This window comes from Callorhinus ursinus, unplaced genomic scaffold, assembly GCF_003265705.2.
Source record: "Callorhinus ursinus isolate GAN/ISIS: 27379988/994484 unplaced genomic scaffold, GSC_fseal_2.0 scaffold6, whole genome shotgun sequence".
In the NCBI taxonomy this organism is placed as follows: domain Eukaryota; kingdom Metazoa; phylum Chordata; class Mammalia; order Carnivora; family Otariidae; genus Callorhinus; species Callorhinus ursinus.
This window is the reverse complement of record NW_027397068.1, coordinates 50,343,976-50,632,333: the sequence shown is the minus strand read 5'-3', so window position 1 is coordinate 50,632,333 and position 288,358 is coordinate 50,343,976. Positions and strand designations below refer to the sequence as shown.

Genomic DNA, 288,358 nt, shown 5'->3' with positions numbered 1-288,358 from the left:
GTCTTTTTGCATTCTGTCAGATGGGAAGACTTTGACGTTTTGATCATTGTGAAGATGTATTGGTAATACTTCTAACATGCTTAGAAAATGGAAATATTTAAGTGACTTGCTAAATCAGAATCCTTAACTGAATGAATCTTTGACCAGCTTCACAAATAAGGTCAGTTTTGTCTGGTGTTGAAAACTTTTTAAAACCATTTCTTTCATAATTTCAATGCATTTTATCTTTTCCCCCCACTTTTCTGTAACTACTTAATTTAGTATTTGTAAATGATCCCTTCCCTTAAAACATGCAATCTCTACCTGCCCTTACTTTTCATAACAAAATCCATTTGTGCAGAGTGATGAACTCTAAGGTTTAATTAGAGGAAAGTAATTTAACTTATCTGAGTCTCACTTGCCCCATCTGTAAAATGGCGAAAGTTCTTTTCACCTCTAAGAATGTATGATTTCTGCAAAATGATCTGCTCTCTTGGTGCGATGTGTAATTAATGCACACACCCACCACTCTCCTACAGTATAGGACCCGATGGATTCTCATCGCAACTCTTTTTTTTTTTTTAAAGATTTTATTTATTTATTCATGAGAGACAGAGAGAGAGAGAAGCAGAGGGAGAAGCAGGCTCCCAAGGAGCAGGGAGCCTGATGCAGGACTCGATCCCAGAACCCTGGGATCATGACCTGAGCTGAAGGCAGACGCTTAACCATCTGAGCCACCCAGGCGCCCTCTCATCGCAACTCTTTCAAAAGGTTCTTAACAAGGTTCTCCACTGCCCGTCTCTCCTCACTCCAAAACCTCCTACATATGGCTGAGCTGCAGACAAACATTTTATATGCAAGGAACTTGTTTGCTCACTGAATTGATTACAAACCCGCAGGCTAGTGCCCAAGGTCTTCAGCAACAGAACCCCAGTCGGACCTTTCCTACCTTCCCATCTTCTTCTTCCCTGAATGTTCTCTGCAATTATTTATTTGTTCATCCAAATGTACTTACTGAGGACTAGCTATTGAACACTATGCTATGTGCTAGAAGTAATGATGAGCCAAAACAGAGAAGTTCCAGGCAAGGCTCTACTTACGTGAAGACCCAGCTGGGAAGAAGTGGGGAGTTTATGAGACATAGCGTATAGACCGTGGGGCTGGAGCAGAGACCTGAATGTAGGGGATAACTTTGGAGAGTAAAGTGGAAAAAAAAAAAGCAGTAGCACCAAAAAACAAACAAACAAACAAACAAAAACCCTCAATAGGATCTCACGGACTTCCTTAAAGAGTTGTGTCCTTTTCAAATGCCATCTTTTCCACCAAAAATTTCCTTCTCTCTCTAAACCAAATAAAGCTTGTAGTACAGTCATTTCTGCCTTTATCCCTTCCAAATACTAGACCTATAGAGTCTGCCATCGTAGCCACCAGCTACGACATGTGGCAATTGAGCACCTCAAATGTGACTATTCTCAATTGAAATGTGCTGTAAGTGTAAAGTACATATCAGACTTTAAAGAGTTAGTACAAAAAGAAAAAAAAGTATGATATACCTCACTGATAATTGTATATTGATTTCATTTTGAAACAATAGTATTTTGGATATATTGGGTTAAATAAATTATATTTCTAAGCAATTCCATCTTTTTTTTACTTGATTTTATGAGGTCAGTGGAGCATTTTAAAATTACATATGTGGCTTACATTTTATTTCTATTGAACAACACTCTTTTAAACTCTACACTTCCTTAGTATAGTGAATGTTCATTCAATTATACATCTGTTTATCCCCCTAAGGAGCACACTCGTTTGTCCATAGTGGAGACTCAATTTAAATTCTTTGCCATTCTCTAAAGGGTTTTTTAAAAAGTGGTTCGCAATTTTAGTACACTACCTACTTTCCATCTGAATTGTATAGGCAAAACTCCACGGTGAAAATAATGGGTGGGGGAGGGGGGCATGTTTTCCCCTGGACCCTAAGAAGGTTAACGTACTGGACATGTGCTGTGACCATGGCAAGCACAGTGGGCTATGACTACTGACTCAGAAGGCTTCTCTATTTCCAAAACAAGAACTTTTATTGCAGTGTATGGAAGGAGCATTAGGACAGAGGGTCCTTGTGGTTTCTCACTGTATCTGTGGAAAAAATCTGAGGTTAAGGTTTAAATTAAACTGACATTATAAAGAGCCTTTGGAGTTAGTATGTGTGTTTTAACATCTGTTGTTGTAACTAAACTGACATTGATTATTCTGAATGATGGTTTATGAGTGATGGAATAAAATGTAGTTTCCTGCTTATGAACACTTTCTGGTGTTAACTTGGTCTTCCTTAATGATGAGGCAGAGACCAAGGAAAATTATTGAAAGTATAGAAAACATAATACAGAGAAAAAAATTGTTAGGACACCAAGTAACTCTGGTATGAGAAAAGATATTTAGGACTTCCCAACACCACATCTGTAATTTTATGGATTATTTTGTTTTGCCTGCCTTCTGGTTTAGAGCAATTCTTCTTATGGGTCAGAGAGGCCCCCCAAGGTAACCCTGCATGCACATTCACCTTTCTGTTAAGGGGCCTTTGAGGATGAGGAAACGTAATTCTTCATCATAAAATGGTTGGAAACACCTCTTTGCCAATTAGAAAAACTGATTTCATGGAAATTATGTTTTACACCTGGAAAAAATGTTTAGTTTTAGACTTCTTTTCTGCAGGCTTATTTTCTGTCCCTCTGCCATAGGAGCCTGTGGCTTCAACCAAACTCATCTCCACCTTGTCCCTTGAAATGCCTGCTGCGCATCCATGTTCATCTCAGCCTTCACCCTCTGCTGCCCAAAGATTCTCTGTGAATGTCTTACAATGAAGCTCCCCTCGAAAGGTTGTCAGATTGCTAATGAAGATTAAGTATGGAGAGAATTCTCATACTAGCCCCTCTGATAGGGCCACAAGAACCTGTAGCAAGCTGCCTCTACACCAGGTGCCTAGTTTTAGTTCAATGGATTGTGGCCAATATGACAGTCACTTTATTGCTGTTTTTCCTCAGAAGGAGTAGGAATATACCTACTCCTCTCTAATATACCAGGTATTGTACTTGTTTATATGAATGTTGTTTCTCTTTATTCCTAAGCTCAAAAAACTTTTGTTAGAAATAACTTATTTAATTGCATCAAGTGCAGTTACAGATGCTAGGATAAAATTGTGTTTGTATATTTGTTGTTGAGGTCCAGCACATTCTGTGGAGAGGCAGTAGGAGGTAGTAGATAGAATTCTAAAAGGAGCAGACCTGGATTCCGCATCTTACTTGCTGGGTGACTTTAGGCAAGGCAAGCAACTTTTTTGAGCCTCAGTATTTTTCATCTATAAGATGGTAATGATGTTGACCTTGTGAAGTATTATGTGTAAGGGGCGATAATTGCACAGTGCCTAGGACACAATAGGCCTTCGATAACAGAAAGCTTCTTCTAGGGTATTGGGACATGTTGTTGGAATCAGTGGAAGAAATTTGACTTTATTTTTACTGATAAGAGTCCTTATTTTATTGAGTGCTCATTTGTGAAACATTTGTGAATCTAGAATAGGGGGGAATCATGAAACTCAGATTTTGTAACCTTGGAAATTACATCATTCATAAATTATCACATTTTACATAGTCGTTTATAACACGTGGCACCAAAAATCCAATGAAAGCAAAACAAAACAACCAAGTGCCAATCGTTTGCATTTTAGTGTATTTGATAGCCAATATGATGGTCTTGTGACCCATCAGTGTAGTCTTTAATAATAATGTACATTTGTATATAGTGTTTTCACAAACATTGTCTTTATTAATCCTCACAATAACTTTTCTGTCCTGGAGGTAGGCATCTGATAGTGGGGATGATGATGATGACTGGGGAAAAGACCATAGTAATATCAGCCGGTGGAGGAGAGCTTGCACATAGAAGAAAGCACAAGACATCTTGGTTCTAATTCTCAATCTGGATGAAAGGAGGGAAGTAAGAAACGATGATGAATTAGGTGCGTGCTAATTGTCACACATTTTATTTGGTCCTTGCACTAGCTCAGTCAATAGGAGGATATTCCCATTTGGTAAAGGAGGATGTTGAGGCTCAGGGAGTTAGTAACATGACTAAGGTCACAAGGAGTATTCCAGCCAGAATCCAAATCCCAGCCTGCCAAATGCCAACCCTCATTTCACTATGACCAGGGTACACCTGTTTTAACTTGGGCAAGCTGTTTAACTTAATCAGTGTTCATTTTCCCCAGCTGTCAGAAGGGTCTAAGTGATCCCTTGAGCCGTGTTAACCTCTGACCTTCTAGTCTGGGTCGGATGTTGTCTCTTGCCGGCCAGTGCTCAGCCTGTGTGATCTGAAGACACTCCAAGAAACCTCTTGTCTTGCTTCACCTTCCAGACCATTTTATCTATTAGAGTCAATCCTGGATCCGGTAAAGTCAGTGGCATCCTCATTGTAGGAACATTACTGGCGAAACGGGCAGTCTGCTTTGGAAGGCGAATGCTTTAGCAGCTCCTTTCTCTCAGCCGATCCAAATCCACTGCTTCTGATATTTGCTTCCCAGCAAATTTTGTCTCTCTACCACTTTTAAAAATTATGGGCCTTTAGTAAAGTTAATTGTCTCGCATTTCAGTTGTACATTTGGTTTGGGCCCCCACAAGCCCCTAACAAATAATAGCCTTCAAAAATATTCAAACGTACAAAGGAATGGGTTTGGATTGATAGCATAGCACAATGTCCCCGATGAACCCTAAGCTGGAACTCTCCATCCATCTCTACAGCTGGAGGAGGAGTGCCCAGTAAGTGTCTCTTTACACTAAGTGAAATGCCTATGTGCTTTTGGGTTTGGGTTGAAGGAAGAAGAAGGCACGATAAAAGGACAGAGAGTGGATGGGTGCGGGGGCACAGGCCCTCAAGAATGCAGAGGGTGAAGTTTGGAGAGATTGCATAACATTTGTCTTCCTGCCTACATCAAGGGATGGATTTGCACAGTGGTGGAGAAGGGGATGTCGGACAAGACGCTGAAGGGCAGTATTCTCCAGTGGCTTTGAAACTCAGCATGAATCACGCCGCTTGCGCCGCCAATGATGGCTGAATGGGACAGAGACCTGGGCAGAGGGATGTTTTCTACCCCCCCAACCATCCGCCTCCTTCATCGCTCCCCCTGCCAGCATTGACAGGTGGTAGCTAATGCATCACGAGGATGCCAGGCACCAGCAAAGGTGGCTATGCAGAGCCAGGAAAATACAAGCAGGCGGGAGGCCCAGATGAGGCTAAAGACCACGTACACACAACTGGATCTATTTCTAGGGATACTCTGAGGGGAGACTACGACTGAGATGTCATTTGGCTGCTACCTTTAACCTCTATTGCACCAAAAGGCTCCTTGAGGGCTGGTGCACATTCAGATGAGCAAATCAGATTAGTAAATAGCCACTTTAGAAAATGCTAACAACCTGGCCATGTGGGAAAGACATAAAATGTGTTTTCATTGTGAGGATATCAGGGCGTCAAAAACCCCTCCTTGACTTGAAGAGGGGAAGGACACTGAGGGGGAAAAGCAAGAGCCATGCAAGTCCTGGAGCAGTGGTTCTCCAAGTGGGGTCCGTGGAATGGCAACATCAGCTTCGCCTTGGTACTTGATAGAAAGGCAAATCCTGGTCCTCATCCTAGAACTACTGAATCAGAAACTCGGGAGATGGGGTCCAGAAATCTATGTTTTAACAAGCCCTCCATGTGATTCTGATGCACGCTTAAATTTGAGAACCACTGCCTAGTGGAAGGCCCCCTATGAGGTGGGAGGGAGCTCTGGCAATGGTTTTGACCCTAGAACAGGGGCAAAAGAGCCCCTCTGGGCCCCATTTATGTAATGCTTCTACCATTGGCCTTCTGCCCTTGCTGGAAGAAAAGTTTATGGAGCCCAGTCCCATACCCACCAGAGTACTCCCCTCCTGGAGATCCCATCCCCTTTAGAACATGCTCCTTGCTCCCACGTGAGGTTTCCCGTACACATGGCCCCGAGCCCTCTTCCAGTGATGGCCCTCCCAGGGGTGTTGGCAGGGCATGGTTCAGGTAGAAGCTTGAGCTCCAGGTGGTGGGGTGGAGTCTGATGGCTTGGCTGGGGCCTCGGGCAACCCTAGGTGCTATCACAGATCTCTACCCCTGTGTCCACGACAAATCACCTACTCACAGTTTTATCTAAGGGCAACCTAAGTGACCCCAGTTCCAATGACTGATCTGTGAAAAGAAACAAGACCATCGCCGCTATTTTTTTTTCCCCTCAGAAATCTTCTAATCGTTGAGACAAAATCAAGAAATTCTGTGAAAATTGTCTTTGGTGTACTTTTGAAAGAACAGTTAATATGTTTCTGCTTGCCTATTTATATTCTGTAACCTAAATTGATCATTTAATCACCATTCTGAGATAGGCCTTTTTTTACCAGGCTATTATAGGTAGCATTTTGAAATAAGTTCTGAAAACCTAGGTTAACTAGAAAATTAATCTCAATTGAACTTGAATTTTAGACTAACTTTAAATTCCAAATGAATTAACTTTTCTTCTAATCAATAACTAAAAATATATTTTTTTAACCACATACCAGCTTTGGAAATTCTTAAATATGTTTGTTAAAAATTTCTCCATTTTCAGGAAGATGAGAAAGAGCAAATAATTAAGGGCACCATGGAGATTTTAGGACCTGGAAAAATCTATTCCACTAAGACTCATTAGTTCTCTTCAGATTGATATGAAATAATACCTTTCCCTTTTTAGAAATACATTTTAAAACGTTTCAAAGTCTACATCCTACTGAATTAATGTAATTGTATATAATTTAATGAAATAAAAAAAGCAGAAACAAGATTATGTTAACTGGTAGCAGAACACATACAATATCCTTCAAGATAACTAGACATAGGGACTTAAAGCAGGCATAATTTCCATCTAAGAACTAATGACTAGAGTTAAAACGTACCTTGTTTTAAATGAGGAAATCCATTATATTCATCTCAAGTTGCAAGGGATGATTATTATATTGTTATTATATTTTATATTGGTCCCATATTTCAGCTAAAGTTGCTGAAGAGTAGAAAAAATCATTCTAGCAAGCAATCCCATGAAGTGTATACTGGGAAAGGTAAAACTCAAGGGAGAAGCCCTCCATAAGCATGTGAGTGCATGATAGCATCCAGAGTTGGTGCGTACACTTAAAGTATCTATTTCAACGGCTGATTTTTAAGTCACCTCCTAGCTTTGAAGTTATTTCCATAAGATTCACTCAGTAGCTTTGAGAGATGGAGACGGTAGCGTTAGGCATCACAACATGATAACGCCATTTGTGCATTTCAAAGTTTGCCTTTTTAAGAACTCAGTTCTTGAGTCTATGCCTATATAGCATAGAGTTTATTTTGCTGGCTAAAAGCATACAAAAAATTGGGAAATTGGACAATGCTAAAGTAATTTGACTGAGAGACAATGCCTAGCTTGGTAAGAAAACCACTGGCTCAAAGTTTATAAACTCGCTAGCTAGCCTTCTCCAAATCTTGATCTGGTTGGATGACTTCAAAAAAGCATCAGCTTTATCTTCTACAAAATGAGAACCATGCGTGCGGCTTCACTCAGTGAATGAATATGCATCTGGGGGCTTCCGGCTTAGTTACAATGATCCACAAAGTGGAAATATTGTTTATATGAGCCACAGTGAAGTTCTGGGAAGAACAGTTATAAGAGCAAATAACATTTTAAAGAGCTATAAAAGAGCTATAAGGAAGGGACTCATTTAATGCCTAATACTAAAAAACGCATTATTTTGGCACTTCATTTTAGGGAATGAAAGATTGGTCAGATTTTCTCTTTGCTGTGCCTGCTGAAGGGAAGCTGCCTTCTTTAAAAGAAGGCCCCATTGAACTTTTGCATACAGGCCCAAATGTGCCCTGCTGTCTCCTTCATCCCTTCCTTCATCTTTCACATGATGGCTATTCAAATACTGGAAAACTGTTGTCATGGCCTTTCTGAGTTTTCATTTCCATCTTTCTTATTTGATCTCTACATCAGTCAAGGTTCTCCAGAGAAACAGAACCAGTAAGAGACATATATAAAGAGAGTTATTTCAATGCTTTGGCTCATGTGACTGTGGGAATGGCAAGTCCAAAATGTATAGGGCAGCCCAAGAGGCTGATATGGCAATCTCGGGGCAGAATTTCTTCTTTCTTCCTTTTTTTCTTTTTTTTTTTAAGATTTTATTTATTTATTTGAGAGAGAGAATGAGAGAGAGTACATGAGAGGGGGGAAGGTCAGAGGGAGAAGCAGACTCCCTGCTCAGCAGGGAGCCCGATGCGGGACTCGATCCTGGGACTCCAGGATCATGACCTGAGCCGAAGGCAGTCGCTTAACCAACTGAGCCACCCAGGCGCCCCGAATTTCTTCTTTCTAGAGGAAACCTCAGTTTTGTTCTTAAAGCCTTTCACCTGATTGGGTGAGGTCAATCCAGAATGTCAAACATAAGCTCTTCCAGTTGAAGTCAACCGATTGTAGATCTTGATCACAGCTATGAAATTCCTTCACAGCAACACATAGACCAGTGTTTAATTTAATAATCAGGTAAAATAGTGTAACCAAATTGATACCTAGAACTGACAATCATAATTTCTTTCCCTGTTCTATCTGCTTTTATTTGGGTGTTCCCTAGTTTGTCAATACCCCTGTTAAAATCAAAAGAACAAGTCTAGAACTAGTACTCCAGGTTTGATTTAACAAGACAAAAGACAGTGTATTACCTCTCTTGTTCTGGCCTCAAAGTTTCTAATGATAGAGCTTCATTTAAGTAGTCCAGAAAAAAAAACCAAATTAGACCATTCCTATAAGGCTTACAGTAAACTAAAATCCCTGGGGTTTTTCCTACTTGAACTGCTTACAAGCTAGTGTCTCTTATTCCACAATTAGGAGGAAAATAATTAGTGAGTTGACCTGTCGTAGCTCAAGTGTAAAAAAGCTCAAGTACATAGTTAAACTTTATTAGCATGTGTACAAGTTATATGTGGGATTATAGTATGTCAGAACTGAAAAAGATCCTAAAGATCTTGACTTCCCTCTGCCTATACTTGCCAAGTGCCTACAACTTTCTCTGAAGTAACCCTAGTGACTAAAAACTTCTTGTCTCTTCTGATAGCCAATTTCATTTTTTGGAAAGGAAACTGAATAATTACAAAATAATTACCCTTATAACAGGCATTCCTCATTTTATTATGCTCTGTTGTGTTGCACTTCTCAGGTACCTCATTTTTTACAAATTGAAGTGGGGTGGCAGCTCTTTGTTGAGCAAGTCTTTCAGCACCATTTTTCCAGTAGCATTTACTCATTTTGTGTCTCTGTGTCCCATTTTGTTAATTCTCACAACACTTCAAACTTCTTCATTATCATTATACTTATTATGGTGATCTCAGTGATTACAACTGACTGAAAGCTCAGATAATGGTTAGCATGTTTTAGCAATAAAGTATCCTTTTAAAAAGGTATACATTTTTTAGACATAATGCTGCTTTACACTTGGGCTATAGTGTAGGGTAAACATAACTTTTATATGCATTAGTCAACCAAAAAAATTCATTTGATTCACTTTATTGCAACATGTCCTTTATTGCCATGGTGTAGAGCTGAACCCACAAAATCTCTGAGGTGTACCTGTACAGGTATATTCATTTTACATACTTAGAACTCACATGCCTTCCTGTTACTACCAGCAACTCATCTTCCAATCCTCACCACTTGTTCGATAGGTAGGATCATTACCTCTCAATGGATGAGAAAATACTCAGAGATTTAGTTGCCCAAAGTCACTCATCTAATAAGTGGTAGAAACAACACTTGAAATCACATCTTCTAACAGTACTACGATACTGAGATAAACACTAAAGTGGACAAAAGCTAAAACTATGAATAAGTAGGTAGATGAAAACACTGGATCAGGGCCTAAAAAATGTGGTATGATCTAGATTCGAGGAAACTGGAACAGAAAATGGAGCTGTGAAATCTCCAAAGATTGGCTCTGCTAGTTCATTCGGACCCCACAGAGTGACAGGTGCACACTTAGCTACTAATACAACAAATTCTTTGCTGACTTGATCCATGCAAGACATTGCTTGGGGTGATAAGTGACACAAAGATGCCCAAAGTGAAATCTTTATCTATAAAGCATTTACAGTCTAGTAAGGGGCACAATTTAAGAAGCTGAATCACCACTGTAAGACATCTCTCCATTTCTTTACCCATCTATTCATTCAACAAATACTTAGGAATTTCTATGGGCCCTCAAGACAGTCATGAATAAGATACAGGTAATGAAATGGTAATAGGAACTATACTTTATAGGATAGAGACATCTTTCTACAGGGAAAGGCCACTTGGAAGATTGAAATTGGAAGAAACTTTTCACCCAAAACAGGAATGTGATGAAAAGTCAAGTTGAGGGTTCCCGGTGAAATGGTCCAAGAATTCCTACCCCCAAACATTCTCATGCTGGCCTTTGTGTGTTTTCAGGGGAAAGTGACTAAGCAGGCAACAGCTATAAGGAGACCAGTGATTTTTCAAGAAGGGTGACAAGTGAGAATACTAAAGCCTGATATAATCAGAGAGGCAAAATTCATACCAATGGATGGAAAGGCAAGAAGCACCTGGAGATGAAATTATAAGTGAATCATTGGCCACCGCCCAAGTCAAATAAATGTCAAAAGCAAGTAAGTGCAATGGAAAGCGTTGGACAAAGGACATGTTAGGAATTTTACTGCAGCCCTTGAGGTCTCATACCCTCCCTGAGAAAAAGGAATAGCAGCAGTGGTGGCAAAGGAATTAGTTTTACGACTGAACCCCAAAGGGAATTCTCAGGGTATAGATGAAGACTTCCTATTTCATGTATGCGTTGTGAGTTATTTTCTCCTAATCCTTCTAGCGTGACATTATGGCAAAAAAAAAAAAAAAAAAAAAAATTCTTCTGTATTTCCCATGACCCCAGGAGGGGAATATACCTCATGGTAATTATCCATGAAAATAAATACTGGCCAGAGTCACTAAAGAGTGCATGAATCATGGTGCTATATAAACATGATAGATTCACATGAGAAGTTGGAAGTTGAATGAGGGTTCAAGGAGCAAGATACTTCATGGAGTTATAATGAGCATTTGTGAAGACATTTTTAGAGCCAAGATTTCAAATTTGGGTAAGATTTGGCCTCAAAACTGAGATGAACAAAGGAATAAAATGCATCTCTCTTGACAAGAACACGTGAAGCTCAAAAGACAGAAGACATAGGATTTGTTAGGAAAAAAAACAAATAATCTGTTTTGGCTGGCATCTGTCACAAAGGTAGGTGAGTTGTGGGGAATAGGAATATAAATTGTGCTAGGGCCAGAGCATGTGGAGTGTCCAGGGGAAATGCTACACAAAGGGGCTTGGCCCATATTCAGTAGACAATTGAAGCGAGCCATTGAGGGTACTAAGCAAGGAAGTAACATAATCAAAACCTGGTTTGGGGAAAATGGATGGAGCAGCAAAGTATAGGGTGGATTGGAAAGGGACAAAAGAAAGAAAGGAAATGAGTAGGCTTTGTACGAGTGTTTAATGACCACTTGGACTGGGACTCTTGGGCTCCAAAAAATGTTCCCTTATGGGGTGAGAAAATGTACTGGTGAGCCAGTTGTCTGTTGACCAGTTCTTCTTTTAATCAACAGCATCTCCTTAATATTTGGTTCACTAGAGAGAGACAGACCTGGAGTTCAAATCCCTCATTGTCATTAATACTCTGTTTTTGTTTTGTTTTAGTGGATTTATCAGCCAAAGTACCCACTAACACCCCTTCAAGAAATTTTATTCCATGTTTTTGGAAAATTCTTCCCTATTTTTTGATTAGTTCAGATTTGTTTCCCTTATACTCAGAACATTTACCCTGTTTTTGTTGTTGTTGTTGTTGTTGTTTAATGAAATGTAGCTGCTTCTTTTATTTCACCCTGGACATGGACAAATGATTTTTTTTATATGCACTGGAACTTGATAGAGTGCTTGGGGACAGCTGGATTGCGGAAAGAAATGAAATCTTGGTCATCATCAATTTAAGATGTAAATGGAGACCACAGGATCCAAAACTGTAAGAACAGTTTGAGTTCAAGCAATTTGACAGTTTTTATAGCCATGTGCAATCTATCTCACAGTCTACTCTGCCATTTCCACAAAAAGCAGCCCCAATACCATCTCCTCTTTTCCCAAACCAGGGCTGACATTCAGTTGGAATGCACAGTAAGCCATACTGATTTTGAAATATTAAAATGTTTCTTTTCTTCTTTTTTTAAGATTTTATTTATTTATCAGAGAGAGAGAGAGACAGAGGCAGGCAGAGGGAGAAGCTTGCTCAGCAAGGGTCCCCGATGTGGGACTCGATCCCAGGACCCTGGGATCATGACCTGAGCAGAAGGCAGATGCTTAACCGACTGAGCTACCCAGGCATCCCGAAATATTGAAATGTTTCTATAAGGGTTCATAAATAGTCACTGTCCAGTGCCCTCTGGGTGTCCCCTCCCTCCAACCAACCCAGCTCTTCCCTCCGGGTCCAGGACTCTTCAAGCACTCCCCACAATCCAGCCAGCAAAGAGGTGAAACTTGGGACAGTAGGGGCCCTACGGGAGCTGCCTGGGTCCTACAACCAGCATCTGCCCCGGCTATTCAGCTTGTGAAGTATTTTGAACTATTATATCTACCTAAAAGCAACTCTCTCTTTCTGTGTAATTTCATTCCTTGTGTCTAACTCCACTGTGGCCTGCATTAAAAAATGTACACTTGCTGGTATATGGGTGTGATGTGTCTCCACCTGTCACCAGGTAGACTATCATCTCAGGCTGTTCTCTCCATCTGACAAGAGATGTGCTGCTGGTACTTCCTCAGGTAGCATCCCTAGAGCTTACAATCCAAAAGGAAAGAGAAACCTCTACCTCCTAGCTTCAGTATGAAAAAAATTATTGTGGAGGAGGATTCTGATTGGCTCTGTTTGGGTCACATGCCAACCCTTGGACCAATCACCATGGCCAGGGCCATGGGATTTTATCACTGACTGCCTGAATCACAAATCTGTCCTGTTCAGACATCCATAAACTGTCCTTGGCAGTTCCCCCAAATCATAATCTTTGAAATGATTAGTTCCCAAATAAAGTAGGGGTGGAGAGATAGTATATAACCTCAACACCTGACTTGCTTGAGTGTTGGTCTTATAGTAAAAGACTGGCACAGCACGATGATCGGAAGTTTCTATCAACCATGTAAATGTTGTTTATGAACATGTAAAATGCCATATATGAAGCCCTCCCTACAAAGCTGAGGGTTTTCTCTTTCCTTTTGGGGTTTAATGAGGACCATAGTAATGCAATGCATTAAGTGCATATTTCTGGATTATACATTACATTTCCTTTTTTTCCCCCAAGATTTTATTTATTTGAGAGAGAGAGAGAGCACAAGCAGGGGGAGCAGCAGAGGGAGAGGGAGAAGCAGGCTCTCCACCCAGCAGGGATCCCAGTGTGAGGCTCAATCCCAGGACCCTGGGATCATGACCTGAGCCAAAGGCAGCCTACTGAGCCATTCACGCATCCCTCCATTTTTTTTTTTTTCTTTAACAAGGCAGCTCATGCTGCTCAGTATTGATATCCCTCAACAGATGACACCATTTCAAGAGAGGGTGGGATCACTGGGGACAATGTTGCTGGGATTTTTCTTTGATTCTGACCCTTTAGCTCTATCATTAGTCTTATTATTACTATTATTATTTACATGCCACAAAAATGCATCTGTCTTGAAAAATATCTTTTTTTTCCTTCTCCACTTACACGGACTCATATTCACAATGATTTTCCTCTCTCTCAGTTGTCCTGAGGTCACAGTAAGTTTCCGAGTTTTATCAATTTCCATAGGATCGTCAAACATCTGCAATTCATTTTCCACTTTTTCAGAACCTCACACAATTTTCGGACATAGTAGGTCCTTAGTAAATATCCATTTATTAGCTGGCTCTCTTCATGTTTTCAGAGAACAATGGAATCTTACCATTTTCTTTATAAAACATGAAGTGAGAAAAAAATAGAATACTAAAATAGAAACCATTACCAAGACAGCATAAGCATCATTTAGAGGAAAATTGTTTTTGCATAAAAAAGAAACTGAGTGTGCCCTGAGCTTCTCTTATAAGGGGACTCAACAAAGGAACAGAAAGAGCAGGGAGTAATAATGAGTCCTCATTTTGGATGTTGTGAACCATCTCTCTTCTCATTTAGCACTTCAAATTTAATTAAGTAATACACACAGTTCAAATAATGAGGCTTGGTTCAGTCTTTATTATTGCAATTTAAATGGATTTTCTAGCAACTGCCCTTAAGACTGTAAGGTTATTTTAAAAACCTTATGGGTTTTTTTTCAGTTTCTCTAATGGAGGGAATACAAAGTTACAGTAGAAAGTGATTGGAATGCCAAGGAGGAAGAAAATGTCGTGGGTAAAGCAATGTGACTTGATCATTTGTTCATTCAACAAACCTGCTGAGTGCTGCACACCATAGCATCAGGGGCTCCGTATCACGTTAGCGGAACTCCAGTGAGTAAATAGCCTTGAACCTGTGACGTGGTTAGAAAGGACTGCAAACTTTCCTGCTCCCAGCCTGCATTTTACAGCTGAAGGCAGTGAAGTTCAGTGGTTTGGTAACTTCCTCAAGGTAGTCACAAAGCAAGAACTAGAATCCAATTCTCTTAATCTAATTTATTTTTCATTCCTATAGAAAATCATTTTTATATCTTAAATGTATTTCTGTTTGGTAAATTCTGGGGAAATCCAAATCACTTGTAAACTGACTTCTCAACCTCAGAATAACATGAAAACAATATTATTCTTGCTGTTTAATAACCTTTCATGTGCCACACCTGACCCTACACTTAACCATAAAAATATGTTAAATTCATAATATACCCAGAGTATGAAGGAGTCTAAGAGCTGTATGAAATAATAAACCTCTAGATTAGATTGAGGGGGATGGAGTAGGGCGAATGGAAGAAAGGAAAGAGATGGTCTTTGAAGGACAACACCGTAGAGCTCCAACAGGGATGTAGAATGGTGCTTCCACTCTGTATTATATGTGGGGATAACCCCCTCCCAGTGCCCCCTCCTGGGTCTGCCCAGTGACCTCCTATTCATCCCACCCGAACCCAGCCCTCTGAGCCCTGACTCTTTTCATGCTCCGTTCAGCCTTCCCTGGCCCTTATCCAGGTCACCCAGAGCTTAAAAATAAAATTTAAAAATTTTAACTGCCTTTTATAAGCCCCTGTTCTTTCTATCCCACACCCATCCCCATCACAGTTTTATCTTGCTTGTTCCAATGATGAACTCACACTAGCTTTAACACTGTTTTACAACTGTTGATTCCCTGGTGGATTCTTATTTTTTATTTCCTGTGCCTTGAATAGTACCTGGCTTTAAACCAATCAACGGATATTTCTTCATCACTTACTATATGCTGGGAGCTGGGCTAAACTCTGGGGATATAATAGTGAGCCTCTTTCCATGGGAGCTTCAACTCAGAGTGAAGACAGATAGGAAGTGCAGAGGGGATAGTCTAGGAAGAGGGAACACACAAAATAAACTTTGTGAATGTTCTACTAATGAATATAGGAGAGAAAATAATGTGTTGGTCATTGTGAAACACACATTCTAGTAGGGGAAAAAGATAAGCAAAGCAAAGTAAAAGTGTGTGTCTTCTCATGTAAACAAATAAATACCAAAATGGATCAAGAAGCAGTGAGAAGTCAGACAATGGGAGAGTGTCCCAAGTATGTGACTCTTAGCAGGACTACCCAGATGGAGAAGGTGAGTCAGAGGAAAGAATCTGTACACAATCAGACTTAGGAGAGCAGTCTTAAAGACAACCACAAATCAAACAATATGGCGGAAGGTCTGGATGCACGGAGGACACAATGGGAGATAATTCAGACCCTAGGGGACTTGGTATCCAAGGCCAAGGAATGTAGATTTTACCATTTAGATGTTCTTCCATTTGTGTGGCACTTATTAGTGGGTCATGAAATCAACTCAGTGGGTTGTAATCAATATTTTGAAGGACTAGACTAGAAGAGAAAATGTGAGTGCATTCCCTGCAAAAAGGGTAAATTTGGGGGTGGTACCAGTTGTCTCAGTTGCATATATCACTATATTTATTATAAATGTATATGAGTACCGAGATTTCTTATGGTACATCAGTCTTGACCAAACAGGTTTGAAAGTCACTGCTGCTGGTGATGGGGAATCACTGAACAATTTAAAGCAGAGACGAGATCAACTTTTGCCTTTAGAAAGATGCTGTGGTTCCAGTAAGAACAGATTTAAGGGGCAAGGCCATTTAGGAGATGGCTTTCGGAATCCAGAAAAAGGGTATAGACTTGAGAACTAATGATAGATAAATCTGATGATTCATCTCTCCTCTTCATTTGCACTGCTACTATTCTGGCTTGGCCTTCATCATTTCTTTTATAACCAACTCCTGACTCATCTAGTTACTTGTGTTCTTGACCATCTTATATCCATCCCTCACACTGAATTGAAGACACATCTGACAATCCCACTCTCCTGCTTACAACACTTATTGCTCCATGCCTCAATCTTTCTGACCAGCTTCAGTTCCTGCCTCTCCTCTTTGGGCTCATTTTCTACACATCCCATGCAGATCCTTGCCTCTATATTTTGGCTTCTGTCATCTTCTCTGCTGGAAATAGCTTTTCCATTTTAATTCACCTGGCTTCCTTGAACTCAACCTTCAAGACTCAGTTTAACCTTACTTCCTCCAGACAGCTTTCCTTGATTTCTCTCAACTGGGCCAAATACCCGCCCCCCCCCATCTTTTTCTCACGTGGCATTTTGTATAAAGCTCTCTCATTACATGGAGCATATAGCAAATATTAACCAAATATTCACCCAGTGCCAGGGACTGGGCTTACTTGTATCATTTCATCTCATCTTCACAAAACCCTGATGAGGTAGGTAGTATTGCCCTGGGAAGGTGCAGCAATAGTTGTGGTGTTTTCAGCCAACCAGTGTTGTTCTAAAGCTCATGCTTTCAACTGTTTGCTACATTATGCACTTACTACATTATGATAAACCACAGGCTCTTGGGTAAGTCTCTGAAATGCCGGCACCCTCGCTCAAAGATCATGCAAGCAACTGCATTTCTTTCTGTCCCCACCACCCAGCAGAATACCCAGCAGATAGCTGAGCTGGTGTTGAAACCTTTAAATGCTGCACGGTAGGCAAGCCAGAGAGGTCCTGAAAAGTGTCCGTTGGATCTGGCAATGAGGTTTATTGGCGTCTTGTTGAAAACTTGTTTCAGTGGGATGAGTCTCTTTGTCATGTTCTTCACTTTAGTCCCTGCAAATATTAGGTGGTCCATAAATATTGTTTACAGAATACGTTGCAATGGGCTGAGGACTAATGTGAGGTGGCTTTCTTCACAAAGTGTGGCTAAGAAGGAAAGGAGTTCAGGTGGTGGTTGGTGAGAGAGTTTCTGGAAGAAGGAAGTCTGTTGGTAAAAGGGGGGGTGTTCTCTGTTTAGTTTGCTAGCTTTTTTAGAGATGTTGTAAGAACGTGTTGAATGTGCTAAGAGACAGTGGCCAAGGGAGGGAGAGGTAAAAAAAATATTAGAAAAGGGGATTTCTTGGAGGAACCAGGAGGGCAAGTTTCCAGAGCTCTGGTGAATGAGCTGTGGACAGACAGCTGGTTCTTCCCCAGGGGTCAGCCTAGCATCACCGCATTCCAAGCCACAATTTTCATTTGCAAGGGAAACAACACATACCGTCCCTTAGGTTTATTACCTGAAGTAACTTTTTCCTGCTTCTTCTTTTTTCTTCTTCTTCTTCCTTCTCTTTTAATATTCTAAATCCAGAGAAGACCAATTCAAATCAAAAGGTTCAGCCCCGTATCTTAAGATCTTAAGGACTGAGAAAAAAATGTTACTTCTATTTCAAAAGGAAGCTTTCTGTCACTGAATTCCTGAGTTTTTCTATTTAAAATTTGATGGGGTAGGGTCTGGTGAGTGCCTCAGTGGGGAGGAAGAGGAAGGGGATTTTATATCTGTGGAGCTGGAAGTATAGGGCAAGGGCCTTGTTTTGGTGTTGAATTCCCCGAGAACTTGCTGGGGTGGGAGGGGGGCCGGCTGGCAGCTGTATGAGGAGAGGGAGCCCTGGGTGCTGCCCACTTGAGCAGCGTCATGGAGAAGGATGGAGCTCTGTGTGGCCTCTCTTGCCTTCCTCTTCTCCCAGTCCCCCTGGCCACCCTCCCCCAGACTCGGCCTGGGGGAACACCAGGTTAGACACTGAGGGTCTGGAACAGGATGTAAGTAGTGTTGGTCAATGCTGAGAGGACAGGACTGGGAAATCCCAAGGGCAAATGGCGCAGGAGAATGGGGAATTCCAAGAGCCACTCGGTCTTCTCAGGGTGCCTGGCCTGCGGACGTACTGCTGTGTGAGGGAAACAGTTACACAGAGCCTATTTATCACCTTGATGGAGGATGGTAGCAAAGCACGTTAAGAACTATAAATGAATATGGTTGTCAAAAATAATCAAGCAATTCCTATTTTTATTGCCTACTATTTGTAAGACCATATGCCAGCCTCTGGAGAATTAAAAAAAGCCTAAGAAGCTGTTCTCACCCTTATGGTCCAGTTGGAAAGATGACATGAGCATAATAAACAACCAGTGAGCATAAAAGTTCCAAGGTTTGGGGCGCCTGGGTGGCTCACTCGGTTAAGCGTCTACCTTCTGCTCAGGTCATGGTCATGATCCTGGGGTCCTGGGATCGAGCCCCGCATCAGGCTCCCTGCTCAGCAGGGAGTCTGCTTCTCCCTCTCCCTCTGCCCCCCCATTCTCTCTCCCTCTCTCTCCCCTGTTCTCTCTCTCTCTCAAATAAAATCTTTAAAAAAAAGTTCTAAGGTTTCATGTAAGGAAATAATAAACACTACTGGTATTCAAAGGAAAGAAAACTGTGATGACCCATATAGCTAGCCTATATATATATATATATATAGTGGTCATAGTTTATATATATATAAATGGTATGACCACTATATATATATATAAAGATTTTATTTATTTATTTATTTGACAGAGAGAGACACAGCGAGAGAAGGAACACAGCAGGAGGAGCGGGAGAGGGAGAAGCAGGCTTCCCGCCGAGCAGAGAGCCCGATGCGGGGCTCGATCCCAGGATCCTGGGATCATGACCTGAGCCAAAGGCAGACACTTAACAACTGAGCCACCCAGGCGCCCTCACTGTTATATTTTAAGAGCCAAGCTGTGAAGCCCCCTCAGGCAACAATGTAAGAGGGATTTGCTTCCAGGAGTCTTCTCCTGACTTACATTAATGTCATAACCAGCCCACTGGCAGTCACCTTCTGGAAAAGAAGGAGGTGTGGAGGTCCCTTTTTATAACCAATTGAATTATCCAAATAATTCCCAATAGAAAACTCGATTGATTGTATCCAAATTGAAAGTAATTGTGGCATCACAGAAACAAAGTCAGTTTTCTCTAATAAAAACACACGCCCCCCCCCCGGAAATTGCAGAGTTGTGTCCAATGTCAAGGTCACTTGGATTTTAAGGAAAGCACAGCTCTTCACGCCCAGAAAACAAAAGGAATGATGAGACAAGCATCATTGTGAGTTCACAAAGAAGTACTTGAACATCCTATAGGTTTTCTGCATCGGTTGATATCATAATCAGCTAAACCATTTTAAATTAAGAGTAATATCTGTTTACTATTACATAATAGGAAAAAAACCACAAATGGAAAATCCCTAGAAGCTGGCTAATACCCTCTTTAATCACATCTGGCAATTTTCTAGTCTGAGGGATTATTGCTTTGGGATACCTTTTTTTTTTTTCCTTCAAGTAAAGAAATTAATAAAACCAGGGCAGACTGGATTTAACAAAGAAATTGGATTAAGATCTTATGTAAACCCTGTTCAGTAAGAGTAGCTGTACGGTTAAATGGCAGGGCCTTACTCTTTCACCCCGATGTCTCGAGAGATAATTGCTTTGGAAAAAAAGTCTGAGGCAGTTGAGGGAATTCTGGCTTTGTTCAGGGTAAGGAGGACGTCCCACCCTGGCCTATGTCTGTTGACAAGGCTCTCCCCCAACGGTTGCTGCGTAGCTCGGGATAAAACTGGGGCCCAGGTGGCGGAGGAGCCCGGGCTGCGCCTCACATCCGGGCATTCACTTGTCTCACACACGCAGCTGCCGCTGCCTTCCCAGAGCCATTGTGACCGGTCTCTGAGGAGCTCCCAGAGCCACTCACGGGCAGCTACTTCCCCCGGCAGAGCCTGAGGGGACACAATAGGCCAGTTGGAGCGCCAACCCCCTGAGGGGCAGAGGCAGTGGGGCTCCCCTCAGCGATTTTGGAGGGCACCTTGCCTGACGCCCAGGCCTGAGGGAGAGCGCCTCATGATCACTCACCACCCAGCCACTCTCTGGAGATCGAGTAAACATCCTAAGCCGGGTCCTGAATCGGGCCTGTAAAAACAACTTGGGAGGCTTCAAAGCCAACAAAATGCTTAAAGGAGTAGCGGGGAGGGGACATGGTGAAGTCAGAATAAGGACCCAGCCACAGGAGATAAAGCATTTCAAGAGCTATAGCAGGTCGTGAATGACAGCAACAGTCCCACAAAACGGATCACTGTACCTGTTTTCGTATCACCTTTCTCCCTGGTGCTTCTGGAAAAATGGAATATTTCTAAATTTCCCTCGCCACATTCTCTGGAGAGACAGAGAGAGAATATCACGTTCCCGTGTCCCTAAGACTCAGAATGGGTTAATTTCTTGAAGGTTATTGGGAACCCTGGGGCTTTCTAAGGAAATAGCACCCCTACCCAAACCTTGCCCTCCTGGAATGTGTTAAGGCACAAAACACATACCTGCTCTTAGAAGACTTGAGTAAATCACAGGTTTCAGTAAGTTTAAGTGAAATATAATAGATTCTAATAATCAAAGCCCCTTACCTTACAGAAATATGAGCTTAACCCCTCCTAGCTCCAGGCAAGTCATTGGGTCTTTTGCCCCAGAAGACTTCAGGGGAAGATGGTTGTTTGTTTCCAGTCTCCAATTCATGTTTGCAGCTTGAATCTTTCCTCTGAAATTCAGACCTGATGGTCCAGGTGCCTATTTGATAGCTCACTTTGATGTCTTAAAGCTTTAGCACCTCGGAAGTTTTTACTGTAAAGCTGCCTGCCTTCTCGGGGAGGCCTTCCTTTCTCATAAAATTAGAGTAGAGCCCTCCCATCTCCAGTGATCCTGATCAATCCTCTCTGCTACTTTTACCACCTTACATATTATAATTCACTTATTCATTTTATTAAATAAATAATTTATGCCCTTAATAAATAAATTTATTCCCTTAGCCATAACTCAAACTCCATAAGGGAAGGTGTCAGGAATGGCTAGGTTATGCCTGACATACAGTTGGTCATCAATAATGAACGATGAATGAGGGGCACCTGGTAACTCAGCATCCAACTCATGGTTTCAGCTCAGGTCATGATCTCAGGGTCGTGAGATTGAGCCCCGGGTCAGGCTCTGTGCTGAGCACAGAGTCTACTGGAAATGCTCTCTCTCCCTCTCCCTCTGCCCCTCCCCTGCTGGTGTGGGCTCTCTCTCTTTCTCTCTCTTTAAATAAATGAAATATTTAAAAGAAAAAAAAAAAGAATGATGAATGAATGAAAGTTAAAATGTTGAGAGCATTAGATTTTTTTTAAAAGATTTTATTTATTCATTTGAGAGAGAGAGAATGAGAGATAGCACGAGAGGGAAGAGGGTCAGGGGGAGAAGCAGACTCCCCACTGAGCAGGGAGCCCGATGCGGGACTCAATCCTGGGACTCCAGGATCATGACCTGAGCCGAAGGCAGTCGCTTAACCAACTGAGCCACCCAGGCACCCTAGATTGTTTTTTGAAGACGTTAGAAGATGGGGCTTCTGAGTGGCTCAGTCGGTTAAGCATCTGTCTTTGGCTTGGGCCATGATCTCAGGGTCCTGGGATCAAGTCTCACATCGGGCTCCCTGTCAGCAGGGAGCCTGTTTCTCCCTCTGCCCCTCCCCCTGCTCCTTCTCTCTCTCTCTCTCTCTCTCTCTCTCTCTCTCTCCCTCTCTCTCTCACTCTTTCTCAAATAAATAAATAAAGTCTTAAAAAAAGAGAATAAAAAGTTAGAAGAGATCAAATCATTTTATTTGTACTTCATGGAATTCTAGTTCATACTTATTTCTACCTGGTAGAATAACTTCAGGGGGTGGTGCCTGGGTGACTCAGTTGGTTGAGCATCCAACTCTTGATTTCAGCTTGGGTCCCGGTCTCTCGGTTGTGGGATGGAGTCCAGCATTGGGCATGGTGTTCAGCACAGGAGTCTGCTTGAGATTCTCTCCCTCTGCCTCTGCCCCTTCCCCCGCTCGTGCACTCTCTCGCACTCTCTCTCTCTCTCCCTCAAAATAAATGAATAAAATCTTAAAAAAAAAAAAAAGGAATAACTTCAGGGGTCAAGTGGTGACCCTTAAAGGTGTGAGGTCTATTTTTCTAGGGTTTTGTTTGACAGCCTTGTTTATTTGTTTGCTTGGGGTGGTTTTCTTTGTTTTGTTTTTAAATTTAATTGCACTCCCAGTTTGCCATAGTTCCTACCACTCCCTATGTTCATACACTGTTCCTAGGGTTTTACACATTTCCTGTTCCTGACAGCCTCTGAAGATATTGAGTTTGACAGCTTCTACCCTTGTAGAAATTGGTTCAATGAATTGCTTAAACCATTAGGTATAGTTTTAACCACATGATAATTTAGTGTGTCTTTGGGCAAATTACTAATATCTTTGGGGCTCTTCCAACTCTGAAATTCTATAAAGACATCTATTGGTTATTTGACACCATATGCTCAAGGTCATCTGAACTCTTTTGGGTAATTCTTAGCTGGGCATTAAATGAAATGACAGTTCTCTATGTGATTCTTAGTCCCAGTGATTTCTAATACACAACAGATCACTTAAGTTTATAGATCAATGTATACTTTGAATTGAGATATAATGTCTCTAAATTCTTGTCCTTTGGTAAAACCAGTTTGTTTTTTCTATAACGTAATGAAAACTTAGATTCGGTCACATGGACATTCTTCCATTATAAATTGAATAATTGTAAGACAGTATTGCATAAGATTTACTCTAAATAACGTGGTCCATAAATTTAAGATTTACATTTCAATATACCAAGATTCTTAATCAGTCAGGCCATATAAATTCATTTGAAGATAAATCTTTTTAAAATTCTATTCATAGAAACCCCAAAGTTAAATCTACTTGGCAAAAAAGACCTTGAAAGTAAGCCAGAATAAAAGATTGAATTTAAAATACAAGGTTGGCAACTAATCAAGAATGGTCACCAGACTTCAAGCTCAAAACCTTCTGAATAAGAGTAATAAAAAACATTTTCCATCTCTAATGAAATTTAGTACTTTTTAGATTGATCAAAAACACATTTAGTCTTGGGGCGCCTGGGTGGCTCAGTCGTTGGGCATCTGCCTTCGGCTCGGGTCATGATCCCAGGGTCCTGGGATCGAGCCCCACGTCGGGCTCCCTGCTCCATGGGAAGCCTGCTTCTCCCTCTCCCACTCCCCCTGCTTGTGTTCCCTCTCTCCCCGTGTCTCTCTCTGTCAAATAAATAAATAAATAAATAAATAAATCTTAAAAAGACAAAACAAAACACATTTATTCTTAACATCAGGAAAAGAGATTCTACTGTAGTCTCAAACTTTTAGAGTTTCATTTAGACTTTCATTAATGAATCAAATAAACACTTTGAATATACCTACTATGTTAATGGTACCCTGGAGTGCAAGAAATACTGAAGGATACCTCCCAAATATTAACATTTGGATGGTAAACTCAAAAAGGTATTTTAAGTGGCTACTGAAAAGAGTACATATAAATAAAGCAATTAAAAGACACATATGTAACCAAAGAAAGAAATATGATGATTTTAACTGTTTGAGATTCTTATAAACTTTAAAAGAAATTATTCTTGGGGTGCCTGGGTGGCTCAGTCATTAAGCATCTGCCTTTGGCTCAGGTCATAATCCCAGGGTCCTGGGATGGATGCATCGGGCTCCCTGCTCGGCGGCGAGCCTGCTTCTCCCTCTTCCACTCCCCCTGCCTGTGTTCCTGCTCTCACTATCTCTCTCTCTCTCTGTCAAATAAATAAATAAAACCTTAAAAAAAAAGAAATTATTCTTTGAAAAATTACACTGTAAAAAGAAGGAAAACTAAAACACCCATAATCAATGAACATAACAATGAATATAACAGTTTTTATTTTGCCTGTTACTTTCTTGCTTTGTCTGTAGGTAGTACATATATTTTTACATTTGTAATTATAGTGATTGAACAATTCTGTATTTGGCTTTTTTTTGATATAATTATGTTCTAAGCATTTTCCATATTGCCAGAGTCTTCATATTTATTATTAGTGATAGCATAATAGTCCATCAAATTGCTCAAGTCTTCCTTTGCTATTGTAATTTTAGTTTCTTCTCCGTCTATCCTTAAAATATTTAATTGTAACATTACTAACTATAATTCAGTACTGTCATTTTATTTCTTTGTTCTTTTGGTATATGCTGATTTCACTAATTGGGTTAAATCCTCAGCAGTTTCAAAGATCATGGAAGACACATATTAAATCAAGATTCATTTCAAGCATTCAGTGACCACAAGTCTTACAGTGCTGTGATACTTGTTAAAATTCCATTCTCATAAAGGAATAGATTCTGGATTCAAGGTGACTTTGCTCAATACCAGCACTGTGTCTTGGGAAAATTTGCTTCAGCTCTCTGTGCCTTTGTTTTCCCATCTGTAAAACGGGATTAGTAATACTAAAATTGTTCTGAGGATTAAACAAGACAATGGATGTCAAACATTTACAACAATGCTTTTTATATTTAAAATGCTATAGAAATAATATCCCTTTTCATGTTAGAAAAGCTTTATATATTCTCTGTGTCTTACAGGAATTCTACATGTAAACAAAACAAGTGGTGAGTTTTCAGATTTTAAAAACAACTGTGAGATAATTTCTTAACCAGAAGCAACTTCTTTTATAATCACGTTTTTGCAATAGTGAAATATATGTCAGTTCATTTCGCAGCAATTGGGTCCCAAGCTAGCAATCGTAGGTTAGTGTTTCCTCCAGTAAGAATAACTAGCAATTCGTCAAAGACATTTGTGAATCATTCTGTCAGCATAATCGTAATAGTAAGAGTAAAAGTAAAATAGTCACCATCTACTGAACACTATGTGCCAGGCAAAACAATTGGGCATTTAAAAACATTGTGAAATCTTCATGACAACCTGGGAGGAAATATTATTATCCCAATCATCCCCAGACAGGGAGACAGACTGGGCGAGATGAAATGACCAGCCAAAACCCACACATGCCTAAAAAGCGATTGGTCCTAATTGACCCATTCGGATTGTATTAAGACTTGAAAGATGGAGAAGTAATGAGACTGAGTTCTCCCTTTAGGAGTATCCATCCACCAAGTCGCCCCCTGGAGTCCCATTAAACATCACAGGAGGTAAAATGCATTTTCTTCTTTTGCATGTTGTAGGTACGAAGATGGATCAAGAGCCCAATGGTCAGTGTGGACAAGCATCAGAGTCCCAGCCTGAAGTACACAGGCCCCTCGGTCATGCACATCCCTCCAGGGGAGCCAGATTTTGAGTCTTCCTTGTGTCCAACGTGCCTGGGAGACCATGCTTTCCAAAGAGGTGTTCTCCCTCAGGAGAAAGAGTCATGTTCATGGGAAACTCAATCCGGGTGTGAAGTAAGTTCATTTTCCTCTGGATCCATTACCCTGAAAGGATTCTAGGCCTTTGCTTTTCTTGTATTCATATCACAGTATGCCAAAAAAACAAAAACAAAAACCAAACATATTTAATACACATGTATAAAGCTTCTGAGGAAGATACAGAATGTGTATCTTCCTAGCCCACTGTAATAAATTGGGGGGGGGTGGGGGGAAGGGGAGAGGGAGAACCTCAAGCAGGCTCCATGCGAGGCTCGATCCCACAACCTTGAGATCATGACCTGAGCTGAAATCAAGAGTCAGATGCTCAACTGACTGAGCCACCCAGCCATCCAGTACTAATTTTTCTTAATATCCTTATTAGAAAAATTTTAGCTTCACAGCAAACTTGAATGGAAGGTATAGAGATTTCCCATGTACTCCCTGCCCCCACACAAATATAGCCTCCTCCACTCTCAACACTCCTCACCAGAGTAGTATATCTGTGCCAATTGAAGGACCTGTGTTGACACGTCATCACCCAAAGACCATAGTTTGTATTAGGGTTTGCTGTTGGCGTTAAGTTTGGACAAATTTATAATGATATGTATCCATTATTAGAGTATCATATAGAATAGTTTCACTGCCCTAAAAATCCTCTGTACTCTTCCTGTTCGTCCCTCCCCTCTCCCATACCCTGGCAACCATTGATCTTTTCACTCTTCAGAGTATTGCCTCCTCCAGAGTTGGAATATAGTTGGAATCATACAGTATGCTACACTGACTTTAATGCTGTTCCAGGACTGATACAACCATATTTTGGTCAACTAGAAATCCTTCATAAGTTGTTTGATCACACAGAGATCAATTCTTACATAATGCAAAAAATATATCGTAACCGTCATCGATGGGTTTGTAGCCTTCACTGAAGTATTTATCTCAATCTGATTTGACCCACAAGAGAGTACTATATCAACCCATATTTCACTATTTTTCCCATATGTAGTACTCATATTTTTTCCTGTATACTCAGATTTTTCACTAAGACTTAATTTATCCTACTCCACCAAGAGTTTTGTTTTTTGTTTTTCAATTTTGTTAATCCAAGGAAGCCAGATAACTGCCTTATCTTGCAGGTTCTAAGATTTCAAAAATTTAAAATTGTATTTTTCACTTATAACTCAGTTAGGCTTATATTTATTTTGACTTTTTAAACCCTTAGATTAAATGCTCATGTTATTTTTATTATCATCTTATTAACATAAAACCACAAATTAGGAAGACCGTACATGTTATTACAAAGTACAATTAATTGCAAATCATCTACCAATACATTATTTTAGAACAGTGCATTATAAGATGATAAATGTTAATAACTCCTTCCTGCTTTTTGTTTTTCCTGAAGGAAATGTTTTCCAGAGATAAAGGAATCATTTTAGCTGCTAAAAATGCTTGACTCTTGAGTTCAACTCTAGGATATGCAATGTCTCAGTATCTGTTTCCTGCCTACTTTCTAAGGTTACTGGAAAGATCAAATGAGATAACACATATAAACTATTTCATAATCTAGAAAGTGTGCAAATAGAAATCATTATTACTTATGCTTGCTAATTTACATAGTAGCTAAGCCTATGAATCTGTAACACTAAATTAGACTTCCATGACTTAGGTTAGCACTTTGCTGATCTATGAACATTTGCCATGGCGCATTTGTTGTTTAGCTAGACACTGGCTCAACTCCAGGTTGACCATAGAAGGCAATAAATAGATTCTAAATGCAAGGATTGGCAAACTTTTTGTGCAAAGGGCCAGAGAGTAAATGTCTTAGGCTTTGCAGGCCATTCAGTCGCTGTCATTTCTGTTCCGCTCTGCCCTGTAGGGAAAGCAGCCATAGATAATATACAAATGAATGGGCCCAACTGTGTTCAAATAAAAGTTTTTATTTACAAAAACATGTGGCTGGTCCACCGGCCTTAGTTTGCAGACTTTTAGAGTCGAAAAGAATTTGCCAACTCCTTAGAGTCTAAAGAACTATTCATAACTTAGAGGTAGAAAGAGAGCTCTAGAAATCCTACACAGAGCACAAAGGCCTAGTACTAAATGTTTACTTGAGGGCCTGGTATATGGCCCATTTGTTAGGAGCTAGGGATAGATTAATGAATAAATGGAATTCCATATAAGAGGAAACAATAAACAAAGAGCTGGAAGGAATTTAAGGCAACACTGTGATTCATCCTTTTACTTTATCTGGAATAATAGGTGAATCATTCTCCAATTTACAATGGATAAACTGGCTCTGACTTTGCTGAGTTTTTTTTCTTAAGGTCACCACAAATCAAGAAGACACTTGATATGTTAACAATTTAACAATGAACTTACATTTTGGGTTCCTATTGGGATTAAACCATGAGATAGTTCCTCGAGAAGGCACCTCTGCCCTTTCAGGAAGTGGCCTTGTACGATAAGATGGAGAGGCTGTTAAATACACAGGCCTAATAGCAAAGACTCTTAATTTTTTCCTCTGACAACTCCTGATGTGGATAATTTTAAGCAAGTCATTAATTCATCCTTCCCCTTCAGTGTTCCCTCCTATGAAAATTGAGATTATTCACGCTCGCCATCTGGTCTATCCTGGGTTTTTTTTAGTAATTTGAGGATGAGATGGGATTTTTTAAATATTTTGTAAGTGTAAACTTATGTGTAAATAGTGTGCTGGAGTCAACAACTCACATTCTGATGCCAACTCTGCCACAGTCAATATACAAACTCAAACAAGTCACAAAACCTCTCAAACATATGATGAGCCTAACCCAATTAACTCTAAAGCCCTTTTTAGTCTGAAATCCTACAGTTGGAATTTGATGATCTATAAATGAAAACAAACTCTGTACCTGGCATGAAAAGATAAAACATAGAAAATGAGGTAAGAATGTTTTAAACAAAATAAGAGAGCAAATCAAATGCTAGCCCTTTAAGAATATGGGGGAGGGGGGTGGGTTCTGACTTCAAAAATGGTACATTCTAGGGGTGCCTGGGTGGCTCAGTTGGTTAAGTGTCCGACTTTTGATTTTAGCTCAGGTCATGATCTCAGGGTTACGGGATCGAGCCTCACGTGGGGCTCCACACTGAGCGTGGAACCTACTTAGGATCCTCTCTCTCTCTGTGCCCCTCCCCCGACTCGTGCATGCACTCTCTCTCTCTCTCTCAAAAAATAATAATAATTCAAAAAATAGTACATTCTAAATGCTACTTTTAATGTCCAAAACTTGGTAAGAGTTATACTGCAGTTAGTTTGTGCCAGGCTTTGCCAATAGTCCATTTAGTGGCCTTTAAACATGTTTCTCCCATGGAAGAAATTAGGATATATGTATGACCAATAAATCACCCAGAAGAATAGCAATATTGTGATGTTACTAGTAGTGCTGTCTAAAATGGACTGTTTACACATTAAACAGACCTTTATGGAAATGGGATGGTAAGATGATAACATTGAGCTCTGTAAGCTATTACTGAGTAATACATGCTAGTGGAACTCAAGTTGTAGCATTTCAGCCTGAAATCAACTTTTGGGCCATGAAGAAATGGAAACCAAAGTAGCTTTTCAATGGGTGCATGCTGACTAAACATATTCACAGACTTTGTTCTGTACCATCTCTCTCACAACACCTTCAGTATCCAGATCAACTAAGCTGGAAGGAAAGGAAAGGATGTTTTAAGAATAGGAATAGGAAAGGAAATTTAGAATAAAGGAAAGCATAGGACTGTTTAAGAAGGCAGCCTAAGCATAAAATGTCCTCTCTCCTTCCTGCCTTAAATGACAGGAAAACACACACACATACGCACACATTTTAATTTATAATAGTGCTAGAAAACAAGGCATGCCATTGTATAAACAAGAGACAATTAAGAATCTTTGAAAAACAGAAGGCAGGTAGGATTATGAAGTCCATGAAGAAACCACAGTCCAAGAGGGTCACATCAAAGAACCACTCCAACAGATGGGAACACTGCAAGCCTACATATTCGGAAAGGACTCAGTAAGTTGGAAAATAAAGATGTTCTGGGCAAGGTCTAATAAAAGGAATGTACTTTTAGCAATATAAATTTCAGACAAAATACAATCTAAGACAAAAAAAATTCAAAAAAACAAAGAGGAATATTTCACATTGATGAAAGATATCTGCCAAGAAGATAAAACATTCACAAACCTGGGGCACCTAAGTTGCGCAGTTAGTTAAATGTCTGACTGTTGATTTCGGCTCAGGTCATGATCTCAGGGTCATGATCTCAGGCTTGTGAGATTAAGCCCCACATCAGGCTCTGTTCTTAATGGGGAGGGGAGTCTGCTTGAGATTCTCTTTCTGCCTCTGCCCTCCCTCCCACATATATGCTCTCTCTCTCTCTCTCTCAAATAATAAATAAATAAATCTTAAAAAAAAAATTCACGAATCTTTTTTGTACTTAACTATACAACATGGAGGTCTTTAAAACAACCACTAATAGAAATACAAAGAAAAATTAGTTGATTTGTGTCATAGAGGGAAATTTTTATCATACTTCTAGAGTCTTTCGAGAAGACTAAAAATATGTAAGAGTAGAGGATTTTAATAAAGCAATTAACCAAATATGATTTATGTGGAAATTTGTATCTAATAAACAAAGAAAACACATTATTTTAAGCATACATGGAACAATTGCATAAACTGACCAAGAATTAGATCATGAAGCATATCTCATCAAATTCCAAAAAGCAGAAATCACACAGGCCACACGAGCTGATTATAATTTGGTAAAATTAGAAACTAACAACAACATGAGAGCCAACTGCCATCCCTGGCCAATCCTTTCACCTAGAATCCATGAACACCCTACTATTAACTCTGGGTTTACCTAGAAAATGAAAAAAGGAAATTAAAATCGTTTAAGCGCTTATTCCACCACCAAGAAAATGCAAAATGAAACAATGAGATTGTATTTGCTTTTAATCCATCAGATTGTCAAAGGGTTGAAAAGATGGATAATGTCATAGTGGTAAAAATATGGGCCAAAATGCTGCTGGTAGAAGTTTTTTGGCAATGTTCCTCTATTAAAAATTTTAAGATCTCATACCTTTTAGTTTAGCGAATCTATGTGTCCACATCTACACTCAATACATCCTCGCTTATGTAATACTGGGGATGGGTACAATGATAACCATTGCGATGTTGGAGATGGTAAAAAAAAAGGGGGGGTGGGGGAACATCTGCAGGTAACAAAACTGTAAACTCAGAGGGAATTGTTGATTATGGCATCTCCATACTGCAGAACAGTAAGCAGCAGTGAAAAATGATGTCCATATGTACTGATATATCCCAACTTATATTAGGTTAGGAAAGCAATTTGAAGGTGAATATATATATATATATATATATAGCATTATCATTGTCACATTTCTTTTAAACATCATATTTTTCTCTCAATGGGTTTGTATGTGTGTATCTATGGATGTTTGTGTGCACACATTTGTACGTCTGTGTGTAAAAATGCAAGTAAAAAGACCTGGAAGTATGTTCATCAAACTGAACTGGTGATTACCCCTTCCAGGGATTAGAATCGAGAAGTAATGAGGTGGTCAAGAAGGACTTCAGCTTTGTCTCTACTGGTTGAGTTTTTCAAGACCATCATAATACATTACCTGTGGGTTTGGGGAAAATGCCATGCCCATCAGGAGACTCACTTGTAGAAAGTAAATAGTTACAACTCAGTCCTATTGGTTGAAAGTCAGGCACCACCACAAAGATGGTTTCCAACTGTAAGACCATTCCATCTGGAAATGGACAATGCATGATCTTTATGCTTCCACAGCACCTTGCTTATACTTCTGTTTGTCAGTTATGCTGCCCTGCCCTGTGTGATGTCTTTATGTGTGTCCATTTATTCTCTACGCTCCCTGCAGTCATCAGATCTAACGCTTGTTCATTTTCCTGTCTCCTTCAGACCTTGTGTATGTGCTATAAGGTTGATGTGTTCTTTTTTTCTCTTTGCCTTTATTAGTTGAAATTGAAATTTTGTTCATGAAAGTGTTTTGAACATGAAAAGGAGAGATTAAGGCTGAAAAGTCTGCAGCCCATGCTGGCTGGAAATCATGTGCATTCCAGAGGCACTGCATGGCCAGGGCTCACGACTGATTCTCATTAAGCTTGCCTTCTCATATGGGATCTATTTGGCAGAGTGAGGATTTCCTCAGACTCCTCTGTCTTCCAACTGAAGGAAGCTTGAAAGGTGCTTAGTCAGCGACCAATAGCTGAAGCCAGGGCACCATGCACTGTTTTTAAGGCCCTAGTGAAGTCAATCCTCCGGAAGGAGCCATCCAAGTTAATAACTTGGAGAAGTTATTAACACGTTACTACAGACGCAAGAATTAACATTGGGTCTTTGCCATGATGAAATGTAAGGTCACTTCCTCTTCTTCCTCCTCAGCGACTCACCAGAGACAATAATAGAAGGCACTTCTAATTAAGCAGACTTTATACGGTTCTGGGAGGGAGTCGGCCCCAAGAGGCTTGTTCAGTGTTTGAGACACCTTACCTCCATCTGTTAGGCTACCACAGCCCAAGAAGGTGCACCGTTACCATTTTATTTCCTCTCAAAATTTTTGAGCTGTTTCTTTGAAGCCCAGGAAGCTCAGTACCAAGTGATCACTGAGCAATTGTTTCCACGCTGACTTTCTTTCATATCGCCTTGAGTTTTTCTGATCCTTCTTAAGAGGAGGCTATAAAAAATATACTTAAATCATCCAGATGGCTTTATAGATTTCTGGCTTCTTTCAATTTACATAGTAAAAAAAAAATTTTTTTTTTATGAAGGCTTATAGGGAATAAAATAATAGTGCTTCTATTGCCCTCTTCCCCCAATTTTCTGCTCTTGGCATGACATATTATGGTCTCTGAAGGATGTATGGTGATTTCTAGGCTTATCGCTCATAATGGTCCTTGTTCTGCACCAAATTTTATTCCATGTAATCCTTGAGAAAGCACTCATCACATAAAACAAAAGATGAGACTGCTAAGGTGGTGGGGGGACAAGAAAAAGCCCCTCTTTTTATTGCTCTGTATATGTAGAATATAGTGGAGTAGATGACATTCTATCCAGAAATCCTGAGCTCTACATCCAGCTCTACCTCTGGCAGGTCACAGGACCGTAGGCATGTTTGCATGTTACTTGATCATCTGAGGCTCTCCTGCAAGCCCTGAAGAAGAAAACAGTGCTGCCCACCTCACAGGACCGATGAGAGGACGGGGAGTAAATGAGCTGTTAAGAAAAACAAAAACAAAACCATAGGCAGGAACATGTGGGTGGCTAGACATTTAAGCGCTGGACTCTTGGCTTCGGCTCAGGTTGAAACTCAGGGCCCAGAGATCGAGCCCCGTGTGGGGCTCTGCTTTCAGCAGGAAGTTGGCTTGAGATTCTCTCTCCTTCTCCCTCTGCCCCTCCTGCTTGTGCAGTCTCCCCACCCCCCTCAAAATAGACAAATCTTTAGGGAAAAAAAACATAAGCAGCATTTGAAATATTATTAGTTGGCAAACACATCTAAGTGTAATAAAAGCTGAAAAGACTTTAAAACAAGTAAATCAGTCTTAAGCAAAACATTCATCACATTTTCAAGCTTTCCTCATTAAAATAATAATAATAATAAAATACTACCTGGAAAATAATATGTCTTAGGAAACATTAAAAATGACTCAGTAAGTTGCCCTCTTAAGATAGTGAAAATTCCTATAATTACTATTATCATTATATATCTGAAATTATTATTCTAATACTGAGGCAGAATTAGAAGATAGCTCCCCCCCCCCAAAAAAAACCTTCGAATTCTTTTCACCAGAAAGGCGACATTTTAAAAATTGTTTATTTCAGGCAGGGGTATATAAAATAGAGGAAACTCTATTGGTTTCTCTTTGAAGTTTTCAATATTTTTTCCTTTTGTTCTACAGTAATTTGAAATGTCCTAAGTGACTTCTAATTTAAGCAGTTCTCTTTGGCCAAGAGCCAAAGGAAAGATTGCCTTGTCATCCAAAGCTTCTGCTAAGAGCTATTGGCTGGCCGAAATATCCATTTTTAGGTTTTATGTCTTTTAATATCAGTCTACCTCTTTTCTAACTTTTCCCCATGATTTTCAAAATTCAGGTAAGAATTATTATAGCAGCATTATTGAGATGTTAAAAATAATTCCATTTTCTTTGTATACCAGCTCTGTTTTGGTTCGTGTTCTCCCTCAGTTCCCTCCCCCCCACTCCCCGCCTACTTATCTTGTACCTGGTTGTTGTCACAGTGAATATGTGATAGTGAAGCTGCCATTTTCTCACTTAGCATTCATTGGAAATATGTATATGTTGTCACATAAGTTTAATAACTATCATTATGGTTAACATCACTTCAAATTTATATCATTCTATGTAACCACATACCTCCTGTTAGTACTTTCATGTTATTAATTGTTTTCTCTTTTTGATAAGGCTGCAAGTGATTTTTTTCCCCCTCAATTTGGATAATCTTGGGATAAATCGAACTTTGGTATAAATCCCCAGTAATAGAGTTTGAAAATAATTATGGTGCCTGTCAAAATACTTCTGAGACCAATTTAGAAAGAGCTGAGTCAATCCAGGATTATATGAACAAATCTACTCACTCCACTAGCATACCTTCCCTTGAAGGTAGTGGCATGTTTTAATTTCTGTTACTTTAGTTAAATGATACTTCAGTGATGGGATATGCATTTCTTTGATTGCCAAAAAAATTAAGGAATTTTTCCATTTTAAAATTTATGACTTGTAATTCATCATGGGAATGATTTCATTCTATCCTTGCCTCTTTCTCTGTTGCAATTTTGTGTTCATTTTCATCGAGTTAAATGAATTCTTTCTATGTAGATTCAAATTCTCTTTTAATCCTATCTGTGGCAGACTTTTTTCTCCCAGTCTGAGTCTTGATTATTACATTCTCAAAAAATGAACCAGGTCTGCTTTTTGGACCATGAGAGGAAATGTCTATGTTCGCTTCAAGCTAAAATAGGCACACCCTCTTCCTTCAGAAAAGGTACTGAGCAGGGCCTTGTTGCCAGCAAAAGGATTGCATGTGAAAGAATGCCAGGTCCGAGGTGAGTATGGCTTTCTGCCTGTGCCATGTGTACATTTCATATCTGGCCAGACAGCTCGATAACCAGGAAGCAGGCTCCTCCTCGTCCAAGTATACTTCTGTGTTTTCAGTCCATGTTTCCAGGGTTCTTAGAGCCAGGAGGCCACCTCCATCCAATTCAGTGCTGCCTTTCTCTCCCAGAGACAAGAACCAGAGCTCTGGAGGAGAATTCTGCCAGGATCCAGGGCATAGGTGGAGGCAATGCGGACTCCATGTCTCTCATGGTCCCCTCTAGGCACCAACCGAAGTACTGTTTATCCACAACTTGGCACACGCTTCTGCTGTGTTTAAAGACATGATTCAAGGCATCAAAGTTAAATTTTAGAGGTGAACCTTTGGGGTAAAATCAGTTTATGCCTGCACTCGTAGCTCACTTCATTTTATGACCCATGCTCTCCTAGGAGTTACATCCTACCAGTACGCTTCCTTCCCAGGTGATAAGTCTGGAAAGGGATAAGGGAATCCATCCAGGCTATTTAGGACATAAAATATTCCAGGAAAGTTCCTCCCTGCCTTCTCCTGGAAATCTCTAGCCAGTGCTTACTTACACTTACTCTTGGGTTGGAGCATATTTTATTGGCTCTTGTTGTATGTAACCAAATCTTTCCTTCTTCTAATTAAACTTACTCCTTTCAGTATAGTCCTCCCCAGAAACCTAAGGTATTTTCCACTAAAATAATATCCCTTCTTAGTAGTTTTGAGACTTTGAAAATTTTAAAAGGAGACTTTTTATAAACTACTAAAAGTCTACAAGCAAGAGCAAAATTTAAGGAAGTAAAGCAAAGTTTAACAGTATGCCATTTGATTTTTTGCCATTATTTCTTTTTTTCTCAAGGTTTATGCTATATTTTCCCTGGATTACTTATTGAAATGATAGAATTTAATCTATTAAGTAGCATCCCTGTAGTGTAAACTACTCCATAAAGAACAAATTAAACAAGAAATGAACAATTTGGGGAAAAGATTTAATGATAATGTCTTAAAACAGTGTCACAATTCTAAAAATTACCTTTGGGAACCTGAAAATATGCTTCTTACAAACCTTTTAAAGAAAAAGGAAGTAAAAGTGATTAGTATCACCTTGATACTTCCTATTCATATAAAGTAAATTGCTCCTCGTTCATTCTGCTTACAGAGAACCTCAGACGGATACTTAAATGTGCCAAAACATGCATTGGCCCATGGTATTCAGGATGAATAAATCATTTTATTTTCACTTGTCACTAATGTTAGAGCCCCTTGTCTTTGTGAGCTAGTAAGTGAATCAATCTATTTCTAGGCAAGGCTCTAGCAAAGATCAATTTGGGTGACATCATCTCTTGAGAGAATCATCACAACCAGCCAAGTACACCAATATTATGTAAGTGACTCAGCTCTATTCCATAAGAAGATTAAACTTTTCTTATCGACCCTGAATAGTAGACATTGGCATAAGAACCTATTAAAACTCCCTTTGAAGTCAAGCCAAACTCCACAGCTCACTATCTATAATTTTAGTTTACTTTTCCAGTGTCCATCAGCCTTGATAACTGTATATACATAATTCTATTCTGAAATCACTCTTCTCTCTTACTCTGGTAGGTGTTTTTCCTTTGACTTGATTATAAAATAACCATTTCAAGAGATTCACCTAGATTTCTATTTGAGGGAAAATGCAAGAATTCAACAGCTCTGGGTGGGTTAGATATGTAGCAGACAGGTGGCTCCCTAGTTAAGTAATAGGGAGCGGGGGTTATAAGTCTTTATAGATTAGAAAATGCTAAATGCATTACCTTAGTGGTATCAAAAAAAGAAAAGAAATTAATGACCCTTAGAGTTCTCTTTTTGGCTTTAGAATTGTATGTATCAGCTACACTGAGTTATTTTTAAAGCATTCAATCTGATACCAGCATGAAGGCAGACCTTTCAGGTAGTAACCACCTATGCAAAATGGTGACAGGGACACGAGAATGCCAAACCCCTCCCAGCCCATGACGGAGACTTGGCTTGTTCTCTTAACTAGTGTTTGTTGAGAGATTCTATTATAGGCCAGACAGTTAAAGTATCCCATGCAGTGATTCCAGGAGAGGGAGGAAATATTGACAAGTAGCCAGGCAGTCATAATCACATAATCACATAATCAGTCACAATCATATGGTATGGATACATACCATAGGGGAAGGTATGGACTGCACATAAGAGGATCCCATAGCTAACTACCATAGCTAAGCCTTCCCAGTGGAAGAGTAATTTCAACTAAGAGGTGAAGGATGAGTGAATTAGTGGGGTAGGAAAGAATGGGGATAAGAAGCCCAGGCAGATGAGACAAATAACCAAACATCTGGAGGACTGAAGTAACGTAGTAAAACTAAAGCAAGGAAAATAAAGCCGAACTGGAAAACAAGAATCCAGGTCGTTAAAGCTTTTCACAAGGTATTTAAAATAACTTATATACTATCCTCAGGGAAACAAAGGTCCACTTAAATGTTTCAATCACAACAGTGTTATCATTAGGCATAAAGAATGAATAGGAGAGAGTCAGATTCCAGAAATTCTTCCTTTAGAGATTTATGGCCTAGGATTAAGGTTTATGGCTCTGACCCTGTTAAGGACAAATGGGCTTGAGATTTAATACAATAAGCTTGGTTATTGTTTTGTAAAGAGAAACAAGGATTTCAGATTGGGGAAAGGGTGATACTAACCAAAAAGCTCTCGTTACTGAAATGGGGGGGGAATGCTTTAAAAAGAGGGTCAGAACCCATGAACAAACTTTGTTGTTTGCTACATTTGTCATTATTTAGTGACTAAAGAGAAAAGGTAAAATTAGGATGCAGAATTGAAAAGCTTCAAAGAGGATGGCAGTTGAGGGGAGAGGGGGGAATACAATGAGAGAGGAAACATTTTGGGTGTGATACCAAGGATCACAGGCTATATACTCCATTTGGTGTTTGACTTGAGAAATCCCACAGCCTCTTGGAGAGACAGAGCCTATGGAGATCAGAGTCAGGGAGTTCTGTCTGGTAGGATTGCTTGTCCATGAATAAGCAAAAAGCTGTAAATGGTGGAAGAGAACAGGTGTCCCTAAGGTGTGTCTGCTTAGGTGTCACCAGTCTTTGTATGGGGAGATGATATTATTGACCTTGTATCAATGTTGAGTGTGGTCTGAGCTACATTTCCTAGCATTAAAGACTAGATTTGTACTGATTGGTTTATATTCTCTCACCTAATTTCACCATAGACTAATAGAACAAATTTTTAATAGACTTGGAGGGTTAGTTTAACTGACCTCCCCTGGGCTTGAACAAGAGGCCTTGGCCTTTAGCACAATGCTCTCATCGACTATACTAATCAGACCTATGGCTTTGGATAGAAGCAAGGGAAAAAAAAATAACAGAATTTGAAGAAATGCTTTTTTGAGTGATTTCTAGCCCCTGAAGAATGCAGAAGTTCCAATTTTCTTCATAATTGAAATCCTAACAGCTGTAAGAACTCGACTGTTTATCAAAGATGAAAGCAGAAGTCATAAGACTTTATTTCATGGATTAAGTCTAAAAGCTATATGTGCTTTCATGAAGGCTCATAATGGATTAGTAATGGTTATTATGGATGATAATGTTTATTTAGACAAGTTAGAAATACCAAGTTCAAAAGATGTTTAAAGCAAAAATGGCATAGACCATTTCAGAAATGCACAGACCAAAATTATCTATAATTTCAGTGAATGGCATAAATTGTATGACATACAGTTGGCTATGGCTTTCATTTTCATGGTAAGGACAGCTTGTAAATCAATGACATGACTCATGGGTCTCAGGCATAGTGCATCTGTCTAGCACCTGCTTTTCCAATCCGTCAAGTTACATTTCATATCCAAACACAAATAACCATATTATTAACCTCAATCATCAAAATTAATCTTTCAGTATGGAAAGGATGTGCATGTTTAAGCTAATAGGGTTCACTTCCTCCTTGTGGTATATCCCATGCTCTTAATTCATAAAAACAGTGCTATTTCTCTTTGTTGAACATCCCAGAGGTCAATGCTATTTTAGGTTCTGTGTTTGTGGCTTTGTGTGGGCCATATATAGGTAAATTTTATAGAAGGCCACAGCAGGTGTGACTTAGAACTGAGGCCATGTGACAAGCAGCAACATGCTGCCTAACCTCACTTTGGGGAAATCCAAGCTCCGAAGCAGCCACACAGGATGTTTCATCAACAGAGGGATTTTCCCCTCCGCTCTGGGACACATTGCTTCCTTCCTCTTCCTTAACTCGGCAGTACAAAAATCTCAAAGCAGCTAACAATTTGCCCTGTCATGGGGGACCACATTGGAGGATGGGGTGGGTAGGGATAGAGAATGGGGAGTAGTTCAAGTTCTGGGGTTTGAAAGGGACCATAAGAACAAACCTGAAACACACTGGTCAGCCTGTTATGTCTCTGGGCTTGCTACTTGATACTACCCAACACTAAAAAAGAAAAAGATCACTGGCCTACATATGCATCAAGCATCATTTTGGAGTTAGATTTCGGTTGAAAGCCCAGCTCTAACACCATCTGTGTCTTAGAGTGTCCCTGTCTATAAATTGATAATAATACAAACTAAACAGGGTTTCTGTGAGGTTTCAGTGAGAGAATGTATGGACATTTACTTTCTCTCTGCTTCCATTGTCCCCCAAACTCTATCTTAGTTTCCCAAACCTAAGAAGAATCAAACAGGCTCGTACAGTGAAATTCTATGATTCCGATCACAGGTAATGTGCCAATCTACTACTTCTCTTCACTTTATAATTTGTATCTATTGGATACTAGCCTTATTAATCATAAGTTTATGTCCTATGCCTTTTTGTTAAGCAAAAAAAAAAAAAAAACAATTAAAAGAGAAAGTAGAGATCACAAAGCAAGTGCATGACTGAACTTGTGTCAGTATGACTTCTAAAGAACAAGTGAGCTTTTTATTAGTCAAGATATTAGGTCTTAATTCCAGTCTCAGGTGTTATGTCTGCTTTCTAAATCTCTTGAACTAAACTAGTAAGAAAACTGGAAGAAAGATCTTCAAGTGTGCCCTCTCTCTAGGGCAAAATCTTTAGGTTTCCCACCTGCAATTCTGAAGGTTGTATCTCCCCTAAAGACCTATTATTGACAGAACCACACAGATTATTTGCCCAGTCCACACTGTGACCTGGAAGGTTCTCACGGAAAAACAATTCCATTGGCATTTTATCCCGTGGAACTGCCGCAACCCCACACCCCCCACCCCGGAAGGGCAGATTCTCTGTAGAATCTCAGAAGGCGTCTCAAGCAGGTGTGTCCTTATCTTTAATTGTAGGAGATAATTGCTGCCTGGAAGACAAAACTATTATGGCCTAAAACATAAATAAAACCACAGGTCCTAGAGTTTTGTATCGTTGTTTAGAATTTTCTCAAATTTGATTTTATTATTTTAAACCTTATCCTCATCAAGACAATTATTTTCACCTATAAAGATAAAAATGGAATCAAGTATGAAAAACATAAATAAAAATTATCTATACATTGATGAGTAACATCTTGAGCTTTCTGAGAATATGCCAGGCAGTACAATTCCTTTGTGCCGTGTTAGTGAATAATATAGATAAAAAAAACACTAGTGATTGAGTTTCTTCAAGGACTGTACTTTAAAACTGTAAATTACCATACAAATAACAAGGATGTAAATTGGTATGTAATGAATTGCCCCAGTTATACTTTTATAATTTACTTTTAATACGCCTCCATTCAAGCAATTTAGAAGTAAAACTTAATCATTAGTGTCTTAAAGATGGCATAGATTCTTGAGTATTCTCAGATTAATTCATTAGAATCGATTCTGTGTTTCTGACATCAGAAGGCAGAAGCTAAATAGGGAAATGTATTGATGACAATGCTTTTAAGTATTTTTTATTTGGAAGGCATGAGAATCTTTTTGAGGTTTTTCCTCACTAATTGAAATATCTGTTCAGACTGCCACTGTATAATCCAGGCTACTGTTTTGAACATACAAAAAAGTCTAAAGGTTTGAAGGGTAGTAAAGTGACATTAGATATATTTCACATGGTCAAAACAGTCCCACCACTGGCCCAGATCACCTATTTCCCCTCACTCTCACGCCTTACTGCAAAATCTCATTTCAACATCAACTGTCCATCCTGTTGGCCACCACGTTCCTCGAACGGTACTCCTGCTCAAACTCTGGGAGTCCTGAGTACGAGCACTGGGCAACCACTGCAACTCACTCAGGCCCTTCTCTGGTTTATCCTTTTTCTCACCCAGCATCACCACGGGCCCCCTGGCTTCCCCATTCTACAGCATCCTCTGGGACTGCTGTCAGTAAACTCCACTGAATCAAAAACCTCCCCCTGGCCCCTCCTCTTGTTCTGTGAGATCGGGATATGTGCCACATATTAAATAGTGTTTGTGGGCCAAGTGTGTTTTGAAAAAGCCAGGTGAGGGGCGCCTGGGTGGCTCAGTCGTTAAGCGTCTGCCTTTGGCTCAGGTCATGATCCCAGGGTCCTGGGATCGAGCCCTGCATCGGGCTCCCTGCTCCGCAGGAAGCCTGCTTCTCCCTCTCCCACTCTCCCTGCTTGTGTTCCCTCTCTCGCTGTGTTTCTCTCTGTCAAATAAATAAAATCTTAAAAAAAAAAAAAAATGAAAAAGCCAGGTGACATGTCTTAGAGACTTCATTTGGGCCATGTGCTCTGAATCCCGAGGAGGGATGAGCCTGAGCTTCCCCACATACATTGGACCCAAAACCTTTCTTAAAGAAACATCTTCAGGAAAATGCTGCCTTAGCTGAAATTCGGTTTTGCACTGAAGGTGACCCATCTCTGCCACCCTCAAGCATAAATGGCTTCTCCTCCAGCTCCCTCTATCTGGAGGCCAAGGGCTTGGTGAGCACTCTCTAGCTTAGCCTTCAAGAACTTCACCAGCTCTACTGAGCCATGCCCTTGATGGCCATCATCTACTAACCTCCAAGACTCTTCTTCCTCTCCTTTAATAACTTTGGTGCCTGATGTAACAATTTTCCTCTTAATCTTTCACGAACAGTCATTCTGGGCAAACCCAATATTCACACTCACAAGTCAGCTAAGAGTACCAACAACAATGACACTGATGACCACTAATGTGTCATTCTTGAATATCTACTATGAGCTAAGTATCTTAATGCTTGGCATGCCATTATCTCATTTAATCTCTCCAAGCATCTCCTCCCCGGCTGATGCTGCCATGCCCTACTCCTTCATCATGCCCTTCCACGCATTGCCTTGCACGGCTGCTCCTGGTCATGCAGACATCATCATTCTCTGCTGAAGCTACCCGTCTGCCGGACATTCCTACAGTGTGCTTACAGCAGGGTGGACCCCACTACCGGCCATAGTTTCTACGTAGCTTAGAGCAAGGGTGACACCAGCTGAATTTGCTGTCAGGTTCATAAAACACATTTATAACCATTTGAGAGGTCATCTTTGGCTGCAGCCTTCTTCCCAACGATCCGAGGCCATCGAGCAACATGTTTTCTCTCCTAGAGGCAACTTCCAATGTTTGCTGTCATTTCTTGCTCTTCAGTAGTCCTTTCTCTGTGTGCCTGGCATATATTCTGTAAAATCATAAGCTGATGAGATGTTAAGATCAGAAGGGGCCATAAGATTCATACATCCCAACCCCCACCCCCCCATCATACTGATAAAGAACTGAGGCCTGGAGAAGCCTGTAAACTGACATTATCCTCAGAAATTGCCGAAAGATTAGATAAAGATAACAGAATTTGCTTATTCCTTTTCAAAAAGGGATTTATTTTTGTTGAATATATCCTTGATGACTTCTTATCTACCAGGTTGTCATGGTTTTAGATCCAAGTCTGTTAGTAAACACACTGTGCACATATATTTCTCTTGATCACTCACTAATTGAGAAGCCGATGTGCTGTCAGAGGGAAATAGGGCCGACTGCTTTCCATAGCAGCACAATGAGGTTCTTTCCGTTGGGTGGGACATTTGGTTCAGATTTCCTTTGCACCAGATGGTTGCCCCCCAAAAGCCCCAAAGCTCCTGGGATCATTAGGATTCCAGATGTGTTTGCTACTGTTGATCTGGGGTGATGTGACCGCACTCTCCTCCTGCCAAGTATGTATTCAGCTGTTAGACTGAACTCAGAAATGTTTGTTGGCATGCTTCTAATATATTTGATAGTTTTCATTTTTAATTTTGATCCTCCAAATAGGCATTATCCAGGAAAGATATTTAGGGTATAGAGATACAGTAGTCAAAAACCTCGCCGTATGAAGAGTGTATTCTAGGACCATATTGGTGAACATCTGAGACCATCTAATTCCAGGCCGCAGAGTTCCAAGGCGTCTCCTTTCTTAATGCATTGAACTTGTTCTGAATCCAATTATACTCTTTACATTTCGCAAAATAACTCATTTCGTGTATTCGACAGTAGAATGTACTTTGATATCGGGGGAGAAAAGTGTTTTTACTTTAATGTACTCCAGATTGGAGACCCTTATTAAGGCTGGTCTGCCTTATTTCCCAGCTGTGCTAATTAAAAGCACTAATTATTGCCATGTCAGTATCTCAGGATCATCTTCTGATGCATGGAAGTTTGAGGGAATTAAAAAAAAAATGACTGATTTGGGGAATCATGTGAGAAAATATTCTTTAAATTTTTTTTTAAAGTTTTTATGTCAATTTATTTGATTTTGGTTCCTACTTCTTTAGTCTCAGATCTGTTCTGGATTTCTGCCATGTGGAAAATAGTTGCCAGAATCCCCTTCCTTTATATAGCAGTTAGTGTAATTAATGCTGAAAGGGGACTTACCTCACTCCTGATGTTAATAGGCTTCTCAAAAGCAGTTTTCATATCTAATACTTGTAACTTGTGAAGGAATTAATAAACCATATTCCCAGGATCCTCCCTGCCATCTAAAGTCAGGGATTCTCTAAGACCTTATGGTCACTTTCCTAATTCATAAATCAACCCATTTCTTGCTCTCATGAGAAATAATCCAGGTGTGCTTGGGCAGGAAGTAAGCTATTTACTTTTCTAGGCAGAGGGTAGGAGAATGGAAGAAAGATTATCTTTCCAGCTGGAAGGCAATCCTTTCCCAGAGGTACAGATAATCTCTTTGAAGAGTTTCTAGACTCCAGAACAATTAAACTCTAAAAAAAGAATTATTAGGTCATGTAAATTGAAGGAAATGTCATACTGGGAAATAAGATTTCTATTCACAATTTTACTGGTGCAAAATTTTGTGTTATGTGCATTATTTACAGTATATTTTTCTCTGTGGCAGGTTTATTGTGATTTAGATCCTCTGGGACTGCAAACACGTAACTTATTTACTCCCTTCAGTGTACCTTTGCTTGAGAGAAGAGATTATTTGGTGGCAAGCTGTTTCAGTGGAGTCAGACTATGTAATAGGACAGAAAAAAACAAAAAGCTAGGAGAAAACAAAACAGAGAATCTCCTTCCTAAACAAAATATAGATAAATGAAATTGAGTTTATTTTATTAAAATAAGACCAGTGAAAATGTTGGTGGGCTGTGTAAGGAAACTGAAAATAGCCACAGGGCCTTCTACCTTCAGAGTTAACAGCCTTCTGATTTTTGAGAAGGGAAGCATTGTAACCTAGCAGGTAGTAAACCATTCCAATCTGCAACTAATGTAATCATCTCAAAAACCTTGAACATTCAATGCTTAGCCCAAGTCTATTTCAAATATTTGAGTTGCTGGCAAACTACCCCAAAATAGTCATCTCTTAACGATTTTTTTAAAATCACTTCTCTTAGGCTATGGATGAAAACCAACAAACTCTGGGGATGAAATATAGAAGCAATTATAGGAAGAGAAAGTACCTAATAGTATGCAAAATGTGTGAGAACTGAGTCATATGTAAAATTTTTTAACTTCTTTACTCTTAAATTCTGGTTCCTGGAATCCCTTCTTCGTAACTGACTCACAGTCTATTTTGAACAAACCTGGCAGTACTACACCCCTTTCACAATAGATTAAAATTCATACCAAAAAGTCAGAGAATGATGGGATGATCAGGTAATACCGACTGAGGAGCCTCCCTCCCATGCAACCCTGTGCGAAACACTAAGCACATGGCTCTCAGGTTGAGGCTGACCTAAACTCTCCATGTTTTGTAGTTATGTTTCCTAATGTTGTGTTTGGAAAAATGAACTTATTAGAAATACCTAGAACATAGTTCAGGAGAGATGCTTGATCTTGTTCTTTATTTAAAATATCTATTTTTTTCCACTTCTAAGACTTCTCTAGATTTTTTATTTTTTTAAGATTTTATTTATTTATTTGACAGAGAGAGTGAGAGAGCACAAGCAGGGGGAATGGCAGGCAGAGGGAGAGGAAGAAGCAGGGTCCCTGCTGAGCAAAGAGCAGGATGCAGGGCTCTATCCCAGGACCCTGGGATCATGACTCGAGCCGAAGGCAGACGCTTAACTGACTAAGCCACCCAGGCGCCCCTTCTCTAGATTTTTTATAACGAATTTTATCATTTTTAAGTAATTCCTTTATTGTCTTTTTTCTAAAAAGAGTCTGGAACTATATTTTCAGCTTGATTTTAGTTGCTTCTCCTCCTTTTGTTTACAATGTCCAGCTCATTTTGTTTCAGAGTTTATATTCACTTCTTAACTTTAAGAAGATTCTTGCCAGGCACCTGAATCATGGGCCTAGAAGGGACACGAGTATATCCTTTACCTTTAGGCAGAACCACCCAAAGAAGATGCTATCCAAAGATTATTTCTTATAGCTCTAGAGAAAATTGCACAATGTCCACCTGCATGTCATTTTGACATTTAAATTCTTCTGATCTGTCTAACCAAAGCCTTCACACTTCAAATCCAGCCTGTTTGCCTTGTTTTGTACTCAATGCAGATAACTGACCATTTCCTTATAAAAAGCTATTACCCTCAAAGAATATATTCAATTGCCATCTGGTTTTTCTTCCAGAAAATGAGTAACAGTCCCATTTACCTCTCTTCATTGGTCTTATTTTCCACCACTTGAATCATTTTGCCATCTTTGTGTTTGTTTTCTAAATAATGTCCAAGTTCTTCAGTCTTTGAACATGGACTCCCAGAGTTCAGAACAATACTAAGTCGGGATTATCTGACAGTTCCTTCGCATCATTCTCTCATTCTATGTGTATTTATTTTTATATTGCTTTTTAAGTATCTTCTTATTAAAAACATATTTTTGGTCCAGATTTAGATGTGTTTTTAATGCAGCTGATTTAGTAGACATTTTGTAGAGGAGACATTGTACTAAGTCTATATGAAGTAGACATTTTAATGCAATACTGATACATAAGTAAGATTTCTCTAAGAAACATTTATAGAAATTATAACCATAGCTAAAAAAAAGTTTTATTGTATTTCTATTTAATTTTTTTCTAATATTTTTCCTCTACTTAATCTTGGATGAATTTTCCAATTCTATGTTTTTCCAGCAAGTTTCTAGCCAAAAAAAAAAAAAAAGAGTAAGAGAGAGAATCAGAAATTAGCTGCATAATACCAGTACAATAACTATGCCAATTTAGTTTGGCACAGTGTGATTATGAACATATTTAGAGCCTTTAGAAATATTTTGGGCTATTTCTGCATGAATTATATTTGAATCTCAGGTCTATTGTTTTCCTTTTTTTGGCGGGGGGAGCAGCCTGAAAATGATTAAAATATATGCAAGTAGGCAATTTGTAGTTCATTAATTTGATTAATACCTCTGAAGGTTTAGGCATCCTGAAATGGTAACCTTGTCTGGCATATTCAGTATTGGTCTTTGGGAAGTTTAACAAGGTACTGCCCTGGCATGTGTATTTTCATTTACCCTGGGAGAGAACCAGGTCCATGGAGAAACCAGACAATGGACGTAATGATTGAGGCCCATAGGACTTAAAGAAAATCTTCATGGGGGAGCTTTGACACTCCCTGTTCCCTGTTTCCCAATGACACAAAATGAACCTGTCATGGATTAATATTAGAGAGTATTATCTCTGCACAGGTCCAGAGAAACTCAAGAACACTAAATTAGAATTGAGGACTAGAGGGGGGTACACATGCATTCAAGATCATCAATAATTCTATGCTGAAAGGCGCATGAGACTATAGCTTCAAAATGCATATATATATATATATATATATATATATACACACACATACACGCATACCTATATATATATATATATATATATATGTATATGTATGTATTTTTATAGTAACGCTTTACATCCGGTCTTTTTCCAATCATCAGAACATTCATCCTTCCATTTCCTAGATATGGACAAAACTCTTCTGTTTGCATTAATATAGGTAGATAGATTTATAGATATTGATGTTAGATAATTTTTACATTATGAAGATAATATAAAAATATTAAAATTTTAGGAAATGGGAAACAAAAGGAAAGCATCCATAATCCCACTACAGTAAAATAATAAGAATTGCTTCATGTATTGACCTGTCTGACCTTCTGTACACATTTGAAATACAATTTTATATTATGATTTCTTTTATTTAACATAACAATGGGTAACATTTCTCCATACCACGGAAAATACTTAAAAGGCACCATGTGCACGGTGGCTATGCTGTTCTTTACTTGATCATTTTCTCATTAAACATTAGGTTGCTTCCAGTGTGTTGTAATTATGAATAATGTTAAGAGGGCTTTGTGCACACAAATTTATGAATTATTTATTAGGATAAATGATCTAAAATGAAATAAATAAAAGTATTGAGCATCTTAAAGCTGTTAAAATATAAGAGCTTTCAGAAAACATTTAAAAATTAAAATACAAGGAGCAGTCTTTGAGAATACTAATTTTACAAAACCCTTGCCTGCCAGCACTGAATATTGTCATTTAAAAAATTAGTTCTGTTTATTATTATATCATTTTCTCTTAAAACAAAAATATTCTAATCAAACACCATTATTGATAATCCTATCCCTTTACATGAGGAAAAGAGAAATACGTATCATTTAAAATATATTGGTAAGGCATTTTCCTCTTAGGTTTTCAGTGAGCAGCTTGGATTACTTAAGAAGTGTGGTGATAAACCAGTACGCTGTTTTTTTGTTTTGTTTTGTTTTAATTTTATTTTATTATGTTATGTTAGTCACCATACAATACATCAGTAGTTTTTGACTTAGTGATCCACGATTCATTGTTTTCGTATAACACCCAGTGCTCCATGCGGTACGTGCCCTCCTTAATACCCATCACCAGGCTGTGCTGTTTTAAGTTATAACCCACCTCAGTAACCTTTGAGGCAGATTTTCCATAGCATCAAGGGCTAAAGTCTAACTGATTTGGAGGAGAGTTATATAAACTGTTGTGTTCTGAGCCATCACCCTCCAGCCTTACTCGGCATCTGTACTGCAAGGTCAAGTCCTGTTAATTATCACATCAAACTCTTAAGGCCTTCTGCACATAGACTGTTTAGAGTTTTAACTGGGGAACAAGGTGTTGGTAAAAGAAGTGTTGAGTTCAGGAAAGAAATTACAAAGATTCTAAGCAAGCTTTTTCCTTTTCTTTTTGACTTCCCCATTCCTGGCCTTGAGGCCTCATCCCTGCTATTTGCCACAAAGTCCAGAGATGTATGTAGGACCATGCACTTACAGTCACACACACACACACACACACACACACACACACACACACACACAAAGAAGAAATTGTTGCAGATATATATTTTGGTATGTATGCATGGGAGTTTCCTGGAAGAACTCACAAGAAACTGTTGGTGGTGGTTCCTGGAGACTGTTGATGATGGTTGTGGAACTAGGGACAGATTTTCTTTCTTCCCCTCAAAAATCAATTTAGTTAAAAAAACAATTACGCCCATGCATGTTCTGAAAAGATATTCTTCTGTTTTCTTTAAGAAACGAAGCATATGTGACCAATATAAATGGAACTGGCACTTTTGTATGGCTATAGAGTAAATAGTAACAGGATGGAGTGACTTTAGCAGATGTGTAAGTAATGGACTGCTCAGATTCATTTTCCTTTATGCACTTGGGTGCTTCACGCTTACTCTCATTAGGTTAAAATACTCCATGAAAAACAGAAGGCAGGTTTAGGGACCAAGTGGAGGCACTAACAAGCATAGCATACATGAGACGAAGCCTTGCCGTCAATCTCTCCCCATCCCCACGTCCCCGGCCGGTCTCTCTCTTCCGCAGCGCCAGTGATTTGTGAATCAGCCACAGCAGGTACAAGACCTGAATTTCCATTCTCTTGACAAATATCATTTGGAACCCCCATGGGGGACCTTAGGATACGCTAAAATAAGGTGACACAAGCAATGACCTGTATGTGTTTACTTTAAGACATACTTCAGGTTTGGAGCAGAACTGAATAGTAAGATGTCTACATGTAAATGTAAAACCACGGTTGATCACCCATTCTTTTAATAAGTATCTATTGTCACTTGGCTACGTAACTACTACTATGGCTGGACTAGTATGCTAACATGCCAAGGCACTGAAATTTGGTGAATAAGTCAGGACATAGTCCCTTTTGCTCCAGAGCTTACAGTCTAGGAATATCTAAATTATAAATAATGAGCAACAAAAAGGCTTTGTTTTTCCAGGAAGTATGTGTTTTTGTACTTTTCTGCTCCCTCCCCTTTTTAAAATTTCTATTTCCTTGAAATGGAGATGTTTCCCCCAATTAATTTTTAATCATTGCTTTGTGAAAAAGTATCATCTTATAATCTTTATTTTCCCACAACAAATACTTAAAAACAGCAATATATTTTACACCATCTGGGAAGAAAGTGAACAGTGATGGTATCAAGAATGAATTCCATTATTTTTTTCAAACAGGCTAATAAGGCAGAAATAAGCCCTCAAATTAAGAGGATTAATCTCAAATAAAATTTTCAAGTAAGATTTTATTAATAACTCATGTATAGTATTTACAACCTAAGTCACTTGACTTTAAGTATGTATATATTTGGAGGCATTCTGGTTTAGTGATGAAAAGCCTGGGCTTGCTAGCTGCATTTTCCTTTTACAAGTTACCTTATTTTGGCATCTGTAAAATGGGCATAATGATAATAATACCTTTCTCATAGGGATGTTGTGAGTACAAAGTGAGTTAGCTAATGTGAAGCACTAGAACAGTATGCTTTTCCCTCTTGGCTTGAGGTGTAGTCTTTTGCCCTAGAAGGTTGCATTTGTGTTTCACCCTCTGAAGTTTTCCAGCACGTGTTTTTCTGGCCTGGCCCAGGGATGGGTCCCTTGCAGCAGTTGTAGCCATCTTTGTAGCTCCCAGACAGGTTTGAAGAGACATGTGCTCCAGGGCCAGGGACTGGGAATGAGGGAGCAGGTGGGGGGGTTAACTCTTGAAGACTGCCACTGAGCTGGGGAGAGGTTGGGGTGAGGGAAAGTAAATGCAAAGCTTTCCTACCATTTTTAGGCTGCCCACCCCCCTTTTTTAATTCAACCTTCATTTGGTCACTATAAACCTTTGTTTTCCGGAGTTTCAACAAATTTGGTTCTGACAGTTCCTGCTTGCTTTTTGATGTTTCTGCCCAAGGACAGGCGCTTGGAGGTGCCTACTCTGCCATTTTCTGCTGTCACCTCCTTGGATAAGACTTCAAAGGTTGACTTGTCCATACTTCCCCTCCTCCCAAGAAGGGACAGCAAGAGTGCCCAGAGGTTGTTCAGAGGGTTCACTGAGTAATGAGATAATAAATATGCTGGCCCATTGTAAACACTCCATAAAAATATGATTAGTAATTATTTGCTGAAATATAGTGTGACTTTAAATTCTAGGTCTAGGGAAAACTTCAGTAGCGCATTGCAGTGACATTTGGTTCCTTGTTTAGGACAGCTAAAAGTAGCATCATTCAAGTCCTCAGTAACAGTCCTATATGCCTTTAAAGATCTGGAATGTCTGTTTGATCCTTGACCAAGCTCTGGATCCACAATTAGGCTTCATGAATATTTTATGCTCCCTATACGGAATGATAAAATACAAACTCAAGCCACTTAAGGATTGTCTAGAGCCCACTGAAAAATAAGTAGGAAAAAATACAGAGACAGAAAGAAAAGATACAAGTAAGCTGCATATGGAAAATACATGCCAGGGGGAGACAGCTAATGCAGGATCTTCTTGGAACACTCACAGGCTCACGTTATTATTCTGCTTACTTCCCAGAAGTTACTTCCCTCAAGTGTTCTGGCTGGGATCAGAACCTACACCTCTTAAAGCTGAAATTCAGTACTTAGTAAAACTATCCACTGCTCCACATGTTATATAGATGTTTTTCATTCCCTGGACATTTTCCCACTTATTTCTTCATGGGCCTAATGACTTACCCACTGAATACCAAAGACATGTTGGATAAAGAATCATTGTCAAGATGTATGATTAACTTGGCTAAATGCTAACACAGTTTCGCAATGAAAACCTTCCACCTTTGCCATTCAAAACTTTGTAAAAGATGTATTCATGGTGTTTTTGCTTATGCAAAAAATACATTTCATAATTGTCAGGTATTGTTTTTAACATGTGTTTCATATCAGATACAAGAAAGGTCAAATGAGATCTTAAAAAAAAATGTTGGCTGGATCTGCTCTAAGTGAGTCTTCCAGCACATCTGGGAACCTCTGTAAAAAATTAACTCAACATTCTGGACTCTTGGGATGGCCAGATTATTAACTGGTTTTGCAGAAGCACTCTGTGAAAGCCAAAGCATTTAAGAAATATTTTTAGACCTATAGACCATTAAATACTGCATAGTTAGCCCACTGTATGAGAAAAACAGCAGGTAGTTAGATGGAGGTGTCTAGTTCCATTCACAGAGGGGAAAAGAAACCATGCATTTGTTGGCAATTGCATTTGACAATTTAGACTCTAGCTAACGTGTTATTGGAAGATTGAATATCAGACTTTTTTATTAAAAGAAAATTAAACATTAAGAATTATAACAAAGAGCAAATTATAATCACATTGGCCTTGAATCTGACATAGCTCCTGTATAGGAAAACAGTAGGAACATTTTTTCCTAGGACCTCCAGATCCAGATTTCTATTTCTTCCCCCTCTTGTCAAATACCTTTCTGGAGGTAAGGTAAGCTCAAAGAGAAAAATACTAGGGAATATTGTCATTTGCACTGAAAGATACTCAAAACATTTCTCTTTTCCCCATAATGCCTAGGAGTAGGTGTTTGTTCATCATTTAACTTAGGCCTGGAAGTAATCCCTTATGTTACCCTTGTATGGTACAATGACCCTGAAATCGCCATACTTAGTTTCTTCCCTGTATCCAGTGGATAAATACCACTTAGTCCATGTGACTTCATTTTGGCAGAAGTTGGTTTAAGCATGACAGAGATTCCTGAGAAGTTTAAAACTATGCTGGTACTCCAGTCTCCTCTCCCCTCACATAGGGTCCTGGCACTGGTTTTTTTTTTTTTTTTTTTTTTTTTAAGTTTCTCATTGCAATGTGTAGCCTTGATTGAGAACCACTGGAAAGCAATGCGTCTTAAGGAGGGGAAAGAAAAATCTAGTTGTGGACTAGACACGGACTAGTCATGGACAAATCCAAATGATGTACTGAATTGAGCCTGAACCTATACACAGTTTTGAAAATGATTCTTCCCAGCCATCTACGGTGTTAGAGTCATAGATAATAGTCTGAGAGAGGAATAGAGCCAATCATTAATAACTTTTTCCAGTGAATGTATTTGGTAGCACAGTATAGCCTAAGCAGTTTTCTACATCTTTATGCAAAGAAAAAGAAATCGTTTGAATGGAATGTCAGGAGCTAAATAGCAGGCCAGATCCCAGTCTTACCGTGATGCAGGCCTGCAGTCTCTTCCACTGCTATGTATTTCTGGAAGCATCAACTACTGAGTTAACCCCACTCTCGATCACTCCAGGACTCCAACACCAGAAATTCAGCAGGGTTAAAACCCTAGAAGAAATGAAGACATGTGTTAAACCATCACATTTTGGCATAATGATTATCTCCTTTAATTTCTAATAGCTTAAATTGAGGGGGGCTTACAGACTTCATTTTTAATTGTTTAGAGATTAATAATTCAATCATTTAGCACATGTTTACTGAATGCCTACTGTGTGCAAGCAACCCTCTGGAAGCATGAAATTTGTAAGAGACCATAAAAAATGAATGAGACAATTATATATTAAGTGTCATGGGGAAATAAAAAGCAGAAAGAGAAAGACATTTCCATTTTAAGCAGGGTGTCAGGAAGGGCTTGGCAAAGCCTGGAGGATGACATTGGAGCAAATACCTGGAGGAGGTGAGAATTATGCTGATATCTGAGCAAAGAAAGTTCTAGTCTGAGTGCTCAGCAAGCACAGTGCCTGGAAAGAAATCTTTTTTAGCTGGTACTATTCAGTATATAGATAATTCAATTAACAGAGCAAACTTTTTCCATCAAAAGATTCTGTCTCTTCTTTTTTTTTTTTTAAAGATTTTATTTATTTATTCATGAGAGAGAGAGAGAGAGAGAGGCAGAGGGAGAAGCAGCCTCCCAAGGAGCAGGGAGCTCGATGCGGGACTCGATCCCAGGACCCTGGGATCATGACCTGAGCCGAAGGCAGACGCTTAACCATCTGAGCCACCCAGGCGCCCAAGATTCTGTCTCTTCTAGCCTCTAATTTGTCATGATTCTATTAACATGTTTGATTGTGTGACCATGGCTAATAACTCAAATCAATTATTGAGCCCTACAGGGAGCTAAGCCTAGGCCTAATCCTAAGCCTAACTTTAACTTTGCCAATTTTTCCAGTAAGGAGACTAAGGCTAACAGAGATTATGTAACCTTCCTAGGGTCACTCCCAGAGCCAAGTCTGGGGCTGCCATATTTTATTACAGGTCTATCTGACTCCAAAGCCCATGCTCTAAACAGCCATATCTAATTATTTCTACCAACTTTGATCTAAACTAAATGCAAGGAAGCTTCCCTTAACCACAGTGGAGGTATTACAAACAACATGAATAACTTCTGGCTATCTGTGTGACCTTCTGTAAGTCACTTTACCCCTTTCAGAATTTGTTTTCCCTTCCATTAAATAAGGAGGCTAAGCTAAGTCATGTGTTAAATCCATTCTACCCACAAAATACTATTACTCTGTGATATATTAACTAACGCTGGCCCGTGTACCATCTTTTGAATCCTACCAAACCAATGATGTAGTCAGCGAACATGCAATGATTGCCTTTTCTGAGCCAGGCACAAGCTACAAATACCATGCCCCCAAATAATTTCTATTTAAGAATTTAATTACATGCTTTGGTACAGATTATATAAAGGTTTGACCTGGGGGCACCTGGGTGGCTCAGTTGGTTAAGCGACTGCCTTCGGCTCAGGTCATGATCCTAGAGTCCCGGGATCAAGTCCCACATCGGGCTCCCTGCTCACCAGGGAGTCTGCTTCTCCCTCTGACCCTCATGATCTCTCTATCTCATTCTCTCTCTCAAATAAATAAATAAAATCTTTATAAATAAATAAATAAATAAATAAATAAATAAATAAATAAATAAAGGTTTGACCTGGATTCCAGTCAAACCAACTCTGTGTGTCTTCTTTGTTTCGTGTTTTAACTTACAAATGAAGATGTGTGATTGTTGGTTCTGATGCTATTACTGAAAAATAGCTCAGGTGGGCTCCCTTAAAGCTTCTAAAATGACCACACAGTGGGGTGCATGGGTGGCTCAGTCAGTTAAGTATCTGGCTCTTGATTTTAGCTCAGGTCATGATCTCAGGATCAAGGGATTGAGCCTGGCATGGGGCTCTACACTCAGTGGGGAGTCTGCTTGAGATTCTTTCTCTCCCTCTCCCTCTGCACCTCCCCACTGCTCTCTCAATAATAAATAAATAAATCTTTAAAAAATAAAAAATAAAATGACCACATATAGCCTGACTCCCTACTCATGTCATCCTATTTATTGCCTCCAGAGTGCTCACCTCAACTGCCAGCATTAGAAAAGAAGTTCCATGAGGGCAGGGACACATCCATCTGGTTCCCGACTATTCCGCTCAGCATTAACCCTGCCATTCAATATGTTTCCCACAAATATTTATTCGATGAAATGTATAATTGAATTAATTTCAAAATTGAAGAGAAATCTAAGTTTTAAGGAACCAACATCAGTTCTCAACAGACATCTTGAAATGTCAAGACTTGGACTCTATCCCTTGATCAGTCACTCACTTAAGCTACATTACCCACTAGTCCTCAATATCCTCCATCTATGAAGCAAGGAGGAAGGTGACGTAAGATCCCTTGCAGCTCCCCAAACCTCTGATCCTTTCAATTCTACTAACATCTGATTTAATAGAGGTTTAACCTGGACATCTTGATTTTATGTAGACCAGAGGTTGAAACTGAAATGCTTGCTGGGCTGGCTGGAAACATAAATAAGCAAAATGGGCTGGATGGTAAATTGTCTTAAGCAATTCACAGTCACAAAGGCCAAATCAAAAAATATAAAAAACCAACAAGAATGCAAGTGAAATAAAGCCTCCAAAAGAAGAACATTTGTCAACTTGCTTGGAATCACAATTTCTTCAGGGGCCAAGAATAGTCCCTATGCTCCATGTCATATGGATGTAATTAATGTTAAGCAACTGAACGATGATAAATCATCAGTTCACCCAGAACTGTAAGACTTGGGATCTCTGTTGAGATTCTTTGACGAATCTCTTGACAAGACTCCTGCTGTCCTTATGTACACTGTGAGGTTACTGATACCAGATACACAGACTGTGGGATGTTTGTGGTATTGAAACAGTGTGGATGGATTCTCATCCTGCCGTGAGCAATGTGGAGGATTAGCCCAGAGGTAGAGGCTTGAGAACCGCACCCCCCCCGCCCCGGTCCCCGCCGCCACAACTGTGCAAGCGTCACCACTAAGCACCCAAAGATGATATGGTCTGGGTCTGGTCTGGGTCAGAGATGAAGCAAGTGCTGCCAGAAGGACTGTAGTTACAGCACATTAACCAGAGCCTACGTGTGCTCCACGAGCTCACCATGTTAGCTGAGGCACAGCGTAGAGTGGTTTCTTTAGCTGCCGAGGACTGTAGACAGTCATGACCACAGTTGACCATCCTTCCTGGTCCCCAAGTTCCAAAGTTCCAAAGAAATATGTTGGACTCCTCCATCTTCCCTTATTTTCGGTCATCCCTCAAATCTTACAAAATCATTACAGCTGCCCTTCACAGCCATCCCACCCTTTCCATTTTCACAGTGCCCTTGCTCGTCGTGCTCTCGTCAGTGTTTCTGCGACAAGGCAGCAGCCTCCTAATCTCCTCGGCTTTCGTCCTTTGTGACTGCCAAGGCTCTTGAATTCCCTCAGAGTGAAGGATTCATTGACATTCAAAGCCTTTCACCATCTGGCTTCTACCTAGTTTCCAGTCATTTCTCCCATGAGCCTTCTATTCCCATGAGATTGTTCCACCAAGAGTTGCCTAACCATATGCCTTATTAAGCGTTGTTCCCACACCTTTGTTTGTATTTGCCCCTCCCACCCTGGATGCTTTTCTACTGCCTATGCACCATTCCAAATGTTGCCAGTATTTTCCAAAACTGCTCAAGTCCTCCCTCTTCTTTAAAGCCTTGCTCGACACCTTTGCCCACACTATTGCTTCCTTTTTTAAAACATGGACAAAATTTAATAGCTATACAACATTCCTCATCTTGGATTTAGAGGTACTTGATATGAGGTTCCATAGACATCTTTGTGGATGTCTATGTCTTACTCCCAAAATCAGAAAGTAGGGTCCTAGTGATCAATGCATTTCCATTGTACCCTTATAACAACCAGGATAGCCCCTTGGCCTTAAACAAAAGCTTAATAAATACTTGTTGGATATAATGAAGTCATTCAAGAGAAAAAAAATCAAGGAAGACTTTTCTTCCCCTGGATGCGCAGAACTGAATTTAAGCTTAATATTTGCAGGATGGCTTTACATCCTGTGATTGCATCTAGAGGACGTTTTCTAAAGCTTCACTAAAGCAGTTTAAGAAGCAAAATCTTATTTCCCTAGATATAAAGTGTTCTTGCTTACTTTTGAACATCATGTAACCTGAGATGGGAGAGAATCAACTTCCCTGGTTAAGAAGAAACAAGCATGTTGAGAGTTCCTACTGTATTTTAGGGAGAACTAATGACTTTAGCAGTAAAGTATACTGCGTACTTTAGTAGCATACTGCTAAAATCATAAAAAGTCATACACAAATTATAAATAAGTCAAAAACAAATCAGGGACAAATTCATATGTTCTGATTTATTTTTCCTATATCATCACCACGGGTGATTTTTAAATTATTTATATATGCATGTATATTTATTTATTGTGGATCAATGTTCCTTAAATCAGGATAAGATGGAATGAGGAAAGGGGACCAGAGCTGTTTCCTTCTGGCGATCCTACAAATATTACAACTTGTCATTAACTGAAGGCATTTTATAGAATTAAGATCTGGCTCATTTCTCATGTCAGTGGAATCTCTAATGATTTATTCACAGGTTCATTTCCCAGAGCTTGTCCAAAATTTCTGAACATCTGACATCTCCCTAGATGAGTTATTCTGATGCACCCTACCTTCTAATATTAAACTACTTCTATCCTTGTTTCAAATGCCCTTATCTTTCTAATGTTCTAATGTTATAGTAACTTATGTAAGTACTTCTAGATCTCAGCACTCTAGGGAATAAGCATTCAGCAATGACCTTCTGGAAGTAATCCTTTCCTTCACCTTCACACTCTAAAACTTTCCATTCTATTAGGGAAGGAGATTTTCCCGCCTTTCCCTCCAGGGACATATTAGAAATAAGTTGCAAGATAGTACCACTTCTATTAGAAAAATATTTTTTTAAGATAACCTCCCCCAAAAGCCTGTAAGGATTTAAGTAAGTGAGACTAAGTTCCATTGACTTTGTTGAACTCACAACTTTAGAGGATCTCTTCCTAATCATCAGTTCCAAATTGCTCTGTATGCAAAACAGTGCAAGGGCTCATTCTGTTTTTCAGAATGTTTATGCTGTCATTAATTAAATAAATAAACTTTAACAGCCTTCATTAAACTTTAATAAATCTAATTACAGTTGAAATTGTTGGTTGTGCTAATGGCATGTGGTTATGGAAAAAAAAGTCATTAGTTAAAAACATTCTAAAGAAATTATAGATGAAGTGTCATGATGTCTGGTATTTGCTTCACAATATTCCAGCCTAATAAAGAGGGGAATAGATGAACTAAGGCTGGTAAAATGGTAAAGTGTTGAAGACTGTTAAAAGCTGGATAATGGGTACATAAATGGTTATCATACTGTTTACTTTTGTGTGTGCTTGAAATTTTTATCTCAGTAAAGAGACTTAAAACCAGGAAGAGGCCTGCTAACCTGGAAATGAAAGGCTCAGATGAGACAGAATAGCTACTCTCCAATATTTGAGGAATTATTTCTCAAGGAGAGCAGCTCTGTGCAACTCAAGAGTGAACTAGAACCGGTGAGCAAAGTTTCAAGGATCCAGATTTCAATTCAACTTGTAAAGAACTTTTAACAATTGGAGCAGTATTTTCATGGAATATGTTATTCCTTTGAAGGAATTTACACTGAGGCCACTTAGTGAAGTCTGAGGGATTTTTGCATTGCTGGCTCAAAATGTCATCCAGGGAATGGTGCGGGTCCACACATTCTTTTTTTTTTTTCCCTTGAGGTTTATATTTTCATGATTTTCTTTTACCACAATTTAACTTTTGAAATCATGTTTCCTATCAATTAAAAACACATTACACTACCAGAAAATTGCATTAATAAAATGTAGATGACTTCCATTTTTATTTACCAAATTGTTTATGTGCCTATCTGATATATTCACAGATGGAGGAGGGTGACCAATCCCCAGATTTTTTTGTGTGTGGTAAGAACAATTACCATGAAATCCTCCCTATTAATAGATCTTTTCAGTGTACATTACAGTAATATTAACTTTAGGCCCAACATTGTTCAGCAGATCTCTAGAAATTAATCATCTTGTGTAACTGAAACTTTATACCCACTTCCTCAACTTCCTACTTCCCTAACCCCTGGCAATCACCATTCTACTCTCTGATTTTGCACGTTTGACTACTTTAGATTCCTCTCAGAAGTAGTATCATGCAGTATTTGTCCCTCTATGTTTGGCTTATTTCCCTTAGCATAGGTTTATCCACGTTGTTGCTGATGGTGGGATTTCCTTCTTTTTTTAAGGCAGAATAATATTTCACTGTATGTGTATACCACATTTTCTTGATCCATTCATCTGTCTAGAGACATGTAGGTTATTTCTCTCTCCCGGCTGCTGAGACTAATGTTGCAATGAACATAAGGGTGCAAATAACTCTCCAAGATCCTGATTTCTACACGTTCTTTGGTAGTAGCTCACAACAAGAGAAGGAGCTTGTGCTGGATTGCAAACTGATGCACTGCTTCTTTCATCAGTAAAGGCCTGCTATGGAGAGAAAAGGCCAGCAGAACTAAACAAAGTATTAAGTGACATTCTTGACTATTTTGACTGTTGCTGCAATGGAAGGAATTTATCCATTAAATAGTCATAGGGACTTTTCACAGTAATCAAATTATAGATACAAAATATCTATAAATGGAATGTCCTTATTAACCGTAAGATTTATATTTCCCCAATTGAAACATATTGGAAAGCCACACATCACATTAGTATAAAGTTGCACCCAAAAAAAGGATCATTCCTGTTCCCTGGAAATTATTGTGAAGCATCTATTATTTGGATGTGCACTAGGCAGAGATGTTAGTTAGGCTGAATGCATAATATATATATATATTGCATATGTGTATGTGCTGCTATTTTAAAAATATAGATTCTGTTATGATTATAAAATAACTCATTTTACTTGTTTCAAGTTTTTGTTCAAGTTCTCTTTAGTTAACATACAGTGTGGTATTAGTTTCAGAAGAATTTATTTTAAAGTGCCACTGAATTAAAAAGAGCTCTCCCTTATGTATTTTCCCAAGCATATATACTAAAGGTACCATCTCTATTACAAAGTCCAAAACACGTTTCATGTGATAAGGGTCCTTACCTTAATATATTGCTAATCCTACAAGGCTTCTGCGTACAGCTGTCTAGGTTGCACACTGCAAAAATCATGGGAGAAGGGAGCTAGTGGAAGCTGAGTTCCGGCCCCCATGTGCTTATCTAGCCAGGAGCCCTGGAGGTGAAACTGCGTCAGGTCAAGGGTCACCCATGATCCCAATTTGCCCAGGACGGCCATATGTGCTAGCTTCAGGCTTGGACTCTTGCCTATAGAACTGTAGGTTGGAAACAGCTGAAACAGTGAATCCATTTTCACATCACTTCTTTTCTCCTTATGTTTTCAAGGCGAAAGAGCCATGTAATCATGCCAGCATCCTGACCAAGCCTGACCCAAGAGCCTTCTGGACTAATGATGATTCAGGTATTATTGGAAAAATACACTCTGGCCCTGTGATGTACAAGAAGCATTCTGTAGTAAAGCACTACATAAAGGCAAGGTTTGGGGGGAAATTGTGTTTTGCTTGTTTGTTTGTTTGTTTATACCTAGTCCAACACTTGACTATACTTCACAATCAATTATATATATGTGTATATATATATGTACATATATATGTATATGTATATATATGTGTATATATAATACAAGTCCCTTTGTTTTATTTCTTAGTATCTAAAGCATATATATGATCAGGCATAGATTTATGGAGTGTGAAATATCTTCAAGCATTGGGGGTAACAGAGGAATGAGTCTATTTCCTGGAGTGGAGGACAGAGGTAACAGATAAGGTGGGCAAATACACTGGCCCAAGTTTCTCTTCCAGAGGAAGAAGTGGATTAAAAAAACCCAGGGTGAGTCACACTTGAGAATACTTAGTGGAGGGCAGGCATGACTTCTATCCAGGGGCATAAACTTAGTCAGAATCAGAGGAATGTCACTTTCTGAGATCAGAGAGACTATACTTCAGGATGTATAATTAAAAATCACCCTCAGACAAAGAGTACGGTATGGAAATGGAAGATTTTTTTTTCTTTTTCTTTTTCTTTTTTTTTCTTTTTCACAGTTGGGACACAAGGCCTAATTGCATGAGGTAAAGACCCACTAGAAATAAAAAAAGAAGGTTAAGCCAAAGGAGCTACAATACCTAAGAGAGTGTTACTAGAGCTTTCACCTTTTCTAATTAAATAAGATCTAATTCAATAAAGAACAGTAGTAGAGTAGTAGAGATGATACCTCATATTTGTATCAGGCCTCACAGCTTTATGAAGCGCATTCACAAGAATCTAATTTACGTGTTTTTAGCAACCCTGTGAAATAGGAGGGGCAGCCTATCCACACTGCCCCTGTGTGAGAGATAAAATCAGACCCTGAAAGAGGTTGGCTGACAGATCCAAAGCTCATGACCAGAAAATACCAAAGCTGGGAGTAGGTCGGAGAGCCTGCTGGCCCAGTTCTATAACATGCTTCCTTAGAGAAAGAGGCTGTCTTGTGAGAACCAACATGGGCTAAGTCCCTGCTTTAATCTTTCCTTTGTAAAAGAGAGGCCGAGGAAGGAAGTACAAAACCGTCTCGTGTCTTTTTTTTTTTTCCAAAAGACCAGGTTTATAGTCTAAACTTACTATCACTTTTCTCTGTCAAAAAAATTATTCTCTCTTGTTTTCTGCCTTGTGAACAGAGATGAAAAGCACGAAAGTGAATTGGCCTATTTATGCCATCATTTCGGGCCATTAGTGGTACAACCGCAGAATAAACAAGCCATTCCCTGGCTAACACCACTATTAAGACCCTCAGCACACATGGTGGGAAGAAGCTACATAGAACAAAACATCCCAATTAAAAAACAAAAATGTTCTTAAAATTATGTAGAGACTGGAATGGGAGGGAAATCTGTACAGAAAATAGTGTTCAGGCACTTTTTGGAGCTGGAAAAATTATGTTACAAGAAAAACTAATGCAGGGAGTGCCTGGGTGGCTCAGTTCACGAAGCGTCTGCCTTCAGCTCAGGTCATGATCCCAGGGTCCTGGGATCAAGTCCCCCATCAGGCTCCCTGCTCAGCAGGGAGTCTGCTTCTCCCTCTCCCTCTGCCCCTCCCCCCGTGTGCTCTCTCTCTCTCTTTCATCTCTCAAATAAATAAATAAAATCTTTTAAAAAAGGAAAAGAAAAACTAATGCAGAACATGTAGAGAAATAGCAATAGAAATACTTCAAATCTACTCACTTAAAAAATTTTTTTAAAATTATTTTTGTGTTATCAGTGGGGTCACAAAGATACTGGGTCCCCTCTGCAGTGGCTCATCTAGCAAAGAGCTTCCCCAGTAACCAATTCCTAGACTAAGGTCTATGTCTAGTGATCTTGTGGGGAAAGGAAAGGGATTCATTGTTCAGTCAATTCCTGACACAGGGGTATTAAGATCTCTATCTATGGTGGTGGAATTATCTTTGGCTTCTTTTAATTCAGTCAATTTTTTAAAAGATTTTATTTATTTATTTGACACAGAGAGACACACAGCGAGAGAGGGAACACAAGCAGGGGGAGTGGGAGAGGGAGAAGCAGGCCTCCCACGGAGCAGGGAGCCTGAAGCGGGGCTCGATCCCAGGACCCTGGGATCATGACCTGAGCCGGAGGCAGACGCTTAACGACTGAGCCACCCAGGCGCCCCAATTCAGTCAATTCATATATTTCAAAGCTCTGATACTAAGTACATACATTTTTATAAGTACAGTTTTCTGATGCATGGATCACATCCCACTTTATCTCTGGTAAAAGGCTTTGCTTGAAGTCTGTTTTTTTCTGATAATAATACAACCAAGCCAGCCTTTTCATGCCTACTCTTCACATGGTATATCTTTTCTACCTATTTACTTTCAACTTATCTGTCTGTGTCTTACAGTTAAAGTGCTTCTCATATAGAACTCTTATAGTTAGATTTCCTTTTAAATCCTGTCTGAAAATCTGTGTTTTTGTTTTTGTTTTTATTTGGAATGTTTATGTCTATACCTATATATAGATATATAATGGATATTATTCGGTCATAAAAAAGAATATGTATACCACATCCTTTTTATCCATCCATCTGTGGGTGGACACCTAGGTTGCTTCCATATCTTGATTATCATAAATAATGCTGCAATAAACATAGGAGTAATATATATCTTTTCAAGTTAGTTTTTTTGTTTTCTTTGGGTAAATATCCAATAGTGGAATTACTGAATCAAATGGTATTTCTATTTTTAATTTTTTGAGGAATCCTCATACTGTTTTCCAGAGTAACTGCCCCAGTTTGCAATCCAACCAACAGTGCAAGAGGGTCCAACACTCATTATTTCTTGTGTTTTGATTTCACTCTGAGAGGTGTAAGGTGATTGTGGTTTTGATTTGCATTTTCACATGATGATTACTGATTGTCTCTTGGCCATCTCTATGTCTTCTTTAGAAAAATGTCTATTCAATTTCTCTGCCCATTTTTAAATCAGATCATTTGGTTTTTTGGTGTTGAGTTGTGTAAGTCCTCTATATATTTTGGATATTAACCTTTGATCAGATATGTCATTTCAAATATCTTCTCCCACTTAGTAGGTTGCCTTTTTGTTTTGTGGATGGTTTCCTATGCTGTGCAAAAGCTTTTTATTTTGGTGTAGTCCTAATATTTATTTTTGCTTTTGTTTCCCCTGCCTCAGGAGACATAGATAGACAATGTTGCTAAGGCTGATGTCCAAGAGATTCTGCCTATGTTTTCTTTAAGGAGTTTTATGGTTTCAGATCTCGCGTTTAGCCTCCATAGGTTCCATACAGATTTTAAGATTATTTGTTCTAGTTCTGTGAAAAATACTATTGGTATTTTGACAGGGACTGCATTGGGTCTATAGATTTCTTGGCGTAGGACAGACATTTTGATGATATTAATTCTTCTAATCCATAAGCACAAAATATCTGTATATAATATGTCATCTTCCACTGGTTGCTTTAATCTTTTTAATCTTTGGTTTTTGTCAGTTTGACTATGATGTGTCTTAACTAGAGTCTGTGTTCTTTAAGATGTAGACCCCTCAGGTTTAGGAATTTAAACACCCTTCTAGTCTATTAGTAGTTTTCTTAGAATTTGAATCTGAAGGATGCAATTATTTCTGCTGTGGTTTCTACACTGCCCCATGTCCTTTGTTCTTCAGCATATCAGCAGTCCAACTAAAACTTTTCCTAAATGCCTTCAATTCTATTAAGTGTAAACACAAGCTAAAGCAACTTTATAGCCATCCGTCTGTAACATGCAAACACGTGTGAGCCTATAAATGGGTCTAGTCACAGTATGAATTTTGTTATGGGCAACTTTTACCAACTCCTGAAATAATTGTGATAAAATTATTCCATCATTTCCTACAGCAAATATATTTCAGCAAACGGCCTATTTCCATTCAAAGCTAGCCATCATCAGAGTATTTTACTTATTTGACCTAATGTACATATAGTCTCTTGATACACAGTTTAAGTAGAGTTAAATATTAGGGGTAATTAGTCCACATTGATAGAAAGAGATGCCAAATTTTAAAATTCTTTTGTTTTGAAATAAAAGCGTACTGAGGGTTTGTGCACCCTGAAATCTGGTGAGACTGTCTAGCTATTTCATACTCACTGTCTTTTTGCATGACTAGCAGAGGACAGAACTGGCTTGCTCAGTTGCCAGGAGCAGATATGGTAGCTGGAGAAACAAAAGTAATTTTAAAAAGCTTTTTTTTTTTTGAACATAATATAGAAGTAGCATTTCATCATAGGAAAGAAATGGAAAATAGAGAAAGGAAGAAAATTAATGATCCATAATCCTACCACCCACACTTGTTTTCATTGGACTGGACTCTCGCGCATTCCCAGCATTTGTCCTGACAATGAACAAACAGGCTACACAAGTTTAGGTTCTTTCCTATTTTCTTTGTTTTTAAGCTTTGAAACCTGAGTTGTTTGTTTTTGCACACCTTTGTTTCTCGACTGCTCGTCCTTCAGTGGCCTGTAACATTCTCTTAAAGTAGAATTTCCAGGTAGGGTGAGTTTCTCCACACTTGCAAAATGTGCGTTTTTCCCAGTACTCATACTAGCTACACAGATAATGCTCTTTGCTTAGAGGAAGTCAGATAATGAAGTGGTTAAACAATAAGGTTTCTTTTGCAAAGGCATGATTTTAACTGGGCACTTGATTTGCCAGGTAGGAAAATGGAACCCTCTGATGTTCTCTCTGGGCTTTGATTTAAAGTCACCTTTTCACAAGAAAATGTAATTCTACCCTTGGGATTTTCAGAATGTCTATATTTCTTTCAAGCAAAAATTAAAGTACAAGAATCATTATTGTGCAGTTTTTTTCCGGAGGGAAGAAGAAGTGAATTTTCTCTTCTGTTTTTCAGAATTACACATTGTTTCTTTATATTTTCTAAGGAGTCATCACATTTTAAAATTCAGCCCAAATTTCTGGGGCTGTAGAAATCACTATAAAGTGGTATATTCATATTTATTCAGAAGCAGTAATAGTTTAGTTACCAAATGTAGAAACAAAATGATTCATAGTTTAAAAACATATGGACTACAGAAATATATCAGTATTTCAGAGAATACGTAAAATTAGATCATTGAATTAATATAAGGAGAGGGAGGACTTCATTATAAAGATTTTAAAAAGTGAAGAAACATAATTTCTAGACTTTTTTTCTTAAAAAGCAAAATGCTCTCGTATTTATATCTAGAAAATAGTTGCTTCATCCCTCAAAGTATGGCATTATCTAACAAAAAAGAAAAATGTGATACAAGCTAAACAGGATCTGCTTACATGGAAACTTTCCATCTGATACATGCTGGCCAGTGTAGACTTTGCCTCTTGCCATTAAAGATAAACCATTTAGTAAGAATCTATGGATAGGTGAAAATCTTGCAAGTGGACTAACCTCATTTACTCCGGTTCCAACTACAGAAAGGTAGCTATCTCAGTAGTAAGGTCATCTTACCCAGAGTGAGGAATGGCACCAGCAGCAGAGCTAGGCTTTGGAAGGACCAAAAACACAATCATAAGGACTCTGCACTCAACACGCTTTTGACTGCCCCTCTTTCTCTAACTCAAGCTTTTCAAAATCAGACTTGGTATTAATTTCCTCCATCATAGATCAGGTAGCCATAATCATCCTCAGTTTCCTGAACCACACATCTCTTTCAGTCAACTGGACCCAAGCACCCTAGAGCTGACCAGCAAGCCATTTGGCCAGGCTTGCCAGTGAACATGTGTGGAGCAACAGGAAATGGCTCAGCTGTTCACCTTCTGCTGTGGTTGGTGCTGTGAACTCCTGAGAAGGGCCACCTGAGTTGGCCACCAACTTCAGTGCTTCTTACCCGTGTGACTTGGACAAACTGTTTCACCCTTCTGTACTTTCCGTTCTTTCACCTGCAAAAAATGGAATATTTATAATAGATTGCAGAGTTTTGTGACAGTTAAAGGAAAGAATGCAGGTAAATGTACTCAGAACTATGTCCAGCATGTAGCTTGGGGTCAACTTATGTTAGCTCTTCTTACTTGTAGAAAGAATTATGTCATTTATACAAATCTGAGCACAGATACTCCTGCTCTATTTAGGGCTTACAAACCATGGGCTGAAAGAATACATTTTATTTTGTTATTTTGTTATTTATTGCTGTTACTGTCTCTTACTTTACTGGACCTATAGCTTGTGTTTTTTATTTTCCTCTCTGAACCACAAAGCTCATTATTCACTGTCGACTGTTATCTGGTTCCCCAGACACAAGCCTGATAAGTTTCCTGAAAATAGACATATGGCTGGACATAAAATCCTCAAGCTGGAAAGAACCTTAGACATGGCCTAGTCATTTAGATAAAATATCACCTTCTTCAGCAAGGATCTGTAAAGCAAGACACTTTGTTTTTACATGACTTTAACCTTTTACAATGGTTTCGAGGGTTCCAAGTTCAAGAACGAGTTCTTTATTCCAGTGCGTAGCAGAGTATCATTTCAGAACCCTCTGTTTAAAGACAGAGTCATGCTCATCTAGCATTTAAGTTACGTTTGACGGCAAAAGTTTGTCAAATCTGATCCTCCTGATCGTCCTGCCGCCAAGTGTGTGCATATGTGACTGCAGACTCTGTTCAGCTCAGCACAGAGAAGCCCCCTCCCTCTCCCTCGGACCGTGGAAATGACGAGTTTAGCTTTCTGAAGCTTTACAGTTGGAGCAAAATCTGTTTCTGCCTTTGTTGAACTCACACTTGTCTCTTCCTCTGTGTGACGACCAAAATTATTTGTTATTGCTGCTGTTTTACCCAAGGCTGAACTAACAGTATTTCACAATGGCTGAATTTTCTGATCCCCAGAACTCTTTTTAAATGTTTGCGTACAGTATTTCCTTGTGCCCATTTTACCCAGATCAGTCATTTCATGTCTAAGATCTTTGATTTTTTGTAGTATTAAAGGGCATTTTATTATGGCTAAAATGGTACCAGAAAATTTTCTCACTTAAGAAAATGCAAGGAAAGTAGATTGAATTCAACTTCATAGTTTCCCCAGTTATTTTTCTCACATTTTAGCGGATATTTTGTTTTATTAGTTTGCATCAGACTAATCAGACAGCAGATTTGAGTGGATTTTGGTTGTAGCTAATGTGAAAATGTCCTGATGTATTTTATTATTTTAAACGTGCGGAAATAATTCTTCCTCTGGGAGTTTTCTTTCTGCTCAAGAAGAGTGCCCCATAATACATGACACATAATACATGAGACAATATTTCAAGAGGTTGTATGTCTGTCATAGGAGAAACCAAAGAAAAAAGCGTTCGGGAATGTTGTCTTAATAACAGAAGCATTTTATTGAGTCAAATATAAACATAGCTTTCAAGTTTTGAAGAAAAGTTACTTTCCAATTTTACAATTGTACATTATAAAGAGAACAGGTCAGTGACTAATAATGCAAACAGGCTATCCCAGGGATGAAATAGCCCTTGGAAGGGGGCAGGTGTGGGATAGAGAGGGAAGTATTGGGAATGGAGGGGTGGGGTACATGGAGGCAGGAGGGGCACGGGGTATGGAGAAGTATATATACCTGGGATGCTCAAAATGGAAACAGAATTGGAATTTAGGGCAGGGAGCCTCCAGCAAGCCCATCTGTAAAATAGAGAAGTAATGGATGTAAGTCAACTCTAAGATTCTTCCTTACTCAGAAACTCTTATTCGATGAAGATGGAAATTGATAGTAAAAATAAAGTGCAAACGAGTGTAGGAAAAAAAAAAAGCTCAGTGTGGGTTGGGGCCTTTGGCACAGACTTCAGTGAGCTGTGTAGCTCTGGGGGCCCATCTTTCCCTCCTCAGAAACCTGTGGCACTGTGTGTTGTATCCAAGTGATGAATCGCTGAATTCTAGTCCTGAAACCAAAATTACGCTGCATGTTAACTACTTAAAATTTAAATTAAAAAAAAAAGAAGAAGAAAGAAAAAGAAATACGTGGCAATCAGCTCTTCCACTGATTAAAATTTTGGCTCTTAGAGGACAATTTTGTATGACTAGTTCAGCTGCGCTCTTCTGGTAGGTATTACATTACATAAAACACTTGCGTTTTCAAATTGTCCTCTCATACCTCCCCTCATCTGATCTTTCCAATTGCCCTGTGGGATTAACAAAATGGGTGTTAACCCAGAGGATACTTGAAGAAGTTAAGTGTTTTGCCCAGAGCTAACTATTGAGTCATAAATACTAAAATACAGAACTGAAACCAAATCTGGAAACTCCTGCCGCTCTCCTGCTATAACCTCCCAAAGGTAAGAAGGAAGCTGTGCAGTGAAAGTCGCTTGAATGTGTACACAAATGTTTGGGGAAAGGACAGAAAGTCAAGAATGAGATTCAAACTGAGATGTGGCCTTGCCAAGGGGTTGGGGCAGCTGGCAAAAGGGGGAAAATTAAGGGAAGTGCAGGCTTTGTTTTACAGGAGGGAGGTATAGGGTATCCCTTCCTGCCCAGCACTCTGCTGGGTTCTGTGGGGAAAAGGAACAACGGCTTTTCCCCTTGAAAGTTCAGGTAGATAAACTGGACCGACACAGGTAGGCTATGAACAAAATAATGTAAATCCAAGATAAAATAGTTATAGCTGCCTCCAGATATGTGAAGGACTGTCATTTGGAATAGAGGGGGAAGCAGATTATTTCCCTGGTTAAAAGCACAGCTTTTGGTGTCAGAAAAATCTAGATTTGCATTCTGGTTTTACCACTTCTAGCTATGTTGCATCACACAACTAATGCTTACCCCTTTAAGCCTCAGGTCTTAAGAACATAGAGGGGGAGAGTAAGTTCTTCATATGCTTCTTATGAGGATTAAATGAGAAATTGCATAAAAAAAGCACTAAAGCGTAGTGTCTGCCACTCAGTGTAGTCATTCAAAGTTAGCTGTTGTAACAGATGTACCGGAGGACTTACCAAGAGGAACACATTCATTTCTACTTACCCACATGCGCCTGGCAACACTAGGTGTGCCGGTGTTGGAATGTGTAGAGGAGCTAGTCCCTAAAAAAACTTCCATGAGGATATTTGAACATGGTCTATGGAATAACTTTATTAACTGATGCCGGTTGACAATGGTAGAGATGGCCTTGGAAGTAGAGGTGATTCCAGCGGAAAAAATAAAGAAACAAGAAACAGCTCGAGAAATGGGTTAACAGGAATATCGTAGAGAGGTTCATAGTTCCTAAGGGCCTTTTCACACTGATAGAATCAGTTCACAATTCTATAAGTACCATGAAGTGAGAACAGTGGTGCTGGTCAAGTAAAAGCCCTAACTTTCCCATCTATACCATAGTTTCAGACTTCAAAACAAAGAGAAAAAGAAAATTTAGTGTGTGGGCTATGAACGGTACTCCACGCACATGAGCACGTGAACACAATACAGTAAGATGAGTGGTGGTTGGGTTATTTTTAGAAATGGCAGGGAGTCTACAATGATCCAGCTGCATACCTTCATCCCATCTCTTGGTGAGAAAAATTATCCGAAACCAGTCAAAATGAGAAAGGATGGCTCCGTGAAGAAAAATAATTGGCTTATGTGGGACAGATAAGGTGTTAGATCCAGCAGCTCATGTTCTAACAAAGCTACCTGTGTTAGATGGTTTTACTCATTCCTGAAAGTCACCTACCTAGGTCTAGTATGTGTGTTCTTCTTTGATACCTTTATGTGAATGTGTTTTCAAACATTTTCAAAATATTAAAATTTTAATGTTTTCATAATACTAATGTCATATACAATGTAGATTCTATATCACACATAACTACACATAACATATTGCATGTAATATTAATTCTAATCCTCTATAACCGTTTTAAGAAAAGATACGGGGAAAAAAAAATAGCAGTCCTGAGGGACCCTACAAGGTCCCCATTAACCTTACAGAAACTGATAATCCTAAAGAAAATGAAAATCCTAAGAAAAGTACACAGGTAGTGGGAAGAAATAAGAAGGGGGCAGAGGAGGGTGGCAAGTGGGGCTTAGACATAAGCTGTGTACGCTGGGCTCGTTTCTGCCCTTTGGTTATTTGTTCCTGTGGTAAAAGGCAAAGTCACAAGGCAGTGGGCCATTAGTGATGCTTCTGAGAGCAGCTTGGGGACGTAAAGGTACAGTATTTACAATGTGATAAAGAGGAAAGAAACATGCTTTTGCTCCTAAAAGGTAAATTCAAGGCTTATGAATCAGGACTTGCCAAACTAGATTTGTGTTGGTATATAAAAAGGTATATAAACAACCTGATTTGAAGAATGAATTCCAAACAGGTCTATCATGGTGATCTATGCCTGTGTTCTAAGGCTTTCAATTTTTAAGCAATATTTTATGAATTGTGAAATAGAACCATTGTAGATACTGACAGTAATAGGCTTATCTCTTTGGAATAGTCATTTGCTCTAAATGAGGGTAGAGTAATGTGGAATTTTAAACATAAAGCTTTAGAAGCAAATAACATTACAGCAACTTCTTTTTTTTTTTTAAAGATTTTTATTTATTTATTGAGAGAGAGAATGGTAGAGAGAGAGCATGAGATGGAGGAAGGTCAGAGGGAGAAGCAGACTCCCTGCTGAGCAGGGAGCCTGATGCGGGACTCGATCCCGGGACCCCAGGATCATGACCTGAGCCGAAGGCAGTCACTTAACCAACTGAGCCACCCAGGCGCCCTACAGCAACTTCTTTAAGTGACCATATTGATTTCGAAAGTGAGGTATTCTTCGGTTTCTATCTTTTGCTCACATCTGTTTAATTTCTTCTCTGTGATTTTCCTGTGGTCTTATACAAAGCTTATTTTTTTTTTAGACCTTATTTATATCTTTTGTGCAGTCGTGATTATGAAACAAGCTTGGTGTTATCACACACACACACACACACACACTCACACACACACACAACAGAAGTAGTTAATATATCTGAAACTCTTAGCCAAGCCATCAAATCGTTCTTTCAGGACAACCAATCTTATTTGTTAAAAGGACTCTGTAATCACAGCTCAAAAACAAATAGTACTATCAAAAGTGTCTGACGGTATAACCATATGCTCTGAGAAAATTTGGCAGTGACAGCTAATCATAGTTCTGATCCAGGATACAATAATAAAAAACAGAAATAAATGTATTCCCATTAACTCGTCTAGAATAAACATCTCCCACTGCAATGTGTGACCTGAGCAAAGAATTGTGGCTTTTAATGGTCATCTTAGGGTTTTTAAAGCTGAGGAATAGTAAGTAGGAGAAATTATGGTGGGCCCAGCAGAGAGACTTATTCATTAAATATGTCCAATATTTACTGTACATTGATAATATGCAAGGCATGTGTTAGGAAATAAAGGAAAGACAAGTGCACAAAATAATCCTGCTTTTTCCATGTCTCTAATTACTAGAAAAGTATAGACATGTGCACAGATTGCTACCATCCCTGCTCAGCTGAAGGGGTCACTGCTAGCAGGGATGACATCATGAGGTTATTGGTGGTCATCAGGGTTGGGGACAAGCTTCAAAACTTCAGAATAAGCTCTGTGGAAAATGAAGTTCCTGTTCTATCTCCTGAAATTCTAGGAATAACCAATCATGGAGGCATACCGGATGCCTCCCAAAGTAACAGAAATCAAGAAGTCACCTTTTCTTGGGGCTTTTTGAGGGCATCAGGACTAAGGCGCCGTAACCTGGCACCCAGAGTGTTCGGCAACCTCAAATTGCCAAGTTGTGGTTCTGCTGTGTAAAATATAAAATACGTTTTAGGTGACCCTCTGAATTTTCTACAAAAATTGTCCAGTGCTAAGATAATACCTTCCATACTTTGACTCAATATTTTTCAAATACTTTAAGTGAGTGGTCAAGTAGTATAGTTAGGGCATCACTAATAGTTCTTTGAATTTTTGCCTGATAAACTGATGCAGTGCCCAATTTTCACAGGGTTACAAAGAATATTGTAAATTATTAGCTAAAAGAAGAGTGGGAGGCCATGACAAACAACAAAGCCCAAATGTCAAGCCTAGCCAGGAATGTTTTAAAAATAGTGAAATGTACTCAAATCTACTAAGCACTGAGAAAGCAGCAAATGATGTAGAATCCTCAGGAAATGAAAATCCAAGTGCTTAGTATCAAGTCAATAGGTTAGTGCATTTCCATATTTCTCTGTGCGATAAAGCTTGCATGTGACCCCCTCGGGTTATGAGTGACACCACTTGAGATACTGACATCTATAAACACAATCATGGAAGTAGACAGCTGGAGTCCTAATCCCTTTCTGGGACACTGCTGAAGGACAGCAGGGAAGGAAGTCCTCTCAGTGGGCAGAACTGAAGAGCAGTTCCCCTGGTTGCTCATTTTGCTTGGAAGGAAAACTGGCCAGACATGTGATTGTATATCCATCATGGGAGGTGGCTAATGATTTGGCTGGGTGGTCAGGCAATAAAAATGGGTGACAAGGAAAGTCTGGGGAAGAGAAATATAGATAAACTTCTCTGAATAGGCAAAAAAAAAAGTGAAGATACTTGTGTTGCATGTGAATGACTTCCAAAGGGTGACCTCAGCAAAGGGAGATTTTAATAATCAAGTGGATAGGATGACCCGTTCTGTGGATATCGGTTAGCCTCTTTCCCAGACACCCCGTCATCGCTGAATGGGCTGGTGAACAGAGTGGCCATGGTGGCCAAAATGGAGGTTATACATGGGCTCAGCAACATGGACTTCCATTCACCAAGGCCAACCTAATTACAGCCAGGGCTGAGTGCCTAATCTGCCAGCAACAGAGACCAAACCTGAGCCTCTGATGTCACATCATTCGGGTGATCATTCAACTATTTAGGAGGCGATTACATCCAACCCTCCCATCATGGAAAGGACAGCCTCTTGTTCCTACCAGAATATACACTTACTCTGGATACAGATTTGCCCTTCTTGCACACAATGCTTCTACCAATACAATCATCCGTGGACTTACAGAATGCCGTATCCATCATCATGGTATTCTATGCAGCATTGCTTCTGATCATGGCAAATGAAGTATGGAAATGGGCCCTATGTTCATGGAATCCACTGGTCTTACCATATTCCCTAATACCCTGAGGTGACTGGCTTGACAGAATAGAGGAATGGCCTTTTGAAGACTCAGTTATAGTGCCAGCTAGATGGTAATACTTTGCAGGGCTGGAGCAAGGTTTTCCAGGAGCCTATAGATGTTCTGAATCAGCATCCAATATATGTGCTGCTTCTTCCACTGCTGGGATTCATAGATCCAGAAGTCAAGGAGTGGAAATGGGAGTGGCACCAATCACTATTAGCCCTAGTGTCCTACTAACAACATTTTTGCTTCCTGTCTTCCCACCTTTGTGCTCTGCTGGCCTAAAACCTTGGTTCCAAAGGGAGGAAAGCTTCCTTTGGGAGACACAGCAATGATTTCATTGAACTGGAAGTTAAGACTGCCACTCAGCTGCTTTGGGCTCTTTGTGCCCCTAAATCAGCAGGCAAAGAAAGGAGGTACTATGCTGCCTGGGATGATTGGTCCTGATGACTAAGGAGAAATTGGATTGCTACTCCATAATGGAGGTAAGGAAGAGTATGTCTGGGATATGGGAGATCCCTCAGGAGTCTCTTACTGTTACCATGCCCTTTGATTAAATTCAGTGGAAAACTACAACAACCCAATCCAGACAGGACTACTAATGGCCCAGACCCTGTTGGGAAGGAAGGTTTGCATCACCCTATTAGGTAAAGAACCACAGTCAGTTGAGGTGCTTGCTAAAGACAAATAGGTAGTGGAATAAAATAGTTATAAATACCAGTTGTGACCACATGACCAATTATAGAAACAAAGACTGTGATTGTCATGAGTATTTCTTCCTTACTTGTTATGAATATGTTTGTGTTTGTGTGTGTGTATGTAAATCTCTTTGTTTCCTTCCCTCTCTTATCCCCTTGTCATGTAACATAAGATGCATTGACTTTATATCACAGTATTTAAGAATTGTAAACTTTATATCACAGTACTTAAGTTATAGGATATCAAGAAGCATAAACATCCTACAAGAACTTTACATCCTCTTCTGGGGAAAAGGTTATTAGATTTTCAGCTATATGCAAGATAGTCGCATCATGTTAGGTAGAAGTATTGACCTTATTATTGTCTTTATATGGAGATTAAATATAATTTAAGAAGATGCATATGAGTGCCAAATTGACAGAAGGTGAGCTTGTGATAATTAATTTTATGTATCAACTTGGCCGGGCCACAATGCTTAGATACTTGGTGAAACATTATCTTAGATGTTTCTATAAGAGTATTTTTTGTATGAGGTTAACATTTAAATCTTTGAGTAAAGCAGATTGTCTTCCACGATGTGGTTGAGCTTTATCCCAACAGCTGAACCGTGGAAGGCCTTAACAGGGCAAAAACTGACCTCCCTTGAGCAAGAAGGAATTCTATCAGCAGACGACCTTCAGACTTGACCTGCAATGTTAGTTCTTTTTTTTTTTTAAAGATTTTATTTATTTATTTATTTGAGAGAGAGAGAGAGAGAACATGAGAGGGGGGATGGTCAGAGGGAGAAGAAGACTCCCCGCTGAGCAGGGAGCCTGATGTGGGACTTGATCCTGGGACTCCAGGATCATGACCTGAGCTGAAGGCAGTCACTTAACCAACTGAGCCACCCAGGCGCCCTGCAATGTTAGTTCTTAACTGAGTCTGCAGCCAACCAAGATTTTGGACTTGACAACCTCCATAGTCACATGAACCAATTTTTTAAAAATAAAAACTCCTCTCTCTGTATATACACATGCATGCGTACACACACACACATAATAATACATATATATGTGTGTGTGTACATATGTATATACATATGTACACACACACTATTAGCTCTGCTCCTCTGGAGAACCTTGACTAACATACATGGAGGTACGTGTAATCACAGAGATCTGAAAACACAGTTACTTACCAACCTGCTACTTGTACATGCACCTGGCCACTTCTGACAACATAATGGTCATTCTACTATGGCTTTAAAAAACAACACACTAGGGGCGCCTGGGTGGCTCAGTCAGTTAAGTGCCTGCCTTCGGCTCGGGTCATGATCCCAGGGTGCTGGGATGGAGCCCCACATCAGGCTCCCTCTCCTCCCTGCTCATGTCCTCTCTCTCAAATAAATAAATTTAAAAAATAAAAATAAATAAAATAAAATGACATAGTAGGTGCTGCACAACAGGGACCCTTTTATCAAGGCCCTACCATTGTGTAGTGAAAGATATTTTAAAAGAAAATAAAGTAGCAGTGTTTTGTAATAAATGTTCATTCAGGCTTCCGGGCAATATGAAAGTTATGGAAGACCTTTACAACTACAAGATGGGAAACCCTCTGTGAGGTGGCCATGTTTTCCTGCGTGTCCTCAGGCTCTTGGGGAAACGCTGGCTGAATGACAGAAATCAAAGAGGTTATTACAGCATGCTTTTCTATAAACCAAATTCATATGGCATCATTAATGGAGAGGGTTTTCCCTCCCTTTATTCCTACGTATCTACAAATACGGTAGGATATCTTGCTACCATCATCTACTGAGGGTACATCTGCTTTCACAGATTCTGCTGGGCTATCACAGAAAGCTGGGCAGAGACCTTGAGAGCGCCAACTGCACCACCCTGGGCAAGTTAGTTTGCTGTTTCTTTAAACTTTAAAAAAGGGCAGTTCTCCTTGGTCAACTACCAACATCTCATGAATGTGACCATTCCACACCTGCAAAACTGGGGAGGTTCATAAAGGGAACAGGCCAGAGGGCCTTTGGTGGAAAGCAGAAGTATCACAGAACCTAATGGATTCTCACTTTAAAATTCTATTTTCAGAGACAGTGAAGAATTGGTGGGGGTGGGGGGCGGGGAGCGGGGGCAATGGAGAATTTAGGGAGCAAGTTTAAAAGGAGATTAAAAAAAGGGATACATTTTTCTGACTCATTGGACAATTATCTGTGGTCCTTGGAATAAGAGGCTGAATTGGTATTTACCAGGCTGGGCAGATGAAAGCCTAGATGGCCACCCACCCAATGGTTTGATTCTCTGAACTTGACAAAGTATCCATTAAATGTTGTCTGTGAAAAAGAGTATCTACTTCAGTTTTCTCGAAAAATGATTATTCAATATGATTGTTTAGTGGCCTCATCAGACCAAAAGAATGGCCTTGATTTAAAAATCTTCATTGCACATCATTCATAAAATTTAGTGCCTCAGTTTTCTGAAGTTGAGTAGCATAATATATAATATGTAACAAAATACCTGAACTCAAGAGTTTTTTGTTTGGTTTGATTTTGTCTTGCTTTTCATAGTGAGTTGTAGAGGGATTGCTAAGAAAATGTACCCTTGATTATTAGGTGAAGGGAGGAAAACAAAACTTGGTTGAGAATCTATTGTGTGCCCAGCAATAGATAAGGGGCATATTATTAAGTCATTTCATTTATTAAGCACTTCTGGGCCACACATTCTTCTGGGCCCCAGCGATACTATGGAGAATAAAACAAATATTCCTATCTTACAGAAACTGCTTTCTAGTGCAAGGAGACAAACAATGAACCCAAGAAAAATGTCAGATAATAAAACTAATATGCAGATAATTGAAATAGCGTGAGTGATGAAGGATGGCCAGCTGGTTAGTTTAGGTCCACTGTGTAAGTGATGTTTACTCTGAGATCTAAATGGCAAGAAGGATCCAGCCATGTGAGCACCAGGAGGAAATCATCCCAGGTGGAGGGCATGGCATAGACAAAGTCCCAAAGGCAGACACAAGGCTGGCTTTGCAAAAGGAGTAGAGCCAAGATGGTACCAGCCTGGAGAGCAAAGGGAAAAATGGAAAGAGGGAATGAGAGTAGGGCCTGATTAATGAACATTAGGCCGGCAAGAAACATGAATCTTGCCCATGTGGTCTCATCTTCAAGGAACTCAACAGTCCAGAGAGGCACTTGAGATGTAAATAACTAAGCCACAAAATCCCTGACTAAAGGCTACAATGCTGGGTAGAGAAGGGGAAGGTTCCAAAGGATTAGCCACATGAGGTTGTTCTAGGCATCCAAGAAGTTCCTTTTAGATTTATCTTTTCCCAGACAATATGACAGCTACAGGAGAACTCCCAGCTTAGTCCTCACTTGAAAAAGTAAGTATTACAAATGGTTAAATTTGCCCCAGGCTATTTTTTAATGGCATTTAGGCATAGCTGGGCCTTAAGAGAAAGGAGAAGTATCTGTAAGCTTACCTTTGCTTTGGGGAAAACACTATCCAATTTAGCCAAACACATACGGAGTTTGCCATCCTTGAGTGTGGCAATGTTGCCCATCTTGGGTATCTTTCTTAGACCCAGGACTTAGCACTCTGCCTGGCACAAAAGCAGTGCTTCATAGAGGTCTGAATGACTTAAAACTAACAGGCCACACATTGTCAGTCGGAGCTTGTTCTTCTTTCCCTGAGGACAAGCTGAATAACGGAGGAAAAGCGTCCTCTGTGCTAGCTAGCCTTCTCTGATCTGCTTTCAATTACCCTACCTTCTCAATAGGCCCAAATGTACATTCTATTGTGTCCCACCCACCCTAAACAATTAAAAACTCCTTTGGGTTAGCTTTTAGCTTACTCCCTGCTTGTTCTACTTAAACTTTAGCCTTACTTGATAAATAAGTGTTTATTCTGTTATCATGGTATTTAGTTCTTTGGTACAACCCATTCTGGAGCATTGTCCATAGGGAGACCAAAAGAGGAGGGGGCCATCCGAAGAACAAAATGGATTGTCTTTTCAGGCCTTTAATGGAATTCCCATCACACAGGCCGGTCCTTGGCCTAGCAGATTAAGTGGCCCATATGGTTCATGTGCTTAAAGCACAGCACGTTACCATTATTGTCTTGAGTTGTGAGAGTCATTTGTGTTGTATGATATGTTCTGTTTGTAGTTGTGATGTGTATAGGGTGGGGGTAAGGAACACAGACCTGTCATACTTCCTGTGTGAGATTCCAACTTGAGTGAGGCACTTACTAAATTCTCTATTTCATTTATTTTTTGCAATTCATACTAAGTTAGCATCCCCATGATACAGATCATCAAGGTTTAGAGCATCCTTTGTCTAGGATCTCAGAGGTAAGGAGCCTCAGGCGTAGCCCACTAACGTGGACCACAAGGAGCCCCACCTTCAGCAAGCTGCCGACACTCCAGAGCTTGCTGAGGGAGGTGACATAAAGGTGTATGTAGCTTCTGTTCAGGGTTGAAATCAAAAGGAATTTCACTAAACTGCTTTACACTCAAATGATGCCCGTCAGCCTTCCACCAGCCATCCCATCCCTGGTCTTCCCATGTTGGTTACTGTCGCATTTATCTTGTTTTGTTGCTGCAATTTGTAGGCAGGGTTTACAGGAAACGGTCCTTGGTTAGGACGAGCTTCTGTTGCTTCTTGCTAGATAAATTATAGGGTCATAAATGGGAGAGATTTAGGGAGAGGTTGACTCTGGCCAAATTAAAGCTTTCAGGCTTCACTTCAGTCTGGCAAAAGATGTCTGCCAAACATCCAGCTTCCTTATTTACTCTTGGCACTTGGCAGATCAAGTGGGGGTGAAAGAGAGCCCTTTATGCCGTCTTCATGTAGGTCACAACTTTAATATGTGTGTCCCATGAAGGATTCAGCCTGCAAGGAAATTTCAAGCGCTGTGAGGCTTGAATGTTAGGCTGGGCTGGGGGACTTACAGGGAAAGTCAGTGCAGGTGTGTATTCACCTAGGACAGAGTGAAGGAAGAGGCTCTGAAGGCCAAAGCTCTCTGGATTTCCTTGCCTCCATCCCTGGCATTTTACCATTACAAATCAATATTTTTGAATTGACAGGGGCCTTTTAAAATACAAATGCCTAACAATAAAGCTATGTCGTTAATATATAAGGCTTTCAGTAAGACCATAGTCCTCTTGTGTTTAGAAAATCGCAGATAATACTGAATTTGACTTAAAGAATTTTTCCAATTTACTCTGTGTTATTTTTCATAATCATCCAGAAAATTCTCTGGAAGTCATTTTCCAGGTCAATCCTGTGAGCCAAATATAAAGCTGTCAAATATGTGCTCTTTCTCGCCCTTCATACTATATTCTGGTTGATAGTTATTTTTTATTTTTATTTATTGCTCACTGGATCATGCTACATTAGACAATGACAACCTCCCAGAGATGAGAATAAGGTGGGGCGCCTGGGTGGCTCAGTCAGTGAAGCGTCCGCCTTCGGCTCAGGTCATGATCCCAGGGTCCTGGGATCGAGTTCCATGTCGGGTTCCCTGCTCAGCCGGGTGCTTCTCCCTCTGCATGCCATTCCCCCTGCCTGTGCTCTCTCTCTCTCTGATAAGTAAATACAATCTTAAAAAAAACTAAAAAGGAAAGAAAAGTGCTATTTTGCTATTGCAGCGGCCGTAGCAAGGGCCCTGTACATTTTGCTTGTGTGAGAGGGCTGAGTAAGGGCCGTGTTTCCAAGTCATTCCAGAGGTGCTATGTAACACCTCAGAGTTTGGTACTCATGCTCTGTCTTCTGCCTAGAATGACATTCCTCTTTTGTCCCCGGCTGACCTTTCCAGGATCAGCACAAATACTATGTCTTTGTGGGAGACTTTCCTCAGTAACTGCATGTCTGCTGCTTCTCCCCAGTAGAAAAGTTCTCTCTCTGTGCTTCTAAGGTAGATTGCTCAGACCTCTGTTACCTCTGTTTTAACACTCATCATATCCTATCAGAATTTATGCGTGTGCTCCCCACTCGGAATGACAGTCTGTGAATTTCAAATAACGGGATTATTCATACTGGTGTCCCTTGAGCTTAATATTCATACTTACTTAATAAATGCTTGTTAAATGCTTGCATGAACAAATGGAAGGGAGGGAGGAAGAGAGGGAAGGAGGGAAGGAGGGAAAAAGCCTGGGAGACAGGGAAGGAGAATCAGGTCAATACCTCCTGTGGCGATTAGCTGAGAGCAGGGCTTCGAGGCCTCTGGCCTTAGCAGGGAGGAGGGTGGAAGGCAATATTTTTCCGGGTTTGCAGGACCACAGAGCGCACCAGGGCTGTGGGTGGCAAGCAGGAGAGGCATAGAAGTTAACTTCAGTGACAGAGAAGGGTTACAGGGAGGCGATAAATTCGATTTCAAAAGCAAGTTTTGCTACTTCACAATTTTGCCTATCATCTGCTCAACTCAGAAGAAAAATAACAGCAATTGCTGAATCCTCAATAGCTGAAAAGTGCTCTTGGAGAAAACAACCTAAGGCCTCTATACCAGACAGCCACGTGTACATTATGTAGCAAAACCCTATTCCAAGGTTCTTACAGTGTAGAGTCTTGCTTTATTCAAAACCACTGTCTTAGAAAAAGAAATAAGGCCTGCATAAATAAAGCATGTAGTTTTGTGCGTTTTAATAACATTGAACGCTGGTATTCGAAGTAATAGTTATCTATTCAATCAGATCCTTACCTTCTTTATGCATGTCACTTTTGACAAATAAGAGTACAGGATGTGATAATCACTATAGAACCTGTGATCTATAGGCTCTTATTTAACCAGCACTGCTGATTACTTACCTATAATAGCTCTTGTGAATAAACTCATTTGCTGCCATCTTTTTCTGTTTGATGAATACTGTAAAAAAAAAAAAAGGCATGCATTTGGTGACAACCTTCAACAAAAACTGATCCATTTAGTTGCTCTCTAGAGTAATAATTTTTTTTTTTTGGTGTTTCTCTGTACTTTTTTTTTTTTTTTGGTGATGCTCCAGGAAAAGGATTCTATAAGCATCAATGAATGAATCAATAAGCATGGGAACCTAAACTGTGCACATAATTGTTCTAGAATTTTTGGCCCTTTGGGCAATACAAAACAATTATATTCCCATTATCAATGGAAAGTATTGTACCTTATATAGCTGACACACTTAAGTAGTCGAAGAGCTAAGTCCTTATAAAAATACTTTTGGGGACACCTGGTGACTCAGTTGGTTAAGTGTCTGACTCTTGGTTTCTATGCAGGTCATGATCTCAGGGTCATGGGATGGAGCCCAGCTTTGGGCTCCCCACTCAGCAGGGAGTTGACCTGAGGATTTTCTCTCCCTCCCCCTACCCGCCACCCTGCTTTCTCTCTCTCTCTCTCTCAAATAAATGAATAAATCTTTAAAAAAATATATTTTTCAAAATATTTCCTTTCATATGTTGAGAAATATCAGGAATTTGTTTTCTGAGCCTGCCAATTAAATGAAAAGGGTCCTATCTTAGTAAAGCTTTCAGGTTTCAGTATTTACAGTCCTTCATTAAGGAAAATTAAAGTAGAAGAACTAAGTGATTTTCTGAAGCATTAAAATACACATGCACTGGAAAATGATTTGTTTCCGTGCAAACTTTATATCTTGGTGAATCATTTCCATTTGAGTGTTTTGATTGCAGTTTCCCCACTATGCGGCATAAATGAGATTACTGGCTTGAAGGAGTGGGGAGGTAATTAGCCTATCTCCTACCAAGCCATCTGTATTTTCTGTGACTGCACAAGGTGTCGTAGAGAAATTACCTGGAACTGATTAAACCTCGGGAGAAGTGGGGGAAATTCTGCATTTCAGAGTGGTTCTGCCAGAGAACGCGATCGCCCTCTGGGTTGCATTTACAAGCACAATTTGGTGACGCAACTCTGGCCACTTCGCCACCAGGGAGTAAGAGGAAAGGGGCCGGATTCCTCCGGTAGGAAGACGCTCTGGACCAAAGAAAGAGGCTGGCGACGGGAAGGAAGAACAGATCAAGCGTTTGAATAGCGGCCACAGGGCAACCCAAAGCCTGTGCAGAGTTAACAGGCCCGTGTCTCACACCATTCCCCCGTCTACCAACCCCCCTACCGCATCCACCCGCCGCTGTGTGTCACCTTCCTGTTCGGAAGTCTTAGTAGGTTGCTGGGACAGAACAGGGGGCGCCTGCTCCACCCTTCAGGTATCCGGTTGGAAGAAAAGCCAGTCTCAACAACTTGATTCTCTACGTTAAATGATAAGTTTAGCAGACCGTCCGTCTCCAACTGCCCAACATTAGGGTAGGGGGAGGAAGGAGAACATCAGACGTTCCTTTTCTGTTCCAACCACAAATCATATGGTTGTGCCTCTTCTCTATTCCACTTAGAGCCCTCTAACTTGAATTCCATGTTCCTCCTGGAATGCATGTGGCAGAGCTTCTTTGAAAATATGAACACTCTGCATGTGTTTTGAATTTTTTCTGGACTGATTTGTGATGATAATCAGTCAAAGTTAAATTTCTTGTGTGTCTTACTGGGGGTGTAATAAACGCAGGACGCTGATGACTGTAATTTTCTGAGTGATGTTGCAATGGAGAGAATAAATGGCCCAGTGTTGAACTTTGCAGCTTGCTCCCTTCCTGTATGTAAATTGCCTTTATATAAAGTGGGGTGCATAACAGAGCAGGACAGCTGTCTTGCACTCCTCTGCTCCCCGTCACCTCGGCTTCCAGCCTTATCAGGCGCATAGCAGGGAGGTTATTCCAGCCATAACTGAGCTCGACCTCCAACCTCCAGAAAGTAATCCCCGACCTTCATATCCTCGGCAACCTGAAGAATGAAAGAGGAAGCTATACAATCCCCTTTGAAAGGTTTGTGTACTTTTATTACTATAATTTGGAGGGGATGGGTAAACCGAAGATGCTTTAGAGGATCTGAGGTTCCTTGGCCTGGGGAAGGCACAGGAGGTGAGGACGCAGGGGGCGGTGTCTGATGGAAGGTTTCTCAGTTTCACATTTTAAGAACAAACAAGCAGAAATCTTGGTGCAGGTTGGTGTTTCTGGGCAGTCTTTGCCACATCTGTGCTCTCTCTCTCTCTCTTTTATTACGTTCAATTAGCCAACAGATAGTACATCATTAGTTTCTGATGTAGTGATTCATGGGTTGCATATAACACCCAGGGCAAATTTGCTCTCTTTAAAAGGGGGCAGAATGGTGTGGGATAAGGGACCGGCTGGGCTAGTTGAAATGGAACACGCAATGTGGGGGGCACTGGCGGTAACATAGTCGTATTGTATGAAGAATCCATGGAAGAGGAAGCAGTAATGGGCCAGTTACTGTGATTTGGAGTTTCCTAAACCTTGCTTGAGTTGGGAGCGTCAGTATCAGGCACTGAGAAGTGTTTTAACGGTGGGTGCTGAGCAACGGTTCCCAGCCACTCTCCAGGACAGATGTGTGTTCCCTTCTCCCAGTCTGGGGCTGTTGCAACTGAGCAAACCAAGAAGCCTCGGAGGCTACAGATCATATTAGGGCAAATGAGGTGGCTGTACCTGCAAAACAAATCCCTGCCCAGGACGAAAGAAAAACCGCTTCACATGCTATTCTTGGGTTTGACAGCTGGTATTTCGGAGTGTGTCAGACCCAGTAAGCAACTCAAAAATGGCAGGGCCCTTGACAGGGGGTCAGGGCAGGGCAGCCACCGCAGAGAGCACCAGCAAGCGCTGGGTACCGGCCCTGCAAACCTTAGTGACTTGCAGCGCCGTCTCCCGCTCCAGCGGCCCCGTCGCTCCGCTCGTGGCTCCCCCGCCCAGCGCTGGCCCGAGTCCCCGCGCCGGCGGTCAAACTGCAGCGCCCAGGCATGTCCCAGCGGCGGGGGGACAGGAAGGCCCCGCACCACTGCTCTGCCAAGCTACCCTCTCTCCTCCGCTTTCTGGAGCGCAGGCACCGGGCTACTCTTTCACGAGGGCGCGAGTCCCAGTTTACCTGGGACTTGGGAGAGAAAGCAAGGTGGTTAAACTGTAAGAAGACTCCCGGGTCAGCCCTGAAATAAACCGGAGGGGTAGGGAAGACGAGGACAAACTGAGGGTTTTTAAGACAATGTAACGCGACCTTGCAGAGTTTTCAGGTGGGAGAGCGGGAGAGGGAATCGGGCAGTCGCCGCCGCCCGGGGTCACGCCAGGTCGGCGCCTCGCGTGGAGCCACCACTCCCCGAACTTGCCACTTCCTCACGTGTTCATGGCGTGGCGGAGATTAAAGATGCAAGAAAAAAAAATTACAGGCGGAACGGACAGAATGTTCTCAAAGATTAGGGGGAAAAAAAGTGAAATGCAGATTGTACTTTTTTTTTTTTTCCCTTAGTGCAGAGACGAACTTTATTTCCGCCCCCTCCCCTACACATTCCTGACCTCTCCCTCCCCCTTCCCTCTTTCTTTCCTTCCTTCCTCCGCTTCCAAGTTCTGGGATTTTGCAGCCTTGCTTGGCTTTGGCCAAAAGCACAAAAAAGGCGTTTTCGGAAGCGGCTCGGCCGTGCACAAGGGCCATTTGTTTGTTTTGGGTCTCAGGGCAGGAAATCTTGCCCGGCCTGAGTCACGGCGGCTCCTTCAAGGAAACGTCAGTGTTCTCCAGTCGCCCTCGCCCGCTGCGCGCCCGGCGGCCGCTGCCCATGGGGGAGATGCAGGGCGCGCTGGCCAGGGCCCGGCTCGAGTCTCTGCTCCGGCCCCGCCACAAAAAGAGGGCCGAGGCGCAGAAACGCAGCGAGTCCTTCCTGCTGACCGGCCTGGGTAAGCGCCGCGGCCGCCACGCGGGGACTGTCCCGCTCCGCCGCTAGTCGCTCGGCTCCGGCGAGAGGGACCGGGGGTGGGTGCGCGTTCGCAGGGCGGAGGCACGGAGGCCGGGAGAGAGGGCGGCGGGAGCGGAGGACCCGCCCGGCGTCCCGGACCCACGGTGACCCCGCAGATGAGGGCGCGCGGGGCCACCCTCGTCCGACGGACACCTCGGGCTGGTGGTGCGCGGCCGCCGGGTGGGGGCTGACGAGGCTGCCGGGGGAGTGAGGGGAGAGGGCTGGCTCCGGGACCGGGAGGGAGTCGGCAGTCAGGGTTTGACAAACCAGAGCGGGCATAGAGCCACCGGCTGGCCGAGCACCGGGCGGAAAGCGCCCCAGTGCCGGGACTCTGATTCCCTAGCTGGGCGGAATAAATGAGAAAGGTGGAAAATTACCCCGGACTCTCCCTTCCCCCCGCCCCCTCCGCCTGCGGTTTCCCTCTCTCCGGCCAGGGAGCCGAGAGAGGCAGGTAACAGACCCGCGCCGGGCCTCCCGGGCAGTCCCCGAGCTCCCCCGCCCCCGCCCCGGGCTTGTCCTCCGGCGGGGGGTCGAACCGTCCGCCACCGTCCGGGAGGGAGCAGCCTGCCGGGCTGCGCGACCGCCGGAGGCGGGGCTTGGGGGCGGGGCCTGGGCGGGGCCGCTTCCTCATTGTCGCGTGGGCCCCGCCCCTGCGGCGGCTCAGGGCTTATAAAGCGGGCGGCGAAGCGCCCGGCCAGTGTTGGCTGAGCAAGTCTCCCGTCAGTAACGTCTCCCTGCGCGCTCTGTCTGCGGAGATGACGGTGAAAACCGAGGCTGCTAGGGGCACCCTCACTTACTCCAGAATGAGGGGAATGGTAGCAATTCTCATCGGTGAGTGTAGAAATTAATACTGAACTTCTAGGATATGCGAGGTGGAAATTTTTTTAAGGTCGCGCGTCAGATTAGTGTGTGTGGCGTCGGACGTTACGAAGCCTTCTAGACGTTTGTTTATTTCTCCTCTCTTAATTCACAGCTTTCATGAAACAGAGGAGGATGGGCCTGAACGACTTTATTCAGAAGATTGCCAATAACTCCTATGCATGCAAACAGTAAGTTTTGGGGAGGACTGGGAGAAATAAAAATAAGTAGTAGAGTTTCAGTTTACCAGCAGTAAAGACACATTCTCATCAGAGGGTTGATCAGAAAGCTGAAGCCTTCCCCGAGGGTGGGAGCCCTTTTCTCTTTTAAGTCCCGGTTGAAAACATTTTAAACATTAAAACTAATGGGCTGATTTGGCCAGCCCTAGAGCTGTAAGATAAAATATTCATGTTTGCCTAATTCACCTCCTGTTGCCATGAAGAACCCTCATCCCTGTATTTAACTGGGTTTATTATTTTCTTTGGCTATTACTTTCTTTAACTGAGTAATTTCTTTGGATGTTTTTGGTTGAAACACTCCGAACGGTTGGGGAAAAGTTGAGCCAGAAACTACTGGTGTTGCTGTGCCCCCTTGTGTCGAGTTAAGGAGGTTCTAAGTCGTTCCTTTCTCTTTAGCCCTGAAGTTCAGTCCATTTTGAAAATCTCCCAACCTCAGGAGCCTGAGCTTATGAATGCCAACCCTTCTCCTCCAGTAAGTATTCTCTATTTGTGATGCTTCTGTAGAGGAATCTTGTAAATGAGTCAGTTAGTATTCCTACATTGATGGATTACAATAGCATTTCTAGAAATTCGTATTAAGACAGGAATGCCTAGTTAATGGCATAACAAGTGACATAGCACTTACTTAACTATTGAGTCAGTGAAGTATTTTAAAAGGCCTATTGCCTCAAAGTTTTATCTGGTTACAACACGATTGTGTACAATTTCCATACTCCCATTTGAAATATTAATGTGTACGGATGAAAAGTAGTCTTGGTTGTGTCTATGATGTGTGGTGGCTTGCCTCAGTCATTTGCAGATGTAGCGTCTTTTACATTGCCTGTCCTTGATTGTTGTGTTCCTTTGAAGCAAGGATACTAAAAGAAAACTTTTCTTTTCCAGCCAAGTCCTTCTCAGCAAATCAACCTTGGCCCATCATCCAATCCTCATGCTAAACCATCTGACTTTCACTTCTTGAAAGTGATTGGGAAAGGCAGTTTTGGGAAGGTAATTTCAGATCTGAAGACCTCATAATTTATAGTCTTTCATTCACATTCATTTAACATTCTCCATGGGTATAGGTAGCAAAATGATTTTTTTTTTAATTGAAATTCCAGGTTCTTCTAGCAAGACACAAAGCAGAAGAAGCATTCTATGCAGTCAAAGTTTTACAGAAGAAAGCCATCCTGAAAAAGAAGGAGGTACGAAATGCACTTGATGGACTGGACCTGAATGAAAATAGACATTCATTGAGTGGTTTTACCTTGGAATTTGGGTACCAAGTTGAAATTTGCCACTAAATCTTTAATTGTCCTTTTTCTAGGAAAAGCATATTATGTCGGAACGGAATGTTCTACTGAAGAATGTGAAACACCCTTTCCTGGTGGGGCTTCACTTCTCTTTCCAGACTGCTGACAAATTGTACTTTGTCCTTGACTACATCAACGGTGGAGAGGTGAGTGGCGGGAATATGAGCTAACCTTTGGATGTCTGGGCATTGGCATTCCTGGTTTTAGTTTGAGAGGAAAGTTTTTCAATGATATTTAGGGGGGAAAAGTTACCAGAATTAGCCTTTCCTTCAACCTGAAGGTTGCAAATAGTTAACAGACTATTTAAGGCCACTTCCTGCAATTGTCCCCTTTAGCTATATATGTCGAGACTTAATTAAATGCATTGTTATCAAGCCTTGGCAACCCAGCCTAACTTTGTTCTGTCTCCTGCAGCTGTTCTACCATCTCCAGAGGGAGCGTTGCTTCCTGGAACCACGGGCTCGCTTCTATGCTGCTGAAATAGCCAGTGCCTTGGGTTACCTGCACTCCCTGAACATCGTTTATAGGTAAGCTGGAGAGCTCTCAAGGTTACCTTCCCAGGTAGAAAGGAGAAAGGAGACCGAGCCCTAGTCTTTGACAGAGCCTTAAAATAATTTTGTATTTATGTACAGCTTGGTCACCTAAAACCAGATCCCCTGGCATGTGAGCTGCCTTGACTCCATGCCACCAGGGAACTAGCCAGCTAGGATTGTGCCTAATCCAGAATAGATTAGCAAAACAAGGACTCCCTTTTTTTTTTATTCACTATACAGCTACAGTGAATTGGAAATGCTTCTGACACCCCGAGCTATTATTTCACAGAGGCTTTCTTATGAAGTGAAATTAACTGACACAACTTTTTTCTTTTTCTTTTTCTTTTTTTCTTTTGCAGAGACTTAAAACCAGAGAATATTCTGCTGGATTCACAGGGACACATTGTCCTTACTGACTTTGGGCTCTGCAAGGAGAACATCGAACACAATGGCACGACATCCACCTTCTGTGGCACGCCTGAGGTAGGCGCACTCTCCACTTAGTGCCTGGTCTGCCCCCCTCCTGGGAGAGCCAAGTGAAAAAAATCAAGTACTACCAGAAAGATAGATTGTTCTTGGAAGTTTCTCAGTCCAATTGAGTGCAAGGAAAATACATTTGCTGTTTGGTGCAGCATGAGAAATCCCAAGGCCTCGTGTTGCTTTCATTAAGACCAGCTGTTTGCAAAAGCCATGTCATAGAAAGGTTGTAAATTCCCACGTAAGCTATCTCTTGGGTGCCCAGTCGCTTCCTAAATACCAGTACACATACCTGGCCAGTCAGCCTCCAAGTCCAGCAGTTTTATCAGGAAGTGATGTAAAGAAATGTATCCTGCAAGTGGATCCAGGGTCTCAGCCCTTTCAAAGTGCATGCCTGGTCGCGGGATTGCCCGGTTTCACAGACTTCTAAACTCTGTTTTCCTGCCTTCTGTTTCAGTATCTCGCCCCCGAGGTGCTCCATAAGCAGCCTTATGACAGGACCGTGGACTGGTGGTGCCTGGGGGCCGTCTTATATGAGATGCTGTATGGCCTGGTGAGTAGCGCGTTGAGAGCCATGGAATCTTGCCCCTGGTTTGATAGTGCTCCCTAGAATGTGGTCTTCTTAAAATCCAGACTTATCAGGGTGCACAAGCCCCATTGCAGACCTGGTCGTCGTATTTTGCCCCTTTATCAATAAGCTTATCAGATGCTGATAAGAGAGGCCTATTGGTTATTTTATAAGTGTTTTAGAGTAAGCTCTTAGTGAATTTTTCTTTTGTAAATTCACATTTGACTAGCTATGACCCCCTTAACCCATGTGAGAGAAAATGTGGCTTATTAGTATCTACTCCCTGATGAGGGTCGCGAAATAGACATTTTAAAAATCCAGGGCAAAGAAAACCTATTAAGGAAAGACTTTGTCAAATCTCGCTTAACCTGGTTGAAGACTTCTCTGTTGGTCGTGTGTGCCGTACAAACGTTCCAGCTGAGCGTTAATTTCCCCTCTTCTTTCAGCCTCCTTTTTACAGCCGAAACACAGCTGAGATGTATGACAACATTCTGAACAAGCCCCTCCAGCTGAAGCCAAATATTACCAATTCTGCCAGACACCTCCTGGAGGGCCTCCTGCAGAAGGAGAGGACGAAGAGGCTGGGCGCCAAGGACGACTTCGTGAGTACCTTTTTCCCGTTCTCCTGGGCTGTCTGGGAAGCACACCAGATCCCCACTGCCCTTCTTAAATTCCACCTGTCTAAACTCATCTCCTGTTTCTTCTCGACAGATGGAGATTAAGAATCATGTCTTCTTCTCCCTGATTAACTGGGATGATCTCATTAATAAGAAGATTACTCCCCCTTTCAACCCAAATGTGGTGAGTATCTCTTTCTTCCGAGTATGGGAGGGCCCAAAGGACACTTCTTGCAGTCAAGAGTTGGTGGTGGTAGAGGGGAGGGCCCTGAGGAATACATTGGCAGATCTTTTATTCACAAACCATTATTTTCCCTAGGTAAAAAGTAGAATTTTTGTCCCAACCAAGCTAACATAACCTTTCCACACATTCACCAATTACAGTATCAAAGGATAAAAAGTGAACACTCTCCTCATTACTTAAATTTTATGTGGCCTGTGGGTTTTTTGCCTGAAATAGATGGTTATCATGGGAGTTTCCATATAGTACCCCAAAGACACGAGCTCCAGTATTTCAAGCCCAAAATGAGCATTTTCCTGTCCTGTCGGCACACTGAATTCTTGACACTGAGTGGTTTTTTTTTTTTTTTCTTCCCTCAATAGAGTGGACCTAGTGACCTGCGGCACTTCGATCCTGAGTTCACCGAAGAGCCGGTCCCCAACTCCATCGGCAGGTCCCCCGACAGCATCCTCCTCACAGCCAGCGTCAAGGAAGCGGCCGAGGCCTTCCTAGGCTTTTCCTATGCTCCTCCTATGGACTCTTTCCTCTGAACAGTCCTCGGGGTGGTCTTGAAGGATTTTGTGTGTGTGTGTGTGTGTGTGTGTGTAAGCGTTTTAGTTAGCCTCGTGGCAGAGCTGCCCGCTGACAGGACATCTTAAAAGAGAATTTGCACATCTCTGGAAGCTTGCACATCTTGGCAGTCTTAATTGCACACTGTTTGCTGGAAGCTTTTTGAAGAGCACATCCTCCTCAGTGAGCTCATGAGGTTTTCATTTTTATTCTTCCTTCCAACATGGTGCTATCTCTGCAATGAGCATTTACGTGCCGCCATAGACAGATGCAGTAGCCTTTTATTAGGATGATGCAGTTCTAAGAATGGTTTTCGGAAGGTCTGTCTGGGCCGTGATAACGAATCTTATGAAATGTGCCTTTTCTGATGAGATCGTGTTAGCTCCAAAGCTTTTCCTATTGCAGAGTGTTTCAGTTCTTTATTTTTCCTTGTGGATTTACTGTGTGAACAGTGGTATGAGTGTGGTATGCTTGATCACAGATGGGTTTAGTTCTAAGCATCAATGTGACACTTGCAGGACACTACAATGTGGGACATTGTTTGTTTCTTCCATATTTGGAAGATAAATTTATGTGTAGACCGTTTTGTTTTTTTTTTGTAAGATACAGTTAATAACTAAAATTTATTGAAAATGGTCTTGCAATGACTTGTATCCAGATGCTTAAAGAAAGCATTGCTGCTACAAATATTTCTATTTTTAGAAAGGGTTTTTATGGACCAATGCCCCAGTTGTCAGTCAAAGCCTGGTATTTTCATTGTTTAAAATGTCACCTGTAAAATGGGCATTATTTATGTTTTTCTTTTTTTTTTTGCATTCCTGATAATTGTATGTATTGTATAAAGAAAGTCTGTACATTGGGTTATAGCACTAGTATATTTAAACTTACAGGCTTATTTGTAATGTAAACCACCATTTTAATGTACTGTAATTAACATGGTTATAATATGTACAATTCTTTTCCCCCTCCCCACCACACAACTTTTTTTGTGTGTGATAAACCAACTTTGGTTTGCAATAAAACCTCGAAAAATATTTACATGAATTGTGTTGTGTGTGTTATTTTGTATATTTCCATTGGGGCTGAGTGGGGTGCGGAGGGGTAACAATGGGTCCAATATAACCCTGGGAAACTGCTGTACTTTGCAGCTCAGTGGTTGGCCTCCAACAGTAGCAGCTTCAGACTCCAGGGAGGTATAGAGTGGTCCTAAAGCCAGGTAATCTTCCAGGTCTTAGCAGTGTTTTATGATGTCAGTCAAACAAACCCTTTTCAATGTACAAATCCATTTCACAAGGACAGCCATGAAGCCATGTTCTCTGTATTTATTGCCTACCCTCTGAAGTTGGCTGTTTGTCCTGACATCTGGCTTGCCTAAAGTAACAGGTAATTCTTTCAACAACTACTTTGGGTACCTACTCTTGGGCCAAGCCCTGCTCTAGTGCTGGGGATGTAGCAGTGGGCAAAGCAGACAAATCTTTGCCCTTAAAAAGCCTAATGGAAAAGGCAAACTTTTTCAATAAGGCAGTTTGTTGAAATGGAAGCCAAGATAATAGTCGAAGCAGAACACTGCTGAAGATGGTGGGGATGTTTGTCATAAAGGGATATGAACCCCAAGAAGCTGAGCTGGCGGAACTTCTGGTTTCTGAGAGCACCCACAGCTGAATGGAGTCTGGGGCCAGCTCAGAGAAGGACTCCTGAGGAGCCAGTCCCTGTGTAGACCAGCAGCTGCTTAAGGCGGCCCCGCTGACTGTGGGTCTGGTGTGCGGAGGCCAGTCGTGGGGCCCATCCCACTGCAAAACCTACTGAGGAAGAAGGGAAAATATTAAGATATTAGGAGTTCATCATTTTGAGTCCAAATTGTACTTTTTCACTTTTCTAGGCCTTTCACACAAATTCCTGGCAAATAGGGAGTCCTCAAACAGCTGATGGCTGCTGCCGTGACCTCTAAGCCCGCTGCGCTGCCTTCACCCGACCTCTCCGGTTAACCAGGGATTCCGCCAGGAAAGTTGTGGTCGTCTTCCCCTATATCCTGGTTCTTAACGACTCACTTCACACACACACACCCTCTCCCCCAACACACCCCCGTTCCTCCCAAGCCTTCTAAGGGCTGAACAGGTATTTGGAGATGACTTAGTTCTTCCCCCTGGTAACCCACTGAAGGAAGGGGACCAAAGTGAGTCAATGACTTCTCGTTGAATGTGGGCCCCCCTTTGCATTTGAGATGCTATTGGACCTACAGACGCTAGCTAGCTGCATGTTAAATCCCCTCCCAGACACACATGCCAAAGTCAACTAGAGCAACAAAGAGGATCTAAAGCCTGCATTTTCCTAATAAAGATTGATAACCAGCTCTGACTGGGAGACGATTTGCCTATCTTCCCCTCATTCTCATTATCGATAAGGGTTACGAATTCCTTCTTGAACAATGAGCGCTTGAATCACATTTTTATTGGGACACAGTTCTTGCAGGTTGAGCATCTCCAATCTAATTATAGATAGAGGGGCTAGGTGTGGATGACAGAGCTTTTACTTTTTTAACGTAGAAATTTGGTTTATTGGGTTATAGTCCATCACTGTAGAGGATCTCATTGTGTTGCTCGGGAACTGATAAGAGCAGAGGAGTCCTGGGGGTTGTCACACAAATATGGGAGGAGATTAGATCAAACACAAGTGGGTGGGAAGGGAACAAGGCAAGAACAAGGAAGTCAAGAAAGAACAAGGGATCAATTTTTTAAAAAAAGCAAATATTTACTGAGTACTGTGATGGCAAGTCATGCACATGCAGGAGTATCTTTTATCTACGAAAGTAAAGTACATCCCTGCTAGCATTTGAAACTACATTTGAGCGTGGTGTTTGCAAAGGGGGACAGTACACTTCTCCATTGTTCTCTCCCTGTGGATCTGTTCAACAATGGGTTTGGGGGAATGTATTCAGCTATGATCCCCACAAGTTAAAATGGGACTTTGAAACCACTGCTACCATGAAGACTAAGTCAGTCACTGCACTTAGGGCTTTTGCCATCTACCTGGGGAGACATGGCACCTACTCATGGCGTCTGGCAGGTGCTGAATGAGGGATAAAGAGAACTTCAGAAGTCCAGAGGGTTCTGTGGGGTCAGCTGCCTGGAGCAGGCTTCACAGAGGGCATGCCAAAGATTATTATACCAAATGGTTCTATTTGTAGGAAGTCTAACTGGGTGCAGGCCCTGAGCATTCAAGTACACTAATACCTAACACTATTGAGCTCTTGCTATACACCAGACATTATTCTAAGTACTGTCTAGTTTATTTAAATCTTCAGAACAACGCTGCGATGTCAAAAGTGAACAGACTAGCACAGGCAAGTAACTTGCTGATTAGTGAGTGGTGAAGTAAGAAGGCAAATCATGATGGCCTGTCCTCAAAGCCTGTGCTTGTAACCATTATGATATTCTGCCTAACAGGTGACAATAGGTATAGGAGCAAATAATAGTAGCCATTCACTTATTATTTCATCCGACTTCTACTAAGATACGTTGTAGGTGTCATGCTATGCAGAGAGGGAGAAAAGGGGGTGGGATTCGCAGTTATAATGTAGACACTATCAGTTGTTGAAGATGAAATGCAGCTGGGAATACACCAGACCTTGCCGTGGGAGCATAAATTAGCACAACCACTTTGGAAAAACTGGCCTTATTTCCTAAAGATGATCATACGTATAACTTATCACCTAGTAATTCCACTCCATGATTTATACCCCAAAGAATGTACATCTAGCAATAAAAACTTTGCAATAGTGTTCATAGTAATACTATTCATATTAGCCCCAAATGGGAATGATTCAAAATATCTACCAATAGTAAAATAAATTAGTGTATGGAATGGAATACATACTGGAATGCATATAATGGAATACTATATACTACAATGAAAATGAATGAATAATTGCTACATACAACAACAGGGACTAAATCTCACAAACATAGAAGCCAGACTTCATGATTTAATTTATACAAAATTTGAAAGCAGACATACAAAATGAATCTTTATAGAAGTCAGGATATGACCGCCTTTGGGGAGGAGAGGCAAGTGGGGATAATGATCAAGAGGGTCCAGGAAAGGGGTGGTCTTCTGCCTGCTGGTAATTTCTTGATCTGGTTAGTGGTTTCAGGGAGTGGTTTTGCTTTTTTATATTTCATCAAGTTTTATGCTAATGATATGTGCATTTTTCTCTGTGATGTATCAACAAAAATGTTCATTAAAAAATATGTAGTATAATAAAAAAGGGATGTCATTGGAATGCAGAGGAAGAGCACCTTACCTAATTTGGGGGCTAAGTTTTCAGGTAGTTTAGGCCAGAGATGCTTAGGGAAATCTGGAGTGTTCAGATAGGCTGTTTTGGGAACTGAATCTTGGAAGTGAGGCAGGAAGAGGGGCATTTCGGGTGCTGGCTGGTAGAGGTCGGGGAGCAAGGGGGCAGCCTGCGTAAGTACAGTGGATGGAATATTGGGAAAAGGAAGGGTGTCAGACAGATCTGGGTCTGAATCCCAACTCTACTAATCAGCTTTCCAGCTTTGTGCAAGTTGTAACTCTCTCCTAACCTACCTCTTCACAGTTATCTGTGGGACAAGGCCAGAAGGAATTGGAATTCAAAGAATGCAAATTAATTTCTTCTTTCCCAGCTCATTACATTTCTCAATTTCCCCTCCTCCTTACTGGAGTGTAGGAGAAAAAGATATTAAAAAACAGTGAGGAATCATTTTGAATAGAGAGACAGACCTAGTCATTGCTGTTCCTGAAAGTCTCACGGAGAAGTTTAGAATTCAGAAAGTAGCAATAGGAAGCATTTGGAGGCTCTCCATGAGGAAAGTGGAGTGATCGGAAGGAGCGCTCTGGTGACCCTTGCCAAGAGCTGTGAGTGTGGGGAGGGCTTTGCAATTAAAAGAAGAAGAAAAAAGGAAGCCACCTAGGAGACTTCTGATAGTCATCCCATTGGCGGTGGTGAGGAAAGGATAAAGAGATGTTTTGAAGACCCCAAATCAATGGAGTTTAGTGAGTCACTGAGAATGGAGGAAGAAGGGTTAATCCCAAACAAGGCACCTTCAATGTAGTTTGTTCATTAATGTAATTGACTTGACTTATTGAAGTGGTTGTAATAACTGCAATAACAGAATCTGAGACAAAGGCCACCCACCAGTTTCTTCAACGTCCCCAAGACATAAGGAATCAGATGATCAATTATCAATTAGCATAATTAGCAAGGCAAGACGTTACACACTGCAGTCAATCTCTACCCATCCTGTTAAAAAAAATTTCTTGCCTCATCCATCAAAAAGCCTCTAAAAACTCTATTCCATATGCCTCAAGCCTTGTCTTAAGAGCATAATGATGTTAAACTTGACCTGGTGCTAATCAGAACAACCCTTCTATTAAGAAAAATACACTTATCTAAGTTAATTAAGCCCAATTTGAGAAATTAAATGTTTTCCTCTTTGTTTTGTTTGGTTTTGGTACTTTTATTTTTTTTATTGAAATCCAATTAATTAATATGTAATGTATTATTTGTTTCAGAAGTAGAGGTCAGTGATTCATCAGTCTTGTATAACACTCAGTGCTCATTACATCACATGGCCTCCTTAATGTCCATCACCCAGTTACCCCAACCCCCCCCACCCTTCCCCTCCAGCAACCCTCAGTTTGTTTCCTATGATTAAGAGTCTCTTATGCTTTGTCTCCCTCTCTGATTTCGTCTTTATTTTTCCCTTCCTTCCCCTACGCTCCTCTGTTTTGTCTCTTAAATTCCACATATGAGTGAGATCATATGATAATTGTCTTTCTCTGAGTGACTTTAAATGTTTTCCTCTTATTGCCTGAAAATTGTTACCCAGTCACTAAAACCAACAATTAATGATTATTGCTTAGACTTCCCTTGTACTTAGATGTTTGGTCTACTTTGGCCTTACATACCTGTTATATAAGAACATATTTCACTTATACATGTTTTTTCTGCTTTCCACATCTTCTCTGTGAAAAACTACGGCAGCAAGACTTGGGGTAATCCTTGATGTTTGCTTAGTGTTTACCTATAACATTATGTTCAGACAGATAAGCTTGTGTATTTGGATACCTTGGAAACCATGGACTCCAAAGGATAGAGCTCTTGGTTTCTTCTTTTCTGTGTTGTTTGTTCCGGGCTCCACCTAGCATATCACAGCATATCATGATGATGATACTGTAACAACAATATACAAGGCACAGACTGTTTCCAAGAGAATATACATACAGACAATCACTACTTGTGAACAGTAGGTCAAGGGTCATAAGCATAAAAACATAGTGTCACCTTACACACACATATATAAAACAGATGAGCCTCAGCCAATTTGTTCATGATATCTAGATAATCCTAACACACTTCTGCTCAGTATTATTTTACTGCCACTTTGGGTAGTCATATCCACTCTTAATGTAGCATTCCAGAGGCCAAAGTCATTGCCCTCCCCAGCCAGACCTAAACTGCTCAATTCTAAATGTGCTGCTGTGTTGCTAGCAAAGTACAGTACGGATCTCTCTGTTTGGGCAATAATTAATTAAATTAAAGTTAATTTAATTTAGTTAATTAAAGGCTGGAAATGATTTGGAGTCCAAATTAAAAACAGTGGTTATATTTTCCTCTGAAAGATCATGAGAAAGAAACATAGGGTGATGATCTGATCTTCAAATTAAGTTACATGATACCTAAAATGATGGACACTGTGGGATAAACTTAGAGAAAATATAATTTTTCAAATCAAACATATTTGTGACAGCTCTTTTAAAAACAGAACAAAATAAAGAGGAAATAATCAGGGAGGAGGAAAGAATGTGAGTTAAATGGTGCTTTCCTTTATTTATAAATGGGTAACATTCTCATGGTAAAATAAATAAATAAAAACATGATGGGTTGAAATGAGTAATAATTTCACAGTTGCCTCTCCCAGCCATTCCCACCCCAACTTCCCTTTGGTGGGAATAACCAATAGTAAGCTTATGGTGTATCTTTTCAGAACTGTGGTATGCATGTACAAGCATAAAGGCTTCCTTCCAATAACACAGAATTAGAATTTTAAAGGAGGGAGCAGAGGAGGTGTCTTGACTGCTGGTTGATTTCTTTTTTTAAGTGATCTTAATTGTTCGTATTTTTTTAAGAAGCTCAAAATCTCACTTGTGGGATTCTAGTGTCTAAAAAAATGTTGGTGCAACAGAATCTTAACACTGCATGTGGACTTTTTCATTTGGTGGTGAATGAAAACACAGCAATCTGGTTTCATGTTGCAGAAAAAACAAACAGAGTGGTAGACTCACTGAGACACAAGACTTGGCTTTCCAAGGTTGCCCTTTGTACAATTTGTACAATTTTTGCCTTGCCCACAATCTTTGGAACCTAACAGCTCAGCAACTTGCTCTAGCTACACTCTTTCTAAAACAGCTGAAAACCATCTCGATTTTCCAGTCACTAAAGAGCTGTTTCAGGTCTCAGGCATACCTGAATGTTTTCACAAAAGTTACCTGGTCAGGGGGTAATACTTGCCCTTCCAACTATTCCCACATTTCTTTAAGTCGTTCTCCCTCTCAACTCCCTGTCCTTTCCAATTCCACAGAATCATAAAAATGTCAGGAAGAAAAAGATTACTAGGTCCGGGGGTCATAAACTCAGCGCCTTTAAGAACCAGACTTGTAAATCATATTAGAATAAGACAACGGGAGTCACGGACAATTAAAATAATAACTAAGATCAAAAATAAAAATTGTGTTGGCCAGGTAAAACGAGTCTAATGGGCAGAAACAACTGCAAATTTTCTAGTCTAATCTCATATGCAATTATGTAAAATTCAATGAGCCTCCCTCTCTTTTGCATTCTTGTCATTCCTTAACTATGAGCAACACAACAAAAAACAAAACCCCAAACATGGGATGGAAAGCTCTGCTTCTCTCAACTACACAACAGTGAGGAAGAAATGGGCTTACAAGAACAGGAGTCTGGCATTAGATGACACAGAGTCCATCGCTCAGTGTTGATAGAGACTGTCCCTAGCTCCCAATCATATTCACACATCAGGGGTTCCCAACTTCCGTCAGAATTCTATAACTGGTTTTGGAAAGGAAGCTGGCAGGCTTTTTAGTGCATGATCTAGGAGCTTTCAAGAGGCCCCCTTTTTAGCAGACCACTCGCTCACAAGGGAAAATGGATCATATAGTTTTATAATAATCTAAAGAATGTTCTGTCTCCCATAAAAGGATAAGGAACCAGCTTGGCCAAGCTATCCTGAGTTCCAATGAACAGGATGCCAAGAAAAGATATGTTGAGGGAGACAGCATAGCAAATTAGGAAAAAATCTCTGATTTTTAAAACCCATCTCCACTTCTTAGTCTCCCTGAGCCTTCCTTCCTTCTTTTCCCAAATTGGGACTAAAAGCATTTCTTTTGTACGATAGAGGATCTGAGGTAATATGTGTCAGGATACAGAAAAATGTACTTCAACAAGTAAGTAAATAACAGTGCTCTTGGCACTTGATTGGGGGAGCTGAGGGCCTGGGACCACTCAGATCTTCTGCATGCTTCATAACTTAAAGTACTGCTTCCAGTCAACTGCTCCAACTATGCATCTTTAAAAGAACAGAGAATGACCACGTGCCCTGAGATCCTTGGGCATATCCACCTTCCAGCTGCAATAGGCAGATTGTGAAGGGTTACAATACAATATGTAAGTAAATAATCCCATGTCCCAGTTATATGGAGTTCAAGGTGTTCCTAATAGTCCCAAAGGATTATTAAACTTTTCAAATTAAATTCCTTTTATGTTTCTTAAGCATACACCATAAAGTAAGGGTGAATTGTGCCACATTACTCACCAACAAAAACAGAGTGGAGCAGTGCTCTATAGGCTGACACTATACCATGTCAACCTTGTCTTTAAAGACAGAAGAGATGAGTCACACACTCACAAAGGCTCTGTTCGTACTGTTTCATTATTGCTAACATCAGTACAGTCAAATCTGTGGAAGAACCCCAGGGTTGTTGGGGTCATATCTGGATATAAGCCAGAAGATTTGGGCTCAGGTTCTGCCTTCGTCATCTTGGTAAATCTCCTTTTCCATAAAATGGGGATACTGGTAACTAACCATTGTGTTTTCCTTACAGGTCAGTGCAAAGATGCAACAAGACAGATGCTGTATGAGAATGGGCTTCACCGACCAAGAAGTGATCAGTTAGCTTCTGATGCTTCTCGCGAGACAGCCTGCCTTGAACAGTACCAATTTACATGACTTTTTATTTTAATACTTGAGACCTCTAGGAGTCTGTTAAGACTTTCCTAATAGATTGTCCTACTCAGCGTTCTTACTTAGTAGAAATTGGATTTTAAACACATCTAATGCATATGTTTATTTGAATTGCCTTTGAAAAAATTTCCCCTTTAAAAACAGGAAGTTTTTTCAAGGAATTAAATCCCCAGATTCGGAGATGAAGAATTGTTCTTCATTTTGCTAACCCCTAACATGATGAAATCTTATATGTGAGCAAGCAATTTAAAATATAAGGTATAGGGGCAACTGGGTGGCTCAGCCTGTTAAGCATCCGACTCTTGATTTTGGCTCTAGTCATGATCTCAAGATCATGAGATGAAGCCCCCAGTTGGGTTCCCAGCTGGGCATAGTGGAGCCTGCTTAAGATTCTCTCTCTCGGGCGCCTGGGTGGCTCAGTTGGTTAAGCAACTGCCTTCAGCTCAGGTCATGATCCTGGAGTCCCGGGATCGAGTCCCGCATCGGGCTCCCTGCTCAGCAGGGAGTCTGCTTCTCCCTCTGACCCTCTTCCCTCTCATGCTCTCTATCTCTCATTCTCTCTCTCTCAAATAAATAAAATCTTAAAAAAAAAAGATTCTCTCTCTCCCTCTGCCCCTCTTCTCTCTCTCTTTCTCTTTCTCTCTCTCCCCCTCCCTAAAAAATAAATAAATAAGTTATAAAAGATATTACTAAATAATGAATATCCACATCATTATTTCACTTTTCTTTAAGCTTTATTTAAATGAGAATCACAGAATGGAGAGAGAGAGAGTGAGAGAGAGAGAGATCCTGATAGTATGAATCCTTGTTGCTATTCAATATATCTAACATAGTTTTCGAGGGTCCAGTAACATAAAAAGACCAGGAAAGGAAATAAGAGGTATAAGTATCAGAAAAGAAAAGGCAAAATTGTCAATGATGCAGATGATGTGATTCTACAGAAACACGAAAAAGTCAGCAAACTACAGACCTACTTGGGGAGTTCAGCAAGATTGCCTCATATAGTATCTACCTACACAATTCAATAATGTTCCTCTACTCAGTAGTAACATAACAGAAAAAAAATATTTTCTTTATCTCTATAGCAAAAATTATAAAGTACCTAGGAATTAAGTAACCTAACAGAATGTGCAACAATTTTATAGAGGAAAAAATTATCTCTATTAAAGGGACTGACTACATGACAAGAAATACCATGTTCATGGATGAGGATGTCATAATTCTGCAAAAGTATTGACTCTCCCCAAATCTATCTATTGGTTTCAGTATATTTCTGATGAAAATTCTAACAGGACTGTTTTAGGGGGAATTGAACAATCAATTATGAAATGTATATGAAAGATTACATCTTACCATCCACTAATATTTCATATAAAATGTACATGAAAGAGTTGATCCACTGTAACAGAAAATGGAGGGTAAAGAAGGGGCAGGGGATCTACTAGATCTTAAAACATATTACAGAGACATCAAAAACAGTGTTAAAGCAGCATGCAGTTGGAGTATGGACAGACAAATGGGCCAAAATAGATGGCATATAAAAATATGAGATTAGTGCCACCACAAATCAACAGAAAAACTGTGATTATTCAGCAAATAATGTTAGGAAATTTAGCTCATTGTATGAAGAAAAAAAAGTTGGATCTCTACTTCACATGACATTTGAAAACCTAAATAAGAAAGATAAAACTATAAATAGAAAAAATCAAAGACTATCAAGTCATTGATTAGCTATACTTAGTAAGCAGGTACATCAAGTTGAGAGAAACCTCTTGGTCTGCAAAGCTGAGAGTCTTCTGTATGAGGTTTGGGGATCACCGTATAAGCGGGATTAGGGAAACAGGAAGGATTTTAACGAACGTGGAGTAAGCTTCCAGAGAAAAGTGGGAGCAACCCACATCCACAGAGCACTTTACACTGTCACAGGCTGACTCATTTTGTCTTATCAGATGGGAGAGGCAAACAAGGTAATTCTCTTTTTATATATGCTAAAGTTGAAGCTTTGAAAAGTTCACCTGACTAGACACCCGTGGAGTCAATGGAAGAGTCACACCCGAAGCCACTGCTTCTGACACCTGAGACTTTTCTTTTCAAAGCCTCTTCTGAGCATGCTGGCATATTTACCAGCAGCAAGCCAGTGAGTGGAAGAGCCACTGCCTGCAAAGGACAGGCCAGCTATTTTAGTCTCCCTTCCATAGAGACTACCAGTTTTTGAGACAGACACTTGAAACTGGAGAAAGGAACCTAAGGTCACCAGTAAATAACTTTGGAATATGCGGTTCAAGTTCAAATGAGCCATTTAAAGTGAATAGCTCCATTAAAATTTGTTACAAATCTCCTGAGAGGCAGTTTCTTCTGCTTAATGGTGTCTAAGGTCTGTGTTAAAGAGACAGTAATACATACTCTACCTTCCTCCTAGAACTGCTGTAAGAATCAAATGAGAGGGGTTCTTACATATAAGAATTACCATCCTTTTTTAATTTTCTGATTCCCTTTAACGTGTGAAATAACCTCAACATCAGTCTGCAGCGCCACCTAGTGGATAAATATGTCTTTGCTATTCACCAGCTCCATGGAAAAAATATTTATCCTTGCTATTTTCAGTGTCTCTTCTATAACTCAGGGACAACATACCTGATAAATAAGATAATGCATCCACAGTGCCTCACATACATGTAGGTTTCAACAAATGTTAGCCCCTTAATCTTTCCTCCTTTCTGAGATATTCTGAGTTGTGTGTAGGAAGGCGTCATGTGTTCTGGTAACTGGAACAATATTTGATGCTTTTCCTTTGCTCGTACGTAAGATAAGGGAATTATCTGAAAGACTGTCTGCATGGCAAGACTTCTAACAATGTTGAGAAGACTTTTCTGTCAATATTATTCAGCTATTCAGAAGTATCCAGTCTTTTCAAGGGTATTTAAAGAGATTCAACCCAGGGCGCCTGCTTGGCTCAGTCATTAAGGGTCTGCCTTCGGCTCAGGTCATGATCCCAGGGTCCTGGGATCGAGCCCCACATTGGGCTCCTTGCTCGGCGGGAAGCCTGCTTCTCCCTCTCCCTCTCCCACTCCCCCTGCTTGTGTTCCCTCTCTCGCTGTGTCTGTCTCTGTCAAATAAATAAATAAAATCTTAAAAAAAATAGATAAAAAGGATAAATAATTTTTCAATGGAGCTGGTGAATGGCAAAGACAGAACTCAAGTCAGGTCTTGCTGACCCCAGAAGCCCTCATATTTTGATGGTTTCCCACCCAGGAGAGTGACCAATGGAAACATGCTCCTCTCTGACCCAAATATCTTTCACTGTATATGATATCCAGTCAACTGGCAGCCAGATTATGTGACATCAGGAAATTGAAGACTGTTAATGTCAACCTCTTCATTTTTTTTAAAGTTTTATTTATTTATTTATTCATTTATTTATTTTTTGAAGATTTTATTTATTTGACAGAGAGAGACACAGCGAGAGAGGGAACACAAGCAGGGGGAGTGGGAGAGGGAGAAGCAGGCTTCCAGCCGAGCAGGGAGCCCGATGCGGGGCTCGATCCCAGGACCCCGGGATCATGACCTGAGCCGAAGGCAGACGCTTAACCAACTGAGCCACCCAGGCGCCCCCAACCTCTTCATTTTTAAAGAGAAAGTTGGGAAAGCTCAGATCCTTCCCTGGACATTACTAGAATCAAAACAGGTGTGTTACAATAAATGCATATTACTTTATATTGTCTGCTTTGGGGAAGCACATGTTTACCAAGCTTTTATTACTATTTCTCTATTCTTGAGCTCTGACCACATTTTTATAATTTTTCTCACTGCATCACGGACTTCTGAGAAGGGCCCACTGGGTGGTTCCTCCTTGGCTCATGTGCTTATTATTTAATATGATATGGTAAGAAGAAGGAAAATTGGAAGTCAAAGCTAATCTGGAAAAGAGACTGGTGTCACTAGACCTTGATATTAATTTTCCAGATGACTTTGCAGCTGAGTTGGCATGACTGTGTGACATTAGAAGACTGAAAGTAAGTAATAAGGTTAATGGAAAGCCCATGTCTGCAACCACATAGCATGTGCCATAAAGTAGGAATAGCACACAAGTATTTGCACTCATCACATACACGTACTTAGTTCTAAAAGCAACAGGGACTTTTCAAGAAGGACTACTTCACATTGTTTCTGTGGCAGCTCAGGCTGGAACTCCTGTTCCACGGGTTCTTTCAGATGAAAATTCCCCATGAAATGGGCATAAGAGAGTAATCCAGCATTTGCCAAGTGAGGGCTGGTGAGGGCTGGGCTAAGCAGCCAGCCTTCTGCACTGGGCTGTACTCTGGGGGAAGGCATCTCGCTGTGCTCTGTCACGTGAAACCATAAGCAAACCCAGCAAGTCCTGCTGTGGTGGCCAAGGTGATAGTTGGAACCTGATAGACAGGAACCAAACTAGATCAGGCATCTCGGGACCCAGACATAGTGCTCGGGCTCTTACCTGTCTCAGGGCTTTCCGTTTGCTCTTCCTTCTTTCTGAAAGGCTGCTTCACCTGTTCCTCATTTGATGAAAATGTGCTCCCTCCACCCTATCTAAAGCATCTCCTCTATATTCTGTCTCCCTAGCATTTCCTTTAGCACACCACACTGTGATTATTCATTTGTGTTTCTTCTTAGAATGTAAGTTCCCAGAGGACAGAGACTTTACCTATCTGATCTCTATTAAAATCCTAGCACCCATACGCCTAGCATATAGTAAGTGCTCACTCAATACATGTTTGTTGGATGATCAAGGGAGTAATTCACTTGTATAATATTTTAGAGCATTTAAAAAAAAATCTCTGCTACAAAAGCAGAGGTGTTATTACTTGGATCGATGTTAACTGGTCAACTAGTCAGAACAAACAAACAAAACAAGTCAGTAGCTTGACATTAAAACTTGGGATGAAAAAAAAAGTAGCTATAACATGATATATGACAGAATCAGAATTCAAGATTATTGAGAGACAAAATGGAAATTGGTAAAAAAAGTAAATATGAAGTTTCAGATAAGAGTCCAAAGAGTCAATTTTACAACTATAAAAGTGACAAAGTTGGATTTCATAGTACATATGAAAATTAGACAATTTAATTGATTGCAAACTCAGGATGAGTCAAGGGCCAATGAAGTCTCCCCAAACCAAGTGCACTCTTAGGCTGATTACCAGAAATACTGTATTCAAAAGAAAAACAGTTCTATTTATTTCTACCAATGAGGTGATACCAGGAGAAGAAAGTTGTGTTTCTGGCAGGGTATTTCAAGAAAACCACCCCAATTAAATAACCAGGGTGGGAAAGGTACTGAAACCTACCTGTTTACATATGCAAAAACCAATGTCTCCTTAGGAAAGGAGGTGTTGTACATGGCAGTTAGCCTGAAGGGGGCGTGCAGATAGGGAGCTTGATAGCTGTGCACAAATATTTCGTGTGGAGGAGGAGTTAGCCTTCTCTTGCTGTCCTGTGTGGCAGGACAGGTGGAAATCACATGAAGGCAGGCTTTGAAGCAATCCGAGGAGGTAGCGAGATCTTGGGAGTTAACATGACCATCTTGTGACTTTATGTGTTAGTCAGAGTTCTCCAGAGAAACGGAACCAATAGGATATGTACAGATAATGCATAAGAGGAGATTCATTGCAAGAATTTGCTCATGTGAGTAGAGACGCTGCGAAGTCCCACAACCTGCCATCTGCAGGCTGGAGACCCAGGAAAACCAGCAATGTAAGTCAATCTGAGTCTGAAGGTCCAAGAATCAGGAGCACCAATGTCAGAGGGCCAGAGAAGATGCATGTCCCAGTTTAAGCAAAGAGAACACATTCACCCTCCCTCCGTCTTCGTGTTCTATTCGGGTCCCCAACAGATTGGATGATGTTCACCTGCATTGGTAAGGACCATCTTTTTTACTCAGTCTACCAATTCAAATGCTAATCTCTCCCAAAAGCAACCTCACAAACATACCCAGAAAGTAATGCTTTGCCAGCTATCTGGGCATCACTTTGCCCAGTCAAGATGACATATAAAATGACCCATTACACCCTGTAACTACTTTGAGGGCAGGTTGTACTGGATCAGGGAGAGTCCTGAGCAGGTAACCCCCACATTTTCCTCCAGCTCTAAATATTTTACACTTCTGATGGTCTCTCCAGGATGTTGAGAATAAAACAAAATCATTTAAAAGTGTATATAAGCACTCTATCAGCATAGCATATAATTTTTACTTACCATTAACATTTTCTGCCTATACATTATTACATTATTACTTAAACACAAGTTTATTGGAGTTCTTTGAAATAACTAAGAAAGAGTTCTAGAATCAGATTATAACAAGAAAATGGGAAAGTCATTCAGTTGCCTATCTTTCAGTAATTGTGATGTAGAAGTGCCATGTTTGCAGTTCACCAGCTTGGAAAGGCTCCTTCCAGGGGAAACAGGAGACCAAACCCCATTCTTTTAGAGGCCTGATAAGAGCTCTGTTGATGTCAGTCACCAATGTTTCACAGGAGAATCCTCAGGGAAATTGGGATTAAGGAATTCTCTGGGAAAAGCCCCCAGAACATTTATTTTAAACCACTATTACAACAGCTGTCAGATCAGCCTGGGGCACATTCTGGAAATAGACATTCCCTTGGTCTTCCTCACCCTATCTCCCCCAACCCCACTCCAATTCATATGTGAGAGGGCATGAGTCTCTTTACACAGAAGGATTTTCTAAAAGTGTGGGTTGTGGGTTAGTAAACTCTGGAATGCATTCTGGGGGATGGCTAAACATAAAATCCTTCCTTAGAAGTGATAGTTAAATAGGATAGATTCTCATTTGTCAGGGGCAATTTAAAGTACTCATCAGGGTAGGATAACTGTGCCACCCCAGACCCCCAGGACACACCTATGACAAGCACCTACCTGGAGGTTGCTTAGGTGGAAGTTACCCAAACCTAGGATCACTCTGATAGGATAGGATAAGTCACTGTAGATGTAGATCTGTGTTGATGTCTATGTGGTTTAGTTACTGGGCTCAGGTGGAGAGCAGCAGGTCCTCCCCACTTGCTAGCATGTAAGGACATGGTCAGTTCATAACATTTTCTCTGGAGACAATCATGCCAGCCCTTGTGCTCGCCTAAAATTACGGACCAATTGCCCTGAATTGCATCCAAATTCTAGGTAGAGGAAAATAAAATAAACTGTTAACAGCCCTCAATGGATGAGAAACAACTTCTAAATCCAAACCTGGAACTAATTTTCCATGAGAAAACATCCAGGAATCTAGAATAAGTCCTAGGGTCGAGGAGCGGCAGACCTAACAGTTTCTGGACACTGTGTAGGTCCCCAGACCTGCAGAAGACACTGGCCATTGTTCCTCAAGCTCAGCTTTTCTGAGACCTCCTGCGGCTGGATTATTTCTGCTTGACCCATAAGCCTTTGGTTTCTCTGGCTTCTTCCATCCCATTTTCTCCCTGGACCACATCAAGAAACCTGGCATCCCAGTTGTCTCTAAATTTTGCCAACTCCTTAACTTCATGTCCTTTAAATCAGACTTATTTTAAGGCATTTGACTAAATGGATTGTAAGTATTGTATTTTCTTTGAAGTCAATGCTTTTAATTTTACCATGGATATATGAACAATTGCTTTGTTTTGCTTTTCTCCATCTCCAAAAATAGGTAGAGGTTTGATTTGAACTTTCTATGGCTTAGTCATAAAAATGTAAGCAGCATAAAAAATTGTATTATCTCCATTGCATTTGGCACAAATATTGAGATCAAATAACCAGTAAAAGTATTATTAGTTTAACTTTTTCAAAGGAAGCATATTCCTGGTCCATTATCCCAATGAGTAATGCAGAGACATTTTCTAAGCTATTTTTTATCCAAGACTTGTAAGTGCTGTATAAATGCAGCATCGGGTTACATTTGGTGGTGCTATTATCATTCCTATTTTACAAGTGGGAAAAGTGAGAGGTTAAATGTCCTAGAGCTAAAGCACAAGTCATCTCCCAAGCCAGGATTTGATGCCATTGCTATTGGCTTCCCATCTCCATTTTACCAACAAGGTCATTGCCCTCTCCTTGCTATAAATGTTCTCCTGCTCGTGGTGCAAAACCTGCCAAAGGAGCACCCTACAAACACAAGGTCTGAGCTTTAATCCTGCATGAGATTATGCAAAATGGCTTGCTTCCCATTCTATTTTTTTTTAAGATTTTATTTATTTGACAGAGAGAACACAGCAGAGGGAGAGAGAGGGAGAAGCAGGTTCCCTGCTGAGCAAGGAGCCCGATGTGGGACTCGATCCCAGGACCCTGGGATCATGACCTGGGCCGAAGGCAGCCACTTAACCAACTGAGCCACCCAGGCGTCCCTTGCTCCCCGTTCTAAAATGAGTCCAAGGCTTAACCAACTGAGCCACCCAGGCACCCCTAAGAATAACTGGTGGTTTGCCTAGATCTCTGACATTTTGAATTAATTTAATTATATTAACTGATTCTATCATCCTTTTTGGACTCACGGACTTTCTAAAACAGTAATAAGAGAACAATAGTCCCAGCCTGTCCAGGCAATCCAGAATTCTTTCTATTTGTATCAGTGAGAGGTTTTTAGGATCTTGCTTCCTGATGTCTTTATCCTAAACATTTTAGTTTTCCCGTGGAGGTAACTGCTCTGTTCCCAGAATTTCCCAGGCTACATTCCTGTCTGAGTACCACTCCCAGATTGTTTTCCAGAATTTTGCTTTTGTGTCCCGCAGCCTATATGTTCTCACAAAGCCATGTATTTCAGAAAGTGCCATGTCAATGGTTTATGGAGTGTCTGAGAAAAGTAGGTCAGTCCATCCCAGGATTCACTGAGGGAAGTCAGTTATTCACTGTTTGTAATCAGAGAGACAGTCTATTATATTGGTGGCCCTTGTGCTTCTCACAGAGAGGCCATTTTATTAGTTCAAACTGGTTGGTGTGTGCCCACGTTTTTTATTTTTTGTTTTTTTGTAAAAAATTTTATATCTTTATTTTGACAGAGAGAGAGAGAGACAGCAAGAGAAGGAACACAAGCAGGGGGAGTGGGAGAGGGAGAAGCAGGCTTCCCGCGGAGCAGGGAGCCCGATGAGGGGCTCGATCGCAGGACCCTGGGATCATGACCTGAGCCGAAGGCAGATGCTCAATGACTGAGCCACCCAGGCGCCCCTGTACCCACATTTCGTGGCCTCTCTGGAGTGGTGTATGCATCTCAGAGGACACTGTGGCCCCTCAGCTCCCTGTTCCCAGCATAATGTCCTCATAGTCTTCCAGTGGCAAAAAAAGAAATTCTAACCAAGAATATCCAACAATTTGCATCGGTGCTGTAACTATGAAAAGTGATTAGGATGGAATTATGACCACCGTTCTCCAGTAATGGAATGTTCCACTTGGAAGGATTTAGCATTATTTTGAGTTATGCTGATAGTCACTTGTGAACTCTTAGGTTAATACTCTGATGGCCAGTTTCTGCTGCAAAAATAGAATTAACATTTTTTCTTCCACAATGGAGAGACTTTTCTCTGCAGGGAACACTCAAGAAAGCAGAATCACAAATATTTTGAAATAACCTTCTGTGCTTTCTTTAAATGCAATATGCTTGAAAGGAGAATAATTCAAATGGAAATAACCGGAACGTACAAAAACTATGAACACATTGCATCAGAACATGAGGAAGGTGTGCAGTTCTGTGACAAATTTGCTCTGGGGGGCCAGGAGATAAGGCTGGGAAATGGTAACTGGGTGTGCTGGGTTGTTCCGGAGAACTAAGGAGAATCAAGAGAAGGAAAACCTTCTATAGAACCTATACTATGGAAACATTTATTGAGATCAGTCATCGCTTTTTCTGTAAGGAATGGGACCTGGTGTGTATTTCTGTATTTGGAGGAGAGGAGAGGGAAACATGGAAAGAAGAGAGACCTATTCAGGCCAGGAAAAAATAAAGGAAATGCCTCCGTTGGGGACGCCTGGGTGGCTCAGTGGGTTAAGCGGCTGCCTTCGGCTCAGGTCATGATCCCAGGGTCCTGGGGTCGAGCCCCGCATGGGGCTCCCTGCTCGACAGAGAGCCTGCTTCTCCCTCTGCCTCTGTCTGCCGCTCTGCCTACTTGTGCCCTCGCTCTCTCTCTCGCTCTCTCTCTCTCTGTTATCACCCTCAGGGGATCCTGAGGGTAACTTGGTGCCACCACAGGAGAATAGTCACAGGGTCTTGGAGCTAATATTACTACTCTTACTTAAATTGGCCTCTTCACCTCAAGAGGAGTTCAATTAAATACAGTTCTTCCAGTGCTTCCGGAGTACCTGTTCCCCATGGGAATCCTAATGGTTCCAGGACTTTCTTCTATAATAGGCCAGTGTGTTTTCACAATTCCTCCTCAACTTTCAGCTTCTGAGAACTTTCCTTCATTCTCTTTGTCAAGTGTTTAGTATTACTGCAGCAGCAAAGTGGGAAACAAATTTCCCATGAGGTGATAAGTGTTTTAAGAGGATTTAGCTGCTTGTCTTTTGAGAAGTCCACATGATTCATGCAAATCCTCTTAAGTTTCCCTTCTAGGCCAGGACTGCTGTGTTACAGGCCGGAAAGGATGCAGGAGAGGAGTAGCAAAAGATTGAAGCCGAAAATTCTGCCACCAAGATGGTTCCTAAAATGGCATTTGCCTCTTTTTGAGAAACATTGCTGAATGTTTTATGCATAGTAGGCCCTCAGTAAAAATTTTTAGTTTATTTATTGAGGAATCCAATCTTTAAATTGGACCTAAGGTAAAAGTGAGAAACCCTTGACCCCATAATTAAATATATGGTGAATGAAATCATTATAGCCTGTCCTTTAATTTCATGTACAAGGCTGTTCTCCCAAACCTAAAAATTTTATAGAAATCTTACTCTTACCTTGCCTTTGGACACAATGATGCAGCTCCAGCATATCATAAATGTTCTTTATTTTCTTTTCATTCCCGAACAAACTACCACAGGCCAATGAATATCTGATCAAAACTAGAGATTCCTAGCTTTGGACATGACTAGTGATTTACACCTTTGCTCCAAATGTATTGTTTAGAAGACCTATCCTTTTCTGTTTATAAGCCAGCTTCCTGACTTTCATATTTTCAGCTTACAATTAATTTATAAAATAATGAATTCTGATACAATAAAATATTTTCGAACATTTTCATCCACCTTGCTGCACACACACTTTACAAGGAGCTCGAAGCGTCCCATTGGCTGTCAGGTAGTGAGCTCATGCAAGAGCTCAAAATGTTTATTCCTCAGGTAAGTCTACAACAGTCTAAAAGCAGCACTACCATGTGTGGATTAGGAAAGAGTTAGTTGTTGCCTTTATAGAAAAAGGTTGCAGCTGGGACAAGGGAAAGAAAACACTAGACACTTATTCATTTGTAACCTCCTTGGGACATTCCCAGGTATAATCTGAAATCCACCCCCATCCACAGAGGGCAGGAAGAGACCAAAGAAAGAGGAAAACCACTCTAGATGGGTAGATGAAAGTTTTAGTAATAAGCAAGGAACTGACTTACAAGGCTTGTTTTGGGCACAAGATGAGTAGTTTTCCACACTCACCCCACCAAATCTTAAAAGTTTATATAGAAAGGCCTTAATTATGTTTAATCATGTATACCGTCCAGATGCTCTCAACACCACATTTTCTATCTCAAGCTTGTATTCTTGGGCAGCTTCTGGGAAGAGGGAAGGCAAGAGGAACATGTATTCTGAGGACAAGGGAAAGGGTGAGAAGCCTCTAATTGCCTGGGTCCATTTCACAGATCAACAGGCAGTCATGTCTTTTTGAAGACCACCCCCAAGAGACATGCTTACAGTGTTAAGACCTTTCCAACTTTCCAAAACCTGGAGGGATATTGTTTTCTCCATTTTTTTTGTAAAGAATTATTTATTTATAAGAGAGAGCAGATGAGTGGGGGAAGGGGCAAAGAGAGAGGGAGATAGAGAACCTCAAGCAGACCCCTCACTGAGTGCAGAGCCCGACCCAGGGCTCGATCTCACAACCCTGGGATTGTGAGCTGAGCCAAAATCAAGAGGATGCTTAGCTGACGGAGCCACCCAGGCCCCCTGTTTTCCCCATTTTTTAAAATGAAAAACTTAGGCTCAATGAAGTTTAACTTGCAAGGTCAAATTACAAAAAAAATATGTGGCTGATCCAGGACAGGAACTCAGAAATAGATATTTTTTTAAAGATTTTATTTATTTGACAGAGAGACACAGGGAGAGAAGGAACACAAGCAGGGGGAGTGGGAGAGGGGGAAGCAGGCTTCCCGCTGAGCAGGGAGCCCGATGCGGGGCTCGATCCCAGGACCCTGGGATCGTGACCTGAGCCGAAGGCAGACGCTTAATGACTGAGCCACCCAGGTGCCCCGGGAACTCAGAAATATTTAGATTTATAAGTTATGCCCCTCCCAGGCAGAAACAAGGTACTCCAAAGCAACTCTTCTCTCCTTAAATGACACTACTGTGACAGAATTTGTTGCTAAAGCTCCCATTGTGTTGTTGTTGTTGTCATTGTTCTTACCATTTGTAAGACCTACACTGAGGAACTTGGGGTAGACCAGATGCTCTGTCTCTCTACACATCAAAAAAAAAAAAAAAAAAAAAAAAAAAATCCCTGGCAGCTCTAAACACCAGCATAAGTAATTGGAAAATGCAGAAACCTTCTATCAAAGGTTACCCATGTAGGCCTTTGTCACATATTTTTGACTGGGCTCATTGGCTTCAAATCTGATCTTTAATGAATTGTCAGACACTACAGCAATATCAAGTACATGCGAAAGAGAAAAAATCGGAGAGAAATAAGGTGTTTGACAGAAAGGGCTATTTTGGAAACCTATAAACGAAGAACAAACCAACCAAGCTATTTTTCTTAATCTGTTGTTCATTCTTGTGAAAGCATTTGGCTGATGAATCATCTTAGTAATGCCTTTTAAAAATCAGAAATGTGCTGTGCTAGCTTTATAACCAAACTAGATATGGTCAGACATGTCTCTCATGCATAGCTGATTCAGAGAGATTCTGTTTGGCCAGATGTTACAATGAGATCACTTTATGTGAAAATTTAGAGCAAATCTTGATACTCTAAGTCCCCATCTGTTTAATTAGTTAGAAATCTAGTCTTTTCTTAGGGTTCACCTCCCCAAACTTTTTGAAGAGTCCCTGGGTCTTATGTGTGTCTGTGAATCAGTTTCCTTTGCCATGTACTAGGGAAATGGACAATCACAATTTACTCTTAAGGTCGGACTCCTTAAAGCAAGATGCTATTGTGGGAATTTCCCATTGTCTTCAGTTCATTAAATTTTTTTTAAAAACTTACATGCAGTAAATTGCACAAGTATATATATATAAAACCACAACCAAGATCAAGATATGCCATGTTTTCAGTGCCCCTGAAGCCTCCCTGAGCTTCTCTCATTCAATTCATCAAAGATAATCACTGCAACGATGTCTTTCTATCCCCAAAGACTTGCTTTTTACTGTATTTGGTCTTCATTTATAGGGAACCACGCAGAAGTTTGTCTCATCTGTTTGGCTTCTTTCGCTCAATATTATTTCTGTGAGATTCACCAATGTTGTACATAATCTGATTTTATTCTTTTTTTAATTGCTGAATACTATTCCATTCCATTCTATTCTACCAGTTTAAAAGTAAATCTTCTCTGAATATTCTTATGCAGGCTCTTTTTGTAAAAATACACTCATTTCTCTCAATTATATATTTAACAGTGAAATCACTGCATATATTGGGAATGTATATACATATTTAATATAATTATATATAAATATTGATTGGTTGATCAATTAATTGCTGGAACATAAGGTTTATATATTTGCTTCATTTTGGTAGATACTGCCTGTTTCTAAAGTAGTTGTACCAGTTTACATAAGAGCCCTCATCTCTATCCTAGTGGCACAGCTGATCTGATACCACAAGCACTCTTCAGATGCTGGAAACTCAAATTATCCAGGGCGCCTGGGTGGCTCAGTTGGTTAAGTGACTGCCTTCGGCTCAGGTCATGATCCTGGAGTCCCAGGATCGAGTCCCGCATCAGGCTCCCTGCTCAGCAGGGAGTCTGCTTCTCCCTCTGACCCTCCCCTCTCTCATGCTCTCTCTATCTCATTCTCTCTCTCAAATAAATAAATAAAATTAAAAAAAAAGAAACTCAAATTATCCCTTTCAAAGTGAGAGGACAATGATACACCATCCTTTTATATCATAATCAGGGAAGGGGCCTGTGGCAAAGCTGCCTGATCCTGCATATTTGTGTTCTTTGGTTTTGTTTTAAAATTTATTTATTTGAGTGGGGGGGGGAGGGGCAGACGGAGAGGGAGAGAGAGAATCTCAAGCAACCGCCTGATAAGCACGGAGCCCGATGTAGGGCTCAATCCCACGACCCTGAGATCATGACCTGAGCCAAAATCAAGAGTCAGATGCTTAACTGACTAAGCCACCCAGGTGCCCCATATTTGGGTTCTTTTAATTCACACATACATAGCTATTTTCTTCCAGAGTGACAGAGCCAAGCTGGATTTTAATCTCAGCCCCATGCTATACCTGCAACACTCTCCTTGCTTCAACAACTAGCTTTGGTTCTGGGTTCGATTTATTACGTCAGGTTCCTCGTTCCTTTTTAGGAGCTCTGTAGTTCTTTTTCTGTAATCCGGAACCATCCAGTCCATAAATCATATAGGTAATACCTAACCCTCAAAGAGCGTCAAAGTTTCTCTTTTTTGAGGACAAGACTCCTATATAAAGTTGTAGACAAAGGTAGATGGTTGGGAGGTGAGACAATCTCAACTCAACCTGCCAACAACAGCCAAGACCCCAAAACATCTTTCTGAGACTGGAGACTGACAGTTTATATGACTGACACCTTATAAGCAGAAGGAAACATCATTTCAAACCAGCTCTTAGTTTTCCTGTTTATCTGTGAACGGAAGCTTGAATTTACTGCTCTATTCTTAAATTTTTTTTTATTTTTCATCTTATTTATTTACTTATTTTTTAGGAAAAAAACAATTGAAGAGAGTTGTTGGTTATGCAAATGTAAAGAAAATATTTGCTTCTGAAATCTGAAGCTTGAGAGGATGAGGAACTGTTCAATATATTAGTATGGAAACTGCTCTTGTGTACTGCTACTCACAGGACTTGTTTCTTTTGAGAATATGCTTTTTCCTTTTCCTTCATAGAAAAGGCTTGTTCTCTAACCGTCCCAGGGGTTGTGGGAGGGGGGACAAAGCTGCCAGACAACAGGGCACAGGGCAGCTGGGTGGGAACTAAAGAGCCAGTCGATGGAGCCACCCCCCCTTCGGCCCCAGGAAGCCTGACCTCCAGACTCTGGGTGCAGGCTCAGCTAGCTTCCCATGGTCTTTTCCTTTCTCTCAACTGTCATTTTCTGCCATGATTTCTAAGTCTTGAGCAAAGCGCTGTTAAAATCAGGGGGTGGTGCCAGCTGCCGTATGGGGACTTGGATCAGGGCTGTGTCCACACCAGCTAAGTCGCGAGTGGGAGGGGAGAGGTGTGCTGGTGCTGGGGAGGGACAGCGTCATGCGGAGGCAGAGAGCAAATGGCAAGGACTATGCATTTATTGGATAAATACAGATCCATCTCTGGAGGGTCTTGGAGATAACTTGGGAAGGGAAACTACGAAACTGAACTTCCGGCCGTGGCTAACACTGCAGATTAGAGTGGTTGCTACATGGACGTTAAAGCGAATAATAACACCGACAGTCGGAGAAGTTGCTGTTAAGGATTTGGGGATAATTCGTAACTCTACTTGCAAAGTTATCTGAGCCCTAGGCTCCTGCCTGACCCAAACATCCCGTTGCTTTAGGAACCTCGGCCAGTGTCCTCTGTGAGGCTGTCGCCGGTCATCTAGGCTGGGTTAATCCCCCCAATCCACATAACTTAATTAACTTAATATTACTATAAAAGATTTACCCTGCTTCTCTTCAGGGTAAAAAAGATTGATTTCTTTTTCCTTAAAATAAGATAGCTTCCGGATTATCAGATTTTGGAGATTTTTTTTTCTTTGTGTTTTTCTGCTGCATCTGAATGATTAAAACTAAGTATTGCTTTTTAGAAAATTAAATGGTACTAGTATATGTATATTGGCAACTAACATATTAAATGGCCTAATAAGCAGTTTCTTCAAAATATAAGGTTACTTCAAACCTTTCCAAATTTTTTTAAGGCATGCTGATGTGTTAGCATGTCAGAAAGTACATACCATGCATTTGAAAAAAGTAGCAAATACCAGCTATATTTGTTATAAAGTGATACTGTTTTAAGTCTCTTGAAAGAATCTCTAGGGAAAACTTATCCACACTGAATGGATAAATATAAATTATATAGCTTATTGAAACCCTCCTTATTTTAAGACTGAAAAAAACTAATATATATACTTTGCAAAATAAATTTTATTTCCTCTTCTAGTGGTCATAAATAATGTGAGACTATCTTTGCAAATTTTATAATTTACCGTATGAATCAGTTTTAAACAACCTTGTTAGTCAATACAATGAGAGTCATTTATAAGAATGGAAGGCAGGCTCTATAATTTGATGAAGAGGATTCTCTTTTCTCCCAAATATCTTTTACATCGACTTTCCTAAAATTATTGCCATTAATCTCTTCTTTAAGATAATGCACCAGAAATCCCTGTTAAAGTACACTAAACTGCCAACGACAATTAATTTCCTATAGGAAATTAATCTATCGTAGTAGTTAGGTAACCACCGGAAGAAATGGATCAAAGGATGAGTAAGCTTTGATGAGGTTTAGAAGACTGGAGATTAAAGTCCAAGTGAAGAAACTGGGTTGACCAGGTGTCATCAGGAGGGTCTCCGAGAAAGACAGTAAATGCAGGGAAACAGGAAGGAGGTGTGCTGTATCCACATTTGAATAGAGTTGGTCACATGAGTGAAATATATGATTCTCTTCATTTTTTTTAAGATTTTATTCATTTATTTGAGAGAGAGAGAGAGCACGAGCAGGGGCAGGGTGGAGGAAGAGAAAGAAGCAGACTCCCCGCCAAGCGAGGAGCCTGACACAGGGCTTGACCCCAGGACCCTGGGATCATGACCTGAACCAAAGGCAGAGGCTTAACCGACTGAGCCACCCAGGTGCCCCTATGATTCTCTTTAAAAACCAAATTAAAACCCATGTTCAACATTTCCTTTTATCTTTAATTACTTAGGTATAAAAGCACTAAGAGAATAAACTCTTATTATAAAAAATTCAAACAATTCAAAGGAAAATGATTCTCAACAATTACCCCTAATCAGAATCCATTATAGAGCTAACTACTACTACTAGTTTGGTATTTATCTTTTAGAGTGCATATATTTATGTTTATATTTATATCATTTATGGTTATATTATACCATATATACATGAATGTGTCATTTTTTTTTGTTTTACATGGATATTTTTATGCCACACATTTTGTTCTGTGACTTGCTTTTTCATGTAACACTGTCTCTCTGTGAGCTTTCCATACCAGATATTTAAACATAACCCTCTTTAAACTGCTTCACAGTTAAGGTAGGTAGATACACTTTTTTTTTTTTAACCTCTGCTAGGCATTTAAGCTGCTTACAGGTTTTTCCTATTACATACAGGGCTATAAATATACAACCTTAAATAGCTTCTTTGTGCACATGTGCAAAGTATTTCTCCAGAAAGAACACCAATTTAAATTTCTGGATCATGAGATTTTTAACGTTAATTTCAAAATTATGCTAAATTGCACTAGGTTTTAAAAATGCACTCTGTAATATTATGGAATTTTTACTCCCACCAATAGGCATGAGAAAGACCCTTTACCCATACACTTGCTAACAATATTATCAAATTTTAAAATCTTTAATATCTTTAGCAATGTACTGAGTGAAGAAAGGTATTACATGAAAGTTTTTGTTTTGGCATTCCCCTGATACATGGTACAGTTGAGCATCTTTCTGTATGTTTATTGATAATTTGTATTACCTCTTCTGTGAATTTTCTGTTCATATTGTTTATCTTTTACTTATGGATTATGAGTTCTTTGTAAAATTTTGGATGTTGGTCCATTGATGAGGTATGTTACAAATATTTCCCCTCAATCCACTGGTTATCTTTTAACTTTATTTGCAATGATGTTTGTTACGCAGAAGTTTGAATTTTTGATAAGATTAAATATATCCATCATTTGCTTTATGGATTTTGCATCTTTTATAACGTTTAAGAAGGCCTTCCTTCTTAACTGAAGACTGAATTATATTTTCCTCTTTTTTTCTTTTGATACTTTTATAGTTTTTCAAGCCTTTGGTTTATGTGGAATTTATTTTTGTGCATGGTATAAGATAGAGATCTAACATACTTTTTATTCAAATGGATTGGCAAATGTGATTTTAGACAATTTATTTAATTTCATTTTGCTTAATTTTTCTCAGAAGAAGAAAGGACTTTTCTGTTTCACTATGGGATCAATGAATTCCAGGGAAGCACTCGGCCCGCCTGGCTGGGACCTCATGCCCACAAGTGCCCTGACTGACAGCTGTCTTCACTCAACGTGGGATGAGTATTTGGGAAAAGATCTCAAAAGAAGAGCGGATGTTGGTCCCAGAGTAGAAGAGGCAGAAAAGCTGGGCAGATAAAATAACAGATGCCCACCACAGCCCTAAAAAATCTCTTTTATCCTTTTTGTGCATTTCTTTCTGATCTTTTGGTTTGCTTCTATATAGAAGATGGTAATAGTCATCATAATAACGAATGTGGAGCCCTTTTCCATGCAGGGCTGTGCTATGTGTTTCACAGGAGCTCCCTTTAAAGATCTCTCTTTGATGGAAGAAAACTTCATCAAAGATTTTGAATACAGTTTGGAGCTGAGACAGAAGCTTGAGCTTTAAAGCTTTGAAGTTAGGCAAACAGGGGCGCCTGAGTGGTTCAGTTGGTTAAGCAACTGCCTTCGGCTCAGGTTATGATCTCAGGGTCCTAGGATCGAGGTCCACATTGGGATCCTTGCTCAGTGGGGAATCAGCTTCTCCCTCCCACTCTCCCTCTGTGCTCTATCTCTCTCTCTCTCAAATAAATAAATAAATAAATAAAGTTTGGGAAACAAAAGCAAAAATGAATCATTGGGACTTCATCAAGATAAAAAGCTTCTGCACAGAAAAGGAAACAATCAACAAAACCAAAAGGCAACCTACAGGGGGCCCTGCATGGCTCAGTTAGTTAAGCATCTGACTCTTGATTTTGGCTCAGGTCATGATCTCAGGGGTCATGAGATAAAGCTCCATGTTGGGTGGGATTCTCTCCTTCTCTCTCCGCCCCTCCCTCCACTTATGTGCTCACGCATGTGTGCTCTCTCTCGCTCTCAAAAAATAAATAAATAAACAAATAAATAATCTTAAAAAAAAGGCAGCATAGGGAATGGGAGAAGATATTTGCAAATGACATATATGATAAAGGGTTGGTATCCAAAATCTATAAAGAACTTATCAAACTCAACACCCAAAAAACAAATAATCCAGTTAAGAAATGGGCAGAAGACACTTTTCCAAAGAAGACATCCAGATGACTAACAGACACATGAAAAGATGTTCCACATCACTTACCATCACGGAAATACAAATCAAAACCACAATGAGATACCACCTCACCCTTGTCAGAATGGCTAAAATTAACAACACAAGAAACAACAGGTGTTGGCGAGGATGCAGAGAAAGGGGAACCCTCTTACACTGTTGGTGGGAATGCAAACTGGTAGGGTCACTCTGGAAAATGGTATGGGGGTTCCTCAAAAAGTTAAAAATACATAAAAAGTTAAAAGTTACAACCTGGCAATTGCACTACTAGATATTTACCTGAAGGATACAAAAATATAGATTTGAAGAGATACATGCACCCCGATGTTTCTAGCAGAATTATAAACAATAGCCAGACTATGGAGAGAGCTGAAATGTTCATCAACTGATGAATGGATAAAGAAGGTGTGGCATATGTACATACACAAAGGAATATTACTCAGCCATCATAAACAATGAAATCTTCCCATTTGCAATGACGTAGATGGAGCTAGAGTGTATTATGCTAAGTAAAATAAGTCAGAGAAAGACAAATACCATATGATTTCACTCATATGTGGAATTTAAGAAAAAACAGATGAGCATATGGGAGGGTGGATAAAAGGGAGCGGGAAACAAGCCATAAGAGACTCTTAATGAATAGAGAACAAACTAAGGGTTGATGGAAGGGGGTGGGTGTGGGATGGGCTAGATGCGTGATGGGGATTAAGGAGGGCACTTGTTATGATGAGCACTGGGTGTTGTATGTAAGTGATGAATCACTGAATTCTACTCCTGAAACTAATATTGCACTGTATGTTAACTAACTAGAATTTAAATAAAAATTTGAAAAAATAAAATAAAATAATTTTAAAAATTAAAAATATATTTACAATCGTTGTAAAAAAACCTAAAAACAAACAAACAAACAAAAAAACAATAAAACTCTCCAGGTGATTCTAATGTACAGTCAGAGCATTTGTGATTACTGGATCAGTTGTCAAAATACAATCTGCTTAACATTGGTAAAAAAATAAATAAATAAATAAATAAATAAATAAATAAACAAATAAATAAATAAAGCTTTAAAGTTCAGTTATCCTGGGTGCCTGGGTGGCTCAGTAGGTTAAGCGACTGCCTTCGGCTCATGATCCTGGAGTCCTTGGATACAGTCCCACATCAGGGTCCCTGCTCGGCGGGGAGTCTGTTTCTCCCTCTGATCCTCCCCCCTCTCATGCTCTCTTTCTTGTTCTCTCTCTCTCAAATAAATAAATAAAATCTTAAAAAAAGTTCAGTTATCCTTTTTTCTAGTTAAAAAAATGTAGCAATCTCATAGGCATAGGAGATGCTTATCAGAAAAGCTAGAGGACATGAACCCACTCTGCTGCAAAACATATATTATTTGTGGTAAACAAACAAACCGGCATTCAGGTTAAAAATTCAGCAAAATTATGTTTACAAAAACCAGATAATGGCACAGAAAATGACATCATGCTGAAACTGTCTACATGCTTGGGTTTGATTCTGGTTCTGCCATTTATAGTTGTGAGATTCTTGACTAAGGTGCTTAGCCTCCCTCAGTTTCTTCGTTAGGAAAGTGGGGATGCTCACACTTCCTACCTCATAGAGGTGTCAGGAATTTCAAATGAGGTACTGGATGTGAGGTGGTCAGTCCTACACGTGGAATGCGGCAATCCCTCTATAAAGGTCAGCCACTGTTACTGTCTGTAAGTACAGTGAACGAAAACCTATGCATGGAAAACAATCAGAAGGAAATGCGCGATATGGGACTAGCTAAAGTACTAGTCCTAAAAGCAGTGAAAAAGAAACTCCAAGATACTTACAATGAAATAAGTACCCCTTTAATAGCTGAACTAAGGCTTAAACACCTTAAATTTAGCGACATCTGCTGGGAGAAAGGTGAATTATTCAAGTCACATATACTAGATACTAAGTGTCTATCCTACTGCATTCAACTCAACAATTTATTGAGCATAAATTTGGCATCTGATGCTCTGCTAGATTCTGTGCAAGGCAAATAATTCCCTTGCTCAAAAAGTTTAGTGTCTAGCGGCCCAACTCTAAACTGCCTGTGTCTGAGAAGGCAAAAGAAAAAAAAAGGACACTGTCCCCATGGACCTTTTTTAAGCTTTATTTATTTATGTATTTATTTAATTTTTATCAACATATAATGTATTATTTGTTTCATGGGTACAGGTCTGTGATTCATCAGTCTTACACAATTCACAGTGCTCACCATAGCACATACCCTCCCCAATGTCCCATGGACCTTTAAATTCTGCTCAGAAAATGAGATCTATCACCAAGAAAAACTAAATTAAATTAAATACATGACTGGTATGTTACGAAATGTTAAAATGAAAACTATCAATAAAAGAGCTGTAGGGTTGTTGGGAGAAAGGGGAGGAGACCAAGTAATGGACTCTTGGAAAGTCATTCAAAGGGGTGAATCTGGACTTTCTTTTAATGACACAGGGCAGGAGGAGCTCTGGATGTCTCGAGCGGAGAAGTGATGATAAAGTAGTATTTTAGGAAAAATAGTCTTCTGGCGCTGTACAGAATGGATTGGTTGCAGGATGGACAGAGAATGATTGGGGTGCTATAATGATTAACAGCTAGGACGAGAAGGCTCTGCACAGACTCGATTCCAAAGTAGGTACTGAGCAATCATCTTGGCAAAAGTGATTACACCAGACTTCGATTTTGTGACAGACACATAAAGAAAATACGTGTTCCATAAAAATGGACAAATGAGGATGGGTGCCCATCACCAGCTTGTGCTCCCACAATCAGGCAGTCTCAGTCCCTCCTTTATGTGTAACTTAAGCTATTATGGAATCACATTTTTAAGTACTTTTATCTCCACCTATTGAAAAATTATCCTTCTGAATTGGGAACGAGTTCAAGGTATTGCAATGAAATATTTTACAAACAACAAGAGGCGGCTGTTTGTAGTTCCCAACTCACGTGGAAGACAGAGTTAGAACAGAATCTTGACCCCCACACCACAAATTTCAATGAACACATTTCCTCAAGTCTGCAGGAACTATGGATGGAAACGTTCCAAGAGTATAGCTGTTGTCGCTCATTCCATAGTCCGCTTAAGAAAAGATTAAACTTCCTAATTTTGAAACATGTCATTGACAATTTTCCAAGGAACACTTTTTCTAAATATGCTTTTCAGTCCTGGACATAAAGTGAAGTATATTCTTATCTTCCTTCAATTTACTAACAATATCTCAGGTTCATAACAAAGTGGACCATATAACCTACTGTTCAGATGGGACAAACCACAGGCAGGACTCCAGTGGTGGACTAGTCCGCCCCCAACCCCAGCCCAGCCCAGTCGCGGCTCCAGGTGATGCCCCTTCAGAAGCGGTGTCCGGGGCTTCCGACCCCAGGGTTCTCCCTCTGGTCGCTTGTCCTGCCCCTGAAGTTAAAGACTGATGCTGCATTCTCCCCATAGCACGAGTCTTGTTTATGCATGCATTCCACCCCACTCGGTTTCTTCGTATGCTTCTTTTCTCTGTGACTCGCTGTGTCCATTCAGGGCCTCAAAGGAGGGGCTCTGTTGGGAGGAGGGTGTCGTCATCGATTGTGGAACACTCCCACCTGGGCACAGCTGCGGTGCCGGCCATTTCGGAGACCAGGGGCTGGATGACAGAGAGCTGCTTCGGGTCGGATGCTGCTACTGTCACAGAGATCCGACATCAGTCGGAAGCCACTTTCAGCTCTTTGCCCTGGGCGTGGTCCTGTTCTGTGGATCCTTAAACCGTGCCGTTGCATGTTGTCTTAATGCCTTTTCCTTTAAGACTTCAGGTCCAACACTATCTCATTTATTCTACACTTGAACGGATTTGATAGGCTTAGGTCTTAGCAATTTCATACTCTGCCACACAATTCGTAGCACCTAAAATAATCAAATGTATCATCTCTGAATATGAACACTCTTTCTAAAACAATAACAAAGATAATTATAATTCAGTTCCCACTATGCCACACATTTTATATATATTCATCTCTCATTTAATGGTCACAACCTCAATACAAAGTTGATAAACTTCATTTTGCAGGTAAAGAGAGTGAGTCTTAAAAAGAGTAGATAGGGGCATCTGGGTGGCTCAGTAGGGTGAGCATCTTGCTCTTGGTTTCGGCTCAGGTCATGATCTTGGGGTCCTGAGATCAAGCCCCTACCTGGGCTCTGCCCTGAACACAGAGTCTGCTTGAGATTCTTTCTCTCCCTCTGCCCCTTACCTGATCTCCTGCATGCTGTTTCTCTAAAATAAATAAATAAAATATTTTTTTAAAAAAATAGAGTGGTTTACAGTTCTAGAACTCAGAGTTCAACTCCATTCTGATTCTAAAGTTCATGCCATTTCTTCTTTACCCACGGTGACTTCCAAATTTCTTATTCCAGCCTCTCTTCTTTATTTTTCCTTTTTTCTCTAACTTCTCCTGAGATTTTTTTTCTATTTTGTATTACTGTATCAGAATATATGCAATGCTATAATTATAGAAATTTTCTGAGACCCTGACTTAGTGTAATAATCTGTATTTTTTTGGAGTTTCACTTTCATTTTTCCATTAAATTTTTGTGTACAAATATTAATTCATTATCTATCTTACCTCCTCCTCTACCTCAGTCTTTAACCTACTTCCTCTTTAACCTTCTAGGTACAGCTGGGTGAATGCTTCTAGGAAAAAATTCTGTTTGAATCTTGTTGGTGGCATGTACATCATCATTTCCAGCTCTAAACTCTACTAAGGCTTTCCCTTTACTCTTAGGATCTGCAAGACTGTAAGAATCTTTGGAACTCCTGGATATCTTTAAAGTTCTTGTAGTTTTGGCTGGGGTTATTACAAGACCAGGTCTGGGTGAGAGGTAGTAAGACGAGGCTAGTTTTACCATAGAAAGGTAATCCTGATACCACGTTTTATCATCATCTCCTTGCTAAGGTAGGACATAGGGAAGGTTTAAGGCAAGAGGTGGGCTCCCCAGTCGACAGGTATTCATTGGTTATCATTCTTTTCAATATCTTTAGAAACCCAGCTCAAACTGACTTGAGGAAAAAGGAAAAGAGAAAGAGCGTTTCATAACTTATGTACCTAAAAAGGTCATCAGATAGAGCTTGAAGCAGAAGCTTAAAGAATGTCCTAAGGACTCTTCTCTAACCCTGTGCTCTGCTTCTGGCTCTGAGGGCTTGTACTCTTATGCAAAGTATCTCTCTGTGTGATGGGGATCTAGGTTTAAAGAAAGGAGAGAACTTCTCTAAACTTCAAGCAAAAGTCTTGCCCTGGTTAGTTTGCATATCAATGAGCAAATTGCTGCAGTCAGAGCATTGGGAAATTTTGATGCGCTTAAGCTGGAACTTCTCCGTGACTCTTTACTGGGTTTGCTGGACGTTTTAAAGGAGAGCAATATGAAAAAGGAAACCAGGGGCTTTTTGAAAGGAGGGGAAGAATACCATAATCCCCTCTCTTTGAAATACTAAGTTAAGGTTTTCTCTCAGGGCAGACAGATGGCCTGTGGACAGGAAGGTCACCATGGGCCCCCACCTGGGAACAAATCTTGAGGGGAAACTTTGACTGGGCTCAACAGTAGAACCAGGAGGTTGATGGCTAAGCTTTGGAAGCTCCTCTGGACTTCAGAATGCTTTGGGAATAATGGCTGAGCCAGTGGTTATGAACTAATAGTTGTCCTTAGAGCCTGTAATGAGTTGAAGGGTGTCCCCTACCAAAATTGTATGTTAAAGTCCTAAAACGCCCAGTATCTCAGAATGCAACCTTATTTGGAAATAGGTCATTACAGATGTAATCAGTTAAGATGAGGTTATACTGGAATAGGGTAGGCCTCTGATCCAATGTGACTGGCATCATATAGAATGAAGAAATCTAGAAATGGATACACACCTGGGGAGGCTGCCATGTGAAGACTGGAGTTACACAGTCACAAGCCAAAGAACTAACAGGCCTGAGATACCTTCAGAGGGAGCCCTGCCGACACCTTGATTTCATACTGCTGACCTCCAGAACCGTGAGACAATACATTTCTATTATACTAAGCCACCCAGTCTGTGGTCCTTTCTTATGGCAGTTCTAGGAAATTAATACTGAGGCCATGTTGAGGCACCTCTGTGACCTGTGAGAGACTGAGATTTAGAACCAGCAGCCGTGACTGCATTGGGGATAAAGGTCCTCTGATCTATGCACGATTGGTGCTTAACAGGTACACGATGGGACAGAGAATCTATGGTACCTGCAAGGCTAAACATCTGGTGTTTGAAAGATGGATGACTTCTTTTACAATTAAGTAGGAGGTATTGAGGTGAGGTGATTAAATTGGATTATATTAATTGGAAAATTGCATTTCCTTATCAAAATGTTTGCTTATTTATTTATTTATTATTGAAGTATAATTAACATATGGTGTTATATTAGTTTCAGGTGTACAACATGATTTCAACAATTCTATATATTACTCAGTGCTCACCATAATAAGTAGAGTCACCATCTGTCACAAAAAAATGTTATTACAATATATTGACTATACTCCCTATGCTGTGCTTTCCATCTCTGTCACTTGTTATTTTATAACTGAAGTCTGTAGCTTTTAATCCCCTTATCCAATCATCCATCTCCCTTCCCACCACCCCTCTTGCAACCACCAGTTAGTTTTCTATATTTAAGACTCTGGGGTTTTTTGTTTGTTTGTTTTGTTGTTGTTTTTAAAGATTTTATTTATTTATTTTTCAGAGAGTGAGAGAGAGAGAGAGAGACAGAGTGTGTGAGTGCACAAACAGGGGGAGTAGCAGGCAGAGGGAGAAGCAGGCTTCCCGCTGAGCTGGGAGCCCGATGTGGGGCTTGATCCCAGGACCCTGGGTTCATGACCTGAGCCGAAGGCAGAGGCTTAACCGACTGAGCCACCCAGGCGTCCCAGGAGTCTGTTTTTTTGTTTGTTTGTTTGTTTGTTTGTTTGCCATCAAAATATTTTTTGAATATCTAATCTGAACCAAACACTGTTCTTGGTTCTGAGAATGTGGTCTAGAATAACATCGATGAAGTTTCTGCTCTGGTGATCCTTAAGGGATGAGACCCTCTTTCCCCAGTAAGCTGTAAAGTAGGCCATGTGTTACTCGGTCCCTCCAGCTCCATGTAGGTGATTGGCCAAGGTCGTTGTAATAATCTAGAAAGCCTAATTCAGATTTGAACTTGCCTCTTGATTTCTAAAAGTAAAGCCATCAATGTTAACTGTAATGTTTGTCATTTCCCATTTATAGATGGAGCAAGGAGTTTTCATTCTTGGTTCCCACTTAGTTATACCACCATAATCAAGCAATACTTTTAAATTTTTTTAAAAGATTTTATTTATTTATTTGACACAGAGAGAGAGTGAAAGAGCACAAGCAGGGGGAGTGGCAGAGGGAGAGGGAGAAGCAGGCTCCACCCTGGGATCATGACCTGAGCCGAAGGCAGGCCATTAACCAACTGAGCTACCCAGGCACCCCACTTTTAAAATTTTTATCTGATTAAGTTATCTTTAATTAGTCTAGGCTAGTGGTTCTTCATAGGCAGCAACAGAGTCCTATGTGGACCTTTAAAAAAGACAAAATGCCCAAGTTAATTCTTATGATTTGTTATCTCTTAACTGGGGGGCAAGAAGAAAGAGAGGGAGCAGACATCTGTAGTTATTAAAGCTTCACAGATGGGGGCTAATGTTACCCCTAATTAACTACTCTTCTAAGCCTCACATCTCAACCTTGACTGCGTTGGAATCACCTGGAGTGTTGTAAAACTACTAACCGGGGTCTCATTCCCACCCCAGTCTACTGCTGCGAGCTTCTGATTTAATTAGATTGGAGTATGTCTTGGGTATCAAAATATTTAAAAGCTCTCCCGTTGCTTCTCATGTTCAGCAACATTTGAGAATGACCGTTTTAAGCCAGAGAAATTCATTAAGTATTTTTCAGTTGTGGTTGACAAGATCAGAACCTGGTTTTAGGGAAATTAATTTGGCAACAGTATATAGGGTGGATTGAAGCCAAAAGAAGTTTCAGGGAAAGGACAGAGAGGAGACTAATGAAATAGGATAAAGTTAGAGAGTGAGGGCTTGAGAGGTCAGAGTGCAGCTGACAACGCAGATGGACAGATAGTGGAACTTTGGAACTGGTCTCAGAGGAGCAAGTCTAATCATTGAAAGACCTTTTTGATCCAACAATATTGCAGTAATCTGTGCATCTAAATGAGAAGGTGCTTTTTCAACGGATACACTGATGTGCATCTTTAAAGTAAATTTCTTATACTCTTAATGCCTAAGCACAATTTGACATATCCTAATGCAATTCAGAAAGTCTGCTCCTTGTTTACTATACCAGAATTGTTTTGCTGAGTTCTCAACTCACATCTACAAGTATTTCCATTGTAAGTGATGTGACTTGACTATTAATAATCAATAAGTGAGAATTAAATAGACATAAATTAAAGATTGTAATATAATGATATGCTAATTATAGCCATTGGTTTTTGTTGCTATAGAAATTTCATAATCATAAAAAATTAAATAAAATTATTTAACATTATTTAAAATTGAGAAATTATTAGGAGGAGAAATGCAGAGTTGGTGTTTAATGGGCATAAAGTTTCTGTTTGGTAGGATAAAAATGTTCTAGAGATCTGCTGCATGACAATGTGTATATGCTTAATACTTCTGAAGTGTACACTTAGAAATGGTTAAGATGGTAAATTTCACATGTATTTTTACCACAATTAAAAATTTTTAACTGAAAAAATACATCAAAATCTAAACTAAAATACTAAGCTTTTATATTAATTATCCTCCAATGTTAGAAAGAAAAAAATGTAAACGTATATATACATATGTTATTCTGTATAGATAATTAGAAAATGGAAAATAGAAAGCCACTGGAGAAGGAAATGGAAAAAAAATTTTTATTACTGAATGAAATTTTGGAAAAAAAATTGTAAAATTTAAACTGTGGCAGTTAGGTTCCAAAGATGGCCACCAACAAACCACACCTCTTAGAGTTTTCTCCACTGTGTAGTCTCCCTCTCATAATAGATCTGGGCTGTCCTGTGACTTGTTTTGACCTGTAGAATGTGGCACAAGTGACACTGTGTAAGTAATCTGCAACTTCTGCTTTCTCCTCTTGAAATGCTTCTTCTTGGAAACTACCACATACTAGCCACCATGTTGTAAAGGAAGTTTAAGGAACAAGTTAGAAAGGGTTACAAAGAGGAGAACAGAGGCCCCCAGCTGACAACCACAGCTAAACTCCCAACCAATGGCCAGCACCAAGAGCCAGTCATGGGAATGAGATAATTTTGGAACTTTCTCTCAGCCCAACACAATCTACCACAGCCTGCCTTCTGGTACAACATTCATATATCTCCTATGTAGAAATATACTCACTCCCTCTTCCCAAAGTTTCTTCCCATTACTGTATCAGCTTAAATTCTAGATCTCATCATCTAAATCAAGGATCTCCTCAGGTATTGACCTTTAGATATAGCTCTTCAGATGAGGTTTCTGGGTCATAGAGCCCTGTGAACTAAATACACAACCTACATGGTGAAGAAGTGATAGGATAATTAAAATATATATACCCATCCAAGAAGATGAGGAGAGATGGGAAGCACATAGCAGTTACTGGTTTATAGCAATTCTAAAATTCAGAGAGACACCATGTTGCCACTTTTTCCAACTCTAGGGGCAGAAAACAGTTCTTAATTTGGGTCCAGTCCTTCTCCTTGAGAATAGTTCTCCTTGACTCTTGAGGTTACCCTTTGATTTATTCTTCCTTTTCTTTAGAAATGGCTTGTGTTTGCAGGTGAGTAACTCTTTCCCTGCTTCTTACTTGTACAAAGTTGGGGGCCCAAATGCCTCTTCTTATTTTGAACTGACTTTGTTTCCTATATTCCAACTTTGTATAAAACTTTGTGGGGTGCCTGGGTGGCTCAGTTGGTTAAGCGACTGCCTTTGGCTCAGGTCATGATCCTGGAGTCCCGGGATCGAGTCCCACATCGGGCTCCCTGCTGAGCGGGGAGTCTGCTTCTCCCTCTGACCCTCCCCCCTCTCATGCTCTCTCTATCTCATTCTCTCTCTCAAATAAATAAATAAAATATTTAAAAAAAAAACTTTGTGGACTTCCAGTGTAGTTTAAAACATATGTGGGCTTCCTGTATATCAAATTATAATGCACTCCCCTAGCAAAAGCCGTATTTGCAAATCTCTTTGACATATACTTCCCTCTCTTCTTTGGGCTGAGACTCAAGCTGCTGAATGAGAAACATCCTTCAGAATATCCAAAGCCCTATTGTCTAATTGAGGATCTTGACAACTGAGAGGGTTTCATGGCTACACCTTTCATTTGATTTTCATTTTTTATCCTGAGAACATGTTTTATAGGGTGCTCCATGAATTAGATTTTTTTCCTCAGAGACCATTTCCTAGTTCAAGAGTCTTTTGCTGTCTAAATAACTTGAGAATGAGTAATAGTTTGTTTCCAACCCTACAAATCCCAGGATGAAAATATTTTCTCTAAATTATTTTTGAAGACTAAACATATCCTTCTTCAGCTCACTTTATCATTGGCAGCCAAAAAATACCAATTGACATTTTCAACATTTTCTCTAACCATATCCACACTTATATAGTCCATATTACTGCAGATGACAGCTTTGCTAATTTCTTCTGTCTGTACCTAATTTGTTATCACCCTTTTCTTGCCTCTGGTAGCAATTTCCTCAGTGCCCTTTTAGCCTTTGTTAATTTTCTAAAGCCTTTACAAACTTCTACCCATTGGTTCAATTCCAAACCCAATGCCATATGTTTTAAAATTCCTTTATGGGAAACTCAGCTTTTAGGCACTAATTCTGCTTGGGATATCCATTGCTATAACAATATCAAACTATCAAATATCACAAACTTTCAAATATTTAGTGGTCAACTATAATTTATTAGTATCTCTCACAATTCTATAGGTTGACTAGATTTAATCAGGTTATTCTTCTGCCAGCCTCACTTGGAGTCCTTCAGGTCGGATGGCTGCTGGGCTGGAGTCCTCTGAAAGCTTAGCTGGGCTGGGCATCCAAGATGGCTTCTCCAGTCATGTGCCTTGGTGCTCTTCCTCATGGCCTTTCTCTCCAAGTGGGATCCCAGCCTCCAGGGCCTCCATGTGTGGCTTCTTTCTCTTTAAGAATAGGTGTCTTCTTATATGATAGTTGATTTCTAAGAGAGCAAAGACAGAAAGTGCCAGGCCTTCTTAAATGTTAGTTCTAGAACTAGCCTAATATCATTTTTGACACATTCTGTTGATTAAAGTGAATATTAGAATCAGCCCAGATTCACTGTGGAATTCATACAAGATGGGATCCTGGGAGATGAGAGTCATTGGGGGCCATATTTTGAGACTAGCAAAAATTGAAAAGACTAAAACTGCTAGTTTCAACAGCATGGGGCATGCTATGTAACTGATGGGACAGAATGTAAAAATACCTAAATTTACCTCTGGTTGACTTTCATGTCAACCAGAAATGAATTTCAAAAAATTTGAGGATGCACTCAGGGAAATCCAAATCAAAACCTCAATGAGACACCACCTCACACCAGTCAGAAAGGCTAAAATTAACAAGTCAGGAAACGACAGATGTTGGCGGGGATGTGGAGAAAGGGGAACCCTCCTACACTGTTGGTGGGAATGCAAGCTGGTGCAACCACTTTGGAAAACAGTATGGAGGTTCCTCAAACAGTTGAAAATAGAGCTACCATGCGATCCAGCAATTGCACTACTGGGTATTTACCACAAAGATACAAATGAAGGGATCCGAAGGGGTACGTGCACCCCAATGTTTATAGCAGCAATGTCCACAATAGCCAAACTGTGGAAAGAGCCAAGATGTCCATCAACAGATGAATGGATAAAGAAGAGGTGGTATATATACACAATGGAATATTATGCAGCCATCAAAAGGAATGAGATCTCGCCATTTGCAACCACGTGGATGGAACTGGAGGGTGTTATGCTGAGTGAAATAAGTCAATCAGAGAAAGACATGTATCATATAACCTCACTGATATGAGGAATTCTTAATCTCAGGAAACAAACTGAGTGTCGCTGGAGTGGTGGGGGGTGGGAGGGATGGGGTGGCTGAGTGATAGACACTGGGTAGGGTATGTGCTATGGTGAGCGCTGTGAATTATGCAAGACTGTTGAATCACTGATCTGTACCTCTGAAACAAATAATGCAACATATGTTAAGAAAAAAGAAAAAGAAGAAGATAGCAGGAGGGGAAGAATGAAAGGGAGTAAGTTGGAGGGGGAGACGAACCATGAGAGACAATGGACTCTGAAAAACAAACTGAGGGTTCTAGAGGGGAGGGGGTGGGGGGATGGGTTAGCCTGGTGATGGGTATTAAAGAGGGCATATTCTGTGTGGAGCACTGGGTGTTATGCACAAACAATGAATCATGGAACACTACATCAAAAACTAATGATGTAATGTATGGTGATTAACATAACAATAAAAAAATTTAAAAAAATTTGAGGATGCACAACCTGAAGAATCCACTAAACCTAATATACTTTCCCCTGATGCAGGCATATAACCTTGTAATTTGAATAATAAACAATAGCATGCTACTACAGAAAATTAATGCTATCAATTAAGAAAATTTATTTTTCCAAATTACAGATATGATGTTTTAGAAGCCTATTACACATAAATCTTTTAAGTATCCAAAAAACTACCACACTTTGGTTTCTTTATTTTACCTCAAAATATTTTGCTAGATTACAAATTCCTTCAGGATGGAAAAAATTACCTGAAAAATAAGAATGTATAAAAAGATAGTCACCATTTATCATAAAGTCTTAGTAATCATGAAGAAAGTGAAATGACTTAGTAGAAGGCAGAATTCTAAATAGTCTCCAAGTTTGCTGCCTGGTGATATACACCCCCAGTATAATCCCCTCCCCTCCCTTTGAATGTGAGCATGAACCATGAATGACAGACTGTCCCTCCATCATTAGATTACTGTAGCTAACTTCAGGAAAGGGAAATTGGTTCCCCTGGTCTCATCAGGTGAGCCCTTAAAAGGGACAGAGCTCTTCCTAGAGATGGAGATTTGAATGGGAGGGCTATTTGATACACGGAAGAGTCTCTACTGATGGCTTTGAAGACAGAGGGGACCACAGGCTGAAGGACTGAGAGTAGTCTCTAGGAGTTATGCACAGCCCTGTCTGACAACCAGCAAAAGAAGAGGGACCTCAGTCCTCTGACGGCAAGGAACTAAATTCTGACAACAACTTCAGGGAGCTGGAAGAGGACCCTGAACTCCAGAAGAGAAAGCAACCAGTCAATATCTTGAATTCAGCTTTGGGAGAACCAGAGCAGAGAATCCAGGTGTGCCATATCGGAACTCCTGCCCTACAGATCTGAGCTGATAAATGGGTATTGTTTTAAGCCACTCAGTTTGTGGTAATTTGTTATGCAGTGGTAGAAAACCAATTCAATGATTAGTTTTCATAAAACTTCAATAATAGTGCTATGTATTTGAAGTTAAATTTGATGTGAAAGCAAATGAAAGCTGCAGAGACTATGAGGACCAATATTCAGCTCTTCTTGAATGTACATACAGACAACACAGATTTTGGCAAAAAAAAAATGTGCAACACAAAAGGATCATCCAAGGAACCCCTTGAGTGTGATACTGGGAATTTTACTCCTTTGGCAGAAACCATATTTGCTAACATTATAGCAGAACATTTACACAGAAAATAAGCATTAACATCAAATATTGCTACACGTGACTTAAAAGATGAAATGCAAAACCAAGCAACTAAAGTTATAGTAGATGTAATTAATAAAATAATTTTGAATAAGGTAATACATGCTAAATATTGTTAAATTGTTTTCGATAAAACCCCTGATGGATGGAGGGGTTAATCCAGATAATACGTTCGGATTTGTGGATTCCTAAAGTGTAAACATTTCTATATTTGAATATTTAGGGAATTGTGTCTGGTAGATAATATGGTTAATAATATGTTTTGATATTCCTATAATTGCCTTAAATTTGTTGATTCACTAGAAACACAAGACTCAATAGCAGGTTGTACTTGTGGCTGAGATTTATTATGACAATAAATACAGAGCAAAAACAGCAGAGAAAAGATGCACTGGGGGAATACAGTTAGGCCAGGAAGGGATTCTGAGTCTCTCCTCACCTGAGGCCACATACGGTGTACCACCTTTCTGATGGAGAGCTACCATGACATGAGTGGAGTGTCTATGCCCAAGAAAGCCCATTCAAGTTCCAGGGTCTGAGGCTTTCATGGGGCGCTGAACACATAGGTATATCCTGCTAGTCAACCAGCCATAATAACTGAAACTCAGAACCTCAACGATGAAAATAGGTAAACCTTATCCATCTTGCTACTTGTGCAAATCAACCTGACAAGCTAGGATGATCCACTGCTCCAGATGTAAATAACAAAATCATCAATCACTAATATAAAGAACATTCCGAGGGCCACATGCCCAGAAGCTGGCCAAGGGTCAATCAAGATTCTAGGTCCCCTTGAAGGCATGCAAAGTAAGCAACCAGATCTCTGTTAATTTTTTCTTCATACATAGTTATATATATGTTCTATATAAATATATAAAATAATGCTTTATATATATATGTTATGTATATATATATACATATAATGCTGGAAATATGAATGAAATATATAATATATATATATATACACACACAATATCTATATAATGCTGGAAATATGAATTAAAAAAACAGATTTCAATAGAAGATCTTTTTTTTAAAAGATTTGTTTATTTTAGAGAGAGAGAGTGGGGGGAAGGGCAGAGGGAGAGGAAGAGAGAGAATCTCAAGCAGACTCCCCCACTGAGCATGGAGCCCTATGTGGGGCTGGATCCCACGACCCAGAGATGATGACTGGAGCCAAAATCAAGAGTTGGGTGCTTAACTAACAGAGCCACCCAGGTGCCTCTCAATAGAAGATCTTAAAAATTGATTTAGGCTACAATGAAACAATCTAGTGTATGAAAACACGTCTAACAAACATACATTTAAAAACTTAAACCACAGTTGGAAAGTTAACACAAAAACTCAAATAATGGCAGTATGCAACAATCTTTTAGAAATTATTGATGCATTAATAAATTCTAGAGTACAAACAAAAAAAATACCTTCAAAAAAATAAATGTTGAGGTGCCTGGGTGGCTCAGTCATTAAGCATCTGCCTTCGGCTCAGGTCATGATCCTAGGGTGCTGGGATGGAGCCCCACATCGGGCTCCCTGCTCGGTGGGAGGCCTGTTTCTCCCTCTCCCACTCCCCCTGCTTGTGTTCCCTCTCTCGCTGTGTCTCTCTCTGTCAAATAAATAAATAAAATCTTAAAAAAATATAAATGTTATTAAATTCATTTTATCCATATTAGTCTGACATGAGAATTTAAGTGAAATTAATGTTATAAGCAAAAGAGGGTAGAAAACAGAATTCAGGGTAACAAAGCCTTTGAAATCATCAAAGGCACCAAGAAAGTCTTTGAAGAAAAACAAATTGTGCTTATGAAAAATGTGTAATTGGTATTAAATAAAGGACAGAGTATATTGATTTTAATGCCAACTTCTCTACATTGAAAACACTAGAAATATTAAGAAGATTTATCCTAACTCTAAATTACAAGATTTGTCCCAGCTATAAGCCAAAACTAAACTTCAAAATCAATTCTTTTCCTATATTGGGTGTAAGAGCACTAGTATTTTTTTTTAAGATTTTATTTATTTATTTGACAAGGAGAGAGAACACAAGCAGGCGGGGGGGTGGGGGAGAAGCAGGCTTCCCGCCAAGCAGGGAGCCCGCTGTGGGGCTGCATCCCAGGACCCCGGGATCATGACCTGAGCCGAAGGCAGCCGCTTAACCAACTGAGCCACCCAGGCGCCCCTAAAAGCACTAGTATTAAAAGAAAGGGTCACTATATCAAAAGAATGTCATGGCTTTTTCAGTGCCAGATTACCAAAGTAATTCGCAGAATTACTGTAACTGTGCAAACATTTCTAATTTAAATAGAATATCGATCATAGTAAGGAAGGTGATCTTGATGGGCAGCAACATGTAAGTGTTTTCCTAAAATCTATTTTAAGTCCTATTTGTAATACAGCAAAATTGATTTGAGTTACGTTTGACATAAAACATTACGTAAGTTTAAGGCATAAAATGTATTGACTTGATACATTTATATTGCCTAATACAGCAAAATTTTGAGAGATAATTTCCTGGATGTATTTCTGAAAACCTTCTTCCAATATTACAGAATATATGTAACTTTGCCAAAATTGGTCAGCAGTGGAGAATGTGGCTCCTCAAAATGAAAATTTATCAAAAATGATGTAATGTCTACAGCGTCCCATGAATGTCCAATATACTAACAAGTTTTTAGGGAACCCATAGCTCCTAGCCTCTAGACACAGGCTTAGGAACAGCCAAGGCCATGAAAGAACTGGGCACTGGGTAGTCTCCTCAACCCACTCGCCTGCTACCAGGCTGAATATACAAACAGACAATGGCCAGGTCATATTTAAATATAGAACTCTGATCCACAGTTTGCAACAACTTGCCCAGGAAACCCACCTCCTTATCTACAGTAACCAGCCCAGGAAGCCAGCCAACTAGAAGGCAGACTTGGAGGAAGGTGGACTGGTATGTTTAGTAACAATCCAGGAAGTAGAGTAATAACTTCTTTACCAATTGGCTCAAAATGGCTAGGACTTGAATAATAATTGACCGCTTCCCTAATTTTTGTTCTGTTTCCAATTTAGGATGGAGCAGAGAAAGCCAAATCCATACCCCCAACCAATCACCTAGGATGCCTCACTTCTAGTTAGCCGGCTCACTGTTTCCCCAGTCCAACCACCCCCCATCAGGGCACATCTAAATCTTTCTCTTTCTCTCTTTTTATTATTAAGCTTTCCCACTCCTCTGCCTTAAATCTCCACCAAAGCACATGTGTGGGTGGCTGACTCCCTTGCAGCTCTGACTAAGTAGCCTTCGCTTTTCTCATTGGGTTGGTCTTTGTATTCCACAACCCCAAAACAGCTTTTGAAGAAAAGTGGGTGCCTGCTTCAGAGAGCTCCCCTGTGGGGGCCAAAAAATGTGGATGAAAGCCCGACTGAAATTTCAACTCTACACGGTCCCAGTGGGAAAAAAGGTAAGGACAGCTCCATCCAATACTGGATGCTGTACCTCCCCCACTTGAGAGAAGTCTCCCTTTGGCCACTGAGGGCTTCATCTTCTTTATCTTGCCTGCCCGCTGGCCATGAAGGCATCATGAAGGTGCTTCCGGCCTTCGGCTCAAGCCTGTCCACGCACCCGTGCAGCCTTGGAGCTGACCGTACCACGGAGACTGCTCCATTATTTATAATTTCCCTTTCAGTGCTTTATCTTGGAAAGTGTGATACAGGAACGAAGTAGGGACACTTGAGGACCAGTTGACATTTGAAGTGTATTTTCCCTAATCAAGAACACACACTCCAGAAGTACTTAGTTAGCATTTGAAACAGTCTTATCAGGAGACCTCACTCCAGAGGCGACTGCTCTGTGCTTGACTATTTCTAGCTGCCCTGTAAGAATTGTTCGTCAGCCTAAGAGTTGTTAGGATTAATTTTATACTGTGAAAATGGATGGTGTTCAAGTTAGGTGATTTGCTTAGATCTATTGCACAGGAACGTTTGCCCCCATATAAACTGGAATACAAGACTCAGATGAGCACCACAGCCTGAACCCTTTAAAACTCTCATTCTAGGGCTCCAAATAAGACCTGGCCACACCACTTCACAAAATCACCCGATCTGACTAAATCAGCTCAATCCTCCTGCCAGAATATCATCATGTCCAGTGAATCTATGGCACAAGGTAGTCACAGAACTTTTAAAAACAGATTGCATGGCTGTTTTTGTGCCAACTTGCTCAAAGCTGTTTGCAAAGCATAATTCAACCAGAATCTTGCTTTCATGGTAACTTACACTGATAATAAGGTTGCGTAGTGATCCCCTAGCTCTCTATTCTACCTCATCACTAGACATGTCCCAAAAAAGAAGCTCTCTCAAATAGACAGTTTAGCTTAGACCAGTTTCAATCAAGGGGAAAGGAATGTTTTAGAACCATATCTGTACAATGTCTGAGAAAATCTATTCTATTTATCAAATGACCAATAACTTTTCTTAATTTATGAAAATTCATAGAAAAACAAGGTTATCAGGCAATTGAGGAAAACACATAGGTTTCTTTTAGCATTACTATAAGGATTCAATCAGATTACATGCATTAAGTGCCTAATGTCACATCGGTCACTTGGTAAGTTCTCTGAGTGGTAATTATTACTTTTAATAATCAAGTGTAATATCTGAGAAATAGTCAACAGAGACTCTGAAGTTTCATTTACTCAATAATTCTCACACAAATTTAGCACATTTTTAAAAATACCTCCTATGTGGTAGGCACTGAGGCCGAAGCAGTGAACAAGAGACAATGACCCTGCTGAAATGTACATCTAAGGATGGAGACACATTACCTACAAATAACTCTGTAATGCAAGGGAGTGGTCTGTGCTCCAAATCAACAGAGAGCTGGTTCCAGGATGGAGGGCAGTGGGACAGGGATGAAGAAAGGAAGGGGTGGTTGCTTTAACTGGCATGTCTGGGGAGACCTAGTTATGGAAGTGACATTTGAGCAGGGGTTTGACTGATGTGAGGGAGTGCATTGTTGCAACATCTGGGGAAGAGCATGCTGGATGACTACAATAGCAAGTGCAAAGACTCTGATGTGGGAGTGTGCTGGGATGTTCAGGAAGAACTGCAAGGCAGGTGGGGCCAGGCAAAGTGATGGGGGTCTGGATGGAAATGAGTGAGGTCATCACGGGCCAGTTTCTGTAGGGCAAGAGGCCATGGTGAAGAGTTTTGATCATACCCTAGATCATATGGTAGGATGCTGAAGAGTTAGAGCAAGAAGAGGCATGATCTGGCTTATTTTCTTAAAAGATCCAGTCAAAGACATTTCAGTAGTCCAGGGAGAGAAGATCGTGGTTTGCCCCAGGATGTTAGCAGTGGAGGAGATTTTTAAAAAGTCATATGCATTTTGAAGATTGAGCTAACGAGTTGTCTATGGACTAAATTTGAGATGTGAGAGAAAAGAGAAATTTAAAATGTCTCTAATATTTGGGGCCTGAGCCATGAGATGAAAGGTGGTATCATTTATGAAGATGGGTCGAGAACAAAGGAAGCTGCTGTGGGTAGGCCAGGAGGGTGTGTGGTAACGCAAACACCAGATCTGGATGGGTTGCAGGAATCCTCTGCAATTAGTGTTAAAGTTTTGATACAAAAAAGTTGACCACTCAGATTTAACAAGAGTAAGTGTCAGAAAAGGAGACAATGTGGAAGTCAAATGACCAGAGCATTGGATCCTAACAGGACTAAGGCAAAAACATCTGGTAGCAGTTTTACCAAGTCTCTGATGAGGAGGAACATGAGTTATTGTTTAAACTGCACTGTGCATTAGTTGTGATTGTGATTTATAAAATACGTATGTGGCTGGTCACAGGAATTGCATGGAAGCATCACCAGCGCTCCTCCCCATGACCTTCAGAGGAGAACTCTGCTGGTCTCCTGGGCCTTTTTGATATTGATCAGGGTTTTCGAAGAAGAGGAGATTTGGCAGGAGCTGAGAAAAGAGAGGCAAATTTACATTGGAGAGGGCATGAGCCTACAGAACAAATTTGAAAGCGTAAAAAGGGGACAAAGCTATCTGTTGGCAGAAAAGAAGCAGGGTGGGAATGTCACAGTGGCCCTCAGTGAACTTCCGATCTGTGACAGCACGGAATGATTCGCTGCTTGCCTTCTGTGATAATACCCACATTCTAGATGCTGTTTTTAGTAAGTCTATGCAGCATTTCCAAAAGCACAACTCATTTTTTATTTGTTTATAGTTTTCTTTTGCAAGTTTTGTCACCGTGATAAATTGAATTTATAGAAAAATGTGAAAATTCAAAATAAAACTACTGCTTCCAAAAATAGAGGCTGTCACCTGAAATGTCTCTCAATGAAGTAAATTTTAAGTAGCTTAAGTAATTTCAAGAGATGGAAATAAAAACTTCAGTAACATTTGAGACTTTCTCTTATGTTCTGCTATTGCAGAGCTATTGAAACAAATGAGCAAACAAATGAGAAATATCTTAGAAATCAGGAATAGTCCTAGAAAGCAATCAAGAAGCTTTCATTCAGTTATGCCTTAAGAAGGAAGTAATGATAATCGCTAATGTTCACTGAGCACAAGTAAGTGCCAGGCACTGTGCTAAGTATGTCCACTCTATGGATGAGAAAAACCCAGAGAGCTTAAGTAACTTTCCCACACAGGTGGGAAATAACGCATCCAGCGTCCTTAGTCAGTAAACCAAATTGTGAAATTCTTTGAGAAAGAAGATTACTTCCCTTTCCATGCCAGCTTGAATAAAATTCAAAAAATTAACCAAAGCAAAAGCAAAAACAAAGCCTTCACCCTTTATCAACCAAAATTACATTTTGTAAACTACCACAGTAACTTCACCAACAGATGGCAGTATTGGCTCGAAGACATCTGACCAGCCCACTATAAGGGCCCTTACAGAAAATTCTGGCGCTGGAGCAACAAGAAGCTCTTTATGGCTTTTTCAAAGAGGATTTTTGCTTTTGTTTATATAGGGATGCTGTCGCTTTATTACTTTATGATTTCTCTCTAAACTTCAAACATTAAATTTAGACTTGGAGCAAAGGAATGTTCTAGAAACTAAATTTACAAGATTTCTGAAGTAATATTTTGGTTGGGCTCACTTCATCAGAGAGAAACAGTGCATGCATGAAAATAAAAATTAAGTTTATCATGTTGAAAACAAAACATTTATTTTTATCTCATTTACTTTAAAAGAGAAGTGGTGGGGCGCCTGGGTGGCTCAGTCACTAAGCATCTGCCTTCGGCTCAGGTCATGATCCTGGGGTCCTGGAATAGAGCCTCACCTTGGGCTCCCTGCTCAGCGGGAAGCCTGCTTCTCCCTCTCCCACTCCCTGCTTGTGTTCCCTCTCTCCCTGTCTCTCTCTCTGTCAAATAAATAAATAAAAAATCTTTAAAAATAATAATAATAATAAAATTTTTAAAATAAAAGAGAAGTGAAACACATTTTCCCCAGGATTGAAGAGCTATAAAATCATAGAATTTAAAGGCTAGAAGGTAATTAAATGTTAAATCCCTCATTGTATTGCAGATTTACTGAGGTGAAGCGCCATAAAGTAAGATAAATAAGATCATTTAATCATTTAATTCTTTGTCTTACATAAATATTGTTTGTAAATATCTATTTGCCTGATTGTCCCAAGGGACTTGATTTTATTGTCCAACCTGTATTTTCCACTAACAGTAGTTAAAAATACTCTGTAATGAACACATGTCAACATTGCCATAAATGCTGAATATTTCAGAGTCACTTCACCAAAATTAAAGGAAACTTCTCTAAGCGGCTTTGTTTCAGGGCTCAAGTATTAATTTAAATGGAATTATCTGCTGTTAATGCCTGTCATGATTTTTTAAATCATGAACAAGTTTAGACAGGGAATATTTCCTTTGACTTAGGAATAATATCATTTTTAGCTGATTATACCTATTTTGAGCTTCATCATTCTGCGGTTTTAATTACCTGTGTTGGGGGCGCCTGGGTGGCTCAGTCCTTAAGGGTCTGCCTTCGGCTAGGGGCATGGTCCCAGGGTCCCAGGATCCTGGGGTTGATCCCTGCTCAGCAGGAAGCCTACTTCTCCCTCCCCCACTCCCCCTGCTTATGTTCCCTCTCTCTCGCTGTGTGTCTCTCTCTCTCTGTCAAATAAATAAATAAAATCTCTAAAAAGAAAAAATTACCTGTGTTGGTGCCACCAAATGATAAACTTGTAGAGTGACTCATCATTTTCTAATACAGATAACAGTAACCACTGATTAATTTTCCAAAGAGGATGGCAGGGAACTTAAGTCTGGGTGTGACTTAATTGGCTCATTCACTAGTTCATTCATTCATTCATTCATTCAGTAAATGTACACAAGCACCTAGATGCTAGGGCTACAGGGTTGAAGAAAACTGTTAAAACCCTACTGTCAAGAAACTTACATTCTGAGTGACTTATAGTAAAAGCTAATATTTAAGTTAAGGGTAAGACACATTTGCTGTTACAGTGGCATTATGTGGGTTGCTTTAAGCAATACTCTAGGGGCGCCTGGGTGGCTCAGTTGGTTAAGTGACTGCCTTCGGCTCAGGTCATAATCCTGGAGTCCCGGGATCGAGTCCCGCATCGGGCTCCCTGCTCAGCGGGGAGTCTGCTTCTCCCTCTGACCCTCTTCCCTCTCGTGCTCTCTATCTCTCATTCTCTCTCTCTCTCAAATAAATAAATAAAATCTTTAAAAAAAAAAAAAGCAATACTCTACATTTCACAATAAACTTATGAAGTTTATGGTACTAATTTATATCAAGTGAATTGTGAATTGGCTTCATATCTGAACAGCATGATATTTTGACCTTGGAAAAAGGTATGGAATTCCTTTCTCAGTTGCCAAAAACCGCCAATTGGGTAATTAAGGATCATCTATGGTTTAGATCACACTGATTTTATCCATCAAAGAAAATTTATTGAACTACTATGTGCTGATACTATGCTATAAATTAGTTAAGAGATGTAAAATCTGTCTCTGCCCATAAGGAAGATCTCCTCTGGTTATATCACTGTATTCATTTGTAGTCCATAATTCAAAATGGCATCCAACAAGGATCCTCCAACCCATCTTCTTTCTGCTTATTAAAATTCTTAGGAAAAGAGAAATACATGGCAAAAAAAATATATGAAAGCTTACAACACTAAAAATTAAGACTAAGAAAAATTTTCCTTAATTCATGGGAATTCCATTCCAACCTGGGTTGAGATGTCTTGCGCATCCTGTGAAGCTAGTACCTTCCAGACCATGTGCCCCCATGCCAGAAATACAAGGCCTGATCTAAAAAGAAAGCCGGACATCGCTCCCTCTCCCCTGTGGCTGTTGCTTTTCTAGACTCCCAAATTGCCATTCTCCCCTCTATCCGCCATTCCCATGTTCCTTTTAGTGCCATTCTTCATATATCTATTTAGGGACTATGGCTTAAGGAAGACAATTGGATAAGGAGGGAATGCATTGAATCTTGGGATGTGCAATTTCCATAATTCAAGTGCTATCAGCAGACAGTGCCAGATCCAGAGGGAATCACTTTTTTTAATCTTTTTTTGTTCAATGTCTGAAAACTCGTAGAGGGGTAGAATAAAATCCCATCAGTTCCACAGAACAAAACTAGATGAATGTAATTTGTAAACTGCTAGAATTTGAGCTAGGAGTTGAGATTACTAACCTATTAAACAGTTACAGATCTAAACAGAAAATTTAGCTGACACCCAATGGTCAGAAATTTAAACCAAGGGCATCCATCCACCTCATTTGGCAAATTCTAGATCTGGATACAGTAGGTATCCCACCGTGCAAACAAAGAAATGAGAAAACATGGTGCATCCATTTGCTATTATTGCATAACAAACAACAAAATCTTAGTGTAGTAACATGCAACAATAAATATTTATTCTCATGGATCTCTGGATCAGCTAAGGGTTGGATGATCCAGGCTGGACTCAATTGAGTGTATTCCTCTGTAGAGGTGAATATTCTTTAGCAATAATCGAATCTAACATATTACACAAACAGAAAATATAGAGATTCAGGAAATGTATTTCAGAATAAGAGAAGAGACTCATGGTATTTAAGATGCAAAAAGAAAAGAGGAAACCTGTGAAAATGACTTTTTGTAGAACCCACCCCCAAAAGTTGAGAAAACTTTGAAATTTTCAGTAAGTTTCAAAATGACATGGTCTCTATCAAATAGGACCAGAAAGTTATAAGGAGAGAAAAATCTGAAATTAAAAAAAAATAGGTATGCTAAGATAATAAAAGCAGGGGGCACCTGGGTGGCTCAGTTGGTTAAGCGACTCCCTTCAGCTCAGGTCATGATCCTGGAGTCCCGAGATCGAGTCCCATATCGGGCTCCCTGCTCAGCAGGAAGTTTGCTTCTCCTTCTGACTCTCCTCCCTCTCATGCTCTCTGTCTCTCATTCTCTCTCTCAAATAACTAAATAAAATCTTTTTAAAAAAGGATAATAAAAGCAGAAAAATAGTGAAACATTTTAAATGAGCTTAAAAATTAAGAAACAGTTAAAAGTCCACATTTAAAGCAATAAAGAGCAGACTTGATATCAGGTAAAATCAAACTGGAATGTGTAGGAGCCTTTGTACAATGTTGAGAAGGTGGTAGAAAATAGACATGCACGATACGAAGTTAAGGATTCCCTGAAGAAAACAACTCAAGCAATTGAAACAAGCAATAATTATCCACATATTGAAAAAAGCTTCCTGAGTTGTGTCAATGCCCCTCAGTCGAAGGCCACCAGGAATTCACTCACAGTTAAGCAAAGTGTGTTTTATTGGTTTGTTGCAGGAGGGAGAACACACATGGTGGGGAACCGTGATAAAAGGATATATGAAAAAAACTCAGAGGACCAAAGCTTGTGTTAGGTAATTTTGAGGAGAATTCAAGGAAGTAAAATTTTGCTCTGGATTTGATTCTGGGGTGGGGGGGAGAGGATTATTCTATGATTGGATATTCATTAGTTTCCTAGCACCTGCCATAACAAAGCACTACAGACCTGGTAGGCTTAATCAACATAAATGTACTGTCTCAGCATTCCAGAAGCTAAAAGGTCCAAGATTAAGGTGTCAGCAGGACCAGCCTCCCCCTGCAGGTGCTAGGGAAGGCTCTGTTCAGACCTCTCTCCTGGCTTGTAGGCAGTTTCTTGTCTTCAGGCAGCACAATACCAATCTTCACATGGTGTTCTCCCTTGTGTGCCTGTCTGTGTCCAAACTTCCCCTTCCTACAAGGACACCAGTCACATTGGATTAGGGGCGCAGCATGATCCCATTTCAACTTCCTTCCATGTGCAACAACCTCATTTCCAAACAAGGTCACATTCCTAGGTGCTGGGGGCTCGAGTTTCAGTATATGAAGGGTGGCACAATTCCATCCATAAGTGGTATCTTAGTGAATCTTACCTTGAAGGAGAGAACAGAGTAATGAGGCTAAGACTGTACCTGGAAGCCCCAGGTCACTTCTACTGATCAGGCTAGGAGGATGTTTGGTCATTTTTGTGGTTTGGAGAATGTTTGTGTTTCTCTGTGCTCAGGCATGATTAAAGAGCAAACTTGTTTTTCTCCTGATCCATCACGGTCCCAGTTGGCCTTGCCTGGTGTTGATGTTCTATGAAGCTGTTTTTGTTCAACAGAAAGGGACAGAACTTAGCTAGGAGCACCAGCTGTGAGCGCTAGCAAAACCAAGATCTAATTAGTAGTACCGGCCAGCAACCTGCTACCGGGGCTCTTTGCCTCATTCCCACTCTACCATTTGGGTTTATTTGGTTTTTGTTTTTTCAAGATTTTTATTTATTTATTTATTTATTTGACACAGAGAGAGAAAGAGCACAGCAGGGGAAGCGGCAGGCAGAGGGCAGAGAGAGAAGCAGGCTTCCCACTGAGCAGGGACCCCGATGCGGGGCTTGAACCTAGGACCCGGGGATCATGACCTGAACCGAAGGCAGACGTTCAACCGACTAAGCCACCCAGACGCCCGTCCACACACACTCTATCATATCGATCAAGGGTAGATGAAGTGAGGTCACAGAACACTAACTTATGATTTCCAGATCTTCACCATGGCCAAAATTTTGCTGATTAGGAGGTATTCCTGAGAACATAGTGCCTGTTTCTCTATTTGAACTATTTAAGACTTCAAAGTTAGCTCTTATATAACTCTCCTTTAGTGCAGAGTGGAGTTCTTTTTCAGTCTTTCCCCCAAAAGCCAACTTTACCCTAGTTGAAAATTTGCCAGTAGAAAGACAAACTAGAAAATGTACTATCAGAATATATGAAGTAGTCAATCCCCATGTTTTATATATAAAAGCAGATTTCGTTCCATGGAGAGTCAAGGGCAGAGAGCTGTGTTTACATCCCTTGGATATATGGAGCTTTTGAAAGCTCCATATATTTTTGTTTTATTAAAGAAGTTCTGAATTACTGTGACAGTGAGAATTGTTTCTTTCTAGTGTTTCAGCAAGGGTGAAGGGATAGATGCTAGCTTTTGTCATTGTTGAGAAACTTTTAAATCAAAGCTGTGCAAAGCTCCAGATTTATCAGTAGCCAAAGGATATATAAATCTATTCTAGATCAGAATTGGGAGAATGAGTTTTATTTTATCACTAAGTGCTAAACCAGCTGCCTCATCACATTTCAGCTGTAGATTGGACAAAAATATAATTCCTGACAAAAGTCTCTGGTTTGATCATGAGATTTATCAACATGGAACATTTTATGAACAATGGCCAAGTTTAGGATTAAAGAACATGCATAATCAAGACAAGTTTTCTGGAGTAAACTTCATTGTCTGTTGAGTTGTGCTTAATGTTCCCTTTGTGTGTGTGTGTGTGTGTGTGTGTGTGTGTGTGTGTGTGTGTGTGCGCGCGCGCATATATATATGATAATATATATGAATATATATATAGTGAACTTCATGAAGCTCTAAAAATCAGTTCCCAGTCTTTCACTTACATTGTATTCCTTTCCCATTATTGCTAATTAAGAACCCAGTACCACTTTAGTAAGATGTAAAATAATGGCTTGTCTGTTTAATCCCACTGCCCCCCCAACCCTCTTAGGGAAGTTCCCTGAGTTTAGAGAAGGCAAACTGCTTTTTAATCTTCTCAAATGTACTTCTGTGGCTAATGAATTTAAATTCCAAAAAATAAAGCAAGATTCTGCAAAATCCTACCCTTTTCCCTTTAATTAATTTTTAAATTGAGATACAGTTGATATCTAATATTACATGGCTTTCAGAGGGCTAGCTTTAAAAATTACTTCCTGCTTTTCTCTTTCTTCCTCTCCTCCTATTTCTCTTCCTATTTTTTTCTTTCTCTCCCCTCTTACCAAAACGTAACTGCCTTGTGCTCTATTTCTTGAAAGTCGGTCTCATGATTAATTTAATTTAATTAACTTAACCAAATTTGTGGTGGAAAATAGCCAAAGATGTTACCACTTCTTTAAACATTTTTCTATCTACTTATTGGCTCAAATAATATATTTCATAGTTCTGTGTAACTCAAAATTTCAAAAGTAGGATAGGATTGGTTTGATTTATAAGTACAAAGATGTTATTAAGAAGTCAGCATCTCTCCTTTTATTATTTTAACTCCGTAAATCTGGCTCTGCTTTGTGTTGACAAGATGGTGGCAAAAGATATTTGGGCGACCTGTTTCTTCGTCCATGTCCACGGAGAAAACTTGTCTGTGCTGTATTTATAGTTCTGTTTTGATGCTGGCCTTCCTGGAGGCAGATCTGTTTGGAAGGACATATTGACTCAGGCATATCTTTCAGCAGGAGGCTGCCTCGACCACCAGAAGACCCACTTTGAAGGGGAACATTCAGAGTTGACGATTTTGCAACTGGCCAGAGCTCCATCCTTCCAGAATGGATTTCTTTCTGTCAACATACAATTCCTGGGCCCTGGTGCTAAATCCTCAATGGCGCCTGAGGAGAAGGAAGAGTTAAACTTTGCTGTCTTTCATCTTCCTCATCAGTGCTGAATTTTAAACGATCCATCCGAAATGCCTATGATTTAAATTGCAATTACAATTTTTAAAAGGTGAAAAGAACACATTTTTAGACAATTTATTTGCATGTTATTCTTAATTCATAGGAAAACTGAAGGAGGAGAATTGTTTTTCCCCCTTTCTCATCCTAAGAAACTAGATTCTGACTGTGTGCTCCATGGCTTCAGGGATATATATTTTTATGGCGAACAGAAAGTAGGAGGCACTCAGAGTTGGCCCTTCCCTGCCCCACCAACCCTTTTGTTCTGGGAAAATGGTCCACCAAGGGAGGCGGCTCCTGCAGGTAGAGAGCCGGGACCTGCCAGATGAGGATGCAGGAGTGCTCATTTCAGAGCCTGAGGAGAAACAGGTAGTTTGGGGTTCACAGTGGGTGGGCTCTTGTGCCCCCAGGGGACATAAGACCTCCCTTATGAGGTGGCTCCTAACTGATAGAGGAACTGAATACTGATGTCAAGGGGAGTGCACTTACTCCCTTTCCTGATGTTTCCTCCCTTGTGGAGAGATCTCCATAGAAGTCAGTGACTTGATCTCTCCCCTCCTCCCCACACCTCCCAGTCTTCCCAAGGGAGGGTAAGCAACCGCTCTGATGAATGAGATGGGAGAAAGAAGGGCCTGCACACCCCAGCTCTTCTCCGTTTGTTTCTCCTCTGCTTTGCTGTCCATTTTCCAGGCTCTGCTTCTAATGGAGGAGGATGCCGTTGCCCACAGCAGCCTTGGCTGGGTGAGTGAATCAGTCTAGTCGAGTGGGTGAACAAGTGGAGCTCTGGAGTTTAGTTTTAGCAAACCATTTGGCCATCTCTCTGACGTAGCTTTATCCATATCTAAAGTGGTCTTTCCATCTCCTTCTGCACATTTGCTGCATCTCCCAGTTGGTCCTGAACTCAAGTGGGAAGAAAAGGGGGTGCTGTGTATTGACCCCTTCAGATACCAACAACTAAGAATCATGGTCTTGGACACTGAAGTTACAGAGCCTCCTGCCCACTTTGAATAACCTTTCAAGCATTCATTCATCTATTTATCAAACTTTCATTGGTATGCTAGGCAGAGTTCTAATGGGGGAGGAGGGTATGTCCAGTGGGTGTCTCAACCATGGCAGTGATGTTGTGAAGACTAGAAAACTTTTCTGTTTGAGGGCTCCATAAGAGTCTTCAGATCCTTAATGCCACCCCCAAAATATGACCGATGTATTTAATTTCAAATAAATAATACAACCTTTCTCACGTGTAAGTACTGTAGATCACATTCATAACTGCTACTAATAATTTAAGTATATTTTTGAAAATTTGAAGGGTAGGATGGGAAAGGAAAAGATAGGGCCTTCCCTCAAGCTATAGGGCAGTTATACAAACAGTGTAAAAGTTGATCGTTTTTTTGCACAAAGCTACTCTATTACTTGGGCGAAAAAGATCCTAAACTTCAAGTAAATTAGTTTCAAAAAGAGAAAGGTTGAATGTTAAAAAAAAAAATAAGTAAATAAAAGGCTAACTGTAGTTAACCTTTCTGTTCTCTCCATACCAAAAAAAAAAAAAAAAATTCAGGTTATTATGCAGAGAAATAAATCCAAATACGTTAATCCAATGAGTTCCCGGTTTAATGTAATCTATAAATAGCTGGATGGCCAAAATATCATATTTCTGAGGAGTGAATGTATTTAATGTGACAGAATAATAACAGAAAAAAATTATCATCCTTAGGACCTTTGAAAAAAATTGTAGTCCTTATACCTTGCTCACTTCAGAATCTCCAAGGAAAAAGATTTGAAGACTTAAATGCTAATCATTATTCTTCTTCTCACTTTTAATTCTTATCTTTGATGAGGGCCAAATGCCACAAACTTTAAAAATTTTTCCATTTTCTCCTCATTCACCACATTTGCCAAATCCAAAAGTGGTGTGCGAGAAATAGCTTTAGCTTTTTAAAGATTTTTTTTAATATGTGAAAGAAAAAAGACATATCACTGTGCCAATTCCCACCATGCTCTAATCACATAAAGTTGGGTTTAATTTGTATAATAGCTGTCACAAAACTTGTTTCCTGGCAAGGAGCTCTGGCTTTCAGCAGAGTCATAAAGTGGGCAAACACTCCTTGGGCCGATCCAATTCAACATTTCTATGGCCTGAGCCCCACTCCACCCTGGATTCCATTGTGGCCTCCCTCCTTCCCTGCTAGGAAATTCTACATTTAGGGTTAGTGGCTCTCCCCTAGTATATTTTAATTTTATAACGATGCAGATAAGAAATGCAAATGAGCAGAATGAGCTATGAAGAGGCTTCCATATAATTCTGTGTCTACGTCTGTGGTGTGATGTCACATTGTGCCACAATTTGTTTGCACGTCCGACTCTCCCACTGGACTAAGAGCTGTGCAAGCTCACTCTTATTCACATTTGTATCCCTCACGCCTAGCTCAGGTCAAGGGGCACAGTAGGTGATCCTTTTATTTTTAATGAATTAATAACGAATGGATATTTTCACATGAGGAATTTTGACAACGTGCAAGCTGTTTATATTCATCTAAACTGCTACTTCTGATTCCAATTTCACTTTTCCTCAAAAGGTATATTTGAAAGTTGGATTTGAGTGAGCAGAATGGAAATGTAATTTCCATGGGGTGCAAGCAGAAAAGACATTTTTATTCTTTCTCTTCATTGCCCTTACCAACCTGTCCTATAGAGGTATTTCTTCTCTGCCTTAAGGCAGACCTTAAGAATCTTATAAGAACTCTTAGAAAATAAAAAAGGCCTCCAGTTACTTCTAGTCATAGTAACAGCTTTATTTCAATCATCAATATATCTACTTCCATGTGTTGTAAAAATTCCAGACTTTATCAAGTCTCCTTTCTTAGCCAGCCCAGGCTGCCTCTGGGCTGGAAACCTGCAGTGAGAAAGAGGGACATGGTCAGTTTCCTTTCTATTTCCTTGAGCTTGTTTCTCCTTTCTACCAACTGATCTGAGGCTCTAACTCAGGACGGGTTATGGGCGTTCTATGTTCCAAGTTGACCTTGTTGTTTTAGTGCTCCTGTGGGGGTCTTCAGAGGCCCCTTATGAGACCTCACATCACACAGTCCTCTGACATGGGTGATGCAGTCCCTAACTGATCTGTTATGTCAACCCCTACACTTAGCACCAGGGCCAGTGTGTCCCCTTGACCTGACACTGGTGGGATTACCTCACTTGGTAGCTCTTCTGTGTAGGGCTCCTTCCAGATGCATCCAGGATCAGTCCCCACTGTCCACTTGGCCCATGGTATACGCAAGCTTGCATCCTTGAGTTTTCCCCTCTGTTGGGTCTGCCCAACACAGACCATTTTCCCTTCCCATCTCAACAAGTGGTTTCAGCTTAGCCTTTTAGCTTTGGTTCTATAGGAATGGCTCAAATTGATTCCTAAACTCACAGACACTCATCAAGTTTTCCAAGTGTGTCTCTGAAACCCTTGTCACCGGCTTCAGTAAAGAAGAGACAATCCTCTCCCTTCCCTAACATCTAGGGTTGGGAAAGGAAAAGAGCCTCAGCTTGCCAGCATTTTTTCAAAGAAACTCCTTCTTCAACCTCTACTTCTCATACCCTTTGGGGGATGTTAGGGTGGGCGGGTCATGGAAACAGCTTTTGCTCACCAACTTTGCCAGCCCTGTATAGAGAACATGGGAACATTTGCTACCGATTAGCCTCTACTCAACCTTTTGAAGCTATAGCCAAAATTGAGGGCAAAAGTGTCTACTTTAACATCCTATATAAACACAAAAGGCAGGGTTCATAGTAGCCTGTTAGTTCATACCCAGATTCTTTAAAATAAAGGGGTTGCGTTTCTGGTTCAAAAGTTTGGATGAAAATATATGTTACACCTAAGAAATACAGAGGGGAAAACAACCACAACAGGCAAACCACAGTAGTGGTTTTGACTGATTTCTGGAAAATGGAAAAAAGGTTGGGGAGTACTTCCCAAGCACGCCCAGGAGAAGGCTGCTGGAGAGGTGGCAGCTATTCTCATTTGTAAGCTCCAAGGAAGTGCTAAGCTTAGCATAGGCAGGTTCCAAGGAGTGGGAGGCCTTCATTTATTGGAAGGCTTTCTCCAGAACAGTAGTGCTTGTGGCTGTCTTCCCATCTATCATCCCTCACCTCACACTTCACAAGTAATTAGCTGCTGTCTTTAGCCCAAGGGGAAAAAAAGCCACAGAGATGTGGTAGCTAAAGAAAGGGAGTGATCTGTTACACAGAGTTTAGGGCAACTAGAGTGGGTGCCAGCAAATCAAAGTAAAGCCTTAGCCTTTTTGTTGACAACATGAGCCCATGTGTTCAGTGTAGGGCTTCCACCCAGAAGTAAACCCTGTCATTCAGTCTTGTGTATGCATGCACAGACACACACAGACACACACACACCGCCCCCTGACAGTATGCTGGTTTCAAGAAGATTCTCATTGGGAGAACAGTCCTACGCAGTAGCTTTGGAAGCCATGCCAATCTCCTCCATTAATTAGTCTAGCCCTTCATGCAAAAATAAGAGAGGACAGCCAAGGATCACCAGACCCTTGCCACAGAGATCGAGGCAAACACCAGAGGCTATTCGTGGTGCAAGTTGAGAGGACCGTGGTCTCTGGCACCCTCCATGCTTGATCTGGGAGCAGCTGAACACATGGTGGGGCTGGTCTCCAGCAGGAAGACCCCGATTCCTGTTGCTCTTGCTTTGTATAAAGTGAGCATGACAGTCATCTTGGATGAGAAAAATAAACATTCTGGTCTGGGGTACAAAGAAGTCTGAACCTAGGTGACAATTATTTAGGAACTTCCTAGGAAATGCCATTGTTCACATCTGGAGATTTTGAGGGCACCCTTTATTCTTAAAAGTTGAATTTCGGTACCAGTCCTCCTTGTGAAGGCCCTTGATTACAAAGGAAATTTTAGACTCTGCCCCTGAGAAGCATGAGCCATCATTCTCAACGAGTTTGTTGCCAAGTAACCAAGAACAATTTCCCCAAATTAGTCATCAAGAGAAGGACCAAGAGGAATAAACAGAATGACTAATCCTGGGGAAATCGAAGTTCACCCAAGAAACCCAAAAGGAAAAAAAAATAGAAAAGATATTGTGCCCACCACACTCCCACAATAACATCTTGCCCACCTACCTGCCTTCAGAGTAGAAGGGTTCAATTGTTCAAAACAAACTTGCTTGAATACTAGAGCTTACCCAGCAGCACACTTCAGTGATAATTTGAAGACTATTGGCAAGAACTAGGCACACATGTGGCATTTCTTTTGTGAGGAGGAGCCCAAATCTGTCAGACTCACCATTTTTAAAAATGTCTCTTTCGGGGCACCTGGGTGGCTCAGTTGGTTAAGCAACTGCCTTCAGCTCAGGTCATGATCCTGGAGTCCCGGGATCGAGTCCCATTTCGGGCTCCCTGCTCAGCAGGGAGTCTGCTTCTCCCTCTGACCCTCCCCGCCTCATGCTCTCTATCTCATTCTCTCTCTCAAATAAATAAATAAAATATTTAAAAATAAATAAATAAATAAAAATGTCTCTTTCTTCTTCATTAGGATGCATTTTGTTTTCAGATTAACAATTGGTTTCGGAATGATGTTTGTGGTACAGGGCACTGTCTGCTCCCCAGCCTGTCAGGCTGCATAACTCCCTTAAGTTCCAGCCTTCTTTACAATAAGCAATCTTGATCTGATACTTGTTTCTTTCTTGGGTTCATTGTAAGTTTGGTTGAAGAATAGCTTCAATGTTCTTTTCTCAGAAGGGTAAATGGTAGAAAATCTTCTGAGATACCCATGTCTAAAAATGCCTTCATTATGCCTTCATGTTGAAGTAATAGTGTGGGTTGTTATATAACTAATTCTAGGTTGTCCTAATTGACCACCTTGACACTTGGCAGCTCTATTTGTGTGTGTGTGTGTGTGTGTGTGTGTGTGTGTGTGTGTGTGTGTGTCCATCTAACAGTAAACATCATTAATATACTTATAAGGAGGGCTGGTCAAGGTCAACCATCCACCTGCCATGTCTCCTCTGTAGGAGGAGATCACATTCCTAGTAACCTTTCCCTTCCCAACTCTTATCCTGCCTTTTACTATAAACTGTCTACATGGCTGTTTAGGGCCAACCTTTCCACTTGTGCATCAGATCCTGTTGTTTTTTATCTATTAAAAGCTATTGCTCTAGCTATTGTTCCCTTTCTCTCCTGTATCCCTTTATATTTTTTCTCTGTTCTTCTAGATCACTGCCATGAGCATATAAGCATGAAATAACTTCTCACATGTTAAATAATCTCTCTCAATCCTGCATCTTTGTCCAACTCCTGCCCCATTTTCTCAGTTTCTCTTAATAGAAAAACTCCTCCAGGGGTGCCTGGGTGGCTCAGTCAGTTGAGCAGTTGACTCTTGATTTTGGCTCAGGTCATGATCTCAGGGTCTTGGGATTAAACCTCTCCTTGGGCTCTGCTCTCAGCAGGGAGTCTGCTTCAGGATTCTCTCTCTGCCTCTGCTCCTCCCCCTGCTTGCTTGCTCTCTCTCTCTCTCTTTCTCAAATAAACAATTAATCTTAAAAAAAAGAAAAAGAAAAACTCCTCCAGTATACCAATTATTTCTCAGTAAAATTGGGAACAAACTTAAAAGCAAACAAAACAAAACAAAACAAAACTCCATAGAGTTTTCTAGTTCCTACTCTCGTTCTTTCCCTCCCATTCTCTTTTGAACCCATTCCAAATGGCTTCTACCTTTATCATTCCACCAAAACTGTTCTTTCCAACCTCACAGTGATGCCATGTTGCTAAATCCAATAGGGAAGTTATCAGCCCTCATTTTTCTTGACTCATTAGCAAATAAAACATAGCTTTAACATTGTTGATCACTCCCTTCTTTTAATCATATCCTTCACTAGACATCCAGGACATCACACTATTGTAATTTTTTTTTTCCTACTTCATGGGACGTATTTTCAGGAAGAACCAGCAAATAAAGAAGAGGAAAGCTTCCAGAGTATAGATTAAAAGATGAAAAGTATTAACGAATGAAAACTGCAGGGGGAAGAAAAGGCAGGTGAGGGGAGACTAAGAAACATGGGATGCAGTGGATAAATGATAGGGTGGCTCCTCCATGATCCCCACCTCCTGGTATTCACACTCTCGTATAGTCCTCTCCCCTTGAGTGTGGACTAGACCTATGACTTTCTTTTAGTGACTTGACTATGGCAAAGGTGATGGATGTCACTTTTGTGGCTACACTACCTTATACAAGATCCTTTCTTGCTAGAAGACTAGGGCTAGGGATTCTCTCTCCCTAGCTGGCTTTGAGTTAGAGAATAGCCATGTTGGGAGGTCTGTGTGGCAAGTATCTGAGGGTGGCCTTGGGGAGCTGAGGGCAATCTCTAGCTAAAAACCCCCAATAAGCTGGGGCCCTCAGTCCTATAGCGGGAAGGAAATGAATTCTGCCAAACTTGGAAGCAGATTCTTCCCCAATCAAGCCTGCAGATGAGACTGCAACCCAGTTGACACTTTGACCCTGAGCAAAGGACTCCGCTGGACTGTGCTTGGAGTCCTGACCCATGGAAACTATGAGATAGTAAATGTGTTTTAAGCTGCTGAGCTTGTGACACTTTGTTACACGGTAATAGATAACTAATACATGAGAAATCAACCTAAAGTCTTAACCTAAAGGTTAAGGGGAGTTCTAGAAATAAAAAAATACAGAAAATAAAGGGGAGGAAATAATAAATTATGCAATACAAGAATTCCAAAAATATGAAAAAAAATTAACAACTCCAATTGAAAACTGTTGAGAGGGATTAATAGGTGCAGAGAAAAAAAGATTTACACGAAGATATGAAATTCCAAACATCCAGGAATAAATAGAAGAGCTTAAGAAATTTTGACAGGGAGAAGAATACCAGTTTCTCTAAAAGGAATGAAGATTAAGTGGGCAGCCTATTGCTGGATGCCTTCAGAGTTCTGAGGAAGAGCTATTTTAACCTAGAGTTATATATCAACCCACACCATTACTCCAACATGAAAGCAAGACAAAGGTATTCTCAGGCATGCATAGCTCAAAAGGTTTTCTACTATTTACTCTTCGGGGAAAAAAAATGAGGATTTACTTCAGGAAAACTTAAACTGAATCCAAGAAAAAAAAGTATGAGGTCAAGAGAGAGGAGACTAGCCCAGGATGAAGGTTACACAGCAAAGCTGAAAACCGACCTGCTCATATTAAAACAAATAGTCAAAGGAGGTCAGTGAATTCACCTCCACAAATATCTTCAGGAAGCTAAATGACCTTAGTGCAAAATATATATATGCTCTTTTAGGAAAATATGAAAGTAATTAGAAACTAAAAGAAAAACAAATATCCATAAGAAAATCAAGGTTCAAATATGAAGCAATAAAAAATGTGGTATAATTTTAAATAATTGGTAGAGTATAAGAAAATAAATGATCTGATTTGAACATTTGGACATATTTTTTTCTTTTAGTATTACAGCTTTTAGTGACACATGAGTACATTTCTGTATGTATCCCACCACATTACTTCAATTAATTCTACAGTGAATAATGTATTTATAAGCAGTATCCTGTTATAAATGTGGTATGATTTTTAAAAAACCATCTATAGGTAAAGTATGAATAAATTAATTAGAGCTAAAGACACTACAAACATAAATGCTATAAATATTGATCATGTAAAAATAAGATGAGTTTTAGAAGTTAGAAGGTGATATAGTGAGAATTGGAGGCATGTGGAAAAATCCAATCAAAGAATTAAAAATAGCTATAATGAATTGGGAACAGAGACTGGGACTGACAAGTTTGTGTGAGTGAAGGAGCCAGTAGGAACGGAAATCCATTCTGCACTCTGTTCATCAGCCCCTGTGTGTGAAGGGGACAGCTTGGGGTCTAATTTCCACAAGGCCTGGCTAGGGAGAAGAGGAGCAGCCTCTTGCTGAACCTAGAATCCATTCCCCTGAGCTTCCTGACAGCCCTGCTCCAAAATGCTCAAGACAGTGTGGATATGTTGGGACAGGGGAGTGTTGCTTCTCCAGGTGTAGAAGTCACAAAAGCCCCCATTTTCTTCCCAGTTCTGGAAGAAAGCTCTGGAAAAAAAAAAATGTTCCTCCCCTCTAGTTGTTTAGGTCTTTTCAACCCTAAGCACTCAGTTCTCTTCACCTCCCTCTTAGGCAGCATAATTCCCCTCCAGCATCTGAGGTCTTGGCCAAACAAAAGCCAGGAGAGGGGGGCCTGTCTTCTGGGTGCCTGGCAACCACCACTTCCTGCAGTGCTGCACAAAAGCACTGGATCTGGCTTGGAACACAAAGGCCTGGAGATCTTCTGGGTTGGGGGGATAAACACTCCCTAGCAGCCAGACCGAAACACAAACTGATATTTTCAAAGAATGATCTTATAAGATTCTTCTCCTCACCTCCCATCTCCCCACACAATCTTGGAGTCTCTGAAAAGAAGACTGTGGCCCCTCCAAGAGGACTCGATCTAGGTTTCCCAGGAGGTTAGTTCCCCAGCCTGAAGCAGCTTATCAGGTGGTGAGGGATCTTCCCCACGTTCTCTGGACTACTAGGCAGGGGCATCTGGGTCCCTAGCAAGTGGACCAAGAGGCGACTCCCCAACTCATTATGTGCCTGAGGCACAGAATTTTCTTAGGCTCTGAAGCCCCTAGTAAAACCTCAAGTTTGGGGAGCAATATTTGGCTTAAAAGCCGCTGGAGAGGAAGAGAGTCAATTTTTGACAAAACCAGACCCTGTCTCCTAACTGGGGGTTGTGCCCTTCTCTTCCTCACTATTCTTTTCCCCATCTTTAGGACCTCTATAATGTGGAGTAAAAGGGAAAACGAAAGAAGCCAGCTAAGCCTAATTTCTTATTGTTTGTAATGTCTCCACTCCTTGCTCCCTCCCAGATTCTCCACAGTTACTATAAACACAGCCCAGTTTCCTCTATCTAGGAATCTACCCATTCCTGGGTAGATTCCACCATAAGAAAAGCAAATACAAGCCCATTGGGCTTTCCTAAACCCTTGGTGGCTTGCTTCGGATCTTCCCATCATGGGGCTAAGAAGGGCTCCTTGTCTCCCCTGGAGCCACGGGGGGCCTACTGCATGTTTCAGTGGCTTTGCTTCAGTTCCAGGCTCCATTAAGAGCCATTTGATGGGGTACCAGACCAGAGGGTATTCTCTCTAGGATGCCTCAGGACCCAGCTCTCTAAAAGGGTGCCCACACCAAGTTCCCCAAAGCTTGCTCAGGGAAGTCAGGGCTTTTTGTTGCTATGGTAAATTTCCATCTATCACAGCAGGCAAGATATGGGCCACTGAGGTCAATTTATTCATGCCTTGCTCTTGCACTCAGGTAAGTGAGCAATAGCTTCCTTATTCCTTACCTCCCCCCTTTCCTTCACCCATTTCAGTGGGTAGGAGAGAAGTTGGGGTGGGAGAGTGGGTATACAATGCCTAGTAAGGGTGAGGATACAGGGGGCGCCTGGGTGGCTCAGTTGGTTAAGCGACTGCCTTCCGCTCGGGTCATGATCCTGGAGTCCCGGGATCGAGTCCCCCATCGGGCTCCCCGCTCGGTGAGGAGCCTGCTTCTCCCTCTAACCTTCCCCCCTCTCATGTGCTCTCTGTCTCTCTCAAATAAATAAATAAATCTTTAAAAAAAAAAAGGTGAGGATGCAGCAAGGTGAAGCACTCTGTTTTGCATATACCCTGTTTTAAAAGAGCAAATTCCCAGCTACAGGTGTCTGAATCTCCTGGGCCATCTCCTTCTGCACCAGAAACTCTAATTTCAGTACAAATACAGACCCCAGCCTTTTCGACAGCCTTCAGGTGGGTGTTTAGGAAACGGACCTGCAGTGTCCTCTGGTTTTCAGTGGATTTGAAATCCTTTTCTAAAGTTCTTAGACATTTTATTTTTTTTTTAAGATTTTATTTATTTATTTGAGAGAGAGAGAATGAGAGATAGAGAGCACGAGAGGGGAGAGGGTCAGAGGGAGAAGCAGACTCCCTGCTGAGCAGGGAGCCCGATGTGGGACTCGATCCCGGGACTCCAGGATCATGACCTGAGCCGAAGGCAGTCGCTTAACCGACTGAGCCACCCAGGCGCCCAGTTCTTAGACATTTTAATTGCAATGTCTGAAGAAAGGTTGCTCTGAGAAGAGTTCCTGTTGTGCCCCCCTAAATTAACCTAACCCCCAGCACCTCAGAATGTGACTTTATTGGAAATAGAGTCTTCACAGATGTAATTAGTTACAAAGAGGTCATACTGGACTGGGTTGGTTCCTAATCCAATATGACTGATGTCCTCTCTTTATACGAAGATGGACAACACAAGGAGAACACTAGGTAAGGATTTGAATTATGATGCCACAAGCCAAGGAACTATCAGAAGCTGGCAGAAAGTTCTGAACAGAGCCTTCCCTCGTACTTCAAAGAGAGCATGACTACACTGATGACTTCATCTTAGACTTCTAGCTTCTTGAACTGTGAGACAATAAATGTTCATGTTTAAGCCCCTCAGTTTATCGTACTTTGTTACAGCAATCCTAGCAAATGAATGCACCTGAGATATTTCATAGGTGATATTATTTCTGGCCTTGGACACCTGTCACTGTGAGACCATTTACTTACTATCCCCACTTGTGTCAGACTGTACATACAGCTACTTATTTTCTGATTGATTTCCATTTGGGTGGGCTTCCCCCACCCAAATCCTAACAGCTTAGCCTGTAACTCAGGTGGTATGGCCAGGTTGGGATATGCTGGGGTGTCCTTAGAACTCATACAAGGTGGGGGGAAAATGTGTTCTTGGATGAATCTTTAGATGTGTATTTTTTTATCTCCAGATTTATTTGAATCCCACATTTCTGGTGTCATCACCCACTCATGAGGGCTCAAACTCAGAAATAAACACCAAAAATTGGCTTCAGCTACTCAAAAGAGATCTCACAAGTCTATGTATATTACTCACCAGGAGCGAGATGGAGTTACCCCTTCCTTCCTCAGGCACAGAGCCTATTAAATTATGTAAATGTTTTTTTTGGGGGGGAACTGTTTTCCTTTAGCCTGGAGTTCCTTCCTAGGTTCCAAATGGAGATGTAGAGAATGTGAGATGTGGGAAAAGAGGGGCTGAAGAGCCACAGCCTATCAGACCTCCCAGGAGCTCAGCAGGCTGCTCAGGGATCAGAGTTTACAAGGAAGGAGAAAAGACCGCTCCCCTTTCTCTGGCTTGGTCCTAAGCAAGGGCACAGACCATTGCCTCAACTCCTCACAAAGTAGCTGAGATCGGCCACCACCTTTTGCCAAATCTGTGGACAGTGTAGAGAACAACACAAAGAACAACAGCTCAGAACAACAAAGAACAACAGCTAGGCTGATGTTAACTTGGCTGCTGTACACCTGCCCGCCTCCAGGTTCGGGAGCCAACTCTTTCCCTGCTGGGCCTCCAGCAGGGATTCCCGGAGTATTTTCCTGCCTCATCCCTGAGCCCTGCTTCCTTAAAGCCCCAAAGAAAGAACATTTCCCTCCCTCCCCACCCAACCTCATCCCAGACCTCAAAGTTGTCATTTTTGGTTTCTAGATCTGCCCCTTTCACAGGAGTGACTATGGAAATTTCCACTTGCTTCCTGGGATTGCAGCCCTAGTTCAGAGGGGTTTGCCTTCTTCTTTGACCCTGACAAGACAATAGTATCCAGACACAGCCGACCAACGTTAGCACAGTTCTCCAGGCCAGAGTGATTTAGTCTGGTACCACGGCACCTGCCAGATACCCACAGATCAGTTCAGACTGAGCTTGGTCAAATCTAGTCCAGTTGCTTTTTTTTTCCCTTAAGGCTTTATTTTTTAGAGTGAGTTTAGGTTCACAGCAAAATTGAGCAGAGGTATGAAGATTTCCTCTATTCTCCCTGGCCCTCCTATCAACAACCCCCACCAGAATGGTACATAATTTACATTAGTGTAAATTATGTTTTTATTAGTGTAAACATATGTAAATTATGTTTATATACATTTGTCAAAATCTATAGAACAGTCTTGCTGTTATATATTCTATAGATTTTGACAAATGTATAAAGACATGTTATATAATCATACAGAATAATTTCACTGGTTTCAAATTCCTCTTTGCTCCACCTGTTCATCCTTCCTTCCCCTCAAACCCTGGCAACCACTGATCTCTACCATACTGACTTTTCCAGAGTGTCGTATAGTTGAAATCATACCAAAAGAAGTCTGTTTTTATGGTTTCTTTCACTTAGTGATACGCATTTAAGGTTCCTCCATGTCTTGTCATGACTTGACAGCTGTAGTTGCTTTTTAACAATTTCTTCATTACGAGATGGGTGGTGGGCCTTCCTGCTCCTCATGCAAACTTCGGGTCTCCAGTCCCAACTCGTGGCAAATATTCTTTTTTTTCTTTCCATCTATCATCAATCTGTTTTCGAACAAGAATTCAGAAATGAGAAGACTGCCACAGGAAGGTGCACATTAATGTGGTTATCTGAACTCAAAAATGAGCTTAAATATTTCCTGGTGGAAAATAAGTATTATTTGGCTGTTCGGTTTGGCACTGAGGCCTATCGTGATATGTGACAGATGTCGTGCACAGATAGAATCTATATAGTTCCTTGCTTTTAATGAATATATCCAAAGAGTATATATGTATTATGCAGTATCCTGGAAAATACAGACTTTGCAACTATTTAAATTCATGGTAAAACATTTAGATGTCAGCTTGGAAATGTATGAAGAGCTACAGAATTTCTCAAGAGTTTTTCAAATTTTTTTCTGGTATCCTTGAGCAAAGATGTTTGAGGGCTACCAGCTTGAAGCAACTGAGTGAAGGAGCAAAGGCGGCTACATATTTTCACGCTAGTTACTTTTCAGGACATCATTGCATGACAACTGAATACAGTCATTACCCAGGATAACCCAGGAAACATTCCATCTAGTTCCTACCCTATGTCAGCTAAGGCAGGGAAGTGTATAATGCATATCAGCCTGATGATTCAAGTAAAATGTCTTTCAGAATGCTCATCAAAAACTTCAATTCGGGCGCCTGGGTGGCTCAGTTGGTTAAGTGACTGCCTTCGGCTCAGGTCATGATCCTGGGGTCCCGGGATCGAGTCCCGCATCGTGCTCCCTGCTCGGCAGGGAGTCTGCCTCTCCCTCTGACCTCCTTCCCTCTCATGTGCTCTCTCTCTACCATTCTCTCTCTCTCTCAATAAATAAATAGATAAAAAATCTTTAAACAACTTCATTTCATCATCTAATTGCCTAGCCACCTCAAATTTGGCCATTCTTTATATTTCTTTTTTTTTTTTAAGATTTTATTTATTTAAGAGAGAAAACTTGAGAGAGAGCACAAGTGCATGAACAGGGGGAGGGGCAGAGGGAGAGGCAGAGAATCTCAAGCAGACTCCCCTCGGAGTGCAGGGCTAGATACCAGAACCCTGAGGTCATGACCCGAGGCCAAACCAAGAGTTGGACGCCCAACCAACTGTGCCACTCAGGCGCCCCTCTTTAGATTTCTAATTGCCCTTCATGGTGTTCAAATATTTTGAAAGGCAGGGAAGGAATAGAAAAGAAACACCTGAAACAATGACAAGGAAAGTTCTATTTACTAGGGCTTGATGTGAATCTTTGTCCTGTTCCTCACCAGTCCCTTGGCCTTGGACAAGACTCTTTCCTTGTCAGGCCTTTGCCAGGGGTTAGACAAAGGGAGAGGTGCATCGGCAGGGCCCTGAGTACAGCAGGCCCACATCAGGCTCAGCACCCAAACTGACCTGGAGTTAACTAATGTTTTTTGATAATTTTAAAGATTAAAGATGACATGAAGCTAGTAATTCTACCATATAATAATTAACGGCTTCATTTATAAACTAAAGCTGCTGAGTAGGTCACAACATAGTTAATTACTTAAGCATTTAGGGCCTCAATTTCTCTACTTGTCAAAAGGGCACACTGAACTTGATAGTCTCTGAGGTTGCTTTCAGTTCTTACATGTTGTGGTTCTTAGTAATGTCATTATAAAGCTGAAGAGAAGAAATGGCCAAGGATCAGTTTACTTACTCAGTAATGATTGTGCATCAGGGAGATCTCTCCTGAGCCCAGGAAAGATTAGGCTGTGGGTAGAACCCTTTAAAAGGGTGCAAATCTCCTAGTCTTCTAGAAACAAATCAACAAAGGCATCTGGATGTTGCTCATCTTCTGAAAGATACTTGCTCTTTGAATTAACATATGTGCTAATTCAATTTTATTATGTTTCTTATACATACAGATCTTCAAACCTGGGTTTTCTTTTCTTTCATTCTCAAATGTCTGCTTAGGAAGTAGGGGATCCGCTAAAGAGTCTCGAGTAGGTTACATGGGTTGTGGAAAGATTTAAGTTGAGTTGTGATGCAGCTGAGGTTTTGGAGAGAACCCAGACTCTGCTGGCTGGTGAGTCTGGTGCTGGGGACAAGGTCTGGGGTGGGTGGTGCCATGGCTGTCCTGCCCATCAAAATACACGGGTCTTACTTAGTTCTTCTACCTTTTTCAGAGGGCAGATATAAGTTCTGGCAAAAGTTCATAGAGCGATAAAATAGAGCTGTTTTCTTCCAGCCAATGAATGACACAAATACCATACAATGAGGATGACTGAAGTGACAGTGTCTCAGCCTACCTGGGCTACTCTGTGGTGCTCTGCAGGGGGGCAAGACTCTAGAATTTGCCAGTAGGTTCTTCACTGTCACTTAGAAGTTTCTATGAGGATAGAAGTAGCCAGGAAAGAGATGGAGGGGCTAGAAACTGCCTCATGAATGTTTCTTATTTTTTCAAGAGAAATTTTTAAACCTTCCTTTTGTTGTGAGCCATGCTCAAGATGATGATACATATATCTTAAGAATTCCATTCGTATTTATTCCCAAAGTGAATACCTTTTCACACCCAGGGTAGCTTCAAGTAGACTCTGTGACCCAGATCCTGTCTCAAATATCAGTACAAAACAGAATAAAACAAGAGTTCTGGAGACAGTGAAAATTATATGAACCTAAGGAGACCATTTATGACTAACCAGCAAAGTGTCCTTACTGAATAGCAGCTGGGACCTGGAAAACTGAAAAAAGATGGCTGTTTTATGTGATAACAAAGAAGTCTCCATCAACGGCTGCAGTCGGAGATTCACATAGAGAAAGGAAGGATATTGGACTCAAAAGGAAGGCCAGGTCCAGGCGCGATGAATGCAGTCACACAGTCTGGAAAAGTCTCTAGTTCTTCCACAGGAGTGTCTTGTTCATGGTTCTATCCCCATCACTTTGTACTGGCTTATCACTGCTATATTAATAAGCACACATTTGTACGGATGGATGAATGAATTTTTTTGAATGATTGCCCATATTCCTTTCCTTCCAGGGCCCAAGGACACCTGGGTAGGCATAGATGCAGCATGAACAAACAGCTTACTGGAGCCACAAAAACCACACAGAGCAGTGACAAGAGCAACTCCCACCATTGGTGAGGAGCTCTCTCTTTTCCCAGTAAACGCTGGGGGCAATTAAATGTTGCAAACTCCTCAGCCCCTCGTGGCAGGAAACCTGCTCTTCCCTCTAACTACCAGGAGGGGACAGCAGAGAAGAGCAAATTCAGGTTCGAGGCCTCTGTAAGCAAAGCCCACCTCACTCCCACAGATATCTCAAGGCCGATTTTCCAAGCTGTGTCCTTCTAAAAGGTAATGTTTTTTTTGTTTAGTGGAGAAATTACAGATCTAAAATTAGAGAAGTTAGCAGAAATCTGCGTTAAAAGTGCTTGGTGACTATACAGAAACGTTTCTTGGAGTGTTTGTGTTCTAAGAACAGCATACCCTGTGGACAATTTCTCAAATTTTCTGGATAATGTAAGACCCCTCTCATTTTTTAATTCCCCAGAATACCTATTAACCTCTCAAGGGACACTCTGTAGAACATGAATTAGGAAGTGCTGTCCTAGCAAATCCATTCTGTCTTGATGCCCACGTTGATTCTCAGCTTTAAAGGTGAGAGAACATTTCTTTGGCAGCAGGGAAGGACGGACTACAGTGCTGCCCTTGCTATTTCGTGGAGTGAATTATCTAAAGATGGAGCCTGATAAATGTAGATACACCCTCAATCCTTTACACCTGGCGCTTTCCCTTCTCACTTCTCTCCTGGGAAGTCAGGCCAGCCCTCAGATTTTCATGTGAAAGTTAAAGATCTCACCAGGGGCCTCCAGTTGGGTATGCGGCTCTGTGAACTGTTGAGTCAGGTCATGCTATTGTAAAGGCTGGGGATTCATAGACTTTTCTGGTTTATCACCACTGTATCCCTTGCCAGTCAACTGTCATATGCTGTTTTTGTCCTTATTTAGAAATGGAGTGCATGATTTGGATGGATAAACAAATAGCTTCTCATCTACAGTTACTATTACTATTGTGTTGGTGAATAAATTATATTTAATATAGCACCTTAACAGTTTTAAAGGCACTTTCAAATACTTCGCTAATGTTAGTGATTTTATCTTCACTAAAATCGTTTTAGAGAGTTCATGTCAGGAATTTTAGACTCTGGCCAACATTGGCCAAAAATGAATCAGTTGCTTGGTTTTGGAGTGGTTTATAGAACAAAGGCGGGCAATAGGGAGAACAAAGTCTTGGGAAGAACCAGGAAAGTTCTAGGGAAATGGTTGATAGGAATTAGTGAATGGTCTTTTCTGAGTTCTGTCATCGGGAATGACTAACTCTTCCATTCAGGTATAGTCCCTGTGTCACCTCTGAAGACTCACATTCCAAAGACAAAACATCTCATTGTCACAGCAGGCAGTTACAAGCCTACCCCTTGGCCAAAGGGTGGTGTGCATTAGTTGGCAGGTCCACCAAAACAGCGTGTAGTTTTCCCAAAAGAAAATTACAAGGATATTGCCAAAAGAAGGGAGCTTGGCCGTTTGGCAAAAGCAGCTTTGGTCAAAGCAAATGTATGTCTCCCTGTCCAGATAAGGAAATTGAGCCTAGAGGGATGATGTGAACTACACAAAGTCAGGTGGATATTAAAAAAAAAAATCCAACATTAGAGTTTATATGATCCTACTCTTGAACTAGTATTTTTTTCTATTATTGCCCTATATTTCTATGGCGTCCCTTGGATGCAAATAGCAACAACAGCTATGACTTACTAAGGATCACTGTGATCAGATACTGTTCTAGATACTTTCTGTATATTAATTCATTTCATTCTTAGAGGAAACCTAGGAGATGGGTGCTATTACTATCTCATTTTAGAGATGAGGAAACTCAGTCTCGGTTCCCAGACTTCCTTGCAGTCAGGCTCTTGATGTCAGTTACATGCATCTGCATGAAGGTAGATATAATGGGGAGGCTCTTTCCTCTGCCTCTTCAGGGAGTTTCTGCTAGCCTATGGGATCAGGTAGATGTGAGATTTTCCTGAGGCAGCATTCCAGCATCAGTAGCTTCCTGAAGAACGCAGTGATGGGGGCAGTTATGGTCTGACCCCTAGATTTCAGCAACACATTCTTGAGCTCACAGCTCTGTTAGGTGGCCTTGGCTATAGGAGCTCAGCTAAGTCAGTTCTGTATTATTCTTTTTTTAAAAAAAAAAAGATTTTATTTATTTATTTGAGAAAGAGAGAATGAGAGACAGAGAGCACGAGAGGAAGAGGGTCAGAGGGAGAAGCAGACTCCCCACTGAGCAGGGAGCCCGATGTGGGACTCGATCCCGGGACTCCAGGATCATGACCTGAGCCAAAGGCAGTCGCTTTAACCGACTGAGCCACACCTAGTTCTGTATTATTCTGGGAGTCATTTCTGCGTGCTTGGAATCTGATCTTTCAGGCCTTCTAATGATTTTATAAGCACTCATTTCCCTGTGTTAAATTCCTTCCTGCTTAAGATTCCAGCACTGAACTCTGACTAATAGGAGCGGTCCCTAACTTAATTCAGAGAGAGAAGGTGTGAAAGAGGGGATCCTGGCCCAGCCTGTGGGCTTCCTGGGCAAGACAAGTCTATTCCTGGTTTAGCTGGTTGTGCTGAAGTAGGAATGGAACCACCACAGTGAGGAGTGAGACAAGACCCCGTCTGAGAGGGGAAATCAAGTCAGGGAGGCGCTGATTGGCTGGCCCACTGTAGAGTCCGAGATGGGAGGAGATTGCAGAGTTCACGTCCAACAGGGCAGGAGATGGGTCTTGAGATGTCAGCTCAGCTCAAGCCAGACCCTGCAGGGTATCTTAAGTCTCATTAAGAAACTGAGACCAATCCTCAGAACACTGGAAGCTGATGAAAGGTTTAAAATAGCTGGAATCCATGTAAGGATCTAGATATGAGAAAAGAAATCTAATTGGTGCCCCATGGAAATGGCCTCGGGGAGCAAGAACAGTCAGGGGAATCTGTTAGAGGTTCTGCCCAAGGGGGCAGGCAGTCAGGGGGCCTGGATTCAGAGAGCAGCTGTAGAGAAGGGGAGAAGGGGAGAAGGGGAGAAGGGGAGGGATCTGGGAGATGGTTAGTAAGCGTGTTCATCTGGACAGAACGCTATTTCCCAAATTCACGGAGTCAGATCCAAAATTTGTGGGGCCTGGAAGTTTTAAAAATTGGGGGGCTCCTACTTTAAAAAAATGCAAAATTAAGTATGAAAGTGAATATTTATTTAGCTAAATTACAAATAATAAAAAGCTGCCAAGTGTTACAAACAACACAGGATCAAAGAATTGCCTGATACATCTCACAATACTTTTTCCCCATCTCCTCTTCATACACATGTTTTTGGTGACCTTATTTTCTACAGAGAGAATGGGAAGAATCCAGCCTGTCCTCTAGCATGACTATCCTCCACAGCCCGCATGTTCCTGGTGTCGGGAGCCATAAGACATGTTACCATTAAGAGACTGCTTCTAGCTCTGTCCCTTTCCACATTGTGTCCCAGGAGTGACAATGTGGAATATGTGCCATGTGAGTTGGCACAGTGGGCAGCAGGAGAATTTCTGGAAGTCCTTTTATAAGGAGAGCTAGCAAGAGCTTAACTAGACACCAAAGTGCCTGTGAGCCATCTCAGGGAAGCCCAAACCAAGTGTTTCTCCAAATTAACTGCCCCTAAACTGGATCCCAAATATTCCAGGGCCGCTATGTCACCTGACACGAAGAAAATGTGACAAAGAGGATGTCAGTGACATGGTGCAAAGAGTTAGTGGTCTTAATTTACTGAAGTTAAGTATTTTACTTTTGCAAATTTTACAAAAACATACGATCATATGAATGCATTGCTGGAAGGGCCAATGTGAGAGGCGCTGAAGCCTAAATTTTGTTAGCTTTGTCTTCAGTCTGCTTTTGCACACAATGAATTCCCCCTAGACGAATTCAGGAACCAACTCCGACTTGGAGACTCTGCGGTCAAAAATAACTCCCAGGGCGCCTGGGTGGCTCAGTTGGTTGGGCGACTGCTTTTGGCTCGGGTCATGATCCTGGAGTCCCGGGATCGAGTCCCACATCGGGCTCCCTGCTTGGCAGGGAGTCTGCTTCTCCCTCTGACCCTCCCCCCTCTCATGTGCTCTCTCTCTCATTCTCTCTCTCAGATAAAATAAATAAAATCTTAAAAAAAAAAATAATTCCCAAAGTCCTGCTCGGAGCTGCCCCTGGGCCCATACCTCACAGCATAATATCTAGTGACCTTCAACACCGGCCCTGGTAGCCACAACGACCGACCACCACCATTATCGCCTGAAAGAGGCGTGAGATTCCTATTAGTTCCTGCCACCAGCTTCTGAAGGAAAATCCAGGGTGTGTGATCTGCTCGGCAGAGTCTGGCCATATGTGTAAAGGTAGCCGGAAAAGGGGCCTTCCCAGCTTCTGTGCAGTTGATTTTTTCTTTTGTGTGTTTTTTTTTAAGATTTTATTTATTTATTTGACAGAGAGAGACACAGCAAGAGAGGGAACACAAGCAGGGGGAGCGGGAAAGGGGGAAGCAGTCTTCCTGAGGAGCAGGGAGCCCGACGTGGGGCCCAATCCCAGGACCCTGGGATCATGACCGGAGCAGAAGGCAGACGCTTAACGACTGAGTCACCCAGGCGCCCCTGTGCAGTTGATTTTCTCTTCCATACCCTCCTCAGTGACCAGCGAATGAGGAGAGATGTGATGTAGGTAGACCAGAGCGTCCAAGCCAATAAAGGCCGCTGTTGTCCCACAGGATTGAGCAACTTTTTCTGACATCATGGTATGAAAGGAAGGATAGCCCAAAGGAAAGGTTGAGTCATTGAAAAAAATTTGGTGGATGCCTCCATCCAAAGACCATGTAAGAGTACGGAGGAAGATTTAAAAATTAGAAATAACTTATTTGGAAAAATTGCTGATCGAATATGAAGAAGGGGGCTCATTTATATAGCTAAACAGGACAAAAGCAGATGTAGGCCTAACAAATCAATAAGACAGTGTCATTTAAAGGAAGATTATAAGGGGTACAGCCCTCTTAGTTGCTCAAATGCCTCGTTGTGCAAATTTGAAAAAGCTGCCCCTGCCTCATGACATTGTTAGTATCATTTTCTGGAAAATTTGTTTTATAATGAAACAAACCAACCTGTGCTGTCAGTGAATGGAAATGGTCCACCTATAGTTGTGCAGTGTATGAACTGCACAATAGTATATGGTAGCCCTAAATTCGAAGAATTTTTCTTCAGATTCATACTCATTAGATATACAATATTATAACAACATTAAGAAAATATTTTTTTCTGAAAATACTTTTTACACATGATTTACATATGATTAGGATCAGTCTAAATTTCTTAACATGGCCTAAGATTACCTTTCCAACGTTATTAGTGATTTTCAATTTTTCCAAGTTCCCTTCTAGTCACTACCAATATGCACATATGTTTTTAAAAATATTGTAATCGTAATCAGCGTGCAATTTTCTACTCTGATTTTCCCATTTATAATAATAGTATAACATTTTTTATTGCTATACTGTCTTTTAATGATTTATTCTATAGTTTTATATCAAGCAAACATGTAATAAATTCAACCATGCTTCTTTTGTAATTTGAGGCACTTGAATCCACATGTTGTGATTGGTAGTATTCTACATATAGGAAACAAAGTTACATTGAAAACTTTTAGAGAAAGAAGTTATTTTGATAGTATAAAGTGGCAAAATGATAACTATCCTTCAAAAAAATCATACCAAGATGAGTATTTTATTGGACTATGGGTAATGAAGAGCTGAATTTCTATCTGGATATTTTTTGTCTAAAGATCATATTTCTCCATTTGTGTTTACACTGTAATGAACCATTTTGGGATTAAAAACTCTGGAGGTACATTCCACATAAACATAGTGCAGTAAGATACACTGCCGAGAAGCAACGGGGTGTAGTGGAAAACATGTGGGTTTTGGAATCAAATGAACTTGGACCGCTGTGCTTTGAAATTTTATGTTCCACAAAAAAGACTTGCACAGGAATGCTCAAAACAGCTTTATTTATAACAGCCCAAACTGGAAACAGCCCAGGTGTACCTCAGTAGGAAAATGGATAAATAAACTATGGTATATTCTCCCATGGAATACGATTCAGCAATAACAGAATGAACTTCTAAACACACACACAAACGTGAGTGAATCTCAAAACTATGCTCAGGGAAAGAAGCCTTACACAACACTACATACTTTATGATTCCGTGACGTGAAGAGCCAGAACAGGTGAAGTTAACTCATGTGAAAAAAAAATCAGAACATTGGTTGCTTCCAGAGGTTGAGGTGGGAATTTACTCAGAAGAGATATAAAAGAACTTTTGGGGATGGTGGGTGTGTTCTGTAACTTAATGGGGGTTGTATGTACTTTTCTGGAATCATGTCATGGGACCCTTCGGATTTGTGCACTTCATTGTATGTAAAATGTTGCAAAGAAAATAGAAGAACTTAAACAAATATTAAACTCTAGTTAATGACACACATACCAAAGTATTTCAACTTACCTTGAAATTCATAAAAACTAAGATGGTTTGATGGCTGGATAAGAGGGATTGAGGTATAGACAGGAAAACGAGCAAGGATGTTGTAATGTGTTGATTACAGATTCTCCATTTTCCCGTGTTATTGAAAATGTTCATAATAAAACACTGGAAAGCCTTTTTTGATCTTGGGCATGCTCATGAACTTCTCAAATTCAATTTCTCAAAATGGGGGTGGTAGTATTTACCTCATGAATTTGTGAAGTTAAAAAAAAATTGCCACAGGGGCGCCTGGGTGGCTCAGTCGTTAAGCGTCTGCCTTCGGCTCAGGTCATGATCCCGGGGTCCTGGGATCGAGCCCCGCATCCGGGCTCCCTGCTCGGCGGGGGGCCTGCTTCTCCCTCTCCCACTCCACCTGCTTGTGTTCCCTCTCTCGCTGTGTCTCTGTCAGATAAATAAATAAAATCTTTAAAAAAAAAATTGCCGCAAATATAAGCCCGTTGTATGGTAGACGTTTGCATGCCTGGCAATGCTCCTTGCCTTCTTTCTGGCTCCCGCCTACCCGTCTTGTCAGCTTATAATATGCAAAAGACACGTCCTCTAGGATTCCGTAGCACTGACTACGAGCAGGCGGTCTAAAATGGTGTGTAGCACAATAATTGGGGTTATGGGGAATGAACTGTGGGCTGACTGAGGAAGATATATTTCTTGAGTGGTGGGACAGCTTTTGTGAATGGCAGTGGCTCATGGACAGCCTGTGGTGATATTGGCTCCAAAGAGATTAATGGAAGGGAGAGACGAAGGACAGACTGTTACAGGAAGTCATCAAATGGGTTTTGATATCTAAAAACTAAATAGTTCTTCAGGTCACTAAAAGCTCCATTTGTGAGCGCTCACTTATTTCAGAAATACTAATCCAGGGTCTACAGCATGCGTGGTATTGTGCCAGCAGCTGGGGCTGCAGAGATGGACGAGACACACAGACATAGGTGCCTTTGCTCTTGGAGTTTACATTCTAGCAGTGCTAAAGTTGGTTGGACTTACAGGAATCCGTCTGTTAGCCAGCAAATATTTCCTGAGTGTTCACTCAGTGCCAGCACTTGGAATGCCATACTGAACCAAACATGCTCCACACTCTCATAGAGCTTACTGTCTAACAGAAAAGCCAAATTTGATCAATCCACACCAATAAATCCACTATATATTAGAAATGGGCAAAATACTATGAAGGAGAAGCACAGGTTACTTCAGGAAATTCAGGCAGAAAACTATTCCCCTGTTGCCTGGGTGAAAAGAATTTACCCCACTAAAGTTTGCCTAGAGTTAGGAGAGTAAGGTGAGCCCAGAACAGACTGGAAGAGCCACGGCTCATGCCAGGTCTGCAATGGAATGAAGAACAGAATTAGTTATACCAGGAGGCAATGTAGTCAGTCATACTGTTTGCTCATTCCTTTTGATTTCTTGTTGGTTTATGCCTTAGGAGTCCCAGTATAGTTCAACTACAGAAAACAAAGTGAGAATGGCCTTTAGCCATACTGAGGAATTCTACAATTAAGTTTGTCTTCTGTCCCATCCAAGACTACAGCAAACACCCCGACACTTCGATGGTGCCAACAAGCTGCTGGAGGAGACACAGGGTCTAGGATCATTAAACGAAGCAATTATAAACGAAGCAATTACATGATCCACCTACTGCAAGAACATGCCCCGCCTGCCCCCCCCCACACCCAGTTGCGGTCACTGGCTCTGAGCAGAAAAGGTAGCAGCAAAGAGAACATGGAGAACTGATGAGAGGTGTGTGTGTGTCACAGACAAAAACCACTGCCCCTACAATCATAACACATTCTGGGAATAAATAAACACTAAAGCATCACTGCACTACACATTCTTCAGTGGGGACGAGCTGATCTGGGGGATTCCGAACTACTCACCTCTGAACCAGGAGGGAGCTGGGTTACGTTTGGAGAACTTCCCTTTTCCAGCACTATCAGCAGACGTACAACAGGTGCACAATCAATACTGGTTGAATTACTACAGGTTTCTTTCCATTTGCTCCCCGATTTCCTGGACGGAGAAGAAAAATTTGGAAATATCTAGTGATGAGCAAAGGAAATATACAAATGATAAGTTCATTTACAGCTGTGTTCTGATCCAGCAAAGAAGTAGAACTAAGTCCTGAGTAGTTCGGCTTCTGCCTACGGCACAAATCTGCCTCTCTGTCCGGGGAAGTGACTAGGACGAAAGGGCATATTTCATGGCATCCTCTTAAAATCAAGAAGGGCTGAAAGGGAAGGAAGCCAAGAAAATCCGAGAAGGACAAGGCTGGGAAATTAGGCTGTAGGAAAGCTACGGCATTAGACTGCCTAGCTTCACAGTCTCAGCTCCTCCACTAACTATCAAGCTATGAAACTTCAGGCAAGTTACTCAGGCTCCACTGTCTCTTTTGTAATATGGGGACCTGTTCACAAGTGGGGGTTTTTTTCCTTGAAAGAATCATCTCAAAAAAAACAAAATCATCTGGGTTAAGGTCCTTAGCACAATTTCTGGCACATAATAAGTGCTCCAAAAATTTTAGTTTTTACTCCTAATGAGTTTCTCAAATGATCCCAATTTCCTCTCTAAGATTTTTCACTAAATGTGATTTGCTAACTATATAACTGGAGGTAATATATCACAAGTCTGAAAGACCTTTTGTATAAATATATTCACAAATCAGGGGAAAAAAATCCTTCTCACCCCCTGATTTTTGCCTCAACTATCTATGGCCACTGATACGCACACAATGGGGCATTGGTCTGGTCTCTCTGAATTGGAATTACCCTCCTCCCAAAGCAGGCTTTCTTTTTTTTTTTTTTTTTAAAGATTTTATTTATTTGACAGAGAGAGAGAGAGTGAGAGCAGGAACACAAGCAGAGGGAGTGAGCGAGGGAGTAGCAGGCTTCCCGCCGAGCGGGGAGCCCGATGTGGGGCTCGATCCCAGGACCCTGGGATCACGACCAGAGCTGAAGGCAGACGCTTAACAACTGAGCCACCCAGACGCGCCCCCAAAGCAGGCTTTCATCACACAACCTGACAGAAGATTCAGGGTTGGCTCCTCTCTTAAAGATACCTGTGCTTAGATAAACGGGATTACTTTGCTAAAATCTCAGGGTGTAAAAAGTCCAAAGAATCTCTGCAGTCTGGGTCGGTGCATGCTTGGTCTCCGGCCTGGATTTGTCTGCCAGGCCTTGCCGAGAAAGAGGACAGACCGCATTCACCTAGAGCAAAATCAGGCTGACACAGTAAAGATGTTTTATACTTTGTTTACATGGTAAGTGTCCCGACTCTTGGAATAACAGTCGTGCTGAAAAACTGACACACTTTTCCTTCTGGTATGTCTTTGCATGAATTGCTCCCCTCTCTGCAAGAGTAACTGATACCATCTGTGAGCATTCTGGGCCCTTCTCTCCCTCATTCCCTTTCAAGCGGCGTGTTTCTCTTCTCTGCCTCTTTTCAAAGGTGCAGGCACACAAGCCGCGCACCCCCCCCCGTCCCCCCCCCCCCCCCCCCCCCAGCTAATTGCCAAAAACACTAGGTCTGAGCTCTGTCCCCAAGCCTTTTAACCCCTCGCTTCCAGCCCGCGTCTGAAGCGAAAACAATCCTGGGAGCCCGGCCCTCCCACTGCCTGTGATAGGCTGCCTGGAATAGCAACAGCCTGTGTCACCGAAAAGGGCAAAGCCTTCGGAAATAGAAACAAAGTTGGTTACAAATCACACTGGTTTTTTTTTTTTTTTTCACCCTTCTTTAGCAGGCGACCATGGGGAAAGTGACCACTGCTGTCAGAGCGGGCAGCCTGGGCGGCGCGGTGCCGCGGGGGCCCCTGTAACTTCTACGCCACCATGGTACCTGTTGAAAACCGCGAGGGCCCAGGGCTGCTGAGCCTCAAGGGGAGAGCGGCCGAGACCGAGGGCGGCGGCGCAGCCGGCGACGGCCGGCATCCTCCCTGGGCCAGAGGTAAAGTGAGGCACGGGCCGGCCGGGGCGGAGAGCTGTACTCGGTTCTCGCTCCTGTGTGTGCGCGCGCGCGCGCGTGTGTGTGCGCGCGTGTGTGTGCGTGTGCGTGTGTACACGTGAGCGGGCGAGGGGCGTGGAGAGAAGGGGACCGGATCCGGTGGGAGCAGGAATGACAAGGAGCTGTAACGTGAAGATCCAGGTCCCACCACTGGCAGGATGGGTCCATGGACTGTGTTGGCAGAATGTAGAACTCGTTCATTCGGGGACGAGTGACCGGCAAGAGAGGCCCATGTGTGTACACACACACACACACACACACACACACACACACACACACACACTTTTTCATTCATTGGCACAAATGGGCAATCTGTAACAAGTGGACATTTACAACCACCATGTTTTAAATCAGTATTTTCAGTAGGCTTCAGGAAAGTATTAGTTATGTAATCACTGAACACCACTTTTTTAAGTTCCCAGCCTCCGTGTGTAATGGATTTGTAATGAATTCAAGCCTAAAACCTCTGCTTGATTTGCTCCTGCTCTCTTTCCAACTGGCCTTTCAACCTGGGGGGTTCCTTTAATACTTTTTCCTTTCAGTGGTGAAATCTGAAAAAGTTTTAATTCATTTCAGTGATCTTTGCCGGGCCGAATGCTGTTCTTCACTTCCACATTTACAATTCCCACAAACACGTTGCAAGCTTTTGGCCATCCTTTCCTACTCTTTTAGCTGGTTCTCAAAGGAATAGAAACTAATTGTAATAGGAAATTAAATCAAACACAAATAATTCTCTCTCTCAGCTCTGCTCCCCTTCACCATACCATAGATTCCCAGGCCATAGATTGGAATTTCATGAATAGTCCAGAACACTAAATGATACAAAAGGCATGTACCTTTCACCTTGCGATGGATCTGTAAAGTTATGTTTGCATTGTGGGTTTGTCTGATCTTGGACTTGATTCCACGACCTCTCTGTCCGAGGTGCAGATTGGCTCCTAGGCAATGAGAAGCTGTCAGCCTTCCCTTACCCTGCTCCCTGCTCAACTTTTCTCCTGCTTTCCCACTTCTGCTCAAGAATGAATGTCTGAGGCCATCCTTCAGGATGGCTGAGTCCCTTTCTTAAGCAGAGCTGCCCCTTCTTCCTCCCGGGTGCTCTCTGGCTCAGTCTCAGAGCAGCCCAGGGAAGCTTGTATTTGAGGGTTCATGGAAAGAATCGCAGTGTTCTCTCCAAGTTCTGAAAGATTGAGCCGCAGAGCTTGCTGAGGTGGCCAAATCAATAATCACTAAATAGTCAGTGATAGGGCGCCTGGGTGGCTCAGTTGGTTAAGCGACTGCCTTCGGCTCAGGTCATGATCCTGGAGTCCCGGGATCGAGTCCCGCATTGGGCTCCCTGCTCGCCAGGGAGTCTGCCTCTCCCTCTGACCCTCTTCCCTCTCGTGTTCTTTATCTCTCATTCTCTCTCTCTTGAATAAATAAATAAAAATCTTAAAAAAAAAATAGTCGGTGATAATGTCGCAAAGAAGAAAAGAAATTTTGTCCTGAGGGGGCCTCTACAGCAACAATTAAAAATGGACTATTTAATTTTGATACAGCTTTGAAAGCACGGTGTACTCTTAATAGGTTAAATTGTGCAAGTGCACAATTATCCTGAAGTAAGGTCACAAGTATTTGTGTTTGGAAAGATTGAATATACGCACAAAACGCAATTTAAAGTGCAACTGTTTGTGTTCTGAAGAAATGACAAATGGATAAATACTGTAAGTTATTTTTTAAATTTAATTCTAAAGGAACCTTTATTATATAGAAAAGAAAGCCGAAATGTTTCCCTAAAATCTTAAATGAATAAAACTTTGATCTGTGCTATAGTTTACATTTAGATGAATGCAAACATTTTAACATTACTTGTGTAAATTTTCCTAAATTGTCTGAGACATCTCTTGGTACCCAAACGCAAATATATATATATATCTACCAAATGCATAGTGCAGGCTTGCTGTGTGTTTTGGGATTATACTTTAGTTTGTTTTATAAAGATGTTGAGGCTTAATGAAATAATGCTTGTCAAATACTTCTTTTGACTTCTTTGTATTTTAAACTTCCATAGTTTCATCCAGGAAATTCAGAGTATTTAAATATGCTCAATAATTATCATTCTATTCCTACATTTGAAGATACAAGTTTTTCTATATTCCTAGATGGGAAAATTAAAGCACAAAGAGGAACAAGTCATACAACCCAGGGGAAGATAATTAAGTCATTCGAGATCCTGAAAACCAAATCAAAACAAAAATTCCTAAACTCCGTGATTGCACCCTCAAATACTTTTATGCACAATAAAAAGTGCTGGCAGATCTTGCTCGGCCATCCCTTCTTCACCTGGAGAGAATGCTTTGTTCCAATAACTAGAAGCTAATGAACTTAAATTCATTTTCAAGAAGTTATGACTCAAAGTGCATATATTTTCAGTAATTTTTTTAGTGTTCACAGACATATTATAATTGACCTCATAGGCAGGGTTGAGCTCCATCCTGGTGCCTAGAGCTGACCACGGTATAGGTGATATTAGAAAAGTACGCTGCTAGAACATCTCACACAAGGGAGAGAAGTTGTGTTGTTGGCCCAAGTTCACTCAGTGCTGGTACAAAACTGACCGTGGTGTCTCTGGCCTGGGAGGCTGGATGCCTCCTCCTCTATCTCAGGAGATGGGTCTCCCAGGCTCTTCTAATTTCATGTTTCAAATGACTGGCTAAGGGGAGGGTTTCCTTAAGGCCCCCCTCTACCCCACCAGCACCCGCCCAAACGTTCCGAAACCAAGAACAGTATTCATTGTATGAATGCAGGTTCTCAGCATGGCAGATCCCGCTGCCGGAATGTACTGGAACCCGGGTCACTAGAACTGAACTCACTGACCCAGTTGAAAGGACTGGGCTTCATCTCCGCCAAGACTCTTCTCAATCCAAGATGCCACAGCCTGAGACTTAAGAAATGCACACTTGTGCTAATCAGATGAGTAGCCAAAGGCAGTTGTTCTCAAACTTGTTTAAATCTGTGAAACTCCTTTTGGCAAAGGAGAAGCTGAACAGGTGGTCAATACATAAGAGAAGTCACCATGGTGCCTCTCTAGGGAAAAGAGGGGAGGTAGGGAAAGGAAAAACCCGAGGCCGGTGTCTCCCTGCTCCATTCCTACCCCTTATATCCTTGAGCGGGCTCCTGGGTGGGGCCACAGTAGCAAACCACAAGTCCATCGCTCCTCTGCTTATGCAGGCCCTGTTCCTGAGGTCAGGGCACTTTTACTACGCTCTTACTGAGGCTTGGAGTCCCAGGGTTAGCCTTGTCAGAGAGCTGAGGAGACTTTTAGAAGCAAGCTTATCCCCAGAGAAAAGTAAGTCAGGCCAACAACCAGCTGACCTCGTAACAGAGCCTTGGTTGTGAGAGGAAGAGTTCTAACAACGAACCAGTCATGTTGGGAAGACCCAGGGCCTTAGCCATTACCATTTCTCCAGGCTTTCCATATATCAAAGAGTGACTGTGTTTTATTGTGTTTTAAAAACACGCATATTTAATAAATTAATGGCTGGTAACGGCAAAAAGTGACTGTATGCAACTTGATATTGCCAAGAGAGTGACGGGATTTATAGACATGTGAATCTATGAGGGGCTGTAGACTCTTGTCTGGAAATAAGACTAGATTTAAAGGTAGCCACCTCTCTTCACTTCAGTCAGCTTATCTCTATGATTGTGCATTTCACATCACTTGGAAATCACATCAAAAGTCTAAATTTGAGGCTTTTTGTGACTGTGAGGCTCCAGCAACTGGCTTCTCCGAGATCTAGAAAGAGAGAAGGCTCTAAACAAACATGGCGGCACCTGTTTCACCACAAACTCTGGGTGGTGTCTGGCTCAGGCAGCCAGGGCTCTTGTTTCCCTTGGAGATCACTGTGACCTAGAGAGGGCAGAGAGGTTGCCACTTTGCCACAGACTAGCTCCCGGCGGCCCCCGTAGCAGCGGATAGGCATTGGTGGGAGTCTGCAGGTGGCAAGGCCTGGCAGACCCTGACGGAGGCTTTATGCAATGTGGCTGACCTGGGGAGGACTGGAATTAGTCAGCAGACACTGGTGTGCCTGAGCTGGTTTTACAGCTCATGTCTATTCGAATTGGTCAATGCCCCTTTCCCAGTCATTAAATATTTTTAACATCATCTTTCTGTCTGGTAAGACTGCTAGGAGGAGTGGAGGTCTCAGAGACCCCAGGAACAGGCCTAGTGGTAGCCCTTCACTTACATTGTTTGTGAATTTTCAACAGGGTACTTTTTAGTGGGCTGGATCTTATATTAGCTGGTAAAACAAACAAACAAACAAACAAACAAACACCCTCAAAGTACAATGGATCCACCCTGGAGCCACCTAAGGAAATTCTAATTTACGTGTGTAAATTAAAGGTGATTCGGCCAATTTTAAAATGCTATTTTTAATTGCTGTAGATATACGGGCATCTATTTTTCATTCAAGAATAGTTAGTTCTTGAATATGGTTTTGTAGGTAGCATTTTCTCCAATAGTAGGAACCTAAGTAATATTTAGCCTAAGGGTGTGAAATGTTCTGAGCGCTCCCAATGGCCCTCCATTAGTGCGCAATTAGCTTGTGCCTCTAAGGATTGAAACAGCTATTTACTCAGATTGTGTGACCAAGCACTGGTTGTCTGTGAGTCTTCTTTTTTTTAAAGACTTTATTTATTTATTTGACAGAGAGCGACACAGCAAGAGAGGGCACACAAGCAGGGGGAGTGGGAGAGGGAGAAGCAGGCTTCTCGCCGAGCAGGGAGCCCGACTTGGGGCTCCATCCCAGCACCCTGGGATCATGACCTGAGCCAAAGGCAGACACTTAACAACTGAGCCACCCAGGCACCCCTGTCTGTGATTCTTAAATGGAGCAGAGTTGGGGCTCCCTAGTTCAATTTTTCTCATGCACAGTCTTCCCCAGAAAGATGAGCTATTGAATAAAATAGGGGATGAAAGCCATGTAAAAAGACAGAGTTATGGTGGTGAGTAAGGGGGAAAGTTGGAATATGGGCTTCTTCCCAAGGGGCTGTTTGACCAAATACCAAATAAGGATAATTTCTAATCCATCTTCCTTCAGAAAGTACCCGATCGCTGTTAAAGGCAAAAGACTTGAAATCACCCCAGATATTTCCCAGCTGAAACTTTGAGTCAAATATATTATCTTCGTAGTAGATCATAAATTCATAGGGTTCTTTTAAATTTAAGTTTGGTTTGCTTTGGCTCATTGGTATCATTTTACTTCCTATGTCACAGCAGTCATTTATGCATTTGCTAAATGGCTATGCCTCGGTGATATACTAATTTTTCTATACAATTTAGGTAGAAGTAATAATAAGACTAAAATAAATGATCACATCATTTTATTTTTAGTAGCTTTCATTCTTTTTTGAACAATTACTCACTTTATACCATTCTGCCAAAATATCGGGGAGAAAAATGCAGTCCTTTGTTTGACTTAGAGGAGTATTTTTTTCTTTGAGTAAATCAGGTGTAATTCACCTTTAAGCTGTTACCTGGTGCTTTCCTTGGAAGTAATTGTTTCTCGGGAACACTTAAGACTCAGGTCTGCTGGGCACAGTGAGGCTCTGGGGCCTGTTGGTTACATCCATATTATTGACTCCACAATATTGTGCTCCTGCACAGTTGGTAGCAATGTGCAATGCTAATTTAGAAACCAGCCCGCAATGGCATCTCAGCCTCAGGTGTGCAAGACTTTTACAAATAGAGAGAAAAGTTGTGATTAAGATCAATTTGTAAGGTGAGAGAGCATGCCCAAGCTAATGGTATGTTTCAATTCCATTGGGAAACAAAACTGTTGAAACCCCAAGGCAAAATCACAGGAAGAATTTTTCATGATGTAAACCCAATTATGTAGGTACTGCCCAAAACAAAGGAACTCGAGAATTTATGAAAAGGCATAACTGTTATGCTGGAAACAAGGTATCATTTTACTTCCGGCGCTATCAGTAAGGGAGACTGTTTCAAAGTTTTACTTTCTTGTTATGGGGATTTTACCTCTCGGATTCAGATTAAACAAATCTTTGTTGAATGATTATTGTGGGTCAAATGCTTCTAGTACTATTATCCTTTCTTATCTTTAAAACAACCCAATGAAGTAATATTATGCCCAGTTCACAGATAAGCAAACTGAGGCTAAGAGAATAACAGCAAACATTACCATGCCCAGTGCAGTTTTCTATCTCATGGATTTTCATAGCAACTTTATAAAGTAGGTAATGTTATTATCTATATCTTGGGAATGAGGACCCAGAGGAACAGAAAGATTAAGAGACATGTCACAAGCTAGCTGGTAACTAATCAGTCACTCTGATTCCTGACCGTACCTTCACCATTCAGCCCAGGCACCTCCTAGACAGAAGCAAAGGGACGCGCTCCAGGAAGCATGGGTAATGTGGGGCAGAGTCTCAGTATCCTAAGATCCAGTCCAGGGTTTTGCCCACTTGACCGATAATACCACCCAGCACTTGATGTCTCTACTTCGTGCTCTGTTCTGTGATCTGATCTGGGATTTGGGGTCCCTGTTTCACTCGTTTCAGAACGTCATTGCTTTTTATTTTAGCTAGTTCCCTAATTTTCTATGCAACATGTCTTTGGCTATCAGTTTATACGTTTCTGGATAAAATATATATTCTGGTACCTATCAGAATTCTGAGCTGACTGCAAGTACCGTGTGTGTGCAAGAAATACTGGGCAGCTCATAAGAAGTAGGAACTCCACCTTTCGTCCGTATTTCCATCAGGGATCACATGCATGTGGGACAAGTAACCACCGTCTTTTTTTTTTTTTTTAAAGATTTTATTTATTTATTTGAGAGAGAGAGAATGAGAGATAGAGAGCACGAGAGGGAAGAAGGTCAGAGGGAGAAGCAGACTCCCTGCTGAGCAGGGAGCCCGACTTGGGACTCGATCCCGGGACTCCAGGATCATGACCTGAGCCGAAGGCAGTCGCTTAACCAACTGAGCCACCCAGGCGCCCAAGTAACCACCGTCTTGAGCCATCAAATCCAGATGTAAGCTAGGAGATCTCTCAACGCAGTGCTCACGGTGACCACCCATACTGTTTACGTAGATGAACCTGTCACCATCTGTGCCCAACACATAGTGCCGGTGCATGGTACATGCTTCACTGTTAAATGGGTAAATGAATTAAGTGTTTGTTCAGCTAAACTAAAGAACATTTTACTTCAGTAATACTTGTTGAGCTGGATGCTTCAGAGTGAAAAAAGACACATAATACATTATCCATGGCTATAGATTTTACCAACTCATCAGAAAGATAAGAATCGAAGTAATTACAAGATGATCGTTTAGCCAATGTTGATTCTACTAAGACTCAGACACGATGCTAGACCCCGGGTCCAGCGGTGAATAAAAGACATCCCTCCGATGCGAGCGCTTATTACCAACTGGTGGAGGACAAGAGATCAGGGAACCCACAATGGAGAAGGTAGCCGGATGGATGATGCTCTGCAAGGGCCCAAGGGGCACCTCCACCCGCTTTTAATGGATTCTGGGAGATGTAGAGCGACTCCGAGTCAAGAAGGTGTAACTGAGGTCAGTGTGTTTACAGAGAGCATGATAAGCAGAGAAAATAGCTTGTGTGCCAGTTTTGAGAATGGCCCATTCAGGGATCTACAGATATTTCTGTATGACGAGAGCGCAGAGTTCATCCAGAGGCCAGAGGATGGCAAAGGAATCTGAAGATGTAAGCAGGGACTATATCAGGAAACCTTTGTGCTAAGTACCATGAGAGGGAGAATTCTTAGGAAGAGACCATATCAGTTTAGAGAAACCAAGCCAGTCTCTGCAAGTGATCACAGTGGGGACAGAATTAGGGAGCCCTAGAGAGCCTCACCCGCATGCTGAAATCCCGCAGCTTCCTGGGGTCACCATTCTTTTAATACTTCAGTAAACAGAGCTCCAGCCCCTATAAGGTTAAGTCCACATGCCTTCTTGCTCTCCGCCCGTCTCTGCCCATCCTTAAACACACACTGTGTCCCTTAGGAGTCTGGTGGTTCTTCTGATCACTTTTTTGCGCCAACTTCCTTTCTCCACTGATTGTTAACTTTCACCTCGTGCAACTAGTCATTTCTCTAATCCTTGCCCCAATCCGTGTGTGGATCAAGGCCCTTTTTCCTTCCCACTCTCAAATCCCATTCATACAAGCTGTCTGTGGATCGTTTCTATGATTGGAAGAGAGCTATTGAGCAATTAAATATCTCGAGGGGCCCATTCTTAAAAGTCTCCTGTCAAATCCACCATACGGAATTTCTTGTAAACCAATTTATGTAAAACCCATAGGCTGTGGCCCTGTTGTTTCCTTATGTGGCTCCCTAGCCCCAGCCCCACCCCTCCCCAACAACTTGACAACTTATCTGGACCTTTTCTTCCATTTCTCCTCTTTCTGGGCATTCTTAGCCATTCTTTCTTTCTTTCTTTCTTTCTTTTTTTTTTTGTGAAGATTTTATTCATTTATTTGACAGAGAGAGACACAGCGAGAGAGGAAACACAAGCAGGGGGAGTGGGAGAGGGAGAGGCAGGCTTCCCGCTGAGCAGAGACCCTGATGTGGGACTCAGTCCCAGGACCCTGGGATCATGACCTGAGCTGAAGGCAGACGCTTAACGACTGAGCCACCCAGGCACCCTGTATTTCCCTAATTTAAAAATTGTAAATGCACTAAGGATGATTCACAGTCATTTTCAAGTATGTAGACTCCTTTAGCAATTCCTTCAACAACTTTAAATCCTCACATCATAGTCTTCGAAGTTTTATATTTATTGATTGGAAAATATAGGCTGACGGAAACCTGCTGTGCAGTCCCTGGCACTTTGAATTTTTTTAAAAATGTTTTCATCACGTCTGCATACGTTTGAAATCTTAAAGTACAAATATGTTACTATTTTTTTCCAACATTCACTAGTCATTGATGGGATGAGGATCCTTTTTAAAGGTCTTGTTAATTCTCAAATGTCCATAGCTTACCACAGCTTGCGCACATTGAGAGTCCTGTCCAGGAAACCTCAGAGATCTCTAGGTGAGAGGGCTGCTGGTTTGTTCTGCACATTCACTGCCCCCCCCCCCCCCGCCCTTAACTGTCTATTTAAAATATCCATAAAAGGGGCGCCTGGGTGGCTCAGTCATTAAGCATCTGCCTTCAGCTCAGGTCATGATCCCAGGACCCCGGGATCGAGCCCCGCATCAGGCTGCCTGCTCTGCGGGAGGCCTGCTTCTCCCTCTTCCGCTCCCCCTGCTTGTGTTCTCTCTCTCGCTGTCTCTCTCTCTGTCAAATAAATAAAAAAAAATAAATAAAATAAAATATCCATAAAAACATGCAAAGAGATGCAAAATCACAAAAACATGAAAGCCAGATATATTCATCTGCGTTAGGATTTAACCCTAAATAAGATGCACACATAGGCCTAATGCATAAAAGGCAGTGAAATTTTAGTTTTGCACAAACTCCCACGGGGCATCCCTCATTGAGAGAATTTTCAGGAGCCAGCTAAAGGGAAGTCATCCCCACAGACCCCTGGAGCCGCACTGGCAGAGGGTCGCAGTTTTGCTCCACAGTCCGATCTTCCCTGCCATCCTGTTACCATTCCTTCTCTTTCTCTCTCAGGGGCTACAATTTCCAGGATGTCAGCAACTCTGGGCAGGTAGGAAAGACAGCGGCTCATTGCATTCCGGAACATGAAATCAGTATTAAGAAAGGACAGAGCCCAGATGAGCCACTGGAATGGTGCCTTCCGGAAGTTTTAGTTCGGCAGATACTGGTTTTGACAAGCAAAGAACTACGGGCCCCTTTAAATCATGCAGGAATGATATCTCTTATTCCTAGTCAGGGGACCAAGAAATGGAAGCAAAAAAAAAATTCCTTCCTTCGTCCAATGAAGTCACACCAGAAAAATAACTTCCAGACATCAGAAATTTGGCCAGCAGCTGTAATGTAGTTTTGAATGTTGGTGAGGTCCGGAGCCAACAGCCAAGAAAGAATTCTTGAGACATCTTTGGTGCAAAATGGTGGTTTTATTAAAGCATGGGGAGAGGACCTGTGGGCAGAAAGAGCGGCCGCACCGGGGTTGAGAGGGGTGACCGATTATATACTTGGGAGTTGGGGGATGCAAAGAAAAGGGAGGTTTTCTAAAGAACTTTTGTATGCTGAAGAGGACAAGACCCTGGAGGCCTTGCCATTGTCAAGTTAAGATGATTTTTCCCTCGAGTAAAGCATTAACATGAAGATAGTTGGGAGTTTCCTTCTGGAATTTAGGTTATTGATAAGAACGCATTTTTCTTGTAAATCACTAAGACATTTTGTAAACTGATAGAGGCTCTTGTCTTTTTTGGACTGTGATCTCTATTAGTTAACCATTTGTTTGTTTTTTATTTCCTTCTCTTAGTTTTAGGGCAGCCAGGAGTGCCTGAGGAATGTCACCCAGATCCCACCTGGGAGGGGGGGGTGATTGTGGGGTGTCAGCTTGTGCTTTGTCTTCGGCTGGCCTTCCTCTGCCTCATCAGCTGCTCCCCCCAGCCTAGCTAAGAGGGATTCCCAACTGCAACCTGTGGCTAGAATGAGATGTGTCAGACACTGAAAACCCAACAGCTACGCTAACTCCCTCCTCATTTCCTGCAGAACTGAAGTTTTCGACACTCACGTCTCAGTCACTCTTGCCAAGATGGAGCATGGAACCCACTGGTTCTGGCCAATGAGACATTAGGGTGAGTCTTCAGCTGGGTCTGAAAATTAAACTGGCAAAGACAGATTAGAGGAGAAAAGCATCCAAATGTATTTAATGTAGATTCTACATGACACGGGAGCCTTCGCCAGGAAATAAAGACTGTAAGAAGCTAAGCCTGAGTGGTTGTATGCTCGGTTTGATGAAGAGTGGACAGCCATGGAGTAATGTGGCAGGTCAAGCTGTATGAGGCAAGGCCTGTGTGTTCAGATCCTTCGCGGCCTCTCTGGGTCTTTAGAGCTAAGAGTGCTCCTTTCTTCTGGGTGTAGGGAAAGCATCTCTCATGTGACGGTTTGTTGCCTGCTTCAGGGGAGAAGGGCAGGGGGAAGGTCAGAGGGACCCGCCTGCTTCTGCCATTTTCTCAAACTCCTTCAGATTAAAAGACTCAATAAGCCAAGATACCACGTTTTAGGGGTAGCATATCCCGAAACCCATCATCTTCCACAGTGCTTCTAGAAAGTTCCCTCCCCAGTAAAAGGAAAAAGGCCTGCCCCAAGCCTTCTTCCGTTGTCATCTGCCTTTGAATTTGGTTGTGAGAGAATTTTATGCCTGGAACTGCGGCAGCCACCTTGCACATATGGTGACAAATCAGGGACAAAAGCCAACCCTCTGAGGAGGCAGGAACAGAAGGATGGATAGAGTGTGAATCCTTGGAGATACCAAACTCAACTTGGTCTTCTCGCTAATTAAACAGTAAATGCCACAATATTTTAAACCCTTGTTTTTTAGGTTTTGGTTTCTTACAGTCAAAAATATCATAACTGATCTGGGGGCTGGGTAAAGAGAAGGCAGCAAATCTGGCCATTGGCAAGGCTATTTTAAAAACAAAGGCAAGGGCTGCATTTTAAGATTTCTTTTTTTAAGGGAACATACATCAGTTTTGGAAAGCATCTGATTTCTGTTCTCCGTAATTTTTGTAAAAGTGGACTCTGAAGAAAGACTGGGACGACATCTGACAGTGGGAATAAATCGAGGTGAAGACGGGGCCGAGGACGGAGGTGCAGACAGGCCTGTGGGAAACTGTAATGAGTGTGAGGGCGCAAAAGCCACAGGCGCAGAATTATTATCTGAGATCTGTGACATGGAGGATAGATGGGAGACGCCATTCTAGGTGCACATAGAAAGGAGAAGAAGACAGAGATAGGAAATGAGGTGAATATATATACAGCAAACACATAAATAATTATTACTAAACAAATAGGGGGAAAACCCCAAACACTGTAAGTCTTTTCTCAGTAGAAGAAGTCAAGTAGTAGCAGTGGAATTTGGAAGAAGCAAGCGCCCAGATCATCCTGGTGAAAGTCCCACCCTGAAGGAGGGAAGGAGGGGAGGAAGGAAAGACAAATGAGTAGAAGGAAAGAAAGGAAAGAAGGAAAGTCCTACATGTCATCAGCAGAAGAGGGGAGTTAACAGAGCAAGAGCCAGCGAAGGGCCAGTACACCCCGTGTAGGTGCTGTTCCCTCAGTGCACCTGCCCAGCCCCCAGAAGTCAGAGAAGATTGGTTTCAGAAAAGTGTGTCTGTACAAGTACTACTGAATCAAACCTGAGATTTGAAAAATGAAAAAGAAAACAAAGTTCCTCTCCTTTTGTTTTAGAAAGGTCAAAAGCTAGCCGGTGTAGAGGGAGGCCAAATTTTCCACCGGGCTGAGTTTCATTGTATGCTAAAGAGGATGAGCGGGCCGAGGAGGGGGAGAGTGGGTAGAGGAAGGCTAGTGCCCAGGATTTACCACCGCAGGGGGCCTCACACGTGGTCTAGGGCCAAGAGGCAGCATCTGGGCCCCTGGGCAGCTGGTGGGACAGCACCCTTCAACTCTCATGGGTCTGGGGAGCTCTCTGGCTAAGCCTGTGCTCCTCCTTCACGTGACATCCAGTAGTCTACTGAGCTTTCGCATCAGGCCCTGTGTGGGTCCCTTGATGGTGACCCTCCTACTCTCAAAGAGCCCCCGATCTAAGGCAGGTGACTGGCAGAACTAATTATAATCCAGGGCGCTGTGAGGCCACGGAAGCAAGGGCAAGGGAGAGAAGAGCTACCAGTGCTAACCAAAGAGAGGTCGTCTGGAAAGGTTTTGTAGAGAAGGGGCGATTCAAACTGTATCTTCAGAGATGACTCAGATTTCCCTAGGCTCTGAAGTTCGGGGAGAGACATGCCATGAGGGGGAACAGCTTGAAGAGAAGCATGAGTCTGGGAAGGTGCATGGCATTTTCCAGAAACAGCAAGTGGTGGGGATGGGCTGCTGAAGAGCTGGTGCCTGGAGACTGCTATGGGGCCTGCAAACCAGAGTCCCCGTTGGGGCTGCTACACACAGTCTGAACGTCTAGAGAACAAGTCCGTGCACGGGGCTGCCATTTCATAAAGTATAAATATACAGGTGAGAATGAAACAGTTTGTGGTCTCTATAATGGTGCTATATTAACAGGCTAATAATAGTGCTGAAAGCTTTATAGAAACGCTAATACTATGCTGCTCAAATGCTAAGCGTTTACGTAAATATAAAATTGTATAGGCTGACTCTTCCATACTATGATGCGTTCATTTTCGTCTACTGACAGAACCCTGGGGAGCAGAGGACCAAGGATCCGTATTCTGGAGGGCTGTTATCATTCATTCTTCTATTCAATCACTCAGCAAACATTCATTGAGTATTTACTTTGTGTCAAAGACCAGAGGTGAGAATACATGTATAAAGAAGGCCGAGTTCTTGGCTTTAAGAACTTTCGGTTTAACCGGAGAAGACAAATGGGTAAATAAATGAGCACCGTGAAAGATGACAGGTGCCCTAGAAACACATTCTTTGGGCAGGAGAAGCGCCGAGGGGTGAGGCTACAGAATAAGGCAGAGCAGGATGGCCTTCCCGGGGGAGGTGGCACTTGAGACAACTCTTGGAAGATGAGTTGGCATGAAAGATAACGCAGCGAGGAGGAGTGGAGAAAGGGGGAGGCCACATCTGCAAGGCCATTTGGGGGCCACTGCAAGTTTTTCTTGAGCAAAACGTGAAGTAGGGGGGCTTCTCAATTCCTGAGGCGTTCGCACGGGGCCAAGCTGTCTCACCCCCTGGTTGCCAGCCAGAAGGACCTGCGTGCGCACGCTCCGCCGTGTGTTGTAGGATTTAGTGAGAGGGCAAGTGCTCACTGTGTGTCCATTAGGTACGTAGGCTGTAGTAGGCATATGGGGAAGAAAGGAAAGCAGAGAGCAGGCAGAAACTCAAATATTATGGAAAACTGAGTGTCTCATGTGCGAGCCGGTTACGGCGTGGCTTCCAGTGAGTCACCACAAGCGGCAGACAATGCAGCCATTGTGGCCTCGCCGAGCCTGCGGAGGCTCCTGCCCTCTGTGTCCTCCGTGTGGGTCTCAGGGTGTTCACGTGAAGCCCCTTGCTTGCGATTGCATCTCCCATGAGCGGTTTTACTTTCTTACCTTGCTATGGAATCAGCATTGCACCAAAAGGAACACTGCTGGTCTTCTAGCAAAGCAGCAAGACACAGAGGGAGGCATGAGCCAAGGGCCTGCGGTACCAGTTGCAAGTGGTTTCTGTGATGTCTGCAAAAGGCTGAGACGTCTCCGTGGCCCTTTTGGGGAAAATAAATGTGAAGGAAGGGCCGCTGTGAGTCAAGGCCGTGAGCAAAATGGATGGAAATGCTAAATTTCACCAAGAAAGTGAAGTGCAAAGTGTTTGACTTCAGGACTGGATGTTCTTTGAAAAGGCATTCATTGTAATTCCTCATCCTACCCTCTCCTTTAGCTCGGGCTGCTGCTTCTGGGTCCAGCGAGCTGCCCAAACTCTGCCATCTGTGTTCAGGCAAACATAAACACCACCTTCCTGCCACGCGCTCTTTCCTCCTGTTCGTGGCCAGATTTCTTGGAAATGTCATATCTCCTTTCTGGCACCCACAGGATAATGCCTTGCTTTTTTCATCATCAACCAAAATGTAGACAGAAAAAAAAGCCCACTTTTTATGTTTCTCTTCATTGTTTTTTTTTTTTTTAAGATTTTATTTATTTATTTGACAGAGAGAGACACAGCGAGAGAGAGAACACAAGCAGGGGGAGTGGGAGAGAGAGAAGCAGGCTTCCTGCTGAGCAGGGAGCCCGATGTGGGGCTCGATCCCAGGACCCTGGGACCATGACCTGAGTCGAAGGCAGACGCTTAATGACTGAGCCACGCAGGCGCCCTCTCCTCATTGTTTTTATATGATAAAATTGCCCCAGGAAATTGTCCGGTGGTGGAAGTCCCATGGTGTCACAGGGCCGCAATCCCAGGAGCATTAGGGACCAACCTTCCACAGGCTGCTGGAATTCAAAATCCCAAATGCGCATCGTGAAGACTGTATAGGAACGTCAGCCGTAAAAAGTAGCAGTACTGAGATGAGTGAAATTTGTTTTGATCAGTATCCCTTAAAGCACATCACAGGGAAGATAAACCCCTCAAATAAGATACAGATGGTTAAGACCTTAGCCTAATTCTGTGGCATATAACCCATGTTGGTAGGACCCCCATGTGAGAATAGGGTCATAGAATGCCTTAGTGTACCTTTTTAAGCTTTTAAAGGCCAACCGCCTGGATAAATGATAGATAGATAGATGATAGATAATTTGATATATAAAATTATTTTAGAACTTGTAATTTTATACAAATAATTTTTAGTAATTCATAAGGAAATAATTCTAGTATATCTCTGAAGAATTATACTCTTAGCTGCTGGGTCTCCAGAGGGACATTGACAAACTAGGATGGTTTCCAGACCCTCTGCACACATCCTAATTTGTCCGTGTCCCGTGATCACAGACAAAAGATCTCACGAGGCATATGATGCTAAGTCCAGAAAATGGACAAAGGAACTGGATCCTTCTCCGGTCAGGAGCATTTACCCCCCGCCCCACCCAAATATAAGAAGCAGGCTTGTGACTTGCCCCACCCCTCACACCCACTCCTCCTCAACTCACCACCTCAGACTCTGTCTGAAGTAGGATGATGGAGCATCAAAGGAAGGGACTCTTGTATCTCAAGGGGTCTTTCTTCTGGTAGGGAAGCCCTATTTCCCACCTAATAAAGGGGGCAAACTAGGAAGGGGAAGGAGAAGGGCAAGATGGCAAGGACAATCTTCTGCTACTCAAGCAGTTCCGACATCTGTTACACCAGGTCCTTATCTCAGTACCCTGTGCTGGCCAGTATCCCCTCTAAATCCCCTCCTGGGGTGCCTCCCTCAATCTGCCTTATAAGTGTTTCCTTCTCCAATGTCACTCCTTTCTTTAATCTGAATATCAGAGACCAATTGCCAAAGCACATAGAAGCTAATCAATATGTGAAACATAGATAAAATGAGTAACGACAAGTAGAGATGCGAAGTAATACAGTATTCTTACCCAAACGTAAGGATTTGACTTGATTCTCCTTGTGGTAGAGAAATATGTTGCTCTACCACATTTGGGGTGTGTGTGTGTGTGTGTGTGTGTGTGTGTGTGTGTGTGTGCGTGCGCGAGAAACATGAGGATTTTAAGATCACAATGGGGGAAGATATGTGGAAGTTTAGGACATGAACGAACCTATAAGAGTACTTTAAAGTCATTTTGCGAGTAAAAATTAAAGCAGTACATAATAAATGATAGGTAATAGAGATATTACTAGAATGTTGAGTTTCTTGGGGGGCAACTATGTAACTACACATGGTTTCTTTCAACGCCACAGATATGCCTCCCAGTACCTAGGAAAAAGTCTGCCATGTACTGGTACTAAATATTTGTTTTCTGATTAGCTAAATAAATTACTGATTTAATTTCATCTTAATGGTTTGTGTTCACATGCTTATAAATTAATTTTATATTGTCATGGATTCTTGCATTTTTATTTGTTCCTCCATTTAAACATTCAGTCCTTTTTAGATTTATTTTTTGAAGTCACCTATGTCCCAGGATCCTGGAGATGTAAAATGCCTTGGATATTTCTGATGGGAAGAGATTCAGACCAACTTTATTTGACCTGCTTCTTTTCCTAGAGCGGAACAGCATTTTTTAACCCCCTGAAATGGCAGGGTTAAATGGCCCTCGCTCAGCCTGTGATAAATGTGTGCCCACACACATTTCTAGTCCATTTTATACACATCTCAGTTCTTTTCTTCTCCATCTCCCTTACTGTTGTCTCCTCTTCTAAATGTTGTCATTCCCTGGGTCCCCGTCCTTTTCCCGCTTCTCCTGCTCCTCTGTTTATCTGCCCAAGTGATCTCATTCATTCCCATGATTTTAAATCCCAGATACATGCTGCTGAATCCCAAATACATATCTCCAGCCTTGACTTAACTCCTAAGCTCCAAATCTGTATATGAGTCTGAATTGACATTTTTAACTGAAGGTCTTATAGCTAAAATAGTTAAAACATTTCAGTAAATCTAAAACAGAACTTCTGATTTCCACTCCTCCTTTTACCCCCAGTCATAACCAGTTCGGTTCTCAGCCTTCCTTCGGTCAGGATATTGCCGTGAACAATATATAGGCCTATATACAGGGTATTGAACATTGTAAAATCACCCAACCAACGGCTCAAATCATGGGGCCATCTTGGGTTCCGACCCACCTCCTTACCTTCTAACTCCAATTCATGAACAAGTGTAGTCATTTTTACCTCCAAATTCCCTTGAATCTGTCTACTTGTCTCAAGGTCTACTCTGAACATCCAAGTCTAAGCTACCATCATCTCTTGTTAACTCTAAGGCAACATACTCCTTTCTGTTATCAGGCTTGCTCCTGGAAGAACCAGTCTGCACCCAACAGCAAGAAACTTGGCATCAGTGCCCCCATACCATTCAGTGTGCATTGCCCCTTTATACTTGGAAAACCATAAAAAGTTGTCACTGTGACTTGCAGGACCCTGTTTGAAGTGTCCCCTCTGTCCCTATCCAAATTTAGTGGATCCTATTTAACTCCCCAGGCTGCTGTGCCCCACATATGATGTACTGGCTGCCCAACAGTTCCAAAAACATGCTTTCCTATGTTACGCCTTACAAACTATTGTTTCCTGTGCCTGCAGTGCTCTTCCCTTGGTTAGTTTTTGTTTCGTTTCGTTTCTATTTTTGACAAGTTACAAACATATAATAAGCATCCACATACCTACTTCTGAAATTAATGACTGCTAACATTTTGCTCTTTTCCTTCAGTTTTTAACATTAAAATAGTAAAACAATATCAAGTCCCTTTTGTTCTTCTTCCCCCCAAGTTCCATTCCCCTGCCTCCTTACTCAGAGCAAGTAATGGATGTTGTTGTTTCCCTCCCCCGCATCCATTTCTTTCTTCCTTCTTTCTGGTACAGTCTTAACTTTGAGACACACACACACACACACACACACGCACACACGCACACACGCACACACACACACCCAGTACCCTCTTCTGTTTCAGCAAGAGCCAACTGTGGCCGGATGTGGCCAAGGAGACATGAGGGCAGGTTTCCTGGAGGCTGTGCTTCATTTTCCTCCAGGTTGCACAACGGAAGCCTCTAGCACTTCCTGAGGCTCCTATCCTCTCTACTCTGCCTCAAAGGTTTGCTGTTAGAGAATGGCCTGCAGCGGGACCTGAGGAACTGGGCTGTCTGAATTTCTGATTCAACGCCAAAGCAGGAACGAAACAGTGTTCTTGTTTGTTCAGTCTTCATCATCTGTCATCTGCTTATCTTGCATAGCTGTCTGCTAGTAACTAAAAACATCAGCATCACAAATAGAAGGAAGTGACTTCCTAAATGTCTCCACCCCTCGCCTCCTAAAAATGAAAGAAAAAGGATATTTCCTTTTATATCTAATCATTTTTGTTGATATATTATTTTACTATATTTAAGTGTGTGGTTATACTCAGTGCTCTGAAAAACTTACTTATACAAGGTTAAGTCTCCATTCAGTCATAAAGTTTTGAAAGTAACAGCGCAGAACTGACCTCTCTGTCTCTTCTCTCTGCCTGTAGGTTGCGGCATGTTTACTCTCCTGTCATCTGTCACTGCTGCTGTCAGTGGCCTCCTGGTGGGTTATGAACTTGGGCTCATCTCTGGGGCCCTTCTTCAGATAAGAACCTTATTAACCCTAACCTGCCATGAGCAGGAAATGGTTGTGAGCTCCCTCCTCATTGGCGCCTTGCTGGCCTCCCTCACTGGAGGGGTCCTGATTGACAGGTATGGAAGAAGGGCTGCCATCATCTTGTCATCCTGCCTCCTTGGACTCGGAAGCTTAGTCTTGATACTCAGTTTATCTTACGCAGTTCTCATAGTGGGCCGCATTGCTATAGGGGTTTCCATTTCACTCTCTTCAATTGCCACATGTGTTTACATAGCAGAGATCGCTCCACAACACAGAAGAGGTCTTCTTGTGTCCCTGAATGAGCTGATGATTGTCATCGGCATACTTTTCGCCTACATTTCAAATTACGCGTTTGCCAATGTTTCCCATGGCTGGAAATATATGTTTGGCCTTGTTATTCCCTTGGGAGTTTTGCAAGCAATTGCAATGTATTTTCTTCCTCCAAGTCCCCGGTTTCTGGTGATGAAAGGACACGAGGAAGCTGCTGGCAAGGTTCTCAGAAGGTTGAGAGCCATCTCGGATACAACAGAGGAACTCACTGGGATAAAATCTTCCCTGAAAGATGAATATCAGTATAGTTTTTGGGATCTGTTTCGATCAAAGGACAACATGAGGACTCGGATAATGATAGGCCTGACATTGGTATTTTTTGTGCAAGTCACCGGTCAGCCAAACATATTATTCTATGCATCAACTGTTTTGAAGTCTGTTGGCTTCCAAAGCAATGAGGCAGCTAGCCTCGCTTCCACGGGGGTTGGAGTTGTCAAGGTCATCAGCACCATCCCTGCCACTCTTCTTGTAGACCACGTTGGGAGCAAAACCTTCCTCTGTGTCGGCTCCTCTGTGATGGCAGCTTCATTGGTGACCATGGGCATCGTGAATCTCAACATCCCCATGAACTTCACCAATATCTGCCGAAGCCATAGCCCTATCAACCAGTCGTTGGATGAGTCTGTGTTTTCTGGGCCAGGAAACCTATCGGCCAGTGACGACACTCTTAGAGAGCTCTTTAAGGGGATCACTACCCATAGCAGAAACTCCCTAATGCCCACAAAAAATGACGCGGATAAGAGAGGGGTGACGACCTTACCAAATGCTGGACTTAGCCAAGCTGAATACCAGATAGTCACAGACCCTGCGGACGTCCCAGCTTTCTTGAAATGGCTTTCCTTAGCCAGCTTGCTTGTTTATGTTGCTGCTTTTTCAATTGGTCTAGGACCAAGTAAGTATTTTATTTTTTATTCCTTCCTTCTTTGCCCTTATGAATGCTAACATATTGCTTTTGACCATCAGAGCATCTTACGGCTATGGTACCTTTTACATATAACTACTAGAAGTAAGATGGGGATAATACTGGCCACCTGATGTATCTACTAATGCGGAAAGTATGCTTGACTCATACCTCCTTTGTGAAATGTGTGGGCCTGGTATTCAACAGAAGGATTAGTTTTCCATTATCTGTCACATGAGGATAATTTAACAGTGATTGATTGGGGATAAACCCGACCTCGAAAGATATGTATTGCCCAAGAGAACATATTGTTTTATGAAAGCAGTCTACTGGGATAACATTTTCTTCCATATCATTCCTGAGTTCTTCATAAATGGAAAAAATTCAAGCATTTAGATTTTCTTAAAGACACGCTAGTGGAGGCATTCCGTAATAATGAAGGACAGGAAATGATGAGTTGGGAAAGAGGGTGGATTATTCCTTTAAGTACCCTTTGTCTTATCACCAGTGTAACCTCCCTGAGCACTTTACTCATTAAGCAGGAGAATGGGAGTCAAGTTACTCCCATTCAATACAATATAAATTTACAGGGAGATAGCTACGCAGTTGTCTTATTTTGTATAGCTGGTCTACTCCAGTGATGAAGTTTAAACGCTTATCTTGAGCAAACCCTCTAGAGTTTTCTAGAACAGGTTGTTGCAGTTCCTTGTCTTTCAGCCTCTCACCCAGGCTAAACCTCTCTTAGGGAAGCAAAGTGTAGTCTCTCTACCAGCCTCAACTCCTACACCTCTCTCTCATTCTCTCTCTCTCTCTCAGACCTCTCTCCCCTTCGCCCTTTCTTCCTTCCTCTTTCACACAGTTTTGTTTTTCTTGTTGTTGTTGTTTACAAGGATCAAGGACCAAACAAATATGCTCAAATAAAAGGAAGTAGTGGAGCTTAGGAACACAAGAAGACGTATGTTGAAGGAGAAGGAATCTCATGGACAAATTTAGGTTTCTGGTGCCAGGAACTGACGGTGTTTCTAGAAAGAAAGTCACTTTAGGGCTTTCTCTGGTGATCTACTGTTAAGTCATTAACTATTCATTCAGGTGATACATATCAAGTGGCTATTTTTTTTCAATAACAAAGAACTATGTTAGTTGTTGGGGAAACAGTAAGGAACAAGACAGACACCGTCCCTGTCTTCAAGGAGATTATGTCTGAATTGACGGAGCTATATTCGCTATGTCTGCTTCTTTCTGGTCAGCAACCAGCAGGTTTGGCCTGCTTAATCTCAGTTAATGAATAACTGGATTTTGCACATGGCTGATATGGCCTATACTGCAGCTTTGTTTCCTCACCTTGCAGTCTACTCCCACTTCTAAGTGAGATCAGTTTCTGGATATTGACTCTTTCAAATTCCAGAATGAGAGAAGGAATATGACTGACTCTGCTCTTTGCTATGCAGAGTCATAAATGGTTGTTCAGGGACACCTCTAGGCACATAGCCCAAACTGTGGATGACCAGATTGGCCCTTCCTCTGTCACTAGGAGTAGACAGATTTGCTTATAAGTGACTGAGCATGGACGGTTAGAGTAAATACTGTAATACCATCAGGCTCTGATCTCTCTGACTTGTTTCTGGACCCTGGCCCTCCCTGTTAAGACTTAACAATGATAAATATTATTAATGAATAGTTTCCTAGAAACAGGTTTCTACTATTATTTCAGGATTCAATCATCTTGGGGGTGTACCTGGGAGACATTCGTCTTAGTCAGTTTGGGTTGCTCTAATAAATCGCCAAAGCCCAGACGGCTCAGACAACAGAGATTTATTTCTCACAGGCTAGAGCCTGGCAAAGTCCAAAATCAAGGTGCTGGCAGACTTGGCTGTTGGTGAGGGCCTCCCTCTTGGTTTGTAGATGGCCACCACTTTCTTAGTGTCTCCTCACAGGGCAGAGGGATGGAGAGAGAGAGAGAACTAGCTAGTTTTATTTTGTCTCTTCTCCTAAGGGCACTAATCCCATCATAGGACTCTACCTGATGACCTACCTCCAAATATCACATTGGTAATTAGGACTTCAACATATGAATTGTAGGGAGGGCACAAACATGCAGTCCAGACAATACTTATGTCTTTACTCTGTTACATAAAGCTAATGAACTTTGAGAAACCATCTTATACTTTTATTTTTAGAAACTCTTTAAAGTCTACCAGAAAGGCAAGATACAAGTGAACCTTCTTTTTATATTAATAAGTACAGTTTTACTCATGTGATAAACATCAGGTGGTATTGTCCAAATACCTTTGCCAGCATCTTTTTTTTTTCCTATAGATTCATCATAAAACTAAAAATATTTTTTACATCAATTTTTTGATCCAATCTTTTGAAATATCAAGAATCAACTAAGAATCTCAGGAAAGCTTAGCAAAAAGAAAAGGATGCTTTCTTTGTTTTCAGTCAGAGAAACTTTCAGGTTAACAGAGATCACAACATGGCGCATATTATATCAGAGACATTGATCTAAACTTCCAGAACCCACCTATTCATGGTCAGAGTTTTCCCCAGCTCATACTACCCTTCTCTCTTTAGTTTTTGGGTGACTTTGAAAAATGCAGCAAATTCTCAGTCACTAGCATATCATCTGATACATTATTGTATTAGAGCAAGAATTCCCCTTTTCAGGAAACTTAGCTTGATTTTGGAAAAAAATTATTGGGGTCTGCTTGTTATTTGCTTTTTGGGATTCTTTAAAATAGTATTCTATACTAATTCTTTTAAAATGTTAATTTGGGCTTTAGATTTGACTAATAGTTATTGACACCTATTATGTCAAAGGAAGCCTTTACATACTTTGGAGTATTTCACTTTACCTTCACAACAAGCCTGTGAAGAAAGAGTATTCACCAAATTTTATAAATGGTGGCAGTTTATCTCAGGCTAAGTGACTTTCTCAAATAATTGAAAATACCTCTTGTCTTCTGAAATTCAGTGGTAATGCCTAGTGCAAGACAAGAATAGACAGTCCAGTGTTGGTCTTGTTAATAAATGTTAATTGCTTTTAGTTCAGTCTGCCACGAAGATACATTAGAAGTAAGAATGAATGGAAAGAGTGGATCACTGTCCGTCACATAAAGCTATTAAATGGACCACTCTGCATTTTATGCAAGATAGAGAGTCTCTCTTTTTCTGAAGCTCTGCTCGGTAAGCAAGCATATCCATTTAAGAGGCTGAGCTACAGGGTAAGAGAGGGAGGATAATGATAAGTTTCGATGTGCCCTTACTTGAATAACTGAACTTGATTAAGATAATGTTTAATGTGTATTTGGTTAGAATTCAAGCTCAGCCATAACAAACACCAAAATAATAGTGGCTGAAATAAGGTAGGAGTTTGTTTCTCTCCCGCTTAGCAACTGGGTAGTTCTGGGTGTTGTGGAGGTTTCCAGGGTCAGGTGCCAGAAGCCTATAGATGGTGTCCCCAAATCTCCCTGTAGCCAGTGCTTTAATATTGATTCTCATTCCATCATGATGATTATTTGAAAATACTAAGATATATTTTAAAATTTCATCACCCTTTTCTGGTAGCTAATGGTCCCTTGAGAATAAGTGAAAGGCACAAAGTACAGTCAATTAAAAGGAGGCTGGGTATAGAAAGGCCTGGATAATAAGGCAGTGTGAGCAATTCTTTTTTTTAAAGATTTTATTTATTATTTATCTGACAGAGAGAGACACACAGAGAGAGGGATCACAAGCAGGGGGAGTGGGAGAGGGAGAAGCAGGCTTCCCGCCGAGCAGGGAGCCCGATGCGGGGCTCGATCCCAGGACCCTGGGACCATGACCTGAGCCGAAGGCAGACGCTCAAATGACTGAGGCACCCAGGCGCCCAGCACTGTGAAAAATTCTATCAGGGAAGCAGAACCACTGTGAGGAATAGGGGACAAGGAATTTCTTGCAAGGGTTGCACCTCCCATAGCTGTGGAAGACACTGAGAAAGCAAAGGTCTGGAAGGGGATGGTGAGAGGAAAAAGAGAAAGTCACTCATCAGGGCCGTGACAAAGGCAAGCTGGTGAAGAAGCCTGTGGAAGCCTGTTGCCTCCACATCTGGCTGTCGTGTGCAGTCCCTGCAGGTCAGCAGGGCCGGGGGAAGACAAGCTGGACTCCAACCCAGGACAAACTGGAATCTGTGAGAAGCGACTGGAGCCTGTATCTGTCTCACCACATGGACTCTGATGACACTGGCCACTTTCAGAAAAACGGGTGTCCTTCTCCATAGAGCCCTGTGTGCCTGGTCTAGTAGTAGGAGAGGCTGAAGGAGGGGACCTGTGCACTGGCCGTTCCCCCCGACCAGCAAGGAGAGGCAGCAGGTCACAGCAACGTGACAAGCTGCAGGGATGTCTAGGACCCAGCACAGGGTTGATGTGTCACTTTGGCCTTCCAAGTCTCCTGCAAATTTATCTTCCAGCCAGCCCTCCCTGAAAATGAAACAGAGGAGGGAACTCTGGGAAACGTAGTTCCAGTTCAGCTAACTGGACACAGTATAGAACTGCCAGAGTAATAAACTCTGGACTCAGAAAGAACAGATGTGAATATGGGAAAAAAAAAAATTCCAGAAGGTCAAGGGCCCTGAATTCTCTCTTCAAATGCTATGATAGGTATTTATTTCTTTTAATTAAAATATTAATTGTTAAAGTGTATGACTAGCTTCCATCCCATCAATTTCTGAAAAGAGAGGAGGTCATTAAATTAATGTCTCTTGGCTTTTGTTTCTTCAGCTATAAAACCAAAAAACACTCTTTTGCTAATGCATTGTAAAAGCCTCCACATTTATTTTCTTAGGGGCATTCATGGTCTCCCTTGAGTTGATGACTCTCACTTAGCTTTAGTTCTACCATGTCACACGTTTTCTAGTTCCTTTTCTCCTAATGAGTACTGGATTTGTCCACTTTTATGCTTCACTATCAGCCCAGTGCAAGAAGCCCAAATGCTGAATTCTTTTCTCTGTTATGCCAGGGGAATGTCCATGCTGTCATTCAGTCTGATGCTCTGGGGCCTTTTCTCAATCCAGTCAGTGACCAAGTGCTCTTGCATTCCCCCTCACAAATGGCTCCTGTATTTATCTTTTCCTTCCCGTTTCTGCCATCCTAGTCTACCCCTTATGAACTCATGCCTAGATTCCTGGGAGACCCTTCCTATGCCCACCCATCCTCCATAGGAGGGCACATTTATTACCATGTTCCTCATATCAGCACGGCTCACGAATCTTCCATGGCTTCCTACTTTCTACCAAATCAGAGAAGTCAAATATCTTTCAAGATGAAACGAAGATGAGAAATGATCTAGCCTAACATATTCCTTTTATAGAAAAGAAAGAAGTCCAAGAGAATGAGGTCACACAGATTTAGGACTAGAACCCCAGGCATCTGGAGCCTCATTCCATTCTCTTTCTACTACTATCTGACCCATCTCTGAGGGAAAGATGGTGTGATTTTCAAGGCCCACCATCATCTTACTCAGCTCTGTCTGGGTGCCTGCACAACTCTGGGGGCACCGTTTACCTTGTAGTTAGTGGTGTTGTACTCCTTGGCCACCATTCATACACAAGTACACGTTCCACTCCTCGTGGAATGCATAGTGAGGGACGCCCCCTGCCGACGTGCAGTCCTCTCTGTGCCCCTTTATCTCCACTGCTCCACACCCCAGTCGAGGTCAAGAGATACAGGCCCTGGTGGCCCTTCTCCTTCTCCTCTACTCTACCCGAATCCCTCCTATCTTTAAAGCTTAGTGAAAGTCTTAATCTCCTTTATGAATTCACCCTGTTTCTTAGAGGTCTTTATTGGTATGAACTAGGAAATATTTCTAGTGTAGAGTAGTTCAGGTCTGGGTAATAAAGAGCCTGAATGTAAAATCAGAAAAGCTGGGTTCTTCCAATTCCAGCTCTTCTGCTTACTGGTTGTGTGATCTTTAAGTTATCTATCGTCTCTGAATCTGTTTCTCATCTATGAATTGTTCATAATAACGCTCGTTCGATCTCATGAGGTATAGTGAGTGTCCCATGAGCTGAAGCACAGGTGAGTGTCCCATGAGCTGTTGCATATGGTGGGAGTGGAAGTCATGGTGCGTGTAATAACACGACTTTGTCCTTAATGATGAATTGTATTGCTTCTGTATGTTTGTTTTGGTTTACCAAACATAGTTATTAGAATAAGGTCTTTTTATTTAATATTTTATTTATTTATTTATTTGAGAGAGAGAATGAGAGAGAGAGAGAGCACATGAGAGGGGGGAGGGTCAGAGGGAGAAGCAGACTCCCCGCTGAGCAGGGAGCCCGATGCGGGACTCGATCCCAGGACTCCAGGATCCTGACCTGAGCTGAAGGCAGTCGCTTAACCAACGGAGCCACCCAGGCACCCTAGAATAAGGTCTTTGAGGGAAGAAATGGTATCTCATATTTTCTTCCTTCTCTCCCTCCAAGTGAACATTGCGTAAGTCTGTTTGAAAACCATGGAGGAATACGTTAGTGTTTCTAAGAGGGAGGTTGGGGAAGAAGGAGTTTAAGAATGGGATACAAATATAAGAAAGATCTTGAAGTGTGTTTTTTGTGTGTGTCAAGCTGTCCAGGGCAGGCCGAGCACCGCGTCAGCTGGAAATGCTAGGCTACCACAGACACTGCTGTCCCTGCTGGGTGCCATTGTGAGGCTTTTTGCAGAAGAATCCTCACTTGGGCATAGTTCGAAAAATCTCTTTGTGGTTTTGCCTATAAGATGTAGGGAGGATAGGAGTGCTCAGAAATAGGGCTTTTCTTTGTTAAGTCGTGAAGAGTTATTTCAGACTCAGAGTATCTAAAAGTAGCTCCGGATTTGTCTTGGACACCTCTGCTTTTTCCTGCTATACGGAGAACAAGGTTCCTTTTGCTAACGAGATGGAGAATCTCATGGTTGAAGGAGGTTTGGGTACGGGAAAAAGAAATGACCTGTCATCTCATGGATTCTCCAACTTATAATTGCAGTTCTAAGGACTGAACTGGGTTACGTGTAGGTAACAAGGTATGGGTTCAATTTTTTTTTAGAAAAGGGAAAGCATGGACTTTGGAGTAGGGCAGTGCCCAGATTCGAACCTCAACTCTGCTACTTGCCAGCTGTGCAACCTTAGGGAAGTTAGTTAACTTCTCTGTGCCTTACCTTTTATCACTTAGAAATGTGGATACAATTAATAGTTATCTGATAGGATTGTGAGGAGTAAGTCAGCTCATAATAAAGTCCTTAAAAACTGGCCCTGAGAAGTGCCATATAAGCACATGTTGAGTAAAATAAACAAGCCTGAAGAGCTGGGTGTTCACACATGGCATGTGTGTGAGGCATGCAGTCTGAGACAGAATCCCGAATCTTCTCCTCTAAAGAGAACAAGCAGTTATTTCACACCCGTGGTTTGGGGCTGTTGATTCTCCTAGAGTTTTTAGAAAGGATCTGGTCATTGTCCTTGTTTTTCTTGCCAAGAGTCAGTCGTTTATGTCTGTATTAATGTTGTAGTTTTTCTTTTGTAAAGAAAACACATCCTGGGAATTCCAATTCAATCACCAAAATTGTGTTCTAGAGCATTGGTATAAACTGCACAAAGCAGTTAGAGTTTAAAGAAGGTTTTTATTAGAAGCAAGGTTTTCATACCAGATCTTGAATGCATTGTAAAATTTATTAACCTGATGTGATTTTTGCCCAGGTATTTCATTTAGAGAGTTTATTGCTTGTAACAGACACAAATCCTTTGCGAAAAGAGTGGTATAAAGGGAAAAGTACTTGCTTTTCTAAAGTAAAATTGAAAGCAAGACTAAAACCATTTTTATTAAACCTTCTTAAATACGGGTTGGCTTAGAACAACATTCCTTAATTGTATTAGATCACAACATAGTTTCTCCAGCCAAAAAAAAGTGTTTCTATTTTTAGGTTAAAGCATATGCCCTACATCATTTTACTTTCTGGTCCTCTGTTTTCCTAATTGTAAAATAATAGGGTTGCCAGAACCTAAATTCAAGAGGGACCATGAATTTGGGTGGTACGAAGTAATCTCACATATTTTATTTCATGCGTTCAAAATGTTATTCAAAGGAATCCATAGTCTTCACCAGCTTGCTGAAGGGTCCGTGGCCTGAAGAGGTTAGGAGCCTCTGCCCTCCATTTTTCAGTAACTAATACAAAAACTCCTCCATCAAATGAAATCAAGATATAGACTCCATTGCTTTTATTAGAGACCTTTATTAAACATTTAACTTTCCATACTTCATTTTTCACTTTAAAATATGTTCGGGCACCTGGGTGGCTCAGTTGGTTGGGCGGCTGCCTTCGGCTCGGGTCATGATCCTGGAGTCCCTGGATTGAGTCCTGCATCGGGCTCCCTGCTCAGCGCGGAGTCTGCTTTGCCCTCTGACCCTCCCCCCTCTCATGTGCTCTCTCTCTCTCAAATAAATAAAATCTTTAAAAAAAATAAAATATGTTCAAAATCTTAATCTTACCCTCCACTGCATTTCTAGGGTGCTCCTGATCATCACTTAGCTCCTTTTAATAGCTGAATATTTGTCCATCATGGTTCAAACTTCAGGGTAGAACCAAAGATTCCTGACATTGTGAGGCTATGGAGCCACATGAAGATTTCTCTTCTACTCATGCTTCAAAAGTAAAGCACAGGGGAACCCAAACCCAAGGCATGAATTCTCATGAATTCATCTGTGGTGATATTTGTATAGAAACCCAGCCCTCCTTAAGTTAGCCACTGTAACGTAGAAAAATGTGTGTGGCTATTCTTTTCACAATAATTAGGGCTTTTCAAAATCCAAACATTCCTATGTTCATTAATTAATCAACTTCCTCTTCAATCTCATGACTAGCATCTCCTCAGGAAAGCAGATGGAAGGAATTTGTCCAATGTCACATGTTAAGTTTAATAATGAGACTGTGACAGTTATCCTTTAACTACCTTTGTATTCACTCATTCAAGCAGAACCTCACACTGTAGGCTGAGTGACAGGTGCCACCAAATCATCTCCCCTGAGCTCTTCTACCAAATAGGCAGGCGTTCCAGCAAGAAAGCAACTTGGGGTGACCAAGAGGAGAGGGGAGGGGGAGGAAGTGGTGGGGATTCATTCATTCACTCACGTATGCAGCGTGTGTGTGTGTGTGTGTGTGTGTGTGTGTGTGTGTGTGTGTATTGCTCACCCAGTGCTCGGTGTGGCAATTTGGGGATGGGTGAGCAAGGTCCACAACTTGCCTTCATGGAGCCAGTGGTGGGAACAGGCAAGAAGCAAGAACATGAATACATGTACAATACAGTGTCAGGAGGAGAGAAGTGTTCAAATCTAGATGGAGGTAAGAATGGTAAAGAAACAATGGGAAGAATAAATGAAGGAGCACGCGTGGAGGAGGTCGAATGGTCACAGAAGGTCTTTCTTGGGCCACGGCTTGTATGAAGAAAGCAGAGTGAAGATCTGGGAGTAGGGATGATGGCAGGTGAAGTGGCCTTGAGGGGACACGAACTTGAAGGCACAGTAAGAAAGCCTGTTGAGGCTGTGGCACAGAGTGTTTGCATTCCGACCAGGCTTTGGTATCTGGCTGCCTGGCCTTGAATCCCAGCTCCAGGGTGTAGAACTTTGGGCAAGTCAATTCCTCTCTCAAGTTTTCAGTTTCCTTATCTAGAAAATGGGGCAATACTGTCTCCCTCACAGTGTAATTGTGGGGGCAAGTGAGGCAATCTGTATACAACGTTCCTAGTTTGGTGCCTGGTGTGCAGTATGGACTCAATACAGTTAGTTATTAGTGCTAATAAATGTCAGACTGTGGTCTACACATGACATGAATAGCTCTGATAATGCCAACCCTGACATCAGCAGGCATTTTGCTTAAGCCATGTCAGGACACACAGGAAGTGCTCCATGGCCCTAAGTTGAATTATAATGCCATGGTCCTCCTGACCTCCCTCCCATAGACCATTCCAGTTGGGTCAAGACTAAAAAGAATAGATTTGTGCTTTGAAATATAGTTTAATTCTGGATTACCTACAGTCAAGAGATCTTCCTAGGAAACCAGACAAGTTTTATAGGAAGTCCTGAGGCATTGGGGAAGGGTGAAAGGTGTGATGTTGCCTGAGAAACATTCAAATGTCCACTCTTCTAAGTTGGTGCAACTAATTTAGGCTATATGTCCTATGTGCACACAAACTCTTTTTCACTGTTGTTTCCTCCAGCCTAACCTAGGGCCTGGCCCACAACAGGGGCTCAACAAATATTTGTTGGATGAGTCAAAAAAGTGTTTCTGGAACTCTCTCAGCTTCTGTGACTAGGGGGAAGCTCTCTCTCTCTCTAGTTTGGAGTTGATGTATCCTGATCCCTCTGGTATATATCTGAGTCAGCACATAGGGAATTAGAGATGAATGTATGGTATGGGGAACTCCATGCACATTTGAACAAAAATTGTATCTGAATAACGCTAGTCAATTGAGGACACAAGGCCATCTCCAATATTTGATGACCTAAGAAGGTTTGTGTTTTAAATTTCCTAAACTTAAGCCATCAAAAAATTTATAGTGTTAAACAAAATAGTCATTTCCAGATTTCTATTTTTTTTCTTCAAATACAAGACCCAGCCCTTCCCTAGAAAAAAAGATTGAGATGAGCAATATCATGGGATAATTTTTCATACCTTGGTTTAGTAATTAGATGTATTTAAACTTGACTCTTTACAAAAAAGACTTAAGACAATTCCTTCACAGTTTTCCTAAGAGAAATACGTGAAAATCTGAACCTGGCCTTTGGGGTTTGTTTTTGCTTATTTAATTAACATTAGAGTTTATAGAAATATTTCAATGGATTATCTCAGGCTTAACAATCCTATTAAATCCCTCAGATGTAAAAGGGCAGTCCATAGTTAATAATAGTAATAAAAGATCTTTGTAGAAAAATCATACCACAGCCACAAGGAATCAAACTCTCAAGAACTGCAAACTGACTAATATTTTAGCCCACTTGCAAGCTAACAAGTTACCCTGTCACAGTTTTATGGATTTTGGAAAACAACATTAAGAGTTCTTGATCAGAGACAAAGGACAATTTATTACCCCCAGCAATAGCAATAGCCAGAATATCAGCACTGCCCCATTCATTTCCTCAAGCCCCAGTACCCACAGGGCAACATGAAGGGAACCAGATGACACCTGCACACACACTGGGTCATTTTTGAGAAGAGGAGCCCCAGGTATAGGGAACCCAAGTCTTTTATAATAGACAGTAAGCCAGCCTGATTTCCTCTGTGGAAGAAGACATTATCTTTAATTTATTGGATACAGGAGACACTGTCTCTGTCTTCCAAGGCTGTTTGTTATGTAAACATCCTTAGAAAAACAGCCAGAACAAAAAAAGTCACTGCTTTTGCTCCTAAGACATGCAGAACTGCAAGAGATCCATGGAGAATTGTCTGTCAAGTATCCTAAAAAGGCCACTTTTCGGTTTTAAATAACAAACTAGAATTTTTTTAAGGCTCAAGAACTGTGGAGTCTAACTTTTTGTTTGGTTTAGTTTTATGGAGTTTAGCCAGCTTTTTGGAGGATGGGTATCAGTAGGAAGCACAAGACTCATCTGCCATAACATTTAAATTTAGATTTCATACCCAAATAACTCTAGCTCTTCAAAAAGAAATTGTTCATGTGATGTTTGCACAGCTAAAGATTTTGAGAATTCCAGGGATGTGAAACAGCAGGTTTTAATTTAGAAGTTTACTTAGCTGCTTTACTCCAAGATAAGATGAGTTTAGAACAGAGAAGCTTTTAGACCAGAAGTACATCCAATGTTTCAAAAAAGATTTCGATGTTCTTCATATTTTCTCCTAGACTTTAGGTCTTTAATAGTCAGAATCATCGCAGTGAAAGGCATTTTTAGTGATCTTTTTTTCCCCCTGCTATTCTAATGGGATAATTACACACCTTTAGAGAAAAGGCATACTGCATAAATTATTATGCTTTCAATATGAGAGTTTCAGTATCAACTGTAGCCATTAAACAATCATATTCACCCACTTGTTTGTGTTAAGTATAAGTTAAGTGTTAATTGTATAAGTTTAAGAACTTTCATATTTTTCCTTTTAAATCTTAGGTTTTAGTTATCACAAATATTCCCATCCATACTGTTCCTTTTTTTTCCCAATTAATGAAGTTAAAGGCCATTTTGATTGATGAAAGTGATGAGTTATTTGGTCCTCTGATGTTAACCATTAAAATAATGTGAAGTAAATAAAAATTAGTATCTGAATAGTTTTACACTAAGTTCGCATCCAAGCAAAGGAGGAAAAACTTAAAGACATATGTGCCCTTACCTAATTAAATCCTATTTTCCTCTTTGGAGTTGGATGATGCAGCCGACCAGTACCTAACAGAACCAGTCTAAAAACCGCATTTTTGTAGCATGAGCACAACTCAACACAGTGAAATGACACCATCAATTCTGTTACCATGGGCAACTGTTCACATAAAACAACAGTGTTGAACTTTCCTCTCAGTCCTGTGCCCTTGAGAATTGTGAGTATCATACAGTAAAGACATTAAAGACATAAACTAAGGTTTAACACTATCTTAATAAACACAAGCATTCCTTTGTTACTTTATTGTTTTCCAGAACACAATGTTAAGAATTTTTCCAGGGAGCATTTGTAATATTAAAAACTGTAATACCTTTCTGATTAAAGTAAAGCATCAATCATCAAAAAAGTACAACATAACATTACATCTGAAGCATGACATTCCAGTTACAGTTTAAACAAGAAAAGGTTAATTTCTTGGAACTCCTTTTTTTTTCTCCAATTTGAATCCTAGTTCAGTGGTCTGAAAATTGGGATATTCATGCTCCTGGGGGTTCATTTTGCAGAGTACTGCTTTGATGATATGTCAAAGAAAATCAATTTCTTGATTTTCCGGAAAAATCTGTTTCCTACAATTTCTTTTTCCTCATCTCCCTAGTGATAATTGTCCTTCCACTTTAAGTGGAAGAAAGCACACCTATTAATCCATTAGAAAACTTATTATGATGATACATGTCCCAAATTATAAAAACCTCAGGAGTAGTAATCAAAAAGATAATTGGAAATATTGGTGTAGGTGTGGTATGAAAAAATGATTCTAATGACTAGATAATAATCTTTCATAGGCCTAGATATTGCCAACAATTTGCTTTCAGCAAAATTAAAGGATGACCTAACCAAGTGATCAGCTGATATATCATTACAAATCACTTTTTTTGTTAATTCAAAGAACTGAGTGATTCTTGTATTATAAAATTTCTTCAATTCCCCATCTTTTTTCATTATTCTTCAGAACAATAAATTTCATCTAAAGAGTAGAAATATATCCTTAGTCTAGAAGTGACATTCACCCACACATACATAATAAAGAAAAAACTCCCTGTCTGTTAAGAGAGGTTTCTTTCAATAAATTTCACTTTTCATATCTAATAGTTAATTCTAAAGATTTGTAATATATTTCTATAATTTTGATCCATTTTTTATTAATTATTGTGTTAATAGCTGAGAAAAAAAATACCTAAAAATTCTTAGGGGAAATAAAACAACCCTAAAATTTCAGTTTATGGTAATTTTTTTCAGAGCACTTATGATGGAGTGATCAAAAGACTCTTAAGTTTAAAAATGCATTGAAAAAGGATAAAATACTGAGTTCAAGGTGAAAAACAATATAAAATTTACTTTAAGTACCTCATTCCTGTATTTTTTAAATGGATGATGATGAATATCAGATAGGTATGGTATTTCAATTCTACTGGAAATATTTAAAAGCATGAGAAGTGCTCTCCTTTATATGTTAGAGTTTGTAATACAATAGAAATTGCATTCTTTGCTATCATTTAAAGTTACAGCAAGAAGAAAGTTTGATGTTGACTTATAAATGAAAGAAAGTACTTAGTTTTTCGAATTATTTTAAAGGTTACACAGGCAAGAAAGTTTAAAAACCACCGCCAGTAGCTTTTTCTTATTCCCAACCAGTACTTGCTCACAAGAGTTTCATTATCAATTCTTGCATTTTTTTAAATTGGTTTTTCCATTGTGTTCAATTTTCCCTAAAATGTTTTAAAAAAATCATTTCAGTTAGTGTAGACTAGAAATCATTAAGATAGAAAGACTGGGAAAAATTGAGGCTTTATTTCACTGCTTTTCTTGGTTTATTTAAGTAATACAAGATAATATGCTAGAATAAAATATTTACTTAGAACAGGCGAGGCATGAGCAAAACTCAGAGAAACTGAGAAAGGGGAATATGAGAAATAAAAATAAAAACAAATAAAAGCTATTGCATCATTGCTGATGTTGGAGATGGTCGCCCATGGTGGAGTCTTTTTTTAAAGAGCATACCTTTGCCACTTAGGGAACTTAATGAAGCCAGGATTTAAACATCTGGTTGGAAGGAAATGGGCGAATTTCCCTTCACATTTAAAGGATCTCTTGGCAGACAGAGAGCTAGGTGTGCTGTGTGCTGTTTGCATAGACAATAAAAGCCATGGGATTTGGCTTCACTTTGGCAAAGTATGGAACACCGACTAGTTGGCAAATCAAGCTGTTGAGAATTCTGCCTCCAGAGTTGCTGGGAATTCTCTGGCAAGAGTTTAAGACCTCCGTGAATCTGTGAATCTTGCAAACCTGGAGCTAGCATGCCAGGCGGGTGAGGAAGAGTTCAAGTCAAGGCAAGGCAAGGGCTTAAGTGACAGCCTCAGTGGCTTATATGGAGGGAGCGGGGATAAACATGGCAGGTTATCTACCCGTGGGTGGGCGAAGTCATCTGCACGGATTGCCCCTGCTAACGGAAGCCCGTGTCCTCCACGGCACACGGAGACACATTAACATATTTGTCCTTCACGTCTTTTCATGACACTCTGTGCAACCATAAACATTGTCTGCGGATTTCATCTGGATCAGGCAAGTTCTGACGGGCAGCCTTGGTGATTTAATACCATGTAAAGACCAGGTGCCAATACCTGTGGGTAACTTATGTCCCGGCAAGTCCAAAATTTCCTCTATCCTTGCAGCACAGGGGAGGCCTTAAAGACATGTGCAGACTCGGACATTTCCAGAGGTGCGTACTGCTGAGCTCACCCTAGAATGCCGAGGCCAAAGTGGAAGGGTGGAGGTCAAGGAGGATTGTTTCGGGGCCTGCTATACAGGAGTGGTGGTCCTCACTGGAGAAGAGTTCACTACGTCTCTGAATACCCCCTGGATTCCTTACAAGCAAATAGCACAAGAATCCCCTTTGGGTCTATCATCGGGGCAGTGGAGAACCAGGACACCCCGAAAGGCTCCACTTCTTCACTGTGGCGGGTGGTGACAGGTTGACTTTCGGAGAAATGAGGCCATCTCATTAGAAAAAACACCAGTGATTTGCAGAAGACTTTTTGTCACTGTAAATGTCAACATATGAAATCCCCATGTGACGGCTTCCATCTCTGTGCCCTTGACTTAAGAGCTGAAACAGAGCTGCTCCATTTTTTCTGCTTTGGACCTTCCTAGCCCCTTCCCAGGGACCATGGAGGCCTGTCAGATTCTGGCATCATCTTGCTCCTAAGACGGCCCTGGGAAGACTCTGATCCTTTCAGTCAGTTTTATCTTGCAGCAAGGACCATCTTCAGAACTTGATTTCACTTTCTGGATTTGAAAATCTGTGATTTTAGGGCGCTGAAATCATTGTTAAAATAATATCCTCCTTATTTTTGACTTGACTGGCTCCTTATTGGGGGCTGGACCATCCTTGTCAAAACCCTTGTTAAATGCTACAACATCCAGTTGGTCAATATCAGATAAATCAAAGCATCAATTCTTGAATTCTTTCTATCAAGAAAGAAGTAGAAGCTTTCTGCAACACTACATTATTTTTGGAAACATCAGATACAAGATTTGACTGACAAGTTCTCATCAGAGATGGAGGGAAGTCTCTTTCTTTTTTGTTTTTTTTAAACTTTTATTTATTTTTGAGAGAGAGAGAGAGAGTGTGTGTGTACAAGCCGGGAAAGCAGCAGGCAGAGGGAGAGGGAGAAGGAGACTCCCTCAGCAGGGAGCCCGATGCGGGGCTCGATCCCAGGACCCTGGGATCATGACCCAAGCTGAAGGCAGACGCTTAACTGTCTGAGCCACCCAGGCGCCCCGGGAAGTCTCTCTTTCAACGTTCAGTTCATTGCTCACTGACTGGTTCAGCGGCCCACGAACCTGGCTCGGTGCTAAATTGAATGCATGTCTAGGACAGGCTTTCAGTGTATACTGTGGGTCCTTTTAGGCAAGACTTTTGACAGCTCAGACTGAGTGCTTGTATAACTAGTGCTTTGAGGGTCGTGGTGAAAGGTGGGGAAGGGAGGAAGGCGTTTCAGTGGTGATGAAGTGGGATGGAAGTAGATTAAGAAAACCTCTGTGAACTCATCTAGAAAAGAAAGAGTGACCCTTCCCCCACCTCCTCCTCATGGCTGCTAGAGCAAAAGATGATGAGAGATCCCCCACGCCACTGTGATAGATACCAATGGCAGAAAGGGGCACAGGGGATTGGTCTGTGACATAGATTATTTAACTTCAAAAGCATTGGGTTTACATAATTTTATCTTGTATTTGTCCAAGGGCAGGTCATTACAAAGACTTCACCAGAACTATATAGCTGTCATTCTACCCAGAGCCAGATCCCCAGTCTCACAACAAAGACAAGGTTACCTGAGCACTGCACGGGGCTCATTAAGAGCAAAGTGATCCTACCAAGGATATAATCTGCAAGAATCTAATACAGTTTTTTTGGGGGGGGGGTAGGAAGTGGAGGGGAGGGATACAGAATTTTAATTTTGAATTCCCTATCAATTAGAATAATAAACATGTTCCTTTGTTACAGTTATCTTCCATGCCCTAACGATAACCCTACATGGATTCACTTGGAAAAAGATAATCAAGAAAAAAGTGTTTCTCCAGCCCTCTGCTATAATTCAATTTATTTTTCTTACTTTAAAACAGCAGATTTACTATGAGCAGATGTTTTCTGTCCAGACCCTGATCTTGTCAGGGGAGGCAAGTTGTTAAATTAGAGGCACAGTTGACTCTCCCGATTCCCACATAGGCCACGCGAGTGGTGGCTGGCATTGGGGCCCTGTCCCCACTGCCTCTGCTGGGCTAGGACCCTGCAGCTGGTCTGTAGATAACTGTTGTCTTTCCAGTACAAAGTGCCTTCGCCAGCAGTGAGCCAGGGCTGGGGCAGCTCCTACATCCTTCTTTCTTCAGAATCAAACGCTTATGCTCCACATTTACTTATTCATTAGCAAATATTTATTGAGCCACCACCAAGAGAGCACCATGATTAACAAGCATGAGTTTCACGGACTCACTGCTAGGACTCAGTACCCCCTCCGCCACTTCTGAGCTCTGTGACCTTGGCAGATGATTAACTCTTGAAGCCTGAATCTCTTCTCTGTAAAGAGGGATAGTAGTAAGTTCCTGTCTTGGAAGATTTGGGGAGGATCATTGGAGGTGAGGTTCATAAGGTGCTCCGCCCCTTGTGAGAATGCGTAGCTATTTTACTGGGCACGCTGGGCTTGATGGGTGGTAAGCAGAAGACAAGTGAGTTCTAATCCCATCAGGCAGGCCCTGTAATGTTCCCTGTCACTCTCAGATAATAAAAAGTGCTCTGATCAGTTTTGGTGCCAACAAGTCTCCTTTCAGAAATTCATACATTTCGTCAAGTATGATAATCAAATTTTGGGGCTTGGTTTAATTCAGAGCTGCTGTCTACTCAGCTTGCCCCGGGTCAGGAAGACCGAGTGGGAGCAGGGAGAGTAGCGGGCCTCCTTCCCCCCGTCTTCCTGGCTCCATTTCCTATCCACTCATTAGCTGTGATGTTGGACTTCTCCAAGGGAAGGGCCAGGACCCACAGCAGGGAGAGCCCGGGTCTGGTGCTGAGGCTCTGTGCTTGGCAGAGGTCCAAAGCTGCCTCTCTCATTGCTCCCTGGCAGGTGACCCAGCCACTGCCCCTCCCGCTTGCATTCTCAGGCTTGTGTCATACACCCCTCCTTCCAGGATTATTGTCAGGCTCTGTCAGTATTTCTCCTGAATCCTTTCTCACTCGGTTGGTGATGAGAAGGAAGCCCATTTCTCTCCCCTCCTGCTGAGGAAGGACACAGCCCCGCTCTGCAACCACAAACCACTCAGGCCTGGGGCAGGGGGCAGGGCGCAGAGGGCAGAGGGCTGGCCCTCAGTTTCAGTGAGGTTTTGATCATTTGGCTGCCCCCTCCCTCCCTTTCTTCTAGTGCCCTGGCTGCTACTGAGCGAGATTTTTCCTGGTGGAATTAGAGGACGAGCCATGGCTTTAACTTCTAGCATGAACTGGGGCATCAATCTCCTCATCTCTCTGACATTTTTGACTGTGACCGGTAAGGACTCATTGTTTTCCTCTAATACCTTTGTGCTCTTAGGACAAATGTGAGGGAAGCACACTCACCTAAAGGTCATTTTACTGTGGATGTGTTCAAAACATTCAAAAGTAAAAAGAAGGTACCTGATGTACCGACCACCCAATTTAAAGTTATCATTCTTAATTCATTTTTAACCCCACCTGCTCTTTCCCCAAATTATTTTGAGTCACATCCTAAACATGATGTCATTTTGTCTATAAAATTTCCACATGGACCTCTAAAAGGTAAGACATTTAAAAACTCTACCTGCAATATCATGATCAAGCCTAAAAATGTTAATAGTAATCCCTTGGTATCAAATATCCAGTCTGTCTTCCCATTCTTCCAATGGTCTGATAAAATTTTTTTATACTTTGCTTGAATCATGATCCAAAAACATAACTCACAGTTGATTGACATGTCTCTTATAATTTGTAGGTTGCATCTTCATTTCTCCCTCTTCCTCCCCATCTTTATATTTTTAATGAAGAAATGGGGTTCTGTGTTTCATAGGGTTTTTCCCATGCTGGGTTTTGCTGATTATAGTCCTATCACATGACCTTCTGTCCTCTGTGTTTCCAGTGAACTGCTATTTAGGTCTAGAGGCTTGAGCAGATTTACATTCTTTCATTTGTTTGTTTGTAAACTCCTTCACAGATGATGGTGTACGTCCTGCCACAAAGGGGCATCCTATCTGTCTCCCACTTTGTCATGTAGGCTTCTGTGAGGATCATCGCCCAGATCCGTTATTTTCATTCCATCATTCCTTCTACATTTGGATCATAGCTTCTACTTCTCTAAGGAGAAGTTTCTTCTCCTTAGTTATTTGCCTGCCCTGAAGTATGAATCAAAGAAAAAAGGCAAGAGAAATGCTTGAAACTTTCTCTTTATTTTCTAGTTTCCCAAGTAATGAGGTAGTTCCCCGGCACCCTCCAAAACTGGCCAATGAGCTCTTTCCTTTCTTTCCTCTTTCTTTCATACATGTATATGATATAAATATTAAATAATACATACAATATATAAATTTGGAAAAGTGGACATATACTCAAAAAGGTATATATCTATAGCACTTCTGAGTCTTATCAACCACTTTTTTTTTTGAGTACATCTACTTCTGGAAATTAACTTTTGGAGTTATTAATTAAGCATGGTTTGGGCTTTTACATAACATTTTAAATGTTTATGTCCCACATTTTTAGAAATGGATCAAGATTAAAAAAACAAAGGCACTGGTCATTAGCACCAACCATACCTATCCTACTCAGATCACATGCGTAGACCTGTGCCTTTTACCTTCACACACACACACACACACACCCCTTTATCTGCTCTTTGATGTGGAAAAGAGAAATATAAAAGAAAAAAATGGGGTGAGCACAGCATAATGTATAAATTTGATGAATCACTATGGTGTACTCCTGAAACCAACGTAACATTGTGTGTCAACTATACTTAACATTCTTTTTTTTTAAATTAAACAGAAGAAGAAAGAGTGGAAATGATCAGGGGTGGAAAAAAGAGGAAACAAATCTCTGGGAAGGATGGCTAACGTATAGGATAAGCTAATGCACATTCAGAAGTTCTCCTGCACTTAGAACAAATGCTGGGAAAGCATTTTCACTTAAAAATCCTGGAATGAACCTGTAGATGACATTCCATTGGACTAAGCTCGAAATTCGGTACAGGTTTCTCCCACTATTTGAAACTAGAGCGTCTCTAGGAAACCTTTCATGAGCCAAGATGGCGTGAAGCAGAAAAGCAGCTACACTTCCTGAGGGCAAAAATCCTCTTTGGATTTCTCTCGGCAAAAACCGGTACTAAGTAGGTCTTTCAGAAAAGCAAAGTGGCATAATGCAAACGTGCCCAGAGCAGGGAAGTACTTACTTTCAAAATCTGTACTTACTTTCAAAAATCAATTTTCCAAGTAAAAGATGTAAGGGTTCTGCTTGGCAGCAAGCCCTTGGACACCAGCCTTTTTCAGTGCAACTTCAGCAGGATCAATAAAAGCAGTGTTTCGGGGAAACCAACTCACTGGGCAGTGGTCGTGATGCAGCTGCATTGCGCTCAGCTCTGAGTGAAGTATTTTAAGAGGATTGTTTGGATCTTTTCAGAGCGTTGCCGTGTGTCCATCGTGGGAGGGCACCCGGATGGGCATGGGACCTGTGGTCTGTGCGGAACGGTTGCAAGAGTTCAGGGTGTTTGGCTGCGGCGAGAAGGTGCTCAGGGGAGGCGGGGGTGGGGGTGGGGGGATGGGGGTGCACACAGATGTCTGCACGGCTGTCGGCTGGTGTGCTGTCATGAAGGGATGGAGAGCGGACCCGGAGGGCAAAGCAGAACCTCTGAGCTGAAGCTCCCGAAAGGGAGACTTGGACTTCAGAATCAGGGAGGAAGACCTTGGTAAGACGCAGGGCCAGCCCACCACGCAGTGAGAATCTCCGAAGGGGTGAGCTCCCTGTTACTGGAAGTACTCAAACAGAACAGAGGACAGGTTTGATGAGGTGACCTTTTGTTTTGTTTTGTTTTTTCGCTTTCTGTATCCTGGTTTTCTGTCCCCGAGAGGATAGGAGGACCATTTCTACAAGCACTTTATTAAGCACTCACTTGGGCAAAAACCTGTGCCCGCAGCAAGAACAGCACAGAGGGATGGGGCTTTAATTAAAACTGCTGAAAGAGCTGTCGCACTGTCCCTTCTTCCCGCTTCTCTTCACCTCAGCACAACGGACGGACAGGTAGTTAATATGCTTAGATCTTCCCACGCTGCATCCACCACACTGTGTTACTACGGAACTGCTCGGTCAGTTCTCCTGACTGACCAGTGAGGACTGGTGGCTGCCCCCGTGAAGGGCTGTGTGCATGGTTTCTGGCTGCGGTCAGTCTGAGCCTGCGTTTGTAAAGAGCCTGCTTCTCCCCCGCTGCTGCCCACCGGGCTGGACTTCCTGCTCCTGAGCTGAGCCCCGCGGGGCTGGACTTCCTGCTCCCGAACCCCTCAGGGCTGGACTTCCTGCTCCTGAGCTGAGCCCCGTGGGGCTGGACTTCCTGCTCCCGAACCCCTCAGGGCTGGACTTCCTGCTCCTAAGCTCTGGTGCACTGGGGGCCATCTCTCGCCACTTCATGTGCCTTGACCTGGGTCAGGAACTGCGAAAGGACGGCCCCTTTGGCTAGAAGTGGCCCTAGGTTGGCCGGCGAGATCCAGCAGTGCCTGAGGATGTGGCTTCTTGACGATGACTCTTAGCAAGGGAAGGCCTTTCCTGAGAACTGTTAGCACTTTTTTTTCTGAATCCAGGAGGAAGCATTACAAACACGCTGCCCGCTACTAAAAGGAAATATGGCCGACATGAAATGATTTATTTGAATAATCAGGGTAAAGAAGGGTGAGCTCATTTCAAGAAAAGTGCATCTGTGTCAATGTCTTTAAAAATGTCCACCAAATAGAAACCAAACTGCTACAGCAATGACTCCCGAGGGGGCCCCTGTGAGGATGAGGAGCCAGCGGAGATATTTTACCTTCTGCTTTCTATGCTTCTGTGTCATTTGAGATCGTTTTATTTTATTTTATTATTTTATTTTATTTAACTTTATTTTGCTATGGGGATGTATATTACCATTTTGAAAAAAGAAAGCATGCTCATGAAGAAGATGGCATCGGGTTTACATTGTGATAGTCACAAGGCTTTAACAGAGAAAGCTAAGGTAGTCTGTAAAAAGGAAACTTAAAGAGGTTGGCTATGTTTTTAATTTGTGGTTGCCATTTCCCAGGATCCTACCAGCATGTTTGAAAATACACGTTTTTATATATGCCCCAAGAATCAGCTGTCCACAGAATGGGGTCAAAGCAACACAAAACACATTTTTTAATCGGTCTCTTTTGTCCTTTGTAGATCTCATTGGCTTGCCGTGGGTGTGCTTTATATATACAATCATGAGCCTAGCAGCCCTGGCTTTTGTTGTTGTGTTTATACCTGAGACAAAGGGATGCTCTTTGGAACAAATATCAGTGGAGCTGGCAAAAGCGTAAGTATTATGTGCACGCTGTCCGAACAATGCTCTGGTCAAAAAACTGCAGTTTAAAAAAAAAAAAAATGCAGTTTTATATTCAACCGAATAATGATCCAATATCTGAAATTATTTCAGGATATTTCCTTTGGCGTGAAACCCTATCTCAAAGCATAATTTCAGTTTTTATGCCATGTGATGAATCTTGGTGATTAAGCTAAGGAATTAGAACAACCAGTGCTTTCTAACAGGTGAACCTTGCAAAGCTTTTTTCAGTAATGTTCAAAGAACCCCTCTCATCTCTCTGGGTCCCCTGCGGAGGAGGGCTTTTTTGTTTGGGGTTTCAGGTAAGTCTTGGAATGTCATGCTCAGCCTGTGCCAGAACCATGGGCCTCCTTCCTCTCTCACCGTGTAGGTTGTCCTTAAGCCCTAGCCACCTATGAAGGCTCAGATGATCAGGAACACCCTTGGGTTTAAATGACTGCAATTATTCCAAATATGGCACAATCAAAATGAGTTTCAGAAAGATAAAGAGTTTCTCCTGTGGATAGCAGCTAGAGAGCTGGTTAAATACATTTCACAGAGAGATTGTTTAAGCAGCCTAATTTTGACGTGGGCTGTAGAAAACTCTTTCCTTTTGGTAACAGAACTCAGAGCTCTACGTGCTGATGAACTGTAGGGAAGGAGGTGATGCCCAGGGGCCTGGAATGAAGCGGAATTTGTTCTTCTTCCTAAGATTAAATCATTATACTTGAACATGTAGGGCACTTGTTCTTGCATTTTAATGGGAGGGCGCTCCTTATTTAGTTTGTGAATTTCTTCTATAAACACTTTCAGTGGGCCAGAGAGAAATGATTGCTACAGGAACTATGGGCGCAGTGATTCTTTGGCATTTATCTGAAGGAAGAATAAACCTGTGAGGTGATTTGCTGGTCGCTGTATGTGGACATATTTATTTATAGTAGGATTTGGAAAACTTCCACTTTATTTTATACACTTAGAAGTGGTTTGCATTTTTTAAATATTTCACTTTAGCAAGCAGAAAGACTTTCCTCTTAATTCAAACTGTGAGTTAAATATCAAATTGTAGGGTTAATTTTTAATATAGATAAGGCCCTGTTTTTTTAAAAATACAATGAAAATGAAAGTTATTAATTTATGAGGAAGTATAATTGTCAGGAAGGTGACTGGACCCTTGACCTGATCAGCACATTGCCTGGCTCTATGCAAGTTGAAGCCAACTGACTTGGTTTCTCGGAAAGCACAGAATCTGAACAAGACTATTAATTACCGATACACGAGTCAAATAACTAAGTCAAATAACTAAGACCTTGGTAACTCCATGCATTCATCTGGAGACTTCATTCAGATCAGGGCCTTTTCCAGGACTAAGATGCCAGGACACGAAAGACTTCCAAATCTACTGTCCAGTCTTCATTTCTCATTCTGCCCTATCACGTGTTTCCCATCAGTTGCCTGTTTAGGTGTGACACACCATCCCCATACATCGTGGTTTAAAATGCACGACTTCCCATTTCCCAGGATGCTTTGGTTTGCCTGGGTGGTGCTCCTGCTCATTCTGCCTGGGTGCCCTCATGTGTCTAAATCAGCAGGAGGCTCAGTCAGTCTGGCCGGTGTAAGAGAGCCTCACCCGCGTGGATGACAGTGGGTACTGACTCAGTGGGGCATTTCTCTTGTTCTCCACGGGGTCTCAGCCTCCAGCAGGCTAACATGGCTTCCTCACATGGCAGACTCTGGGCAACTTTCCAAGGCTGTGGAAGCCGGAGCTATAAGGCCCTGTGAAGTGTATGTTCTAAAAGTCACACTGCAGTACCTCCATTACTTTCCAATACCCTACAAGTCCCAAAGCCAGCCCAGTATCAAGGGGTATAGAAATTGACTTACTCTCTTGATGGGATGAAGGACACAATTTTTTTTTTTTTAGTGACATTTAATCTACTACCCCTACTCTTTCTTTAAATTCTCTTTTAGCTCCCATGAAACAATTTTCTTTCCTAGAATCCCTCCTACCTCACAGGCACTTATCTCTTTATCTTTCCTTCTATTCCTACATTCTAATTACCATTGACGATTTAGCCCAACATCCTTATACCTTAAAAGACAATGCAAATCCTCATCTGTGAAGTCCTGCATAAACTTAGCCCTGGAGAGCATTCCTTTCTCCTGGATTTTTAATATTTTCAAGTCCCATTTTCTTCTCTACTGCCTTAGCTGAGACTCTAGTGGTTTCACCTCCTTAACTAAGTTATAACATTTTGGTTTCCAGGAATGGTCTCTGCCCATTATCCTTCCTATGGAACCTCTCTATACAGTGTCTAGCTTAATATTGATTCCTAGCAGATGATCAAAAAGTATTCAGTGCTCAGTTTGATAACTTGTGAATGAGGCCAATGCTGAGTTCATTGTGTGTGTGGGGGGATTAGATCATGGATAATGGTGTAAAGCACAACACGCTTTGATCCGTGGGTCATAGGATGTGAGTTAATCTACAGTCTAATACAGCCTTTGCAAGGGGAGGAGGAAGAGATATGTGGGCAGGTAAGTGAGATATTCTGGCTTTTCCATACCACTCCCTTCCCCACCACTTCAGATGTTATCTATTCAACTCTTTTTTGACCATCTACTAGGCACCAGGCACTGTGCTAGGAAAGAACTGAGGCTGTAGGTGACGAGGAGTCACTAGCCTCTTTCCTTCAGGAGGCAGGCAAGAAAACAGACCACTGCAAATATTTACCGTTGTTGGCAAGCACAGAGGAAAATCACATATATTGGAGGATGTCATTTATAAAATCTTCCTGAAAGAGATAATACCAAAGCAGAATCCTGAAGGAATGATCTGGGCAAAGAGGAATATGTGGGTGTCGGAGGAGAATCACACGCAGAGGCCAGTATACTCACTGGTGGGGTCTGAAGAAGACGGGTTCTGGGTTGGGGATCGAGAGATGAGTCCAGAGTGCAGGGTAGAGAGCAGTCGGGAAGGGTCTCGTCCGTCTTCGTAAAGAGTTTGGGTTTTATGCTGAAGGCAGTGGGGTACGTTTAAAACAACAGGGCGGGGAGGGGAGTTATCCAATTTTTAAAGGAGGACTCTGGCAAAATATAGAGATTGGAAGGGGGGCTGCTGAATGAAGGAGACCAGAGGGAGTTTGCTGAAGAAACTGGATAGAAAACTATGGAGCTGAATGGCGTTCAGAGATGGAATGCAAAGACTCAGAGCTGGATTGGAAAAGACAGTTGAGGAAAAAGAGAAAATTGGGATCTTCCCCGAGCCTAGATAACTAACCCCATATACAATGGGGACAGCCACTGAAGTAGGATGAGAAGGAGGAAGAGCAGGCTTGGGAGGCCGGAGCCTGGTGGGGGCTCAGGGACCACACCGAGTTCAGGTTGTGCATACTGACTGTGAGGTGCCTGTAGGACATGTGAGTGGAAGGGAGAAAAGACCAGTGTACTGTGGAAGCTGGTCCTCAGCACATCAGTGAGTAGTAAGTGCCTATGTAAGCCAGGGCAGATCCACATTTTGTGGAGCCTAAGCTTTTGAAGGCCCTGTTTAAGAAAAAAACCCCGCAAATTATGAATACAAAATTAGATGTGACTGCGTGGGTCTTGGAAGAGCCTGTGAAGTGAGGGGCCCCAGGCTACAGTGTCATTGGCCTTATGGTAGGTCCTCCTTGTGCACATGCACTTTTTAACTACCTGTTTATTAGCTGGGGGAGTGAAATTCCTTTAAAAACAAAGGGTTGTTAAAATTCTTGTGAACAACACTAACTGCAAAGTTGAGGCAGGGAGAAAGCAATTATGAATGAGCTGAACGAAAAGAACAACCTACTCTGTTATCACCCCTGATCACATTCTTTTTTAAAAAGTCTAACTTGAAACTGGAATGAATGTTTCGGAATTAAGGTTAAGAAACTTTTAGATCTATCTTTCAAATGGGGCTGTCAGAATGTATCAAATTGCAAACCAAGTGAAACTTTGAGGACAAAACTTAAGAAAAGCCAACCTTTCTATCTAGTAGAGCCCCGGAATAAGACCTTCCCTAGCAACCTATGATTTGGCTATCTAAAACGCAACAAAACTTACTCATTCAGAAATGGGGTGGGGAAAGAATCTGTCTAAATTAGTAACTTTGAATTATGAAATGTTTTTGAAGGAATCACATTTCTGTTACTTTTGAGTCATGCAGTTATTCAAATTTAAATCCAAACCTGTAGTCGTAAACTGGAAAGTAAGGGAAACCCAAAAGCCCAAATACTGGCAACCCTAGACAGGTGATGGGTGTTGAAGAACAAGAGCAGATACAAGGTCTGATGCAGAGAATTATAAAAGATGAGGGCGCAGAATAATCCTGCAGGTGAAACTCCCAGCAGTAGTGAAGGTACCTACTAAGGTGTGTGTTGTGAGGCAGAGAGGAAACAGTTGTTTTCGGAAAATTGGTTGACTCCTATTTCTGTAGGACTATAGGATATATATGTGTATATATATGTATATATATATTAGATTTTATTTATTTATTTGAGAGAGCGAGTGAGCACAAGCAGGCTCCCTATGGAGCCGGGAGCCCGATGCAGTGGGGGAGGGAGAAGCAGGCTTCCCGTGGAGCAGGGAGCCCGATGCGGGGCTCGATCCCAGGACCCTGGGACCATGACCTGAGCCAAAGGCAGACGCTTAACCACTGAGCCACCCAGGCGCCCCCAAAGGCTTTTAAAGTGGAAATGTAAGTAGCCTGAATCGTGTTAGCTGGCTAAAGTATGTATGGAATAGGTATGTTAAACAAGGTTCCCTGGAGGGAAATGTCAGAGACAAAAATAAAAAGGAAGATAAAATACTAATGGTATTGAGAAGTTATCCAACTAGCTAAGTACATGCGGGGCCTGCGGAAAGCCCAAGGGAGCTTGCTGGGACCCAGAAGCTGAAGTGAGCTCAGAGATTGTGTTAAGGGAGTCTTCACAAATTTAGGAGTTAATGAAAAGAGTGAGTCCAATTTTGTCACCAGGGGAAGAGAGAGTCCTGACTTGCATATCCCAATGACTTTCCAAGGAGGAAGAAAGGAAACGATTTCTAATGTGAAATTAACTTCTAAGGTGATATTACATGTAGCTTAACATTTTCCTTTCTCATATTTGGCATTCGGTTTTTTTACTTCCATTTCTGCAAGCCCGAGAAAACAGCCTTCTTCCAAGGTTGTTAAGTTTCTTGTAAAATAAACAGTGACTCAGCTGAGAGGTCAGAAAAGATTTCAGCAATAATGTAATTTGAAAGGATTTTATTTTGAACTTCTGCCCTGCCAGCGACAAATTCAAAATGGGATGTTGGCCATATTTGCTATTTCAGCTGTGACTTTGATGCTTTTTCTTAGTTTATGAACAAACTGACATTTTTGGAAATATTTTAGTTCTGAGACTTAAGTTAGTTTTTACTTCCAGTAATTTATTGTATGTGGTCATTCCTTCCTTCCTTCATCCAAACTCACTTGTTCAAGAAATATTTACTGAGCATCTAGTATGTGCCAGGCACTCACTGTTCAAGGCGCTACAGCCACATTACTCAGCGAGCAAAAATGCCCCGAGAATTAAAACATGCCGATAAGATAGGGAGTGATTACGAGGCTCCTTTTGATCAGGTGATCTGAGAAGGTTATTCTGAGAGGTAACACTTAGGATAAAATCTGGGTGACAATAAGGAGCCAACAAAGAGGGCAAAGGAGAATTGGAGCAGAGAGAACAGCTAGCACAAAGGCTAATCCGAAACACACTTGACCTGTTCCAGGAACAGCAAGGCCAGGAGGCTGAAATCTGTGAGATTTAGTTAGAAAGTTGGTAGAGACTAGCGTGCAGAGCCCTGCAGGCCACCAAGTTTGGATTTCTTTCTTTTTTTTTTTTTTTTTTGATTTTTACTTATTTATTTGAGAGAGAGAGCACGAGCAGGGTGTGGGGGCGTAGCAAAGGGAGGGCAGACGGAGAAGCAGACAACTCCCTGAGCAGGCAGGCTGGATCATGACCTGAGCGGAAAGTGGGTGCTTAACCTTAATCGACTGAGCCACCCAGGTGCCCCTTGGATTTCATTCTAAGTGCAATGGGAAGCTACTAAAATATTTTAGCAGGGAGTGATGTGAGCTGATTTACATTTTGAGGTGTGCCAAGTGAGCCTCTGCAGTCACACAGCTGAACATGGCTGAGAAGGCACATAAGCGCAGTGTTGGGTTTTTCTCACTTTAAATCATGATCCTTGGGGTCGCCTGGCTGGCTCAGTCGGTTAAGCATCTGCCTTCGGCTCAGGTCATGATCCCAGGGTCCTGCTCAGCAGGGAGTCTGCTTCTCCCTCTTCCTCTGCCCCTCCCCCCATTTGTGCATGCTCGCTCTCTCTCTCTCTCTCTCTCTCTCTCTCTCTCGTCTCAAATAAATAAATAAAAAAAATCATGATCGTTGACCTCAAGTGGCCTTCAGTGCTGCCTGGCAGTCACATATGTCCCAGACCTTTTAACTGCTTGTCTCCTAGACGACTGCTCCATTCCACCTTCTCTCTCTGGAAACCTCCCCACCTCAGCCCTGTTCACTCCCACTGATGACCTTGTCTCTGACTTCACCGAGGAAGTAGACACAATCAGAAGGGAACTTCCATAACCTTACACACCAACCCACACAGTAGTGTTTGTATCTAACTACACCATCATCCTTCTGGGTTCTGTTAGTTCCATCATTCCTGTGTGAGGCCACTTCATGCTCTTCCCCATCCCTTTTCCAGGACATTCTCCAACAGTTTTCTCTGCTCAGCTCGGCATCATGCACATTTTACCTCTCTACTGGATCTCGACTTCTCACCAGCATGGGAATCGTGTGATTCCGCCCCCCGACAACCGTCTTAAAAAAAAAAAAAGGAAATGGTCTTGATTCCATTTTCCTCTTTAGCTTGTGCTGTTTCTCTGCTACCATTTATAGCAAAATTCTGGAATATGCACTGTCATCAATTACTTTCTCCATTCTCTCATGAACCTGCTCCAATGAGACTTTTATGGCTATAACCCTAGTGAAATTGCTCTAACATCCCAGTGACCTCTACATTGCTAAACCCAGTGGTCAGTCTCATTCCTCATCTTAATGGCTAGCGTGGTGATCATCCCCAGAATTGGACTGAGGTGAGCATGACCTCCTTCCTGAAGTACTTGTTGCTCTGCCTTCGGGGAACCACCTCCTGGTTGTCTCCTGCCAGTCACTCCTTCAGCACCCTCTGCTGGTTCCATCTTATCTTCCCACGATTTTAAAGTTTTTGTGCCCTAAGGTTTAGTTCTTAGACCACTTCTCTATCAGCCTCACTGGCTCATGGATCCCAGCTAAAGTTATTCAATGAATGAATGAATTGGATATAAGAGTAAGGCAATGAAGGAGTTAGGATGACACTTAAATTTTTAGCCTGAGAAATTGCATGGATGGTAAGATAGGGCAGCCAGAGAGAGAACTAGGTTTCAGGGATGGAGAGGTGTTTTAGATATATTCATTTTGAGACGATCATTAGGAAACACTTATTTTCCTTTGTCTTCTGGAATATCACACTTCCCTGCTTTTCCTCCTATCTCATTAGTCACTCCTTGGTCTCCTTTGCTTCTTCCTTCCCCTCCTCTACACCTTTAAATACAGTAGTGCCAGGGCTCAATCCTTAGATCTGTATCTATATTCACTTCTTAAGATCTATCCCAAAGGCATTATAAGCCATAAAATGAGGACTCCCAAATGTATATCTCCAGGGTTTGACCTTTCACCTGACTTCCAAATTTCCAAACGTGCTTACTTAACATCTTTGGTTGGAATGTCTAATAGGCATCTCTCGCTTAACATGACCTACACAGAATTCTTAATTCTCAGTCCCACTCACCCAAATGTACACACATTCCTCCGGAAACCTTCTGCCTGGGGGTTGTGGGGAGGGGCTTCTCAGGCCAGACGCTTAGGATTCATCCATGATAATCCCTACACCTCACATCTGTACTAAATCTTGTTAAATCTGTTAAGAAAACATACCATGAACCTGACCCTTTCAACTAGTGCCATGCTTAGTCGCAACCACCATCTTTTCCTTGGACTAGTCTAACCTCTACACTGGTCTTCCAGCCCCTGCACCCTCCAGTCTATCCTCGATACAGCAGTTGATCTTTTAAAGATGTCATTCCTCAGCTCAACACCCTGTGGTTCAAATTACACAAATCTAAGCTCATCTCGTCGTTCATGTATTAGCCATGCTCTGACTTTTCTGGAAACAGTGCTTCCAGTTCTTCACAGGGTTTCCTCCTTATCAGTTTCTGATCAAATGTCACCTCTTTAGAGTGGTGCCAGCAGTGTGATATAGTCACCTCCCACCCGACTGTTTTCATTCTTCTTTCCTCTCCATTTTTCTCAATAGCACTTTTAATACTTGAAATTATATGCTTATACACTTGTCTCCTTTATTAAAAGGTAACGTCCTTGAAAGCAGAAGTCTATACTCAAGTAACTGATTAAATGACAGGAAAAGATCTTTGAAAGAGGTTCAAAGGTGGTCTTACTTTGTTTTTAAAAAACATAAAATACTAGGGCATATTTTTATGCTGATGGAAATAATCCATAGACTTTATTTTTTTATTTTTATTTTTTTAAATATTTTATTTATTTATTTGACAGAGAGAGAGAGAGACAGCGGGAGCAGGAACACAAGCAGGGGGAGTGGGAGAGGGAGAAGCAGGCTTCCCGCGGAGCAGGGAGCCCGATGTGGGGCTCGATCCCAGGACCCTGGGATCATGACCTGAGCCGAAGGCAGACGCTTAACGACTGAGCCACCCAGGCGCCCAATCCATAGAATTTATTAATGCAGGAGCAAGCGGGTAATGCAGAAGGCAGACTACACAGACATAAATATAGGCATACTGGTAGAGTTTGAGAAGAGGAGAAAAATAAAATAGGATCTGGGACATTATCTCCATTAGTTCTATCCTTGGACTCTGCAGGTAGGAATGCCTTGATTTTTCTGGGAAGTCACCCTCCCCACCTTACCCTTTGCGTGAGAATGACCAAAGTTTGGTGGTATACTGAATTTCATGATACATCAGGCTTTGCAATAAAAATGTCTTTTTGGCTTAGTTAAAACATTAAAGCCCCAGGGTGATTTAAAAAAATAATAGCCTGTACCTTTTTTGTTTTTTTTCCAAGTACTATAAACTAAGGGTGACATTTTCATGAGTGCTTCTTTCTCTTTCAGGAACTATGTGAAAAACAACATTTGTTTTATGAGTCATCATCAAGAGGAATTAGTGCCAAAACCGCTTCAAAAAAGAAAACCCCAAGAGCAGCTCTTGGAGTGTAAAAAGCTGTGTGGTAGGGGACAACCTAGGCAGCTTTCTCCAGAGACCTAATGGCCTCAAACCTTAGAAATGTTGATAAAGTAGAACAATTCTAAGGGTGTCTTTGTACCAATACATATTGGCCACTCCCATGTTTTCTCCTTAGTGTTGCTGAGCTAGTTTTAGAGACACCCTGAAATTATAAAGACCACCCTTAACCTTCACCTCTCGAAAGGTAAATGAGGTACAAGATCCCATGATCCCTTTCTTACGCTGCGTAGGATACCAGGTGAAACACATACTGGCTGGTTCAGTACTTTGCACCTTTTTCACAGAGCAACCTTTGAAAAACTATGAACTAGTAATGCGATCAACTTTTGCCTTAAGGTATGTATGTACAGAGGCTGGCTGCAGCTTTATGATTCAGACACCGAAGTGGCCTGAACACAAGCGTATGGTTTTTTGCCCACTACAACAGTACTTGCACTGGGCCTTCTGTAAAACAGAACCAGGACACAACGTGGGTAATTGCACCTATGTTCTAGATTAGGAGAGGATCCTGGCTAGGATTTCAGTGATAATTCCTAACTATAGTTCAACAGGTACAAAGATTATGCAGCTGCTTTTATGAATTATGAACTACAGTGTAATGCCCTTTAATGAATTTTATGTATAAAATATTAAAAGAAACAATTCTGCAATAGTTGAGAAAAGTAAACATTTTTCCAACCATTTTAAAAAATACGACTAGAAAGGACAATTTAAAAATGCTGGGACCATTTTTATTTAGTAGTACCTGTTAGTAAAACCTTAGAAAAGGAGTCAGGTCATTAGGTTATTGATCCAAATCTCTAATCAATTAGGTGTGAGTTATTAAGTCAAGCTTATAAAACTCTCTCCTTGGAAGGCTTTCATGATGACTTAGTAGCGATCCATAGCTTCCTGCAATTCTTTACACTCCTCAGGACTGTCACTACCTCAGGTTATGGCATACGGCCTATAACTGATGCTGACTTTCAGATGACTGCAGATGTAGTGAGTGACATTCAGACATCAGGACAATTCCCTCACCATGTTCTTCTCTAGGATGAAATGGAGGTCACCAACTGTACCAGAAACTTGGGTTTTTCCCACACAACAATGAATTGCTCTCTTCTGTATTTCTCCAGTTGAATATTAGGACTCGGTGAGGTATTTTACCAATTTGGATATGATGACAGAAATCTGCAATAAAGAATCTCGATCTACTTAAGTAGTGACCCATTAAATTACTATTATAAGCTATGGGAGACACACAAAAACTTAAAAGCATGAACAACCTAACTTGAAAAAGAATAAAACATTATGATTGGCCTGAAGAAAAGAGAATCCTAAGAGCCAAAACCCTTTGTTATTTAGACTGGAATTTTCCTATTGGCCCCTAACAAACTGTCCCAGTTTGATATAAGGGTGTAAGATCTAGGAATTCCCCTATAACAAAATGGAAAGACTATAAATCTATGTAAGTAATAGTGAAACTGTATTAGCAGAGACTCAGGAGAATGACTGAAAGTCCTGATTCTGAAATGTATTACATAAAGATTGGCAGGGGAAAGTTACAAGGAAGGAGAGACTTGAGATCTTCTACCACAGCACATTTCCTATGCAAGTTAGAGCATGTTTTTTGTTTTATTTTAAAGGAGAAGGAAAAGTGTGTTCTGTAGAGGATCAGTTTAAGAAATTTATTATGAATCCTCAGTGGAATTATATGTGGAGCTGATTTTTAAAAAATTAAGACAGGTAATCGATACGAATTTTTCTTTGTCAAGCATCACAGATTGTAAGATATTTAACAAAACTGTTACATGTTTCCTTCAAAGTTCAAACACTGTATATCTACATTAGCAATTTCTTGTTTTAGCCATTCATCATAAATGGGTAGGAAATTGTTCATAAACTTAGGAGGTTTATCACTAGTGATTTCAACTTCAGTATCTTAAACATGCTTGTATTTTTCTATTATCCTGAGTCTGTAACTAAATAATTCTGTCTTCAAACAAATTTTTACCCAATACACCCCTAACCAGAGTTTTTTGATTTTCAAAAATAAAAAAAGGGGGAATACTTATCATTTGTATGTATATATTCACAGTTTTTATTTATAAAAAAATTTACAGCACTTGTGAAGAGCCAGCAGAAGACATCAGACACGCTCATTCTTACCAGCTTCATTAAGTTTAGTGGGTTATCCATGACACTTTGCCAGGTGACACTCACACAGCAGCCCTGAAACCTGAACTGGTTAGATTGTCTTTCTTCCTGTTTTCTGAGAAAGCGTTTTGATGAGCTACTGATCTACCTACTTTTCAAGTCACTTGAATACTGAAAATATTACAACATCTGGATCTGCACCTTGGCCATATAATCGTGTTTTCCGCCTTTTCTATATTTCTTTTTTTTTTTTTTGTGAACATTTACAAAACAGGTCACTTATTACTGTTGATTAAAGCTAAGTGGAAAATCTCAATTTTTAAAAATAGTCTCACAGAACCTGTGACTTCTTCACCAAATTGTATCCTCTATATTTTATGAGGTTTACCCTATACTGCTGGATCTTAAAATGAAGCAAATAAACACAATGTAAAAGAAAAAAAAAAGAGAGAGAGAGAATAAGAGAAGTTTGAAAATAAAATTAAGTCTTTCACAAGAAAGAAAATATAAAAGCTAGCCTTTGCCCCCCGATTTAAGAGTGAGAGGCACAGTAGGGGAAGGCATCGAGAGAAAAGAAGATAAAAATATATATAAAATAATGTATGTTGTTCAGTGCAGTATGTAAGCTAGGTTTGGAAGACTTTATAAATATGGTAAGGAAAATGAACTAGAACACGGAGGACAAGACATTGCAATTTTTCATGAAACTTTCAAAACATTTTGAAAATTCAGGTTTTAGTGGAAGATTGTGTTGGAATATTGTCTCTATTAAGTTACTACTAGGAAGCTAATTGGACTCTCCACTCAGCTTTATTTCTAAGTGAAATTACTGTTGGTTCTAACCTCCTAATCCCAAGTGGTAGACACAGGTGCAGCCTGATCGTGTACTACCCCCAGGGCTCTTGGGTGAGCCGGAAGGGCTAATGTTTCACAAATGCATATTTATTGTAACCTTATAAGAGGAGCAATCCCAAATACTGAATAGTCACTCTTCAGCTCCATTAAATAAGACACAGCAAGGGGAAAGACGTATCTTGCAAAATGGCTTTCAAGTTCAAGTTGAACTATATTATAATTATACTGTGGCACAGAGGCAGCTTGTGGGCACTTCTTGTTAAAACAGCACAATGTATCAACTTCTGACAAGACTCTTAGTAGAGCCTTCAGCACCAACCTAAGATTACTACTTTCCTACAACTAGAGGTGAGTCTTACCAGAACAACAAAAGTCCATATGAGGTACAACCCATCACAGCTTCTTTCTCCTATCCATCTTGTAGGTAAGAGGTTTCGCTTTTTAAAACTACTTCGTAACTTGTAAAAGATATTTAACATTTTCTATCATATTAAATTAGCAACATAAAACATTATGCTTAATCTATAAAGTTCTACTCCGGTTCGCTCCCTAGAGTTTATATACATACTTTTATTTCTAATCTGCAAGAAAAAAATTCCTATTTAATATTTGGTAACAGAGCAGTAAAAGATAATATACACATGTGGCATATATATATTTACAAAATACACTTCAAAAAGAAGCCAACACACTTTAGCAAAAGTCTAAGCTTGCATAGATTAAAAAGAAAAAAGAATTATGAATACAATTTTTGTTAAAATAGAAAATGGGGAATAAAAGTTACAGAATGGATATGAAGAGAGATCTTTTCCAAACTTTTATTTGTGCACATTCAATTGAAAAAGATAACTTTTACAGGTTCTTTGGTGCCCATATTCAGCATACAAAAATGTAAAAGACTATTCACAAATAAAACACATTAGCTCAAACTGGGAAGAAATAATGACAATAATGAAACAATTTAAGGTAGTGCACACTGTGACAGCTCTGCTTACGGGGACATGAGAATTACTGCGAAAATAAATAGAATGTCCTTTTGTAAAAGCAGCAATGTCATGTCTTGTAAACTTCCTTTTTATATTACAGCAAGGTTTGAAATAAAATCCAAAGGGCCTGGAGCTTACACTGTAGCCGTGAATGAATAAAAGAGTCTATTTCCTCAATTAATGTTGGTCCAGTTTTCCTTTTGTTTTGAGTCCAATGTGCAGCAGGTTTTAAAAGGTGCTCAGTTAGGGATTCTAACCAATTACGTGATGAATTATAAAATTTCTTTCCTGCTTTCAAACACAAATGGGTAAATCTGTTCCACAGCGGTAGCAACAGCCTTTACGTTGGGCCCTGTAACAAGCACAACGGAGAAAGGCCTCATGAGACGAGCGCTAGGAACATGCATTTCCCAGCACTGAAAACATTCACATGGTTTAGACTATCAGATTAATTGTTTAAAAAAAAGATCTACACTTTACATAATTATACAGTCATAATAAAACCAAGAGAGTAAAATTTTTTCTGAACAATTCAAGGAAATGTGAAACACAAAATGCTATTATTCACCTTGGTTTAGGGCAGTGTGAAGGCAGTTTATATAAAAATCACATCTAACAGCGCTGTTAGATGCTGATTAAAGGAAGAAATGATAAACGGGACTAGACATTTTGGTCACTATCCTTTTGGTCACTGTAACCTGGCTTTTGGTTAGGCTACCACTGATGCTCATAGGAGTACTGAGGAACCCAGTAAAGTAAAACAAAGCTGCTTCCAAAGTATTGGGAAACTGGAGAGCGGTTATTAACTAAGTGGTCTAAAAACCCCTCACAGATTTACTAGTACTCACTACCTGCCACATGTTTAATATTAATCTGGCCATTCATCCTCACAGCTTACTCAGTAAATAGGGAAACACACATGCGGGAAGGGGGTGACAGTATATGTGAATTAATCCATATAATGCTTGGAATAACTTTTTAAAAATGTAATCTCCATTTAAATAGCTAAAAAGAAACATAAAAAGAGATGATGAAAATATTTTCATAAAACTTTTCAAAATTCTTAATTCTTTTGAAAGATGCTGAAAACGTACATATTGTACCCACTGTGAACTCTGAAGGTACTGACCACGTGTCATCTGGGTCTGCTCCTTCCTGATTACCCTCCCCTCCCCCACACAGGACAGTGCTTTGCCTATGGGAACCACTCAGTATCTGTTCACTGAATTGTTAACATTTCATAGCATGTTCCAAATGTAAATATATAATGCATACTAATTAACCCAATTATCCTCAGCCTGTTATTATGTTGTTCAACTATCTATCAACTCAGTAAATACAGATTTTACCTATGCACTGTAAACTCTATACTTAGTAGGGACCTATGGATCAATAGACTTTGGGGCTTCTCAGAAGTCTGGGCTCCAAAATGTAGAAAGAGAAAGTTGAAAGAAGGGAACAAATGGGTCTGTTCACCATCCCTCCACTTTAAGATTCAGGCATGATGCTGGCAGTAGGCTTTAAAAGTCTCCAAGGAAGATGTGAAAACCCACAGGATGAGTCAAAACTAGGTTTACTTGTTGAGAGTCTAAAGGTGTCAATAATGTGTATTTTCCTCTAAGGACTGAAGGAATACAAAGAGAAATTCAAGAACACCAAAGAAATTCTTCTGAACTCAATTTAGCTGAAGATTGGATCCCAAGTGATGTTTCTGTACCATTTATAAATACAGTACCTTTAAAGCCATCCTGTGTGCTAATGTTCTCTATGCCTAGTTGCTTGAAACCACCCCTTCTAAATACTTACGACTCAAAAATTATAGAACAAAATACACATAAGACATGACAGATAAGTACCAATGATATTTGCCTATTTTACTTATATAAAACCTCTTCTCCATGAAGTTTATAAAATGGGTTCCTCTTGAATATTTTAAATGCAAGACATCATAAATTAAAGAAATACCATACAATGAAAATATATACTAGAATATTCTTAACAGGTCCAAACTGGAAACTACCCAAATGCTTATGGACAGTATAATTCACATGCTGGATACTATACAGCAGTAAGAATGACTGATCTACAACTACATGGAATAATATGGATGAATCTCACACTAAGATAATAATGAGTGAAAGAAGACAGATCCAAAATAGCATATATAATATTTTAAAATAGTATATAAAAGTAGAGAAAACTAAACTACAGTGTTAAAAGTCAGGAGACTGTTTCCCCTTGAGGAGTAGAAGTGACTAACGGGGGCAAATGAGACATTATTTCCAGTTTCATATAGGCACCTCATTCAAACCATAATTGACCATAAGCTTGGTTCCAATATCATAAAATACCTGTTACTGTGATACTTCCTGTTGAAAAAATCTGTAATGTAGCTCTTAGAGATTTTATCCGATAGCACACAGCAGGATGAAGTTCAGGTTCGTAACTATACCAAAAAAAAAAAAAAATCACAATTAATATAAATATTTACAGGTTGACAAGTAATTACAAATTTGGTAAGTTGTCTTGATTCTTCAAAGACTTACCTGGCATGAGGTCTATTGTTCTTTGTGAATTCTGGCAAACGGATTTCAAATGGCATGTTACACACTGCCAAAACGTTAACGACCTTAAAATCTGTAAATATTACCTACAGGAAAGAAGTACAACTCAATGAATTGTTTTGAAACAAAAAAATTACTCATCGGGAAAAAAAAAACAACTGCTCATCAGTTTTCTTTTTGCGGGGGTAAGGTGAGAAAACTGTTTTTAACTGGGATTTTTTCAACACTTCCAATGTTTTGCTAAGACAAGAAGCTCCAAGGCTGAAAAGTAACTTCAGCCACTCCTACCAATAACTTGAATGGCTGTATCTTATTATGCTTTGAAATGTTCCCAGTAAAACCACAATTCTGGATTAACTGTTCTCCAGCTGAGTACTTGCACAAGGCAGTTGATGAAAGTCACAAAACTGTCCCAAAGTGGCACCACCATCAGTCAAGACTCTCAATATTGCCACTTTCCTCAAGCACCAACCCTCCCCCTACCCACCAGCACTTCCATGCCTTTCCAGCACCTTCCACCTCAGGGAAGACTGAAGAGGTCAGAAAGAAACTCAACTTTCCAACACTGCTCATTCAAATTCCATGCAGCCTGGACCCACCTCTTTGGGGACCACAGCTCATCTTTATCTTTCTTTCATTTACTCATCATTTGCAAATGATGTAACAAATCCGAAATATGTACTAATTTTACTCAAATTTATGCCTCCATAAAATTATATTTGATAAAACCTGCCAGTGACAGTCACTTTACACGTGAGAGCGCACCAACCAGTGTGTACTTTTTGTGGACCAAACCACAGCTTTGACACAGCAAGCCAATCTTACAAATGTCCCTTTTTATACAATGTGCATTTTGTTTTGATTTATGTCATTTTTAATACATCTGATTGATTTTACAGAATGCAGCCTTTTCTGAGTCCTTATACACTGGTGTATAGTTGGTATTAGTTAGTCATGTGAATTCTTTTCAACTTACAACACAGTGTAGTTATTGCTAAAGCACAGATTACGTAAGTTCGGCATATTTTATTTTATTTTATTTTTTTAAAGATTTTATTTATTTGAGAGAGAGAATGAGAGATAGAGAGCACGAGAGGGAAGAGGGTCAGAGGGAGAAGCAGACTCCCCGCCGAGCAGGGAGCGCGATGTGGGACTCGATCCCAGGACTCCAGGATCATGACCCGAGCCGAAGGCAGTCGCCCAACCAACCGAGCCACCCAGGCGCCCAGTTCGGCATATTTTAAATAATCACAATTCCCTATTATAAGAGTAATGTTCTCGCTAACCGTAATACGTAGGAACACTGTTTAATCTTAGCCATTAAATGCATAGATCTGTGGAAGTTCCATTGTAGTTCTTTTTTCTTCTTTATAATTTATGTGATAGCTATCTATAAAAACAAATACACTTTAACTTTTCAAACATATGGCCCTACTCTCTACTCATCATCCCGACATACCACTCTTGAGATGATCAAAAACAAGATTTTTTTGGTGAGAACTGAACAGCCTAAAAGAGTTGAAAAGGCAGTTCACTTGAAAGGCAACAAGTCTCTCAGTGAGCAAGGGGTTAGTGAAAATGCCAAGATCCTTTACAGGTACTCACATGAGTAAGAGTTTGCTACTAAATTTTTGTACTGAAGGACAATAAGAAAAAGGCCAATCATGAGAAGAGTATCTGTGTGATTTCTTTTTTTTTTCCTTAAAGATTTTATTTATTTATTAGAGAGAGAGGGAGAGCGAGACCGTGCACAAACAGGGGAGTGGCAGAGGGAGAGGGAGAAGCAGGCCCCCCTTGAGCAGGAAGCCCCGAGGCAGGGCTCAATCCCAGGACCCTGAGATCATGACCTGAGCTAAAGTCAGACACTTAACTGACTGAGCCACCCAGGCACCCCTCTGTGTGATTTCTTTAGTCTATCAAATTAAAAAGTTTAACTTTATAAATTAAATCCCATAATATTTGTAGTTTGGATGTTTTTTGAAAATGTTACCTGAAAACCTAGTTTCTGCAGACTGCGGGCTAAACGTCTGGCACCAAATTTAGCTTCTTCTTCACTATGGTTTTAAGGAAAGAAAAGATTATCAGTTACACAGGAAATGAATTTTATACTGACAAACATAACAAATTGTACACGTGATTTTGTTTTAAGTCTAGGAAAATGTCCTTTCCACGAAGGAAAAATTTAAAAATTCAAGTAAAAAATTCAAGTAAAATTTACCTTGTTGCTCCAGTGCAAATAATTTTTCCTGAGGACCAAATTGTAGCTGTAATTCTAGGTTTTCTAAGCTTCATTAATACTTTCTGCAAAAGAACAAAATAAAACAAAAACGTGGTTATATATTAAGTGTTAATTTTCACTTATGATTCTGCTCCATGTGGCCATTTTAATAAAAGTGTAACTACTACTCAACGCTTACCCAAGACTGAAATAAATAACTGTTCTCCAAATCATCCATTCTGAAATCAAGTACCATACTGAACACAAAGAACATATTAATTCAAAAGGACATTTAATTAATTAAAAATACAAGGTCTGTATAAACGTCTTACTATATACTTGAAATCAATGTGCTACAAGCATGCAAACTTTTTAACTCTCATTCCACCCTAGTCACATAACTGGAATTTGCAATTTGCATGGATCCTTAAAGATGCCAAACTTATTCAAACCTCAGGAGTTTTGCAGTAATTGCTACTATTTTCGTCTGGAATACTCTTCCTTCAATATTCTCACTTTCTTTCTCTCACCAGATGTCAGATAGAGAGGCCTTCCCTGACCACTCCACAAAGCACCCATCTCCGCATTGCTCCCCAACCTCCTACCTTGCTTTATTCTGCTTCATGGTACTCATCATTATACTGTATCTTACAATTGAGATGCCTACTACATATTCAAGTTCAATATACAAATCTTGAGTGCAGGACAAATGTTGGACCTGGAGATGTAATTTTAGATTCCTTAGATATGAAAGGCATTTAAGGTTGTGGGTTTGAATGAAATTACCTACAGAGTGAGCATAAATCAGTCAAGGACTAAGGTCCAAGAGAACAGTGTGAATTTAAATTTTCATTGCAATTTTTCACTTATGGAAAATATTATATGCCCATTATGCATAAGAGATAAATGTTTACTGAATACTGTAACATCTCCTTAAAACTTCTGTTACTTTTGGAGTTTCACCCTTTCTCTGTCATATGTCATATTATCAAACTAAAAAGCTGGAAGGATAAAATTTAACAACGAGCCAAATTAAACTTGAATTAAGAGATATTATAAAATTTCATACACAAGGGGCTGAGAAACAGAGTTTATTCTGCATTTAATTGTCTTTCACCACCACCTTATCCACCAATTCAGCTTCTTCAATTAACCTTCTATGAAAAATCACTTCCCTGTCACATGGCATGCTAAGTTCCAAAGCAGTACTAGGCATTTCACTCTCTAACCTTCTTAGCAGATATCTTTTTCCTTTATTTAGGTGACGATGGCATTACTGATGAACTTGAAAATCTTTAATTGTGGGTCACTGCAATTTTTAATTGAATTTAATTCATCTTAACTTAGTTTCTAGTACTAAGAGCTAATGATAATTTACTGAGATATACTGGCACCTAATTTTTAGAGCTAGAGCCTTCACATACATTCATAATTTTCATGATAAGTGTATAAGATATATATTTCAATATCATTTGATTTATAAAAGCCAGTGAACACACATTGTCATTTGTAATGTTAATCTCATTAAGGTTAAAAGCAAGTTATCAATGCTTTTATTTTAAATATTACAGGTCTAACAAAAACTGAAATATATAGTGTCTGGGTTAGGATATGACCCATATTATTTTGAGCAATTTGTTACTAAAGAATACCAACAATTTTGGCTAAATAAAGAGGGGTATTAAAATATACTACAAAAATCACAACATATATATTAGGGCATCATTCATATCATACATCATTCACGTGACTATATATTTTTAAAGATTTATTTGAGAAAAAGAAAGTGAGAGTGGAGGGAGGGCTAGAGGGAGAGAGGTACTTAAGCAGTCTCCGCGTTGAGAGCACAGCCTGACACAGGGCTTGATCTCACAACTTGAGCCCAGGACCTGAGCCAAAACCAAGACTCTAACACTTAACCAACTGTGCCACCCAGGAGCCCTTAAAAAATTATATTTGAATAAGTATATGCCACATATAAATGTCCCCTTCTTCATTTAAAAGAAATTGAGAGAACAGTAAAATTCTAGTAGCCTGTGAATTCTTTGCTAAGACCTGGAGACAGGGAACATCCAAAAGCTGACACTTCATGGGAGGAGGGGCCACTTCTACAAGGCTCAATGTTGTATTCAGTACAACTGGTACATGGTAAGGTGTTCATAAACTATCTGTATAGAGAATATGTTTTAGAATATGATTCACAGCACTATAAAATTAGTCTATATAGCACACATACCAAAATTAAGATACTTACTCCAACATCACGCTTATAAATTACATTTGCTCCCTCCAAAGCAATCTTCCTTAAGTTCAAATGGCATCTTGTTCTAAAAACACAGACTACATTTGTAATTAGAATGTCCAATGCAACATCACTGTCTGCATCCATTGGGGTAGTTTAAAAACTTAGCTTCCCACCACGAAGATCACATCCTGAGAAATAAAACAAAATAAAGTAAATATTCTGTTAATTTATTCTTCACAAATAGTCCTAAAAATTAAAATACAAGAAATGAATTACATTATTTATTTTTTAAATGTTATTCAAACCAAATCATGTCCCTTCTGTTGCCCATTAAAAAAGTCATTTTCAAAAAGATGACAAACACATCATATAAAATCTTTTAAAATCTGGACCTGACTTGTATTCCTTACAATTAATAAGGAACTTTTACATGCCAGGAGCCTACCAGACTCATCTCCTGCTACTTGCCTTGACAACCACTATGTTTCAGGTGTATCACAGTTACAGCAATTCTCCAAATATACCAAGTTCAAGGGCTGGACTTCGTGGTCCCAATGTCCAATCATTACTATAACCCACCCCATACAACTTGCCAGGGCTAAAAAAAAAAAAAAAAAGATGACCTATTTTTCCTCTATTTTAGGTACCTGGCTTACTTGTTTAAAGAAGGAGAAATATTAATTATATTAGTTAACAGATTTTTCTCATTTACTAGTCATTCATTCATTCTTCACTCATCAAATATCTTCCATACACTGAAGACACCAGAGAAAAAAATGAGTAAGACAAAATCTTTTGTCTTCAAGGAGCGCTGGTAAAAAGCACACCACCATTTTTGTCAAGATCACAGTCTTCCAAAATACACCTTTCAAAACTATGATATGAGCATTTCCATAAACAAACAAAAATGAGCCCTCGTTTTTACTAAAAGCGTATGACCCATATCCAGCTAAAAAATTCTTTTTGACTAGGTTTCTACTTTTATTTATTTATTGGAGAGGTGGGGAGGAGCAGAGAGAGAGAGAGAGAGAAAGAGTCTCAGGCAAACTCCATGTTCAGCACGGCCCAGGTGGGGCTTGATCTCACAATCATGACCTGAGCCAAAACCAAGAGTCCAAAGCTCAACTGATTGAGCCACCCAGGTGTCCCTAGGTTCCTGCTTCTCTCAGCTTACTAACCCACAAAGAGAAAACCAGAAAACACTAACATTACTATTATAATGACCTTTAAAGATTCCTGGAAGCTGCAAAATGAAAAACTAGTATTCCTTATAAGGATTCAAATTATTCTATGATTAAAACAACAAAGACGCCAAGAGTCCCAATAAAGAAAATTCAAGCTTGTTTTCCTGTCTTTTAGTATTTGATAGAACACAAGTCAGACCAAGCCTTCCAGCACCAGTCTGGGATGATGGAGCATTCAGCTCTGTGTACCACATGTATCTTAGCTTCATCAGGTTTTCTCACATTTATATTCCCTTCCATCTGCTTATCCTCTTGTTTTGTCGTTTTTTGTGTATATCTGAGCAACCTCAAACAATTTTTATGTACAAGGAGTGGAACAGGGGTAGCAGTGGATAGCTATATATGTAGACAGATTAACAAAGAGGACAGAGGCAGTTATCAATACTGATCTTAAACAGTGGGATCAATATCTGACTCACCACTTCACCAGTCATGAGGACCTGACAAGTTATGCAATCTGTCTGGGCCTCAGTCTTCTCACTTGTGGCATGAAAGACAGTGCCCTACCAGAAAGTGTAGGGATTATAGAGAAGGTATAAAAAGTACTCAGCGCATGTCTCTGGTAACAATAACACAAAAATGACAGTTAATACAGATCAAATAAGTTTAAATCAGCAGGCAGAGCAGAGATACCTTAGTATCATTTCCCATGATTATATTATAAACCAGATATTGAGCCACCTAGACCTCACTGGGTTTCCTATGTTCCTATAAAAACTGTGCAGTAACTGTGAGGTAAAGAAGCTCTTAGTTGCTTACCTCAACATCCATTCTATCCTTCCTTCACAATGAACAGAACCCAACAGAATCTAGCTGGGTACAGTGTGGGAGAAATCAAATACTCTACATACTTTCAAGGCTCCCTGGGAACAGCCAAGAGGCCACATGGACCTGTCATGGTTAATGAAATGTAAAATCAAATAACTGGTTTTGTGTCTTTGGGGAAGAAAAGACTGCTTAGAGTGACCAAACTAAGCCAGCAAAGACCCCTTTGCCTTTCCACCCTTCTTCACTTTTATTGCTTGGAGTTTGGATAGGAGTTGGAGCTCAAGTAGTCATTTGGGATCATGAGACTATGTGATAAGGACAGTAGAACAGGAAGAGAGAAGAGGCCTGAATTCCCGATACAGTGAAACTCCTTATTATCTTTTCACTTCCTAATTCCAGACTTGATGAACGTGAGAGAAAAATCAATTTCCATATCAGGCCTGAACATGTTGGATTTTTGTTATATGCTGCCAAACCTCATCCTAATGGATACACATCCCATGAGACAGGCTATAGAAAGCACTACTTAAGGAGAAACTATGAAGAAACTATGTCAAATTTACTGTTTCACACAGATTTTTTAACACCAAACAGGTTAAAATAAATTAAGGGGAGAATACAAGGGCAATATATAGGGTAAAAAAAGTCAAGAGAGTAGGTGTAAAGCAAATCTTGGTGAATGCAAAGAAACCTTGAAATTAATACAAAATAGGTGATTGTGTCTGTACTTGAGCAACTTAAATTCTAAAAATGAGGTCACAGGCCTAGCTCATCTTCAGTTACTCAATGTTCATATTTTACATGAATATAATCTGGCAAGCAGCCTCAGAAAATACTATTGCTCTCATAGGTTTTATATCAAGGATATAATATGAAGTCAGTACTTAAAAAAGAGACATCCTACATGAAAGACTCCATATTTTTGAAGCATTACAAACAAACAAATAAAAAAAAACACTTGCAATTAATTTATCTATCTTGTAAAATAAGGGAGTAGTGCTGGATATTATTAACAAAGATTCACCCCACAGCTAACATCATACTGAATGTTGAAAAGCTCCAAGCTTTTCCTCTGAGATCAGGAACGAATCAAGGATGCCTACTCTTACCACTTTTACTCATCATAGTATTAGAAATCTTAGAACAATTAGGCAAGAAAAAGAAAATGGATCCAAATTGGAAAGGAAAAAAGTAAAACTGTCACTTTTTGTGGACGACATGATTTTAAATACAGAAAACCCTAAAGACTCCACCACAACAGCTATAACATAAATGGATTCAGTAAAGTTGCAAGATACAAAATCAATATATAAATCTGTTCTGTTTCTATACATTAGCAACAACTATCAGAAAGAGAAATTTTAAAAACTCACTTTACAATAGCATCACAAAGAATAAAATACCCAGGAATAAATTTAAACAAGGAGGTGAAAGACCTATACACTGAAAATTGTAAGACACTGATGAAAGAAACTGAAAAATAAACAAATAAACGGATATACCATACTCGTGGATTGAAAGAATTAATATTAAAATGTCCGTACCACCACAAAACAATCTACAGATTCAATGCAATCTCTATCAAAATTCCAATGGTATTTTTCACAGAAACAGAACAAACAATTCTAAAACTTGTATGGAACCATAAAAGCAATCTTGAGAAAGAACAAAGCTGGACCCTGATTTCAAACTATATTACAAAACTACAGTAATCGAAACAGTATGGCATTAGCATAAAAACAGGCACAGAGATCAATAAAACAGAATAGAACTCAGAAATAAAACCCATGCATATACAGTCCACTGATTTATGAAAAAGGAGGTGAAAATATACAATGGGGAAAAGAGAGTCTCTTCAATAAGCGGTGTAGAGGAAAACTAGACAGCCACATTCAAAAGAATAAAACTACACTATCTTATACCATACACAAAAATTAACTCAAAACAGATTAGACACTTAAATGTAAAACCTGGAAATATAAAACTAGAAGAAAATAGGTGGTAAAGTTCCTTGATATCGGTCTTTGCATTGAATTTTGGGATCTAACTTTATTTTTTTAAAAAGATTATTTATTTATTTGAGAGAGAGGGAGAGAGAGAGAACCCACGAGTGGGGAAAGGGTCAGAGGGAGAGGGAGAAGCAGACTCCCGCTGAGCAAGGAGCCGGACCCGGGGCTCGATCCCAGGACCCCAAGATCATGACCTGAGCCAAAGTCAAATGCTTAACCAACTGAGCCACCCAGGTGCCCCTGACTTTTGGATCTAACTTTAAAAACAAAGGCAACAAAAGCAAAAACAAACAAGTGGGAGACAGATTAACCTAAAAAGCTTTTGCATAGCAAACAAAATGAAAAGGCAACCTACTGAATGGGAGAAAACAGTTGCAAATCATAGACCCGATAAAAGGTAAATATCCAAAAAATATAAAGAACTCCTATAACTCAATAGTAAAGAACAATAATCTGATTAAAAAATGGGTAGAGGAACTGAAGAGACATTTTTCCAAAAAAGACATAGTGATGGTCAACAGGCACATGAAAAGATACTCAGTGTCACTAGTTATCAGGGAAATGCCAATCAAAACCACAATGGGCTATCACTGCATATGTGTTAGAAAGGTTGTTAACAGAAAGACAAAAAACAAATGTTGGTGAGGATGTGGAGAAAATGGAACCTTTGTGCACTGTTCGTGGGAATGTAAATTGGTGCAGCTGCTATGGAAAACAGTATGGAGGTTCCTCAAAAAATTAAAAATAGAAATAACATATGATCCAGCAATTCTGCTTTTGGATATTCATCTGAAGAAAAGGAAAACGTCAAATCGAAAAGATATATGCATCCCTATGGTCATCACAGTATTATTTACAACAGCCAAGATATGGAAACAACCTAGTGTCCATCAGTGAGTGAATGGATAAAAAAGATGTGGAATATGTGTATATACAACGGAATACTTCTCAGCCATAAAAAAGAATGAAATTTTGCCATTTGCTACAACATGGATGTACCTTGAAGGTATTATGCTATGTGAAATTAATCAAACAAAAATTTTACTTATATGTGGAATCTAAAAAACAAAACAAATAAACAACAACAAAGGCAGAGACTAAAAAATACAGAAACTGATTATTGTCAGAGGGGAAGGTGGGTGTGGGGATGGGTGACATACAGGGGGTTAAGAGGTACAAAGTTCCAGTTTTAAAATAAATAATTCACTGGGGTTAAAAGTACAGCACAGGGAATATCAGTCAATAATATCGTAGTAACTTTGTATGGTGACAGACAGCAACTACATTTATCGTCATAAGCACTTTTTAATGCATATAAATAGGGAATTACTAAGTTGTACACCTCAAACTAATATAATATTGTATATGTCAACTATACTTCAATTAAAGACAAGGTTAAAAACAAGAAAGGAATACCTATTGGAAAACAAGAAGCTTGGAAACAAATGACTTAAGCATTTGATCCAAGAAATCAAGTAAATAACAACCATAAGTATATAAGGAAGAAAATAATAAGATAAAAGTAGAAATAATACAACTAAAAAAAGCAAACATGGTAGAAATAAAAATTCATCTCAAATTTTAAGATTCCAATAGTTTTTTCATGAGTATTAACAAATAATATTCTTCAATTTTTTGTACAGTGTAGTAAAACAACATATATATAAAATTACTATAAGAAAAATCAAATTAATTCTATTTTGATTTCAATATAATTTTTTCTAAGATTTTATTTATTTATTTGAGAGAGAGAATGAGAGAGCCAGCACATGAGAGGGGGGAGGGTCAGAGGGAGAAGCAGACTCCCTGATGAGCAGGGAGCCCGATGCGGGACTCGATCCCGGGACTCCAGGATCATGACCTGAGCCGAAGGCAGTCGCTTAACCAACTGAGCCACCCAGGCGCCCGTGATTTCAATATAATTATCAATAACTTTCTCACTGCCCATGGTTTAATCAGGTGTTTTGTCCTGTGTCTCAAGTAAATGCCTATGAGTTGTCCAATATTTTCTAATAAAAAGCAAAGTTCAAAACTGCACCTGTCTTAACTTCAGGAAATGTCATATTTCTAGATTTTTATTAAATGCATTATAATTGTGGTCAAAAGGACAAACTTCCAGTTATAAAATAGGTAAGTCCTGGGGTTATAATGTACAGCCTGGTGACCAGAGTTAATACTACTGTTTCCTATATTTGAAAGCTGATAAGAGAGATTTTAAAAGTTCTCATCACAAGAAAAAGAATTTGTAACTATGTATGGTGATGGATGTTAATGACATAGTGTGGTGATTATTTTGTAACTCATACATATATTGAATCATTAAGCTGTATACCTGAAACATAATGTTACATGTCAATTGTATCTCTAAAAATTTTTAAATAGTCTTAGAAAAAAATGCATCATAGAAGTTGAAGCAGCTTCTTCCTCACTCGATGATTTTAGGGATAAGAACAAATTGTGTTTTAGGTTCTCTGACTTTCTAGCGGTATTCAAAAACATTACTTGACCAACCATCGCAAACTGCAACCTTAAAGCATTACTTGGAAAACACCGCCACCTGCTGGCTCTTAAGACAAAGTTCATCAAAGACTACACGTACACCTTGCAGACATTGTGGGTTTGGTTCCAGACCACCATAATAAAGTGAGTAACCCAATAAAGCAAATCAAATGAATTTTTTGGTTTCTCAGTGCATATAAAAGTTGTGTTTGCCCTATACTGTAGTCTATTAAGTGTGCAACAGCATTATGTCTAAAAAAATCAATGTACATACCTTATTTAAAAAGTACTTTATTGTAAAAAAAAAAAAAAGCTAACCATCATTTGAGCTTTTAGCAAGTCAATCTTTGCCTGGTGGAGGGTCTTGCCTTGATGTTGATGGCTGCTGACTGATCAGGTGGTGGCTGCGGAAGGTTGGAGGTTGTGGCAATTTCTCAGAGAAAGACAGTAATAAAATTTGCCAGATGGATTGGATCTTCCTTTTATGAACAGTTTCTCTATAGCATGTGATACTGTTTGATAGCATTGAGCCACTGTTAGAACTTCTTTCAAAGTTGAGAGTCAATCCTCTCAATCTACTAAACCTACTACTTTATCAACTAAGCGTATGTAATATTCTGAATCCTTTGTTGTTGCTTCAACAATCTTCACAGCATCTTCACCAGGAGTAGACTGCATCTCAAGAAAACGTTTTTGCTCATCTGTAAGAAGTAACTCCTCATCCACTCAAGTCTGATCATGAGATTGCAGCAATTCAGTCACATCTTCAGGCTGCACTTCTAATTCTCATTCTCTTGCTTTTTCTACCACATCTGCAGTCACTTCCTCCACTGATGTCCTGAGCCCCTTAAAGTCATCCATGAGGGTTGAAATCAGCATCTTCCAAACTCCTGTTAATGTGGATACTTTGATCTCTTCCCACGAATCACAAATGTTCTTAATGGCATCTAGAATGGTGAATCCTTTCCAGAAGGTTTTCAATTTCCTTTGCCCAGATCTACCAGAGGAAATCAGTATCTGTGGCAGCTATAACCTTATGGAAATGTATTTCTTAAATAGTAAGACCTGAAAGTTGAAATGACTCCTCGATACATGGACTGCAGAATGGCCGTTGTGTTAGCAGGCATGAAAATAGCATTCATTTCATTGTACATCGCCATCAGAGCTCTTGGGTGACCAGGTGCATTGTCAATGAGCAGTTAATATTTTGAAAGGAATCTGATTCCTCAACAGTGGACTTAAAATATTCAGTAAACCATGTTGTAAACAGATGTGCTGTCATCCAAGTTTTGTTATATTTACAGAGCACAGGTAGAGTAGCTTTAGTCTAATTCTTAAGGGCTCTAGGATAATTGGACCGGTAAATGAGCACTGGCTTCAACCGAAAGTCATCAGCTGCATTAGCCCCTAACAAAAGAGCCTATTCTTTGAAGCTAGGCATGGACTTTTCTCTAGCTATGAAAGCCTCAGATGGCATTTTCTTCAATCTAAAGCTGTTTTGTCTATATTTAAAATCTGTTGTTTAATGTAGCCAGCTTCATAAATGATCCGAGCCGGATCTTCTGGAGAACTTGCTGCAGCTTCTACATCAGCACCTGCTGCTTCACCCTGCACTTTTCTGTTATGGAGATGGCTTCTTCCCTTAAACCTAATGAACCAACCTCTATGAGCTTCAAACTTTCTTCTGCAGCTTCCTCACCTCTCCAGCCTTCACAGAATTGAAGAGAGTTAGGGCTTTGCTCTGAATTAGGCTTTGGCTGGAATCTGGCCAGCCACCAGATTCCAAATTAGGGAATCTGGTGGCTGGTTTGATCTTCTATCCAGACCACTCAAATTTTCTCCATATCAGCAAGAAAGCACACATTCATGCGTTTACTGGAATAGTACTCTTAAGTTCCTTCAAGAACTTTTCCTTTGCATCCACAACTTGGCTACCTGGCACAAGAGACCTAACTTTTGGCCTATCCCAGCTTTTGACATGCCTTTCTCACTAAGCATAATCATATCTGGCTTTTGATTTAAAGTGAGAGCTGTGTAATTCTTCCCTTCACTTGGAACACTTAAAGGTCACTGTATGATTATGAACTGGCCTAATTTCAATATTGTTGTGTCTCAGGGTATAGGGGGGCCTGAGGAGAGAGAGAGGGGAATGACCAGTTGGTGAAACAGACAGACACATACAATATTTCTTGATAAAGCTTGCCATCTTACATGGGTACATTTCATGGTGCCCCAAAACAATTACAGAGTAACATCCAAGATCACTGATCACCATAACAAATATAGCAATAATGAGTAAGTCTAAAATACTGAGAGACTTTTCAAAGTGTTGGAAAGATGGTGCCAATAGATTTGCTTGGTGCAGGACTGTCACAAACCTTCCATTTGCCAAAAACTCAGAATCTGTGAAGAGCAATAAAACCAGTTATGTCTGTACTATATTCTATATTTTCCATGCCAGGAAAGATATTTAAACTGAAAGGCTACAATAAACACTGTCATCAAAACAAGGCAAACCCCTAAAATCCAGTAAAAAGCCAAAAGAACAAAACCAAATAAACCTGAGAATACAGAAAAGTAGAATCTAGCTACTTTAAGTGTATTCAAGTTGCATCTGAGGATACTGAGGGAGGGGCCTCCAATGCTTTAACCACAAAATTACCATCCATGATTTGAGAAATGGCAGAAGTAGGGGAAGACTGAATATAGAGCAATATATAGAGCAATTTGCAAACAACACGAACCCTCACGGTCTCCTGAAAATTGTTCTTTTCTACAAGTGAGGCATATCATCCAAGTAATCTATTCTCTAAGAAGCTCTCAAAATAGCACATTAGGAAATAGACATCTTGTGCCCAGATTCCAACAGATTACTTGACAGTCTCTCAACACATGCCTATGACCAAACTAACGTTTTTGCCTTCTAAAAAGACGGTGTTCTTTCACATCTGTTTAATAGTATAGGAGATACCTTACTTCTTAATTTTGTCTTCTGAAAACTGGTGGTATCACTGCACCTCCCAAGGTGCTTTTAAGGATTAAATACGGTTATCTATGTCCAGTACATTGCATACAGCATGCGCTCATTATATGGCAGCTATTACTGTTTGATGGATTAACAGGTAGTTGAATTTTATTATCAAATAGTAGTATTTAATGAACTGATGCAAAGCCTGAGAACAGTAACATTAACAGATGAAAAAACTGGATATCACAACAGGTTAGGCAGGGGTCAGCAAACTATGGCCAATGGGCCAGTGGCTATTTTGTAAAAAAAAAAAAAAAAGTGTTATTGGAACATGCCATGCTCCAGTATTTACCGAATGGCTACGTGACACAGCTGAGCGGTTCTGACGAAGACCAAATGACCCACAAGACTAAAATAGTTACTATCAGTTCCTTTAAAAAAAAGCTTCTCAATTCCTGGGCTAGCCCAATGAGGCAGTATCAATAAAATAAAATGTAACACTGACAAATTTTAAAGCCCACCTTTTTATTAAGATGAGCAAAACATCTGTTTGTCATGGTCCTTGACTGAATCCCGGCTTGAACAAACCAGCTGTAAGAAATATTTGAGGGCAATCAGTATGGATCTGAGTGATAGATGATATTGGGGAATTACTGTTCATTTTGTTACACGGAATGATAGAGTGGTTATGGAGACAAATATGCTTATTTTTTAGAGATGCATACTAAAATATTCAGGGAGGCATGTCATGTGTATAATTTACATTAAAATACAAGCATTTGTCATTGTCTGAATTGAGTAACAATTAGATTTGGATAAGGTTTCAGATGATTCCCTAGATGTTGGCATCTTGCCATGGGAATCAAACAAATTGGGACAATCTACTCTGAGATACAGATTTGGATAATAGACATAATTGTATTTTAGGATCAAAAAATGTCATGTTACTATTTCATTTCTTAATTGTAAAGAGTAACAATTATTTAAACAACTGTTTAACTAGGGGATATATGTTAACATATATTAAATCGTTTAATTGTTAACAATTGAACAATTGTTAAAATTGTTAACAATTCGGGGTGCCTGGGTGGCTCAGGGTGGCTCAGTCGTTAAGCGTCTGCCTTTGGCTCAGGTCATGATCCCAGGGTCCTGGGATAGAGCCCCGCATGGGGCTCCCTGCTCCGCGGGAAGCCTGCCTCTCCCTCTCCCCCTGCTTGTGTTCCCTCTCTCACTGTGTCTGTCAAATAAATAAATAAAATCTTTAAAAAAAAATTGTTAACAATTGTTAAAACTAGGGGATATATGGGTACTTGTTATACTATTTTCCCTACAATTCTGTCTGAAAATTTCCATAACAATTTTAAAGGGTATTTAAGAAAAAGACATTACTTCATACTAGGCCACACTAAGGCAACATGAAATTGTAATTACTTAAAAGACAAACAAAAAGCTAGGTTAGATAGGAGTGCCCAGAGCAAAGGACGTAATAGTCTTTTTTGTGACTGAAACGTCTAGAATGTCCTAACATTATCATTTAAAGAGGACAATGACAACAGATATCCAGAGGAAAGTAGGATGGTATGAAATACAAAAATAGTTGTGTGAGGAAAGTCTCAGGACATTTAGCACAGGAAAGAAAAGATAGCAGTTGTTCTCAAATATCTGAATAAAAAGGAAAATGATAGAACCAGTTAACGTCACATGGCAGCAAATCTCAAAGCCACACCAATAAACAAGTACCTACAAAGCAGTAGCCTCCACAGAAGAGAAGTCTCAAAAAAAAAAAAAAAGGCAGCGGGGCTAGAGAATTAACCAACAGTTCGGGATGTTACAGAATGAGTCTTCCATTCAGTGGAAGAGGAGACTAGATGGTTTCTAAGATCCCATCTAATTCTAAAATCCCAGATTCCAACATCTTAGATGCAGACATGCTACAGACGAACTTAGGAATTATATACTAAATTTTGATTTTAATTCAAGAGCTATTATGTTAATTTAGTTAAATTAGTTAATTTAGTTAAATTAACATCCCAATTCTCAACATCCCATTTTCTCTTCAACACGCATTTGTGTTCAAAGGGGCAGGAAAGGAAGACAGTTGTTAGCAGCACTAGGGGGCAAAAGTATAGGCACACGACCAAAACTGCAACCCTTTCATTTGTGTGGCAGCAAGGAGGCCATTTTCATGCATGGCGCAAGAGCTCAGCCTTTGGGGGCCCATCCTTAGGGTTGGCATTTTTGTGTTCCAGCCACAGGAAGAAAGCTTTACTAACAGTAGGCCTGGCCTCAAAAACTCTTGTACTTTCCAAAGGAAAGGATTATATATTATGCCACCCATATTATATAAAACATTTAACAAATACTTAAGTAGAAAGTGAAAGTATTTGATATACAAAACCATTATCACATTAAGTTAAACAGAAAGTTAAAGTATCTTCATTACTTTTGCCTCCATCTACTATCTCTGACTCGTCTAAACACCAATTGTGAAGAGTAGTAAGCAGGGAGCATTCATGTAAATAACTTGCATCAAAATGAACCGTTACAATTTTTTAAATCCACATAAACTAAAAAAAAATATTTTTTTATGAACATTAATTAACAACAACAACAGCTGGGGGTTTGTCAGCAACTATCTATTTAAAAAAACAGTAAGGAAAAAATTTTATGCCTCAGTCAATAAAAATATTTGTAATAGTACCTAAAAAGTAGTGGAGGAAAATTCAAATGATGCTGATTTTCTGAATGAGTGCTTAGTATAAGATAAGTCAATGGTTTACACTCTTGTGAAAAAGTTCCAGTTAAGAAAATATTTTGCGATTTAAGAATACATAATCTGGGGCGCCTGGGTGGTACAGCTGATTAACTGTCCAACTCTTGGTTTCAGCTCAGGTCGTGATCTCAGGATTCTGAGATCGAGCCCCAAGTTGGGCTGCACACTCAGTTCAGAGTCTGCTTGAGACTCTCTCTCCCTCTCCCTCTGCCCCCCCCACTCAGGTTCACTTTCAGTCTCTAAAATATATAAATATATCTTTAAAAAATACATAATCCAATATCCATCTCATATTAATGTTTAAACAGTAGCCTACTTAAGAATTTATTTATTTATTCATTTATTTATTTATGTTGTACTAAAACCTATCTATAAAGTAAGAAAACCTGGATCCTAATAGAAGGTATGTGACAGTGGGTTAGCTCTGAACTGTTCCTACACTTATTTGTAAACAGTGCACACCATTTACTCATCATGATTGTTTTGAGGAACTAATGAGCACCTCACAAATCATAATATACTCAATTAAAGTAATGTCATATTAGTCAATGCTAACATTAACTAATGTATTATTGTGGATAAGAATAGAAATAGTACAATTTACTGAATACAACTTGAAATTTGGGGAATCAAACTCAAAAAGAGAAATCAGGTGTACCAATTCCTTATTAAGAGCAAAATTTATTTTGGATACATTTTTTTTTTTAAGATTTATTTGAGAGAGAAAGAGGGTACACACGAGCAGGTGGAGGAGTAGGCGGAGAGAATCCAAGCAGACTCCCTATGCAGGGCTCAATCTCAGGATCCATGAGATCATGACCTGAGCCGTAATCAAGAGTCGGACGCTTAACCGACTGAGCCACCCAGGCACCCACTGGACAGATTTCTTAGTATTTCAAATAAATGGTTTTAATACATGATTTTTAAGGAAAATAACATGTCATTTTCTGCTTACATAAAAAATACTCAAAAACAAGTCATTCATAGTCCTACCACAGTGATAATTACCAAGTTTTTTTCCCCTATGCTCATATAGGCACACGTTTCTAGGCTGCTGAATCCTTCTATTTATCTGCACATTAAACAAGATTGAGATCACACATGTATATGCAGTCATGTCTACTCCAACAAAATATTTTGTCAAAGTCTTTGGCAATTTGAGATATGAGAGAAAGCAAAATTGAATTAACTGGTGAGGATGAATCTCTTAAATACTAATGAGGGTGAGCTTGTAAAATATGACTCCTCATATTTACTCTGTTAACTGTCTCAGATCCTTTGTTCATTTTCCTTCTGAGATTCCTTACTGATCTATGCAAGCTCTTATATGTTGAAGAATATTAACCCTTTTGTCTGCTTATACTATTCCTTCTGCTAAAGTTCTTCACCTGGCTCACTCCTATTTGTTCTATAGCTCAGCATCACTTTCATTCAACCAATTCCCTAACAATGAATTGGATATCTAAGCAGTAGGCCTCCTGCTAGGGGACAGAGCTCCAGCACGAAGGAGACCTGGTAGAGGGAATAGCAGGTGTTCTCAGCTCTGAAGTGAGTTGAAAGTTATGAACTATTCATACATGAAGAAGGGCTGGCATGGCTAGAGTGGAAAGAGTGGCACAAGACTGGGCTGCAAACGCAGGGAGCGGTCAAATCATGCCTTCTAGGCTATATTAAGGATTTTCACATTGACATTCACATTTTCACAATGGGGAACTAAAAGAGAAGAAATGACATGAAGTATTTGCTTTTTTAAAAATATTATCACTGGCACTTCTGTAATGGGAGAATGGACTGGATGATAAGAATGGTCAGGAAACTCAGTCAGGGTCTAGTGGAGCAGTCCTGGTGAGAGAGGACAGCAGTGGAGACCAGGGTGGATGAAGATGGAAAGGAGACAGAAGAGTGACATTTTTGGGAGATGAGGGAACAGAGTTTTGTGGCTGATATGGGGAAGAGGAAATGGGAGATGGAGGATGACTCCAGGTTTGTGGCCTAAGATACTATTTGCTGAGACAGAAACACTGGAGGGAGAGCACGTTGCAGAGGAGACGGGAAAAGAAGGAGGGGTAAGGATTCTGTTGGAGAAATGTTGAATTGAATGAACCTGTGAGACATCCAAAGGAAGGTCTAGAGCAGACAATCAGATAAGAGTCCATCACTCAGACAGGTCAGTCTAGATTAGAGGTGAAAATCTGAAAACCCTAGTATAGAAGGCAATTAAAACCATGATGGGTAGGGGTGCCTGGGTGGCTTAGTCGGTCAAGTGTCTGCCTTCGGCTCAGGTCATGATCCGAGGGTCCTGGGATCAAGCCCCACATCGGGCTCCCTGCTCAGCGGGAAGCCTGCTTTTCCCTCTCCCGCTCCCCCTGCTTGTGTTCCCTCTTTTGCTGTGTCTCTCTCTGTCAAATAAATAGATAAAATCTTAAAAAAATTAAAAAACCATGACGGGTAAAATAAGAAATCAAAGGAAGTAAGACATCTGATCCCTAACACTGAGCCAGGGTATCCCTACTCCTGAGTCCCATTACCATGTTGCTATGCAAACCACTATCACAGCATTTTCCCACACTATAGTGAAATTTCCCATTTATTTATGTTTCCCTGGTAGACAATAGACTCCTCAGACACATGATCAAATCTTACTTATTTTTGTACCCAAGCCTTAGCATGGTTCCTGAGACACCAAACACATTCAATAAAATGTCTGCAAGAGCTTAACTGTTAGCTTGAGATCAAAAAGCAGTACACACACACACACACACACACACACACACACACACACACACACACTAAAGTATAAGAGCTTAGACTCTGCAGTAGATCATTTAGGTTAAATCCAGACTCTACCATTTACCAGTAGCGTGGTGTTGGGTAAGTTATTTAATGCCTCTGTGCCTCAATGTCCTGATCTATAAAAAAAGGCAGGTAACAGTACCTATCACAGAGTGTTGCAAAAGTTGACATTTTATGCAAAACACTTAGTACAGTACTTGTACATGGTAAGCATTCATATTTAGCTATCCTCATTGCTACAATTATAATCTCCTTGCTTCCTCTTCCATGAATAGAGAAATGTTCAAAATGGAAAGGATTTCTAATTATTTGTTGTTGTCCTTAAGCTCTGGAACACAAAAGCAGATCATGTTCCTTCAAGTCTAAAAGCAAGGGGGTAAAAATAAGGAATATAATTTTGATGTACCCACTAAGTGAAATTAGTATTTAAAAAAATAAATTTAGCAGTGATTTAAAAAAAAAATCCCCAATAATAACGGAATCATTTCAAACCAAGTGTTGATTGTGAGGGGTTTGGGGCAGGGGGAGCGGGATTAGGGGAGAAAGGGAATAGGAAGAGGGGAAAAGAATCTGAACAAGTCTCTTACATATTACAAAATGTATATTTTGCTAACTTTTACTTAGCTAGGTACTGGCAAACACAGGTAGACAGAAGAGTGACATTTAGAAATTAAATTGTAATACAACTGTTTATCATGTTCATTTCTAAGTGTAAATTTATTATGTTCATTTCATTTCACTTGTAAGGCATCAATTTTCTCCAGCAGGTCTTATATGTCTATATTTTCACATATTATGGGCTATCATTTCAAAAACTAGTAAGTTTATCACTTTATAGAGAATCTTGATATTTGTCCTAACTTACCCACAAGTAGCTACAATTTCTGAGACTAATCAAGCCATTACCTGATAATAAAGGTGCATACTTTTAAAAAGATTATTATTTTCTTTGTAAGTGTACATGTTAACTCACTAGGTGGCTAACAAACCAAACAACCCCTCTTTCAGCTTCTGTCTGGTTGGTGTCAGGCTTGGCATGCATAAAGCTCAAACTTCTCTGTATTCTGATTTTTATTCAGGAGTGGAATACAGGGTTCAAACTCAAATGCTGACAGCTCATCAAGAATTTAATCAAGAGAAAGCACGGCAAGGTGAAAACACAACATGTGAAATTTTCTATTTTGACAGTTTCCTTTCAACTGCTTTTACAGGTTTACCCTTCATATAAACTGTGTGCTCTGGCGTAGACAACCTGTTTAAGGTCTATGTCGTGCATGACTGCCATTTTAAGAAAAGGAAGGTAGAATTATGAAGTAAGTTAGTTGTGGGAAAACAGTATATAGACTTCAAACTTTTCTAGGTAAAAAATAGTTTTTACTACTTAGTAAAAAAGTAACATACTTTAAAAAAAGCAAACAGGATTAGAGAATTAATACTCTTTCCACATGTAAGCACCATTAAGAATTCCTTATTTTTCTCAGAGCTGTCAGGTTTTTAATAATTGGGGTCCGTGTCACTCAAAAGCAGTCAGTATGGAGAACGGGGCTAAAGAGTAGAAGAAAGCCGTAACATTTTTTAAACTGGAAATTAAGGTCTGTGAGAAAACTCTAAAAATATTTTAAAATAGCACAACAGTAAGCTGCATAATTAGATAACAGACAAGTAAAAGAAAGGATTCTTACACAGAACATAAGAGTGATAACGAAGTTTTCTGACTGGAACACTAGTTCTTAACTATTAAGAAAAAGATAAAACAAAATAAACACTATGAAAAGCCTCAACCCACAGAGATACTGATTAACTAACCTTTGTAGGGCCCTAATTTTTTAAAACATTTCTAAGTTGTTCCTAATGGGCAGCCAGTTGAGAGCCACTGGGCTGAAACGCCACAACAGGTCATCAAAATAATGGAATTTCCCTTTCAGCAGGTCCTTAAAATGGGCTCTATTCTCATATCAGGCCTGTTTATCATTAGAGAACATCAAGACTTCTGCACTCTGTTTACCACGCATTGTTTCCTTAACTTGATTCACGCATGAAACCTTCACAATCTACCTTGTCCTCAGCATGGTATGAGATGTTTACAAAGTTCACTGCTGAATCTGATGTCACAGCTGAAACTCCCTCCTACTGGACCTCTCCAGAAGATAAAACACCGGGCACTCCTGATTCTCAAAATTCTCCCTTACCACCCCCAATTTTTTGGCTTCTGAGACACCTTTTCCTACACTCTCCTGCCATCTCAAATACTTCTTTCTGCTCCTTAAATTGGAAATACTTAATTGAAATCCATGACAGTCCCTGAAAAGCTCAACAATAGGTTCCAGAGGTGAGGAACTCCTTGAAATTGTATACACACAAATTTGGATGCATACCTGAGGAGGCCTTTTTTTTTTTTCATATTCTCAATGAGTTTAAGATCCCCGAAGGTTATAAACCACTGCCATAAATCCTTTTTTTCTTTAAGCTTTCCAGGCTTCAATTGCTATCTATGAGTTTATGGCTCCTACATCAATCCTAACCTATCAGAGATCTGAATCCACATTCCTAACTGGCTGTTTGGCATATTCATTAAATTAAACCAACATATCCAAAATTAATCAGTCCCCTCTGAAATATTTGTGGTCTCCTTAATTCTTAATTTCAGTCAATGGAGCCACCCTCCAACACTCACACACCTAAATCAGATTTCAGAATCATCCTTCAGCTCTTCTTTTTCTCTTTACCCAGTTAAATTTTCATCTAGCTTCTTTTCTGCCTCCAAAGCATCGGCATTTTATTTTAGGCTTTCTCATGTCTTTATGGCGACTGCCTTCTAACGGAAAGAACTCTGCCTGCAGTCCCCACATCTAGTCCATCTACCAAATAAGCTACCAGAATCATCTTCCTAATTGTGCCACAGCCCTGCTTAAAGAAAAGTCTCTTGGCTCTCTTGCACGGACAAAATAGAATCTAGCTTGCTTGGCTTGGAATGCAGTGAGCTCCAAGTCTCCAATTTACCTTTTGTAACCTAATCTTCCACTTCCAACACACCTTAACAATCTCAACTTTTTACCATTTCTCCTGCAATAGCAGACCTTTTCCTAATTTCGTATTTGCCCAGGATGCCCTTTGCTCCTTGCTTCAACAGACTCGTTCGTACTTGTAACTGGATTCACTAAATACGCAACTGATGTGAACCAAGCACCGTGGCTAGACACCGGGCATACAGCTCAGAACAAAATGGTCAGGTAAGGCACGCTCACGGCAGCTGCAGAATCTGACAACAGACATGCCATTAAAAAAATTAGAGAATGTGATCTAGGTTATGAAGGAAATAAGATGACACAAGAGAAACTCTAGGGGGAATGATGCAGGCAGGCTTCTTAACTTCCTCAGAGAAGACAAATTATTCAAATGACATCTTGCGGGATAAGGAACCAGTCATGAAACACTGAGAGAGGGATTCCGAGCAGAGGGCGCTGCAAAGGTACCATCTGTACCATAACTGTGTGCTAGACTATAGGCACCGCACTCCTTGAAGAGAACTGTTTAGTACAAATGTGTGTCCTTAGAATTTGGTTTAGCTGGCACTTGGTCATTGACTCAATAAAGAGTTGCTAAATTAAATGAATAAGGACAATTAAAAGAGAAAATTATGGGGCTGGGTAGACATTTTTCACGATGACAAATAAGAATCTCAGTAGCCCCAGACCACTCAAGTTCTCTAGCAGCATCCTATTATTTCCTTTTTTAACTGGCTGGTATGTTCTGCTTAGTGTTCCTACACCTAACAAGTTATTATTGGTTTTAGTTTAGACCCCCAAATCCTGAAAGGTAACTGTGTTTCAGGAGCTTTTACAAATACAGAAACATGTTTCTGATGTAAGGAAAGAATTGTTTTAATTAAAACACACATACAGATCCTCAGCACTTTTGATGGACATATTCCCTTCCCTTTCTCCTAAGAGTTACAGTCTCCATTTTAACCCCAAGGGTCCTTACACATCCATATCCTAAATTCATTCCATGATAGCTGGTTAGAGACTAGCTAACAGGTCAGTTACTTTCAGCACACATCAGTCATCCAACTGAATGGGTATGATGATAAAGCCATCGTTCCTTTCTTTAGGAAATGAGAGTGAGGATTTAACACAAGGCAAATTAAGAATGTAACTTCAGACATTTGAAACTCTTCCAATTTAACAGGCCACAAGCAAAAAGCCTAGAAAGAGTAAATTAAAAGGCACATGTTATTAATGGACACACAAATTGAACAATTATCCAAGCAGTATTGTACTATGCACTGAAGCAGAATTTTCAAGATCACTGGTCAGCTAAAGGTGTTCTCTGCTATATTAACATAAAGCTTTACATTAGCAATATGCTGCTAAGAAGATGATAAGAGTATTATTCGCATGGCTTTTTATCAGTTATAAACTGTTGAGCTGTGTCACATACTTTAGGTCCCCCATCACCACCAAAAAAGGAGTAGAGAACTGCATTAAGAAATCTAGTGTACCTTTGAGATTAGCATACCAAGTTCATGCCGAGGAAGGTCTAATGAACTGAAGACTATGCCTTCAGCATGGTTGTGCCTTCCACATCTACCCTCACCTGCCACCAGTGGAGGTCCTAGGATATGGGCAATCCACCATGAGCAGTTAAAGGATGCTCATTACAGTGTCACTCGGTTACACATGCATACAGTAACTGGAGATAGTCAAGAAGCTCACTTTAGCCATAAGCTGGTAAGGAAAAAAAAAAGGCTTTGTTGCTCAACAAAAGTATGTGGAAAATTAAAAAGAATGGGGTGGTTCTTGTTCCACAAAAGCTTCAGGTTTCATGAATCTTAGCTGAGGTTCAACCAATGATGGGTTCTGTAAATGTTGACCATAGTCAAAAACCAAATTCCCATCTTCTTATCTGTACTTTTGGATTTCACACTAGCTTTGTCTTTATATCTCAAGGACAGCAACACCTATCCCTAAGAAAGTGTGGTGGAAAGAACATAAGGAAACATTAACAATGTGTTAGTCAAACCTTTATTTCAAAACAGGCTTTTATTCTGGGCAATATGGACACCATGGAGACCTGGTCTCCTGGTCCAAAAATTTCCCACTCCAGTCCTTAGAATATCTAAAATTAAAGGATATATGTAAATGTATATATCAAATATCTATATCTATATAGATATCAGCGAATTAGCCATGACCATTTCCTTGCTTATCTCAGTATTTTTCAGATTCAGAATCCATGATGGCTATGGGAATAATGTTTTTTTTTTTTTAAGATTTTATTTATTTATTTATTTGAGAGAGAGAGAGAATGAGAGATAGAGAGCACGAGAGGGAAGAGGGTCAGAGGGAGAAGCAGACTCCCCGCTGAGCAGGGAGCCCGATGCGGGACTCGATCCCGGGACTCCAGGATCATGATCTGAGCCGAAGGCAGTCGCTTAACCAACTGAGCCACCCAGGCGCCCGGGAATAATGTTAACAATACTTTATCAATATTAAATCAATCTGGCCAACATAGTGATTACTCAACTAAATCAGCAATATCAACTAGACTTCATTCTCTTTAAACAGGAAAAAAAAAAGCCACATCTCCAAATACAAGCATACTGGCCAATTTTCTTAGTGGGGAAAGGTATAAAAACCAACTAAAACCAACAAAAACAGCACAACATGGAAGAAAGAGTTGTGAAATTCTACTCCTATACAATTAAAGCAAAACACATTTCTAATAGTATGCTTTATATAAACTTCTATAATATACATTTTATAAAAATATCATTTCAGCTAAAAACCAAGAGCTGGATATTAGCCAAAAAGGGAAAGAACAGTTTGCAATTCATTGTATAAATGAAAAAACAGAAACATTTATTTTCTGTCAGCAGTTTCAAGTGTCCAAATAACTAAACTAAAACATTTGGACTTAACTTTAAAAGGCGAACCATTTCAATAACAGCCTAAACAAAGCCACAATTACCAAGTTATTTCCCTGATTAGGCAAGCCTCAGTATACTGTGTCGGCCTTACCATAAACAAATAATTTTCCAATCGTATGCAGTCACTCTTGAGCCACCTGAATTACTGGAGCAGAGCAGCAGTTTCAGCTACTTCTAAAATTACAAGAAATCTACTAAAAGCTACTATGTACAACATTTATAGTGACACAGAAAACTCAAGTTAAATGGCTTGACAAAGACACCAACAAGTTTCGAGTTTACCACCATTTCAGGTTATACAAGCAAAAATAGTGTCCTCTAAAGAAAGACGAATTCTGCTAAATGAAACCATTGGGGTCTATTCCTTTTATTCAGAAGCACCATACAGCAAAACAAGCGGTCAAGTCCACAGGGTAATAGCATTTCAATAGCTGCAACGTGGTGCCAGACCAGGCTTTGTTGGCCTTCCTTTTCCAAGAACCAGAGATGTCTCTTTTTACTTAGTCCATCTGCCGTAAGTGATAACCAGATGCCTGTGTGATAATTCAAAATTAAAACAAAGTGCTTCCCTCCCCCCAAAACCTAACAGCAGAGACGAATCCAACAGTCAGTGATCGCAAATCAAGAATTCCAATGCTTTAACAGAAAGTCCCCAGAAGGAAGAAAAAAGCATACAGCCGGTTCACCTTTAATGTGCTGCCTAGTACCACTGCTAGGAGCATCAGCTACTAGTTTTTCAGCTCACTATGCTGAGCATTGTTCTGGTGCTTTACACTTAGCTCTCACAGCAACCCCCACAGGCTAGTACTAATATTAACCCCACACTGTGGTTGAGGAAACTGGGGAATCCAGGCAGTGAAATAACTTGCTCAAGGCCACATCACCAAGAAGCAGAAAACCACTGTGCTGAACACAGACAACCCGTATCCAGAGTCCATATGTCAACCTTAATCCCAAAAAAGCATAACTGATTTTGATAAAAAATGTTCTGCCTCACAATGAAAATACCTGTAATTTATCAGCCAAAGGAGGTTAGCACCTGATTCTTTGGAATTATTTAATCAATAAAAAATTTTCGACTTAAAATACTAAGAGTCATCCACACATGTCCTGAGAAAACTCAACATTCACTCTGACTTGCAATACTCTTGACTGATGAATGAATCCTGTGTGGTCAAAGTCGACAGCCAAACTTTTGTGCTGCATTTTTTGGGTGAAATTTTAAACAGTTTTATTATTGATTCCTGCATGAAGGCCAATCTGAACTGTCCCAAAATTTACCTTACTGTATTTTTTTTAACATTTAATGGGATCCCTAGCAGCATGTCTCCCATACAAAACAAGCCACTTAAACCAAACCTTGAATTTTATCACCAGTCACAAGATAAAACCAGATGAATATAATTTCTGATACAACCTGATTCTTTTTCATTAATGACATACTTCTGGAATCTTGGTTTTTCCACAACTACACACACTCCATCTCCCTACTTAATAAAAGGCTGTATCACAATACAAAAGTCAAATTTGCATACGTGGCCTGGAAAGACCTCAAACATGCACATACTCTTTCTCCTTTTTGAAACTGCCCAAGGTGGTATTCTTGGGACAAGAGAAAAGACTGCATCTACTCAAGGCAGAAAATCATTATTTTTATTGTTTGAATTGGTTTAGAAAAAAAAAAAAAGGCCCTAATCATGTACGAGAAATTTTTGCCGCTTATAACTTGTAGCCAGCATAAAAAAGTTGAAATTGTAGACAACAAGAATTAGATTACTAATTAGATTAGATATCTGAAAGATTCCCCTCATCTACCAGACAACTCCCTGAAGTAAAAGAATAAATATGTATACATCCTTTTATTAAAATGTTAATCTTCAAATATGAACACACATGCATGACATTAATATACAACAGGATAGCAACTCATGGTCCCGATCCTCGAGAAACTTCTAATTTAGCGGGCATGATGAAATCTGTACACCAACAGCACCAAAGTAACAAAGGATTAAATATGTATACATCCTTTTATTAAAATGTTAATCTTCAAATATGAACACACATGCATGACATTAATATACAACAGGATAGCAACTCATGGTCCCGATCCTCGAGGAACTTCTAATTTAGCGGGCATGATGAAATCTGTACACCAACAGCACCAAAGTAACAAAGGATTTAAAATTCATATTTGTGATGTAATGTATGTTGACTAATATAACATAATAAAATAAAATTAAAAAAAGATAAAATTCACATTTGTGTGTCATGTTTTGGTATTCGTGTACGGCATTTCTCTGCTATCTACAAGTGCACAAAAAGCACCTGAAAAGAAACACCTTTCATCCAGCTGTACATACCTGACGTGGCATCAGGCATATAAAAGGTGCAACAAATATGAATATAAATTTCAGGAAATCCTTGTTTTTTAATTTAAATGTCACAACATAGCTATATTTTCAAAGCACTACAGGTTTTCGGTTAGAGACACTGTGGAAATACTCTACTATAAATTCTTCTAAAGTCAATTTAAATTTTATTTTTCAAAGCAATAGTAATTTCATCACATGGTCGATGATGCAACAGAAGGAAATCAATCACCAGATTATTACAGACATCCTTCACCTAAAAACAACACTGACACCCACTCAACTATATTATACAATATTTATTTTAAATGATGTGCCACATCCATAAGAAATAACACTCTAAAAATATTCAGTTGCATATTGCACATGTATTTGTTCTACTTTACAGCAAATTCTGCACATTCTATATATGTATATAGTAGGTCCCCTTCATCTATGGGGGATATGTTTCAAGACCCCCAGTGGATGCCAAAGCTATGTAATACCAAACCCTATACATAGTACGTTTTCCCCATACATACATACTTATGACAAAGTTTAATTTATAAATTAGGCACAATAAGAGATTAACAACAAAAATAGAACAATTATAATATACTGCAATAAAAGTTAACGTGAATGTGGTTTCTCTCTCTCAAAATATCTTCATGTACTGTACTCACCCTTCTTTTTGTGATAATGTGAGATGATAAAATGTCTGTGTGTTGAGATGAAGTGAGATGAACGATGTAGGCCCTATGACCTAGTGTTAAGCTACTATTAACATTCTGAGGATCATTTGCTTCCAGACCATGGTTCACCAAGGGTAACTGAAACCATGGGAAGCAAAACCACAGATAAACAGGGAACCACCATACATCCACAAAAATTTCGAGACAAAAATTTTCCACATAAAGAAAAATTTGTGGAAATAACTTCAACTGTTCCCTCAAATTTGGCAAAATGTAATTTCAGTCAAATATTCAGATCCAAAAATAATCAGAAAAGACTAATGTTAAGAAAAGTGTTTTAGAATAAGAATTATGAAAATCTTAGGTTCAGATAAAAGCACACAGTAAAATCTACAATACTCTTACCTTTAAAAAAGTGACTATGTCTACAGTTATAATACTACCACTTGAACTTCTAAAACACCTTTAATTCTGAAAAATTACAATATTTTGTACATGCCTTACTTCAATACAGTCTTTTGAGTCTCTCAGCATGAGGCTCCTAACCTGTTGTATTGCACAAATAGAATGAACACAGACATGTGACATGACCATTCCAATTCTCCAAATAAAGGGGAGGGATACAGAAGGAAAATACAACAAAGTAAGATTAATGAAAAAGATATATAGGCCAACCACATATGTTGAAAACTCCATAAGAAACAAATAATACAAATAGCACAAAAAATCATTTTGACATGATTAAATAAGGAGAAGAACTAAAACACCACCCAACACTGGGAATGGTGTCGTAGAGAGCAGGGAACGCAAAAATTGGGACTGTTACTAAAGGTGGAAGCTAGGGCCTAACACCCACTCTAACACGGAAGGGATAGAGGTAAACACAAATAGGTCTAGGTGAAGTGAGTATGATGGCAACCCTGAGATTGAGGAAATTCACTAAGTCTCATAGGCACTATGAAAATCTCGGGACTCAACATCCAACAGCCTCAAGTGTGGTCATCCTCCAGGATATCCTTCACAGAAGAACAGCTTTACGAAAAGATTAAACAACAGTCCTTGATTCATTCACCTAAAGGTGACAATACTGTGTTTTTCCTCTGAGGAGTCCTAAAATGCTATTTTAAGTCTCCCAATGTATATACTTCCCATTAAAAGAAACTGCCCACCTCTTTGCACATCCATGAACTTCCTTTAACAAGAGACACTGAACCTCAATTCATCTCAATTCCATGAAAATGCCTGAGCTAAAAACTCTATTCTGGCACCAGTCAACCAATCAAGAGCACTTAGTAGCACTTAGACCATTACAGTTTCTGATTTTGATGGCAGAGAGCATGAAGAGAGGGGGCTGGGGATAAGAATGACACATTTCGTTTTAAGACAAGCCAGGCTTAACAACAACAACAACAACAACAAAGCGGGAGACAAACAGAGGCTGTGGTTGACATAATTGCCTCTGTGACTTATCAGTTTTATTTTCATCTTTAATCCTCGATTTTATATAAAGAGCTTTATTTTCACTGGACACAAAAATGATATTCTCTAGTAGGTATATGTAGCCTTTTCAGTATGCCACAGGGAAACCTCATTTACTGACCTGGAATGATTTGGGAAAGCATAAAACCATTAAATAGTGATGTAAAGCATAAAGAGGTAATATAAGCTGATAAATATGTAACTGGACTATCAGGCTGTGAATAATTCTTCAGAACTGATAGCGATAAAAGTCCCTTCTCCATTCGAATGAACTGCCATTTTCTGAAACTTTGACAGATTATGCTCCAATAGCTAAATCTTTTCCTTATATTTATCTTTTTCAATTTTCTCAGGGATTCTGTAATTGGTTTTTCACACAAAAATCAAACCAAGCCTGTTTCCTCTTTTTTTTTTTCCTTGAGCCAATTTTAAGGCACTGTTCTTAACCCTAAATACAGAAGCCCACGATGGTTAACTGCCAGTGTCGCTCTGGAACTGCAGGTGACAGATGCAGCCAGAGAGCTCACAGATGTGGACTGGCTGCAGTGTGAGTCTTATTGCAATGAGCACACTGACAGAGCCTGCAGATGCACATCTCTGCAGAAGGGGTCTTAAAAACCGTCATTCCCAATTAAATTTACTTTTAGGGTTCTTACTGGCTATCATTAAGCGCTTATCCCAATTCTCATCCTTGCTTAGCCCTACCCACAATTCATTTTATCTTCCTTAGTTCCAGACTCTTCATCAAACCTAATTTGGTTAACAGCAATAATAATAATAAAGCAGGGCTGTTGGCATTACCAGCACCAGGAACCGCGAAGGTGCTATTTGGGAGCCTTCCCGCCGCGGCAGAGGCCGCTGGAAGTTTTCTGGTAAGCAATGGACCCCTAGCATCTTTGCAGGATCCTTCTTTCTCTGGGTGAGAGCTTCACAGAGACAGATGGGGAAGCACCCTTCTCCTGTCTTTCCTAGGGATGGCTAACACGAAAAATAAAATACCTCTTTTCTTATGCTACACCCTGCTCGATAACGCTCGCAGGCAGGGACGCCCCGCCCCCACGCCGTTATCCCTGATGAGCTCCCCAAATATCACCCTGTCCTCCTAAGAAGTGGAGCCTCCCTCGGCCCCCGGACCAGTTGCCCCCACCTTAGTTCCTCTCCTCGGGTCGTCCGCCCCCGCACCTCCCACCCGCAGCACGGCCCCGCTCTCACACACCACCCCCGGCACTCAGGCCGCCCAGTCGCCCGCGCTCCCCCAAGCCCAGGGTCGCCTACGGGGTTACCGTGGGAAGAGGGGGCGGCGGCAGAGAACGCGGCGGCAGCGCTGCTGCCGGTTACGTCGGACGCGAAGGATAAGCTGGAGGACAAGGATGATGATGAGGCGGGCGCGCTCCCCAGTCTCCATGGAACTCCCGCCCCGGCCGGTTGCTAGGAGCCCCCGAGGCTCGGGCTCCGTCTTTCGTGCTTTGTTGTTCCGGGTACTGGGCGGCCGCTTCTTCCCCGCGACAATAAATAGACCAGGCGCGGGGGGAGCATAGAGACAGAGCGCGGAGGCTAGAGCGCCGCCGGACAGGGTGCCCCTGGGTTCCTCGCTAGCCAGTCATTTCCGGCTCTCACTGCTCCCGTCACTTTCCCCCCGCCCCTTTCCCCACTTTCCCTTCCTCCTTCCTCGTCCCCCGAGGCGGGCCCCTCCCGCTCCTGGGCTTGGTGATGTCCGGGTATTGGGGGCAGGGACTGCTATTGGGCTGGACATTTTTTGCTTGAGGACCGTATAAAAAGATTTCGAAAAAAACTGCGTGACCTTTATACATTTTTAGCTGATATCTAAACTTAAGTACGTAATTCCTGGCATACGGTATACTATAAAAGGACTTTAAATTTTTTTGTCGAAACCATAGAACCTTCTCGTTAGCTCATTCAACTTAAAGGTCCACTGTTTAATATAATTAGCACAACTAGTTCTCAACAACTAAATTTATTTTCTAAGACATTTTTCTGTCTGAAAAAGTCCTCTTTCGTTTTTTCAGTTAAACGCGTTATTTTACGACGCGATGAAGCTTTCATTAAGGAATTCTAATTCTAGTCCTAAAATACAGCGACAGGGGATGATAGCGGATGGATGGATGGATGGATGGATGGATAGATGGATAGACAGAAAGATAGGGCAGGGAGCTTAGGTCATACTTCTGTCGCCTCTCCCTTCGCTATTCCTTACTCAACTTGGGTTTGTGGTCAGGGCTCCGCCTTGGAGCCCAAGCACTTCAGTGGCTTTTTCGCAGTGTAGCCAGATCCGGGAAGGATGGACGGGGGAAGAGGGCTGCTGCAGGCTGGGGCTGGGGCGCGGGGCAGAGCGGCTGTTCAGGCCAACGGGCGTAGGAGGGCGCTCACTTGCTAAATTTCCTGAGACCCTTCCACGGCTCTGCGCTCAAATAGCCCTGGAATGATCCGGGGACCCCGGGAGGCGCACCCTCGCCAGTTTGAACGGCCGCTCTGGGGCCCGATGAGCCCTCGGTGGGTGGCCTGAGAGACGCTACCGGCAGGAGCGAGACTCGAGTAACGGCCTGGGGAGCGCCAGGCAGTGCAGAACCTTGAGACGCCCCCGGAGCCCTACTCTCAGACAGGCACGGGCCTCTGTTCCGGAGCTCAGTTGCTGCAGTCAGAAGCCTCTGACCCTGGATGAGGCCAATGGGCAGCTCTGATTTAATAAACGGCAACAAGGCGGGATCATAGGTACCTGGCCTCTGATTGGTGTGACTCCTGGATGAAAAATGATAAAGCCACTGTCCTTTAGGGAGAAAAGGTGAAAGCTGACTTCAGAGGATTTGGGAGTATGCAACCATTTGGGTATTTTATTATTTATCGGGTCTCCAAGAATGCCTCTTGATCTTTTGCTTCCCGCTCTGTTCAGAAAAATATCTGAGCATTTAAAAGCCCTGTAGATTTATGGAATTGCCATTTTGTTTCAATTTCTGTACTAACATTTTCAAATAATATTAAATAATTGTAGCTTGTGTTAGGTGTAAGTGAAGAAAATAAACAAGAAGCTTGATTGGAAAGATGTCTGTATGTTAGTAGGGAGATGACTTTTAGGAGGTAACATCAGCTGTTAACTGAAAGGGATGGAAGTGGAAGGGATGTTCATAGTGTTACCGGCAGAGGGAACAAGATGCTAAGAGTTTGCTATGCTGGAGCATTAGAGTGGATGGGGCATCCTGATCAAATCGAGGGAAAGAGTGACATGAGATGAAATTGGAGAGAGACTAAGGCGTTATACACCTCGTGCCTTGTAGACATGGAAAGGAGATTGGATTTTCTTACAAGTGCTAGGAGAAGTGAAGTGTTTTAAACTGTAGCATAACACGGTCTGATTTACCAAGGGAATAACAAGGGAAAGGCCGTAATCCAGTGATTAGTGTCACTGCTGAAAAGTCAATTTTCCTGCACTTGTGACCAACTTGAAGGTCTTTATGAGGCAACTTTCTTTCAGCGGACTAGCAAGATACTTGGTATAAAGCATGTCAATCGTTTTGGAATCCCTTTTGTCATACGATTTTTGTCAACAATTTGTCTCAGTACAACAGTTCCACATTCTGGAAATGGATTTTGATTTTTCTGCAAGCATCATTCTCCATAGACCTATTGAATGTCTATACACTATCACATTAGCCCATACACCATTCCTCTGCCCAAGGAATTCACTTCATGATGAAAGAAGTAAGACAATGAGATAAAGTCTGTGGGCTTCCTTGGTCTTAGAATGTGCTCCATTATTTAGGTGCCAGGTTAGATTATAATATTATTCATTATTCAGGTGCTAGGTAAGGTTAGAATATACAGTATATGTTCCAAACCAAGACTCTCCATTTACACAGAAATTGATACTGAGGCTGGGAAAATAGTGAGATTTATCTGTTAGATCAGTACTACTTAGAATGTGGTGTATGGACCAAAGCCAGTTTGCAAACTGCAGTGAAATCAGCAATGAAATAAGTATAGAAATTGAGAGGAGCATTTCAAAACTTCTAGTAATTTGACATTAATATGGTATCCAAGCATGCAGTTTTATATTTATGAAAGCATTTGCCTGCATCGGGTTGCTAACTAAAAACAAACAGCGATTCTTCACAATAGATAGCTATGCCTACTAAGGCTTCTAGCTTTATGAACTTGGTTAAAAAAAAATCAAGCTATTGGAATATATTGTTGCTTACTGCTCCCTTAGTGCTATGAGAGAGACAAACTGGTTCAGTAGAGCCATTCTGAAAGAGACGGGCAATGGTAGGGTGGTACTTATATAGCTGTTAAGAGGAGTCCTTTCTGCTTCCTGGTTTAGTTATCCTATATTGATCATGATCAGATAATATCTAGTCTGTCAACTGAAACAACTACATTTTCTGCCCCCCATAAGGTTCATACACTAACCAGAAATGCAGAGACCCAGCAGAGCAATGGAGTCAGGGATGTCTCATTACTCAGGACTCTTCTCAAATATCTTCTCCTGTGGCCCCTTACCAATTGAAAAAGATAATTTCTCCCATTATACCAGTTGAATGGTGCATAAGTTAGGGGACAGAGTCTAAAGCTGTAACCTGGCTTTACAATCCCAGCCTGTTTCTCTCCCTATCATGGGATAGAGTCTGTGGCAAAGACAATGAACTAAGATCCAAGGTGATTGGCAGAGTTGCTAGGCCAGTTTCCAAGAGATAGAAACAAGAAGGGCAAAGTCCCTATTCAAAGCTTACTGTCTCAATGAGATTTCTGATAACAACCTAATGGATTTCCCCCCAAATGACATTGACTGACAGCCAAGTAAATTTTAAGGGATTGCCAGAAAGCCTTTGTCCTTGCAAAAGGCCTCTACTGGTGTGCTTGTCAAAGACAACATCCCAGTCTCGGTATCAGCAGAAAGATGAATTCAGTTACCAGAGCGGTCCCAGGAAATTCCTTCTCACTACTTCTCTAAGGCAGGGTCTTTGAGGATAATAGATAAAGGAAATCTTGACACTTTGAGTGGCTGACCAAAGATCTCAATTCTCTGCTGGAGAAGAGATGCCTTCTTACCCTTATTCTTTTTTTTTTTTCTTTAAATTTTTATTGTTATGTTAATCACCATACATTACATCATTAGTTTTTGATGTAGTGTTCCATGATTCATTGTTTGTGCATAACACCCAGTGCTCCACGCAGAATGTGCCCTCTTTAATAGCCATCACCAGGCTAACACATCCCCCACCCCCCTCCCCTCTAGAACCCTCAGTTTGTTTTTCAGAGTCCATCTTCTCTCATGGTTCGTCTCTGCCTCCGATTTACCCCCCTTCATTCTTCCCCTCCTGCTATCTTCTTCTTTTTCTTTTTCCTTAACATATATTGCATTATTTGTTTCAGAAGTACCTCTTGTCCAACAGGATACGGTAGATGCTCAACCATTGCACAGTGAGTCTCCTTTTTGCCATTTCTCATTAGTTTTTGTTATCCTGTTCCCCACCTCCTTTATTATATATTTGTGCATTGGGGGAAAATACATTATTTATCATTTAGCTAGATCAGGACCTTATCAAGATTGACTACACTCAAAGATCCTGAATTTGGGCTAGATGTGACTTTGAGTTTTCGCCTCCCACTGCATAGGGATCAAGCACATTTTCAACTGCATAAGGTATAGTTGCTTTATGTTAAGAGAAACTATAGAGGGACGCCTGGGTGGCTCAGTCAGTTAAGCGTCTGCCTTCGGCTTGGGTCATGATCCCAGTGTCCTGGAATCGAGCCCCATGTCAGGCTCCCTGCTCGGCGGGGAGCCTGCTTCTCCTTCTCCCTCTGTCTGCCTCTCTGCCTACTTGTACTCTCTATCTCTCTGTCAAATAAATAAATAAAATCTTTTAAAAAAAGAGAGAAACTATAGATATGTAAAAACCAGTGTGTGTGTGTGTACACATACGTGCACTGAATAGTCAAAGGATATCATGTAGGAAACATTTATCGTTTTGTCAGCCCAGAACACCTCTCTTCCTTTAGGAAGAGCACTCTTACCTCTTATTTGGGGAAATATGTTTCCTCTTTACCTTCCTCCAATCCCATGTGCATCCAAATGGGAGTTGCAGTAGTGATAATGATTGGCAGAGAGGTAGGCTTCTGAGCTAAGCTGGGGCAACTGTATTGAAATTGAGTTATCACTCCCAGTTCCAAATTCACTTTATGTCTGCTCTGTGAAGATGGATCTTAATCCTTTAAATATTCTTGTTTGCTAGCTATCAGAATGTTAAGTTTTATCAGTAGAAAAGGAGGGAGAGACATTGAAGTAGGAAAGGGCTTTGCTTCCTGCTTCCAGTGTACCTCCTGACAGGCTCTGGAAGCATGGAAGGCTTCCCTAGAATCTACTTCCTACAGCACAGGTGGCTCCCCTATGGCCACTCAGGGGTCTGAAGGACAGTCAGTGATAAAGGAAAATCTTCCAAGGGGGCATAATTAGAACAGTATATTTGTTTGTATACCATGTCTAGAGTGAGGGGTGACCAGAATGGGCAATTGCTAATGGTTTTTCTAGACATACAGGGATTTGTAAGGAATAAGATTGGAAGATTGGTGACAAGGACGTGTGGGGAAGAGATATATAGATGAATTTCTCTAAATGGGCACAAACTGTGACGATATCTGTGTCCCATTTCGATGCACACTAAAGGTATCCATTACAGAGGAGACTGCTAATAATCAGGTGGACAAAATGGCACTATCTGTGGATGTCAGCCAGCCTCTTACCCAGCCATCCAGGCTTGCTCAATGGGCCCTTGAACAAAATGGCCATCCTAGTAAGGATGCAGGCTATGCATGTGCTCAACAATCTGGACGTCTCCTTAACCAAGGCTCATCTTGGCACTACTGTTAAGTGCCTAATTTACCAAAAGCAGGAAACAACATTGAGTTCTTGATATGGCCCCCTTTCCCAGGGTATGACCCAGCTGTCTCATGGTAAATTGATTATACTGGACCTCTTCCATCACTGAGGGGGCAAAGATTCATCCTTATTGGAATAATCACATATTCTGAAAAATGGATTTGCCTTTACTCCCTTAATGTTTCTGCCAGCACCACTATCTGTGAACTCACCAAATGGTTTATCTGCCCGCAGTGCATCCCACACAACACTGCATCTAATCAGGGAATTCATTTCACAGCAAAGGAAGTGCAGCAATGGGGCCATGTCTATGAAATTAACAGATCTTACCACATCGACCAACACTTGGAAGCAGCTGGCTTAACTGAACAGTGAAATGACTTACTGAAGACTCAGCTGTAGCCTTCTTGGGAGGCAACACCCTGGAAAAATGACATTCTGTCTTTCAGGATATATTTTGAATCGGAGACCATTACGTGGTACCTTCTCTTCCATAGCCAGAAGAAATTTGAATCAAGGTATGGCAGTAGGACTGGCTCTTCTCACAATTTCACCTAATAAACCACTCAGAATTTTTCTTCCCTTATCTGGAAACTTTGCTGCTGGTGTAGAGAATTTAGTCCCCAAGGGGAGAATGCTTCTTTCATGAGATGCATCACTGGTTCTGTTAAATCAAGGATGAGATAGAGAGAGAGAGAACATGAGAGGGGGGAGGGTCAGAGGGAGAAGCAGACTCCCTGCTGAGCAGGGAGCCCGATGCGGGACTCGATCCTGGGACTCCAGGATCATGACCTGAGCTGAAGGCAGTCGCTTAACCAACTGAGCCACCCAGGCACCCCAAGGTGTTGGCGGTGTTGATTTCTTTTGGAGGCTCTAAGGGAGAATGTGTTCCATGTCTTTCTCCTAGTTTCTGGTGGCATCCTGGTAACACTTGGCATTCATTGGCCTGTGAATGCATCACTCCAATCTCTGCTTCCATCTTCATATTGTCTTCTCTGTGTGTGTCTGGGTCTCAAATTCCCCTCTTCTCTCTCATAAGGATACCAGGCGTTGGATTTAGGGCCCACTATAAATCCAGGATGACCTCATCTCAAGATCCTTAATTTAATTACCTCTGCAAAGACCTTATTTCCAAACAAGGGCACATTCACAGGTACTGGGCACCAGAACTTAGACATATCTTCTGAGGCCACAATGCAACTCACTATAGAAGTTAACTTTACAATTGTTCTTTTTATTTTTTTTAAAGTTTTTTTTTATTTATTTGAGGGGGGGGGGGGGGAAGAGAGAAGGCACAAGCAGGGGGATGGGCAGAGGGAAAAGCAGGCTCCCCGCTAAGCAGGGAGCCTGAGGCGGGGCTCAATCCCAGGACCCTGGGATCATGACCTAAGCGGAAGGCAGACACTTACTTAATCAACTGAGCCACCCAGGCACCCCTACAAAATTGTCTTTAAGTAACAGAATATTCAGTGGCACTGTGACTGAATTTGAGGATTAATATAGCCAGCAATGGATACAATGAGTCTGGAAGACTCTGTTTCTCCTCATTTGGGGAAAAGATGAGAATTTCACTTCTAAGGATAGCAGTGTCTATAATTACATAGAAATACAGCATCGTTTTGTTGTAGAGAGGTGCCTCTGGAAGCTCCGCAGTCAGGCGGTCTCCTGTTTGTGCATGTGGGTTCCTACAGTGTCAGCAGCTTCTCTAGTGTCTGCCTCCAACAACACATGTAGCTTCCCCTCCTGCAGCTCACCCCCAAAACCTGCTCCCTAGCATGAGCCTTTGTAGGAGAGCCCCTCCAGTGAGATATCTCCCTGTGACCTGCTATCCCCAGAGTTAGAGGGGGGGATTTCCTGTGAATTCTGTCTGCGAAGCATCATAGTAAATTTCAGTGAGTCATGGCCATGCCCTCTCCACCAAGGTCTGGAGCTCAGCGGCATCGGGGCGGGTGGGGCGGTGTGTGCACAAGGCTGTTCCTTGGCACTCGATCTCAGCCCCAGGAGTAGTGCCTGCTTTTTAAATACGCGGTTTCTGTATTCTTTCCAGTTTTCTTTGTTTCACGCTAGCTAACCCCTTAATACTCCAATTTCCTGTTATAGTTAAAAATTCTTTATATTATACTGTCTCTGCTCAAAATACTGCACAGTTTACCTCTCCTGATTGGACTCACTACCCCACTTTCCTGGCTCCTGTGATTGGTGAGGTAAAGAAAGGGTATGTGACCAAGCCAGGCCAAAGAGTGTCCTACTTCAGGATTTACTGAGGTGCAGCTGGGAAAAAGAACACTTTCCCTTTCTAGTAGTATGACTGGGAAGGTGTGGACTGAGGGCAATGGACTCACATATCCTCTTCTGTAAAAAGGAAGACAATGTTCGCTAGCAGTTAACAAAGCTGACATAGGAAGAGAAGCAGAGACAGAAGATGGAAGAAATAAGATGGAAAGACTCAACAGTTTAAAGAAGTCGATCCTCCTCATATGTATGTATAAATGTAATATATCCCTATCAATAGCTAATGATAATTTTTAATAAAATTCATCAAATTCTAAATTTCATCTGAAAAAGAAAATACAAGAGCATGACATATATATATATATATATACATATATATATATATTAAACTGACAGATCTAAAAACACATTAAAAAGCAACAATAATTAATATAGTATAGAACTGGGGCAAGGATGGACAGAAAATGAGTGGAAAAGAACAGAAAACAGAGATCCATGTATTTAAAGGAGCCTATTAAATGATAAAGGTGCATTTCAATTCTGTTGAAAAAGGGTAATCGGCCAATAAATGGAAGACAGTTGGCTATCCACTGAAAAAGGTATATATACAGTCAGATCTTTATTTCATAACAAAAATACATTCCAATGGATTAAAGAGCTCTACTGTCTCCAATTTTAGCCCCCTTTTGGAGGAGTTCTTATGACATTTGTCAAATGTGTGAGTTTCAAAGATCCTCAGCTCTGTTAGGTTTTTATCATCAAATCTCTATCCATATAGTTTATTTATAAATGACTATGTAACCTTTTTTTTCTACACAAATAACACACAAATACATTTCCTTTGTAGAAATTCAGACAACACAAACATACACACACACAAATGGACTTTCCTCTGTTCCCCCCTCCTGCCATCTCATCCCCCACCTCAGATTTAACACTATCGTGTGACATCTACTTTATATGATTCAGAAACTCTCCTCTGTTCTGGTATTCTGGTGGCACCTCAGAGTCATTTTTTGTGCTGCTATGGATTACATTTTATGTTTATATTTCTTCTATTAATATAATTGAATCTTGAAAAGCTAGAGATGTTTGTATTTTTAGGCCACCTACTTGAAAAAAAAGTTCATTTGGTCATTTAATCCATAATTCAAATCACAACTAAGATAAATAGCGTTTTTTTGAAATACATAAAATTAGTTAGAAAATGCATCTCGCCCTCTCGTAGTGGGAAAGTTATGTACTTAATTTTTACTCTGGAAATTTTATCCTGCACACTTAACAACTCATTAACTTGGGGGGAGCAGGGTGGAGGTTGATGTGGGGAAAATATCCTTAGATTTGTATTGTTTGAAAAAAGTTACAGGATGACCGATTTTAGATCTTGTTGGGTTGTTACATAAGATTAATAAAAGACTACTATTTTATAAAGAGAATAAAAAATAGAGTGTATAAATTCTCATCTAGAAGACAAAAATTAAATAATAAAACAAATAAACAATTAAACAAGTATAAAGAAAGTTAAGAGAGAAAAAAGACATAGAAAAAGTGGAACAGGGGAGCCTGGTGGGCTCTGTCCCTTAAGCTTCTGCTTTCGGCTCAGGTCATGATCTCAGGGTCCTAAGATGGGGCCCAGCATTGGGCTCCCTCTGCAGCTCCCCCTGCTTGTGCTCGTTCTCTCACATACTCTCTCTCTCAAATAAAAAAATAAAATCTTAAAAAAGAAAAAGTGAAACAAAAAGAAAGCATAAAGGTAGTGGAAATAAGTTATAAATTTCTACTAACCATAACACATGTAAATAGGTTAAACTCACATGTAAAATATGCCAGAAAAATATAACAGTAGATTAAAAATAGAAATATATTCTGTGTATAAATATGTTGAGTTCAAAAACAGAGATTGTTCCAGTGGATTAAAAAAAAATAAAAAGAGGGGCACCTGGGTGGCTCAGTCGTAAGCATCTGCCTTCGGCTCAGGTCATGATCCCAGGTCCTGGGATCAAGTCCCCCATCGGGTTCCCTGCTCGGCGGGAAGCCTGTTTCTCCCTCTCCCACTCCCCCTGCTTGTGTTCCCTCTCTTGCTGTGTCTCTCTCTGTCAAATAAATAAAATCTTTAAAAATAAATAAATAAATAAATAAATAAACAAAAAGAAAATATAAGATCTCCAAAGATGTTTTATATTTAAAGAGTAAAAATTATGAAAATTAAAAATGAAAAAGATTCCAGAGGGTGGGGGGATGGGGTATATGGGTGATGGGCATTAAGGAGCGTACGTGATGTGATGAGCACTAGGTGTTATACACAAGTGACGAATTACTGAACTTTATATCGGAAACTAATGATGTACTATATGTTGGCTAATTGAATTTAAATTAAAAAAATTCCAGGAAAATGCTAATCATAAAAAACTAGTAGCTGTATTAATATCAGCAAAATAAAAGTAAAAATTAGTAGATAAAAGTTTAAAATTTGACTAATTTATATCAGAGTAGATATGCCAATAAATCTCTGAGTTATTAATAGGTAAAGCAGATAAAAATTAGTAGAGATTAATATAATTAATATGATTTTTATTTGCTTTAAAGAAGAAAGCCTGAAAATTCATGAGCTAAATATCAACTTAAGAAGTTAGAGAAAGAAAAGCAGAAGGAAGTCCAAGAAAATAGAAAAAACACATGATAAAGACAGAAATTAATGAAATAGAAAACACAAAGAAAATACAGAGGATTCTACTGATTTTTTAAAAAGGATAATAGAGTAGACAACCCTTGTATGAGTCTGACCAAGGAAAACAAGAGATAAGCTTAAATAAAAACAATTAGAGGGAGCCAGGGTGGCTCAGTGGTTAAGCATCTGCCTTTGGCTCAGGTCATGATCCCAGGATCCTGGGATCCAGCGCCGCATTGGGCTCCCTGCTCAGTGGGAAGCCTGCCTCTCCCTCTCCCACTCCCCCTGCTTGTGTTCCCTCTCTCGCTGTCTCTCACTCTGTCAAAATAAATCTTAAAAGAAAAAATGAAAAAAAATAAAAACAATTAGAAATGAAAAACGGAATCTTAGCCTCAGATAAAGACCAAAAAGATAAAAAGAGAACACTACGAGCAACCTTATGCCAATAAGTTCGGACATTTTGAAGAAATGAGCAATTTCCCTAAATAATAACAGCAAAAATGACTCAGGAAGAAAGGAATAGAGCTCTGGATTCTGGTAATTGACCAATTCTCTTACAGAAAACTACTAAAAATTCTGGGAGAAAAATCTAGAAACTTTTCTTTAAAAAAAAGATTTTATTTATTTATTTGACACAGAGAGAGAGAGAGAGAGACAGTGAGAGAGGGAACACAAGCAGGGGGAGTGGGAGAGGGAGAAGCAGGCTTCCCGCTGAGCAGGGAGCCTGATGCAGGGCTCCATCCCAGGACTCTGGAATCACGACCTGAGCCAAAGGCAGACGCTTGATGACTGAGCCACCCAGGACCCCTAGAAGCCTTTCTTAAAAGCAAATACTGAAAAGAGAATAAGAAGGCCAAAATTAAGAACGAAGGAAGAACTGAGAAAGGTAAATGATCATTAGAAGGTGTTCTTGCTTGGTGAGTATTGGCCAGTCCTGAGAACTAGGACTTGTATTTTGATGTCCTTACTGAGGGAAGAGCACATCAATAGCCCAGTGATGGCACTAAGTGGGAAGTTAAATAGGAGTTCTTCCTGGCACCAGAGTGAGACACAAAAGAGCTATATGCTGAGCGTAAGAATGTACGTGAAGTAGACAAGTCCTCTCGTGGAAACATCAAACTTTGAACTTATATTAAGATGATTTCAGACTGATAAGTTTCCCTAGATGTCTAGCGGAAACACAGACCTCTTTGTAAGAAGGTATATTTCTATTAGGTTTCAAATTATTCTTAGAAATAGGTTTTTTTCTTTCTTTCTTTTTAGAGATTTTATTTATTTGTGAGAAGGAGAGAGAGAGAGCACAAGCACGGGGAACAGCATAGGGAGAGGGAGAAGCAGGCTCTCTGCTGAGCAGGGAGCCAGACGCCGGGCTCGATCCCAGGACCCTGGAATCATGATCTGAGCCAAAGGCAGATGCTTAACCAACTGAGCCACCCAGGCGACCCCCTATAAATAGGTTTTCAAGTACTATTCCCAGCACATATATAGTTCAACTTACACAGGCACTTAGAGAAAGAAGACAATGTGAGCAAGAACCAAAAGAAACAAGAGATAACAGAAATAGAGCCATAAATATTTAATATTTGAATTTAGAAGATTATCAAATAGGTAATAAAATAACTATGCTTACTTCTTAATAAATAAAAGATAAATTTGAAATATCTGTAGGAAAAAATTACATAGCAGATTTGAAAAAGGTCGAGATGAAATTGCTAGAACCAAAATTAAAAACCTGATGGTTTTAACAACAGAGCAAACACAGCTGAAAGGGGAATTGGTGAACTAGAAGATAAATTAGACAAAATATTTTAAAAATGAAATAGAGACAAAAAGAAAGTACGAAGGAAAAGGTATTGACATAAATTATGGGGAGACATGATTAACATACATTTAATCAGAATCCAGAAAGTAGAGGAGAGAGAAAATAGGCAAAGGTAATATCTGAAGAGATAATGACTGATATATATGTGATTAATAAGAATTACAAATATTGCTTAGTTGAGATTAACTGAGAAAAAGAGAAAGTACAAACAGTTACTATCAGGAATATGAAAGGGACATCATTACGGATGCTGCAGACATTAAAAAATAATCAGAGGATATTATAAACATTTATATATATAGCAATGGATTTGATAATATAGAAGATAAGGACAGATTCTTAGGAAAACATATTTTGCCACACCTAAGAACTTAAATTAACAGCCCAGATTTTTCCACAAAAAAATTTCAGGCCCAGATGGCTTTTGTGGATACCAAATATTCTGGTATCAAGCATTCAAAGAAGAAAAGTAGTCCCAACCTTATATGAAATGTTCCAAAGAATAGAAAAATAGGAAATAGTTGTAGATTTATTTATGAAACTAGAATGACTTGTTACCAAAACATGACAAAGAGAGTGTGAGATATGAAAATACTGGTCATTTTAATCATTAGGCAAAATCCTTGAATAAAACAATTCAGAAATGATAGTCTTCTCAATAAATGGCTCTGGAATTATTTGGTCACCAAATGGGGGGGGAAAAAAAAAGAACATCAATCCATTTCTTGAAGCATATATAAAAAATTACTTCAAAAATGGATGCTACACCTAAAGGTAAAGCCTAAAACTATGAAACTTCTTGAAGAAAACACAAGGGAAAATTTGATGACCTCAAATCAGGCAGATATTTCTTATACATGACATCAAAAGAATACCTATTAAGGCACTAATACTTTGGATTTCATCAAAATTAAAAAACTTCTACTGGTTTTTTTTTTAAGATTTATTTATTTATTTTAGAGAGTGGGGGAGGGGCAGAGGTAGAAGAAGAAAGAATTTCAAGCAGACTCCCTGCTGAGAGTGGAGCCTGACAAGAGTGGATTTCACAACCCTGAGATCATGATCCTGAGTCATGACCTGAGCTGAAATCAGGAGTTGGAGGCTTAACCAAGTGAGTCACCCAGGTGTCCCACAAACTTCTACTCTTCAAAAAACATGTGAAGAGAATGAAAAGGTAAGCTATAGACTTGGAGAAAATACTTCAAATCATGTATCTTATAAAAACTCTAAAAAATTATAAAAAGAAAATTATAACAAAAGAAGTCAATAAAACACAGAGCAAAAGACTTTGACACTTCATCAAAGAAAATATACAGGTGGCAAATAAACCTATGTAAAGATGTTTAACATCATTAGTCATTAGAGCAATTCAAAAAAGCCACAATGAAATAACACTACACAGCTATTAAAATAACTAAAATTAAAAAAAAACAAACCTGATCATACCAAGTGTTAACAAGGATGCAAAGGAAATATATCTCTTATACACTACTGATGGAAATGTAAAATGGTAACTCATGCAAAGACTTGTACACAAATGTTCATGCAACTTTGTTTTTAATAACCCAAAACAAGAAGCAAAGCAAATATCCAGTAACAGGTGAATGGGTAAACAAATGGTGGTATCTTCATAGAATGGAGACAGAAGAAATACCAGAATTTCTAATAAGAAGTAAAAAGGAACAAATTATTGCTACAGGCAATAACAACATTGATGAGGGCGCGTGGGTGGCTCAGTTGGTTAAGCGACTGCCTTCGGCTCGGGTCATGATCCTGGAGTCCCGGGATCGAGTCCCGCATTGGGCTCCCTGCTCGGCGGGGAGTCGGCTTCTCGCTCTGACCCTCTTCCCTCTCGTGCTCTCTGTCTCTCATTCTCTCTCTCTCTCTCTCAAATAAATAAATAAAATCTTTAAAAAAAATAACAACATTGATGAATCTCAAAATAATTATGCTGAATTAAAAAAAAAGTCAGCAAAATGAGTACATACTGTATTATTTCATCTGCAGAACATTCCAGAAATGCAAACTACTATATAGTGACAGAAAGCTTATCAGCGGTTCCCTGAGGATGCAGGAGAGGGGTGAGAGGAAGAGATTATAAAAAGGGGCATGAGAAAACTTTTTGAAGTGACAAAAATGTTCATTATCTTGATTGTGGTGATGGTTTTTTGAGTGTAAGTATATCTCAAAACTTATAAAATTATACACTTAAAATATATGCAGTTTATTATATGTCAATTTTACTTCAATAGAGGGCTTAACCTACAAGCCAAAATGTAAAAAGGGAAATATACCATGGCCAAGTGAGTTTATCCCAGGAATGCAAGGTTACTTTCATACGTGAAAGTAAATGAATAGAGGCACCTGTGTGGCTTAGTTGGTTAAGCATCTGACTCTTGATCTCAGCTCAGGTCTTGATCTCAGGGTTGTGAGTTCAAGCCCCATGTTGGGCTCCACCCTGGGTATGGAGCCTACTCAAAAAAAAAAAAAAGTAAGTAAATATAATCCACTAAATGAATAAAGTAGAAAATCAGATGGATATTTCAATAGGAAAAAAAGCATCTGATGAATTTCAATACGCATTTATGATTTAAAATGTAACTTTTATGAGGTCAGGAATAAAAGCAAATTTCCTTAAACTGATAAGAAGTATCTACAAATAATAACAATAACTTTATTGCAGATATCATACCTAATGGTGAAATACCAAATACTTTCTCTTTAAGAGTGGGACTCAGACAAGGACAATTGCTGTTAAACTTTTGTTTCAACCAGCTCTCTGCTGGAATACTAGCCAGGTGAGTATGGCAAGAAAAACAAATCAAAGATACAAGGATTTAAAACAAAACAGAATGGTTATTTCTAGCAGACGAAATGGTTATATAAAAAGGAAATTTAGAATAAAAATGGAGTTTGGCAAGGTTGCTAAATACAAAATAAAAATATAAAAATTAGTTGCGTTTCTATAAATCAGCTAACAACTAGGAACCAGAAGCCACTCTAACTACTTTAAACAGAAAGAAATTGAATAGACAAAATTAGAGGAATATGAAATCATTGGAAGAGTTGAGTTTCCAAATATGAATCTCAGAACAGCACAGAAGGATCCTCCAAAGAAGACCACAAGAACTAAGCTAGAGAATCAGGCAACTGCATTCAGTAGCATACCACCACTGCGGCAATTCAGGAATCTGAAATCAGAAAGCCACTTCCCAACTTCCTCTCAACCCAGTGCCTGCGAGGTGCGACTGGATTCTAGAACAGGGCTACAAACTCCATACCTCAGTGCCCTTGCCTCCTCGCCAAAAACTGATGAAGTGACAGAAAGGTGACTTTTGCCTTACTTTTGTCTCCCAAATTGCCTGTAAGTGTTTATGATTGGTGGGAACTAATTCACAAAGATAAAACTAGCTTCAAGGAGATTCTGCAAGATGTAGATTTTAGCTTTCCAGACTCTGCTGCAAGTGCCAGTGACAACATAGCAGTGACACTAGAAAAGAGCAGGAATGAAAACTGAGGATCAACCATATGCACTTTGACTAGCAACGAAGAGTTGCAAGAATGTAATAAAAATGCATAATATTTATAGGATCTACAAAACAAAGCATTTATGAGTACTCATAGTAAGATATGCAAGACCTTTATGTAAAAATTATACTATTAAATTCAAGAACACTTACACAAATGCAGAGATATACCATTTTTACAGGTAGGAAAACTCAATATCCAAAAGAAGTAATTTCTTCCTAAATTGGTCTATAGATTCAATAGAATTCCAATCTAGATCTCCAGAAGATTTTTGGAGGAATTTCACAAAATCTTGAAGAACGAGTTTGGGAGAAAAGGGTGAGAGTTGCCCTATCACTTAGCATAATTTATTATAAAGCTATATGATTAAATGATGAATTATTGGTGCAGGATTAGATCAACTGACTTGTGAAACAGAGTAAGGGGCCAAAGTCAGACTCATATAGGGAAACATGATATAGATCAGAAGTCATGTTGTAATTCCAATGGGGAAAGAATGGACGAATCAATTATCAGTGTTAGGAAAATGGGTTATAAAATAGGACCCTTACTTCACACCATACAGGAAAATCAATTCCAGCACAATTAAGGACTTAAATGTGAAGGGCAAAGTTTCAAAACTGTAAAAAGAAAATATGGAAAGGCGCCTGGGTGGCTCAGTTGGTTGAGCGACTGCCTTCGGCTCAGGTCATGATCCTGGAGTCCCGGGATCGAGTCCCACATCGGGCTCCCTGCTCAGCGGGGAGTCTGCTTCTCCCTCTGACCATCCCCCCTCTCATGCTCTCTCTCTCTCTCTCAAATAAATAAATAAATAAAATCTTTAAAAAAAAAAGAAAAGAAAATATGGAAGAATAAATCTATGATCTCAGAATTGGGAAATGTTTCTCAAACAAGATACAAAAAGCCATAACCATAAAGCAGTTTGAGTTTAGAACATTAAAATCAATGTCCTCACTCCATGAAAAAACAAGGACAAGAAGAGAAGAACTTCTGTAAATCAGTAAGAAAAAGCCAGACAACCCGTTGAAAAATGGGTGAAAGACCTGAAGAGCATTTCACAGAAGAAACATCATAATATGAATAAAAATATGAGTCAATCATAGGGAAAGATGCTCAATCTCATCTTGTTAGTAGTTATCAGGATAACTCTTGCACTGAGATATGTGCACAAAAATATTTAAAGCCACATTGCTAATAGCTAAAGTGGTACAAAAAAATTCCAAATGTCTCCTGAAAATAGAACAGATAAATTGTGGTGTGTTTATACAAGGGAATATTATATAGCCGTTAAAAAGAATAAACTAAAGCTAGAAGCAATCACAGGGTTCAATCAATTCAGTATTGAGTGTTATGAACAAGTTGCAAAGACTATATAGAGTATGATACCGGCTCAAAGATGGGCAAAATTAAACAAACTTAAAAAGCTCTTTGAAGCAAGCCTTTCAAAAAAAAACTAATAAAGACATTTCTTTTTATAAGTAAGGGTACTATAAACAAAAAATCCAGGATAACGTTTACCTTATTGGGAGGAAGACGAGATAGCTGAAGAGTCAAACTTTGAACATTTTGATGTCTTTTGTGTTTATATTATTTGTCAAGCCTGGACTAGCAGCATATTCATTAAAGTAGAACAACAATGACGATGCCTCTTATCACCATAATTTTCTCCTCTTTGTTCTAGAAGTTCTAGCCAATAAAATGAGATAAGAAAAAGAAATAATTATAGGAAAGGCAGAGTAAAATGATTTTTATTTGCACATGATGGTGTTATCTGGAAACCCCAATAAAATCAATTTAAAAATCCACCCAAACTAATAAAACTTTAGTGAAGAGATCATTTCCTGCAATATCTGTCATTTGTTGGTATCTGCAATGTGCCAGAAACTCTGCTTGACACTGTACATTCATTGTTTCAATTAACCCTCACAAGCAACCCTCTGGGGTAAGTTAGTGTCTCTACCAAGATGAGGAAAAGGGTCGGGTTCGGGTTGAGTAACTTACTCAAGTGGCAGGACAATTCAAAGCATGGTATAATTCCAAAGCTTGTGCCCTGAAACACTTTGCTATATTGTCTCCAAATAAATCCTGAAAGTAAGATACTTTCTCTTATAACAGAACTAACCAGGGATCAGGACATTTGTTCAAGGAAGAATACTTGGATACTTTTAATGGCAAGCATTATCAAACTAGAATAGTAAATATCTTACCTAAAAGTGCATATACTTCAGACAGACCAAATATATAATGCAATGTGATCAAGATTTCTCTCCTGAACAGTGCTGCAGAAGGTGTCTTAAATTTTTCTGTCCTCCCCTTTAGAGACAGCATGCAAATGGCTATCTTTCTGTTAACTTTTTTTTTTCTTCAGAAGAGTTACAATAATATTACTGATCAGTTAATGATTATCCTCTCTGAAACTGTGCCTTGATTGGCTTGGGGTGGTTTTGTATTTCTCCTCCTGGCAGCAGTTAGAATTACTTCCATTAGCAATGATTTTTTCCCCTAACTTTCCTCTAAGATGGTAGTTTTATATATAAGGATTGATTTTAGGATATTTTCTAGGGTGTGGAAATTAAATACTTATAACTAGTGTTTTCTAGCACATTTCTAACTTCCATCAGAATCTTCATTAATTCCTTTTGTCCTGTAGACTCTCAAACTTTTCAGAGACGTTTGCTGAGTGGGTTGCTTTCATACCTTCTGCATTTGAAAAGGCTGGGAACACCCTCACCTCAAGCCCTCCTTCACCTCTTCCCCCATCTGTTGCATGCTTGTTCGGCTTGCGCCTGAAGACTCTGTCCCATCATCCCCATCTCACAATCTTAGATTCAAGTTCAGTTTCCAAGTCAGCCTTGGAATCATTAATTAGAGCTAGAAGGGACGTTGGAGATCAGTTTGGTTTTATAAATAAGGAAAGAAGGCCCACACTATTTTTTCCTACTTATTTCCTCCAAAACGTGGTTTTGTATCAGTTGATTTCTTCTGAAAACCAATACCCATTCAGTAACAATGGGGATCCCTGTTGTGAAACTACAGAACCTGAAATGAGAAACAAGGCTGCCACCCCGTGGTGTGAACGGAAAGGAGGGATTTATACAGAGAATTGTGAAAACTGAGGAAATTATGCACGGTAAATTCTCATTAACTAGAACAGTAATGACCAACTTTTGTAATTGTCATTGTGATTCATTTAGTGAGATTTACAAGAACGTGAAATTCTTTTTAGGCGACATTCTGAAGTCCCAGGAAGATATAATTGACTGATCTATGTTCACAGACTAAGAGATCTATGGAAGGAATATATATATATATATGTTTATCTTAAAAGTAGGTCTAGATAGGCACAATTTTATTTTATAAAACTGAATTAAGTAAAACAATATGCTATAGATTATTAAATTCTTAAAATTCTCTTTGTCCCTACCTTTTTTCACAGATACTTTTGTCATTATAGTCATCTTATACAAATGAGATAATTTAATGAAATAGAATTTAAAGAAATCTAAGTGAAGCTAATACTTAAATGTGAAATATTTGGATGAATTTGCTTTCAGTAGTTATATAAGTGTTGCTCTAGTTTGAGCATCACAGAAATGGGCACTGAGATCTATTTTGGGCTAAACATAGAAGTGGAAGCCTAAGGAGACTCATTAGTTGAGTTGCACAGAGGTCCCCTCGGTCGATGTAATGCTTTCAGCAAGCGGACACAAGGTAAGAAACGAGGCCATGAAACATCAGTTTGCCAAAAATATTTACTATATCAGCAATTATCTTCATCCTAGACAATTGCAAATTGCTTGAGTCAAGTACGCATGGGTCTGCCCTGTCTCACCTGGAATTAATGAGAATGGACAAGGGGTGCCATATCAGTAACTCCAGAGAAATGGGCTGCTCACCATAACACAGCCTAACATTTTTAAAGGAGCCGAAAAATCTCGAGGCAGTAATTTCTTTTTTTTTTTAAGATTTTATTTATTTATTTGAGAGAGAGAGAGAATGAGAGATAGCACAAGAGGGAGGAGGGTCAGAGGGAGAGGCAGACTCCCTGCTGAGCAGGGAGCCCGATGTGGGACTCGATCCCGGGACTCCAGGATCATGACCTGAGCCGAAGGCAGTCGCTTAACCAACTGAGCCACCCAGGCGCCTAGTAATTTCTTTTATTAATTGAATGTAGCTAAAAAAATATATTAGCCCCATTTTATATTTTTAAAACTTAAAAGTCAGGAATGTTTGAAATAAATCCTATTTGGGTTCAAATCCTACTGCCCCCACTTAGGTGATAACTTTGGTCAAGTTATATTTAACCTCTCCAGCCTTTAGTTTCTCATCTGGAAAATGGGGCTGGTCATACTTACCCCCTGGACTGTAGCAAGGGTTAGGCGGGAAAAGGCATGCGCAGGACCTAGCGCCAAGCCTAACACCTAGTGCTCCATAAACATTAGGCTGCTAGCATCGCCCAGCAGCGGAGTTGTGGGTACAACCAGACTCTAAGTGTGCTCACAACGAAACTATCAAATTTCATAGAGAAAACCATAACTTCTATTGCATTTTTTAGGCATTCAAAGAAAAGATGTGTCAGACAAAAAGAAGAAGAAGAAGAAGAAAAGAAGAAGAAGAAGAAGAAGCTGATTACCAGCGGGTTTTCTCAAAGGGCACTGCATTTTCAGCCTGATGCCTGGAATTTCTTGGCCCATCAAAAAAAAAATAATTAGTCTCTTGGTGAGAAATTCAGGCTGAGTTAGTGAGAAGACTGATGATTTTCTAATCAGATGGTCCCAGGTTCATATTTTTAGATCCATCACTTACTAGCTATATGTTCTTGGACTTCAGTTTCTCATATGTTAAAATAGAAAGAATAAAACCATGTACTTACATATGGCTTGTTGTTTAATATAGTGGCTATTTTAGCATCCTACATCAGAATGTTTGTAAGCATCTATTCTAGAACACGTCTCAATAATTTTTGTTGTTGTTCCCTTGGGATTCTTTGATGATGGTGATGGTAATAGAGAAATCCCGAGATTTAAGTACTTGGGAAGTTGATTTACAAATCCGTTTTGTTTGATGAATAGGGAAATAAAAACCGGAAGAGAACGGTTTGGGCAGTGTTCCAGTTATTCAGTGTGTTGCCTCTCAGCCCCCAATCCACTGTTTTGCAGCCGGATTTGATCCACAGTTCTCTCCTTGAAGCTGGCACAATGCTACACTTCGTCAGTAGAGGGAGCTGGAGGGACATTGCAGGAAGATGGGCTCGTTTTTTTCAAATTCACTTACTGCGCTCCTTCCGAGCAGGGTCCTTTGAGGGGCCGGCTTCTGCAGGCCAGGCTCCTACAGAGCTGTGGCAGCGAGCAATGTCTGGTGGCCAACACAACACAGGGCCTCCCCGTGGGGGGACCTGTACCCAGTACCTCCTCGGATGGCTTTACAATGACTTCTGAGGTGTGGCATCTCTTGTGCATGCTTTCCCTTGCAGAATGCCCACAGGGCAAATTCCCAGTGAATCCCAGTCATGGTTCCCAGGTTGCCAGCCTCTGTTGGCCCCCACCCCGGAAGACTGTTCCCTGCACTCCACTCCAACAGGATTTCCTTGCTTGCCGGTCTGTGCTCCAGCCAACTACCGATCAACTCTGGCCCAGAACAGCTAGGGGTTTTCTCTGTCCGGGGGACTTCCCCAATAAGGCCCGAGTCTTAGCCTTGGAAGGAGGGGGCCTCTTTTCCAAGTTTACTCCCTTTGAGGGTATACTTTCTTAGCCCCAGTTCTTCTTTCTAGTTAATCCTCTGCGGTAGTTAATTTTTTATTTTTCCAGTTTTTGCTTTTTTGTAGCTTTTTATTTTTTATTTTTATGTGTTTTATGTTGGGCATAAAATTTATTTCTAATTTTTTAGAATGTTATAATTAACATACTTCTTTTTTAAATTGTATTTTATTATGTTATGTTAATCACCATACATGGAACACTACATCAAAAAGCTAATTTTTAGATTAAACCTTCATTGTTCAGATTACTATATGGTTTCTGATTGGACACTGACTATAAAAGTGGGTCCTTTTTCCAACCTCAGTGAAAACTCAATTAACTCTATTCCAGCACAGAAGTAACTGTCTTGTGACAAAGCTTCCTCTGCCCCTGAGATCTTCCTGTAAAGTTCTGAATATAGAATGGAGATTTTTGTTTCCTTATGTCAATCACGTTCCTTTTGTCAATTCATCTTTGGCTCAAGACATATAAATTTCATATTAAAAGGTCAAATCAGTAGTGATGGGAACCTGCAAATATTAGGCCTCTCCCAGTTACTAGTTGATTTAATTAGGTGGATGTATACTGTTCTAGAATCCACCTTACACTGCAGCTAAATCTTCAAACTGAGGCAATTGGGAAAGGCTTCATGGAGTTGGCAGCATTTGAGTTGGGCGTTGAAGGAAGGATAGGTTCTCACAAAACATTGAAATATAGCCACAGTCATGGGAATATTTCAAGCATAAGGAAAAAGATACAGAGGCATACCTTTTTACTGGGAACAAACTCATTGGATAGGGAAGAAGAAGGAATAGAGTTTAGAAGAAGGTAGAATCAGATTGCGGAGGGCCTTGAATGCTAAGCAAAGAAGCATGGAGAGATACTATATTTTCATGTAGGTTTAGCTTCAGTGTAAATAAGTTGAATTGGAAAGTGATCCTAAGACCTAATCAAGGACACTAATGAAAAAATTATTATAGTAACCAAGATATGAAGCCATCTGGACCCATAATAATGGAACAAGGGAGAGTGGGGAAAATGGAAAGGACTAACGGAGGTATAGAATCTATGTAAAGGAAGACTGCATTAGAGACTGAATGGGTGGGTATGAGAGAGGAAATCTTGATGATTCTAGGTGTCCGGTTTATGTGTGGCACAGAAGCAGGGGATCATGGGAAAACAGAATTCGTGTTAATTTTCTAACCTAGCTGGAATATACTGTGAGAAATGGAAAGTCCCTATAATAAATATAACTGGTATGCTGATGTAACTCAAACAGTTAATTCACTTATTTATTCATCCATTCTCCTGCCTTTTTAAAAAAGTGTTCAGTGGGGGAATTTCTTCTTATTCCCCTGAATGAAAATTTGGCAAGTCCTCTCACTTTTGTGCTCATTCTTATGTAGGAGACAGTGCTAAGTGTCACGGAGTCTCAATCCAGTAATTAGAATATCCAACCCAAGATGTTAATAGAAATTCTGGACTATATTATGTGTTAAGCCTCAAACCCCTAGCACAGGCCAACCTGGGGCTGCAAGTGACAAAGGGGCATAGAGTTGGCCTCATCTCAGTTTTCCCCCCCCTTTTTATTTCTTCCTCTACCTTCAACCCTCACAGTTTCCCACCTTGAAAAGTTGAAACAGGAAGGAGTTGTTCCAGAGACTCATAAGGGACAAGAAAAGCTCTCACAAGAACAGGGCATCATTATAATCTGACTCCATGTGGTCTGGACCTGGCAGACATTTAGAGCCAACCTTTGTCTTATGGGCACTGTCCTTTGTTCCAGATGGATGCATCTCCACTTTTGGAGGCCACTTGAGGCTCTATGTGTGAATTTTAACTTACTGCTTGCGTCCCTTTGCCCCTCCAGGTTGTGTGTTTAGACGGGGCCCATTGTGCCCTCATATGCCTATTCTCTCTCCTGTGGGGGACAAGCTCTGGGTATATAGATCCTAGCACAGTATCCCTCTCCTGGCTTCACCAAAGAAGAAGCCAAACCCTCCTGCACCCCCCTCAAGCAGAAATAAAACACTGAGCTATCTGGGTAGCCCTGGGGAAACTTCCCCACCCCATAAGATAGTTGGCTCCTCCTTTGCCTCTTGGGATTGGGGTGAGACTGGGCTCACAGTTTAGTCTCATATCTCACACCATATCTTCTGCCAACTTTCCCCACACTTTCCTGTCCCTTTTATATTCTTGATTTGGTTGAGAGATTTGAGGGTCATGAAGTCAATTTTTCTAGACAATTTTCTTTATAATTCTTCATAAGGGAACCCTATCATGAATCTTAGCATTGATTTTATTGGACTGTCTCAGTAGAAACTTTAAACAATCTCTCACACAGTACTAATCCCAGTGGTACTTATTTTTTTTCTGAATTTCTTTTGTAAAGAATAAATTAAGGGGAACCGGGGTGACTCAGTAGGTTAAGCGTCCAACTCGATTTCAGCTCAGGTCGTGATCTCAGGGTCATGAGATCAAGCCCCACATTGGGCTCCATGCTCAGCAGGGAGTCTGCTTGAGATTCTTTCTTTCCCTCTTCCTCTGCCCCTCCCCCTGGTCTTTCTGTCTCTAAAATAAATGAATAAATCTTAAAGAAAGAAGAAATTAAGTCAATGCTATAATTTTTATATCATTTATATAAATATTTACATATATATTTATAGATTTGGTATATTAGTTTCCAATTGCTGCTGTAAAAAATTACCATAAATTCAGTGGCTTAAAACAACAATAACTTATTATCTTATAGTCTGGGAGGTCAGAAGTTTGAAATTGGTTTCACTGGGCTAAAATCAGTGTCAGCAGGGCTGCATGTCTTCTGGCAGCTCTAGGGAAGAATCCATTTTCTTGTCTTTGCCAGCTTTTTAAAGCTGCCAGCATTTTGGCTCATGGCCCCTCTCTATCTTCAATGC

The 288,358-nt window shown here is 40.6% G+C and overlaps 3 protein-coding genes and 3 long non-coding RNA genes across 11 annotated transcripts; 3 read left to right on the top strand and 3 right to left on the bottom strand.

The window, feature by feature from the left end:
• Positions 1-78,613: 78,613 nt before the first annotated feature.
• Positions 78,614-82,426, bottom strand: LOC141372993 (uncharacterized). The gene is made up of 4 exons (XR_012378577.1): positions 82,131-82,426; positions 81,155-81,212; positions 80,534-80,643; positions 78,614-79,012 (listed from the first exon to the last, which is right to left on the bottom strand). It is a non-coding gene; the product is annotated as an uncharacterized lncRNA (long non-coding RNA).
• Positions 82,427-83,023: 597 nt separating this feature from the next.
• On the top strand, positions 83,024-91,578 carry SGK1 (serum/glucocorticoid regulated kinase 1). Of its 3 annotated transcripts, none has more exons than XM_025865663.2 (12): positions 83,024-83,206; positions 86,147-86,222; positions 86,667-86,742; positions 87,153-87,257; positions 87,368-87,451; positions 87,574-87,705; positions 87,974-88,086; positions 88,452-88,575; positions 89,027-89,122; positions 89,584-89,739; positions 89,849-89,938; positions 90,358-91,578. In XM_025865663.2, exons 1-12 carry the CDS (start codon positions 83,173-83,175, stop codon positions 90,523-90,525), a joined length of 1,254 nt encoding a protein of 417 aa, XP_025721448.1. In that variant the 5' UTR covers positions 83,024-83,172; the 3' UTR covers positions 90,526-91,578. The 3 variants fall into 3 exon arrangements, with proteins under 3 accessions (XP_025721448.1, XP_025721438.1, XP_025721443.1); XM_025865653.2 differs by lacking the exon at positions 83,024-83,206 and adding an exon at positions 84,769-85,114; XM_025865658.2 differs by lacking the exon at positions 83,024-83,206 and adding an exon at positions 85,850-86,004.
• Positions 91,579-159,799: 68,221 nt separating this feature from the next.
• LOC141372992 (uncharacterized) lies at positions 159,800-174,214 on the bottom strand. Its single transcript, XR_012378576.1, has 3 exons — positions 174,062-174,214; positions 172,108-172,240; positions 159,800-160,673 (listed from the first exon to the last, which is right to left on the bottom strand). It is a non-coding gene; the product is annotated as an uncharacterized lncRNA (long non-coding RNA).
• SLC2A12 (solute carrier family 2 member 12) lies at positions 173,883-227,258 on the top strand. Of its 3 annotated transcripts, XM_073893962.1 has the most exons (6): positions 174,079-174,169; positions 184,879-184,964; positions 192,924-194,255; positions 212,545-212,667; positions 216,567-216,699; positions 225,925-227,258. In XM_073893962.1, exons 3-6 carry the CDS (start codon positions 192,932-192,934, stop codon positions 226,076-226,078), a joined length of 1,734 nt encoding a protein of 577 aa, XP_073750063.1. In that variant the 5' UTR covers positions 174,079-174,169; positions 184,879-184,964; positions 192,924-192,931; the 3' UTR covers positions 226,079-227,258. The 3 variants fall into 3 exon arrangements, with proteins under 3 accessions (XP_073750064.1, XP_025721398.1, XP_073750063.1); XM_025865613.2 differs by lacking the exon at positions 184,879-184,964 and having other exon boundaries at positions 173,885-174,169; XM_073893963.1 differs by lacking the exons at positions 184,879-184,964; positions 212,545-212,667 and having other exon boundaries at positions 173,883-174,169.
• A 2,595-nt stretch (positions 227,259-229,853) lies between these two features.
• On the bottom strand, positions 229,854-265,111 carry TBPL1 (TATA-box binding protein like 1). 2 transcript variants are annotated; one of them, XM_025865630.2, is made up of 7 exons: positions 264,955-265,111; positions 237,074-237,252; positions 234,820-234,902; positions 234,592-234,655; positions 232,584-232,687; positions 232,389-232,483; positions 229,854-230,389 (listed from the first exon to the last, which is right to left on the bottom strand). In XM_025865630.2, the coding sequence occupies exons 2-7, from the start codon at positions 237,206-237,208 to the stop codon at positions 230,310-230,312; spliced, it is 561 nt and encodes a 186-aa protein (XP_025721415.1). In that variant the 5' UTR covers positions 237,209-237,252; positions 264,955-265,111; the 3' UTR covers positions 229,854-230,309. The 2 variants fall into 2 exon arrangements, with proteins under 2 accessions (XP_025721415.1, XP_025721408.1); XM_025865623.2 differs by lacking the exon at positions 264,955-265,111 and adding an exon at positions 263,850-264,099.
• On the top strand, positions 264,253-284,309 carry LOC112818532 (uncharacterized). Its single transcript, XR_003206609.2, has 4 exons — positions 264,253-264,400; positions 267,952-267,999; positions 271,818-271,934; positions 284,261-284,309. It is a non-coding gene; the product is annotated as an uncharacterized lncRNA (long non-coding RNA).
• Positions 284,310-288,358: the final 4,049 nt, after the last annotated feature.

Excerpts from the sequence above, each read along its gene's own strand:
- TBPL1 (XM_025865630.2), bottom strand. The coding sequence starts at position 237,208 with ATGGATGCAGACAGTGATGTTGCATTGGACATTCTAATTACAAATGTA. Across the intron at positions 234,903-237,073 it reads TTTATAAGCGTGATGTTGGA|AAAGTATTAATGAAGCTTAG; the intron begins GTAAGTATCTTA and ends GTTCTTTTGCAG. Across the intron at positions 230,390-232,388 it reads AGGAAGTATCACAGTAACAG|GGCCCAACGTAAAGGCTGTT; the intron begins GTATTTTATGAT and ends TGCTTGTTACAG.
- SGK1 (XM_025865653.2), top strand. The coding sequence starts at position 84,997 with ATGGGGGAGATGCAGGGCGCGCTGGCCAGGGCCCGGCTCGAGTCTCTG. Across the intron at positions 85,115-86,146 it reads CTTCCTGCTGACCGGCCTGG|CTTTCATGAAACAGAGGAGG; the intron begins GTAAGCGCCGCG and ends CTTAATTCACAG. Across the intron at positions 89,939-90,357 it reads CCCCTTTCAACCCAAATGTG|AGTGGACCTAGTGACCTGCG; the intron begins GTGAGTATCTCT and ends TTCCCTCAATAG.
- SLC2A12 (XM_025865613.2), top strand. The coding sequence starts at position 174,055 with ATGGTACCTGTTGAAAACCGCGAGGGCCCAGGGCTGCTGAGCCTCAAG. Across the intron at positions 212,668-216,566 it reads GACATTTTTGACTGTGACCG|ATCTCATTGGCTTGCCGTGG; the intron begins GTAAGGACTCAT and ends TGTCCTTTGTAG. Across the intron at positions 216,700-225,924 it reads TCAGTGGAGCTGGCAAAAGC|GAACTATGTGAAAAACAACA; the intron begins GTAAGTATTATG and ends TTTCTCTTTCAG.